We start from the raw sequence: 226,966 nt of genomic DNA, 5'->3' as shown, positions 1-226,966 counted from the left end.
GTTTCATCCTGGTGATGGAATCCCATAAATACACCTCCCCTATAAGCCTAGATAGCAACACATGATGTAAAGTTGTTTTGCATTACATAAAGATCATGCTTTTCATTCTTGGCTCTTGGGGGAGCCAGAAAAGACTTACCCTGCCAGGCCCTGTCTATGTGTGACCTACATTCTCAATTGTGAAATGCTAACAGGGCGGTGGGTCTATTGATAGCTGCAGTCTGGAAATGGTCAAGAGAATGATTAAGATAGATTAAACAGACAGTTCTATTTGCTGGTGCTTTGAGTGGGATTTCACTGAAGCCCTGCGGTGGGACTGGTGCTCTAACCAGAGTGTTTGACTCACAGTATTGAGCTGTGTCACATAATCTTAGTCTTGATCAATTTCTGCAACAATTTCTGCCATTTAAAAGTCTAAGAAAAAAAGACAATGTAGTTATGTAAACTGCCTGAACTGGCCCTGGTTAGAAGCACAAATCTGCAGTAACTTCACTAGATACTTTACATGCATATTAAAAGACATCATATTCATTTAAATGGAAATGCCATAACTAATGACTATTTTCATTGATTCATTTCTTGATTGATCGGTTTGGGATATTAAATGTCAGAAAATAGTTTGAGAGAACAGAGTCAAAGTGCTTTTTTTTGTTTGACCAGCTGTCCAAAAATAAAAGATATGGAGTTTATTGTCACATAAGGCAAAGAAAAGCAGCACATTCTCACAACTGAGAGAGTGGAATTGGCGAATGTTTGGCATTTTTGTAAAACAACAAACCACTGCTGTACAAACACACATCACACATCGAGAGAATGGATGGAGAAGAAGGCACAAAAACATTTGACTCTTAGAACACTTCAAGAGGAGCTTTCTCTTTTATGTTTGGTATATGTTAATGATTTCCTAATTTCTCACAATTATAAAACACATCAGCGCTTGTTGTATTTCACTGTAGGTCATGTGTATGTGGTGTGGTGTAGTAAGATTTTTGTGCTGAGAAAAAGTAAAAGCTGCAGTCACTATACTTATTTATACTTACTTATACCTGTTTTGTAGCTATACTGCAATGTGGTACATTTTTATTTTCACATCTAACCCTTCTATGGGGATCCTCTCCCTGTGCAATAGCTGAAATAGAAAGAGAGAAAAGGTTTTCTCTACAGCAATCCATAAAAAGCACCTTGATTCTAAGGAGCTCATCCTAAAACCTTAGGCACCAATTATTCTAAAGGTAAATGCATCAATGAAAATACTCATCTTTAATCTTTATCTGGACTGACGGCAGGTTGAGACCATTTTTATTTTCATTTATTAAATTTCTTCTATATACACAGTATGTTCTTGTTTTGATATTTTTAGCTTGTCATTCTTGATTTGGCTCCTACTGTCTAGTTGTATTTGTCTCATGTAAAGTCTAATCACATTTTCCAAAGGTTGCAGCATAACATCACCAAGTTACTGTACTTAATTTAAAAGTCAGTCCATATTTTTGCTGACTTGATGTTTATCACCTTACAGGCAGGACTGTGCAGGCAGAGTACATTAGCTACAGATGGATTATGTAGATTTAAGGTAAGCTACTTACTGCTGAGTAGATTATTAGACTGGTGCACATTCATTTTTATTTTCATTTGTCATCAGTCCAGAAGTCAAGGTGGGTGATTGTATTAGGTGGATGCAACCTGCCATCTTCTTTAACAGACTTTTATTGATGGCATGAATGAAACTGTTCACTGTATTAAAACTAAAACATGTTGCACAGCTCTTTTCCACTAACACCATGCTTTATACACCTCACTCAAAGTGAATAAAAAAGCAGGTTGTACTGGAGAAGAGTTGAGCAATTTGTTTTAACTTTGACTGACTTTCACTGAAGCATACACTGGCCTGCATAGCACTGTGTGTGTTCTTAAAGTTAGAAAATGATTTACACTGTTACCATGATGACATAGTTAATAATTATGTGCAATGACTATATATATATATATATATATATATATATATATATCCCTTTATATGTGTGATAAATGCAGTGCACAGTAAGTCACTGAGGTCCACAGTCACATTGTAATTACCTATGAGAATATTGTGGTTATATCAGACCAGTTCAAGATGAAAAATAGGATGATTATAAGGTCCCTATAAACTCAATACTATCACAGACACTCTAGACAGAAATGTAGAAATTCTAAATATTGGTGATACCCCAGGCATGGATGGTTACCACAAGGGGATCAGAGACAAAAGTGGGGATGTCCTGTCTCATCTGATATGTTTATCTCGTGTTTACATGCATTTGATAAAACAGTAACTATCAAAAGACCAACCCCAAAACAAACAAATAAAAAACCTATGATGGTATACTATTTGCTATAATCCACGAACAATTACCAGATTACCATACACTCATACCACTGCAGGGACTTTCATTGCAGAGGGATATTACAGTAATACTATCTGCATGAGATTAAGAAGAAAAAGGCTCACAGAAATACATTAGACTCCTATATGAATATTGGAACACTATAGTGTTTTTATGTTAGGATGTTATACAATGGGTGTTACATATTTTCAGACATTATAATAACAACATGTCACACAAGTTCAAAGCTTGACATTAAATGCCTCTCTGGGATGATGACAGACTGCTAGTGAGCTTGACTTGCAGCATATCAATAGCCTGTAGTGTTTTTTTTTTCCAAATGATGTCTGGGATGAATACAAAGATGTATCTTATACCACATACCAATAGAAAAATTGTTGGATTTCATCCGAGAAGCGTTTAAATGAACATTTTTTACATCGACATAAAAGGGGCTGTACCTCCTCGGGCGGCCAGCACTGTGACTGTAAGCAACCGACGTCACCACAAATAGCAAGCTAGCCAGTTTTGGGAGAAGAAGAAAAAGGCTACAAGCGGAAGAAATACCGGATTTGGTTTCGGCTAGTATTCGGTTTATGGTCCTGGTTTAGTTTTTTTTTTTTAAATCCATTTTGAATATGTCGACCCCGGCAAGGAGACGGCTTATGCGAGATTTTAAAAGGTAACGTTACCGCAACGTTTTGGCAGTCATCTCTTGTGTTTGTGTCGTTAGCAGCAGCGTTAACCGATGTCGGTAGCTAACGTTAGCTTTGCTTAGCGTTAGCTACTGGTGCAGATAATACTGTATATCAAGCTTGACTGGAGATATTGTGATGTACACGTTAATTTTATGGTTTGTCTCTGCACATGAAACCTGTGGGATTGAAAAATAAACGATTGGATATTTTCAATTCCATTTGACGATATCCAAAGACAGCACTTTGCTTGCATGCAGTGTTTTCTACCCAGGGAATAACGTTAGTCTTTCAGTTTGTCCTGGTTAGTGAGTTTGTTGAAGTAACGTTAGGTGTAGCTGAGGTTACCTGAGGTGGGCTGGACAAAATACTTGTGTGCGATTCAACAAGCCCTTTGTCTTGCCTGAAATGGCCATTTTTGAAGCTAAGTGACAGGATTTATCCTGTTTACTCCGCGCATATTCAAGCTGTGGGCTTAAATTGCTGCTAAAAAGCAAATTTTAACGAGCCAGCCAACATTACAATTTCACTGTTTCAATCCTCCCCCTGGCAGCAGCGAGGCTCACTGGTGTTGCTCCATCTCAATATATAGGACGGCCTGATCCTGCCATGCACATCTGCTTGATGCTTAAAAAATCAGTATTAGTGGATTTAAACAATCCTAAAACCCGTCATGTCTTAATGATTATATTATCAAACTTGTTGCTGTGAAGACGAACATGTTTGTGCGTCCTGGGAGAATCACACCTGGCAAGGGGCAGCTTGTAATACCTGCAATCCTCAGTCTGTTGCCTTGCTCCATATGGCATTCTACATTGTGTTTGTGTGTCATTCACACACACACATGCCTGTCAGTGGAAAAATAAGATCGTAAGCTATTCTTCTAAGAAAAGCCGATGAAGCAGGGCAGATAAGGTGTCACTGTAACTCTACTCTGCTGTGCCAGTCCCCAGGTGGTAAACTGTAACAGACCGAGGCAAGGAAAGCACAATGGCACATTCCTGGATCAGCCTGTGTGTCCGTGGCTGGCTGATTGAACTCAGCTATTGTGATATTGCCTAACCTCCCCTTGTTTGATCTGTAAATCAAAAATAATTTGCACAGTATGGGTCCTGTTGTTGAGATATGTGTTTGGTAAGCAACACTTCGGTGTGATTGGCTCAGTACCTTGGATATGAAATGTGCTGCTTAAATAAGCAATTTGGCTTTTTTTTTTTTTTTTTTTTAATGAACGTTCAGAAACCACCTGAATTTCTTCAGATTATATTCAGTAAAGTTTCACTTTCGTTTCTTCTCCAAATGTATTTTTAGAAGCAGTTGACATTGTGAAGCCAACAACAACATCATTGTACACTTTTTGTTTCTTTTAGATTTTTTTCAGCGCTATTGCTCCTCTGCAAAATTTAGGAGGATTCATCTTTTTAATAGCTTACAGCAGTTTGTAAAATAATCTGGTTTGGGTTGATAATGAGAAACTGGAGAAACCTTTGATAAAAGATAGTAAATGCTTAAAGCTATTTGAGCACTGTTACTTGGTGGCAGTTTCCAAGTAAAATAAAGCAACTATCAGTCCTAGTAGGGAAGTTGAGTGGAGCAGATTACAGTAAATGAGGTTAATTGCAGTGGGTCCGTCTGCAGCTAGGGACTTGGACATGCATCTACACTCACAGACACACAAATGTAAGTGTAAGCTCTTATTAAACCAGCTTTTGCATGAGGCAAGTAGTCTGTGATGATTCTGGACTTGGCCTACATGCATTGGTGATCTGAAGCAAGACATTTAATGTGACACAGTACTGTACCTTGAGTTTCAGGGCAATTGCATCCCTTGTAAGTAAAGCCCAAACTCCCAGAAACCTGTTTTATAGCCCGCACTGAAACCAGAGGCTGTTGTCAGAAACTTAATTTGAAATGTTGACCTGCGACATCTGCATGTTTTGATTTGTTGACATCTTTGTTGTTATGAAGTTGTTGATGTGGGTTTTTTGTATTGCACTTCACAGAGGGATCACTTGTCATTCAAACAGCTCTGGGGAATTTTGTATGTGGAGCTGGAGCTAATGGTTATTTTCATGAATGATTAATAGATCTGTGATTTTAGTTTGGGCTTGTAAAATGTCAAAGTCACGTAAATTCTCCGTCTTTTTTGAAAATAGAAAACCAAAGGTAAACTTTTTATAATCATTTGAAACTGTAGTGAATATTTAACTTTTAACTTTAAAAATCTTTTGATCAACAATACTGTTTTTATCATGGAAAAAGGCCAAACATTTGCAGGGCTTTGGACTGTTGGTCATGCTAAACAAGTAATTTGAAGACTTTCTGACTGACACTTTTTCTTAAATGTAATTGACTACATGATTAACTGATTAAATTGGGGGGAAAAGTGTAGATTAATCAATCATGAAAGAAATTATCGTAAGTTGCAGCCCTGCTTTTAAGCATGAAATTGTAACATTAGTGAAACCAACAACAGGTTAGCATTTTTTCCCTGCTAAGTGACGTAAACAATCAATTAACACAATTGACTGTCCTTTACTGCTCCTGCTAACCACCCCGTTCTGCAATGTACTTTCTCTGCACCAGTTTTTCCTGGAAAAAGAACCGTGTCTGTGTGTGAGTGACCAGAGCTTTCATGAAATGGGTTTCAGCACGGTCTTCAGTGGTTCATATAGATCAGCGATGGAGGGCAACAAAACAGTCGTGTATTGATAGAAAAACATCCGGGTGCCTCCCTTTCTTTCAGTATTTGTCTGTAGTTTATCCAGATAGCTTGAACAACATTATTCAGAAGTTATTTCAGGTGAAGATCGACTGATGCTGTTACAGCCATGGTGCAGTAGTGCTTCACATGAGTGTTAATGGTATAGCTTATGTTAACTGACATGTGACAGCAGGATGGGCAGTATGCGCAGTTGATCCTGCAAGCCTGGCTGTCTGCTGAAGTCATGTTGATACACCAGTTCGTGTTTTGACTGATAATTATCCTGCAGGCAAGGTGTTAATTAAAATCCTCACGCTCTCTGCCATCTTTCTTTCTCTCCCTCCCAATTCTTTATCATGTGTATTTTTAATTCTTTTTCCATCCCCATTTAACCCCATCTTTCATCTTTTAATGTCCCTTTATCTCTTTGCTTTTTTTTTTGCCTCCCCCTTCTCTTTTGTTTCAATCTCATTTTTCCTTGTCTCCCTTTTTTCTTTTGTCTCTTTCTTCCTGCTTCCTTTTTCTTGTCTTTCCATCCATGTCTCCTCCTGTCTTTCTCTTACCCCGTCTCCTTCTCTCTGTCCGTCTCCCTGCCTGTCTCTCTGTCTGTTTTTCCTCGTGTCTCTTTCTCTCTGCCTAACTAGACTTCAAGAAGATCCTCCCACTGGTGTGAGTGGTGCACCGTCAGAGAACAACATCATGCTTTGGAACGCTGTTATTTTTGGGTGAGTCATGTTCTAAATCCAACTCCGCCCTGCTGTCTTAACTGTGCTACTGAGATTGTGATGCACAGATTTCCCCCAACCCACCCACCGCTTTGCATTCTCGTTCTCCTGCTTTTTCAATAAAATATTTGTGATTACAGCCCTGATTGTGGCACACAACAGTCTGGAAAATGTGCATGTAGAGGCTCAGCAGGTGTTTGCTGTTAAAATAGGTTGGGAGACATTGTTGGTGCTGGAGTTGATGGGTCAAGGAAGAAAGGAAAGAATTTTTATAAAGACCAAATCACAGTGACTTTTTTCATATGTCTGTTGGTATACAATTTGAAGTGCAGTTGAAAGGAGAACTACAGAAGAACATGCTTTTTATTAAAACTCTTTTCAGTTAAAAAAAAAAAAAGAGAGATGAGCATAGCATACTAGTAGTATGGAAGTCAAAGCGCAAAATATTAAAACATCAAATAACAAATAATCCTAGAAAGGAGCAACAAAGAAACCCAGAGTGACACACTTGGGTTTAAAATAGAAATATCTAACAGTTCCTCACCTAATTCAAAGTCAAAGGAGAAGCTGCCAGAAATGTAAAACACGTAGGCAGTAATTTGCCCCCCGTACAGAGACACTGTGGATATGAAGAGCTGAGTAAATAAAGAGTCTTGCGTCTGTGTAGAGCAAGTCCTTGAAGGATAGATGGTAATAGTTATGCCATATTTGTAACACAGGGGATGTTTGGAATTTGGAAATAATTGCATTGCTGTGTCTCTCTCTGCCTTCTGCAGGCCTGTGGGAACACCGTTTGAAGATGGTAAGTTCTCCATTTTGATTGTCCATAAAGCCCCCCCAATAGAGAGAAAATGATTACGGAATGTCTGAAAAAGGTTTTAAAGACCTAGAAGTTTTGTCCCCTTTGTAATAACAAGGTGACTTGTGCGTAATTACCTTACAGAAGATCGTTGCCTTGTATGTACATAGCCCCCAAATTGTTTTAACAGTGCAGTGGGTCAGTGATACAGTAAAATAATCTTCCAGGAGTGTGGGCCGACATGTATGTGATTGGCTATCATAGCGCCTTGCTGGATGACGTCGCGTTGCGGCAAAAGTTGAGCCTGGTTCAACTTTGCTGCCCCTGCGTTGGCACCCCTGCTGCATCAACAGACTGGCTCCATTCAAATGAAGAGGGCTGCATTTATTTTACACAGGGCTACTGTCATTGTGAACACGCCAGTACACCAAACTCTTTGTACTCTTAGTATGGTTTTTAATTACAATATGCTCAGATTTAACTTGAACAACAGGAATGTATATCACAATAACATGATTACATCATCACAAAGTTGATCAGTTATACATGTACAATTTTCACCTAATCTCAAATTTAAAATGCAAGTCTGATCACTGATTTGTGTCATTGACAATTGAATGAGCTACTACAAAAGGTTTTCACTCTTCAAAAACATAACACTAGTAAACAGATTTAGATTCGGTGGTATTTAGCTGAACTATGTATGGGGGAAAGGCAAATGGACAGTGCCAGCTGTTGTAATATTTCATTTTTAAATATATTTACATTTATTAGATGTGTTCAGTTGCTAGCAAACTTTCAGTTCTGCTGTATGTAATACATATTGTGCAAGAGACACACACTTATGCACACATACACACTTTTTTTGTTCTCATACACTTTCTATGCTTGTAATTATGAGGTCAGGCAGGAGAAGTGCTGAGTCAGGGCATATTGTTTTTTCCTGTTAGTTATCTCCCTCCTTCATTCTCCTTTTAGCCTGCAGAGTCGACATCTCTGCCTCAGTGAAGGATTAGCTTCTCTTTCTAGTCGTACCGGCTATATATTTTTAGTAACGTAATTGTTTCTCTCGCTTTCTCTGACCCCCCCCCCCTTGCCCTTCACATATGTATTCTCCTCACAAAATGACTTGTGTGCGCCCCCACCCCACTCTTCCTCCGTCTCTCTGCAGGAACATTTAAGCTGCTGATAGAGTTTTCAGAGGAGTACCCAAACAAGCCTCCCACAGTTCGGTTTGTCTCCAGAATGTTTCACCCAAATGGTAAGCAGTACAGCTGCCCTCAGACACTCAACCATATTCATTGATTCAGACCGTGTTTTGAAAATAGAAATGCATGTCTGCTCTCTCTTTATTCATAACCATAGTTTAGTTTTACTTTTATTTGGGTATCAAGTACAAAATGTTTGGATTTTAGATGAAGCCCATTTTGCACAGTTTGTGCCTCCATTATCCCAGCAAGTTCTCCTTTCCTCCTCATTCAGGCAGCTTCCTTCCTTTCATCTCCTTTCCGAGTCCATAAGTCAAATTACTGTAGTAGGTTAAATCAGTGAGGCTGGCGATAACTATAAGAAGTAGAGTACAAGTTCTTTGGGCTGCATGTTTTATTGTTTCATTTTGTGTGTTGTATTTGCTGATTCCACCAGATCATAAGCTCCTGGGGACTTGCAGTGTTTTTTCCCACAGTGCTGTAGTCAACTGCAATGTGAGAACACGGCATATTCGTGTATCATTTGGAGTATACTGCTAGCTTAACTGTCTCCTAAAAAGCATTTGTTGTACATTCAGTCTTTACTAAATGTAGAGAAATGTATGTTGGTGATACTGCCACTGAGACGTACGTGTTGTTGTGATGTTGCCCTTCGTGCTCTGAAGCTTGAATGTGTTCTCTCTCTGTTTAACAGTTTACGCAGACGGCAGTATATGTTTAGACATCCTTCAGAACCGCTGGAGCCCCACATACGATGTGTCGTCCATACTCACCTCCATCCAGGTTGGTTGCTTTGACTGCCTTTACACTAAGAACACTGAGTCCATCACAGTCTTTATTTATTTTTTGTTTAATTTTGTAACGTTTTACTTGCACTTGCTTCAGTTCATGTCATCATTGACCTGATCGAAATATTTTGGATATATTTTCTCTTATTTGAAAGTTTTCTGTTCCCAAGGGAGGGAAAAACATGAAATAATATTCCTCAATAGCATATGCATAAATCCATGTGACCTACATTTTACTGTATATACATTGTATTGTATAGAGCAGTGGTTCTTAACCTTGGGGTCACGATCCCATCTGGATATTTTCATCACTTTTCTCCCATTTTCTGCAGTCGTTGCTGGATGAGCCAAATCCCAACAGCCCGGCTAACAGTCAGGCTGCACAGCTCTATCAGGAAAACAAGAGGGAGTACGAGAAGAGGGTGACGGCCATTGTGGAGCAGAGCTGGGTGGATGTCTGAGCTTGCCTAGCTCTTCATCCCTTCCTTTCCATCACTCTCTCTTCATCATCCCAGTACTCCAGTCTTTCATTTTTACCTCATCAAGAAAAGAAAAAAACAGCAACTATATATCAGAAGAACTCAAGTGCCACCCTGAAAAAAAAAGAAGAATAAAAAAGGATCCTGAGAACAACCAAACCAGAATGGACATTAACTTGCTTGCCAATACATTGGAGGAAAACGAGGGAGGGGAAATCAATCTTATTTGTGTTTCTTGTCCTTAATTTTACTTTTTTCATTGCATGATGTGAAATAAGTTATTGCTAACAGAATTTGTAATATATCTTTGTTGTTTGGTTGGATTGATGCTGTTAGTGTTTGAGTTTTACAGATTTGTTTTCCTTCTTTTTGAATTTTTCCTTTTTCTTTTCTTTTTTTGTAATGTCTTCTGGCGTGCACACAACTTGGCTGTTTGGAAAGTGCAGGTTCATGACCGTAACCGTCATTGTTTTAAAAGTTGAGTCGGTATTGTCATTATTCTTCACAAGTCAGCCACAGATGCAGCTGAGACAGAATAATCCCTGATCTGTGCCAGCGTTTCTCTTATTTTAAGAGACACTGTAGGTTTGGGCTCACAGACGTCACAGGCTGCAACAGCGCCAAGTCTCCCTTACACTGATGAATCAGGGCTCCCTGGCTAGGCAGCTCTGAGCTTTTTTATTTTAATCTTTTCTGCTCCAAGGTAGAGGATGATATTGGAGCGAGGGTGATATGAGAAAGTAAATATTAACACCAGGAATGAGACAGGATAAACTTGGACTGTGGGTCTCAAAGTAGAGTACAGGGTAAGTTGAAAAGGATGTGAGAATCCCAGCTGAAGCAAGGAAATGAATTCATTTCAATCAGCATTAATTGTCCTTAAGTGAGTCAGTCTTCTCACTTATCCTTTGTCCCAGTGTCCTTCTTTAAGTGTTGTCACAATGTATGTAGAGCATAGGAATTCAACAGTGCTTGTACTAACACATTTTCTTGAATGGTGGTGCTATATCATTTTCATTAATGGCTAACAGGAATTGAGCGGTAGCAAGTGAAAGTAGTAGATAAATGCAGAGCTGTGTTTTAAAAGTTGAACTGTTCTCCGCTCCCCCTCCTGACAGCTCATCTTGGGCTCGCGCCCATGTTTTTTTTTTCTCCCCTCCTAATTTCTCCCGCCACAGAACGTAAATCACTTTCAAATGCTTTGTTGCCTGTGACGCGTGTCAGCATGAATTGTCAGCGCTTTTGATCCTTCTCTTAAAATGAAACCACGACACACAAATTAACAAATAAACAGAGGATAAAAGAAGCGCTGTCCAGTGTTTAGCTCTAAATGAGAGCGGTTAAGAGGATTGACGGAGCAAACTGCTGTTTCAACAGTGTGACACCAACTGTTTTTCCAAAGGCTTAAGTTGTATATATGCCTGTTTTTGTGATACCCAATTAAAAGACCACTTGAGTATAAATTTATCACTTAACTCTGCATAACTCCAGCTAAATAATCCATGGAAAATGATCATAAAACAGAGCTCCTCTTTTCCGAGACATTAAAAGTCATATCGTGGCTAGTGACTTGTCACCTAAAAAGCAGAAGGGATATCTTAACATTTTGTGAATTAAACAAAACAATGTATACTTATAACAATATGCTGTATAAACATAATAAAACACATTTTTCAGACTTTGACAAAGTTTTTTGCTTTTGGTTTGTTCTTGCTGTGTTTAGAAGTGATGTTGTAACAATGGTGAGACTAAGAAAATGAGTAATTAAGAAGCAAGACTTCAGCTTGTCAAGAGTTGGTCAGACCTACATGTGACTTATTGTTAAAACCCTTAATCTCTTTATTATGTACCTCTTTTGAAGCCAATATCCTAGCCCCATCCACACAGTATTTTTATTACAGCTCCTTTAAATTTGTATGGCAGAAATGTTATGCCCTAAATTGTTTACTTACAACCCCCCCAACAGTACAGAATTACTATGATCTGTCTTTGCCTTCAACCTTAAGACTGATGTAAACAAAGAATAGAAAATACAAGTCCTTTATTAGGCAGAGACATATGGACAAGATCCAGTGTCATCTTTCATCTGTATTTATTAAAAAAACCTACTAAAAACATAGTACACTCGTAAAAAACTAAAACAGTGGTGTTAAAATAGATGAGCGGTTAAGCTTCCACACAGACAAAAGCATCTTCGCTGTTGCCATACAATAAAATGCGAGTTGACACAGTATTTCTGTTTTTGATTTAAAATAAAGATTTGATGTTTACACTTTCATCACATCCATAATAAACAGTGTAGGATTGTAAAACCATGTGAAATGTGGTCTGACTCTTTACAAGCACAGCCTGTATGTACACAACAGCCGAGTCCCATCAGTCTTGATCCGACAACCAGAAGGGATGAAACAACTGAGCCGGTCATCGACCCTGTGATGGAAAATAAAGGAAATACATGAAGAAATCTTCTCTGTCAACAGATCTGTGTGTGTGTGTTTGTGTCCACAGATGTACCTGTTGCTTCTTAATAATCTCATCTCTTGTCTTGAAAACTGGTGCATCCTCCACCACGATGCCTTCGGCCATTTCCTTCACTTTCTCCAGGAGCTCTGTGCCATACCTGCCATTAGTGAAAAAGACATGTTCTATCAATATATTGAGCTGCAATTATTCAGTATCTATAATTAATCTGTGGTTCATCATGTACTGAAAAAACACAACAGAATACAAATATTGCTTTAAATGCTTAAAGATTAATGAATAGATTAGAATTTTGATAATAAAACATTTTAGAGCTGAAACGATTAACTGATTCATTGACAGGAAATTAATCTGAGACTATTGTGATGACTGACTGTCATATCTCAAGCACACATTCCAAACATTTCCAACATCCAGTTTCTCAATTGAGAGGATGGGCTGATTTCCTTTGTCTTAAGTAATAGTAAATAAAAAAAAAGATTTTGGACTGCTGGTCAGATGAAGCAAGCAACCTGAAGACAACACCTTGCACTTAAGGAATTTTGATGGACAATGCTTACTCCCCTTTCTGACATTTAATTGGCCAAACTATTCCAAACTATTATTTCTAAAAACATTTGTACTTTGGTGTTTTTAGAGTACTGATAAAGCTACGTACAAAACTTTAAATCTAGATTTAGGACTGGCCAAAGGCAATTGGCCACATATCATATAAGGATGCTAAAAGGGGCTGTTATTAGCTCATCATCAGCTGTTTGATTTGAGGGAAAACAAGTACAGTCAATTTGTTTACCATTTTACGAACAGGGGGGGCAGCACTGAGCCCATTCTGAGTTTACAATGAGACGAAGAAGATTCTGCAGCTGAAAACATTCATGGACAAACCACACAAAGGCGAGTATTGTGACTTATCAGAAGTAATGTCAAACACTACGCCAAACTGTTGCATGACGTATGAGGAGTAATTGATGCGTTTGGCAAATATGTAACGTTAAGATTTACCGTTTGAAGTCGAGCCTAATCTCTGCAACAGTATTGGTAAATAAACATCCTGGACTGAGGGAGTTTTACCGGCTGTGGAGCGGTTTGTATCTCACAAAGACCTGTTCGTCCGATAAGGGAGCATTTATACCAACCTGCGACGGTCATGAAGACACGTTGTGTTTACGTACCGACAGCCGAGGAAGACGTTGTTGGCCCAGACCATGGAGAGGGAGAGCAGGTGGTCCAGCTGCTCGAGTTGGAAGTCGTTTATGTTCCGCAGGATGAACTCCCTCCTGCCCTGCCAGTGTTTCTCACTCTCCCAATAACCTCGATACGTTTCTACCTGGTCGGCCAGAGCTCTGTTTTGTTGAATAAAATCATCCACGTCCATAGTAGACATCTTGCTTTTCTCCGGCCGAGTCAAGGAAGTCAACTTCGTGTCTGCGAAGCAGGTCTCGGAAGTTGGTTTTCAGATTAGCGTGCTCCAAACAGCGCCACGCAGCGGTGGAACCGAGAGCTACTGACCTGAAATACCGTCTGCAGAGGGTCTTACCGGTTATTGGGTTTACTCAGTTGGATTAAAATAGTTAAAGGTGCAACATGTTATTTAATCATATTGATACAGTAATATAAAAATATATATAAAACATAACAGACCATTGGAATTAATTACAAAGTGGTGCTGAAGAGGCAAAAACTTCTTCCATCTATCCATCCATTGTCAACCGTGTATCCTGCGTACAGGGTTGCGGGGGGCTGGAGCCAATCCCAGCTTACATTGGGCGAAAGGCGGGGTACACCCTGGACAGGTCCCCAGTCCATCGCAGGGCAAAATATAATTATATTTTTGTATAATGTCAAAATGAACAAAAGAATGAAAACTTGAATGACAAAAAAGTAAAGGTAATGTTGACATGGTAGTGTCATGGCTGAATAGTAGACATTTTTCACAGCAGACATTTTGACTTGTCATAGCAGGAAAAACACGGGTGGAATTAATACTTTTATCGAAGCCTCAGTTCGTGTCCCAGTAAGACAGATAGTGAGCGAGCGTGCACAATTGCTGGACCCAAGAACTGGCTCACAGAAATGAAATACAGCCATCATTAATGTTATTAAAAACACCCGTGCTTTCCTTACTGTGTCTATCACCTACCTAAAAAGGCCTATTTCAATGTTGTAGTCTGTTGAAAATAAAGTAGTAGCCCTTCACTGCCTTTAATGCTGCCACTGAGCAACACAGGCTAACTGGAAACTGCAGGGGACTCCTGTTTCCCCCTCCAGCTTGATCTTTTTGTGTTTCCAACTTTGCCAGAAGATATAAAATTCACAGAGCAGGTAGTGTGGTGGGGAAATGTCTGTGGCGCACACACACACAGACTTACTTTAATTTTTCTGCCTTCTTCTCACTGGAGCGACATATCTCTCTCTGCACTTGACCAGCCTGCCAGGAATATGAGAATATGATCATAGAGGGACACTGGACCTTTAACCTCCAGTCTATGTAAAGAGGCTTATGGACAGTCATTCAGGCTCGCAGATATGCACAAATCCACTTACAAACACTCACAGTTTACTTTCATTCTCTCGCACAAACCCCTGCAAGATTTCCCTTTGCCTTTAACTCTCTCACACACACACACACACACACACACACACACACACACACACACAGCAGAGTGTGGGATTTGGGGCTTGTTTTGACATGAAGACATTGATATGCAGAGGGATTCCAGAGGAAGGCAAGCCAACATGAAGTCAGACAGACATACTAGCTCACTGCTCTGTCGCTAGTTACTGTTTCCACGGTAGAGTAAATGTATTTCTCTGTAAATGTATTGAGTCCATCATTATATCAGGAGTAGGAAGAATAGAATAAAGGGCTTGCCCTCTGTGATTGGCTCTGAACTCAAACAAAACTGACAATCTTGTATAGAGAAAGAATTAAATATTAATAAAAACTACCAAGTGCCATTACCTGTTAGTTTTTGAATCTGCATGGGAAATAAATAATCAAGAGGAGACAGTCAATTTAAGAATTATTTATATGTTCAACTGGCAGAATGGCAACTTAAATGACAACAAAGAGAATTTTCCACACGCACTTGATTGAGAAGATGATCATAAATAAAAATGTCAAAAAGTGAAAATGGTTTTTCATTGTTATCTGTTTTTAAAAGGCTGTATAGAATCAGAATTTCCCAGTCAGAAATATCAACTAGACCTCCCCCTTAAGTCGCCGAAGCTGTAGTAATACTGTTAATCACAATTCTGTCTTATTTGTGTCTCATTAAATCAGCGTACATATATTAGCTACTGTCCAACTTCTATCTTATATACAGGGTTTGTGTTGTTATTAACTGATAGTGCTAGCAATGGCTAGAGGAGTCCATCTTTTTTTTTTTTCGACTTAAATCTGTTGGTTTACTGGAACACAGTAAACTTGGGTGTGACGTCATTCCCAGCTCTGACTTCCGACGTCCAACGTAAAAGGGAACACAGCATAGGAAACGTATAAAATGAATAATGTTAACACATTTTTTTAAAAGAAAGAAAAGCAAGGCCTGAATACGATGCTTCTTTTTATAAAATCTGAGAATTTTGTTGGAACAATTATCAAACATGCACGAGATGAGAGAATGTCTGTGAGGCTCAGTGATGATTGAGAAAAATGATGAGAGCTGATGAAAGGACAGCCCACCTTCAGGAGCTAAACACTGGATACTTCCTCCGGATACCAAACTCCAGGCTGCTCTTGTGAAGTTGTTTCACTAGTGAGCTCCAGGTTTAAATTATGTTTGTATTTGACAAAAGGCATTTTATGAGGAATCAGTCTGGCTATAATCATGCATGTTTCTCTCTGTGGGCCTTATTTTATAATAACTAAGTTGTAAAATGCTGTGTTTTTTTTTACATTTTCCATCTCTGCCTTTTAAACGTCTTACAGATGTTTCAGCTTCATTCTGTTTTCCATGGAGCTCTGAACATTGTAATTCCATTTCCACTCAGTGTCAGTTTACTATAAGTGGTTACAAAACTTCATCCCAACAGGCCGTACTCTCCTGATTCTCTGAATCAACACACCACAGAGAAGAGAGACATGAAGAAACTCAGTTAACACAGGAACATGATGCTGCCTGAGTCTTCCCTCTGCACAAACCCTGCGTACCTAACAACACAATATTTCTCTTAGACATAAACACACATTAGGTGCAAATATATGCATATATGTACACAAATGAACACACATTAATGTCTTAACTTGGATCCCCTAATCTAAACACTAAATGCCAGCTCTAAACCAGTCTCTGTAAGGTAAGTGTGCCCCCTAAAAAGTTCTCTCCTCAGACATTTCTCTCCTCCCTCTGGAGTCAGCCCTAGAAAGACAAGAAAGCTCACAAGTAAGCGCACATAAAAAAATAAAAAAATCACCTCCATTCAAATTGCCCCAGAAAAACCACTAGTGGCACTCCTGTGTGTGTTATATTTTGGGATGCTTCCAAGTCATACAAGTCGCTGCTTTATTGAGTGAACAAACCCATTAAGTTTATGACCTTGCTCTCCCTCTCTCACTCTGCCTGAAATATACACTGATGCTGAAATAATACACTGCATTCCCAGCCAGCTCTGGCAGACAGCCGTTCTTGATGAGTCACCAAATGTATGCTTACTCAGGAGAAAACTATAATTGGGAAACTCAGAGACAACAGGTAGCCCTTTCAGCTGGAGTCCTGGGGGAGTGCCAATGAGAAAGGATTAACTCACTCTGTAAAGTGTCTGTGCATATCAAGGTTACTGCAAGAAGAATGGGACGGGCATGAAAGGAGGTTTTTAGATATCATTATAAATCTGTTTTTTTTCGCCTATGAAAGCTGACTCAGACTGGACAGTTAACTATGAGGAGGCAATTACATGTTTACACAGTTTCATGCATTAACTCCCATTTACTCAGTTTTCTAGCAGTGGGTACAAATTAAAAGTCAGTCTTATTTGCAGATTTTTCCTCTGCGCACATTTAAAAGGTTAAAAGGTAAAACACTATATGCGAGTTATACTATTGTCTATATGGGGCTATTTCAGCATAGTAGGCTACTGCCACAAGTAATCTTTTAGCAGGAAAATAAATAGGAAAAGGAATTAGTCTTGAAGGTACTTAATATCGTTGCCTGTCCAGTCCATTTACATTCTTAAATTAAAATTCTTTCATGTTTGTCTCAAAGGTGTAGTGGTTTGGTTATATTGGGTTGAAACTGATTTCTACGTTTTCTCTGGGCCTACATTGTGGTTTGCTAAAGTGACATTGTTTCCTTGATGGCGCACACAAAGTATAAAATAAAGATGCACACGAACGTGCCTGAACGGTACCTGTGTACATTTGCTTATCTGCAGCACAGAGAAGCACAAATAAATCCATAGTGATGCTGCCTAACCATGAAACATTTTAAATACCTAACCACAATTTGTAATGGTTTGGGAATGCAGAAAATGCCTGTATGTGTTGTAAAAACATTGTATTTTATTCTTTAATTTGTAAAGGACTTGTTGGCTTAGATGTCTGTGGGGTCAATTTGCAGCCCCCACAAAAGTTAAGAAATACACCTTTAAACTTTTCCAAAAATAGCCGTGTTGTTACTATAACAAATTATAAATAAACACATTATACGCCATACTTCCTGTTCGGTACTTTCTGTTCTTCCTGTTTATGTTATTTCCTGTTTGCACCCACACCCATGGTAGATGAATACAAATATTTTCCATATTTTAAAACAAGCTTCTTCTTGATCACGCTGAATTTAAATGAGCTGAGCAGGGCCCCAACCTTATCTCGAAACTGCAAATACACTCACAAGAGGACCATATGTACAAGAACGTATGATTGTCGAAGTTAAAAGACACAGTGTGTTTTTAATAAGTTTTTCCTTACTCTTCCTCCTTCTGTGAATGTTGGTTCTGTGTTGATCTATGCAGAATTTTAATCTGTACGTCTTGTTAAATAAAGGTGAAAACACTCAAATCTGTGTATCTTAATTTTACACACAAGCTGTCTAAACCATTTCTGCTGTTTCAGATGGCTAAGCATTGTTAAATTGCTCAGTAGGAACATAAACCTTTGGCATGTAGAAAGTAAAGCAGGAAATCTAGCTCATTAGCCACCCAAGGACTAAGTCTCATAAAATAAATAGTACTTGTAAAATATATAAATAAAAGATCTGATTTCATATTTTACCAAAGCGGGAAAAGCATCTCTGAAACTTGTTGGAAAATGCAGTGTAGTTTGGAGCAGGACTTTGACAATCAGGCCACGCTTGACATTGCATCGACTTTAGCTAACCAATAGAGGAGGGGTGCTTAAAAAATTTAGGCTTGGGACCAAAGTGATAAATGTAGTCTGTCACCCTGGGACACAGACTAATTAAAACTAGTGCTCTTCACATGTAGGGATGCTGGAGCAGCAGGGCCTGCCAGCTATCTCAGGTCCTGACCCATTGTTCAAAAAATTAGGATATAAACCCATCTATTGGCCTAATTGCAGTTGACATGGATACTGGGGCCACGATACAGTGCATCCATCTTCTCACTCAGTTGTATCCCTTAGTGTACCCACTCTACTGTAACACCACCAAGCTCTATAGATGAATCTTGTCATCTCTGTTTTCACATATTTCCTGAAATGTGTGGTTAGGAAAATCAAATGCAACCGATGTCATGGAAAAATAGAGTAATGTTGGCTGATGCTGTGCATGTGTTTATGTGTGTGTGTGTGTCGTTGTTGTGGTAAGTGTGTTGGTGGGAGAGTGATTGATATCACCAGTAAGTTACACTGACATATTTTGTTAAAGACAAAATGCCCCCTGAGAAGAAGGAGGAGAAAAAGATGAAAACATTTGAAACTAATTAACTCGACTGGAATACTCAAAACCAAATGGACTCCAAAGGCCAAAGGTGATGAAGGGAATTAAACTTGAGGAGAATCACAAATTGTGTGTTTTTTCCATTTTGTGCTTTTTGACACAGCTATGCTAAGGCCACGGTCTTATCAAATATAAACAGCACACGTGCTTGGAAAAGTCATGCTACTGTGGTGGTATTTTCTGTTCTACCATGGGACATGGCACAGGCACTGTCATCCATATTCAGTAAAAAAATGTTGTGGTATTGGTCATTGTATAAATGGAAATGGTACATGGTTTAGGGTCCTGGCATTGAGCAGGCTGGCTCACTGCAGTGGTGGAAGAAGTATTCAAATCTCTATTACAATGTAAAAATACTCGTTATACGTGACAGTCCTGCATTCAAAATCTTCCTTATGTAATAGCGGATGAGTAGTGCCACCAAAATGTACTAATATCTAAAATAAAAATACCTGTTATGCAGCAGAATGACCACTCTATGTCATATATTATGTTATTTCAACATTGTTACTGACGCACTAATGTATAAGCATCTGTATCATGCAGTGTATGGTGGAGGTGAAGTTACTATTTCTTTATGTAAAAGATTTTCAGCAAACACTAGCATCATGTTTTATAAACACCTTTTTTTTCTTTTCTTTTCTTTTTTTCTTTTTTTACAAGTAAACACTTTATCTAAAAAGTAACCAGTAAATGTAGGTATCACATAAATTTGGTGCAAATGGTTCAATATTTGTTTCTGAAATTTAATTAAGGAAAAGCAGAAAATTACAAAAAATAAAATAAAATAATTAATACTTGGGTAAAGTATAAGTAACTCAAAAACCTCAAGTAAATTTAGTGAATTACTTTCCACAACTGGCTCACTGGCACATGGTCATGGCTAACTAGGACACTTAAATATAACAGAACCATTGATAATAACAAGTCAAAATGCAAAATGTCTGTATAATAATGTAATGTACAGTCATGATTTCTTGGATGCACCTTACTTTGGCTTTCTTTTAAGCTTTTGTTGCCAAAGAGGACCATGAATCATACTACTAAATTGGTAACACCCTGGCTTTCTTTGGTTTGAATCAATTGTATCTCAAGGTAAGAGTTGCTGATACACTCTCTGGTCACTTTATTAGCTACACCTATAAAATATTATGCAATCCAGCACAACAGCTCTACCACACATTCTACCACCCCCCCACCTTCCAATACAATGAGGTCCAGTTCAACAGCACTGCAAACTATAATCATAATAATAAACATGGGTCGATAGTTAAATTAATAGCTCTTTGACCTTATCAATCAAAACTGGACATTATTGTCTTTGTAAATGTAGAATTTATAGCTGAGCTGTTAGTGTTAAAAACACAGTGGGTATATATCCTAACAAAGCAAAGAGGGGAACAAGGTTATGGTTGTTATCACCAGTCCAATACTGATTTGAATAATTTTATTCTGCATTATAACACTAAATGACTAAGCACCACTGAAATGGTGTTCTGTCAAGACCCAGAATCTAAAAATAACATGTGCCAAGTAATTGAGAACATCTGTTCAAATTGTTGTTTTTGTGTGCCTTAATTGCCTGTTAGGTCCAGAGCACATCTAACCAATCATTTCAAAACTTCACTGTGGACCTTATTTTACTGCAACTGTAACAGTGAGTGAAGCTAATTATCATTTAGCTAGTTAATGAATTGTCTATATGTTGGTGGTACTTGTAAAACATTGTTAGCTAACTTAAGTTGAGTTACGTATGTACTTGAAACATAAACAGCTTCATCTGCTACCAGCAATACAAGGAGGGACTGTTGTTAGCAAATGTTGGCTAGGCTAACATTAGCTTAAAAACTTAGCTTAAAAGCCTAACTTGAGCTAAGCTAAAGTAGCCCAATAATGGTAGCTTAACAATAGCTAAAAAATAAGAGTTAACATCAGGTAAAATATAATGTAACTAGTAGCTAACTACTATTAAGGGATACTAGTATATTATAGATATTTGTAATATTTGTCATACATATATTGTTTTGTTGTGAAAGAACACCAAGTTAGCGAGTCAAACTCGATTTAGATGCCAACATGATATAGTGATAGAGTGATAAGATACTGTAAGTAGTTTTGAGGTAAGTTACCCCTACTACATTTTGGGCTAGTTTAATACTTATACTATTAGTACTTTTGTCCTACATGTATTTGATTATTAGTACTTAAGAATTAGATTTAGCTTAAAATTAGTGTGGTAGGCTATTGCTACTTTTACTGACGTAACATTCATGTAAAAGATGAAAATACTCCATCCACCACTGTTTTATAACTTCACACACCACCATAATGCAAGGATAGGTTAAATATTATAACTTTTCCCCCTATCAGTTGACTCATTAATACTAATGTCTTCAATGATGTGCTACATATAGCACATTTAACCATGCACTAATAACAATTGGAAATGCTCTGCAGCTGTAAACCCCACCCATCTGGTGCACCAAGTAGATTAAAAAAGCCACTATTTGACCCAGATTTGCATGGATCTGCTTCCTAAATAAACATTGTGTGCGTCCCATCAGACAGGAAATAGTATTACCTCACATTAAATAACAGACCACAGAGAGGGTCACAGGCTGTTTCCTCAGGGGGCACTACCTACCTGTGTTATGTGGAAGAAGAGGAGGAGGAGGAGGGGAGGACAAACCGTGGGATGCTGCTGTTGCATTTGAACCTGTGCCAGAGAAATCCCTCCTGTGTCCTTCACCACCTCATTTCACTTTGTGCAAAACAGCATCGCACCTTCTTTTCCTCTCTCTCTCTCCTCACTTTCTGAGTGACACCTGATACAGCTGATATGAGCATTTGTGCACCTGACATCCTTGCATGTGTGAGAGTGGTTTTGTGTGTGTGTGTGTGTGTGTGTGTACATGTGCTTGCAGGTCTGCGTGTTTCACAAGTAGAATTGTCCCATTTGTTCATCCGAATGACCTTAATTTTAGTGTGCATACTGGCTCTGCATCTATGTGTTGACCAGACATTTGGGATACAAAAAAGCTGAGGGAAGAAGAATCCGCTGTCTGTCACTTCAGAGATGCAGAAGTAAAAAGCTGCACATACTTAATGAGATGGGGAGTTTTAATGAGCAATGAAGAAGGGTTTGTTTGTGAAAACAAATGCACTCTGTAAGCGTCAGACTGTTGAAAAAGTACAAGAAAATGTAGTCCTACTTAACAGGGAGAGGACAATGATTTAGAGACAGTGGATGGTAGTAGATTGCACATTGATCAAACACCCTCCTCCCCTTTAAATATAGATTTTTGAGAAAATGTGAAGGAAGGTAATTTACTTGCCAACCACTCCCTTTGGATCACTGTGAGTAAATCAATCAATGGTGGAGAGATATTATCACTTACAGTAAAGTGCAACTATAGGCCGTCACTCCGTCAAGCTCCAGCTGCCAGTTATTTTGACAGCAGTTATTGGTGGTGGTGAGAATTAAGCATTGCCTTTAAAAATAAATGGACAGGTTGATGTTGAAATTAATAGGTACTATAAATTGCAAGTTGTGGATGAGTGAGAATTCTAACAATTTCATATAGAGGAGTCCAGTCACATGTCAATCACCGGAAACAAGGGATGGAAAAAACGTTGTTTTACTTGTTAACATAAAGCAATAATTGTATGTTATTTTAAGGTGACATCATTATCCAGAAAACAGTCTGCAGTTACCTTGGTAAAAAGTTTGTACAATTTGCAGATATTTCACAAATGTATCCACCTTTATATTTGTACAATTAAAATAAATATTTGATAAATAAGATTCAAATATTATACATCTTTTAAAGCTGATGCACTGTACATTGCATGACTGAGTCCTCCAGTAATAAATAAGCCTATTATTTTTTCAGAAAATAATTATCTTTTAAACTGGTGGCTGTTGTGCCCTTATGGCAATCGGTGGCTAGAGATCAGTTACCGCATACCGCTTTTTATGTGCCGTTTCAACACTTTCCTTTGCCTCAAAGTAAATTCTGTATCACTGACAGAGAATTGGCAGGTGAAGGTTCAATCCCCATCCCCTCCTCTTCGAGGCGCAGTAATCTAGCATTTCTCCGAGTAGGAAGTGCAGCTTGCGGTAACAGTGAATTGAAAGTACGCCATAAATATGGCGCCAAAAGAGTTTTCAAGCTGATGATAAGAGCTGATTTTTCTGTGGTGTTGTCTTTTTTCCCTGGGGTGGGGGTAGAGGTTACAAGAGAAGACCCGCCTGTGCATTTGTGCAGAGCGGTGCGCACGTACACCGGGTAGAAGAGTGGAAGCTCGGCAAGGCAGCAAGTGAAGACGAGGAGAGCGGAATGTTTTATTTTTGAAGGAGGGACGTTGCGAAACTGGCTTGCAATCTTTTCTGACTCATCGTTTGGAAATAAAGCATCCTTTTCTTTCTTTCTTTTTTTTCACCCCTCCTCCTCTTTCTTCTCCGTCCCCTCCTCCCGTAGCCTACCGCTGGCACTGGGGAGGAAAACACTGTCGGATTTTGACACCACGTTTGGGCTGCTTTTGCAAAATGCGACATGCCTTCCTGTGAGCTGTATGTTGTGCGCACCTCGCAGCCTGCTAAACCGTGAACAGCGGCGGCACCACTGTATTTGTTGTTGAGTTATAGTGGCTGCAACTCCGTCTGGCTGCCACTTTTGGATTTTATTTCGGATTTAGACTCGCTCGCCGGTCTTTGCAGAGCTGACGCGCTGTCAACACGCACCGTGAGGGAAAGGGAAGGGAGGGGAAGGGACAGTCCTGTCACCCAACGTGGATCCAGAGTCGGGGCTTTTTAGCAGCACTGCTAGCAGCCTGCCAGGGCACCGAGTGGGCAAACTAAACCCTCCTCTGTAAAACTACATGTGCCTGGCTCCCAATGATCTCCTAATCTCTGGGAATCGCTCACCGTCCAGGACTGAGGACGTATCTGCACCAGAAGCTGACTGCGATCAAGGTAAAAAAAAAATACCACTATTTTACGGATGATGAAATGATAAAATGTAAGTGGGAGTGTTGCAGGACCTCTTAAGTCCACTTTGCTGCTGCTGCAAGTGCTATATCAGAGCTAGGCTAGCAGCAGTTCAGTACGCACTTTTGCAGCGGTCTTGTCAGTCACAGTCAGCGGCAGGGGCGCTCACAGTGTCGTTAGTCTGAGCGGTGCATGTGGGTCAAGGAGGGGGTATGTGTTTTATGTGTCGCAGTGGAAGTGGAAAGACAAATAACCCGTTTGAAGCCACAGCATGTGCACGCAGAGAGATTAAATTAACCTGGCAAACTTGGACATGTTGTGCTGCAAAACGTAACGTGAACGCACCCCGGTGGGAATCAAGTGTGCCAGCGGGTAGTTGGAGAGAGTCCAAGTGTGGTTATTTTTGCGCGTAATTGCAACAAATAGGGTTCATTTGCAGCAGCGTGGCAAGGAATGCAGGCGTATGTAAAAGCTGAAAGTCTCACACATGTATAGACACATATTTGGGGGGGGTATGACACGAAGTTGCACGATGGTTATGTTGTGAGGAGAGCAGCAGGTCTTGGTGCAGGATTTACAGTCCCCGGAGTATTTGCAGGTTCCTTCCCTTCCCACCCCACGGGGTGGGGGGTGGGGGGGCACACAGCTTTTAGGAAGGCTGAGCACGCAACCACACACATACACACATCAAGGAATTAGAGCAACTCCTCTCTGCCTCCTTCACCCCTCCTCCTCCATGCCATGCAGATCTAGCTGGCTTTGGAAGAAGGGGGAGTGGCTGTTGTTTACCTCCTCAAAGTCAGAGCTCCATCTGTATCCCTGGGTTGGATGATTGGGTCTGTTGCATCCTTACCTGGGAAAAACAACAACAACAACGAAACAAGGACTTGACATGTGGCTGCAGCTGCTGATGCTGGGAGTCAGGCATGAGCAGGATTAATGGGGTGTAAGTGGGGCATTTGCTCTGGAGTGATTTTCAGTGGTGCGTTGTGGCCACCTACTCTTCATAATTGCCTGGAGAACCTGCAAAGAATATTATGTCTGCCTGTTAGTGCTGATCATTAACAAATTGTGCAATTTATCCAGATTAAGAGGGGGGAAAAAAAAGAATTTTGATGGCACATGTGAAGCTGAACAGGCTCTAGCCTTGAATCAATTAAGCCTGGGTCGCCTGGGGACTTGTTAAATGTTCCCAGTTGTGACAGCAGCACCCCCAACCCTCCTCTTTCTCTTCCCACCATCGTAGCCACACGCAAGCTTGAATTGGGCACACATACTAACAACTGCGTGTGCCTCTTGCTCACTGTAAACACATTCAAGTACAGATGCGTGTACCATGCTCTTCAAACTCGCAAAAAACTCTTGCGCGTATACACACACACAACCCTCCTCCTGTTGGAGATGAGTCATGGTGTGTGGGGGCATAACAACTCTCTCTCTATTCCTCTATCCCCCTCTCTGTCTTTCATATCTTTCCTCATGCAGTGCTATCTTGTTTTCTCTCTCTCTCTCTCTCTCTCACCCCCTCCCCTCCCTCTAGGCTCGCATCTCTCGCCTAGAGACAGTGGTTGTTTACAAGGCGAGTGAACAGGGATGAGAGCTGTTTCCATTTTGCATCCGTTTTTTTTTTTTTTTTTTGACGACAGCCCTCCAGCCAGTCATCCATGTTTCAGTCCCCTCCTTCCTCATCCATAACTTCATCTCATCTCTTTCTCTTTAAACCTCCTTTGCTTCTTTCTGGTCCATCCATTCACCCACTGTACTGTTACTCATCCTTTTATCCACCCATCCATCCATCTATCATCCATCCATTAATCCAGCATCCATCCATCTTTTCCCTCATCTTCTGTCCATCAACATTTTTGTCTCATCATCTGACTTAGGACCACAGCCAGGATGAGTGTGTGTGTGTGTGTGTGTGTGTGTGTGAGACCATTAACTCCCCCTGTACAGTATGTCATGTGAAACTCGAGCATGCAGACCTTTTAAGCCTCACATGTGTACATACGCACACGTGTGTATGTGGGCGGGGGTGTAGCGTAGCATGTGTATTTGTGTCTGCTGCGATAAGCGCTGAGCTCTGATTGGCTGGGAAAGGGGGTAAGGACCCCCACGTGGTGCGTTGTATCGCATTAGCAGCTACGTAGTGACGAGGAGGAGGAGGAGGAGGGGTGTTCATGAATGGAGCGCTGACGTCACATAAACTGTACCCTCAATCCCCCTCACACACACAACATACATGCGCATGCATACCGCCTCCCCCGATGTGCACATACATGTTTTTACACGCATTGCTAAAGACGGCTGCAGGATAAATGTGTGTGTGTGTGATTCAGAAATACGTGTCAGATAAGAAGGATGGAAACCCACTGAGCTGAGGGATTTATGTGTGTGTGTGTGTGTGTGCGTGTGTGTGTGTGTGTGTGTGTGTGTGTGTGTGTGTGTGTGTGGCTGCCTGCAGGCGGGTTGGCTAGCTGTCATGTCACTAGCTCTGCTCTGCTTACTAACTAACTAACCAGCATGTTGGCCACAAGGGTATTACTACTGTGTGTGTGTGTGTTCTTGTTGGTGTTTAGATCCATGTGCTGTGATTTTGTGAGTTGAAAATGGCCTGATTTTGGATTTCCAATATTGATACTGATGAATCAAAATTTGTGATATATAAACATTTAGTCCATAGTCTTTTTTTCTAATTTATTTTTCTTTTCTTCTCTTGGAAGAATGTGAAGACAGAATAAGGAAGAAGTAAACATGAATGTTGTTTTATTAGTCTTGATTATCTTTAATTAAGTACATTACAGTAACTTGTACTGTAACAGAAAATGCATTCTTAAATACAATTAGATATTTAAAGACTCAAACTTTTATTACATTTACATGTATTTTAAGGAAACATAGATGAGACCAACCAAATCTCATAAAAAGTTGATTTTGGCTGATGAACATCTCTGAATGATTTTGGTCTATTCTTAGTGTGTAAAGGTTTGTTTTGATTTGTGTGATTGTTTTGGTTTCCTCATATGCAGGTTTTGTTGTGTCTTACAAGTTTTGCAACATGAAACCAACCATGTGGTGGATTAAACGCTGCAAGCATGTTGCATGTATTAACCTGTGTGTTTTTTTTATTGTAGTGTTAGCTCTCAGTAGATGACCCTGCTGTGGCCTAGAACCTCATTAGTAGGTTCTTGGGTGTGTGTGTGTGTGCGCACGCCTGTGTGTGCGTGCTAACCTGCTGTTTAGTGGGCAGGAGATGACGTCAGGCTTTAATGGGGAGGTTTTTTTTCATTTCTACATTGTTTTTCCTGCCTTGTTAGTAACGGATAATTGCAAAGTCTGCACACCTGCACACATCACTGGCGAGGAAGAAAATGGTGCACATATTTCACAGAAAATATTTTGCAGGAGTAATTGGAATGTGCCTCATAAGTCTACGTCCTGGAAAACCTGTCCCTCGGTGACTGAATAAGAGCAGCGGACGTTATGGTGCAGCAGATGGTTTTTCAGATAAAATTAATGATCCATTTTCTTTGTCATAGTTCACTGTGAAGTCTATGTTGTTACCACAAAGTCGACTGTGAAATCATTAGAGAATATCTCACCAAGATTTCACCTTGTTTCGTTTCCTTTACCCTTATTTCATGTGTTTTCATTTCACCTAAGTAAATGAGAAATTAACCACAGCGGTATAACTCGTTTAAGTTATTCGATAAGCACAAATGCTATACATTTTTTGATTCCAACTTCTCCAATGTGAGGGGCTTTGTGTTTTTCTATATTTTGTATCATTGTAAATGGAATATATTTTGGTTTTGGAGATTTGGTCAGACAGTATAAGCAATCTGAAGATATCAATTGAAGATGTTAGGTTCTGGGAAATTGTTATGGGTGAGTTTATTTTCCACATTTATAGACAAAATAATAAATTGATTTGTCAAAACAAAACCAACAGATTAATCAGTAGTGGAAAAAATGGCTTTATTTGAAGTATGTTTATGTATCTAAGTTTTTTTGCTAAAGAAGTCAACAGCTTCCATAGATTTGAAAATCTCTCATCACTTTCCTCCTTCTTTAAAGCACCCACACAGATGTTTTCACTTAATGAAACTCTGTAGATCCCTTCTTAGTAACATGCTGGTTTATGTTTGATTGACGTCTCCCTGACTGCTTTGGCACACCTTTTTAATGCGTGGGACAGCTTACAGTTTTATTGTGTCTGGTGATCTCGTGTAATTCCCAGCATAGCCCCGCCCAACATCAACCTGAGCAAAAAAATCCATCCATTGGTGGACATTTTTTTTCAAGTATAGCTGAAAAAGAAGCGCTTCAGAATACAAGCAGCGACAGGCTTGTCCGCAGTGAGCTGATCTAAACATGCCACAGCCTGGCTGAGAGTGAGTTTGGGCGTTTAGGAAAGTGTGAAAGCGCACCTCTGTAAAGGATACCGGTGCGCTGGATTTAAGTTAAATTATCCTTTGTTGATTCCTGTTGGGAAGTTTGTTTTCTGCATTTAACCCATTATTAGACAGGTGAATAAAAACACATGGCAAAACAGCACAATAATCGGTTTATCTCGATTATCTTGTTTTTATAATTGTTTGAAGCCCCAGTTGTAACTGGAAAACGAAATTCGATTAATTGCCCAGCCCTACCAGAAACACGTATTCAGATTTGTTATTATGCATTAGATACTTTCTCCTTCTATCGTCCTAAATGTCGGACTATTCTCTTTCTGTCTGCCTGCTCCCACCTCCTCTTCTTGAGGGGGAAAAAACGAAGTCTTAAGGCTGTAAGCACAGTGATGGACAGGCTGACAGATGCTGCCTGAGCTCCTGATGGGAAGAGTTTCAGGAGTTGGTGTGTGTGTGTGTGTGTGTGTGTGTGTGTGTGTTTGTAGGGAGAGGGGGCGAGTAAACAGCAGACAGAAACAGTATGTCAGACTTTCCTTTGGTGTTTTGAACGCCCGGTGAGATGGAAATAAGCTTCTGATTCACCGTGCCATCCATGAAGATTTCATTCGCGCTTAATGTATATTTTAAAAACCATGAACTATATCAATATGAACAAAAGAAGGTGGAAGAGCTGATGTTCAGAAGGAATGGGGTTACATATTTTTACATGTCTTGTATTCGAAAATGGAGGTTTGAGACAACAGAGACAAAGTTTGCAGACAGAAAGGATAATACATACAAGAGGAAGTGCAAAAGGAAGGAAAATAGGATGAAAGATGGTTAGGAGGTGAGGGGGAGAGAGAGCTGAAGAGAGGATAGAGGGCGAAGGGTTTAGGGTTAGCTAGCAGGGACAGAAGGTAGAGGAGAGGAGGAGATGTAGAGAGGACAGGATGAAAGACGACAGGAGGGGTGGAGGTGGGGAGGTGCAGGTAGATAAACAGGGTCGGCGGGAGTGAAGGGCAGAATGCTCATCCTCCGCCATCTCTCTGTCCTTTTCATCCCTCCTTCACTCCCTTCCAGGAGCTAATGAACTCCTGATGGCAGCGGAGACAGGAGCGATGGATCAATCCTCTATCTCTCTCTGTGTTTCTCTCTCCCTCCCTGCCCTCCCCTTTTGCTCTCCCTCCTCCTGGCTTTTTGGCAGGGCCCCAGCCTCGCTGGCTCCAACTCACCTCCTTCATTGTTTGTCAGCAGATTTCAGGAGACGGAGCGAGAGGCTTAGTTAGAAAATTATTTGGACCTCAGCCTCTTCCTTCCTCCTTCTTTTTTTTTTCCTTTTTATCCATTTCTTCTTTCCCTCTTTTGCGCTCTCCTGTTTTCCGCTCTCTCATTCCTGCTTCCATGATGCAGCGGCAGCAGCAGGAGCAGTGGCAGCATCAATAAATATTGTGTTAATGTTCTGGTGGCTGGAGCCAGCAAGGTGATAAAGGAAATCTATTTGATTTCTGTGGCTCGTTTGTTTGGCCCAATGCCTCTTTGGTTGGTGTGCATATGTGTGTATCCATATTGTGTACCAATATACAGTATGTGTGTGTATGGCTTAGGACATTGAGTTTCTTCCTTAATTCCTTTCATGTCCTCATACTGACATCAGTTCAATCCCATTACTCGTCCTTCCTGACTTTGTTCCATCCTCCTTAATTTTTTCCTGAAGTTGTTGACACAGTTGTATTTAGACAAAGTCCCTAAAGGACACAATCCTTATTCTTTATGCTCAGCACTCAAAAGTACTCAAAATATTGATAACCAGCCACTGTAAAATAATTATCAGATAATGCTTCCTCCCACTGTAACACAAGGATTCCACTTAAGGCCATGGTATGCTTAAGATGATGTTTGTTTGACGTGTCTTCTGACAACATCTGAAGGCTAAAGTGTTTGGCTGGACAGAAAGCCTCTTTTTGTAGAGAGGGGCGAAATGCGATAATCGTTTAAATGGGCGCACATTTTTGGACAGACTTTCCTCAGAAGCATTCATGGAGATAATTTCAAACCCTGCTTACTTCCTAACCGCTGCAAACCTGGCCAATTGCTGTGTTGCAGCATATGGGCACCATTATAGAAAAGGGACATTTTAATGTACTGCATTATGGTTGGACAGGAATGAAATCTATATACTGATCATGTTTGCTATATTTAAATAATTTGAACATTTTGTTTAACATATTTCTCTGTAGCACTTTTGTGAGTTCAGGGTTAAAAAAACCCCCCTCAAACACAAGTGACTAACTTGCTTAATAGGGAGTGTGGCACCGGGTCAGATTTTATTTACCGTGGCAACTCCCTGGCAACATATGAAAACAACTCAACAACAGCCATCAAATTATGATTATGATCATTATAGTATGACATTCTGATGTGCATTTCCACGTAAGAGCCAACAGTCATAGTAAGAAGGTGACTAAGATAATATTAAGTTTTAAGGTGTTTTCCATTAAGCATTAAGGCAAACTGAATACAGGGACAGTTAGTTTAAGCTGTATGGTTTGCTAACACTGACCTCATTTGCTTATTTTTAAAAGATTTATGGTGCCCGAACAAAGGCGGAACTGTAAGCTTCCTGAATTAAATGTCAAATGTATTTGAATGAGCTGAAAATATCTTAGAACAGCTGGGGGGTGATAGATCGTCATGTCTGTCAACAAAAATCCAGAGTTACTAATACTCCGTCTACATCTAACAAAACCCTACCTAAATAAAATATCTGTGGGGAAGCACTGAAATGTAAAATGTTTAATTTGGAAATAATTTCTTAACATCTTTCAGCTTCCCTTAGACCAAGCTAGGTTCTAAGCATCATTAGTGTTCCTCATTTAAACCAAGCTACAGCTAGCATTTATTCTTTGTTCCTGTGTTATTTTACACTTCACTTAGGGTAGCGTTGCTCCCATGAGAGTAATGCCAGAAAACTAATTCAGTTTACGGAGACAACAGTCTTCTGTATTTGACATAAGGAGCGGGCTTTCTTCCATCCAGCGGAACACCACGGGGTGCTCAGCAAGGGGGGTGGGACCACAGGGGAGAGGGCTGATGGGAATGGTGATGGTGAGATCAGCATCAGAGAGTGACTCATGACTGCTCTTAAGTGGCTCTGAGCCTTGCCGTCAGTCAGTAGACATTAGTGTGTGTGTGTGTGTGTGTGTGTGTGTCTTACTGAGTGAAGTCGTGACACAACATTAAAGTAGCTGGCTGAGAAGTCAAGCACAGCTATATGCTCTTTTTTGTCTATGCACTTCAGGTTTATTTGTGGGTTTCCATTTTTTTTGTAGCAGCTCTCACAGCAACTCATGGTAAGAAATGTTTTCAATCAAGGGTCCGGCAGTGATTGGCTTTCTTTGAAGACATTGAATTCTTGACTCTCAAATATCCTGAAACTGGAGTGTAATTCTGTCACTCCAGGAGCATAAAGTTTCACATATTTAGGGCTGCAACTTAAGATTACTTTAATTATTTATTATTGTGTTGACTATAGAACTTCAGAGCTCTCAGCTCTCAGAGCTTGAAGTAACATCTTTAAATTGTTTGTTTTATCTGGCCAACAGTCAACCAAGCACTATATCAAAAGAAGCACATTAGCAGCAGCCGCTTCAGTCTTCTGTCAGTGTCCACACAGGAAGCGTTCAGGCACATTATTGAGTTTAGGTCACCATCACGAGTGAAACTCAAGCGGTTACGCAGCCTGTGTAGCTGTATTGATGTAAATGTGCACCTGTTCCGTCAGAAGTGTGCGACATGGACGACTGACACGCGCCTGAAACTCTTGTGTAGATAAGCCGTAAGGGTCTGCAATCATGCAAGTGCCTCACTACAATCATGCAAGTGGCTCTGTGAGGCTGTGTGTTAGCATGCTATCATGTATTCATGTATAAAATTATCATTTAACACGATGACACTAGATAAAACGTCAGGGAAATACCAAAGTGATTAAATGAACGCAAGTTGTTGGCGCTAGAGGCAAAGTCAGATGATTACCAAACTCAGTAGGCTTCAATGTCTGGGAACCATGAACGTCTAAACAAAATGTCACGGTAGTCTTTCTAATAGTTCTTTTAAATATTTCAGTCTGGACAAAGTGGTGGCTGGACAGACACAGAGCCATGCCGCTAGTGTTGTAGTCAAGTCCGCCCAAACTGAGACCAAGACCAAGACCAGACTTATGGAGACTGAGACAAGACCTAGACTTGTAGGGGCTGAGACCAAGTCGAGACCAAGACCGAGGGAGGGTGAGACAGAGTCAAGACCAAGACCAGTTCTCCACATTACATGACGCACAATAAAATGTGGAACAAGATCATAGGTACTTCTCAAATTGATCTGAAAGATCCACATTCCCATTAAATCACCAACATACAAACACTAAGAGCTGAAATCAACTCAAGCATCTTTATTCAACCCTCCTTTTCCATGTTTCCATCCACTTGGCACCAGAGCTAGGCGATACAGCCAAAACTGTTATTACGATAAAAAATTAATCATCATTTGATATCGATAATTAACACCATAAATGTCAAATCATAATTTTTTTTTCAAGTTTTAGCCTTAATGTAGGAGCTGTATGCAGCTGACAAGTAGCTAAAGGTGATGTAACTTAACTTATAAATTAGCTACATGTATATGTCTCATCATTGTTTATCACAAGCAAAAATGGATCTTAGGAACAAATTTTCACCACATGCCCTGTCCTCAGACTGCATTAGCTGCTTCCCTCAATATGTTAACTAAATTAGGTAGCATGTGCTGGCTAGGTGGCAAAACTATCCAGGTGCACAAGCAAGCACCTCCTTCATAGCAAGCAACTGAAATTTGTGCCCTAAAATATACAGTGTATATATACGTAAGCTTGCTTGCTCTGCTAACATCACATACTCATAGGGCTGGACAATAAAACAATAACAATAATAATCGCAATATAATTTTTTCAATAACAAAATAAATATTCAATAAATGTTTGATTTGATTCACTTGAATCATAAATGAAGTAGGACTTTTTTAAAATTAAGATGTTTATTTTGCTGAGGAAAAAGGACTGAATAAAGCTTTTACTTAAATTTACTTGTGTATATTTGTTAACAAAGATTTTATCATAATAGTTTTGAATGTTCTACCTCAGATTGATTGAGAAGTGATCCACTGTTTGGCATCAAGTGTTTGTCATGTTCTGACCATAAAGAACAGTTTAAACCACAATTAACCATCAGGTTTCTTCACCTTTCACTCAGGAGCAAAAGCAAACCTTTAAACTCAAAAGAAAAAACGATTTGATACTTATCGTGATAATTATCGATATCGAAAGACATGAAATTTTTTAGCGTGATAACATTTTTGGCCATATCGTCCAGCCTTACGTACACATAGCATACCTTTCTTTATGCTTTCTTTCAAAGTGGCAGTAAAAGTTAATAACGGGGTCCCAGCTGTCTCCGTAAGGTTGCACTGCAGAATTGACAGACTGCTATGTGTTTTCTCCTGCTCGAGCCAGTGACAGCTGTTAACGGTAACAACACATTTTTAACTAGGGTTATTGGTTGCATTTAAAGCAATACATTTTACATCCAATCAAATTATTATGTTAACAAATTAATCAGACAATGCAAAAGCAATTTATTGATATTGAAAAAAAAAATCCTGTGCTCTATGTTTTGAGACCGAGACAAGACCGAGTACAAATGCGGTCGAATCCGAAATGAGACTGAGACCATCAAAAAGTGTTCGAGACCGGTCTCAAGACCAATACCGGTCTTGAGTACTTCAACGCTACAAGCAGCTGAAGGCTAAGCAGAGAAAAGCAGCAAATCATTAAGTGAGGGGAATATCTTTGCCATTTTTGCTTGATACATCACTTATCCAAATTGTTTGCTGCTAATTGACTGGTGATTGATTAATCAGTCAATTGACTAAACATGTATGCTAACACATTTACAGCTGATGTAAAGAATACACCCCTCCAGCAGTCTAAACCATAAACTTGGCATACCAGTGAGAATGGTTTCCAGTTGTCTCTTGCTGTATAAATACACCATAGATGTTTTCCCAGATTATTAGCATTTTACTGTCCGAAAAATCGCTGATGGGAAATCATCTTGGCTCACTTTAAGTGACACATCTAAATACGAAAACTGCTCACAAAACCCGCCCTGAACAACTTCATCTAGACAACACACCAAAAAAAGTCTTCTTCTTGAAATGACAGGATGTTGAAGGGTGGTATCCATATACGGAACAAGAAGAATATGTGTGTGCTTTGCTTTGATATTGGGCTGTGTGAGTAGGTAGCTCTCTTCTTTCTTGCACACCTGTTAGCATGGCCCTGATGAGGACGTTTGATGTGTATGATGTGTGTCAAATGTGTTTTTCTCTCTTCTTTTTTTTCTTGGTGAGAGCAATACATCTTCATAGATTGTGTGTTTGTGCGTGTTCATGTGTGTTTGATGTTGAGGTAAATTCTACACACACACACACACACACACACACACACACACACCCCTTGACATTTTGATTCTTTCAGCTCATTCATAATAGTTGCCCTATTTCTCCATCTCTGTCTTTCTCTCTCATCTGTCTTTCACTCTCACTCTTTCTCTCTGTTCTCTTTCTTCCTGTCTTTTCTCTCCCTGGTCTCTCAACCCCACTTTATAAATCTTTGTGATTCTTTTATTTGGCGCTCTATACCTGTCAAACTCGTTGGTGTGAACCTCCTCTTTTTTGTCTACCTTCTCTCTAGCGGCTCTCCAAAAATAGGTGTTTGTGTGTGTGTGGGGGAGATGGATTGGGGAAGAGACTGAAGGAAAGAGGGTGAAAATAGATGCGTATGTGTGTGTGGCTCTATATTGTAGTCTTCCCTGCATGACTTCTAGCTGTTGCTAGGGCTGGGCGGTATATCGGTATAATGAGTTATACCGATAGAATTTCAAAGACCTGGCTTGTAAAAAGAAAAACAACGGTTCAGTCACACATGTTTCACACATATTCACTTTACTTCGGTGGGCCGCCCAGTTTAGGCGATACATTGGAGCATTTATCAGAGAAACAGAGTCATTACGTTACAAATAGCGACGCGGCGGATATTTTACAAGAGAGGACCAGGTAAAGCGACAGTGAACACACCACGCCTCCTCAACATGCAGTGCCGCTGCTGGTCGAAGAAAGTCGGCGACTTTATACAATGTAGCCTACTACTGATGGAGAAAGCCACCAGCAGGCATACAGGGAGAGATGGAAAGAAGCGGGGCACGCTGACGTGTTTGTAGCAGACAATGTTAGTGTGAAGAGAACTTAAGAAGGCAGATTCAATAAGTAAGTGACACTTAAGATGGAAAATCAAGTATAATTAAAATGGTGAAATAAGATACAAGCTAAGTTACTACAAATTACTACTTAGCAGAAAATACCGATATTATATACCGGAATTCTGGTACTGGGATATGACTTTTTGGTCCATATCGCCCAGCCCTAGCTGTTGCTATCTTGCTTGTACACACAGCATTAGCACTGCACAGGCAAGTGGCGCTCAACACACATACACACGCATGCACACACACTTACGTCCATGCTGTCTCATCTTGCCTGGCATTTTTTTCCCCAATGAAGAACAGGAAATATTCAGTGTCAGTGAGATGAGAACAAACTGGTCGGAAGAGAGGAAGGAAGGGCGGGATGACAGGCGAGAGAGAGGATGAGGCAATGGGAGACTGAGGGAGAGGTGGAGAAAACAATGATGGACAGATGACTGGAGGATGTGAAGGAGAGAATCTTTAAGATATGGTGATAGAAAGAGATGATAAGGGAGGCAGTGTGAGGTTGAAGGTGGAAAAGTGAGTAATGGGTAAAAAAAAAAAAAGGCAAGGAAAAGAACATAAAAAAAGTAGTGAGGGTAGAACAGATCTGCGTTTCCCTGGTCTGGTGTGTGCCAAAGGCTTTTTAGCCTTTAAGGCTTTTGTTCCCCAGGCAGCAAGGTCTTACTCTGTTCAACAGACACACATCAGACAACATCAGGATACACACACTAAATGCACTGATATACAAATCTCCTCCCTGGACACACAAACACACACACAGATGCAGCACTGCCTCAGAGAGATGGCTTGTTATGAAGCAATTTATATGCAAGGATTCTTTATCAAACTGACTGACCTCTGGCTCCTCAAGGAGCTCTGAGTACTGGCCAGTTTTGTGTGTGTGTGTGTGTGCTGATTGGCAGACAGCTTTCCTTCCACAGATTGTTGTTGTTGATGCTTGTGTAATTTTAGTGTGTGTGTGTGTGTGTCTGTGCACAAGTATGCATTGTAGCTACAAAGTGCCTTTGTCATGTGCACTATTTATATCATTTATAAATGCTTATTGTTGTTTATACATTAAAAAAATAATTGCATTTTTTAATTAATTTAATTACACTAATATCCTGACGGCTAGACTGCCTACTCATCTCAAGAGAGCACTGTGTGTTTTATATATATATATGTGTGTGTGTGTGTGTGTGCACACACGTGTTTCCCACTAGGCCTCTGCAGCTACAGTCTCTTAATAATAGATGTGTGTGCTGACCTTAAGTGCTGCAAAGTGCTGAAAAAAGACACTGGACCACAAAACTGTTTCTGCTGAAGTGAATGCACCGTCATCTACAGGTCTGACTGAGGGAGTGGACAGACAGGCAGACAGACAAGCAGAGGGTTGACATACTTGCAGGCAAACAGATGGCGGGCAAATGGGTAGATGGGCAGAAAGGCAAAGAGTCAAGCAGTCAGACAGACAGAAAGACAGATGGCAAGCTTACAGGCAGACAGACAGATGGACAGAATGACAAATGGGACGCAGCCAGTCAGACGGATTTGGAAGCTTGAAGACAGACAGAGAGACAGACAAAGTGTCCAACAAACAGTCTGTATTTTTCATGTAGAATAGACCAGATTGATAACTTGAATAATCTTTGACATGTTTTATACAAATATATGTCTGTTAGGGGTGTAATGGGACACAAAACACAGTTTGGTATGTACCTTGGTTTAGTCACGGTTCAGTTTATTTTCAGTACAGTAAGGGGGAAAAAAATGCAAACATTAAATTGCTGCTGGTTTATTATGAACTTTTGTAAACATCCAAATTTACAATTTTTTAAACAAACTCTCAAATTAAACATAATAAATAAATAAATAAATAAATTATATAAATAAAAAAGAATAAGAAATAAAATACTGCTGCAAAAAGGGAGGGTTTTCAAGCTCTGGCCTCTCTGCACTGGCCATGATGTTTAAGTCACTAATAAGCGAGAGGCTAAAGCCTGCTGCTTGTGTAGCGCAGCAAAGCGGAGCTTTGGTCCAGCACTTAATATGTCCGTGTGGAAACTTGGAATTTACGCTTGTTCCACACACAAAACAAGCCTAATATTTAACGTTAAAGATTGCATTCGATGCACATGTGCACCGTTCTGAAAGTCCTGTACCGAAACGGTCCGGTACAAATACATGTACCGTTACACCCCTAATGTCTGTGTCACTGTGCTGTAGCACCAATCGATAAAACGGTCATAGAATCTATTTCCAGTTTAGTGCTGAAACCATTAGCTGATTAATCAAATTGTCAATCAACAGGCAATTAAATTGCTATCAATTTTGATAATGGATTACGTAATGTACGAAGCAAAACTGCCAAACGTTCACTGGTTCCAGCTTCTGTAATATGAGCTTTTGCTGCTTGTCCTTGTAGATGAACTGTTAGACATTTTATAGATGAAATGATGACTAAATTATTCGGAAAAATAATCTGCTTTTTCAACAGCAGCGAAGTTTGTTTGTTCAGAGTAAATATCACAAAAAGTGGCGTAACTTACTAAGAAAGTGACTAAAGTAACATCTGAAAAAATAAAATGATTTCACAGTACCAGTGACGGGTATGATCTGACTGAAGCGTAATACTTTTCAACACATTTATTCTTGCCTTAGGTAGACCGCTTGCTGCTGTCAAGATGTTCTAAAACCAAAGTGCTTTTTTATGACACTTTATTTCACATTTTCATCTGCAGTGGCATCTGCTCACTTGATGAGGACACTGAGGAAGCTTCAATGGCTGCACTAATAAAGCTGAACTGATAAACCTGTTCCTAACTCTGCTATATACTATGATCACAGGTGTTCATCATGATGCTACATGTGGTCTGAACATTTGTTAACATCATCTTTTATATGTATCAACCAAGCAGGAACCTCTGGTTCTAAAAAGGGAAGTGCCTTAAACCTTTCTAATGGACAGCAGGTGGCGACTTACACTAGTTGCGAAAAGAAGTCATTGGGTTCAATGACAAAATTACCCTACTTCTCACTTGATTTATTACCGCCTTAAACACTTTCCTAATGGAAGGTTATGGTCTCAATTGCTAGTTGCAAGTCTTCTTCAATACAGCATGATGATCATCTTGTAACTTATGGTCCCATCTAGAGTAAAATAGATGATAAAGCAGGGTATGCTTTAGGGTGTGACTACCTTGTGCTACCATCAGGAGAGAGGCCTGAACTTGGGTGGTATCTGTGTTTTTTGCCTAAGAACTTTGACCCTTTACCGTTCATGAAAGTTCATTGTAACATTTTGGTTGCCTAAAAATTTTTTGTTCAGTGTTGTACCAAAAGACACTCTAAGGAGCCAGCTCAAATTTTTTCTGGTAAGTACATCTTGTTTTAACCCTGTTTTTCGTAGCCAAAATTAGCATCCCAGTTAATGTGAATTACAGATGTACTTTGCTAACCAACTTCTTCACTTCTGTTTCAACAAAAAAATAAGATGGCAATGGCCAAAATGGCAAACGTCAGGCTGCGTCCACTTCCATCTGCGGGCCGCCTATTGCCAACCACTGGTCTATGGTATCAACAACAGTTTGACTTTCTACACCGTTTACCCCTAGTTTGTTGCGTTTTTTTTAGATTCTCGATGGCTAGTTGTACGCAAATCAAGGATCATGAACAAGTTAACTCTTATACTTTGTTTTTTTTAAGGTTGTTCAATTTAAAGAAATTTGACCTGTCATCCAGTGAGATTAGAGGTTTTATCAGAGAAGTGGATTATGCTTTATACCATTTAATCACATCACAGTTGACTTGGATTACTGAGGGAGATTTTGTTGTGCAGGTTCCCTCAGCTTCAATGGCCTTGTTCTCACCTGCCCAAATGAGCAAAAATGAAATGAAGAAATACTCCAGAGTGCAAATAAGCTGCTATAAACATGCTGGGAGTGTGAGCACACCCTCAAACAGTCATGTATCAAGTATACACTATTAATCTTTGAGCAGTAACAGCTGTTCTCACCTGACTTTTCTCTCCTACATCCAAACTGGGTTTCTATGCTGAAGCTTAACCTACTTTAATAGCACAAGGTTGTGTTACAGATCCTGTGAACTGGTAAAATAGCTGACACATGATTTTCTTTCCCACCTGCAGTTTGGTGTCCAGATACGGCTGTTTTCTCAGGCCTGATATGTTGCACATTTCAGAGAACGGTCGCCTTTAAACGCTCAGTCAGACGTAGTGCTCTCCGCAGTGTCATAGTCAGCCAATTAATTAGCTCCCCAGGCGATTTGGCTTTCCCAGCATGCATTAGTCAACTTCTCACTGTTTGTCTTATTGTAAATGTTTTGGGCTGACACTAAACTATGCACAGAAAATGTGGCTTACAACAGCTGGTAGATGGCTGTCAAATCCCAATGAAACCTGTGTATTCTGAGCCAGGTTTAAATTTCAGGTTTGAGTTTTACATATTTATGTTTTTGTCTAATTTCTATGATGGCGGTGGTGTGCACAAATAGGAAATATGTGTTTTTATTTGGGCTTCAGGCTGGTGATGTATGACGACTAATATTTAGGCAGTGGTTTCTGTTTGGTTCCAGCCATTTGATCCCACATCAACCAGTTTTGTTTTTTTTGTTTTTTTGTTTTTTTTTTGTGATTCAGATAGGTATTGCGTTGTACTTATTGTTTGCTGTTTCCGCCAATCTGAGAAACATTTTTACCAATCAGAACTTTGTAAGGGGGATTAAGAATGGGGATGTATTAAATAGCTAGCTACCAACCTAGCTACTTCAAGAAATAATGAAGCGATTTTATATTATTTGTAAATCGATTTTTAGCTTTAAAAAAATGAAATATGAAGAAGTTATTCAAATGCTGAAATCCTTACACACCCATAGTCTACCAACATAGGTGTTGCCTGATTTTAACTCTTCTCAGGACTGTTACTCTCCTGTCAATTTAGTTGCACCCATTAGGGTGGGAGAATTTATGGTACATTGGGTTTTGTGATATTTAATTCCATGCATAGCACCACCAAGCTTCAACCTCACAAGAAGTGTCATCAACCGGAGTTTTGAAATTGAAAACACCTGTGTGGGTATGCAGGGCCTTTAAAAATAAACATTAATTGACTCCACTAGCGTGGACTAGACTAGATTACATTTAACTAATCTGGATTAGGCTGTACTAAAGTAGACTAGGGTTGCATAAAAGAACCGTTGATTTGTTAAGACGTGTTTCGATTCTGCTAATGGTTCCTAACTTTTTGCATATTTCCATTGCGATTGAACTGCAGTGAGCATTTTACAGTCCATAAAAGTTGTAGTTATCTGCCAGGACCTGCAACGCGGACCTAACGTTATGTAATTTTTTACGCAGTCCGTCAGCAAAGCATGTGAGAATAGATTACTTCTGTATACATTTACACCATGGCGGACCACAGCAAGTGCTCAGAAGTTTGGCCTAACTTCACTAAAATGGATAACGACACGGCAAAATGCAACACCTGCAGTAAGGATATTTCACACTCAGTTACAAAACACAGATGAGCTAACATTCACCATTTTATATTGAAGGTAAATTAACGATGTCTAGAAGACACACCCTATCTAGTACAGAAATAATTTCCCTTTAGCCATGAAAGGGAAGATGAGCAAGTAGAAAGTGGATGAATGTCACTGAGCTGTGACAACATTTCTGGTGAGGGGGTTACATCCCTCTGCTACAGTTGAGTCTCCTTTGTTTAGGCACGTAAAATGCATTGTTAATCTGCTTGTTCACAACCTTATCCATGGACTTTAGCCGTCTTTGAGATTTTCCTGAGTCATAGCACATCAGAAACAGCTGACAGATCACTAATCATTCCTTATGAGATAGTCATATTTATTTATTTTAAATTAAGGGAAAAAGAAACCTTCTTGGTACAGTTGACAGTTTACTGATTATAGCTCAAAATAGTGGATTTGGAACCGAGATTCGATCAGAACTGGATTCGATAAGTGTAATCAGAATCACAGTTGATAAAATTTAAAGGATACCCAACCCTAAAGTAGACCAGACTTGTCTTTAAACAATAAGAAGAATAACTTGCTGATGTTTACTTCTTTACCTTCAGCAGAGATTTTCCTTTAGCTCAATCACACCAAATCCTGCCGGTTCAGTTATTAGCCATGCTGTTGCCCAGTTCCTCTGTTTTGTTTGTGTGTGCGTGTGTGCGTGTGTGTGTGGACATTGTGCATTGTCTGGCTGCCCTTAATTGCCCACTGGCTAATGTGAGCTATGCATGAAAAGGGGGTCATAACCCAGTCACATTCCTCTATTAATTTAATGTAGCTTGGCCACAGGGCAGCGGATAGCATGCCAAGTGTTACAGTGTATAAATGTGAGTGCTTGAATATGTTTTTATGTTTGTATGCACAAATTGTGTATATCTTCTTTTATTATACCCCACCACTATGATCATGTTGGGCAGGACTATGTGTCTGCGACATCTTTGAGAACAATACAACACATAGCATTGGACAAACTTTCTACTTGCACTACAGGTACCCCCTATTAAATCTGCATATTTTATATTTTGTTGAAACTGTTTCTCCTAGTTGCTTTAAGTTCATATTCACACCATTAGCTTATTATTTAAATTAACGAGCTCATTAACGAAACTAATTCTGTTTAATATAGCATGGTGATTACAGCAGGATGTAGGGAGATTAAAGTTCAAGGTGGTTCATGTTTTTCATGTGTTCTTTTCCAATATGTGGTTATTTTTATATATAACCACACACACTATACATTTGTGTGTTGAAATGCTATTATTTCTGTATGGAGGTGAGCAGAGCACATCTGCCTGACTCTCCAACTGTGTGCTTCCTGCTGCTTTTCTCTGACTTGTTTGTCTTTCTTGGCATTATATAGTCTCACTGGCTGGGTTTTTTTCCAGTCTAACTCGTCTTTCTGTCATCCTCCATCTCTTGGGATATCACTTTTTTTTTTCTTTGACGAATGATTTCTTCTCACTCCCTCATTGATCTCTGAATCACTGATTCGTCCTCCCTTCTCTCTGCTGCTTTCCAAACTTCATTTCTTCTTTCATTATTTAGCCAGGGGACCAATTTTTTTTACTTGTCAGAAATGTTCAGCCAAACCGAGACCACATTATTTCACAATATGGTTGTATTTCTTTCTGTTTGATAGTGTTCTCTCCCTCGTACAACACAGTTTCATTGACTCTGACAGCTGGTTGCCTCCAGCTATTGTCATGCTTCAACTTTGACAGAGTGCAGGTTTACAGTGTGCTGGAATAGTATAGGATCATAATGCAATAAAAAAACATGTGAAGAATAAAAAAATAGTATGATAAGTCAGTTTAATACAAAATGGCACACTCTTATTAGGGCTGCAACAAACGATTATTTTCATTGTTGGTTAATCTATAGATTTTTTTTCTGTTAGTTGTTTGGCATAAAATCACAGAAAATAGTGACAAATGTTGATCCGTGTTTCCCATAGCCCAACAAGATGTCCTCAAATGTCTTGTTTTGTCCAGAACCCAAAGAAATAGAGGAGTAATGAAACCATAATATATTCACATTTAAGAAGCTAGAATAGAAATCTTTATCAAATGTTCTGCTAAATAATTTTATTTTAATCGACAACTCATTTCAGCTCTCAGTTTAACACACTTTAATAAAATGATGGAACAACACACTAGGATTCAATAACATATCACAATGATACAGCGTTGCAGTGAAGTGTTATGTAGTACAGAATACTGCCATAATACAAACTAAAGCATATGACTGTAATAATAATGCAGAATAATGATGCAATATATCAGACTACTGTAGAAACCTCATATTGAATACAAATATAATCCCATACAATGATAACATGAATTTCATTAGGCTACCGCAGGACATTTCGTAAATGTGGTCTACCTTCCACCTAACATGCCTACTAACAGAGAGCTTGACCCTGCGTGTTGGAAGTTTGACATAGGATGCTCCTATTTGTCCCTCGTGGGTGGTCCTATTTCTCTCTCCTGGGGGGGAACAAGTTTGACCTACCTGTAGATGCAGCACTGCACTCTGTATCATCCATGTGACTGTAATCTGGCTGGTAAACATCTCCTGTCATTGGCTAGCCCGCTCTTTGCTAGATGTAGGCAGTTCTGGTGTTACTTTATGGATAAAATGTGGATCCCAAGCTCTCACACAGTCCAAAACAACAAATCAAACAATTCACGCTTTTGGGATCATTATCTTGGAGTGGCACAACTCAACATCTCCACCGTTCCTGGCCTCCAGGGTTTTGGTGCGTGAGTAGCCTATTACAAGTCAGACACATCAAACTATATGTGATGTCAGTGCTGACCCTCCAGCTATATGATGATGCAATAACATTTTGTAGCTGCTGGGTCCTCCTACCTAAGGATTTCTGTTGTTTTTTTAATATAGTATTGAGTGTGTTCATACTGTATCTGAGATTTGCACGACAGAAGTAATAGTGTTTAATTACCAGATATTGTTTGTTGTGGTATAGTAATAAAACCAAATCCCTCTTTTCCGATGTTTTGCCTGCTTTTGTTGTTCTCATTGAAGTTGTTACCAATGGTTACAGGTGGCCATGTTGGAGGAAAACAACTACACAAACATTTCATGTATGACCCCCCTGTTGAACAAAATTAATGTCTTTACTGTATTTGCACTGAAAACAGTGGTGCGATTGAAACCTATTATGAACAGTCAATGTTGTCGTTCTCCTTGTGGGATACATCTTTTTGAACTAAGCTAGCTGCTGATGTGAATGTGAAAGAAGTCACCTCCTGTGCATTTTTTTCATGAAAGAACTACCTGACCCTTAGCTTTTTTTCACTATAGTAGTTTTAAGCACTGCTCCCTTGAGGGATGGTTAAATTCAGAGAATGAATTTCACTGCATTTATGTGACATTAAAGTACCTTTTAAGTAGAATTGCTATTCCTTCAATTAAAAATTTATACAATTTAAAAGGGGAAAAAAAGCATTTCAGTTCTGGCTTTAGATATAAAAGCATGCAATTCCTGCACCATCTGTTATAGCTTTTTGGCAAGACTGCACAGACTCTCTCCCGTTTTTTTTTCTGTGTGTCTTTCGCATTCTTTTGCCTTTGTGTTCAGGAAGTAACCCAGTGCAGACCTGGAGTCTGTTTCAATGTACTGATTAAGATGAAATTGTACATTTGTGAGTCTTTTCCATCTCCCTTTTTTTCCTTCACCCACTCCATCTCTCCAGAGAACAAGAAATATCTCAATCTACTGTTTGGGCTCTGGTTCACTGGACTGATTGAGACAGGGTTGTGTGCACACTGCATGAGAGAAGGAGAGACATACAGGAGACATGGAAACTAAGGATGAGAGATGGTGGAAGGAAAAGGGAGGATATCAGGTGGAGAGAAAATGGATAAGTTAGACAGAATGATGGAAACAAAGAGACTTTTCTTGGCAGGTGCAGAGCTGTTTGTCTGCTTCGTGCCTTAGGTGATCCTGCTCCAAAATTAGAGTGGGGGATTGTTAAGGAGATACAGTGACATTTCCAATTACCGTCAGTTCTTTTACTTTAACTGGTTCAAAAGTGGTGGGCTGACACCAGAACAAGAGGTTAAAGGGAGACTGTCCTGTCAGCTTACAATTACTATCACAGGTTCAGCCCCCATGACAGCCACATGTGACAGAGACACTGAACCCTTCATCCGGCCACCAAAGATACCGGCAGCCAAAAATGGAAATATTCAATAAATCAAATTTTTAGACAATAAATTGATTTGAAACACAATTTGTTATCATTATTCAATTACACAGTAAAGTAGGACACATAGGCTAAGTCATTGTTTATGTTGTGAAAGTGCTTGGTAAATAACTTTAGCAGCCACAATTCGTCTTAAGTGACTGGTTTCCCTCCTGCATCAATTCAGTGAGAAAGGTGACAGTGCAGTTTTGCCTTTTGAGTTGGCAATCAAGCGAGTGTTTGGCTACTGCTTTTATCATAACGGGCGTACCCAAAAACAGTTTAACAATGATAACACCGAAAGTAGAACCAAAACTGGGACAGATGTGGAGCAAAAATCTAAATTATTCTCCAACAGCTGCTGTAATAACAAAAAAAGTTAGAGGATCATTGAGGACTGACTTCACACAACGACAACAACAGGGAGTATGTTTCATGCACTTAACGGCTGTTTAGCATTGTCAGCAAAACCAAATATCTGCAACAAGCAATACGCTCACTAATATGTTAGTCTGAACTCTTTGCCCCTCTTCTGTGAAGACAAGAGTGGTGGACTGAATTTAAGTTTTTGCTCCAAACTGAAACTGTCAACCATCTGTTAAATGCAAAACCTTTTGTGAACTAACTGGTAGGTAATTGTTTTTGCCCAAAGTGGTGTTTTGAAAATAAACACTCTAAAACTAAAAATCTAAATGGATTTATCTCTTTGTACAATTCAAAAGCACTTGAACCTTAGTTATTGAGGTGTTTTAAAGAATAATTTATTAATATTTGATAGTCGTATCTGCTGACCTAAGGCTCCAGATATTTTAAAAGCGCTGTGTGTGCATGTATGTGTGTGGGGGTGTTTGTGTTTTCCTGCATAAACATATTATTTACGCCTGCATTTTGTCTACTGTGACAAGGCCCATTGTACTTCCCTGACTGTTGATCTATGAAATCCTCTGGGAGCCAGCAGTACAGTTCCTTTTGTCTCCTGCCTTTCATTTGTTTGTTATTTTACGCAATTTGGGATCGTCATTTTGCTTTGTTACTTCTAAATCCTGACTGTTGGTCTGGCTATTGAGTGTGACGTCATCTCAGTGTCTCTTATTAGCCAGCTGGGATAAGTAGTAGCTAATGTGCGTATGCTGTGGGCTGCACAAGGATCTAGGTGAGCATCTTTTCATACATCCATAGCGTAGACAGATGTGTGTTTACCCCAATACACATGGAGTCACCAGCTGTCTTTTCGCCTGCCAGCAAGCAGTTACACCAGTAAAGTGTAATGGGTGTGAAGTTCATGCTGTTCCTCTTCACATTTCACCAACCAACCACCCAACCGACCAGTACGTCTGTAGTGTCAGTCAGCAACTCTACAGGTTTCCCACCCTCAAGCTCTGTCAGTTGTATGTATTTGATGAAGTTTATTAGTCAAGCTGGACATACTATCGTATCAGAAATTTCTCTCAGATCCTCTCTTGTCTTACAAACTAAAACATTTGTTTTTTTAGTAGAATTTTGGAAGCATTAAATGCCTCCCAGCTCATGATAAATGCTGTTCATAAACCTGAAATATCCGCTTAAAGTGGTGTAGGAGTTTCTTACATCTATTGCAACAAATCAAACCCTCCACATTGATAGATGGAGCCCCACTCAGTTAAACTAATAATGAAAATAACCCTCCACAGCTGTAGCCACAGGTATAGCTACCAAAGACATGTGAGACACCAGAGTAAATATTCCTAGTCAAAACTGACCTTTTACTTACTACTGCACCACCACCACACGGAACTAGATTGAATTTTTAGCAATCATTGACAGTATTTGGGAAGCAACAAATAAAAAGCCAAGCTGAATTTGATTGAAATAAAACAAATGTAATTATGTATGTTGTATTTTTCCCCTGGTCATCCATGCGCTGTGCCCCGCCATGCCATTTACATTTTATTCATTTAGCTGACGCTTTTATCCAAAGCGACTTTCAGTTGCTATATTTGTCAGAGGTCGCACGCGTCTGGAGCAACTATGGGCTGCTTAAATAAACGAAACAAACAACAACAAAAAAACTTAAGTACCCCGAGTGTGGATTAAGTGGGTCGCCAAAGAGTTTAATAGGCGAGGGGAAACCCTGAGCTGGATCCAAGCGTGCAGACTTGAAGTCAGACAGACGTAGCTGGAAGAAGTCGATGATGTACTTAACCACTCTCCTCAAAGGCAGGAAGCCGAGGTAGCGCTAGACAGATGGGGAAGAGGTGAAAAGATGGAGGGAGAAGTGAGTGTGGCTGTGGAAGTCAATAATATACTTAACCTTACTCTGCAGACTCCCCGTGTCCCTGTTATTGTAAGACGGGGAAGATGGGAAGGGGGAGGGAAAGGAGAAAGAGGGAAGGAGTGAAATGGCAGGACCTGGGAATGGAAATAGTCAGGGGCAGCAAAGAGCACTGTGTTTTTCTGTCAGCATAAATGTCAGAGTAGTTAAGTGTGTGCAGGGCAGGCGGGGAGGCTGGGGTACAGGAAGAGTCCCATATAAGAGGGAATAGCCCAGTTTTACGGCCACATAAATCTCCGTTCCACACTGAACGTTGTAACCCACCTCCTCCTCTTTTGGCTTGGCCTCCTGCCTCCGTCTACCACTATGCTAAAACCTCCTTTTGACTTCTTGACCGCTGTCTTTTGCTTCATTTCTCTCTCTTTCAGACTCTCTTGACCCATGCCCTCCTTTTCCCTCTTAGTGGCACTCCATATTTTTTCCATCTTTGCCCCTCAAGCGACCAGGGCAAGAGATTAGAAATGTCTTCAGGCTGTTATTTTGCCGACTTTATCTGTATTTTCCCGTTTTCTTTTCATTTTAATCCTAGTCAGGGACACTTTGACAATAAACCCCAGAGTTTATGCTAGTAAAATGTACTTAATCTTGAACCAGAATATTGCATCAGATTAACAAATTGACCGTCAGATATTTTTCAATGCTTGTGACTGTGTGTATATAGTACTTGTTTTCTAGCCTAAAAGTGCAGTGGAATCTTCTTTAGTGACTCACCGGGACTTTACTAACATTCACACATTAATACACAATGACAGCAAAGCGTGATAGGTGACAAATTGAAGGACAAGGGAACATAAAATGCCAGCTTCAGTGCTCCTTGACACACTGTAGATTGGCCAAGTCTGTGGATCTCTACTGTGGGGACAGCTTTACCTTCCAAAAATCTCCCCGTAGGTGTTAAGTTGGGTGGAGATCTGTTGACTGTGAAGGTCGTAGCATATGATTCACATTATTTTCATACTCATCAAACAATTCAGTGAGCCTTTGGGCTGTTTATCAGCATTCTTCACATTTCAACTGGCTTTATTTGCAACTTTTCTTACACGCTGTAAAGGTGCAGTTTCATCTTTCACTGGATAAATAACTTTTTCCACATTTGTGCTGGATAGTCAGATTTTATGATTTAAAAAAAAAAGTTTTTTACTGGCAGTTCTTGTTCAATTTATGTTGCACTCTGTCCTCATTCTCTGACATTCCTCCTTTGTCTTTCTGACTCTTTCTTGGACAGCTTTTTGCCTGTATCATCTCCTTATTTATTTAGTCTAAACATGTCTTTCTTGTTCTCTCTCTTCCCCTTTCTGCACAGAAAATTGAGTTTGACTTCCAGCGTCTATCTACTAAAGTAGATGTCCTATAAGCACCCCCATGTTGGCTATCCCCCCTCTATTCTCACATCTTCCTCTGTCCTCTCTAGCTCTGAAGTGAGACTCGTACTCGGCGGTTGTTACTTTTTTTTTTTAAGTGAAATTGCATACTCCAAGCAACACTTGTGGATTGAATACATTACACTCTTGGAAAATGGGTGCAATTGGGTGTTCATTTAAGCATGTAAATTCACACAAGAGTTTTATGCTTTTTCCAAAAAATGGTCAACTTGCAGCAGAAATAGAAATCAAATCAGTCGAAATAATTAGTAAATGATTACCCCTTAAACACCACTTCTTAACTTTACGTGTCTTCTCTATCTTTCTGATGCTGTGACTGCACCTGCTGTGTTAAGGACAGTATGTTGCTACCTGATGGTCTTTGATTTCAGATGAGAGAAGCAATTCAATAGAAGCTTTGTGACTAAAATATTGTGTAATGGTGTTATAGTTGTAATAACTTTTGATTAGTTGATTTTCATAGTTTCACTTAAATTCAGTGTTACTCACCAAAACTAATTGTGTGTATTGCTCAGATCTAACAAAATGTTGAATGCATGAATGAATATCCTTCCTTATAAAACATTTGCCATTGTCCTGCCTGGCTTTTGCTGTCACTGTCAATCAGAGAAATATCATGAAACTTGGCAGGAATGTGTGTTGCGTAGCCGTGCACTTGTGTGCGTCCTAATTCACGTGCACGAGATACAAGAAAAATGGGGTGCTTTTTGTAAAATAATGCTCAATCTATAGGGCTACTATAGATAGAAGTCTAAACTTCCACAGGGTACCTTTAGGCCACTGTAGCCTTTGCATAAAGCTTTACACATTCCAGTAAAATGTATTCTTTATCGATCAAGCTGGATTGCAGGACTAGTTTTCACAGCGATTCATTGATAATGTTCTTAAGAAGAAATAAAGCTATTCTCTTCTGCTTAAAGCTTCAAAAAGTGTCCAGATTTAGTTGGTTGAGAAGCATGTGTTTTGTTTTGCCGTGTGTTGATTTGGTTGTACTCTGATAATGAAGAAAGATGTACCTCCTACAGTATTTAAGCACATGCATAAAAGGGGACTTGTACAATAGCTCCCAGTGAATGCATCACTAATGCAGGATGAATTCACAGTCGACATGCACAAGGACTCCCACTGTATGCAAAGAAACAGAACAACTGTATCATTGTGATGTTCCCAGCAAGTCCGAAGTGCTAATGTGTAACGGTGATCAAGTCAGTTTATTCTGGCAGGCTGCCTGCCGAAGGCTCTGACAGATTGGTGCCATCAGCACATTATTTCATTAACACTTGTGTCTTCATGGTGAACATCTTCTCACTCGTCATTTTTCTCTCTCTCTCTTGCCCCCCTTCCTCTCTCCCTTGCTGCCACCCCCCTGACAGATGGAGAGCGAAAAGAAGAGGAGGAAATACTCCACGAGCAGCAACGACTCCGACACCACCGACAGTAAGTTGGAGAGAGAAATTCAGGGAACGAGAGGGAGAGTGTGTGTGTGTGTGTGTGTGTGTGTGTGTGTGAGAGGGAGTAAGAAATCTGGTAGTGTCAGAAAGTTTCTGTGCTGCTGTTGTACGCTGAGCTGCCTGGTATTTCTTGTATTCAGTCTCCATATAGACTTTCTTACTGTCGTCCCTTCTCTTGTCATTAAGACTTCCCCTTATCGAAATATGAATAGGTTGCCCAAGAGCCATGGGTCTCAGATTTGTTTTTAATTCTCTGCCTCTGAAAAAGCAGGCGTTAAGATAGCGCACATGAGATTTACACCAGCCACAAGAAAGATTGTGTTGGAAAAAGAAACGGGAATTAACCTTTTATTCTACAGAAATCGCATTCGACACAGTAAGTGTGCCCTAAATGAACGGCACTGAATCCGTTATATAAAAATAAATAAACTAATAAAAATATAGGCCTACATATAACGAAAACGCATTCTTTAAAGTAGAAAATAGAGTCATAATTAGCAAGGTTTGTAACATCAAACAACTTCAGCAACATCACATTTTGGTTTGTTTTAATTAACTTGATGATCAATATCTGTGAAATCACCACAGTTTGCAACTGCACACTTGCAGTGTGTGACTTCCTGGATTTAATTCCCTCCCCCCCCTTCCGCCCTCCGGTTACGTTTTGCATCTCTTCTCTTGTTTGACTCTTATATCATTAATAAAATGTTTCCAATATTATATTTTAAGAGTAATAGTTTCACTGTGGTGAAAAATGCTTTGATAGACCACACTATGTCATATTATTTTCTGAGCTTGGTGATCTCAGACAAATCCTACAGCTGATCTGTACCTAGCTAGATATCGGTACTGAGTACAGTCTAGGAGCTGCCCGCACAATAAGCTGCTACCTTCATCAGTCAGGCTCTTAGTACACAAATTCATTAAAATCAGCATTTTACATTTGTGGTGTGCCATTTACTTTGAAAATCAGACCTTTTGGAAGCAATGTTAAGCACATACAACATGTAGTTAATAGGCTGACGGATATTTGGTGATGGATGCATGTTTGATAGATTTGCAGATACATTTAATTCCCAGTCATGACACAGACAACAACCACTTAGACTACAGACTGTATATAAAGTCTCACTAGCTGTGTTTCCATCGTTATTTAATGCGCATTTTGAAGCATTGCATTAGAAAAGGTTGATAAAAACGGCAAAATTCGAAAAAAAATCCTTAATTTCGCTTGAGGTGGTTTTTGCCTTTGTCGAAAAAGAGTAAATGCGCTAAATGGGAGATGGAAACACTTTCTACAAATAAGTTCTGACGTAGCGAACTTGCAACTCACGTCTGATACCTGCAAGAATTTCATGCACCTAGCAGCTGGTAACGCTCATTTGTGCTGAGAAAAGAGGTGGATGCAAATCTCGGCAGGTAGCCTTCCTCATCTGTTCTGCCGAATTATGCATTCACCTCTTAAAGGTCCTTTTCAGATACTTTGCTCTGCACACTGATCAAACGGGGTTATCACTGCATATTTTTGCTTAATCTCAATGAATGCTACTTCTGAGTGTAATAAAATATTAACGACTCTAAACGCTCATAGAATAGGCTATATACTTAGAATCATTTATCCCCATTGATGAACCCCACAAAGGATATTACAGCGTTTAAAAGCATTATTTGGAGGTGCATGCAATTCTCAGGAGGCACGCAAAACTCGCATAACACCGGATTCCCATAACGTGCGGAGACATGGCTGGTAGCAGTTTGCCCGCTTGAAACACATTTCTGAGGACCTCTCTCCATTTTTCTAAGATCAATGGCCATCACGTTCATGTGGCTGGTTTTGTTGCTGGTTTGGAACACGTCTCGTTTATTACAGCCCTGTCTAACATCAACTACTGACATAACGACACTTGCCATAGCCTTGTTTATTCGCTCCAAACCAGCTGATGCAAATGCACATATTTCGCAATTTCTTTTTTTTTCTTTTTTGCAACATTTCAAAAGTACGCTTAACATTCGCATGACAATTGGATGGAAACATGGCTATTGTATATAAAGAATGTCTCATGGGCTGTATATATCTTTATAACGTCTACAGGGCAGATATAGCCAGGAAGAGATAGACTTCTGGCCAGTCTAACACATTACCAGCACTAGCAGCTTCTGCTGGAAAATCATTTGATAATAAACTTTAAACAGTGGTACAGTGTTACACAAGCACACTTGGCTCTCAAAGCTGATGGCTGTCTACAAAATAGGAGAATTGAAGACAGCTAGCAATTGTTATTTAATTTTAAATTACCTTCTTATTTGGCTTTTGGCAGTTCATCATGGCTAATTCTTGGCATTTTACTCAGTGCACTTTGTAATAACAATCAAATATATTTGTTTGGCCATTCCCCTGACAGTGTCAGGCCAGCAGAGACAGAAAATTAGATACATTAATCAACTAGAAAACAAAGTGCAAGAGTGGACCTCACTTTTGGTTTTGTGTTTCCCTAAAAGCATTGCTGAACTGATGAGAAGTTTAGATAGTATGCTGATAATTAGGCTAAATAAATTTAAATACCAAAGATTTATCCCATGCAACATAAGAAACCAAAGCAAAGTGACTTCATCTGTATGCTTTAACTGGTGTCGAAAGAATATTTATCTCGCTCTTCTCCATTTTTCGTTTAGCTTTTGGACTAGCAGCCAACTTCAAATACCCCTGATCTGCTGCGGAACTGGACAAACGTGGCATCATAACATAGCCGTCTTGGACAAAAAAACAAACAAATCGCATTCTGGTATCGCAGTAACGCAGCGTTATTGGAATAATTAACCCTTTTGAAAATAGTAATCCCTTACACTAGTAGTTACTGGGGAAAGTAAAAATATTATGCATTACTGCTTAACACTGCCTTCAACTATCAGAGAGTGCTTGTCCAAACATATTATTTTTTTTCTACTGTTGCACAGTCAGATAGATGAAATATTATAAAAAAGTATGGTCTGTTTTCTTCTGGCACATTTTTCTATACTTCAGAATAAAACATTTTAATGAAATATTTTGGTTTGTGGTTTTCTTCCATGCTAAATCAAATTTCCTATTTCAGTGTAATAGAAAATTCAGTACAAACAGTGGTTCTTCAGTAATAGAAAAGGGAATCTTACTTTCATTTGTCAGTTCAAGCTTATGCAAGAATGTTTTTTTTGGAAGTAATAGAAATTCTCAAAGCTGTAGGCTCTCTTGATAAAGAGTGTCCTAACTTTTCATAAAAAACAGTTTGCTAATTTAATGAAGATTCTGTGTAATATAGCTATTCAAAACCTAAAAAAAGACAGTTTTACTGCAGTGGGGCCACCAGAGACTGAAGTGACCTCGTGCAGGTTTAACTGTTATGTGGTCACAGGTCTGCATGTATAAAGTATTTTACAGCAGGTTTAACATGCTGTTTTTCAGACCTGACTGAGCCTCATGCTGAAGGCCATGCTGTCTGCTTTATAATTAGCTGTTAGCTGTTAGCTTCCCCTGGCCAGTGTGGCGTGGGCTCCAGCTGCATCTGTTGACTGGAGGTTATCAGGTTTCTAATTGAAGGATGCCCATGATAATTTTGGCTGCTGTGTACCAAGCAGGGCTTTTAATTAACACACGGCCATGATGGTAACCTCCAACTGCGCTGTGGCCCGTTTGGTTATCTGGCCACAGTGATGCACAGACACACACACACACACACACACAGGCACACACACAGGCACACACTCTAGTGGAGTGCAGATGGATGAGTACACTCAAAAAAGTGTCCAGCAGATTAGCACACAGTCCCACTGAATATATAAGTGTATACCCTACCACATGCACATAACAGCACTCCTAGGCAGGGACTTGTGGATGCACGCACTCATAGTTGTATACAAATCTATGAAAAATGAAAAAAACAACAACACATGTGTCTTAGTAAGGTGATGTTCCACCACAAGCCTCCACAACAGCTTCAGTGCTTCTTGGCAGAGATTCTCCAGGTCTCTCTGGTGCTGCTGTCTAATCACAGACTGTATATAAAAAGTGTCTAACACGTCGCTCTAAAATCTCCTGTTGGTGTTGGAGAGAAATTGAGATGTGTTTATTTGAAATGTAAATAATAATGAGCACACCTAGCACACAAAAGCACAGATGCACACATAGACAAAACTATTTCAAATGCCACCCCACCCCTCTCACCATGTCCTTGTTTGTGGTTTTGATGTGTTTGTTCTAGAGTCTCCCTGTCCCAGCATACTTTTAAAGGTATAAAGACAGGGACACACACACACACACACACACACACACACACACACACACACACACACACACAGAGTACATACACATACAGCACAGATTGTATCCCACCATATGGGCTAAGCGGTACATTTTGACACCACCATTCAGAACAGCTGAGTGGAGGATTCATTTGAATGCCTGTCAATTCACACCATATTTCCTGTTGTGCTGTGGCAGAAGTGTGTTTGTGTGTCTATGCGTGTGTGTAATAGTGAGTTTATAAAACTATACAACTCCCAAGAGATTGAGACATTGACTCAAAGTAAGCAAAATATGTGCGAACGTGTGTCTGTATGTGACTATTAGCATGCATATGTGGAAACTACACTGATGTGTTAACGGCTCTATATACGTTCACATGTGAATTGTATGTGGAGAGGGTAAGGGAGAGGGAGTTAGTAATTTAGAAGACAAGCCTGACAGCAGTTCTGCCCTCTGAGCTGGTAGTTGTTCAGACGTCACAAGTAAAATTAGCACTGTGGCAGTACCACTGTGGTGGCAAGGGAAATATGTTGAGTGGGAGGCAGCGCGCACGCACATGCACGCACACACACACACACACACACACACGCACACGCACACACGGTCACAATGTGCTATATTACACAGTATTGGCAAATTTGTGTTTTCCATTATGCCAGTGTGATGTAATCGAATTGCCAATGTGATGCAATTTTTAATGACAGCCTTCTTCACGGTGCACAGATGAAAATGAGCGTTCAGCTAAATCTGTAGCAGTAGGTTTGTGTTTTAAAAAATTACAGAAAAACAGCGCACTCATCTGTTCACATACACACAGAAAAACACACACAGAGCTGCTGATTGAGGCGGTGGGTGGGATATTGGCTCCAGTGTCTGGTTAATTGCCATTAAGTTGTGTATTAATGAGATTGTAAAGGACCACAATGGATTAACTGTGTAACAAGATGCTATTTATATTGTCATTACTTATTAAACCTCTTAATAGATCATCATCAGTCTGCTTCAAATAAAAGCCTACTGCCTGAAAGTGGTGGTTCTGTCACGGGCGTCAGAAAAGTCACCGGGAAGGTTTTTGTTTGGCTGCTTTCTTTTAGTGCTTCTCTGAAAATCTGTGTCACAAACCTGACAAAGGAAGGTCAGAAAAGGCTCATATGTCTGCTAGAAAAATGTTGATGTTTTTGCTTGTGATTCTCTAAAGAACACTTGGTGAATTAAAAAACTATTCAGTAGAAAAGAGGTTTGTTAGTCTTAATTACACTGATGTCGTTTATTTGCTGCAGGTCAGGTGACGTCGTGGTCCAGGTCATCCAAGAATACGGGCACCAGCAGCACATGGGTCCGCCACCAGCACAAAAAACCATCAGAGGTAAGTTAGTGTGGCAGTTTGGTTCAGTCACTCAGGTATATTGTAGTTAACCATTACAACCTCACAGTTGTGCTTTGTTTTATTTCTGTGTTGTCTGTTATTTGTTGTGGCTTTGATGAATTCTCATGGTCATTGTCTGGTTGTTTGGGTTGCTTAACACTGGCATGATCTAGAGATTTTATGATCCAATAGTTAATGTGGTTTAGATTAGCTACTAAAAGTCAGGGCTGTGTATGGTTTCTGGACAAGCTCAGTGGGTGAAGTTGCTTCTGGGTCTTTACTTGTGCAGAGTTGATTGCTGTAATGCTGAAGATTTGCAACATACTACAAAATCCTGCACACCACAACATATGTAAGAGCAAGATCATACTCCTGTCAAAGCATTGTATGGGGGTGACAGTGGAGTAGTGGATAAGACATGTGCCTTTGGCGTGGGACATTCACCAATTTGTCCCTGACCTCTGGTATATATGTGTATAAATGACTAAATGTAATGTACAGTATCTCACAAAAGTGAGTACTCCCCTCACATTTCTGTAAATATTTGATTGTATCTTTCCATGTGACAACACTGAATAAACGACACTTTGCTAAAATGTAAAGTAGTGAGTCTATAGCTTGTATAATAGTGTAAATTTGCTGTCCCCTCAAAGTAACACGACACAGCCATTAATGTCTAAACCACAGAGATGTACTCACTTTTGTGAGATACTGTAAATAGACAATTATAAAGGACACAAGTCACTCAAAAGGAAAATTAGATGAATAGAGATGATTTGTGGCATCACTACCATGCCTTAGCCACTGCAGCTATATATCAGTTCTTAACTGGAACAAACACTTCTGTCCAAAATAAATACAGCCATCTCCGTCACCACAGCTGAATCAACCAGGCGCATAGATGGCACAGATTGGTTGACTAAAATACCAGGTTGGAACATCCACATGGTCGCAATGATCAATCCCAAGGGCTCTCAAATGACCACCCTGAGGAATAAACTGGCATAAACCAGTTGGAAAATGGTGCACTGTACCAGTTGTGGCAATGCCTTGCCTGCCACAGTCACACATTCCTCCCACTCTGTCAGTGAAGTGGGTTCAAATCTGTTTAAGGAGAACTCATCTCTTGCTGTTTGAAGAGTTTCACTCCAAAAATAACTATCTACCATTTGGAACAAATTACATCTTCTCTTAAAAATTAGCAGGGGTGATTTTTGAATAAAGCAGAGGAGGTAACAGTCTCTGATGGCACTTCTAAAATTCTAAAGATGTTCCATGAAAGCACTTCAAACAAAAAATCTTTTACAAAATGAATTAATGCCATTTTAGAGGGTAATTTGGTCTTGCCTCTGCTATGATTTGCCTCCATCCTTCACTCTCAAAAGTGTAAGAGCACAAGTATTTCTTTATTGTTTCTTTTTTGTAACTTTTGAAAGGAGAATGCCCCTGAACCACCCCAAAGTACAAGTCATCAGCGGAGCATCTGTCATGCCTGTGCATCAGAAGCTTCCTCCCCGTCAGCTCCATCCAGTTAACCACAGGCTGTTGGAAGGTCCTGTCAGCAATCAGTCTCTCAGTAATTACTACTGTGGCTCTCTGCTCTGACCCGGGCCTTAGCTGAAGAGCCAGGGGCCACGTTCCCTTTCATAACGCTACCTCCTTGCCTTGCTCTGGGGCACACTGCTCTTTCGTGAAGGTTTTGCAGTAATCTTCCAGCTTTTTCGTTAGCATTGAGTGAAGAAAAATGTTGGGTGACATCTGACAAAGGTTCAGTGCAAAGTCAAGAATGTTGCAAATGCATCTGAACTGACTAAGCTTAACTTGTTGAGCATGAAAAATGTGTTTGCATTCGCCTCGTAGAGGTATTGACACATCATACTATTCTCTGTTGCTAGTTTTTAGATACATGCACTTCTAGGTGCTTGCTTACTTGTTGATTCTTTTGTCTGCATTGCTGTGTTGTCCATGTTATGGTGTTTTTGGGAATCAGTCCAAGAAAGTAATGCCGTTTTGTTCAACTTTATCCTTGTTTATGGAAAATTGATGACAAATTCGAACTTGAACTAGAACCTTAGTTTTGCAAGCTGGCGCACACACAGAAATTCAATTCTGCAATTGTAAAATGTGATGAAATTATTACTCAGTCATTTCATTGGATTTGTCAACTGTTTAGTAATTGGGGTACAAAAATAGAAAATGTGTAGTATCCCATTGTTGGGGTTTCTTAATCCAAAGCAAGAGAGTTCACCTACAGTACATTTACCATGCAGGTGTAGTAACTCCATATGCATCATACCTGGATCATGCATTAGCTGTCTTGTATGTGATTGCAGCATTGCTACCACAGGACAGCAACTTAATTTGATTAGTTCACATATATTATATTGTATGTGAAGTACACTTCAGACAAAGAGCATGTCAGATCAAATGTGTAATGGCGAGACAGACTGTCAAAAAATGTGCGCGCTTAGCTCTTTTCAGACGATTCATTGCGTCAAGACCATAAACACATGCACAAGACACACAATTCCTGGAGAGATAGGGGAGGAAGTGGGAGGAGCCAAGAACAGGCACTGATGGCCTTTGAGTGTGGCCAACCGGAACAGGTATAAACACCTTTGCCTTTAGATGTGGTGGTTGACGCATTGTATGAGCTAGTTCATCTGACGCAAACTGAAGCCTTTAGTCAACTGAGCCAAGAAACTCTTTGGCAACACATGCAGTTAGTGCTCTTAACCAGTTCATATGTTAATTAGGTAACTGCTCATATTTCTAAAAGGCAGCTCTTCTGTTGAGTTTTTAATATTGTGACAATAAAATGGCCTTCAGATAGATTAATTGCTGTCAGTATCCTGCAGGAACAGCAACAACTTTTATGTGTGACAGGTCAAAGGCCATGGCCCTGATTAAATGGCATGCCCCTTTTACTAATAATACTTAAGCTGGAGCAGACAATCGAGGTCCTGTTCTTCATTTTCACTTGTTATGCAGTTAACAATGTTATGTAGGAGTTTTGCTTCCTTTGCTTACCTGCCAAGCGTTTGGATTTTACCACTTCAACACTGTCACTGTTATTGTTAGGTCAACGTGCCAGCTCTCTTATTACTTTAAAGACAATGGGCAGCAGCCGTGAAACAAACAGAAAACAGACACTCTGTAAAGGCCTAACCACAGCAGCTGAGAGTGGAGTGGGAGTGAGGAGTGGGTTGTCTCTTTTTTTTTTTTTTTTTTTAAGGAGTGAACTGTTTTTTTCTTTTTGGCCTGACTAATTAAAAGGATGAAGAGGCTTAAATAAATAAATTTGGCTAATATAGATCAGAGAAACAACTACCAATGCTAAATGTCACATTTACATTTGGTGTTGATCTAGTTCATAAGCAAGAATAGAAGTCGACACATTTCAATGGTCAAAAACGCCTGTTAGCGGATGATGCTTATGAGTGCTATGTCAAAAAATCATCTGGCTTTTAAGTTTGATGATGGACTGGGTTGCAGTATTTTTACCCACACACGTTAATCCATTATGTTTATTACCTCACTGGTTTAACATACATTTATACATACATTTGTAGTTTGTTACGGTGATTTGAATTGGAACTTTCTATGGATTATTTTGACTGTGTTTGTGGAATTGATGGTAATTGTTTGAGAATTGGACCTGTCGGTTGTTGACGGTGGCAGCCGGACATCGACTAAAACAAAGTGCTTTTTAAAATGATCAACAAAAAGTCAAAGCAAGGTCAAAAAAGGGTGATATTTTTAGGCAGTGAAGAATCCTCATCAGTGCATCCTTACAGGGGAAAAAAGTTGAACAGTGGCTCACAATGCGGACAACTTTATGGAATGATACTCACCCTAGGTTAAGGGAGGTGTGGCGAATGGTAAACACTATGGACTTAATGACAACGTAGCTCTTTTCTAAAAATGAGCTGTCTCTCTTTGCGAGTCTTTCACTCCAGTTTTAAAATTTTCTTAGAAGTGGTTTGGAGAACTTCCCTTGGTGGAAGGAGGACACAGTCAAATGCTTCCTTTTTTCTGTATAGCTGTTTTTATCTGAGTTTAGATGGAGGCAGAGATTAAGGATATTGAAAATGTTGGTAGATAAACAGGAAGTCATTATGACATACAGTACACACACAAATAGCACATATTTGGTCTTGTGGTTGATGGTTAGGGGGAGCACTTGAGCATAAGATCAGACAGCGGCAAAACACAGATTAGTTATAAAAACAACCAAAAAACGTAATGTCGCTGCAGTGGTACCGAGATACCAGTCAGAGCGGGGACTCTTACTTGAACAGCTCTTGGCCTCATCTGTTCTGACAAAAGCAGAGCTCCCCTTGTTCAGAGAAATCCCCCTGCTCTCCCCTGGGGGATTGTGTGGCACTTGTCAAAACAGTGCAACATGGCCAGAGGACGGACGGACGGACACACAGACACACACAGACACAGACACAGACACACACCACACACACACACACACACACACACACACACACACACACACACACACACAGAAACACACACACACACACACAGAAACACACACACACAGAAACACACACACACACACACACACACACACACACACACACACACAGGATTTGTTTGAAGGTGCTTGACACACTACATTGAGACCGAAACATGAATACCCGCACTTTGGACTCAGTCCAGGCATCAGGTCATCTGTATGGAGATGCCAGTAGTTATAGCAAGTGTTTGCTTATGACAGTTCTTCTTTTTACATACCACACCGGATAGTGACAACTGAGCTTCAAAAATATGAATCCAGATAGTGATCTTTTGAAAATAACAGCTCTAATAGCAGCTGGCCTCATTGTGCAGATTGGAGCCTTTGATATTATGAGTATGAGATATGCGCTTATGTGTGCACAGCAAGACTTAATAATGGGTCTCCAAATCTGATCAAAAGTATATTTAATGAGATTTTAATCAAATATTAATGAGCCAGTTTTCATAGATGATGCAATATGAGGCATGGGTGAACCAAATCACTGTTGTGGTCTAACCAAATCTCAATGTTTCTGGGGAAACCGTTTAAAAGTTGTTTTTTTTCCAATCCCAACCTGTAATTTATGAAAAGTTATTCTTGATGCTAGAATTTAGGTCTCATGAAGTTATCAGGAGAGCAAGCCACTCCAAGTGCACCATGGGAGGAAGGAAGTGGTATTGACTGGTGTTGCCCAAAAAGATAAGGTGTGAAACTGTCTATAGCATTGTTGTTACATGTGCATACATAAGTGTGTTTGTGTATGTGTGAAGGTGCAAGTTAAGTGCGCATGCAGTATGTGTATGCAACTGTATCCATAACTATCTGACAGTGACTGGAGAGGTGGTAGCTGCAGCACCAGGGCCTGTATTAGTAAACCAGAACTTAAACATTGCATTGGATATGGAAGTTGCGCAGTATTCAGTGGGTTGTACATTTATTTTTAATGCACATGTAGCACAACTTTGGCTGAGACAAAATGATAAACTCCTTTACCTTACTAGATTTCCTATAAAAACGTTATAATATGTGAACGATAATAGGCCTACATTACAAAAATTCCTAACCAGGTTTAATATATCCTGCTATATGATTTTAATGGACACCTGTTAGCCAGCTAGCAATATTTGTTTTTTGTGGGCCTGTTGTTATAATAGTGTTTAATGTTTGCATCTTCAATAATAAATATGATTCTAAAGAATAGTTGTACCTAGCATGCCAAGATGGAAACCTTCTCTGTGTTCATTTGTAATTGCCATTTTTTCATTGCCATTTTTTGCCGATTTGACACGATCGTAACAGATGAAAATCATTGTGAATAGGTTTAACAGTGGGAAATGCCAGTGGATATCAGTAATTATAAGTAATCATGAGTAATTATGCGTAAGCTGTAGAAAGTGCAGTAGTTTCTATAGAAAGTAAGCCAAAGAAAAGTCACGGAGTAGTGATTTGAAAATGCAGAATTCATTGCTGAAATTCAAACCAGCAGCCGGCTGATGGAAAACACAGCGAGCCTGATGAATAGTTCCTGATCTTTTTCTTCCTTATTGCTTGCACTTGTCAAGGTAATATCGCAATCTGATTAGGACATCGGAAAATTTCCTCGGGGTATTGACAAGCTCTGTGAACCATTCTCAAGTGTTTTTAAACAACTTGTATGTTAAGCTTACAGTCCAAGGCAGCTGTATACGCATCCAGATGTGGAGATATTATTATAGATGTATCACCGTCCAAGTGCCAGTACCCCATTCATTTCTAAACTCATCAATGCGCCAAAATCCTTGCAAGACATAACAAGTTCTAGTCCTCTGAAAAACTGTTGGACATGTACATGCATTAATGGTTAAGTGATCATGTTGACAGATACAAGCATGTGTGTGTATAAATGTGCGTGTGTGTGTCTATGTGTTGGTGTGTGTAACTTAGCAGGCTAGCAGCTGTTGTAGCTCATTAAGGTCTGGTAGAAACAGCTGTGAAACTCCATGGCAACCAGATGCAAACAACTACAGGAATGCACAGAGTTGATGTTACAGTTTTACACTCACTCACTCACTCACTCACTCACTCACTCACTCCATGTGCCAAGCCCATTGAATAGATGAGCAGCTTGGTTGGATGGTGGAGAGCTTACCATGTCGACACATACCGGCCGGGAGATGAGTCCAAATAAACATATGCGTACACACACACACAAGCCAGCACAGCCTCTAGCCGTTGTATTAAACTGTCAGTACTGCTCCCGTTGCTTCCTATCCCAGGTGCTCAAATCTAAAAAAAAACTAAATCATTGTTTACACTCACTACTAAGAGGGCGAAGGAAATAAGGATGGATTAGGAAGTATGGATGTTGAAAAGATGGCTAAGGTTGACAGAGGGAGATAGAAATGATTGGTGGGAATGATGGATGTTAAAGTGAGGAAGCAGTACAATGAGGGACAGAGAGGTGAGTAGATGGATGGGGAATTAAAGAAATGGGGAGATGGAGTGATGTGTGCATTGATCAAAGGATGGGTGAAGGACAGAAAAGTGCAAAATGGAGGAGTGGAGGATGATTAGATAAATATAAATGATAGGTGGAGGAAATGATAAATGGATGGTAACTACCAGTTTTTATGTGACAGTGTTCTTCACTGATTGATTTTACTATAATTTCACTATAATTATAAAACAATTGGGGGAAAAAAACTATTTTTAATTCAAACACTTCCTTTCCCCTGTGTTGTAATAGTTGACAAAGTCCAGGTGACTTTGACCATTAACGCTTGTTGTCAAGTGGGTACAGTCAACAGAAATTACATTCTCTAATGTTTAAAAAGTGAGATATTTTAAATGTGTGTATATTTTTTTAAAAACAGTTTCAAACTAACAATCCTATGTTGTTTATTAACCAATGAAAGAAAGCTGTTTTGGATGTGCCCCACAAAATAAGTTTTCTTTTACTTGTTGCGCTTCCATCTTCGAGAACTAATGTTTGTGGTTGACACGTAAACTAAAAGCACTGGCCGGAGAACATCTTGGGAAAATGTTAATTATCAGATGGGGTGTATTTTGTTTGGAAAGGAAGCGAATATTTGTACACCCATGGGCATTTGTTTTGTTTTTCTATGTATCATTTGTCTTCTTCAAGCGTCTGTTTGTTTCCAGTTAGCTATCACCTGTGTGTGTGTGTGTGTGTGTGTGTGTGTGACATGAGCAAAGTTGCCCATATTTCCACTTTCAGTCATGTGTGATGGGTTCATGGCTACAGAAGGCTGCCTGCTGTACCTGGCTATGGTGGGGTGGTGAAATCTACAGAGAGTGAAATAAAGAAGGCAAGCAACTATGGCATGGGAGAAATAAATAAAGATGGGCAGTTAAGTTAGAAAGAGTGTATTGGATGTTGTGAAAAAACACGAGTGATAAAATGAGGATAAAGAGTGACCATCTGATAAAGATGCAGTGAAAAACTTAAAATAATATGAATATATTTCTTAGGGCTGGACCCGAACATTCAAATATACGATTGTTGGGTACACATTAGATTTTTAATTTTGAAATTTGAATGTTGAGGGTTTTTTTCCGCACGCCTGACCCCTGCTCACAGCAGTGAATGTATCGCTCCAGTATACAGTGGGTACGGAAAGTATTCAGACCCCTTTAAATTTTTCACTCTTTGTTTCATTGCAGCCATTTTCCAAAAATCAAAAATGTTCATTTTATTTCTCAGTAATGTACACTCAGCACCCCATCTTGACAGAAAAAAACAAATGTAGACATTTTTGCAAATTTATTAAAAAAGAAAAACTGAAATATCACATGGTCATAAGTATTCAGACCCTTTGCTCAGTATTGAGTAGAAGCACCCTTCTGAGCTAGTACAGCCGTGAGTCTTCTTGGGAATGATGCAAGTTTTTCACACCTGGATTTGGGTATCCTCTGCCATTCTTTCTTTCACATCCTCTCCAGTTCCGTCAGGTTGGATGGTGAACGTTGGTGGACAGCAATTTTCAGGTCTCTCCAGAGATGCTCAATTGGGTTTAGGTCAGGGCTCTGGCTGGGCCATTCAAGAACAGCCACGGAGTTGTTCCGAAGCCACTCCTGTGTTATTTTAGCGGTGTGCTTAGGGTCATTGTCTTGTTGGAAGGTGAACCTTCAGCCCAGTCTGAGGTCCTGAGCACTCTGGAAAAGGTTTTCTTCCAGGATATCCCTGTACTTGGCCGCATTCATCTTTCCCTCGATTGCAACCAGTCGTCCTGTCCCTGCAGCTGAAAAACACCCCCACAGCATGATGCTGCCACCACCATGTTTCACTGCTGGGATTATATTGGGCAGGTGATGAGCAGTGCCTGGTTTTCTCCACACATACCGCGTAGAATTAACGCCAAAAAGTTCAATCTTGGTCTCATCAGACCTGAGAATCTTATTTATCACCATCTTGGAGTCCTTCATGTGTTTTTTGGCAAACTCCATGCGGGCTTTCATGTGTCTTGCACTGAGGAGAGGCTTCCGTCGGGCCACTCTGCCATAAAGCCCCGACTGGTGGATTGCTGCAGTGATGGTTGATTTTGTGGAACTTTCTTCCATCTCCCTACTGCATCTCTGGAGCTCAGTCACAGTGATCTTTGGGTTCTTATTTACCTCTCTCACCAAGGCTCTTCTCCCATGATTGCTCAGTTTGGCTGGACGGCCAGCTCTAGGAAGGGTTCTGGTCGTCCCAAACTTCTTCCATTTAAGGATTATGGAGGCCACTGTGCTCTTAGGAACGCTTAGGAGTGCTGCAGAAATTGTTTTGTAACCTTGGCCAGATCTGTGCCTTGCCACAATTCTGTCTCTGAGCTCTTCAGGCAGTTCCTTCGACCTCATGATTTTCATTTGCTCTGACATGCACTGTGAGCTGTAAGGTCTTATATAGACAGGTGTGTGCCTTTCCTAATCAAGTCCACTCAGTTTAATTACACACAGCAGGATGAAGGAGTAGAACCATCTCATGGAGGATCAGAAAAAATGTACAGCATTCAAGTTAAATATGAGTGTCACGGCAAAGGGTCTGAATACTTATGACCATGTGATATTTCAGATTTTCTTTTTTAATAAATTTGCAAAAATCTCTGGGTTTTTTTTCTGTCAAGATGGGGTGCTGAGTGTACATTAATGAGAAATAAAATGAACATTTTTGATTTTTGGAAAATGGCTGCAATGAAACAAAGAGTGAAAAATTTAAAGGGGTCTGAATACTTTCTGTACCCACTGTACATGAAAGGGAAAGCAAAATGAAGCCCTCAGCTGTGTGAGAGCACTTTAAACTAAATGATGACAAGGGCAGTGTGACAGTTGTGGGATTTATTCATTCTACAATTGCTTAATTTCATTACAGATCAAAAAAAGTAAAATAGCCTACATTTTAAAATTAATCAGTAGACTAAACTGTAGGCTACAACAAACTAACAACAACATAAAGAACACATTTAAATCATTATATTAGGCTGATTAAAGAAAAACATGTAGTAGGCTATAATAAAAGTTAAAAGTGATAACGCATTAGGCCTATAACTTGTTGTTTTAGTCCCGCTACCGGAAATAGCACTCATCTCGTATGCTCTCCTTGGACGCCTGTCTAATATATTTCCGTATTATTTACAGCGTCAAAATTGGTGAGGGCAATTTCTACGAAATTCTGCGTGGGAAAATTTTCAACATAAAAGCAAAAGCACTCTTATTTAAATTCAGCAATGTGATTATGAAAATGTCTTGTTTAGTTTTGACATCAGTCCCTCATGATCAAAGAGTGATGACTTCTTTCTAGACCCCTCTTGCTGCACTGATAGTCAACAATGAAATGGAGAAAAGCTTCCATAGACCAGCATGTAATCTGCCCACACGACATGTTGAGTCTTAACTAGAAGACCTTCTCCCACATATTGACTACAAAATGTTCATGTACATTTTGTGGTTGTTATGAAAAGTCCTTCTTGTGATTGTACTGAATGCCCAACTCTAGTAGAAGCAGGTGAGACAGATTGAGACATGAAAGCTCCTGGAACCCACTGAACATTGCAGATTGATGATATATTCCTGGAAGAGTGTCTAACAGTGGATTCTTCCTTTTCAGAGATCCAGACGATCTTTTGATGAGTTGTTGTTACTTAAAATGACTCAGAACCGTTTAACGTTAAAGTGGGCGTTAATATGAGGCCAGCTGAGAAGAAGTGTGTTATTTTAAGACCAACCCCTATTCATAAGTCAGAGCGTTTATTTTGGCCTGCACACAGCACCAGATGGGTGGAGTTTAGTGCATCGGAGCAATTCAGGAAAGTCATAAAAAAGTATATAAAAACTAACTGACAAAATATTGTTCTGTGTGGCAGAAACCACCCATCTGACACTCCATGTTGGGTAAAACAAGCCATGGATCTGTCAAATGGTATTTAGATTTTTGATCCTCTATCTTGGATCTGTTCTTGATATTTGTTTCTGAAAGCTGTACTTTAGGTAAACGCACTGAGCTTCAGAGCAAGCAGCTACGGGTTGGCTTCCCGTTTAATCAACTTTGTTATTCCCTATTAATAAATTTAAATCTAAAAAGCATGACAAGCAACTCAAGTTGCAGTAGACGCAGACATGCAAAGCAGCATTAATCATGTAGCGGTTTTGGTTGTTTTTCAGCCACACATCTTCAGAACTAGGTCACATCTTCCCCAAGCCTTTGCTTGCCATTTTACCAGATGAGAAGAATGATATTTGCATCGGACTCTGTGGGGGCCAATTGGCTTATTGCTCCTGCCTCTTAAGTCTACTTCACTCTTTCTTGTCAGTGACCCAGTTTTTTAACCTTTATTTATTGAGAGAAGGCTTTCTGGGCATGTACGCTCTCTCTTTTTTTTCCCCCCTCCTCTCAGAAACACCTTGCTTCATATTCATGATTTTACGCACATTCACACCTGGGAGCTTCAGAGTACAAGTACAGCCTTTACAGAGCAGATCCACATGAGCAGTTTGGGGGCTACATGCCTTGTTCAAGCCCGTTGTTGAGCTTGAATTTTTATATTATATTAGATTGTGTGTGTTCTTTTCTATTATACACTTTAATAACTTTTATAATTGATGAAATTCTATGCTGTCTGTCTGCATTGTTTTGCTTAATATGCATGCTGTTACAGGATTTGCCAAGTGCAAGCTCCCCAGTACAGTGTCTTCGACATATGGCCATTTAATAGCTCCTGTGAAGCAGTTAGGAGGTTAAATGCCTTGCCCAAGGACATTCAGGGAGAAGAGCTTTCAATGACCAGATTCCGGTCCAAGAGGCTTCTGGCTCAAAATCCAGCTTACTACTCTAAGCTACTGCAGTCATGAATATTGATATTTATATTTAAATGTGTGGACAAGCTGCATGGATGATCAGTTATGCCGTTATTTCTTTTTAAGGATTCTTCAGACTAATTTCTCTGAATACGTGATTGTGAACATGAACGGAGGGCAGAATTTTAGCTTGCTAGAGGCCAAAAATCACATCTGCTCAAACGAAGGAGCGCAGTCAGTCAAATCCTTATTGAAGCAGGAACAAAGCTTAATTGCATGACCTTTGAGTGAATCCTTGGCAATCAGCCTGCCCTTGGCGTGGAGGGGAGTGCCGTCACTCCACGCATCATTCAGGCCAGGGGCTTGTGATGAGGCGTCTGCGTTCAGAAAAATCTCAAAAGGACTTGTTCACTGTCTCGTCTCATGCTAATGAGGGGCATAAATTGTAGGCTGAGTGGCTTTTCAGAGCTCAGCAGTACAAAGTTAGGCTAATAGCTACAGATGTGACATTTCAGATCTACGACAGGAGAGGGGACTATAGAAAGAGCAAGAGGAAATGCTTTTCACATTCCTATCAAATCCTTTATGTGTTATTTGAAAAATGTCAAGCCGGTAAAGGCTGTAGATGCGAGTGATTCAGTTTAGTGCAAGATAATGTTTCTGCATAAAACAGTGCCTCCCTTCACTGTTCCTCCATCCTGAGCTGAAGCAGGGTGTAGCGAGCGCACTGAACGGTTTCTTCAGACCTGCGCTCTCTTTGCCCCGCATGGTGCCTCATATAGAACAAGATGTCATCAACTACGACTCCATAGACGGTGAAGAAGAGAAGAAAATATTTTTGAATTCCACCTCAGCCGTAAAAATCACAGGTGGATTGTTATAGACTTTGCATAAGCATTACCCGTTTTGTAATGAAAAGGTTGTGGTACAAATGTTATGTAATATTTTGTAGTCGTCACTGAGACTATTTGGTGTACAATAACTTTACTGAAGTCGCAGTGCTGTGGGGTTTATCCAAGAATCCTTCTCCTCCTTTACTTTTTAAGGACTATGTTGTTTATCTTGTCATTTAAAACAAATGGTGGTTGCTGGTGGCTCAAATGCAAAGTGTTTGTCCTGGAACGAGTGACATCAGGTGTTTTTGAACAGCAAATATAGATGCTTTCATGAACTGGTTAAAGGTGGAACCGCTATTGAAATATATTGAGAGAGAGTAGCATGTTATGAAAAATGTCTATATTTACTGTACGAACACCTGGGCTGTGTGTTAATCCAGTCTTGAGTATATTTCCAGGCAGTTTCTTGGCTGATATGGGACAGTTTGTCAGTGTATATTTGTCTTCCAGATAGCCTATGTTACCCAGACCACCTCATCCATTGTTCAAAATACAACCTAAATTTCCATACTGCAAAAAAACAGAGGGTACAAATGGAGGAGAAACATCCAGAATGAAATGTTTCTCCTGGAACAGCATCAGGGAAAGATGCTAGTCAGTTGAATTTGCACTTTTGTTTCTTCTCTCCCTTCCTCATTCTGCTACTGTCCATTTCCTCGTCCTCTCTTTCTTTCTTCTCTGTTCCCCTCTTCACTCGATTTGCACATTTGGAAAGGCGTCAGACAGGCCAAATGTTTTCTCTTCTCCTTGTGTTTTCATCCCATTTCATCCTGTCCGTCTGTTAAATATATATCTTTGCCTTTTCTTGCACTAAGCCCTCTCTGTCCAGCTCGGTGAGAAGAGAAATAGGAGACAGGCAGCCATTTTTTCAGACGCCTGTGGCCCTCTGATAAAGAAAAATATGGGAAAATAGTCTTGCTGCAGTAGAAAACAACCATGAAGAAGATTGTAAAGTGCAGCAAGGAGATTCAGAAGTGTGTGTGTGTCCTGTGACTTACAGTGACGTCATGTCCCGTGTTATTCACGCTCTTCTTCTCAGTTGGCGGGAAGCCTTGCTTAGGAGAGGTAAGTCTTAACAAAAGCGTTTAGAACTTGGTAGAAAAACTAACCACTTGTGTAAATTTTACTTTGTGGTGATTCATGATTTAGTCTAGTGTTGCTTCGTTTTTTCCCCCTAGCTATTTTGGAAAACTTTTTTTGTCAAGAAGCACTTTATTGTAACATGCTGGTTCACTGATTGTTGTAGCATGCGGGTGGTTCCTCATGCGGCTGGCTGTCCTTGTCTGTCTTTGCTTTAACTTTAAAGCCGACACCAGTATTGTGTACAACACATTTATCATTCAAACGTGTATGTTTTATGTAATTATACTGAACCGTATATTGTTATGAATGTAATGGAACCTGGTAATTCTAAAGGAGAGGTGTGCATGTAGAAGACCAGTTGCTGTTTATTTTGTTGATCCTTTTGCAAGAGAGCAGATGTCCTCATTCCCTTCAGCTCCATAAATACATAGCAAATTTTGTAGCCAGATGATGTATCACACCTGACGGGCCACATGTGCATTTATGTATAATCCTTGGATGAAAACCATAGCTGGTTAAATCATTACATTCTGTTGCTATCAAGGTACCAGACTCACGAATTTTCGTCTCTATGTGTTTATGCTTGCTGAAATCACTGAGTCACTGTACTAATACACTGATCATACACACACACACACACACACACACACACAGCGCTCTTCTCCTCTTTCTCATAAATCGCTTTCTCTCCTTCTCTGTATTTTTCTCTCTTAATCGCACGCACGCACGCACGCACGCACGCACGCACGCACGCACGCACGCACGCACGCACGCTTTTTCCCTGAGTTCTGTGGACCTTCCTAGCAGCCAATCATCAGAGCCCGTCCGTGTGCTGTGATGTGGCTGCTAAAATTAGCACTGTGGAGAGCCAGGTAGCTATGATGCCCAGAAGAGAGAAAAAAAAAACTCCTCTACTTATTCCTTTCTTTGCCTCTCTACTCCTCCTTTTTCCTCTCCTCACTTCCCATCCTTTCCTGTCCTTTCTTTTCTGCCTTCTTTCAATCCTGCTCCTTCATGATTGCTTTCATCTCTAAGAGTTTTTTTCTCTTTTAGTCCTCAGCAGGTCCATGTAGCAGTGTACCCTTTTACTGTTCTTTTCAGTCTGTTAAGTAAAAGCTTTTTTACTTGAACCTGTTTTAAGGCTCAGGTATGAGGTCTGACTCACTGTACGCTGCTGTTGGTTCTGCTTCTGTTATTACTTTTAGACAGTACAGAGTGACTATTAAAAACCACTAGAATCTGTCACAATGCCAGTGAGTATATGTAGTCCTTCACGGTTCAGTCAGCAGAGTCATGGCTTCATCCTCTTGTCCTTTAAATAAACTTAAATTTTAATATTGCCACTTAGGGGTGTGATAATACACCTAGCTCACAAGATGTTTAAGACAATATACGATATTAGGTTCATGAGAATGAGACAAGATGATGTTTTATCACAATTTTTATGAGATCTTCATTTATGTAATATATGACTAGAAAAGGGTCTTTTAATAAAATCACAAAATGCGAAACAATGCAGATGTATTTTTAAATGCTGCGTACATTTTGTTCATGTCTGTTACTCTGTCAATGTTTATTGTTTCCACCCGGTACCCAAAATGCTGGCACACAAACAATTTAAAAGGGGGCATCTTGTATGCTAATTCTACTCTCACACTTCGTCATGCTGATATCATGAGACAGCTGTTCACCTGTACAAGAAATATTGTCATGTTTTAATAATGTGAGATCTCGTGGAAATATTAAACTATGGCAGGCAGTTTTTCTCTGCAGACGCATTTTGTCGTGGGACAGCTAATTTCCCTTATTCACAAAGAATTCTTTTCACTTTTTAGCCAGATTTAATTTCTTTTGGTCGGCTCAGATCGATTTTGAGGGCTGAGATGTATCAGTATTTCTTTGAGCTCTATTTCAGTTTCAAATCTTCCAATCACTACTCCCACAGATGTTATTCTAACTGCTGCGCTCATGGGAAACTCCTATGCCATCCATTTTGATATATATTTTAAAAAACGTAGTATAATAATGTTAATGTAAATGTTGCCTCGTTTTTTTTGGTGGCGAAAGCTTGTGAAAAATACACAGTAAAACAAATGTCATCAAACCTTATGACATCCTTGGCCCATCCTTAATGCACTCCAGGGTGCCACCCACTTTGGGAACCACTGATAAATCGTTATTCATGCTATCAACAAATAGGAAGCCAACCAAACAACATTTCTGGACTAAAGAAAGGCCTTCCATGTTCATTATTAGATTAGTCATCTGTATTTTCACTTGAATTTCATTATTTTGATTCAGTTTAGAGTTATAATTATGCAGCTTTGGCTGTGGGTTAACACCATTATTTTCTTTTGAGTCATGTATGACCTTTTGGCAATGTTACGCTTGATTTATGTTGCCTGATTAGGACGATACTTGCTGTGATTTGATCAAATGTTCTACAATACTGGAGTTATTTTTGCTCAAATGGCACTACTTCCTTGTATATTCAGTATGTTGAGCTGTAATTGAGCTGCTCTTATGAGTCCTTTGCACCTTATGGGATAATGAAAACTCGTACTATTGCACCCATCCCAGTCCCACTCATCGTAGTAGTAGTAGTAGTATGGTTGGGTATTGTTTTAAAATTTTACGATACCAGTACCTAAAAGTGATACAAATACCAATTGTACTTCATTCGATACCTTGTGTAAAATGCCACCTGTTGAAGCCATAGTAGTTGATTGGTTGCCTATTATTATTTTTATTGTTATGGACAAGCAAGGTGATCTATTTTCTTTTTTCAAATAATTGTTTTATTAAAATATTGGGAAATTGTAACAGATCCTCCTCATCATAATCATCATCATCCACACCGGTAGGATACAGGGAAAGACTACAGCTTGGGAGTTTTTCTGGATTTGAATGAGAGAGGAGGAGTGAAATAGTTTAGTGACCAAATGAGTTGTGGGAAATGAATTTAAGTTATTTTTTTCATACATTTGTTGAAAGTAAATAAAGGAGAATTATTTTGGTAACTTTTGATCAATAAACTGAATTGAAAGATCTTGAAAGTGCTTTTTCCTTTAGTGGTGAGTCGCAGACCTCTTTTAGAAAAGATCACAGTACGAAGTACAAAGCGAGTAAGGAATCTGTTTGAAACAAGCTTAAACAAGTCACTAAACCAAACTAAAGACTGAAGAACCAAACAAAGGAAAAGAGAGTCCGCACATCCAGCCGATCACACCAATTACATCTGAAGCAGCCACAGGCTCCGCGAGTAAAATCAGCTGATCGCTGCTGCGCCACAAAAGCGTTTAATTAATAAGATGGAACGCAATGATCTATCGGTGACAAGTGATGTGAATAGCAAATAAAAATGTACAGAGAAGTGTTACAAACCTAAGATGGAATTCCAGGGGAGGAAAGGTAAGTACAATATGTGGTTCCAGGGTAGAAGAAAACGAAGAAACAGGAAAGGGATCTCTTTGGTCTTTTCGACCAATGAAAAACAAAAAACGACTCACGAAAGGGGAAGCGTACCACAAGCATCTGTCTAAAGGGAACTAAGGCAGTAGGTAAACCAAACACAAAGGTAGCGTTAGCAATACAGCACACGATCACGGGGTGCAAACAAAAACAGTAAAACACACTGCCGCAGTCCAAGTAGAGTCCAAGTCCACTGACTCGACAACTGTCTCTGCTGACACCCACACGCTTAGCGCAGACTCCCAAACACTTTTGGTAGACACTGGCTGTGTCTGAAATCACCCACTACTCGCCATTTTGTAGTGCCGTCAGAATGTATAGTGAGAATTACTATACCCAATATAGTTCACTCAATGTATCCCAGAATGCATTTTGAAAAGTGATGTACAACCGATGGTCACTAACCAAGCCCTGTATACCCTCATGCATTGCGCTGATAGAAAAAACTTATTGTCTGACGGCAATGACGCAATAAACGGTGCCGAAATAACGATCAGGGTAGTGTCCGAAAGTGTTGTTTTAATAATGCACTATAGAGTGAGCTCACTATATAGTGCTCTACATACAACTCCCTACATAGGGGATAGGGAGTAGTGAATGAGTGGGGATTTTGGACACAGCCACTCTCACTCTCAGCAGCTTCCTTCTCCGGCCCTTGTATTCTCCACTGATTAGGAGAGTGGAATCAACCATGCTCCTCAGCCTACTGGCTGCAATATTGGGGCGGGGCAAGGTCCTGCTTAGGGCAAAGAGGAAAACGACACATAAAACATACCATAGACACATAAACAGCCCACAGGTCGCAACAGGCTACCAGAAGATGAAACCGACGGAAAGCCAAGCTTGTGGTGGTAAACTTGTTAAACAGTGATGAACATGGCCGAGACCGCAGCTGAAGGTGGATTGGCTTTTAAAATCACGCAGGGACCAGGCTCATGCAGGCCTTTTTTTATTTTTATTTACAGTCTATGGTGCAGGCACATGAGGGGAAAAAAAGAGACGTGCCCTTCTCTATCTTTGGTGTGTTGCTTGCGTGTTGGGTTGTAAGCAAAACCATACATTTTGATACTACTCGATACTGGGCTATTACAGAGTAGTAGTAGTAGTAATAAAAACATCAGGATGAGAAGTGAAAGACAGAGCAAGCTCCCTCTCCTCCTTCTTCTATCAGTGCTCTCATCCCTTTCAAAGTCACACATGAACAAAGCTGATTGTTTTTCAAGATAACCAGCGAGTCTAACAATAGTATGTGATGTCAGCTGACCTTTAAAAGCACTTAAAGCACTTTGTCACTGTGCTTCGAGGAAACTGGCTCAGCAGCACATCATAACAAGGTCTATTGTTTAAGGAAGGCTGGGCTTAGTGCACCTGTGTGAGTGTCTGCACTGTATATGCATTTTGTGCGGGACAGTATATACATGGTCTGTATGTCTGTGTTATGTGTGTACGTTTCTTTATCCATATGGGTGTGTTCAGTTGTGTCACTACTGTATATCTATGTGTATTTGTGTCTGTGTTTGTGTGAATGTGTGTTTCTGCTTTGGTGTCAACATGAACATGTCTGTGCATATCTCCATCTTCCTGAGTGAGAGTGTGTTTCCTGGTTTGAAATGTCAGCTTTCAACAGTCATCCTCTGTGGTTTCTGTTCTGTGCGGCTCAGGAGGAAGCAGACAGTGCTAATCTATCACCGCTCCGCAGATGTAGATAGGAGTCAGTCCCAGCAATAAGACAGACAGGAAAACTGCCTCATGCAGCATACAAACAAGCTGAATCAGGGCTGACAGAAGCTTTTAGTTTACAGAACAAGGTGAGGATTGTTCCTGGAAGATTCCAGGTTTGAATACATCCAGTTGTAAAAGATTTTGTATTTTCTATCTATCCATGGTGGCATGTTATTAGTTATAGTCTTATTGGTAGCTTTGGCAACAGTAGCAGTAAGTAGCGATACTGTTGCCAGCATAAATTTAGTTTTTGTTGCAGGATGAGTAGTAGTAGGAGTAGTATAAGCAGCAGGAGTATTTCTCGTGGGAGTAATAACACTATTGGTGGTAGAAGAAATACCTAGTACAGTATGTAGAGATGTAGTATAAATAGCATGGGTTTTGGCTGCGAAAATGATGTTAAACTCTTAAATGTTCCCGTCCTTGAAATATTTTATTTACTGTGTTGTTTAAATGTAAAGCACTTTGTTATTTTATTTATAAAAGGGATATTTAAACAAAGTTATTATGATGTTAGTTTTACGATTATACTATTACCATTACTAGTAGTGGCATTAGGAACCTTTTTTGAGTTTGTTACAGAAAACAAAGTTTGTTGTTTGCATTTTAGGGTTATATGTAAGAATTTATGTTATTGTCTGACAAATGTTTTACCATTGTAAACATTTTATTGGTGAGAATAGTGTTTGTCATGGTAATAATAGCAGCACAGTTGGTAGGATATTTAGTAGTAGTTGTCACAGTATTAGCAGTAAAGTTATATGCAGTGTTACCCACCTATCGACTTTACTTGTACAGGCGTGCCTACCAGGAATATTAACGACCACTCAGGTATATTTGGCAACCCATTTTAGCATTTTGCAGAGAGACGTGGACATGGTGGAAATTTTAAATGCTCGGCCCAGGTAAGAACACCTGTGCAGATGTCATTCGGTACCATGTTGGTTTTGATTGTTTCGATATGCTACGTCATTAACAAGCCTCCTCCACATGCAGCGAATCTGCTGCTATGAAAACAAAAAATCCAAAAGATGACTTCTGTGTCTTTTCGGCGACTTTATAAAACATACTTCATTCTGTTGGAAACACTGATATGTCCTCTTTATTAAAATGTAAAGTAATACTGTACTTTTAGTAGATTTAGTAGTAGAAGTAATAGTAAAGGTTAAAGTAGTGGTGGTAGTAGTAACGGTCCTCAAACAGGAAACACAGCGCTCTCCCATGTATGTACGTGTTTGAGTATTAATGACTGTCAGGCTGTCAGCCCCCCTACCAGTACACACACACACTCATGTCATCAGTCCAGATCTAGATTGGACTTAATGAGAGCCCTGTATGCATACAGCCCATAACTCAACATAGCATACTGACCTACTGACTCCCCAACTGGCCAGAGGAGTGTGTGTGTGTGTGTGTGTGTGTGTGTGTGTGTAAAGCTGTGTCTATATGTTTGACTGTGTAAGAGAGACTAGTTGTGTTTGTTTGACCATGTTCTGCTCTGTGTGTGCGTGTATGCAACAGTTTTTCGTGTGTATTTTCCTGCTCACAGCAATGTCAAACTAGCAGCTGAATCTATCCAGTTTCAGCGAGAAGTCATCGATCTCGCTGCAAAGCGTGATCGGAGAACATGGGATGCAAACCAAAACTGATGACAGAACAAGAAAATTAAACTTGAGTTATAGAAATGCAAATGAGGGCAACGCTTGCAGCAAGACAGCCCATCACATTGGGGGAAATGAGGCAGCACAGGCTCTCTACTGGCAGAAGCTGAAAAATGTGATTGTTGCTGAATCATGGTTTGGAAAGGATGTTATAATTTTGAGTTTTATTCCCAAACTGAATGATCCAGGTTTTCAAACATACAGAAGCTGCACAAAAGAGAGCGGCAGATGAAGATGACGTCGGTGTGTAGATAATTGTAGAAAGAGTTAAGCCATTGCCTTTCAACTAACCTTCATTTCTAGCAAATAATTAGATGTTTTCACCTTGTTGCAGCAGAGAAATAATATCAAATATGTAAACAAACTTGATGAGCAATGCACTCAAAGGGCCATAAGCAGCTGAATAAAAATGGTGATAGCGATGACATGAATTAATTGCATGCTAAAGGGGATTTTCTATCTCTCTGTTGGAAATTTACTGAATCATTCCCTGTTCTGTTGGAGTTCGGCATACAGTCAATATTTTCATTTGCAAATTATGATTTATCAAATTTGGAAAGCTGAGTGGAAATGGCAAAACTCAATCACATGTCCTCAGAACAAAGTTATTTAAGTTAATCGATGTAGAAAGTCTTTCCAGCAGTAAATAAATCATTTAACAAATGGAAAAAGAAATGCACTGTTTTTGAGTGATCACTGACCAAGTTTCCATGGCTGCTCCAGGCACATTGCACAACGGTCTCTGTCCACCAAAACCAGCCAGAAAGGACATTTGTACTGTCACTCCCGCACATAACTCTTCATTAGTTGCTCTGTTGTAATACAGCCAAATTCATTTCTTTATTTTTGTCTTCGCAAAGGATACAACATTTACCAACTCTGTAGAAGACAAAAAAGTTACTTAAATCTAATCAGCTCTTGAAGGACGCATTTTTCTACTGATTGTTTTTTTGACTGTGGACTTATTCCTTGCAAGCTCAGCTGAAGGAACTGCACGTCATTTCCATTCAAAATTTTGCGTAAAATTTGCCTGACAGTTTGGAAACAGCGACTGCTCGTCTGCCCTCTACCTCTCTGACTTACCGCCTGTCTACCTGGTCGTCTCATCTTTTCCATCTGTCTGCCTGTCATCTATCACTGAGGCTGGGTGACTCCCAGCTGTCTGTCACAAAAAGAGCAAAAAGAGGAAGAGGGCGGGTGGTGGATGAGATGAAGAGCTGGAGAGAGAGAGAGAAACAAGGCAGCACATAAAACTGCAGTAGCTTGTAATGGTGTTTCCTAGACATTAATTAGCCGCAGTCATTCCTGTACAAACACACAGTAATAAAACTGATATACTGAGATCCACTCCTCGCCTCCTTTCCCCTCTGCTGTCCTCACCTCTTATGTTCTCTTCTCTTTCCCTTCTTCTACTTCTTCACCTTTCTTCTGCTCTTCTCCTCACTGGTGAGGAGTATGATGAAGAAGAAGGGAGAGAATGTTGGCAGAAGGGGAAAAAAGAGAAGGATTAAGGAAGAGTGGATCACCCTCAGTCTCTGTCTGTCCTCCTCTCGTATAGCTGAAGGGGACGGCAAGATTAATCATGGCCTTGGCGCACGCACGCACGCATGCACGCACACCGAAATGCACACAGTTGGAGAGGAACACACATAACTTGAATGCACACATGGACAGTCACAGTGGGTTGTACATAAACAAATACAAATAACACACACTGTTAAACACACACACTCGCAGTTGTACACACACACACACACACACACACACACACACACACTTGCATTATTTATTTGTGCTGGCTGGCAGACAGTGGAGGCAGCCAAGCAGCAGAAGCAAGGATGCTGCTTTTTACATATGGCCTTTTCATATACTGCTCTGTGACACACACACACACACACACACACACACACACACACACACACACAGTCTCATCCTGTCTTGTCTTTCATCTCTCTTTCCACTTACATTAATATCACCCTCTTCTTTTTTTCTCTTTCTCTCTCTCATTCCTCTCATACTTGGTGGTAATTTGTCTTCTTTTTCTCCTGATCTTGCCCCCACCTCCTCTCTCTTCACTTAGTTGAACAATTCTCCTCTTCCTATTCATTTCTCTGTCCTCTTACATCACTATCGTTCTCTGTCTTCCCCTTTCCTGAACAGTATTTTTTTCCCCAGCAGTCTAAAAGATCAGCTCCCCTGAGTGTCAAGGCAGATATACAGCATATTACCGCTTCTCTGGCTACTTCTTCCCTGGTAACACAGTCTTTATATCTCTCTTTGATTCAGTCTCTTTCTCTGCTCTATAATGTTTCCCACCCAGATTTATCCTGCTGGTCCACCGATTGAACCAGCAACCTTCTGTCCACAAGAAGTGATAGATTGGGAAAACCGCTCGGCCAATTAATCAGGCATTGGCCGATACCTGCACTCACGAGGCCGATATATCATCCTAAATGATAGCAGATCTAATCTAAAACCATTACTGGCTTGTGTTAAATATATATTGCTATACTGTACAGAATAATGCAGTTGAATGACGTCACTTGTGAAACATGTGAAACAAACCAGTCAAGTTCTGAAATCTACAGCATAAGCCAATGTTTCATTAATAAATAAAAATTACATTTATAATTGCACGTTACTGGCTAAGATAACCATGTATATTAGATTGTTATCTGTATGGAATAATGGGATTATACATGACTTTTCTTTGTTTTGATATCAACGAACTGCTGCCATGCTCTCTAAATATCAGAATCGGCCATTGAAAACCCTCTATTGGTTCTAAGTCCAAGTCCGCTTCTTCATGAGATGTATTTATTGTTTATATTGCTTCTTGTCACACTTTTTATATACAAAAATATTGTGTTTCAGCAAATTAGGGGTGGTCATTTCATACTGTGAAAGCTATATATATTGTGATATGGAAAATGTAAAGGAAACTCAATTGACAAACTTTCTCTCCATCTCTTGTGCTCTTTTTCGTAGATTTCTATTTTTAATTTGCTTCTTTCTTCCGCCAGCTTATGTTATTTCACTCCCTGTCCATCGCGCCCTCTTCTGTTTCTCTCTTATTACCATGTTTTTCTTCTCACAAGTCTCTTTTTGATACCACTTTTTCTACTTTGTCTGTGTCTATCAGGTCAAAATAAAGAAGGTAAAGGAATGGAGAGGTTAATGGAGAGACGGAGGGGGGGAGCAAGGGAGTAGGTTGGAGGAGGACAGCCTATTTTGCAGGGATAAGGAGGCTTAGAAAGAAATGATAAAATGTAGAGTGAAGTCATACGGTTGATTTTGCACTGCCTGTGTGTTGCTTGTTGTCCTGTGTGGGTTTGTGTGTTTATGTGTGTGTGTTTTCTTGGCTGATGTCCTTGACTTTATGACTGATTATATCATTGCTTCAGGTCCCTGTTAGAACAGACAGAGAGGGAGCGAGAGAGTTTGAGTATGTGCGTGTCTGTGTAGGTGTGTGTTTGTTTGAGAATGATTATGTCTGCTTGAATACACCCTCTCCCTCTGGTCTTCAAAACACTGCATCATGCACAACCACACCTTGTTTGTTTTTATAGAATCCTCCTACATACACACTCATTTAATAAGTATATATTCTATATATATACCTGTGCTGAATGTTGTTAGTTCTAACCTGTAAAGGTCTCCATATTAACAATATAGTTAATGGTTACTGTGACCACAACACTTCAGCTTATCAGTCTTCCTCTTCCTTCTCACCTTTCTACTTCCTCTGTCAGGTTCTCATTTGTCTTACATTTTGCATCTTTTCCTTGCATCTTAGTCACTCGCATATAAGATGTGGAGAAGAGATGTAATGAAAAGATGTAAGTCAGAACAAGAAAAATATGAATTGCCTTTATTCCCAAGTAGGTTTACACATATAAGGAATTGCTTTGGTCTTTTGGAGCATAACAGAAAACATAGTAGGCAGAAAATATATCACACAGGAAAACAGTGTTCTGAAGAGTTACATACTGTTTTTTTTTTTCATTTAGCATTTCAAGCAGTTGCATGTGAGTTGTCTGTTCAAATAAAAAGCTGAATCCTTTACCTGAAGCTAATGATGAAATTGTTTGTACTGCCTGCATCATTTTTTAAGAAAAGATTGGTCGTGGAGTATTTAGAATCGAGGAAGAAAATTGTGTAATTGACTAGTACCAGAATAGAAATATAAATAATAATAGACAAATAAAATGTTTTTATTGCTGAAAGATAACAGGCAGCAATGATGAAAAGTTGTACAAATAGTCTAAGGACTGCACTCCTGCCAACAATGAGCCAATATGCTGGTTAAAATGAATGATAAGCCACAAAAAAAGCATGAACATTGTTTATGGTTCCTTTTTTAATCGGGCCAACAGTAAACACCTTCCCTGTCTTTATCTGTCCTACTCCCCTTTTCCTCCTTCCCTCTCTTTCCTTTCCCTCTCTCATTTATTCTTCACCTCATCCCATCTTCTAAAGACACTCAGAAGTAGAATTTTGTTAACACCCCAAAACAAGTGGAAGTATATATCGTCACTGTTTTTGACCATTTAACCAAACATTTCTTACTTCACCTCTCCCCTTCCTGCCTTGCTCTCTTTGCAGGTATTTCGTACCGACTTCATCACGGCTATGAAGCTGCCGGACTCGGCCCAGCTCGGCCCGGACGACTTCTACGTGCTCTCGGATCCATGGAGACAAGAGTGGGAGAAGGGGGTTCAGGTCCCTGCCAACGTGGAGGCCATACCAGAGCCTGTGGTCAGGTAGGACACACAGACACACACACACACAGCCACAGTCAACAACTCAAGCAAGAGTGTCACATTAAGTAAATAAGAACAATACAAGGTATTGTTATCTGTTTAATACTGATTCACTAGCAGTTCAGCCTCTGGCTGGAGTGTGCTGTAGCCCACATAGATGTTAACTTCTAAACACACAGGCAGGCTTCCCACGGTCACAAAGATTTATGAGATTTGAATTTTTGTTTGCCATGACTAATAGTTGTTTTAGAAAATTGACAAATTGTCAGTGACCTGCCAATGAAATTTTGTGTATGTTTTGTATTCAGGTACAAAGTCGATACAACCTTATAAACTGAATATACTGAAGTAATTTTAAAAAATGCGATATGTGATGAGATCCAAAAAGGAACAGTGTTTGCTGAGATTATCCAACAAATTATTTTTTTTAAAGTTACACAGCTGTCGTACATTTCATTAGGAAAAAACGTTGGCACTGAAATGCAATAAAAAGCGTGGGAACCCTTTTACATAATGAAACTGCATGTCATTACACTTATTAGCATTATATATTGTTAATGCAACACATGCGCTCGCACACACTTAACACACAGAAATCTACCATCAGCTTTTTACTCTCTAACCCATTTGTACACACACTATGGGAAGTTGGGTTGGATGCATGCACAGGCAAAGAAACACACACACACACACACACACACACACACACACACACAAGCAGGCTGGTAGGCAGATGTGTGCAGGCATGCACTTCGACCCACTTATATTCACACTGTAGATTAGCCTGCCCCTGACTCTCTCTCTCTTGCCCCATAAAGGTTGTCGTGGCTCTCTAGTACTACTGCAGCTGCCTCACATACCCATGTGGTTTGTTTGGCACTCTAGGAACTAATGAAAATGCTCAGACTGCCTGGTAATGCCTATTAGACAGACATGTCATACTGGGAGACCACACGCACACATACACACACACACAAACATGCATTCTCTTTGGGAGACAGAAATCTTATCCAGTCATGTTTTGAGATTCAGTCAAATGTTCATGTGTGCATGAAAATTTTGTTTTGCTTGCCTCAAGAAAACCAGATGCAGAGGAAGCTCACTCTCGTCAAAAAAGACAAATAAAGGAAAAGTAAAAACTTCTTCAGCTAAGATTTCACACCAAAGTTGCATTTTTGTTGCTGAACATGATAGGTTGTGTACTGTAGTAAATGTTTTCCACCTCTTTTATTTGTCAGAGTTAACATGCGTGTTTCTCTTGTTTCCACTCTTGATTGGAGTTTAAGAACTTGGCGCCACTGTTTCATGATTTTGGATGCATTTTGTGCAGTTTTTCCTCCCTTTTCTCCAATCAATTCAAAAACTAGAGTGGAAAAGAGTTAGTGTTGCCACAAGTTAAAAATCCATTAAATCCAGTAATTCAGTCAGCTGATTTTAGAAATTGCTTATTTGATTTTTGAAGGTCATAAAAGCAGAGCAAAGGGCTGGTTGGTGGTTGTATGCTTAATAGCAACTCTTAACTGGGCAAATGAAACAAGAGAGGCCAGTCAGATCCAATACCATAAAATAAACACTTCAAATAAAACAAACAAAACACATAAATAAAATCAAGTGTTTCCAAAATTAAATGGCATATGTTATAACAAAACAAGAGAACTTGAAATTAATTTGTAACTAGTGAAAGTTTGACCTGAATAGAGAAATCTAGTTTCCATGACAGAAAAACACAAAATGACAAATCTTAATGAGGGCACAAGACAAAGGTAATAAATAATTTAGATGAAAATACAAAAAAATCTGGATCATCTGTACGATTGGATGATTTGAAAGGAAAAATGTGTCTGCCTTACTGTTTATATTGTCTAATAGGTTAATATCTCAGCAGACGCACATATGCGCTCGCACACTTGTGACACACACACACACATGAGAGAGCCTGAAGGCAGAGAGATAGATGAGCAGATTGGCAGTGAAAGAAGTGAAAGAGCAATGGCAAAGATGGATAAGGATAGATGGATGAATGGGGGCTTATAAATTATCTCATATCTGATAGAACGATGACGTGATATACAGTGATGCTGAAATGAAGTGATGATGGATAGATGGGGAGATAGAGGAGAAGAAGGATGAGTGTAAGTGTGACTGAGCTGATGGTCTCTGTCAGAGTGTCTGACAGCGGTTTGTTCTTTTTTTTTTCTGTCATCTTGAAACCACTCCTTTTCCATCTCTGCCTATTTCTTTTCCTCTCCTCGCTCTGTCCCTTCAAATGTTTCGGCTGAAATCTCCAGCAATACAGCTTAAGACTTCCTTGGTTTTACGCATACGAGCCCCTGTGGTCAGGCTAAATTAGCGGTAGGAAACCTTATTCCCACACAGGGAGTAATGTTCAGAAAAAATGTCTATAAGCAAGACATTTGTTTAACAAGGAAGACAATTACAGATTAAAGCTATCTTGATTCAGTTTATGAATTAGCCATAAATCAGTGCTACAAAACTGCCTCAGCTTGAAAACATTTTCTTTTGTCATATATGATATATATCTGCGATAAGCCAATATATTGGTTGCTCTCCCATTGTAAGGGGGTGTTGTATGCTGCTGGTCATGGCAACGAAGACATGTCTTGCAGAATAAAAAATACAAAAGAATATCACTGCAATCTCCTCATAACAGCCATTCAGGTTCACAATGTCCTGAATCAACTAGTCCTCCAAGAAAAATTCCATAGTAGATTTGATCCATTGTGTTATAACAGGATGTTGTACAGATATCAGATATCTGCTGTAAAAGTATGCATCTTCTAGCGGAGAACAAAATCATTTTAAGCAACTGAACCTTGGAAGAACTGAGGGAAATTGATGGGAGAATCTCTGATACACGCAACTGAAGCAAGGCTTTAGTGCAGCGTTGTGGCGTAAAATCAAAGCGCTACGCTGTGCTCATGGTAGCGCTGCCACATAGTTTGACTTCGACAAGGTTGGACTTGCTCTGTCCACGGAAGAAAAACAATGGCTCACATCAGTGCAAAGAGATTTTGCTGTTGATCATGTGGGCTGTGGCACAGGTGTCTCCAGACTTGTAGGGATTACATTTTCTAAAAGAAATCTCACTTAACTTAGTATGATGTGCAGCAGTACTGTACTCCATTTTTAAAATTTTGCTTTATTGGAAAGTTGAAGGGAGAGAAGCAGTAGGAAATGTGAGTTGGATGCTGGAATGTTAAAGCAATAGTCTGAGTATTTGCTTTCTGGCAGAAATTTTGGATGAGAAGATTGATTCTGCTCTCATATCTGTTCAGCTACAGCCAGTTAGCTTAGCTTAGTACACAGACTGGAAACAGCAGGAAACTGCTATCCCAGCTAATCCCCATTTCACCACCTCTCACAAGGCTCACTAATCAATACATTTATATCTAGTTATCATTCCTTCAAGGTTACATGGTGCATCTTTGACTGCTTTCTTTTGAACTTTAGCTCATATTTAGGAGATTTTGTTAATACAAAAATAAGAGTAAATTGAGGAGAAGTATGAATTGTTTGTCTCCTTCCTCTCCCTCTCCCCATTTATGTCTTATATGTGTCTTTCTCTTTTCTATTAGTTATTTTTGTCCTGATCCAACTCTCCTGTTTCCTCTCTCCTGTTTCTTTTTTTTTAAACGTGTGTCTTCATCTCTACATTGCTCCCTTTCCCTGGCTTCCCTCCTTCCCCTCTTACTTTTGCTCTAGTTGAGCCGGAGGCGCAGACACATTTTTCTTTTTCTATTTTTTTTATGAATAATGACATCATCTCCAAAAATTGTTGGAGAGGAAAAGGGCTGTGGGCCCTGTCTGGCTTTGACAACACACGTCTTCCACATTTGTCTCTCTCTCTTTGGACCATATTTGGCCGCTGCTGCATGAGTTTCGGTAAAACTGTTGTGGCGGATGGTGAAGAGGTCATTATGGTTTGATGTTGGTTTTTTTTGTGCCTCTTACCAAAACGCTGCAGCAGAGACGCAGGGAGAGGAGGGAGATGAGGAGTCTTTAGCCCTCCTTCCTCTCTGTCTTTTCATCCTCCTTTCTCTCTTTGTCATTCTCCTCCTCTTTTTTCTCTCCTGTTTCTTTCTCTTTCTCCATCCTCTGCCCTTCATCTCCTTTATAATTTCTCTCCTTCCTCTCTGACTCTTCTCTTGTCCGCCTCTCCGGCCGTCCATCCTCCCCTCTATCTATTTTATTTTATCACTCACTTACCCCCCATTTCCCCCTTCTCTCTTTCTTTTTCCCTCTCTCTCTCCACGGTTTTGTCTGGGCTGAGTGGAAGTAATTAGCCATTGCGTAACACTGGCTATGTGCAGACAGTGAATGGGGCTTTGGCAGCGACTCAACAGCCTCGGTCCCCAATGACAACGCTTAGCCGGAGAGGGAAATAATTACACATACACATGAGAAGATCTGCGCCTTTTCACAAAATGAAAGAAATGAGATAGTGGTTATTTTATTTATTGCTTCATTTTTGCCCCCTTGGACTGGTGGCCGAGTCGGTAAATGTGAACCCGTTGTTTGTGGTTTGGCGGAACGTGCTGGCTTTCTGAACGGCGTGTAAAACTGCGGCCGCAGGGAGTGACACATGGAGAAACTCCTTACCAAAGTGGCTTATGTGCTGCTGGACAGTAGGAGTTTGACTGTGTATTTAAAAAAAAATATATATGTGTGTGTGTGTGTATAGAGGCTATATATATATATATATATATATATATATATATATATATATATATATATATATTTAAAGGTATTGATTGATTGGTTGACAGACTTCAAGAATCCAAGGAACTCGTGGAATGTAAAGCTTCAGGTCAGTTACAGGCACACGTCATGTGAATATCTGTTGGTCAGGTTTCTGGCAGCTGTGATCATATGCATATGGATGCGATGTAAAACCTTCGGTCAACAAGCTTTAACCCCTCACTTACAATTGATGCTGTAGAGGTGATGGTCCAGCTTTCAGTGCAACGTAAACAAAAAAAGCTGGTGTAAGCCTTCTGACCCGCTGTGCTATGAGGCCCATTATTTTCAGTGGCTAGTTTCGCGCTATGGTGTATTGTTGCACCGTGCACTGCACGCCAACCCCGCGCGCACGCCGCAGTCAAAGTGGTTAAACTTTTGCGCTGAGCAGCTTCCAGCACAGTGCAAATCGCTTCTTTTCTGAAAGGGCCTTAATGGAAGACAGAACGTAGTCCTTTCAAGACCTTCAGTCACTGAACATTTAATGTCCTGTTGCCTCCTCCTGTCTGTGTTGAGAAAAAGTTAAAAGTGTAAAAGACAACATAATAACAAAACATCAGGAGCATACCAATTAACTGTATTTCAGTTATTAATGCATGAGAGATGTCTCAATTTCTTCATCATTTTCACCAAAACTTATATGTATGGATGAAAGTTGATGACAATAAAAGTTCAGTTTATTCCCCTCCTCAATAACAATTTCCCCTGGGGGATAAATAAAGATAATATTCCTCTTATATTAATAATACTTACATATGTGGGTGGTGATGGCGCAATGGATAAGACTATGCCTTTGGTGTGAGAGACCCGGGTTCAATCCCCCACTGTGACACATCCACCATTGTGTCCCTGAGCAAGACACTTAACGCCTCGTTGCTCCAGAGGCATGACATGTATAGCAATTGTAAGTCGCTTTGGATAAAAGCGTTAGCTAAATGAATAAATGTAAATATTATAGAAATAATATTGTTTATGTAATTTAATATTAAAAATCAATGAAATTAAATAATGCATAATAATTGTGATAATCGTACATTCAATACATTCACACTCCAAATATTCACAAAACAACAACAAAAGAAGATTAAGAAGAAGAATACCAAAACAGAAACAAATTCAGTCCAACAAGGCATGCAAAGTAAGCCTAGAAAGTTCTCTACAGGATGAAAATGGAGATGCTGTCCCTTAAAACTCTTAAGCTGTTTATGGTTTATATCTCAGCAGTTTGGCCAGATATTTTTGCAGAAGCCGCCTGTAGACGTGTTTAGTTTTTGGTACAAGAATTGCAAGCATACATGCATCGATATAGCAACTCAAACTCAACTGAAAGTTGTCTGTACACCTGATCCAAAGTCGGTTTTGACTAGTAACATCCATGTGTTTTGAGAATTTGACAGCTGCCAAATACTGAACACTTTTGAACATTGCAGAGATGTCAGTTCAAACTGAGTACTGCTGAAAAAAGTTAATTTGTCAAGGTTTTTTTGTACTTTCTGTACTTGTTAGCGCTATGCACTTGGCAGGTTCATACTGGATAAAAATTGTAATTGCCCTGGATTTTGCCCAGTAAAACTGATTGAGTTAGAATGGGGCTTTGGAGAGGCAAAGCGTATATGTGAAGTTTTGCATTCAGGTGCAGGTCCAGGGAGGAAGTGTCAGCCAACATAATTTGAATATACGAATTCCTATGGAACATCATACTGTATGTAAAATCATTGGTTGTTAGTCATTAAGCAGGCAGCTTCAGACAGATAATGGATTGAAGATAGCCTGACAGCAGTAAGATGGATAGAGAGATTGAGAGGACGACAAATGGCTGGATAGTGAAGATGGAGAACAGTCTAAATGTCATGTGTTGCAAAGCTTCAGCTATATTTACAGCTTAAAAATCATACCTTTCACATTTTCAGCTATTTCTGGTTATTTTTCTCCAGCCATGCTCTTGTCACATTGTAAGTCTAATAACGTTTTTATGTTCGCCTGGTAGTGTAAAATAGCTATTTTGAAATCATGGCATAGAGAAAGTCACAATTGAGCCCATTGGTGTTTTAGCGTGGTTGTAGTGAGGAATAAGAATAGAATCATATCTTAGTTTCATTATCTGTTTGAAGAAGACTTTCTTTGAATTTTCATAACTAAGACTAATTCAAAACACTGTCCTGACCTAAAAACTGCCCTTGATTTATAAATGTCAGCTGTTTCAACTGCTTTACACTCCAGTTAGACTCTAGTGTAGAAAAAAAAAACAGGTCAAAGTCACAGTCCTATGTGTGCAAGAACTTTTAAGATGTAAAGATGTATCCCTCCATAGTCAGCCATTGGAAAAAGTCTCTCATATTCTCTTTCTTCCTTGGAGAAATGATCAAATTCTGTAACTTTTCCTGTCTGGAAGAAAGAGAGTTAGGAACAAATAAATACATGTGACATTTGTTTTTCCTTCTCAGTGTATCTGATGAAGAGAAATGGCCAACTAGAGGTCATAACAGAAGTACTGATGCAAGTACATCAATGACAAGCTAAAAACACAAGGATGAAAAGGGTGGTGGTTAGATGACCCTCAGGGATTTTCTCGTCCACCAGTGCATTAGCATGTCACCGTGTGTGTTAGTGTTCACTTCAATGAGCGTACAAGTTCTCGGACAAGTATTGTACATTGTACATTTCATCAGTATGTTCACAACAACATCTGGAAATCCCCCCAAGAATTGGTCTGCTCTTTCCAAAACACCTCATCAGATAATAAGATGACTAAGAGCAGCATCATCAGCATGATCATGTGCAGGGTCACTGGGTGCACATGGACTAATGGCTTCCACACACACTTGCGTTGTTTGTTGGTAGCCTATTGCATTGTGGCTCTGACAGCTCTAAGTTAGATGAAGTTGGATGAATGGAGGACTAACAGTTTGCATATGTACTTCAATTTCAATTCAATTTTATTTATATAGCGCCAAATCACAACAACAGTTATCTCACAGCGCTTTTCATAAAAGAGCAGGTCTAGACCATACTCTGTGATGATATTTACAGAAGCCCAACAGTTCCCACCAAGAGCAAGCACTAGGCGACAGAGGCAAGGAAAAACTTCCTTTTAAGAGGCAGAAACCTCGAGCAGAACCATGGCTCAGGGTGGGTGAGAGGGAGAGAGAGAGAGAGGAGAGAGAGAGAGGGAGAGAGAGGGGAGGCAGCCTACACAATATACACACAGAGGTACAGACAGTGAAGGTAATGTTGCTATAGACTAAATGAAAAAAGGTACAGATATTTATAATAGTGTTAATGGTAACCATCGTAATGTTAATGATTATAATAACAATAAGACTAGCAACAATAGTCGTTGCAGTAGAGGGTGTCGAGCAGGAACACAGGGGCAGCAGGTGACCCGCAGCCACAGATCCAGACTCCACAGCTCCAGAGCCAGAAAACCTGCAGGAAGTGATAGGAGAGAGGAGAGAGACGAGAAAGCACAAGACTACCAGAAAGGGGAGAAGTTGTGTTAGTAACATGCAATAATGGGATAAGGTTGCATACAGAGGGAGAGAAAGTAGAGGAGAGAGGAGCTCAGTGCATCATGGGAAATCCCCCGGCAGTCTAGGCCTATAGCAGCATAACTAAGGGATGGTTCAGGACTACCTGAGCCAGCCTTAACTATAAGCTTTATCAAAGAGGAAAGTCTTAAGCCTACTCTTAAATGTGGAGATGGTGTCTGCCTCCTGAACCCAAACTGGAACCTGGTTCCACAGGAGAGGAGCTTGATAGCTGAACGCTCTGGCTCCTAGTCTACTTTTGGAGACTCTAGGAACCACAAGTAACCCTGCATTCTGGGAGCGCAGTGCTCTGGTGGGGTAGTAAGGTACTATGAGCTCTTTAAGATAAGATGGTGCCTGACCATTAAGAGCTTTGTAGGTAAGAAGAATGATTTTAAATTCTATTCTGAATTTTACTGGAAGCCAATGCAAAGAAGACAGGAGAAATGTGATCTCTTTTCCTGGTTCCTGTCAGAACACGTGCTGCAGCATTCTGGATCAGCTGAAGAGTCTTAATGGACTTTTTCGAGCAGCCTGATAATAAGGAATTGCAGTAATCCAGCCTAGAAGTAACAAATGCATGGACTAGTTTTTCTGCATCATTTTTAGACAGGATGTTCCTGATTTTCGCAATATTACGTAGGTGAAAAAAGGCGGTCCTTGAAATTTGCTTAATGTGAGATTTAAACGACATGTCCTGATCAAAGATAACTCCAAGATTCCTCACAGTGGTGCTGGAGGCCAAGGCGATGCCATCCAGGGAAACTATATCTTTAGATAATGCGTCACGGAGGTGCTTAGGCCCCAGAGCAATAACTTCAGTTTTATCTGAGTTTAACATGAGAAAATTACAGGTCATCCAGGTTTTAACATCCTGAAGGCACATTTGAAGTTTAGCTAACTGATGAGTTTCATCTGGCTTGATCGATAGATATAACTGAGTATCATCTGCATAACAATGAAAGCTTATGGAATGTTTCCTGATAATATTGCCTAAAGGAAGCATATATAAAGTGAAGAGGATTGGTCCAAGGACAGATCCTTGAGGAACTCCATGAGTAACTTTGGCGTGCATGGAGGACTCATCGTTAACATGTACAAACTGAAATCGATCTGATAAATAGGACTTAAACCAGCTTAGAGCGGTTCCTTTAATGCCAATGAAATATTCCAGTCTCTGCAATAGGATCTGATGGTCAATGGTATCAAATGCAGCACTAAGATCTAATAAAACCAGTACAGAGACAAGTCCTTTGTCTGATGCAATAAGGAGGTCATTAGTAATTTTCACCAGTGCTGTCTCTGTGCTATGATGAGCTCTAAATCCTGACTGAAAATCCTCAAATAAACTATTGCTCTGTAGAAAGTCACACAGCTGTTTAGCAACTGCTTTCTCCAGAACCTTAGAGAGAAATGGAAGGTTAGATATAGGTCTATAGTTGGCTAAAACATCCGGATCAAGTTAGGGCTTTTTCAGAAGAGGTTTAATTACAGCTACTTTAAAGTACTGTGGTACATAGCCTGTTGATAAAGATAGATTGATCATATCTAGTATAGAGGTGCTGACTAGGGGTAAAACATCTTTAAGCAGCCTAGTCGGGATGGGGTCTAAGAGGCAGGTTGATGGTTTAGATGAAGAAATTATTGAAGTTAGTTGGTAAAGATTGAGGGAAGCAAAACAGTCTAAACATGTATCTGGTTCTACAGCTGTTTGTAAGGTTCCTGAGTTAAGAGATACAGTGGGTACGGAAAGTATTCAGACCCCTTTAAATTTTTCACTCTTTGTTTCATTGCAGCCATTTTCCAAAAATCAAAAAAGTTCATTTTATTTCTCAGTAATGTACACTCAGCACCCCATCTTGACAGAAAAAAACAGAAATGTAGAAATTTTTGCATATTTATTAAAAAAGAAAAACTGAAATATCACATGGTCATAAGTATTCAGACCCTTTGCTCAGTATTTAGTAGAAGCACCCTTTTGATCTAATACAGCCATGAGTCGTTTTCGGAAAGATGCAACAAGTTTTTCACATCTGGATTTGGGTATCCTCTGCAATTCCTCCTTGCAGATCCTCTCCAGTTCTGTCAGGTTGGATGGTAAACGTTGGTGGACAGCCATTTTCAGGTCTCTCCAGAGATGCTCAATTGGGTTTAAGTCAGGGCTCTGGCTGGGCCATTCAAGAACAGCCACGGAGTTGTTGTGAAGCCACTCCTTTGTTATTTTAGCGGTGCGCTTAGGGTCATTGTCTTGTTGGAAGGTAAACCTTCGGCCCAGTCTGAGGTCCAGAGCGCTCTGGAAAAGGTTTTCGTCCAGGATATCCCTGTACTTGGCCGCATTAATCTTTCCCTCGATTGCAACCAGTCGTCCTGTCCCTGCAGCTGAAAAACACCCCCACAGCATGATGCTGCCACCACCATGCTTCACTGTTGAGACTGTATTGGACAGGGGATGAGCAGTGCCTGGTTTTCTCCACACATACCGCTTAGAATTAAGGCCAAAAAGTTCTATCTTGGTCTCATCAGACCAGAGGATCTTATTTATCACCATCTTGGAGTCCTTCAGGTGTTTTTTAGCAAACTCCATGCGGGCTTTCATGTGTCTTGCACTGAGGAGAGGCTTCCGTCGGGCCACTCTGCCAGAAAGCCCCGACTGGTGGATTGCTGCAGTGATGGTTGACTTACTACAACTTTCTCCCATCTCCCGACTGCATCTCTGGAGCTCAGCCACAGTGACCTTTGGGTTCTTCTTTACCTCTCTCACCAAGGCTCTTCTCCCCCGATAGCTCAGTTTGGCCGGACGGCCAGCTCTAGGAAGGGTTCTGGTCGTCCCAAACGTCTTCCATTTGAGGATTATGGAGGCCACTGTGCTCTTTGGAACCTTAAGTGCAGCAGAAATTTTTTTGTAACCTTGGCCAGATCTGTGCCTTGCCACAATTCTGTCTCTGAGCTCTTCAGGCAGTTCCTTTGACCTCATGATTCTCATTTGCTCTGACATGCACTGTGAGCTGTAAGGTCTTATATAGACAGGTGTGTGGCTTTCCTAATCAAGTCCAATCAGTATAATCAAACACAGCTGGACTCAAATGAAGGTGTAGAACCATCTCAAGGATGATCAGAAGAAATAGACAGCACCTGAGTTAAATATGAGTGTCACGGCAAAGGGTCTGAATACTTATGACCATGTGATATTTCAGTTTTTCTTTTTTAATAAATTTGCAAAAATTTCTACATTTCTGTTTTTTTCTGTCAAGATGGCGTGCTGAGTGTACATTACTGAGAAATAAAATGAACTTTTTTGATTTTTGGAAAATGGCTGCAATGAAACAAAGAGTGAAAAATTTAAAGGGGTCTGAATACTTTCCGTACCCACTGTAAGTCGGTTCCAATTGAGGGCAGGTCTTGGTGAATTTTGTCTCTAATAGCTAGAATTTTATCATTAAAGAAGCTCATGAAATCGTAACTACTGAGAGCTATGGGAATACTTGGCTCAATAGAGCTGTGACTCTCTGTCAGCCTGGCTACAGTGCTGAAAAGAAACCTGGGGTTGTTCCTATTTTCCTCTATTAATGACGAGTAGTACGCTGCTCTGGCATTACGGAGGGCCTTCCTATAAGTTTTAAGACTATCTTGCCAAATTAAACGAGAATTTTCCACTTTGGTGGAACGCCAATTCCTCTCAAGTTTCCGTGATATTTGCTTTAATTTGCGAGTTTCAGTATTATACCATGGAGCTAACCGTCTTTGTTTTAGATTTTTCTTTTTTAGAGGTTCTACAGAATCGAGTGTCATTCGCAGTGAGCCTGCAGCACTATCAACAAGATGATCGATTTGGGAGGGACTGAAATTAGCATAGGAGTCCTCCGTTACTTTGTGACTAGATAATGTATTTAGAACTGATGGAATTGCATCCTTAAATTTAGCTATGGCACTATCAGACAGACATCTTGTATAGAAATTTTTGCCCAATGGCGAGTAATTCAGCAATACAAACTCAAACAGTGGTCGGATAAAGAGGGATTCTGTGGGAACACCACTAAATGTTCAATTTCAATACCATACACCAAAACAAGGTCGAGGGTGTGGTTAAAACAGTGAGTCGGTTCATGAACACTCTGAGAGAAGCCGATGGAATCTAACAAAGAGATAAACGCAGTACTGAAGCTGTCATTCTCAACATCTACATGAATATTAAAATCTCCTACAATAATAACTTTGTCCGTTTTAAGGACTAAAGTTGACAAAAACTCTGCAAATTCAGATAAGAATTCAGAGTACGGGCAAGGTACTCGGTACACTATAACAAAAAGAATTGGTTGCAGTGATTTCCAACTTGGGTGCGAAAGACTAAGAACAAGACTTTCAAATGAGTTATAGTTTAGTTTAGGTTTAGAGCCGATTAGTAGGCTAGAGTCGAAGATAGCTGCAACTCCACCTCCTCGGCCTGCGCCTCGAGGAATGTGAGTATAAATATGACTAAGAGGGGTGGAGTCATTTAGGCTAACATATTCTCCATCACCCACCCAGGTTTCAGTAAGACCAAATAAATCAATATCATAATCTGATATTAGTTCATTTACTAGTACACCTTTAGAAGAGAGAGATCTGATGTTTAAGAGTCCACATTTAACTCTCCTATTCGTTTGCACTATTGCTCTTGTGGTTTTAATTTTTATGAGGTTTTTATGCACAGCTCCTCTTCTGTTTACCTTTTTAAATAATTTCGATGGTCGGGGGGCAGACACCGTCACTATAGGATTTTCACTAAGTAACTCCTGAAATGGAGGAGCAGAGAAGTGTGTTAGACTGCGACTCTGCGTAGGGTTCTGTGTTTAACCTGTTGCTCTGGGAATTTCTGCCTACATGGGTGATATGTAGACTGAATAGATATGAAGAGACAGTTGGAACTGATGAACTGAAGACTTTGTCCTAATGCTGTGAATCAAGATTAATATTTCACAGATTTCAAAAAGCTATTTGAAACAAATTCATCTCTAGAATAGGTTAATATTTAGTCTAGTGTTTAGTTTGTCCCACTGTAGCTATAAACTGGAATCTTGTGTAGTCACATCTCCATCTGGTTTTATTTACTTATTGGTTAATGACTAAGTTTTTAGACTTTTGTGGTTGACTTTCTACAGGTCTCGATCTCATCATATTCGTTTTTGATTTCCTGAAATGGGCAAACCTTTGGTAGGTCTTTTGGTACATGAATGAATACACTTTAATAGTCATGAGTATTTATATTTATATATATGTATACTTTGTTTTGTATTATTTGCTGTATATTACTAATACTGTATGTCAATATTCCTGGTTGAGCTAATTCACTACTCCGCATATAATAAACACTCAATAATTTACTCTATAGAGAGCAGTAAATTAAGATTTCAATGATGCTACTTTTCTGTGTGTTTGAGTGTGCATTCTAAAATATTACAATTTTAGTACCTGTTATGGGTGATTTACTAAGAAATATTGCATAGATGACAACAGGAGCAAACACAATGGAGGTGGCTGTATTTAAAAGAGGGTTTTGCGTGTTTTAATGGTTTCCGCCATGGAGAGTCGGGAGGGAAAGCAGCCACTGTATAAAAACCTTGGTTTGTTTCATTCAGTGCATCCCGAGTGTGTGGAAATCGTATGTACCTACCCATCCTGCCTGAGATTGCTACTTGGGAGTACTTGGGACAGCACACCTGAAAAACTGCTTTGGGAAACCCCAGCAGAAACGGCTACAATATACTGCAGTGACCCAGACGCGAGGAAATGCCAGCAGATCGTACTTCATCCAGCCAGAGGGAACGATCACCGACCATCTGCACCATGCCCGGTCGCGCCGCAATCTCGTGTCCCTGGCCCTGTACACCCCAACGGCCCATTCCCTCTTTGATACCTACAATGGGTTGTCGCTATTACGACCGGCGTGCTGTGAACAGTTGGTGATCGTTCCCTCTGGCTGGATGAATTTTACGCCTGATCCATGCACTACTGCAGCTGGGGGCTCTCCGCAGCGCCACGCAACATTCTAAATTCTTCCATCTCATGGAAAAAAGAAGTCAGGTCAAAACAAAATTCACTTTATTGACATGAATGTTAATACAACAGTATTGCAAAAGCGAAAGGAAAATAAAAAAAAACAAACAGTTCAATTCATATAGTTCATCGAATAAATAAAAAGAATTGTATTTCAATACATTGGATAGCCTGTAGAACGATATTATCTAATATTGTTAATTTCTCTACGTTTTCTTTCATTACGGCTCTGTCTACTTCTTGCAACAACAACAGCAGCCATCTCTGCGCAACACTTGGCGGTTTGCACCTTCCTTTCAAATGTATTAAATACAGATGCTGTTGCACTCACATGAAATTGCATTTAGTCTTGTTGGATCACATTGTGTGCAGTAAATAAATGTATTTGCATGTTACCCTCCCATTACTTTGCACAATAAAATTGAAATGCCCCAAATTGCATATTCATTAAGGTAAAAGTAGTAAATGAACAACAGGTGCGATTTTGCACTTTTGAAAGACGTCATTCTGCGTGCACACCATTAGTAGATCAGCTTATGTGTTAATTTGCTGGTGAAATCAAGTTTGCACACGTTTTACTCACGCAAACCTTTAGTAAATCTGGCCCATAGACTTTATTTGAGCGGACCAGGTATATTAACGGCAACACAGATCTGGCTTTTTTAAAAGTCCAAATTGGATTCCTTGATGAAGTGATTGGTAGCCAGAGATGAACCAGTGATTTACTAACTGGAGCAATGACTCGGATGGATGACTTACATAAAGGCTAACAAACACAGAGCTACAAATTCACTCACATTTACTCATCACCACATTGCTATGAGGGGTCAGCGGGTGTATTGCTGACCACAGGCTGATTTGGTTGCTTTTGGCTGCATGGGCGAGTGAATATGAGAACTGTATTTCTTAAAGTATGGGCTTAGGAGCCAAATTGGGCCCTTGCGCCTGTATCTGGTAGATCCCCACATGACAAAGCTAATTATATGTTATAGTGAGAAATTGCTTTCAATCTCTTTCCTGAGGGAAGGGGTTTAATAAACTTCCCACTAAGGCTGGAGGGGAACCGTAATTGGCAAATAAAGGAACATAATAATACATTCTCATTTCTGGACGAGTTCCTTGAGTCACTGGGTACATCTTTCTCCAAAGTTACTGGAGACAACTTTTCTGACTGAGCCATGCCTGCTTGATTAAGTCATTGACTAGCAGAGTGACTGACCAGTTTGCTGGCTGACAGATTTATTGACTGACAGAACAAAGGGCTGACCGATTAGCCGTCTTTTTGACTGCCCCATTTGTAGAACTGCCATTTGGCTGACCGATTGCTTCCCTGACTGAATGACTTTTTTCTTGACTAAATGATAAACTGTATGGAAGTAACATCACAATGTAGTCTTTGCTATTATCCAAATACACATTTTCTGTCTTTTCGCCACTTGACTGGGTCTGTGGGGCTGTTGCTTACCACATTTCAGGCTCACTGCCTGATTGGCTGAACGATCACAGTTACCGCTTGCCTGGGTGGCTTGCTTGTCGACTGCATGGCAGAACAGCCATTTCCCTGACTGACTGAATGGATAATGGAGTAAAGGGTCAAAGGGTGGTTGAATGAAAATAAGAGGAAAGTTCTCTGCCCTCTCATCACCACAGTATTAATCACATAAAAGACAAGCTGCCTTGTTTACTGACTTATTGCAATGACTGACATCTGGCAGCCTGAGTGAACTTTCTTCTTGTACTAACGGCCATTATCCAACCAAATAGCAGAATGGTTGTTTGAGTGATCCATCTTTGACCACATTTTTAGGCCAGCTGCCTGACTGTATTGACTGACTGGCTGGCTTGCTGACTAGCTGGCCGACCTCACTGAAATGACAGAGAAGTCAGAACTGGCAGGCTGACTGAATGACTGGTTGCCTGCCCGGCTGGCAGGCTGACTCTCTGACCGCAGTGACTGAGCGTTGGCCAGACCCGAGCCGGTTTTCTGGTTCCAGCGGGTGAGTCAGACTCCAGCTAAACCTATTCACCTCTGGAGGCTTGCGGGCTTCAGCCTGGGGAATAGAACCTGGGAAATTTAAACATTTCACCTCCAAACAATAGTTTTCAACCTGCTGAGTTTTATGTGTTGGAGCTGGCAAAGCAGCCTGCCAAAAGCTAAATGTGTTGGCACGTGCCTACTCCACAGTCCCCACCCAGAGATTCAGTTGGCAGATTTTTGATTTATTTAACCTTTATTTAACCAGGGTACTGTTATTAAGTGCCATTGACAAAACAACTAATTTGGAGGCTGGAATAACGTAACTGATTCTTGTACAGGGAAAAAGTATGAAGAGGAGAACTGGTGTCAGTTGATACATTAATGCAGCTTTTCTTAAATTACATTCCAGCATGTGTTTTTGTTTGTGGCTAGTGGTGTTTACCGCAGGATACCTCCGGGCTCTGTGACAGTTGATTGTGTGTGTGTGTGTGTGTGTGTGTCTGCATGTGTCTTTGGTGTTCCACACATGGTTGTCATGTGTCATGTGAGTAAACCCATGAGACCTATGTGTAGGAGTCTGGACTTCTGTGTGTGTGTGTGTGTGTTTAGGTGCCTGCATTTGTGAATGCAGTTAATGTAGTGCATGTTTTGTGTGTATCTGTGTGTGTGATACATGTGAGTTATCCCTCTGGTATTTTCTCATAAACACTGATACATCTCACATGGGAATACCATCCACCTCTTCACTCGCTCTGCTACACTAACCCACACAGACACACACACACTCTCTCTCTTATTTAGACACACAAACACATGCATATTCACTCCACTTCCCTCTCTTTGCCCCCTCCTTCCTTGTTAAAGGACCAGTCTGCATCTTCTCCTCTCCTACGGTAGTTCCTCTGTGGTATGGCAGATCAAAGCCCTTTGCCTTCTGCACTGTGGGTTCAGCAACATCTGGACCACGCCGTCCGCCTTTTACCAATCTACCATCTGCAAGCCTCCCTTTAATGGTGTGTGTGAGTGTGAAACAGAAGAAGAGAGAGAGACACAGGAGAAGATATTAGATAGATATTGGAGTTCCCCTTTTCTCTTCCACTGATCCCTTGTGTGTTAGTGTGTGTGCTCACTCAGTTTGACTAACCCTGTTACACTTGTGTCAACCTGTAACTGACACTTTCCTTTGTATCTCATCTTTGGTTTCTGCCTCTCGGGTGCCTTGCTCATAGATACTTCAGCAGAGTCGAAGTACCATGGGCCAAAAGTAAGTTTCTCATATTACTGCCTGTTTTTAACCCCACCTCCCTGTCTCTGGTTGCCAAGGCGAGGGCATTGACTTTAATGGTCACATAAGGGATGCTGGTGCACCCTTGCTGGCCAGTTATACCCAATTGCCTCCAGGAGAGTAAACACTGTTTACTGCTGCTTTGTGTCCCAGCAGAGGCCTGAGGCCTGAGGCCCAGGCCTCCCATAAAATCTCCCTGGATTTAGCTGGATGGACGCATAGATGGAGATTGATGGACACATAAGACATTTCTCCCTCTGTTTTGAGCAGTGAGACAAAAGTACATCTGATAGTATGATTTCCTTGCCATTTATCTAAAGGGCAAAGACTTCAGGAGAGAAAATGAAATGTGCAGAGGTCTGTGAGACAAGGTTTGTCACTGTAGTAAGTCTTCAAATGCAGTCAGGGGTGTTCCTGCAGATGTTTTCCCTTTAGCCACTTCTCATGTATGGGATTGCATTTTTATTTAGTTAAGTTCTTTGGCTAAACTTGCATACTAATGTTGCTTCAAATGATTTTACTAATGCACAAATTAGCATATAATCATCTTTCCCTCTTGACAGAAGCTCCCCCAAATACCTATTTTCAAACTGTAAAAAAACCCTTGAAACCGTGCACCGATATGAATTAACTGCCTTTTCTCTCCTTTTACCTGATAAAACAGACGCCAGTGTTTAAAAAGACCTTCAGAATAACCTCTCACTGTCGCTCCGTTTTTTTTCACTGCTATAAGGGTAAACAAACAAGACAAGTAATAGGGGATGGATAAGAGGCAAAATGGAGGGATAGAGACAGAGAGAGAGGATGGAGTGAATTATCCAAAGAAGGAGGGATGGAGGCAAGTTGATGGGTGAGGAACGAAGGGAATAAGTAAACAAACAGGTAGATGAAGCGGTTGAGTGGAGCGGTACAACGACTGTAGATCTGCTGGGAATGACAAAGTGAGGGATAGAGAGAGATGGACGCACAACACAGCTTTGCCAGCGCTTTATCAAATAACAGTAGTACCCCTCACTCGTCTCTCCTCTCCTCTCCCTTGTGTTGCCTATCCGCTGTTTTTTGTGTATGTGGGTTTAATCGAAGCTTTCAGGCACAGAATTAAAGCAAGTGGGAATGTACCTCTGAGGAGCAGACTTGAAGCAGTGTGCGCTAACGTAAAAAAGAAATTGAAACAAAGCTCATCAAAACGGCCCAGCAGCAGGTGAGGAGGATTTTAAGGCCCCAGCATCAACGAATAAGACGCATAGAGTTGATGCATTTTCTACTGCTATAAAAAAATCCATAATTTCCTTGGGGGGGCGGGGAGAAGTATTGGAACCTTATTCTATCTTGTCTGCATTTTTTATGATTGTTTACTTGTTAGGGAATAATTATTGAATAATTCACACCTAAAGCCACAGCCAAAATCCAAAACCCAAAGAGATATAGTTTCCAATCACATAAGACAAAGAAAAGCAGAAAACCTGCACAGTTCATATGCTGGTTAATATTCTGTTGATTTACTTATCATTTCAGCTATAATGTTTACATTGACGAGTAGTAAATTCACCTGGCACTTTAATTACTTTTACAAGCAAACTTGATCTTCATACCGTCTCTTGGCTTGATAAACCAAAGCCAGGCTTGGATTTGACCGCACCTGTAGCCTGTTTTTCTCATAGTTAAGAAAGTTGTGTTTGTGTCTTTGTCTGCGACAGGGCTGTGCATGTTTTTAGCAGGCGCTGTCGTCTGGAGGGCTGGTGTTGGTGGTGGGCTGTTTTTGAAGTGCCTGTGGGCTTACTGGAAGTGTGTCAGACAGGAGAGGAATGCAGGAAGAGGGTGGAAGCATGTGTACGTGTTCGAGATGTATGGAGACAGGGCTGGGTTAGCCCCTTAGTCTTGATGTGTACGTATGTGTGGTATGTGTGTTTGGCCATGCCTGTATGTGTGCGTGCGTGCGTGCATGCATGTCTCAGTTTTAAAGCCCTCAGCGGTTTCCCATAGTGTCTCTGGTAATAAAGTTGGCGCTGGGTTTAGTACCTAGAAAGAGCAGTAATTTTAGCATTTTAAGAAAATCTTCGTGTTTTAAACACAGCAACAAGAAAGTATCTTACAGGTTTCCATGTTAAATACATGGAACATGACTAAAACAAGAGTTTTCCCATGATAACAGCGTCATCTTTACTTTCCCTCCAGAAGAAAATTTTCTCCTTTCATTAGTTCCTTGTCACAGGAAGAAAAGGAAGAGTGACAATAACAAACACACCACAACAACTGATATCATTCCCGTTTGAAATGTGGTATGTAAACATCCTGGGCTCCCCCTGGGCCTGTTGAAAAAAGACAAAAATAATGAGTGATGTGTTAATATTCATACTATTAAAAAGCCGGGAAGCTGCAGCTTTCAGCTGTAGCCCCCTGTGGTTCGGATTTCGATCAGCTTCCTTGAAATTTGAAGCATCACAGGAGAAGAATCACAACAGTTGATGGCATCAAAAGAATCAAAGCTTCTACAGATTATTAAGAGATCGCTCCTCAGTCTGGTCAGGTTGATGCTTTTATTCTCTCGGGAGAATTTCCCAGAATTCATGCCAATTATTGGACTGTGTTATTGGATGGCATAGCAGTATACTAGAAATATATAATTACATCCTCTCCGCAAACCCTCACAGCAGGTTGAAAGAGAGAAGTATGTTGTACCAAACTTACAATCCTGCTAGTCTATAATATTATAACACCTTCTTTACACTGAGGAAACTCAAGAAATTAAAGCTATTCAGTCATTAAAAGCACCAGTTCTGGCTAAAGTTTCTCAATTGAAAGTGCCCTTACTTTGCAAAGTCTTCCCTTAAGTAAAAGTAAGATTACATGTCAAACATCTTTTTAAATGTAGCTACATTTAATCAGATTAAAGGATATTGAGTTGCTGTATTGCTGCGTATGATCTCCATGCATGATAAAGCAATGACAGAACACCGGGTATAGCATAAATTAACACAATATTGTAACTTTTAGAAAACCTCTGAGATCTAAACAACGATGTATTTGTCTAAATATGTAAATTCTACCTATTTCTAAACCATCATTTCTGACACACCTTGATCTCAGGCAAAGGGGAATTATTAATGTTATTGCGATACCAACCCTCTTTTCATCTGTATGAGCACTATCTGTGATTGGATTACTGAAATTGGAAGAGTAATGCCTTCCTTTATACAGTTACAGGCAAATGTAACATGATCATAGGAAAAGAACATCATGAAGCAACTAACACTGTTTTTTATTACAGGAGAGTTTTTGACTTTCAGGTCACCAACTAGTTGGCTCTGTGCCAGTCTCAGAGTAGAAACCCTGTCATTTTTCACAGTTTAGTGATTCTTCCTGGATCAGAGAGCACTGGGATCAATATATCAATAAAAACAACTCTGGCTGTGTGGATGTTCGGACAGCTGTGAAAACTCTGACAGCAACAAATTGTTGTGGAATGAAGCTGAATTTCCTCTTTCCAGTCACAAATATCCGTTTTATAAAGGAAAGTATCATGCTGAGATTGGTAAAATGTTTAGTACTCCCTCCAACCAACCTCCATACTTTAGCCATAAGCATCCCACATTTTACTGCGAGTTTCATCAACCCCCTGCAACCGCAGGCCAGGTGTGTGTGTCTGTGTTGTGTGTGTGTGTGTGTGTTCACCGCCAGCTGCAGAGAAAGGGATGAGGTACAAAAAGAAAACTGCAACCAGTCAGCCTTTCGCACATCTGGCTGTGACTCCACTGTGGTCTCTTTTGTAATTAACAGGGGAAGAAGGTTAATAAGGAAGTGACATTAAAATAAAAGACATTAAATTAAAGGACTAAGAAAAGCCATAATGCTTTTTTTTTACAGATTTATTTTGTGACCTATTCTTGTTAAAGAAAAATCATCAGTAAGACAGCATAGCAGTGTTATGAATGTAAGCCATTAAATGTTTTGGACGGTATTACATAGAAAGGTAACTGTATTGTTTTGTCCACCTCCATTTACCTGCATGCAGAATATTAACCACATCACTCAAGATACTACAATCCAATACTAGACAAAGGGGTCAATAGACGCAGTTAACATTTTTTTCTCATTGATTGAAAAAACAGCGATTTTAAGTCATTTTACAACTTGTACAGCTATATCAATCTCATCCATGCTTGTAGCTAGCGAGGTATGTCGGAAGATGACGTCCTTAATTCTTAATCTGGCCAACCAAGATCTGATTGGTCACCTCTTTCTCCAGCCGACAGACAAAGGCACAATAGGCACAGCACCAGACCTATATGAATCACTGAACAAGTCTGAGATGTGGGCGACGAGTCAGAGGTTCTACCAAACAACAACAACAATTGAATATACTAATGATTTAGATGTTAAAATTCTAAACTTTGCACCTTGAATATACATACCAGATTGCAGGTTTGTGCTGTATTTGCTTGAGAAATGTTGATTTAGCAAAAGGAAAAAAAAAAAGAATTAGGGAAAAAACCCCTTGCGTTGGCAAAAAGACAAATTGCCGGCAGGGTAGCTGGAGGCTCTGCAGTGAAGCAGCTCTCAGTTTTGGGCTGCTGGAGGAGCAGAGGCAGAAAGTTGGCCTATTAACTCTTGTCTCGCGGAGACACAGAAGCGCAGACGTGGAGAGAGGTGGGAGTAAGTGCTCTCACTTTACGTCGGTTTGAATCATCCCTCGCGCTCTCTCTCTCACTTTTCATTTCACACTCTCTCCATCTTTCTTTCACTATCCTAACTTCTCAGCCCATCTGCTTTCACCGGCTCTTCGGATTTTGTCTTGTAGGATTAGTTGGCATCGGGTAACAGACGCGACTGGTTCAGGTCAGGTTCAATCAAGATGAGCATGAGTCAGAATGTCAGAATTGGAATTTGGCAGGACCTTATTGCTATCCTGCAGTGACAGTGTCAGTGCTATGCTGTTTTGGAGCCCTGCAACCACGTCTTGAGTGAGATCTTTCCGTATCTGATGTGCTTGAAGCTGCCAAGTGTGTCACTCAGGTCATAGAAATTTCAGAAATATCCGTGTGTCTCCACTACTCTGCCTGTTCTATTTTTAATTTTGTAAGTACTGTTCTATTTTTAATTTTGTAAGTACTGACGTCAACTGAACTATCCCAAGTAAAGTTTATCTTAAGTTGTTCTTTCTTGTTTACTATATATCTTTTGCACTCTTTCTTAATCGTGGTATTTTTAAAGAAATCCTCCCCAGTTTCATCAAAGTAACAAAACCCGAGCAAGTAAAGCAAATGACTCTTTTGCATGTCAAGCGAGGAGGGAAAGAAACAGAGAGAGAGAGACTCCTAAATAAAAACATAGATGATTTTTGATCCCGGACATTATATCTATATGCGATAGGCAAACATTTTAAATCATGGGAACTACTGTGATGCTTTAACAGCCTTCACTCCCCTGTGAAGGCACAAGTTTGCTCCCATTCAGCTACAAGAGCATTAGTGAGGTTGACCACTGATGATGCCTGACTCACAGTCAGCGTTTGGATTCATCCCACAGGTTTGCTATGAGGTTGAGTGTGCAGACCAGTCAAGTTCTTCCACATCAAACTGCTAAAACCTTCTTTATGGACCTTGTTTTGTGCACAAGGGCGTTGTTGTGGTAAAACAGAAAAGGGCCCTCCTAAAAGCACACAACTGTTAACAACATCATTGAGTGACGTAGAACAAGGGGGCCTAGCCCAAGCAATGACAAACAGCCACAGACCAAAGGTACACAGAAGTTTATGGAGAGTGACTTTTGGCCTTATACTGTAAGTACCTACAAACACACTGGTATCCCATGATGTTCAAGGTGCAAATTGCATTCGGGGAATGGAACGTGGCTTCTGAGAAGTCTCCTGGTTTCACCAGGTTTCCGTCTTTTATCATTTTTCTTTCTCTCTCTCTCCTACTCTGTCCCTCAATCGCTAACCCTTGGTCTTTCTCTCACTCTTTGCTCAAAACCCTCTCACCCTATAGCGTTTATAGGCTGACTGTGTGTGTGTGTGTCTTTATCTTTTTTGTATTTTAATGTGTGTTAGGATTGGCCGATATGATGTTATATATCATGTGGCGGTCGAAATGTGTCTACCGGTTTAGATTTGACAATGCTGATTTCACTGTGGGAACTATCTCTTAGTGTCTCTGCCATAGGCTGTATAAAAAAAGTAGACACAGCCTCCATGATGTCACCCATTGGTTTGTGGACTAGTGTTTTGAAGCCTTGAGTTTGGCATATAGCCCGGCCCCAAAGCACACATGATCGTCCTGCTGTATTTAAGAAGAATTGAAACTAGTGATTGAGACCATAAACTCATTAGGAAAGTTTTTACTGAGGTAATACATCAAGTGATAAGTAGGATCATTTTGTCATAGAATTCTACACAATCTTTTGCACCCAGTGGAGTGGCCCCCTGCTGGCCATTAGAAAGAATGCAGGTTTAAGGGCACTCTCATTGGCTTCACCTGCTTGGTCTGTGCTATATATTCAGCTTTGGAGCAAATCAGGGCTGGATTATTGCATTATCTTGCAAAACCAGCTGCCTCGCAAGGTAACGTGAGTTGAGCGGCAGGACTGGTTGCCACGTTCTCATGTGACGTGGGAGCAACAGTTGATGGCAGTAATAAACCTTTGTTCACAATTAAGTTCCAAATAAAAGAAGATAACAGTCAAATGTGATGAAGTACGGTATGGTTATTTTAAACCATTTGTATCATGAATATGTCTAGTTACCGTTGGGAATGCACCGGAATGAAAAATTTGCCGAATACCAAACAAGTTCACATTTTAGCTTCTTTTTTTTTTTTTTACCATTGCATACATTAAATAGTCATAATGTGCTTTTTACTAATTTTTTCCCGCAGGATTTGGAGAGACCATGGTGGGGGGGTCCGAGGCCCAGAAGGGTCCGGTAAAGTAAATTACATGTGTCCGTTTACTTTTAATGTACACATGTAATATGTTTTATACTTTCTGTGAATATAATCCAATTAATCTTATTTCCACAGAGTATTGACACTTTATTTTGAAAACCGGACATTGTCGTATGTGTATGCTCGCGCTAAATTCATCTCTCTTCAGTCAGGACTCTCATACTGCAAAACTTGTCTTTGTAAAGAGAGAAACTGACAGGATAATGTCATACCTGTCAGCTCGCACTGGTCCATTTCAGTTACCATAAAGACTTGAATACATGTGCACTCCAAATGTAGGTGCTGCTAGCTTAATCGCCTTCTCAGAAACGAGTGACAGAAACACTCAGAGCAGGTCAGACCGTTTGTTGCTTTTTGTAAGAAGTCAGCCACATATGGAGTAGATGTGCTAGGAGACAATTCAGCAGAACAGTGTTTGCAAACGGTGATTTTTGGGTCTTTCTCAGACACTTGAAAATGCTTCCACACTGCCGACATGTCAAAGTAATTGTTCGGTAAAATTTAATCGGTCTTTTGACGTATTTAGCCGAATACCGAAAGTGATTTTTTTGCTGTTTTAGCCCGATTAATTTCGGTGGCTGAACATTCGGTGCATCCCTAGTTACCGAGACATAAAATTACATATATAGTAATTTTGGCCATATCGCCCACCTCTATTGTGTGTGTGTGTGAGTAGAGTTGAAAGTGAAGCCCAGAGGTTATTAATTTTAACACACATGCCTGTTATGCATGTGTGTTAAAATGCAGAGCTCATGACTCTCTGTCTTTCCCTCTTCACTGTTTTTCACTTCACTGTGTTTTCTTCCACTTGTTAAGAGTGTTGACAATGAACCAGTTCAGGACAGTTTATTGCAGCTAATTGGTTGTATACTCTTCCCCAGAATCTCACTCTCTTTCTCAAACACACACGCACACACACACACACACACACACACACACACACACACACACACACACACACACACTTGCTTCTTGCTTGACGACATGACAGCTAAACCACATTTTTCTCTCTCTCTCGCTCTTTCTGTCTTTCTCTTTCCCTCAGCATGTTAATATTCATGACCTGTATATGTTTCACAGAACTGAAAACACTTGACTGTCTGCTCCCATCATTTTCTCTCGCTGTGTGTGTTTGTCTGTGTGTGTGTGTGGTGGCGTTTAAGGCGCCAAGGGAGAGACAATTCTTCATTCTGTATTTATACCCGTTTCTTTGTTTTGTTTGTTTTTCTTTATCTGCTTGTCTGTATTCAGGGCAGCACACTGGGCTTTGACAGGGAGAAGGGGGAAGTTAGGAGAGTCTTCTGGCTGTTCTTCTGAAATAGTAGAAAGTGGTATTATAAATCACGGACTAGATTAGATTAAATCTGATTAGATTAAGTTTGATTAAATCATCCCTGTGGGGAAATTGGGTCATTGGAGGAGCAGATAGCAGCCTGCAGCAGAAAATATAAAACTAAAAAAAGAAAAGCGTGCAAGTGAAAGGTGTGCTAATGGAGGATTGTGACCATAAGAAACCTACATCATTGCATAATAGGATTGGGTAGCTGGTAGCTGGTTCTCTTGTGGATTTTGCATCCAGGTTGCTAAAATACCCAGATAAGCTAAACTCCAAGGCTAACGCATTTGTTATTGAATATTCTATGGTCATTAAATTTTTTTGTGGCAGACATCTAATTTTTCTTAAGATTCTTTTCTCTTTTGCATTTTGCCGTTATTTGCTAATGAGCAAATCAGGGCTGATACCGACAAGAAAAACGGAGAGAGAGTGGGAAATGTTGCTTCCAAAAAACCGGGATGTTGCTGCCACATGGCATGTATGTAATCCACCAGGCCACCAGGGTGCTTAAGGCTTCTCATTTTTAGCCAGCAGTTGCTGTTGTTTTTGCCGGTTACATGTTACTGAGAAATGCAGCCACCAGCAGATAGTATCAGCTGTGCTAATTAATGTTAATGTCCTAAGTAACTTGCCAAATGCCAAAATTAAACTTGTTGGTTAATGTGGCATTTACAAGCCCGTTGTCTGTACTTGGTCATTTGTTAAAGAATGAAGCTGCAACACTTTACTATCGCAAGTAGCAGTTCAACAAGACCAACGACGTGTTTAGCCATGGTGGTGTTACAATGTAGCTTATCTTGTTATGTCAATTCTATCTTTCGAGTCTCCGAGTGCATATTATCAATATTTTAAGTTTATGGACTCAATAGTTCTCAATCAGGACCCTCAGTAGATACAGAAGGTCACAGGTGTGAAAGTGTGTAGCTGATGGATCTTGAGGCAAAGCCTTGCTGCCTGTGTGTGTGTGTGTGTGTGTGTGTGTGAGAGAGAGAGTGTCTATCTGTATATTGAAGCCTCATATAAATGTAATCCGTTCTATCAAGTCTGTGTAGGAAGGGCTTAATGGTGTGTGTGTGTGTGTGTGTGTGTGTGTGTGTGTATGTATACACTAACACACATCTTTCATGTACACACTATAGTAGATTGCATTTGTTCCTGGAGAAAAGTGACTCATCCTTACCCCACTGCTGGTGAAAAAGCATGTAAAGATTGTAACTTTTATGACATCATCCAAAACAATATTACCACCATCTCCCTCTTTGACCTCTTTGTTTCTTTTCTTTTACTGTCTCTCTTTTGCTTTTTTCATCTCTACCTCATCTCCCTGCCTTTTACATTCCTTTCTTTTTTCTCTCTCTCACTCTGTAGCTCCCTATCTCTCTTCCCTTTCTCTCTGCTCTCTTATCTTTAAAGGGAGCATTTTTAAAACAACTCCCACACGCTTACTCTGATCTGCCTTACAAAAGCAGCGAAGCAAAACACATGCACACACACATACACACATATGGTCGCACCATTTGTGGTGTGCCTCATGCATGTAATGAGGGCCCAAGCCCTCAAAATGACACAAAATAGAGCCTGCTTTTACACACACACACACACACACACACACACACACACGTATACACACAAAGACCCACACTGCAGATGGAATTTGCTTTCAGAGAAACTTGCATAAGCAGTGACACCTTCTCATAGTCATAAACGTTGCAATAATAAACACACAGAAGAACACAGACCAGGCAGTGCTATCAGACTGAAAGCCTGTCAACATGTTTTTCAACAGACCTTTTATTTGCTCCACAGTGTAATTTTCTGCAGCGTTGTATTGAATCTGAATGAGGAGTCACATTTTTAAAATCCTGGCTGTAATCTCAGAGTTAATCAAAGGGGAGCTAAAGCTGTCAAAATGTGGCACGGCAGTCTCCTTGTTTCCATCATCTTCACATTTATCGTGGGACACAGCCTCACATAACATGTGACAATCAAACGTGGTTTTCTTTGAAACATGGTGTCCAGCTGTAAAATGCTATAAAACATTAATATGTAACTGACCTGTAGTTTCTGTTTTGGGAAATGATACTTTGACTTCAACCTCTACCTGTTTTTGGCTAAAAAATGAAACAGTGGGAGAAATATCCCTTTATATAGCGTCATTTAAATGTGTTGTCACTGAAATAAAAAAACACAGCAAGTCAATAAAAATCAAATAATCATCAAAAGCATGCCCCCAATGACGTAGACCCTTTCATTTTTTGTATTTGTCTATATGCCTATAAGTCTAGCAAACACACTGTAGTTGGACAGAATAGAAACCCAATACCTTAACAATATTAGCATGAACAATTATATTTTCAGGTGAGGTATGAAATGAGCCATTGTGAGAGCTGAATGAGGGAGGAGTTTCTGGTGACAGAGCTGCACAATGAAGGCGTATCCCATCAGTGTGTCTGTCCCAGTCATTGTGTATGTGTATACACACTGTTGCTTTTGTTTGTGTTTTACTTGTGTCTGTATTTTGTGTGTTTCTTGCCTGTTTATTTTGTGCATGGTTGTCTGTTTGTTTTTCTGCCTTTTTATGTTTTTTTGTGTCTGAATGAGTATGCGTAATTGTCTGTGTTTCAGCCAGCTACCCCTCTGCACATACACACACACACATACACACACACACACACACGTCGTCCCTCCTTGTGAACCGGCCGAGCGTTGTGTAATCATTTATATAAAGAGGTATTAGTGTTTCCTCCTAAAAGGAACATAGGGAACATTGTGACGCAGTTGGGTGACATTCCTCTCCTGCCTCGAGGACAGGATGACTGTGGAAAGCTTGTTAAGCTGTTGGTTCCCAAAATGTGTTCACATCAAGGAGCCCCTAAAATATATACTCTTTACACAATCAAGTGCCAAGTCTTTGACATTTTTTCCCCCTAGGATCATTATTTTGCAATGCAACACGGCCATTAAAGTGGGCACTCAGTTATATTGATATTCACAATAAATAAAATAAAATAAAGTGAAGTATGTGTTCCTGATTTTCTTGGAAGTGCCTGCAACCCTCTTAAAGACTGATAGTCACACAGTACACAGTGAGTGTGCTAATGCATTTATGTCTGTCCGTGCTTTCTTTTAAACTATTGAAGTGAAAGGGGTTGTGTTCCAAAAAAGAAGTGATAATCTAATTTCTCTTGAACAGCTTGTGCAGTAACCAAGCACCAATGACCAGACTGAGGAAGTTACTGTTTTTTCTTCAAGGAGATATGAATTTAGATTTAGATTCATCATTATTTTTGTCCCCTTAAAGGGTGGGGTAAGCGATTATGGAGAAATCCAATTCCACAAATACTATGATATAAAGCTCACTACGACACAGCAAGTGCTGTAACTAACGTTAGCTAAGTTGCTATTTAGCAACCTGACACAGAAATCATGGCTGGAATAGTGTTTGTGTACCATTTACATAGCCGGGGGTGTGTATAAACACCAGCTTCACTTTCTCTGCACATACAGAACGGACAACTAGCGGACCGTGAGGAGGTATTGGATTAGAATCGCATGCCCCATCTTTAAACAGCGAGGAATTCAAAATGACTGTTTGGAATGTTTATGAACTTTATACCCACACGAGTTATGGAGCAATGTTGGTTCCCCATTTTGTTGGCAAAAATCCTCATCACAATTATTTTGGTCATTTTTTGAAATCTCGATTAGTAACACAATTATTGATTGACTTAGAACTCAATGTATTTATTGACCTTTTAAAATTGAATGCTTCATTTTTAAAAATGATTATGCATTAACTTTAAACAGCATCTTAGAGCCAAGAGGAAGACAGCAACGCTGTGTGTATGTGTGCGTGTCTCTGTGTGCGTGCGCACATGGAGTGGAGCAGAGCAGGTGGCAGGTGAAATATTTGGGTTGACGACACCTCGTTATGGTGTGGTCGGGAAATGCAGTTTCCTAAACTTACGGTGAGAAAAGTATAAATCCGGTAATACAGATGGGGACACAGTGAATATTTTACAAGCATGGACCAGGTAAATCAAGGCTTAACACACCTGGTTTAGAAGCATGGATAATATGTAAATTGTTAAGCTATGAGTAGAGGAAAAGTCTGCTAGCCACTATGCTAGTTTATGCACTCAAAATGCCAGAGCCTTAAGATAATAATGGTGACTAGCAAGTTGTAGCAATTATTACCTTGTAATATAACTGCTTTCTTTTAAACTATTTAAGTGAAAGGGGTCTGGTTCCAAAAAAAGCAGAAAGTGATAATCTAATTTCTCTTGAACAGCTTGTGCTGTAACCAAACACTTGGCAGTGACATTTTTTCTGCCAATGACCAGACTGAGGAAGTTACTGTTTTTTCTTCAAGGAGATTTGGAGTGTTCTGAAAATGTCATGATTATTTTTTTCCCCTTAAACAGCCAGGCTTTAAAAATGACTGGAATCTCTACAAACTTTAAGGTGATACCCTGACGAGCTATGGAGCAATGTCGGGCCCCCATTTTGTAGATATCTTGCACACCCAGATGACGTCCATACATGCATGGACACGTGCACCAATATGACACGATGCATAGTTCTTTTGTTTTTTTTTACTCTATTCTATTGATCAACAGCTAGTGGCTGTAATATCTGCTGTAGGTAATTAACGTTACTTACATGGGTAACTTAGCAAAATAAAACTTTGTTAATGGACTATGCATGCTGGTGTCTGTACCCGACCAAAGAGGAAAAATCACTTTGTTATGCTGCCGTACAATGGCAAATGGAGTGTGTTTGTATGTGTGTTTGTGTGTGTGCAGTACACGACCAACATAATGGTGAGTCTGACTGATCAGAAGTTTTGATTTCTAGTCAGTCATCCTAACACACAGTCCCAAGCTGACAGTCAGAGTAAACCTAAAACCTATTGTGAATTTTCATTAATTGATGACGTTGGCCTGGTAATATTACGACTTTTTTCTTGACATGTCAGAGAACACAGATGTGTGGGATAGAGTTTGAATGTGCAGAAACTTTTGAACATGGGCAGAAAACATGCTGAAACACAGAAGCTATTAAAGTCCAGGAGTTTATAACTGAATTAAAAATAATTAATTTAGCAATGAGGTGAAAAGGTGCCACAATTAAAGAGGTTACTCTCCTAAACAAAAGACTAAAAAGAGGAGGGAAGACTAAATCACACTTGCCTCTGTGTTGACTCAGCAAGTTGATCTACAGGAAATAACATATCTGAAAGCAGCACAGGATTTCTGAAAGCCTTACTGCATTTTATTCTGTCCTATTTCTATATTTTTAATTTTCACATGCCACCTGAATTGTGTTTCCCTTTACATAAATACAAACATTTCCACCATAAATTTTGCAGAATGCAGGGAATTAAGGGCCAGATTTACTAAAGGTTTGCTTGAGTGCAACAGCATCTGTATTTAATATGTTTGAAAGGAAGGTGCAAACCGCCTAGTGTTGCGCAGAGATGGCGGCTGTTATCGTTGTGAGAAGGATACACAGCCGTAACGAAAGAAGACGTAGAGAAATAAAAAATATTACATAATAATAGTCTATATCCAATATATAGAAATAAAATGATTTTATTTATTCAATGAACTATATGAATTTAATTGTTTTTTTGTATTTTCCTTTTGCATTCATGCCAATACAGCAAATTTCGTTTTGACTTCTTTTCTCTGTGGAGAGCCCCCAGCTGCAGTAGTGCATGGATCAGGCGTAAAATTCATCCAGCCAGAGGGAACGATCACCAACTGTTCACAGCGCGCCAGTCGTAATAGCGACACAACCCATAATTAACTTCTAATATCTTCTGCTGCTCATCTAATTTCCAGGTTGTAGCCACAGGTCAGAAGCATTAATTCAACTTCCACTTAAACCTACGTTGTTTCAAATGTTGAAAGTTCATCCTAAAAGGATGCAAAGGATTTTAATTTGATAAACTGTTTAGATACTGGGTTCAGCTTTTATAACATGCAGTTGAACCCCAACCTTAGGACAGATTCAGGTGGATATAAGGTGAGGAGGGTAAAAGCACTGGCGTAGAAAGAAAACAACTGAAGTGGAAGTGAGCCACATAACATGAAAACATTTTCTTGTGTCTCCTGTCTGCTCTTGCTTCCACTTTCTATCCTCTCTGTGTCTTGCCCCTCTCACTGTCTCTGTCTCTCACTCCTGTGCCTCTCTCCCAACTAACTGGGCGGAAAATATGAATGAAAACATCCCCCTGCCCTGTTTGCCCAAACTCTGCTCCAGGCACAAACACACATCCCCATCCCTCTGTCTCTCTATCTATCTCTTTTGCTTTCTTTCCACTGTCCCATACATTTATTTTCCTCTTGTTATTACGGGCCTCGTCTCTTTTGTTTAACATTGTTTGCACATTTCTGAGGACAGCACTGAAAGAAAAGAGCTGCGGGTGGGGTGGGGGGGTTAGTTTTACTGTTTGTGGAGGAACTGTGGGAGTTTTGAGAGAGGGGAGATGGAAGGCAAATAGGGTGACACAACGAGAGTTCTGTGTGTGTGTGTGTGTGTGTGTGTAAACCCTTGTGTGTTTGTGTTGGCATCAATTTAGGAGTGTGTGTGGTCATGTGTGTTTGATTTTGCGTGCATGCACTCTTGAGAACTTAAGCTTTAATTGTGTGTGTGCCTTTCAGTATTGGTTTGTGCACTTTGCAGTATCTGTATGTAAATGTAGTTGGGTTTTGTGTGTGTGTGTGTGTGTGTGTGTGTGTGTGTGTGCAGTAGCCCGCAGGGCTTTAGAGTAGTGGTGTTAATAAGTCTGAGACATATCCATGACAACGGGCAGACTGTACTAGCATCTGAACCACAGAACAAAATGGCAGCTCACTGTAACACACGAACTGACACTGGCTGTGTGCAAAGTATCCCTTAAAAACAATCCCCTTAATTCCACTAGTTAGGGGGATGAGACATTAATTCCTTTACAACTTTAAGTCAACTGCCATTCTCGGCCAGGTCTCCCTTGTAAAAGAGAGAGATGATCCCAAAGGGACAGACCTAGTTAAATAAAGGTTATAGAAAAGAATGAAAAACCCCCCAAAAAACTGTGTCCTCAAAATGACCCTGTTCAACTATGAAGTTCAGAAATTTTAATTTGACAGCTCCAAATTTCTGAACTCATTCACAAACATCTTTCTCTCTCTCTCAAGAAGTGATAGCCAGAATTATCCCATTGACCCTTAGTATGCCCCTAAACCTAAAATATACCGTTTTTTTAACTTGTTAATCTTTACATAAAATCCCTTATATTTTTTCCCCTTATATTTGCTTTTGCCATCAACTGTATGGTAAATTGGTTAAGATGCTTACTGTAACCCATAATTGGCTAAACTTCCATTTAGCCCTCAAACAAATATTTTGGCATTGTTTTTTCTTTTAAATGTGTTTCCATCTGCAGGTTACAAGAGAGTAACTCTGCTTCCGAGAAGTAACAAAACACAAACACAGAATAGATTTTTTAAATCAATAGTCCCGAACAAGTTGTTCTTAGCTGTAGGTATCCCATGCTTTCCTTCATAGGTTTAAATAAATAAACAAAAAATGCACGTGGCAATGTTTGTATTTGCAACTGCGATGGAGAATAGGGTTGAATGATTTTAGGAATCTTGTTTTTTTTATTTTTATAATTTGTGCTGTGTTAGTGAAGACACATACAATGTGATAGCAGGTGGATATTTCTGGTTGTGATGGACAGATATTTTAAAGCATGTACAAAAACACAACGAGTAGGAGATAGAGATAGAGCAAGAGTGAGTGGCATTGACATATATATAGATCGAAAGGCGAAAAGAGAGGAGAGACTATAATGAAGCCACATTTTTCATTCATGAGCTCCTACTTAAAATGGAAATTCTCTGGATTCTCAATTTTAAAAATGCTATCTCCATCTTTGGTGCTCAGCGCTCATTACTGTGGTGTTTCTATGCTGCACCTCCCAGAGATCAACTGTCAGTCAAACAGTGTGGGCAGCTCTGTAACATCCTCTCCTTGGTATTTCTGTTGAAAAAAGTTGTAATACTTCCTTATACCAACTATTCTGTTTTTCTTCTCTTTTAGTCCCCCAAGCAAACTTACTTTTCCACTGCAAGAAAACTTGGCTCCAGTATATTTGAGGTATTTCTCATATTTACAACCTATTCAGTCTTCTACCACTACAGTACTTGTTGCTAGGGTTTTTTTCTCCCACTGGGGTAGTTAATGTTTCATGTAATGTGATCATCTGATCTGATTTGATACCAGTTTTATGGCTTTGCTGCAAAGTTAAAAGGAAGAAAAGAAAAAAAAATTTGCAGTGAGATAGTCATGGTCTAAAGAAAAGGGCGATTAATTTGTAAGAGTGAAGACTGCTTTACATGGGGTGTGTGTGTGTGTGTGTGTGTGTAGCTGATTGCTATAAAAGTAACACGGGTGAGTCATCTTTGAAAGGTCACTGTGCAAATGATGTTTGTCTTTTGGGTGATGATTGATTCATTGACATGAATATGACATGAAGATGACTCACTGCTCCCGATGATCACTGTACTGTACAACAGTGTGTGTATGTGAGTGAGAGAGAGAGAGAGAGAGAGAGAGAGATGCAGTTACATGATTTATTTCACATAAATATAACAAAGATGACTGTCTGTGCAAAGGGTTTATTGTGTGTTTCTTTCCATATAAATATGACATGAAGATGACTTACTTCTCCAAAGCAACACTGCATCAATCCTGTGTGTGTGTGTGTGTTCATTGCAACCCCTACTCTACTACCTGTATGGATGTGTTTGTATATGCATATGTCAGTATGGAGGACATATAGACCATTCTGGGTTCATTTCTTCAGTATTTTTATTAAATTATGTATTTCATATGAAAACAATGCCAGAAATATTGCAAGGTTGTTCATTTATAATTATAAGCTAGCAAGTCTGCCATAACCAATTTCAGTGTTTTGAGAGAATAATTTCCACACGCTACCTTTTTGCCCTTGATTAACCCAAACATGCATGCTTTGCATGTCAGATATAAAACTGCTGTTATCAATATTTTTATATAAACAAGGCATCACATGACTTGTATGTGAAAGGGGTCGCTCATAATGGTGCACTCACAGAGAATAATCACTTGGCTTTTTTCAGCTCATTGTTTTGGATTTCCGGTCGCAACTTGGCTGTTTGGATTCACTTTCACTACTCAATCATTTACCTGCTAAAGAGGTAGATAATTCCCTCAGGTTGGTGGAGACCATAAACGGAGCTAAAAGGAGAGATTTTGACTTACATTCATCTGGGCTATAATATGTCAGTTCTGTGTTTACAAAAGTTATTGGAGGTTGAACGTGTTCAGTTTAATAGTTCAGAGAGAGAGAGAGAGAGCAACACATAAAGTAAAGCTGATGATACACAGAGCAACTTTTAGAAATCATGCAGGGCAACGTTGCCATCAATGGTAATGAGTAAAGATTACTACCGTAATCCCCTTCCCCCACCACTCTGCCACCCACCCTTGCCACTAGCAAGATTGCCCAGCAACAAAAAGTTGCCCTGTGTATCATCAGCTTAAGTCAGCTGGTGAGTTAGTGCAAGTTTTGCATACATGCAGACAGTCACACAGACAGTGTTTTTCTAGCCCTATAACATGGATGCAAAGATTGGTAGGTAGATAGGAAAGGATGCAGACAGAAAGATGTAACACCCACCCACACCCACGCACACATATACACGTACACAGTAGCTAAACCTGTTTTTGCAGTCACACACCCCTCCAACACCACGCAGGGTTGCCCCTGAACCCTGGGGTTGGTAACCCTGTGCCTTGTTGGATGCTTGCCTGATTCTCCTGCTCCAGTCTGCATGCTGATATGAGACTGTGTTTTAGAATAGGGTGATTTGTATGGCTGTTGGCACACACACACACACACACACACACACACACACACACACACAGCCTAGTGTGAAAACTAGGGGAAGAAAGAGAGGGATTACAGGGAAGAAAAGGGAATAGCCGGTTTTCTCAGCCATACTGTGACAGTGAGGTATTTCAAGAATGAGAGATTATTTGAAACACACAAACACACACACACACACACACACACACACACACACACACACACACACACACACACACACACACACACACACACACACACACACACACACACACACACACACACACACACAAGCTAACCCTAACACACAGGGACGTGATTGTTTGCATCTGATAAGAATGGTATGTCTGAACAAGTGGTTTAATCTTGTATTCAGAGTAACACCCTCATCATCAAGTTTTTTGGAACATACTGACGTGTGAATTTTGTCTTCAGACTTTACAGAGAATAAAATAAACTTCTTCTTCTGTGATGTTATTGTGCTGATAATTTGCACTGAAACTTTGTTAGCAACTTTTACATTCACTTAACATTTTTTAAAGGATATTGTATGGCATCTTCAAATGAAGAGAGGAGCTTGTTGAAATAATTTTAAGCCTTGACTTCAAATTGAATAAACTTGTCATCACCTTCTGGAGTTAAAATCAAATTACTGAAGAACTGGAGGAAGAGCACCTTTCTGTTTCTCCCTCTCTTCTCTGCCTCCTTGTCTTTCTTCAATCTCATTTTATAAACTCATTTACCAGATGTATTCTTCAAACTTCTCTTCTTTTCCCCCTGCTTTTCCACATTCTCTTCATCCCTTCTTGGCTTTCTTCTTCCTTTGCTCAGGCTTGGGTTTCACCATTGACTTATATCATTTTATCTTTCCTTCTCTTCTCTTGTTGTGCCCCCGTCACTTTTATGGCTGATTAAATAATCGTTTCTCTTTCCTATTACCTAGTTCAGCTGCTCAATAATAAAACCTGTTGCAGACTCTAGTAGGTAAAACATGTCTAACTGGTGATGTTCAGCCTGGTATCTGACCTGCAGTGAAGCAGTAAGTGTTTTTTACACATCCCCACCTGATTGTAACCTGATTGGGCTGTTTGTCTCCAATCCAGTTTCCTTTTCCCCCATAATGGTGACGTGCTGCTCTGATTAGTTACTACGAAATAAATGCTCATCAAATTATCAATGTAGTTACTAGCTGAAGGTTTAACAATCGCCTGCATCATTAAAAACATGGGCTTTGCTGTGTGATTTAGCTCCACCGCTCGTTATCCCTTAATAACCTACAGGGATATGTCTCCAAAATGTAAGTTTTTATTCTGACTTTCACTATAAAACGCTGCACCTGATTTTAATTATAGTTAATAATAATAAAATCGTTATGTCCGCCAGGTCTAAGCCTGGAGGAGATCATACGTTTTGTCATGTACGTGTGTATGTGTGTGTGTCCGCAACTAATCTCCCATATCACTGGACCCATCAGCCTAATATTTTTTGTGCACATTTATGAATGTATTCTTAAGGACCCCGCTCATGGTTGCAGTGATTTACAACTTCTGAAAAACCTTTTTTAGTGACTGAGCCTATTTTAAAGCGTAGAATTTTGTCTGTTTTACCAGTATTTGCCATTTTACGATATATGTTATGACATAGCAAAAGGCATTTCCGGTAATTGGTAAGCTTTTTCAGTTTTGCCTAAATAAATTTAGAAGTTTGGCTTTATCTGTTTATCTGCTTATTAAATTTATACACTTAGGAAAACCCAGTACAATACCCTTACACTAGACTATACTATATACTACAAAAACACTTTATTACAATTGTTATATACATCTATATAAGAAACTTATACAATATAGGCCGGACACACACCCTGCCCTGCACTCCCTGTTCCCCACCCACATGCCCCCAGAGACACCTGGCAGAGATCTGTACGTGCGTGCACTCATCTAGTTAACAACGCTGTCTTGTCATGTTTTGAAGAGGTGAAAGTTTTCGCAGACAGTTGTTGATATTGCCAGCTGAAATGGCAGCTGTTGCTGGCAAATTTAATTAGCTGTAGCTAATTAAGAGTATTTGTTGGACTCGGTTAAAAAAAGCTATTGTTCGCATTGTGTGCTCTTTCTCTCAGACAGGTAGTTGGCAGCTACTGTGTAGTTGTATAAATTGCAAATGAAAGATAATAGTAAATGTGAACAGCAGTCTGAATCTCTCATTTATTTCAGTTCTTCAGATCATTTCTTAATTTCTTCCGTTTCTTCCATCCTACTTCTCTTTCTTTCTCTGTTTCTTACATTCTGTCGTCCATGCCCTTCTCCCTCCCCTTTTTTCCATTTAGCCTCATATACATTTCCAGCTTCGTTGCGAAGGACTTCCTGCTCTTCATGAGTGATCTGTCAGGAGTTGATGTCTGTTTAAACTAGACATGTCCTGTGTGGGCAGAGAGTCAGACTGAGAGCTGAGCTCAGCCGCTGTCGCTCTGCCCACACTGGAAATGTCTTATGTAAACACCATCCACTTCATCCCTCCTTGAGAGGAGATTATTATTGACGAGGAAAGTGAGATTTACACAGTGGTGAGGAACATATGGGAAGGAGGACAGAGAAGAAGCCTTGGCTGACTTTTTCTTACCCTCTTTCTTTCTCTTTCTTTTTTATCTATCAGCCTTTTAAATCAAACTATATAGCTTTCTCTACTCCTCTTGAATGCATTGTCCTTTCACAATTTCATTCACATGTAGGGCCAAATACACTCAGCTGGCACTTCAGTATGTTTTATACCTTAAAACTTCTATTAATAGCTGAGTCCCAAATAGCCGCCTATCCTGTTTACTGATGTAGCTTCACATTTTGATAAATAAACACAGGTCACAATTAGCTGCCTGGTTCTTTGGGTGTATAAAAAGCTCTTAAAGACCACCAGGTCGCCTATTGTAGCTATTTCTAAGCTGCTTAGATCGTAAATACAAATGTTTAAACTTTTGTCAGTATGGACATGCTACACATCCTTAGATCAGTTAGATTCTCCACAGTTCATTTTACAGTTCAATTCACAAAGATTTACTGGCATTGGTAAACCAGAAAGATGGATTATTTATATTCCTTTAGTCTGTAAGGGTCCTCCGATCAAAACAATCAAAATGTCTTTTCATAAAAATCTATCTAAGTTGTTAATACTGTCATCTAAGGTATGTTGCTCAATGTCTTTTAACATCTCCCGCACTCTTCTCCTCTTCCTTCATCGTGTTGTTGGGTATGCTTGTTTTTGTTATCTTGCTGCCTTCAAAATAAAAGTGCCTAAGCTGTGTGTCAGAGCTCGATCAAATTAATGATTTGTAATTGATATGATCATACTGTTAATACATAATATTTATACTGGTTAAAATAAACAGTTTGATTGTAGCCTATTTCACATCTTTGGTGTGAAAGGAATTAAAGGCCTGTCGCATATAGATGCCTATCCCAAATATAGGCAGGGTCAGTTCAGTGATTTTTAGCAAATAAAAGCCCGGGCTAGTAATTGAAGTTTTATGGTACCTGGCTAAAACCAATGCAGCCTGATACAACAGTCCTGCAGTAAATCCTGCTTTCATTAAGTTATAAAATTTATCTTTTTAATTATATTGCGTTACACTGAGTAGTGTTTTCTAATATTTAGTCTATCATTACTTTTATGTGAGGTTGCCAAAATATTAGAAATACCTCAAAGAATAACCCAAAATATTACACTGTCTTTTATTATTAATCTGTACTTAGAGATAACTATATTTATTTACATATTTTGTAGTTTATAAATTGCTGTGATTAAACAGTACGCTTCTAGTATTTCCTTTAAGTTGAGAAAAAAAGAATGTCTAGAAGCTGCAATGATAAATTGCGAATGATCGTAATTCATATGTAACTAAGCCTAGCCATTTTTTATAGGACATTAGCATAAAATAAGAATAAGTTATTATACTAAGCCTGTTGTTTCTGCTTACTTAGGAAGTGAAGACTGTGGACTGTGGACAGTGTAATTGTGAAAAAAACTAAATTATTTCCACCCCGGTCTCTAACTCTTTCACGCACTCACAAACATATACATCAGCTGTCCTCCCTGCACGTGCTCATATAACATCCTATTCAGCAGTGCAATGCCACAAGATATTCTTTACACTTTCGCTGTACTCCTATACTCCCCAGAGGCACATCCCATGTGGTAAACCAAAGACACTTCTCCTCCGGGCCTAAGAGCTGGAAGAGGGATGGAGGGGGAACTTTGGTTTTTATTGTTTTAAGAATCAGAGCCCCACGGTGTGTAGTTCGCCCTGATAAATATTTCATGGAACGCACCATAAAGATCAAAGCAAACTGAGCTGTAGTATTGTTATGATTCCAAGGAGGGAACATCTAAATATTCCCTCTCTGCTGCTCTCCTCATTAGCACTCCTCAAGTGTAAACAGAAGTGATTTTGAAGGTTTCTTAATTATTATTACTAGCTAAAAATATCCTTCTTATAGACTGACAATGGGTTGAAAAAGGGAACACATTTTTGATGTGAAATTGTCAACTTAGTGATTAAAAACATACTTTTTTATTAAAAGAAATGTAGAAATACTCAGAAATCTTTCTACAATGAAGAGTTATTCTGCTTTGGTGTGTGTCTAGGACATCTTCTACTGTACCTTGTTTTTGCTGTGAAGAATCTTTACTAATTGTCTGCTTTCGTCATTTCATTTTCCACTTTTTAGACCTTATTTTGCAGTATTATATTTCTCAAGCCAGACTTGGAATCCCTGTCTCCTCTTCTTCAAACTGATATATTTGTAAAAGTGCATTAATCTAAAGTCTAAATCTAAACTTTTAAAGCTCTTTGGCTCACATACATTTATCAGGATTCAGTGTTAACCCAATAAAAAGACAGAAAATCTATTTACAGTTTAACATAGAGTTGTTATTGTCTTCAGTATTGACGGATGACTCTGCACTTTATCTCTGCCTTTGTAGTCACGATAAAGCCTAGACAAAGGGAGACCTTTTGCACATGGTTTTGTTTACCTACATTATGTAAGGTGTGTGTGTGTGTGGGGTGGGGATGATACACGATACTTACCAGTGGAAGAACACATTGTACTCTGACCTCCATTGACTCACATCCTGTTAGATGGGATGGCTTGACATTATTATGAGGCAGCGCTTTTCCTTTCATGTCTCACTTCATGTTTCGTCTCCTGTACCTCAGACATCCAAACTGGGAGCTCACCTTAAATGTCACCACACATAGTGATAGAGAGATGATGATGATGCGACTTTTGAACTGATATCAGTAAGTCAGAAAGGGTCACTTAACAAATTGACATAGCTGTTATCCTCCTGTCTTCAGGTGATATCAGTTTTGCTCTAAATGTATGCAGGCTTGCTACAGGTATCATTTACTCAGCGTCTAAATGTTGGCTGGGTGTCTCACTTGTCTTCTTTTCATGATCATATTTTGTCCTAATTTTCTTTTCTCCTTTTTCCTTCATTTCTTTTTGTTTTGACATCCCTATGTTGCTAAAGCAAATCCGCACTGCCAGTCACAGCTAGAAGCCAAAGAAACGGCAACAGAGTCATAAAACTAAATGTTATAAAGCCCATATTAGAATAAACAAAGCTAAGAATATCATATTCAACAGCACTCTGCTGAAGAGATCTGTTTGTTAAACTACTGACTGGTTATCAGATTATATATTTGGTACTCAGTTTATACCTGAATATACTCTACATTTTTTATTATTATCAACAAACCCTAAGAAAAGACCAAGACCAGCAATGAACTGATCCTATGAACAGGTAATGTCTATGTCACCATAGCCTGATCTATCTTATTCCTCTGTGCCATAGACCTCCATTGTTATTAATGAGCCACACGGTTGCACTGGTTACACGTTCATGGTAATGAAGGAATACAGCCAATGTAGTTTATTTTATTTTCCTGCTGTTGTAATTACTGATCAGAGAAGCAAATGTGTATTAATCTGCACTTTTAGTTGTTCCCATCAAGTGCACTGTTTACTCTTGCTTGAGTATCAGTGAAACCCTCTGCAAATCCCTTGCTGAAATAAAACACTCTTTACTTTCTACAATTAAATCTTACAAAATTGGATGTCATTGCACTTGTTCCCCCCAACTAATAGAACTCAGATCATGGCAAACCTGTGTGAACTTGGGGAAATCTAACTTTTAACTTTTTTAACCAGGATTTTTGTTTTGAGCTACATGTAAAGAAAGTTGTTCAGTTATGTTTTTATCATTTGTGAAGTATATCCAAGGTTAAGTCTTTTATTTCTGGAGAAACTCATCCATGGTTTATCTCCTCAACTATTGTAAGTCTCTTTTATACCTGTCTCAGCCAGAAATCAATTCATCGCCTACTTGTTTGTTTTATTTATTTTATTAATTCATTTTGTTTATTTAATTTTTATTCTACTTGTCTATGTTGAACATTGATTGCTGTAAAGCACTTTGTTACCTGTGTTGAAAAGTGCTATACAAATAAAGCTATTATTATTATATTAGTAACATTTCCTAACAAGTACAGTGCCCAATTGTTCAGCCTTTTTTTTATGAGACACATTTGGTATTTTTATGGGATCTGTTGACAATAACAAAAACTATAGAAGCCTTATTAAACATGCCTTATCCTTTGATAACCACCAACAATGTAATAAGACACTGTAGTTGCTTTTAACGTTACATAACAGAAACAACCAGCCCAGTGTCTCCAGTATGAAACCTATTCTCCCTGTGAATGTGTGTGTGTCTCTTTTGTGTCTTTGTCTCTATCTTTTCTCCCCTGCCAGTTGACTGGCCAGGGCCTATTTATCCAGTATCAGATATCAGTCTGATTCCAGGCCAAAACAGGGTTTAATTTTCTGCCATTTTGTCCTCCCAGAAAGATAGCAGAATTTAGGCTTTATTAACGATTACACTTTTGTCTCCATAGTACTGGTGGTCTAAGTTGGTCATTCATAGACAGAACACAGATTTGTGCTTTTTATTAGATTGCTGGATGCAGTATCAGCAGTGAAAATGCTGTTGATCACTGATGCTCATATCACTGGGATGGTGACATCAAGGATTGTTTGGGGCGTCTGCATATACACAAAACAAAGCCACAGAAAGATTCATGTGTACATATGCAGGCCAGTGTTTTGCTTGTCCACAGAGAGATTTGCATGCGTTTCCTATTATATAAACAACAGCAAACAAACAAACATCGAAAAAACAAGAAAGTCGAATTAGAAGTGAAAGGATAAGAAAAGGATGCAAAAATGAGGAGGAATTAAGTAAAGATTTTTTATACTGTTTACGATATTGACAATTAGACATTTTATAGTGTAATATTGTTCTCCTACTCGTGCATTTTATAGTATTCTGGAATAACTCCCATATTGGTTTAGTGTTCAAAGAAATTGTTTTTTGTCTATTAATGACTATTATTATGCAAATTATTTATTTAATTGTTTTTGTTATTTTCACTTCCTATTGTAAGTGTGCTGGCAACACATGTGAAGCTGATGTCAACCTAGTGAAGATTACTGAATTAAATTGTGGCAGCTGTTGTTATGATGACGACAACAGTGGTGGTGATGATAATGGCGAGGATAATGATAATGATGAGGACCATGACGATGATCACTGTGCTGCTTGATGTGAGGGCGACAGCACTGACGGAGGATGATGATGATAATAACTGAGCAGTATGATAATGAGGAGTTTAAGACAGGGAGCAGAACAGAGAGCAAAAGGTTGTTTTGTTTTGTTATTTTGATCACTGATGCACTTCACCTTTTCACACAAAGGTCAAAACTTCACTAGGCGAGCATGTGAATCATATGGGTGTGTGTGTTACTATGCAAAACACAGAGCTCTTTTCGAGCGGGTGAGTATGTGTGATCGGTCGGTACAGTTTATACATTTTCACGCTATATTTATCTATTAGCTCTTAGAGGATCCAGATGTTTTATGTGGGTCTGTATGTGTGTGTGCACAAATGTGTGTAAGAGCGTGTTTGAGTCCTTATTGGTTCCCAGTGGGTCGAGCAGAGTTCCTGACCCCATTTCCTGCTGTTGTTGACAGAGAGACATTCAGGCCCGAGGCTCCGGAGACCAGACACTGCCTGGAGGAGCTTCCTGTCATGGTCGCTTACAACCACTTAATTTGTCATTGTTTGGATAGTGTTTTTTTCTTTTCATCAGAAAGACTCTGAATCAGTCTTTCTGGACTTTGAGGTCACGACCTGATTCTAAGGAAGTGCCCCAGACGGGAAAAGGGCTTCCTCATTATTCCTGTTGTCATGAGAAGTGCAGGATTTCAATGTTTTACACAGAGCGTGGATGTGCACATGTGTACGTGCAGTTTTGGAGGATAAAATGTTATAAACTCTGTATGATTAAGGCTTTCAAAGTGACTAAATTACCACTGTCTTCACTTTTGTATTTGATGCAGCTGTAAAAGGTGTAAATGTGGCATTAAGTAATAAAATACTTGAGGTTGTGCTGTATTGGGGGAAGTGTTAACAGTGTGCTAATACACGACCGCAGCCCACAGGTGCCAGCAACCAAAGTACTCCATGTTGTATTTTATTGCTTAATTAAATTTATTTATTTATTTAATCAAGAGCTGGAATTATTACCCATTTACAAGTTCATAATTTGTTTCATTATTTTATTTTGTCCATATTTGTAAACCAAACTTAGAGACACATTTTTTAAGATATTAAAACAAGTTTTGTTGTTGTGTTTCCAGACCATGTGATAAACTCTCTGCATGTGTCTTTGTGTTTGTTCCAGGTTGCCGCTGGAGTCGACAGGTGGTCTGCCCAGCAACCGGCAGGAGAGGGAGAGCCACTCCCAGCCTCCTCCCACCCAGCGCTACAGCTGCTATGACCTTGATGATCTGGATGTTGCCTGGCTGGAACTGGTCAACCACGAGTTCAGACAGATGGGTGAGTGTAAACTGACCTGCTGCCTAATTTGATAATAATAGCCAGAAAAAAAAAAATTGAGATTGAAGAGAAAAGATACTTACTAAAACTGTGTAAATGTAGGTCCACAGTAAAATCTGAGACATTACTGCCACCAGCATCATGTCAAAAAGAGTTTCCAAAGACATCGAATATGATTGTAAGTGCTGAGCCAAAGTATATGGGCTTGAAAGACACGTCCATATCTCACACTTTATTGTGTGTGTTTGTGAAAGTCATATTCCTGGGCACAGCTGCATGTAAATAATAATCTTTTTTTTTTTTTGATTATTCCATAAATTGTTTAGTCTGTAAAATGTTAGAAAACAAGTGAAAAGTTCTGCTTCAAATAGCTTTCTAATAAACTTTCAATTCAGTTTAAAATCCAAAGATATTCTATTTACAATGATATAAAACAAAGAAGAGCAGCAAAACCTTACATTTTAGGAGCTGAATGCTGCAATGTTTTGCATTTTTCCACGATAAATGACTTTAAAGATGTCAGTTGACTAATAGATTAATTGACTAATTGTTTCATCTCTTGTTTGGTTGAGATAACACATAAACTGGTAGTATCAGAAACATGGACAATTAAGAGAGATGCCATGTTTTCTCATTAAAACTTTGTTTGTGCCATCAAGAGATAAAGTAGTAGTACACACTCACCTGCTCATTTACAATCACAACTTTTATTAGATATGTTCAAATAAAATAAACAGCTGTTCTCTTTCATGATGAGGAAAAATATTAAAATTCACCTCTTAAGTCAGATTTTAAAAAGTCTAAAGGACCTTAAAATTTATATAAAAATATACTTCTGGCCTCTTTTCTTTCCGTCCTTTCTACTCGTCATTGCCCCCTTACCTCTCTATCATCACCTGCTTCCTCTGTCTTCGTTGTTCCTCTTATTCTAGTTTTTGTCACTCCCTCTCTGTTTCGCTACATTTCGCCATGGTGACAACTGCTGACCCAACATCTCTCCCATCTCCTCCATTTTATTCAATATCTGATTGGCTCTTTTCAGATAAAGCGTAGAAATTATGTTTATAAATCTCCGGCTGGGTTTCAGGCTTTTTTTCGGGGACACATTTTCCTTAAATCACACACACACACACACACACACACACACACACACACACAGACACAGACACAGACACACAGGCACTGGCTCTTCCTGGAGCAGTAGTGGGTTGTTTCTCATAACCTTCACTACCAGACCAAACAAACAGACGGTTGATTGGTTCTGTTGGGCAAGGTTGTCTGGCCCTGGATTCATGAAGGGTTGATTGAGCATATTCTGTCTCAGTCTCCACGTACTGTATACATGTATACAAGTGTATGTGTACTTGGGTAGGCTGTAATTTTATACACTTTACCTATTGAGCTTAGAGGGTTAATTTAGTTAGATTTTTCAGACTATTTACTATTTAAGATGGAACTTCATTTCTTTCAGAAAACTAAGCCATTACAGCAAAACAATACACAGGAAAATATAGAGGACGTATATTGGTAGTAATGGAGAAAACACTTGATATTAAAAATCAGGCTTTGTGGCATTATAATGCATTCAATTAAATAAGTTAAGAAAAGCACATGAAGGCACATAATGCATGGACAATGTGCAGAATAAAAGCAGTAGAATATACTGAAAAGTAGAGAAAAAAAATTATTTATGTCTCTGTATGTGTGTGTGTGTGTGTGTGCATGTTGGATGCTGTTTTGCTTTCACACGGACAAGTGCAGCACACATACACACAAAGATAAAAGTTTATCTGCATGTGCACACAGCTGTCACATGTTACGAACACAGAAACACACACTCGGAAGATAAATATAAAGTAAATACTCTGAAAGTACACACACAGTGCACCGTGCAGACACATACAATCTCAAATATGTGTGAATAGTGGTGTTGCTTCCCTCCCTCGTGTGTGTGTGTGTGTGTGTGTGTGTTCACGTCATGATGTAAATGTCACAGCAGGTTAATATCTAACTCTGCTTCCCTTTTCTCTGTTGCTTCAAAAGCAGCTTCTAGATCCACAACAACTGCAATCACACAGTTTCTTCCTTTCAGTTCTTCCTTCATGCCAACATCATATGGCCAAATTCAATACAGCAGCAGGTGCTGACTTTCATATAAAAGTGGATGTTGCATTTCCAAAATAATGCAGAAGTATTTTTTCAGTGTTTTGGTTTGATTCTTTTGAATCTAAGCTCTGAATCTTCATGTGAAACTGCAGCTCAGGTTGCACTTTAACTGTTGCCTGTTGGCAATAAGGTGCTCAAGAATCCATAAAGTTTTTATTTTTTTTATTTCCTATTTCTGGATGGGAAGGGGTTGAGTGACATAAATAATAGAAAGAGACTGAGGATGCTCAACTCCATTTAAAAAAAACTCCCAACTGAGTGCTGAATCCTTCAAATAAATCAATAAATAATCCTCAACTACAGAAGCCAGAAAAGCAGAAGTTTCTTTATTGCTGCTTGGAGGATTCGGGCGAAGCATTGAGAGGCAATGTTTCAGAACAATGTAAATACTGAATCTAAAGTGATCACTGTAAATGTTTTCTATTACTTTAAATCCAAAATCCAGAGATTGTCGCTGAGAAAAAGATTTTCTCGACTCTGCAGATCTTAATTTGATTTGATTTGTATTGGCATGTTCTTCACTTACAGCCTGTATTCAGGATTTGTGGCATTTCACGAGATTTAATGCCTTGTTGTTACCCATTTTGTATAATCATTGTAATCTCGTTGCATGTAATGAGATAATAGCACATCTGTTAGTCACCGTCCTGGAAACCAGACTGTTTACTTCCCTGGTACTTTAAATAATTTTTTAAAAGGAAGAAAGCTTCCATTTGCCAGTTAAATCAGTCTCCATCAACTATTAACTAGTCTTAGAGCGAGGCATTATTTGTAGATGCAAATCGAGCAGGAACACCAATGTTAATGCCGACACATATCGGCACATATAGGCCGTCTGCGAGAAGGACTCACTGGTAAAGTTTGTAATTTTTGGTTTTAATAGCAAATGGGCTCATACTGACGGAGCATGTGCAGCATTTCTCTGGTTAGCAAAGAGTCAACTGCAACTCCACATTCTCCCAAATTCTGCAGCTAATTTTCAGCACATTTTATCTTTAAACGGCCCAAAGAAAACTAAGGTGTACTTGCAAAGGAAAGCTGTGTACATTTACAAGTGTGAGACAGTGTTTTGGCCAAAAATACCTGGAATTTTAAATTTACTTGCTCCCTATGAGCAACTTCCCATTATTGTTATTCTTATCAATAACAAGAAATAAAAGAAACCTCTGAGTGTTGACACTGTTATTGCACTTTTTGTTTTAATAGCTCCTAATAGGCTCAGTATTCTCTCAAATAATTATTCTTCCTACCAGCAGTCATGACTGAACCTCTACTTTCAACACTTTCTACTTTTTGAACAATGGAGATCAGCGTCAAGACAGGTTCCTCTCTTAAAGAAAAACATTTTCTCTAAAACATTAAAGAAGAACTTCACACCAGCTAACACTCCTCTAATCGCCCCTCCTTCCCCGTACTTTATCCCAGTCTTTCTTGCCTTACCAGAATTTCAGATGATTTCATTCTTCTAGTTGAGTTCCACAATATCAACAAAAACTAATGAAGTTTACGGTCTTCTTGCAACCAGCATTACCAGAGCTGGACGAGCTGACAATGGAGTGTGTTCTGGTCGAGCTGGAGAGCGTGTGTGAGGAGAAGATGCAGCAGGCCATTGAGACAGAGGAAGGCCTGGGCATCGAGTACGACGAGGACGTGGTCTGTGACGTCTGCCGCTCACCAGAGGGAGAGGACGGCAACGAGATGGTCTTCTGTGACAAGTGCAATGTCTGTGTTCATCAGGTGAGCAGTAAAGGAATTAAGTATCTTATCTGTCTGTTCAAATGTGTTTGGTTGTGTATTGTTATCCTTTTTGCTTTTTAAAAAACCTTTTCATAGAATAGAGAGATCACACTGCTAAATGCTGAAAGCACAAATGTAAAATACTAAATCAAGGTTGTTCAAAGACAAGGTCTTTTTTTCCTCAGAGCTGCCTTACGTATGGTGCTCATATATTTCTCCGTCTTTATCAACAGCATGAAAGTACACATGCAGTACCAATTTCACAAATGGTGCCTGTGACAACCTGAGGCTGAAGGGGCTCCGCTGTGTGTGTTACACAGTGACACAGTGTTAATTGTTCTGTCGGCCCTGTTGGCACTAACACACCTTCAGTGTCATCAGACTGCCTCTGTTTACCTGCTGTTATGACACTGAATGGAAATAGTTACCTCCAGCAGCAGACCAAATCTCATGTTGGTCTGTCAGCTACAATTTCACTCGCAATGCGAAAAATACAAACACAAAACCTGCTGGTTCTGACACCTGGCCCCAAATATGGTGTAATGTATTTCCTAAGTTATTCATCAAGAATTATTTGTTATATTTATCTCCATTTCTTCTGTAAATGAAATAAAAGTGCAACTATGTAGAAACAGAGGGACACAAAATGTGTTCATTTGTCATCTCATGCATGTTGTGTAGCTCTTTAGTCCACCCTTTACTAACTTCATTCTTCACTTCAAGATGACTAGAACTTAGGGCTGTGTGAAATAACTTAAATCTCATATCCCGATATAGGTCATTTTACATCCCAGTAACGATACATAGGGCTGTGCGACATGATGATATCTATCGTTTAAGTATGCTCTATCGTTTATTTCGTGGTGTCGCAAATTCTACACTTTACCGTAATATTTTGGTGAGGGAACGGCGCTTTACACCGCGGTGAAGTTAGTTTTACATTGGAATTTGACTTCTATCGTAGGTCCAACGTAAAACTAATAACCAACTTGAAACTTCACCACAGTCCGTTCGTCCACACGTGCTGGTGTTGCAGGGAAGAAATTTGCAGTGAAAGTAATGGACCACAACACACAACACTATCCAGCAGTGGCAGCCGTGATGTGTGTCAGTCAGGAAATGTTAAATGACTTGCCCACGGACATACAGCTTACTTTATAGGTCGCCAAGACATTCTATTGTTGTGATGTTAGCTGTAGGAGCAGGCGAGCTGTGAGTGTCGCTGTCAGGAGCTGACATTAAAGTGTCATGGAAACACATTGTAACAAGCAGTGAAAGAAATTGTTTCTCACAGGGAGTATTAAGCAATATTAAGGCTTTTAGAGAGTAAACACATTCAGCACTGACTGATGCTTCACTGATAAGACTGTCTCCCTAACCTTCCGCAGGTAACAGGCTGTGCTTACTGAAGTGTGGTTTGATCAATACAGTACTTTGATCAATAAAGTACTTTAATTGCTTTTAATGAAGATGGAGTCTTTGATGTCTCAGTTTGTTTCCTCCTGTCAGTGTCAAGTTTGTTTTTGTGTTTGTTTTTCCATTATATCTTATAATTGATGGTGTATTGTAGCTTTTCAGCCATATAACACGTCCCTACTGTTGTATAGATTGTATACTAGTATACATTGTAGGATTGTATAGATGTATAGATAAGTGATTGCATACTGAGACCTGGCTTGAATGTAACAGCAGTGGTTATATTTGGGGATGCTCTGGGTTTTTGGCCTTGAAATTACATTTGGGCCTCAACTAAAGAAGTGATAGTTTGACTTCACACGTAACAAATTAGAGTTGATAGATCTGACGTAGAAGTTGTAATAATAGAGGAGAAAGAGGCATTAAGAATGACTCACTCCCCACAGCAGAGGCACTTTGAAACCGTTTAGGAGTAAATTATATCTGACAATGAAATAATTCTCTGTTTCTGACCCTGGGGACTGAATCTTATCAAATATAAGGCAGCGTGCTATTATGCTGCCATGAAAAATTCAGAGAAACCCTGGATGTTAGTGGAAAGGGAAATAGGTGGCAGATTGATGATACAATGATAAGTGACTTTTTGAAAATGTCCAATTTACTTTCCAGTTAAAAGTAAAGTTTTGGTTGGGACAATAAGATGGGGATGAATTGTTTAAGAGTGGCTTGGCTTGTGTTTTGTTGTGTGCAGCAGTGAGCATAACCTTTAAAGAGTTGTATGATGAGGCAAAAAGGAGAATGAATTTGTGAATTTGCTCATTTGAAATGACAGAAGAAATAAGCAGCAGACTGTAAATGGAAGCAGTGGCAACTGAATGTGGGCTCTTTTCAAAAATGAAAAGGACTCTGACATAAAAACAAGATGATGGGATGGCCCTGTGGCGTAGCTGGTTCAAATCATGCCTGAGTTCAAATCCAGCCTGTTCTAAATTATCTTCTTTCTCTCCTCCAGTCTGGCCACTCTCTTACTTCTTTATTGAAGCAGATCAAAAACATATCTCAAAATAATGAATATATTTAATTAAATGGCATTGTCATGTATTTTATAATGCCAAATATATATATAAATGTATGATAATACATTTTATTAGTAATTTATTTAACAAGGAGTTTACATGTTTCAGCAGACTTCGTGCAAACATTTGGCAGAATATCAGTCTAAATTGCCACAAAATTACTAGCACACCACAATTTCCCATGTTCCAGGCAGCTCAGTATATGGTTGGGAAAGCAAGACATGGTAAAAGAAATTCAGTAGCCAGCAGAAGCTGTTTTTGCACTTGTGGGAAAATTCTAGCCTCCAAACTGTTTAACAATGTCCATGTGTATTCAATGTGTGTCTTCTGGGTTTAATTTCCTGATGGCATGGCTTGTGAATGCATGGCACAGACGCTGACTGTCAAATCTCAAATGCTGAAGCTTCACTGCTGTCATTTTGTGACGATAACATACCTTTTAAGGATAGAATATGAAATATTAAAGTGCGTCATAGCGCCCTGAAAAAAATGGAAGGCACTAAATTAGGTAGGGAGAAGGTAGGGAAATGGTCACCAATATTTTATATTAAGGGTAGTTGGTAGTTTATTGGCTTCAGCATGCAAAACCTCTTGTATGGTATTTTAATAGTACGCTTTATTTGCCCGATTTATTACAAAATCATGTTAAAGGAATAGTTTGTTTTTTATTGTCTCTCTTTGTCTGACTTCTTCACATCATCCTAACTTGTCGTTCTTTTTATCCCTGTTGCAGGCGTGTTATGGCATCCTGAAGGTACCCCAGGGGAACTGGCTGTGTCGGACCTGCGCTCTGGGCGTCCAGCCCAAATGTCTGCTTTGCCCTAAGAGAGGGGGGGCCCTCAAGCCCACCCGCAGTGGAACCAAGTGGGTCCACGTCAGCTGTGCCTTATGGATCCCCGAGGTAAGACCGAAGGAGAGACGGGGTTTGAAATGGCCAAAAGATCCAAATACAGTCTGATATAGATAAGAGTTCCAGTTTCCTTTTTTGTCATGCATGCCCTCAGTCAACCTCAGAGTGTTCTTGTGCTTAATATACTCATTTCTCCATGATGTATAATTGGTTCCAGACTTGATTCTTCCAATCAAAGATAGGCCTGCAGGCACATCAGTAGATTCAAAGTGATCAGTTAGCTGTGGTTGCACCTGGGGGGTTTTTGTTGATGATCCCAGTCACACATATTGGTGCAAAGTGGCTCTAGACAGTGAGTGGTTGTTGTTTATATTTGCATGAGTACATACAGCTGTAGTCATTGTCAAAATTTGTGTAAAAATCCATCTATCCTACTTTAGCTCAGTGGAGTCAGCAACTACATAAACACGAAAAGGCAAAGAGAGTTTGGAGCACTACTGTATGTGTGTGGTGTTTAAAACAAGTATGTAAACAAGGTGTCATTGGACGAGGTGTCCACACCATGAAAGACAGTGTGGTGTTTTTACATGTTTTGACGAAGACCCACATGGTGATTACTTTGACTCCTGCACTTGTGCTTTGACTGCACTTTTTCTCATCCTCAACCCAAACGACACTACATCCATCTCTGAAAACAATACGCTTACACTTCAGCTTTTCTTGAATCTTTATAAGGTTAAAAAGTGAAAGAAAATCTCCATTAAGTTTGGCAAACATTCTGTACGCATATAAACATAACATAAACAAGTCCAAATATACTGTCTTGTACCTCTTGCGTGTAATGGATTCAATTTATTTGGGTGTTAATAGGAAATAGATGTACTGTCAGTCGCCACAGTGGCTGTTTATCTTAACAATTTAGTTACTGTTTATTATATCGGTCCAAACATGTTTTCATTAGACAGTTTCATTTCTTAAGGGGTCAGATGATTTTACTTTTGTCCAGTAGAAAAGAGGATGAAGAAAATATGACGGCCCAACGTTCAGAGTGTTTTTTTCCATGCTGGAAAGAAAAACAAATTCCACTGATGGTGGTTGCGTGGCCATTAAAGTTCAGTGAATAGCAACAACTGATGAAGGAGTTATTGTATTTAAAATTTAAACATATGTAAGATTAAAAGGGAGGATTTGCACTTCCTAGTTGAGTCTATGGTGCAGTTTATGTTTTTAGCCTCTAGGTTCAATTTAGCATTTTAAAATTTTGCTTCATGGAACAAAGCAGATTTGGTATTTTTGGAAGTCTATCTTAATACAACTCTATATGTACATTAAAGGAGCAATGAGTCACTGTAAGCATCCCTACTCTCTATACTGACTGAAACAATACCTTCTCTACACACTTCAGTCAAAGCTAATATGAGGCTTCACCAGTCTGACTTAGCTAAATCAAGTTGACTATCTTTGTCCTGACATTTGTGCCTAGGTTCCACTGATGGAAAATAGCCACTTTATTTTGTTAACCCCAACTCTCATATTAGCTTGAGCTGACTTGACTGTGAATTTAGTTGCCCATTTCTTACATTGTAGTCCCTCAATGAAGTTATTGCTCCACAGTCCATATGGAGAGGAGGGATGATTACTGTGACCCATAACTCTTTCAGTGTCCACATGGCATATGAGTGGACTTGAAAAAATCAGAAACAGCAGGGTTTACGGGAAGTGTGGCCTACATTATGAAAATATAATTTTTTTCCACCAGGGTTTCCTTCTTTACAGTAAATGCTTAAAATACTTCATGTAGCTTCTTCAGTCAAGACCTCATTCACAACAGTCTGTAGATAAATGTCGATTGATTCTCAAGGAACCTGTTTGCCAAGCTTGTAGTATATGAGGAAAATCTGCGATGTGCAGTAACATTGTTCGATATTGTGATGACGATATGACTTTGGATAATTGAACACACAATACTGAAGTGTGCTTATTAGCCGATTTCACTCCGTGTGTGTTTAGTGGAACTCTGCCCCAACACAGAGAGCAGGGCAGAGGCTGCAACGTGATAATAAATACTACGTTATCTCTTCTCAGTACCCATCCCCAAATAAAATTATTTTTCTTATTCATTGCTTTTCAAGCACTCTATTGCAATGTCTTTTATGGCGCATTTTCATATCACGATGACAATGAAAATACGATTTATCGTCAGCTTTAGCGTGTAGCCCATGCAGCCACTCATTTGGACTTGATGTGTCTTGATTATACGTTTTGAAAATGTTTCATCTGAAAGCTTCAAATGGACAAAAAGCAGCCGCTTATTTTGGAGGTTCAGGGACGGATGTTGCTTCACGCCTTGCACACACCTTTAAACTGTTAAAAGAGTCAGTCATGTGTCTTCAGCCTATTCAACAACACACTCCACCAGCAGATTTCTCAGTAATAGAGTAGCTTTTGGCAGCTCAAACCTTTTACTTCTAATTGCCTTCTGTCACCCTTGATTGGGCTAATTGTTTTCGTTGCTCCGTTCGCTTTTGTTTTCTCTTCCTATCGTGGGGGGGGGGAATTTGCATGTATGTGCGTTTGTGCGCGTGCCCTTGCAAAGGCCCAGTTGTGTGTGCTTACATGAGCTAAAGAGGTGTTAATAGCAGACGTCTACACAAATAAACACAACACACACATCACAATTTCTACTGAATATGATAGTGGAAACTTCCAGAAAAGAGGCTCTGTGTGTGAGAGTCTCATTCATAGAGAGTGCTGGATTGGAACATTTTTGTGTGTATGTGTGTGTTTGTGTTCGTGTGTGCCCATGTTTGTGTGTGTGAACACACCACCCAGCCTTCAAACGATACAGCCCCCCTGCAGTGCTGTGTGTAGCTGCCTTCTGCCCTCTGCCTTCAACCCCCAGAGAGAGGTCTCTCTTTAAGGGGCTTTTCACCGCGCACACATACACACACGCACAAACACACACATACTGGATCCCCTCCTATAAAATGCTTTTTCATTTAACACTGTGATTTCCACACATTTCCACTGAAGTGATTTCAAATTTTGTCAGTTTTCCATCTACAGGCTTTGAAATGTGAAGTAATTGGGGCTAGAATATTCTCATTGGGGAATGAGCATATTAAAGGCCTGCATGTGATTATACACACACACACACACACACACACACACACACGCATAGAAAGCTACAGCCCTGACGTTTCTGTATTTTGGGTATTGACAAACCAACAAAAGAGGGGAAGGTGGAGGATTTGTGTGAAGTGCAACCTATCTGAGTGTTTCTGTGTGTGTGTCTGTGAGAGTGTGCACACCTGCACACAGTATGTGCTGTATGTGTGGGCATCGGGATTGCCAGGAACTTAACTACAGCATTCAAAAACTGGAAATCCTATTTGCAATCGATCGGTCCGCACATCAGCTGTGTAAAAGAAGCTAACATTGACGGTGACCGCTGTGGCATCATTGTCTGAATCACACATTCTATTGACATCCTCAATGGAGTGAAAATTGACCTCTACTCCGATTGGGTGTGCTCTACAAAAGACATCAATAATAACAGAAAGAACCGAGGCAGTGGGTTCGTTCTGTGGATGAGCAGATGAGAGGAGGAAAAGAAAATCAGATAGAAGGACAAGTGGTTGAAGAGAGGGAGGGGCACGACCTGTGGAAATCAGTTGTCGGCTTGTTAACGCAAGCATGAAGGACAAGGAAGGAGGACCATACCGCAAATATGAGAATAAGTTAATGTGAAAGAGGTGGAATGGTTCTTGGAAAGAAGGAAGCAGAGGAAGGAAGGAAGAAATGGCACTTTGGTGATGAGTGCTCTCCACTCTATTCTGCATGGCTGGTTGGCACAGGTCAATGACTTTGTGGTTGTATTTGGTGGAGCAAGTTTTAGGGCCAAAGCCGCTCTGAATAGACCGCTCAGAGAGAGTGAGTCACACTGTGCTTTACAATAATGATTTTCCAAGGAGCACAGGTGTCCCTACTCTGGGTCCAAAGACAGACCGTCTAATTCGACATCCTGGCTTTGAAATTTGGGAGAATTTGAAATTGTCATTCAAGCTACATGCAAGTTGATTATCATTATTCAGTGGAAGATTTGGCAGATTGTTTTATCAAATGAAAGATTTTGTGCGAAATAAAAAGATCACAGCATGTTTTCCAGCTGTTAATTGTGACATATCTATAATTAAATAAATGTGCTATGAGGCATCACAACTCCCACTTTTAATTTTATTTATTTACTTAATCGCTTACAAAATGGTGAACATACCCGTCTCACGTTTCTCAGAGCCAAGAAGACGTCTTCACATTGCTTCTTTTATCCGACCACCAGCCACCGATATTCAGTTGAAATTTAGTCAGTTTTGATCCAAAACGGAGAAAAATATCATCACATTTGAAAAGCTGGAACCAGAATGTATTTGGTATTTTGCTTAAGAAATTAGTCAAATTAATAATTTCAACACTAAAACTTTATAGATGTAGGGCTGCAGCTATCGATTATTTTAGATTCGATAGAATCGATACAACCCAAAGTCACAGACTAACCAGCCAGACAACAATAACAACAAACACACAGTTATAAATTTACAACTAAGAATTGTGCCTTACGTTTGCTAGCCTTCATTTCAACAAGCAATCATGATTTATGTTTAATACTAATGTTAACATTAATTTGTTCCGGGTTCGCTGCTTGGATGCGTAGACTGGAAGCTTTCTGCTCAGATGCTGAAACATTGTCGTTGTGCTGTTGCGGTAGGCTTGTTCCATTTTACAGTAGACGCACTGTAGAGAGTTGTTGGGGTTTTTTTAGCTTGAAAAGATCCCATACTTTGGATATTTTCTGTCATTCTGGCCTGTCTCTTCTTTGTCCCTTGCTATTTTCTCTCTTTTCCTCCATTTTGCACTTCACATCATCTTCACTTGCCCACAGTCATAATTGTACGTGCAAAACAGTGTGCTGTATATAAACATTTTAGATGATTAGTTGATGCTGATTATTTGATGTATGTATTTCTACCTGTTATGTGTTCCCTGTAGGTGAGTATAGGCTGTCCAGAGAAGATGGAGCCCATTACCAAGGTGTCCCACATCCCCGCCAGCCGCTGGGCTCTGTCCTGCAGCCTGTGTCGAGAACACACAGGAACCTGCATACAGGTACGTATCACTGCATCTTATGTTATAAAGTGATGTCAGTGTCTTAAAATTTGCAATGCTTAAACTTCCACTCAAGTTCTGTTATGAATTAAGTTTTTGTCTTTTTTTAAACATGCCCAAAATCTTATCTGAACACTAATAAAACAAATTTAGATGCCCGCTCTTCATTACCACTTTAACAATAACGTTAAGCTAGGTTAAGACCTGAGGGTAAACCTCCCGCTGCTTGTTGGATTATCATTTTAATAGTTTATAAAGATTTTTTCTAAATCTTGATATTTTCAGATTTTCCTTCTGTGGCGAAGGAGTGTAATAATCACATTATTTGTTTCTGTACATATACAGTGTTTATTTCACTCCTCCTCTTCCTCTCCTCCTCCTATTCTTCTTCGTCTTCTCACTAACCCAACCCTCATGCCATCTGCATGCATGCTGTACATCATCTGGAGGTGGCATTGGGATCAAAACAATTTTGTTTTTATTGTTTGTGAAATTCAATGTTCAACATTCAACTTTCGAACCCAAGTTTAAACCCACTCAGCTTTACAAACAGATGTGCTTTCTGACATAAAGCCTTACAGGCACACCCACACAAAATAGTATACCTAAATACACACATAAGCACAGCAAAGCAGCATAAACATATATGCAGTATAAACTCAGCACATACACACACACAGAAATGTCTCTCAACAACACAGATCATCGTACTTCTTAGCCTCCCGCTGGGCTTGGGTGGATCAGTTTGAACCCGGCACCTCTTTAACATGCTCCTGAGTTCGTAAACGAAACCCCCGCTGACACGCTAACACTAACCCACTTTATAGCTATTAGCCTGCGGACCATTCAGTATCCCCAAGGTGAACTAGATTCCTAAAGCCCTACACTCCATATGTGTGTGAATACGTACTGTGTATATAAATGTGTGCTGGATGTAAATGTGCGTGAATGTGTGTCTGTGTGTGTGATGCTTGTTTGTGCAGCGGTTGGGGTATCGCAGTTTTGATGCAGTAGATTAACAGGGAGTCCTCGAGTCAAAATCACTCTCAGTGAGAGTCTCTCTCTCTCTCCTGTTTCCCTGGCTGGAGGCAGGCGGCTGTACAAACACTCTCACTGATCAGCTGTTACTTCACACAGAAGGCAGAGATGCAGTGCTACACAGCACCATGAGCGGCATGAGTCCTGTGTAGGCTTTAATGTAGGAGAAAGTATGAGATAACAATCAGTTTTCTATCTTTAAAAGTTTAAGCACATGAGAGTCTGTAAGAGAATAAAAATTTTATACTTGCTGTGGGCTGTCATTTAGGCCACCTGAGGTTTTTGAGCACACTTATATAATATAAGGAGCATTATTGTTATCGCTCTTATGCATCTTTAGAAGACAACTTACAGTATATGTATGTGTTGTTGCTATTTTCAATGTGTTTTTAATGTAGAGTAGGTATCGTTGGGGATTGTTTAAAATTGTACGATACCAGTACCAAATCCAGTACCCTTAAAGTGATAACGATACCAATTGAGTACTTCATTCGATACCTTTCATAAAATGCCACCTGTTGAAGCCATAGTAGATGATTGGTAGTATTATTATTTTTTATGTTGTTATGGACAAGCAAGGTTATCTATTTTATTCATTGACAAGTGATGTGAATAGCAAATAAAAATTTACAGAGAAGTGTTAAATGATACCAGAAGATGAAACCAATGAAAAGCCAAGTTTGTGGTGATAAACTTGCATAAGTGACGATTATGCCTGAGACCGCGCCGAAGGTGAGCGACTGTTAAAATCACCCATGGACTTGGCACGTGCAGGCCTTTTTTATACAGTTAATGGTGAAGGCACATAAGGAAAAAAAGGCGTGCTCTTGTCTTTCTTTTAGTGTGTTGTTTGCGTATTTAGCTGCAAGCAAAACCATACAGATAGTAATTTTTGCCACAATCTGGTTACAAAAAGTATCGATTGAAGTACTGGTTTGAATGGAGACGTTTCGATTGTACTCGATACTGGGCTGTTTCGGCCGATACCTTTTAAAGGTATCGAGTAGCGATACCCATCCCTAAGAGTAGGTCAGACCAGATCGGAGTTCCTACCTTCTAGACCACTTTTGATAGTGTAAGCCACGTTGCTCTAAGATACCTTAAGTCTTTGGTAATTTCATCTTTTGGTAATTTGATGATAACATGCTTTCATTCATGTAATGATACCTTGCTGTGTCTCTTTTCATGTGCTGACAGTTCCTCCCATAATGATAGTCAGGTGCCTCAGAGTGTTCAGACCTAAATATTTGTATTTAATGACTCACTGTAGTAATTGGCAAGTTATCCAAGTTTAATGAGGCTCTTAATTAGTGCTTTATTAAAGGAAGGTGCACTGGAAAGGTCAGCTAGTCAAGCCTGTACTCTATTTGTTAAAGACGGTCAGTCCGTGAACAACACTCCTCTGTAATAGGGAGTCTTTCTGCTTCATGGTTAGTTTGTTTTCTTCACAGATTTCAGAGGAACATGGCAGTCCTTTCGATTAAAATACCTGTAGCCATGCTATAGGAGCAGCATTACATTACAAATGGTACAGCAAAAACATGTCAGCAGAATAAGTTGGAAAATGTTCTGAAAATGAATCAAGACTGCCTTTTAACAAGCACTGGCCCACCGGTGGGTGAGTTTTTAGGTTACAAACTCAGGCTGTGCTGCCAAATATCGTTTAAACATACAGAAACAAACTTTCCAAAGATAAATAATAAATATAAAGGCTGAATTTTGGGAGAAAATGTGTAAAAATTAAGCACTATACATATAGAAGATATATTTCCATTTGATGAAATGGTGCAGCCTTAAAAACATGCTTTCATGGGTTTAAATATTTTACAAAGTGTAACCATGATATAGCTTCAGTAAGAAGCTGCAACAAGATGAAAATACCTATGTAATACTCTCAGACAGATGATTTTAACAACCGTAAAGACAGGAAATAAAAACCGAATGATAAGGAGTCCGATCTTTACATTAATGGTTTCTGCTTTCCCCTAAGAGTTAGCTTAGCCTAGATTTAGCTGAGACTATAGTACTGTTGTGACACTGTTTTTAGTGTAGGCCTACACTGTGTAGGACAACACATGAAAGGCTAAAATTCAGACAAATCAATGTCTGAGGGCAAAAAAAAAAGTTTTCAAATGAAAATTGAGATAGTCTAAGTAAGCGTGGATTCCACTGGGCATGAAAATCTTTGAATGCTTGTGGATTTGAGGAAAATCAAAGCTTTTGAAAATTAATAAATAAAATATTGCAGCACATATCATCAATATTCCTCAGGTGTCAGTCTGTCTCTCCATCCAAGGATCAACACATCACATCTTCAGGGAAACTATGAGATGGGCGTGTGATATACTGAAGCTGTGCTGTCAAGTCTTAAAATCCATGATTTCAACTGGATTTCTTCACTTAATAATATTATAAATGAAAAGGTAGGCCTGTATATTTATGATGAATGTCTCACACCAAAGCATGCCAGTTTGAGTTCTCAAATTTTGCCAAACAAGATATTTGGAGTAGATAAAATTTTCAAGATTAGATTTATTTTAAATTGCTGCTATCCTCTGTCCAGTGGCCACCTCTTAATTAACTAGGATTGCTGAACAGATGAATGTGAAAAGTACTAGTGTAATGGTATTGTATTTGTCTTAAGACAAAACTGTAAAACTGTATAATTATGATAAAATAATAAAATACCGTAATTTAGCAGTGTAGGAAAACTAATGGCAATCAAGAATGTTAATGTTGAGGATTTCTTGTCTTGTCAGAAACATGCCAGGGCCCATATTTATAAAAATTTTAAGAATCACACTTACAAATGCTTTGAAGTGCCAACCTAGGAGTAAAAGATGTTTTTGCTTATTGTGAAGAATAAGTCACATTTATTAGGTGACTTATTCCTACTGACAGTGACGTGTGATTTAAGTTCCTGAACTTGGAACAAAAAACAACCAAACTGAAGCGGGGAGGAAGGTCTGTTGTTGGTACATTAGAGGAAATATAACTTATTCCTTATACTTACAAAATATCACTTTTACCAATTTGATGAATACGGGCCCAGATCGTTCTTTTTTTCTGGTTAACTCATGCAAAGGGTTGGTAATAACTAAACAGTCAAACTAGCATGCTGTTGAGTCAGTGTGAGCAGTGATAAAAACATTATTAATGAATCTCTGCCAGAACTGAGCAGGTGCATTTGAAAAGGCCAGATGAGTACTTTTTGTGATGACTCGGCCCGTACCAAACAACACATCTAGCCGGCTCCACGCTGTGTTCAACCTTTTGCCTTTTGACACCAAATAAGTGATAGCAGCTGCAGCGGGCTCACTCTGGCATTTGGGGATATTGGTAATAAAAATGGCTCTACAGTGTAGACCTACGACTGTAACTCCACTTGATGTATCTATAGTGGTTTTTCATACATAGCAGTTATGTCATTATCTGATCACGCCTTCTGCTCCTCCATCACTCACTTTGTTTAGTCAGTGATTTAGTGGATTGATGGCAGTTTTTCTCATTTAAATATATTTTAAAGAGTTGACAATCTGAAGGCTGAACATTGAAGTGTATGTCAGATGAGATTAGTGAGACATCAAGTTTCAGCTATAAAAGGAACAAATGAGAAGAGAATAACACTGCACTTGTATTATGACTTCTTACTGTATGAAACAGAATATTTGATTGGAGTGCTTAAAAGTGGGCATGGTTTAGCAAATACAGTATGATATGGAGCTGCCACAAACATACCTCCCTCACCCCTGTTGTTAGCTCAGGAGGAGTGACAGGGAAAAGATGGCACATGACAGAGGGCAACATAGAAACTAAACATTTTTTGTAGTTCCTCTCCACATTAACAAAGAACACATATAGACCTCTCAGCAGCACCCAGGTTACAGCCTCACACATATTTCAAGTACATTGTTGTTGGGGAGTGTGACAGGGAGTGATGAGAACAAATGTAGCGCAGACCAGCCTGAGTTCAAGGTAATTACTGCAAAAATAGATAGTAAAAGCCTTTATATGCTCATCATATAAACCACATCAGGGAATGTTCTGGAGCCCGGTACCAGTCAAACACTCTTCATAAGGACTATCCTTTTAATAGGAAATGGTTTCTTTCACAGCAACAAATAAATACTATTTTTATGTGTTAAATAAGGTTTGCCTCTCTTAACCATTATTTGTACAGTGGGTTTTACTGTTTAAAAATGCTGCTGTGTATTTTGCTTTTAATATTAAACTTTTAAAAATGTAACTTTTGCTGAAAGCAGTTGGTCCAGGAAAGGAAAAGGTTGTCTGTGAAAATGGTAGACACAAGTTGTTTCCGGCACAGTTCAGTCAGTAGGATAGAGTCATAAACAACCCAGAGAAGAGAGTCAGCATCCTGCTGAATACCGAACTCCTCTGAAAAGTACAAGCATCGACCTGCACACGCACATTTACAAATGTACATGCACATAGCGACAACAACACATAGCCGCAAGGGCTCACACAGGCACAATCACACCGTGCCTGGAGGGACTCAGCGGGAGGACGCCTCTTAGTATGACCTGTAATGGATAGCGCTAAGAAAACACACACACACACACACACACACACACACAGTAACACACATCCCAAGTTACCGAAATGTCAGCAGAAATGGGGGAACTGTGTTTGTTGTGACTTGGCTTGTTGTTCTGCCTTGCTGCACTTCTATTAGAACCTTGATGGCACAAGAAATGGAGCGAAAATGACACTTTAAAACAAATAGTTGTGACAAATTGAAGAAAAAAATGTTTGTGTTTACGTGGATGTGTGATGCAGCGTTAAGTTTCTTTTCCACCAAGCATTTCAATCTGTTTTGTTTTTAATGAACCCAGAGACAGAAGTAACACTCAAATAGGATTTCCCTTTCATTGTTTTACTTTCCATTCTAACTTTTATTTCTTCCATTCTAACTTTTATATCTCCTTCTGTAATTCCTGAATTTTTTCTTTAGCTTCCTACATCACTCACTACTTCCTTCTCTTCCCTCATACCTTGTCTTACTATACCACCTTCCCTTTTAGTTCTCTTACTCTATCTCTGCCCTTAACTGTATGTCCTCTCTCTTTTCCCCTCCCAGTGCTCCATGCCCTCCTGTATCGTGGCCTTCCATGTGACTTGCGCTTTCGACCACGGCCTGGAGATGAGGACCATCCTGGCAGAGAACGACGAGGTGCGCTTCAAGTCCTTCTGCCTGGAGCACAGCTGCACCGCCAGCAACAGTAGTACAACCATCAACAGCACCTCCAGTTTGACCAGTGTGAGCAACTGCAATCACACCAACACTTCCACCACCAGCGGAGTACACGCCGCCGCCGCCGCCGCCAGACCTGACTGTGCCACTGCGGGTGTCAGTTCTGAGCTCCGGCCGGACCAGCAGCACCAGCCAAACAGCAGCAGTGACCCGGAGCAGAGGTCGGTGTTGTACCCAGTTCCCGTGTCTGCATCAGAGCGAGCTGAGCGGGAACAACTGGAGAGAGAGAAGGTGAGCCAGAGGAAACAGAAACTCCAGGAGCTTGAGGATGAGTTTTACCGACTGGTGGATCCCAGCGAGGTGGCCGAAAACCTGGCGCTGCCCATCTCCCAGGTACGTTAAGTCATGGAACTGAAACAGTATGATTTGTGATATAAAATGGAAAAAAATATACCACACACTTGTCATTTATTGTAGTAGTTACACCTCCATGTGTACCAAAAATAACGGACTCCTCCAGACAATGAGTCAGGTATAAATAAAGCACAAGTATCAAGCCTGCAGACGGGATTGACAGACAGGTGAAAACAGCTCTCTGTGACATACAGCATGGCGTCTCAGGACAAACCGTTAACTGTGAAGTAGATGGAAAGTTCCATTTCTGTCTACTAAGAACAAAAAGCTTGTGATTGGACAACTGGACACTGGACAACTAAATACAAGCAAACACCGTCTGGTTTGATGAATCACAATATCACAATATCTATGGAGCAATTTAAGAACTTTTCGTCCATGATATAAAAAAACGTGATAAGGTCACTCCATTTTCCTGCACAACATTATTCTGATCTTTACCAAGTATTTCGAATGCACAGTTAATCATACATTGTCGAGATGAAGAGTTTGGCTTCCGCAATTAATTAATTTTAATCAGATGTGGTATTATGAGTTGCATTCAGAGTGCCGACTCGTGCATCAAATAAAGTGCTCCCTGTTCACAGGTAAACTGTCTGATAAATCACTCCTTTGTTAAGAACTCGGCGTAATTAACTGGTCTCAGTTTTCCAAACATGGTTGTAGCTTCAGGCAAGAGCTTTTTTTTGTTACTATAATGGAAGGCTACAACTGGAGTAAATGTTATTACTGAAGTTTGTACATTCAAAACAGTTTTTAAGTGCATTTTTTTGTCAGTTTAAAATATGCAAGTGTAGTAGAAGTATATTGTTGTGAGTGATAAATAATAAATCCAGATCTTCAGTGAATTCACTGATTTTCAGCAAAGTGATAATATCGTAAGGCTGCACTTACCCATTCAATTTTTATTATTGTTAGATTTTCCTTGCTGTTTCTTGAGGCAATTGATGTCTCAATCAACCGACATCATGAGAACATAATAATAAAAAGTGGGAATATTTTGTTTCTTCTTCAAAGGTGGACTTCTTATATCAGTTCTGGAAATTGAAGAGGAAGGGCAACTTTAATCGACCTCTGGTGACCTTAAAGAGGGACGAGGTGGACAACCTGGCCCAGCAGGAGCAGGATGTCCTCTACAGACGCCTCAAACTCTTCACACATCTCCGACAAGACCTGGAGAGGGTGAGTTGGAGATGTGTGTGTGTGTGTGTGTGTGTGTACGCAGTTATATGCAGTCTCAGTGCTTGATCCCGCAGTGTTGCTGATATTTAAGGGGTAATTTACATTTTTCAGAATGTTAATTAAAAAGATCACTGACAGTATTATATGAAGTGGATTTTTGCTTCCATGAATATTAATGTTAAATAAATGAATAGCCTGAAGGATGAAAGCATGATGAAATGGCTGAATGACATAATGAGTGATTGAATGATAGCCCACTGTTGAAAATTTAAGTGAAAATCACCCATCACACAGAATTCATTTGCTTTTTCCTCTGATCTTTGTTCACTGGGACAATTTATTCACCATATGCGAAAACCAGTCAGCACAGTGAAATCAGCAGACCTCAAGGAATTTTTCTCAAACCTCGAGTTTTCTTGATGAATTCATCAGGTGTGTATTGGTTCTTTTGCTTCTAGCTTTGAGACAGACAGACTTCAAACTCAGTCTCAGGTGACCCAGAGCACAGAAATAGCATATGTGTGTCTCTTGGGATGTGGAAAGGTACCTCTCTAGTAGAATAGTGTGGGAGGTGCAGTGTTACCAACTAGATGTTTCTGAAAGAGTCTGGGTACATTTGGGAATACTCATGAGCCCCTTGCTGCAACTGTGTTGGAGTTCCACAGAGAAACAGATGGTAATGTTTGTGCAACGGCATGTAATGGAGAGGAAGGCTTTCATTTGGAGTCTGTCGGAGGGTTCTAGAGAGGATACTGCCAAGGGACTCCATAGTTCTGCTGAGGGAAGTCAACACTGAGGTCCTGGAAGGAACAGCCTCCCTGATCTGTCCAAAATGGCCACCATGTTCAAGCAATTTGTATTTCTTATACAGGTCATACTAGGAGCCAGCCACTCGCTGAGTCCCTCCAGGCATGGTGTGGTTTTTGTGTGAATGAGCCACAAGGTACCAGAACACCTTGAGCCACAGAGCAATGATCGATTGTTAGTTGTAAGTTGGTCTGATCTTTGGATAAATGTCTCAGATTCTTGAATGAAAAGAGAGGCAGAGCTGCTACGTTCCACCGGTTGGTGGATCAGGTTTTTGTGGGGTTGCTGCCAGACACAGCTGGTAAACCCAAATGGGCAGTTAGAGTGAAATGGGGACATCTGGCTGAGGTCCCTGTCTGCGAGGTCTTTAACTGTGGACTTATGGCCGGAGTTGTGGTTGCCTGTGCCTGTCATGGTGGACAACAGCTTCTGTGGTCATGAAAACAAAAGTTTAGAGAGGCCTTGGGGAACATGTAGAGTAGAGTCGGAGAGTTGCCCATCTGTCCGCCAAGGGTGTATGAGATTCCTCCATGAATATTCTGGATATTATTGGGCTGTCTTGGCTGACACAATTCTTCAGTGCTACTTGATGTGTTTCAGTCTTTATGCTAGCTATTGTAACTTGGATTTTTTTTTTCTTCTTTTAAAACAAGCGTGAATTTGCAATAGCTGCAACAACATACAGTGGGTACGGAAAGTATTCAGACCCCTTTAAATTTTTCACTCTTTGTTTCATTGCAGCCATTTTCCAAAAATCTAAAAAGTTCATTTTATTTCTCAGTAATGTACACTCAGCACCCCATCTTGACAGAAAAAAACAGAAATGTAGAAATGTTTGCAAATTTATTAAAAAAGAAAAACTGAAATATCACATGGTCATAAGTATTCAGACCCTTTGCCGTGACACTCATATTTAACTCAGGTGCTGTCTATTTCTTCTGTTCATCCTTGAGATGGTTCTACACCTTCATTTGAGTCCAGTTGTGTTTGATTATACTGATTGGACTTGATTAGGAAAGCCACACACCTGTCTATATAAGACCTTACAGCTCACAATGCATGTCAGAGCAAATGAGAATCATGAGGTCAAAGGAACTGCCTGAAGAGCTCAGAGACAGAATTGTGGCAAGGCACAGATCTGGCCAAGGTTACAAAAAATTTCTGCTGCACTTAAGGTTCCTAAGAGCACAGTGGCCTCCATAATCCTCAAATGGAAGACGTTTGGGACGACCAGAACCCTTCCTAGAGCTGGCCGTCCGGCCAAACTGAGCTATCGGGGGAGAAGAGCCTTGGTGAGAGAGGTAAAGAAGAACCCAAAGGTCACTGTGGCTGAGCTCCAGAGATGCAGTCGGGAGATGGGAGAAAGTTGTAGTAAGTCAACCATCACTGCAGCAATCCACCAGTCGGGGCTTTATGGCCCGACGGAAGCCTCTCCTCAGTGCAAGACACATGAAAGCCCGCATGGAGTTTGCTAAAAAACACCTGAAGGACTCCAAGATGGTGATAAATAAGATCCTCTGGTCTGATGAGACCAAGATGGAACTTTTTGGCCTTAATTCTAAGCGGTATGTGTGGAGAAAACCAGGCACTGCTCATCACCTGTCCAATACAGTCTCAACAGTGAAGCATGGTGGTGGCAGCATCATGCTGTGGGGGTGTTTTTCAGCTGCAGGGACAGGACGACTGGTTGCAATCGAGGGAAAGATGAATGCGGCCAAGTACAGGGATATCCTGGACGAAAACCTTTTCCAGAGTGCTCTGGACCTCAGACTGGGCCGAAGGTTTACCTTCCAACAAGACAATGACCCTAAGCACACCGCTAAAATAACGGAGTGGCTTCACAACAACTCCGTGGCTGTTCTTGAATGGCCCAGCCAGAGCCCTGACTTAAACCCAATTGAGCATCTCTGGAGAGACCTGAAAATGGCTGTCCACCAACGTTTACCATCCAACCTGACAGAACTGGAGAGGATCTGCAAGGAGGAATGGCAAAGGATACCCAAATCCAGATGTGAAAAACTTGTTGCATCTTTCCCAAAACGACTCATGGCTGTATTAGATCAAAAGGGTGCTTCTACTAAATACTGAGCAAAGGGTCTGAATACTTATGACCATGGGATATTTCAGTTTTTCTTTTTTAATAAATTTGCAAAAAATTCTACATTTCTGTTTTTTTTTCTGTCAAGATTGGGTGCTGAGTGTACATTACTGAGAAATAAAATGAACTTTTTTGATTTTTGGAAAATGGCTGCAATGAAACAAAGAGTGAAAAATTTAAAGGGGTCTGAATACTTTCCGTACCCACTGTACATGTATGCGACACACACCTTCACAAACCACTTCATGAGGTGTGAAAGGGGACGGGAAGTGTGTCTTTATACAAAGTTAGGTTACTTGAATCTGTTTAGAACTTATGCAGCTTTTTGTTATAGGCCACTGCCACGCCATCTTTTAGCCAATGGGCATAGATACAACACACACCTTCTCTCACACACACACACACACACACACACACACACACACACACACACACACACACACACACACACACACACACACACACACCTCCAGCTCACTCTCCAAAACTTGAACTCCATACCGAATTTTAGCCTTCTAGGGTGAAAACTGTGGCCGCCAAAGGGCGGGGAAATTTCAACCAACCGACATAGCAAGCTATAGAGCTGCTGGTCACAGCTTAAAGTACTTGTAGTCATATACGGGTTCAGTGCATGCAGTCTGTTTTCTGGAGCTGTGATCAGCAGCGTCGGTTATCATCATAATTGCCAGTATCGGGTATTATATTCTGTATATGCTTAATGCTCACCCTGTACATCAGTCAAAATCTGAACTGTACTAGCACAGTTTGGAGGTCCGTCAGAATGGTGAAGAATTCCCCCACTACCTTCAGTATTATAGCTTACACTTGGCAGCTGAATGCTAACCACTATGTAAATGCCCTTGCTCGCATGCCTATAACCTCACTCCAAGCTTATGTTTGTAGTGCCCTGATGGCTGATTGGCATTCCCTGCAGCGGTGCTTTCAAAACCTCTTTCTGACCCTGCAATCCACCCTACAGAATGTGAATGACAGCCAAACATGTACTGCAACCCGAGTTTAGGGGGAGACGGTTAACTCTGCTTTGCCAAGGACAGGCTGGCTAGATTGCTTATGTTTCTTCTTATATTTGGACAAATGTTTTCTATCGTTACCGCAATCTAAAAAACATCCTACGGTATTTGCTTACTTTCTGATACTAAATCTACCAAAATAATCAGTGTTGAAAAAAGTTTCCCCCACAAACCCTCTTAACAACCACTTAAAATGTATTACCTTTCAGCAGGCTGTAAGATAAACCAAATAATCTGGTGTCTGGTGTAAATACTTTTTTCCCGTAATTTCTTTGGCATGTGATTTGATACTGTGCAGTTGGCTTACGTCTGTTTGGTTCAGCTTGGTTGATTTTAATTTGGCTGACAGTAGGACAACCTTTTGGCAATTAGGTGGCAGAATATCAACCAAATGACCCACTATTCTGTAACAAACTAAAAGAATAATATCCAAACACAGGAAATAATTGGTTGACATATTTTAATTGCTCATTGGTTTTCCCATTTAGCCTCAGCTGGTAATACCAGTTGAGAGGACTTGAGGAGTTTTGATTAGGCCAAAGGACAAGCGTGCTTTGCCCAGCATCCCACAGGGTTAATTTGGCTTTCAGATAACAATTTCTCACCTCTTAACTTGGAATAATGGAGTGAAAAATTATTTCCCACAAAGCAGATAGTCACTTCTTAACAAGTGGGGTTTTAACAGTTTACAAGTAGCTGATCCAATTCTAAAATAAAAAGTTCAGTGTGTCAATCTATGTGGAGTTTTTTCTTGTTATGCATGCCACTTTGTCTGGGAGTGGTCAAAACAATAGCTAATAACTATAGACTGTAGGTGCACATTAAGTTGCGAGTTTCTTATAGACATATCACAGTGGTCTCCAGTGGTCAGGCTTTATTGATTGTTGCAGGCCTTGCTAACCGCCTGACCACTCAGCGTATCTGTGGACTCTTCTCCCTCCAGACCACCCATTATTGATGTGTGTTGTAGAATTGCACCATACCACTTCAAGTCTCTAAGGCTAACTTTGTTCATTCTATCAATAACAGGTAAAACAATTCAAGGCAGTCAGTACAAAATAGCAGCTAAAACTGGTTATTTACAGTTGATCCGACAGTATGTAAAGCACCACAAAAGGAGCCGTCTTTGCATCTGATTGTTCGTCCATCTGTCAGTCATTTGATATTCTGACAAAACCTGTAGGAATTATACATGTTTCATTAAGTAGTGTATACACAACACAACACAAGTGAGTCAACACAACAGCAGTTTCCAGGGGACAGTAAAAACTGATAAACACACTTATTAGTAGAAGGCTCACACTGTCACAGTGGGACATTTACCTTCTTAAGTTGACATGCATCCAGGTAGTAAGCAAGGGTCTGAATAATTCCAACACACAGTATATTTAACCCACACTTGATGCACACTTATCCTAACACCCACACTTCATCTAATGCGCCAGACAACTCCAATTTTCGGTAGTATGCAGTTCTAAGCTTGTTTTAGTTTGACATGTTAGATTCAGATTGAATATTATTCATCAAAACACTGATAATAAACATGTTAAGTATCTGAAAATGTCGATATAAATATTAACTATCAGATGTTTCTCTTTTCCAGTGGTTTGAGGTATACTGTGGTACTCTCTTAACACTTTTATCAGACAGAAACCAAATAAATGTAATATAATAGTATATAATATCCAACTCAGACTGTGTAGTGGGCCCTAAATGCTTCTAGAGAACTCACTTTAATTATCCTACTTATTTGTTCATTATGTAGAAAGTAAGTAAAACCAACAAAGCATCTGAGCTCAAGCATGAGTAAAATTTTAATCTCATTAATCAAATTTATCCCTGTGAGCTCTGATAAACTTCCACACACTTGCAGTCTTAACAGGCACTTGAGCACGATAAGCAGCTAACATCACGCACGAAGACACATGAATACTTGCAAATAAGTGTGGGTACTGGAAGATACTCTTGGTGTATAGCCAATATCATCAATAATAATGTATCCTCTGGAAACATTTGTTGTGTTTGACTGTCCGTGTTTCTGTATTTGTGTTTTTGTATGGCATGAATGTGTACTCAAATTATTGAAGATCTTTCACTTGTGTTTTGGCCATTTGCACACGTTTTCTGAAGTTGCAGTGCAATGAGCTCTCTCAGCCATTATACACACGGTGTCTCAAACAGTACAGATGGAATTTGTCAGAACTTTACAACAGATTTATGAGATGCAGAATCCTGCATCTCATAAATCTGAAAGCTTTTTAGCCCATAAGCGAAGCTACAATTGCTGATCAAAACATTGTGAAATTTGTTACTGATGGTTCCACAGAGGGGACTGTGTCATCAATGGGTGACGACAAGTTGTTGCTTGGAATCGAGCAGGGTTGCTCTTTAAAATCGCTTGACTGTCAGACAGAGAAAGGAGGACTGATTGTGCTTGCTGCTGGCAGGTCTCCCATGAGTAGAATTGATCATCAATTAGTCCAGTATCGGCTGAGCTAGTGTTGACGGCTCACCGCTACTGATGCTAGTAGCTGTCGATATACAAACTCTCTTTCTATTGTGTCTCCTTCACTTTCCGTCCCCATGCACTCCCCCTCTTTCATCTTCCTTTTTTCTTCAGATTCTTACCACCTGTAAGAAACCTTTTCATTCACTGCTGATCAGTATTTTTAAACCATATTATTATTTTTGCAGCTCTATTCAGCGTTGTGAGCAAACGCCTGTTTGTTTTTTTTGTTTGTTTTTTTCCTCTCTGGGTTCAAGCGTGAGGTCTTTTCTGTGGAGACGGATGTGTGTATGGCTTTGTGTTTGTGTGTGTGTGTGTCAAGGCGAGTGTGTGTATCTGAGCGCGAGAGAGTATTCCAATCATCTCTGATTTGCTGGCAAATTGAAAAATCCCCTCCATCCTTCCATCCTGTCATCCCTAGACCCCAACCCAATCAGACCCCACGACCAAACCCTCCAGCCTGCTGCTTTTGTGAATAAATGTGTGCGTGCATGTTGGTGGTAGTGGTGGAAGAATCCGGGGGCTAATGTTGGGGTGGATTATGCCCCTCCTCTTCCTCTTTGAAGTGCTGCCAATGGAACGAATTGCACCGTGCTGTCCCTAATGCACTGGTGAGCTTTCTCCGTTTCTGTACTCCTCTCCTGAGTGCCCCCACCACCTCACCCCCCCTCTCACCTCACCCACATGACTCACCCAATCAGTGTCCAACATGTCGTAGCAATGTGTGGCACGGTGATTGGGTAGCGTAAGTTATCTGCTAAATGTTTTTTTTTGGGGGGGGGGGGGGGTTGGTCTGGTGATAGTGCTGGACTGAGTCAGAGGCAGAAGGTTGTCAGTACAAATCCTTGCACCAGCTGGAGAGGGTCTTCCCCAGGAGCGCATTTAACAAACCACTGCCACCCCGCATGTCATGAACCATAGCTCACACTGGGGCAGGCTTACCTCATACTGGTAGCCATATTAAATCAGCCAATTGAAAAAGTAATGTGTAGACCTAAGCATCTAAGACATGATCCAGAAAGTAGGCTGTATTGTAAAAAATTTAAATGGACATGTTAGTCATGTTAAAATTATGTAGACATAAATTATTATTACCGAGCCAGGCTAACTGTTTCCCCTTTTACTCTTTATGCTAAGCTAAGCTAATCACCTCCTTGCTCTAGCTTCATAGTGGACATACATGAGAGTTGTATCATCCTACTCATCTAATGCCCAACAAGGGAGCAAATAACATGATGCATAGAATGTCAAACTATTCCTCGTTACATTACGGTGATGTTTGTGTATTTCAGAAGCATTAAAAACAAGGCAGGCATATCTGTAGCACTTCAGAAACTGTTACATACTGAAGGCTGGCACAGATTTTAGCACATTAAACACTGATACATACAAGGGGTTTGTAGAAAATGTGTTTGTTTCCCTGTTTAAGGTATTAGAAAAACTGTTTCAGTCTCAACAGAAACTCTGGTATTGTATAAGCACTGGGATTGACAATTGATCTGTGTAATCACATTTAATGGTGGTCAACTGAGAGTGGTCTAAAGACCATTCAATAAAAATGAAACTAAGACGTAAGATACTGGACTGAAAATGATGAATTTTGGAGCTTCATAAGGTTCACTTACAGACATTTTCTCCTTACTGGGTCCTCTACAGAGGACTAAAACTGGTGTTGAAAGTGCATTTACATTCACTGGCTGGGTTTTGGAAAGTGGTTGAGATGAGGTTAAGTCCTAAAGCAAAGGGAAAGAGCTAGAGCTTGGTGAAAATAGGTTACAGGGTGGAGGCTCAAGCTCAGCAGAGAAAGAAAGGAGCAGGACTGGACAGTTTAAGGAAAGGGCTAAAGACTGTAGGAGAGGTGCTGAAGCCCGGGGAGGAGGGGAAATGCCAGGGCATGGCCTGGGACAGGAGACAGGGGGGAGCTGGAGCTGACGGAGGGAAAGCAGGTGTGAAAGAATCCCTTTTCCTTGCTCATTTCCTATTGAATGTTTTCACATCCATAACTACTTGAGTTGAACAATTGCAGTTAGTCTTTTCCCTCCCGTCAGTACATCGGTACTCCAGCCAAGGCTGGCAAAGTGTCCGATGGCACAGTGCCGTTCTGTGCCCTGCCCTCTGCGCTCTTTCACTCTCTCACAGTAAAGACTTGGCAGCACACTCAGCCCAGCAGGTCAGCAGTCCCACACCCAAGAGGCCCTCAGGGCAGAATAGAACAGTCCACTTATGAAACAGTCCACTTCAGAAAAGGGCGAGCAAAGGAAAGTTTTGATTATGAGTAGCTATGGTTTATATATCTTCTTTCTCAAGCAGAGTGTAGAAGGAGGGTAAGAGAAGAAAAATGGCGTTTGATGAGAAGGAGGGGTATTTATGGGGAAGACAGCTGAAGGAATGAAAACACAAGACCGGAGTGTGAGATAGATAGGAATTTCGAGGGAAGTTTTTGGGCATTCATTCGGTAGAAAACCAAATCCAGACAGAGGGCAGCAGTGGTAGCACCTTGAGCCTTTAGCTGCAGGTTTGCAAACACCAGAGTGGTTGAGGACTGATATCTGTCAGGTTAACTCTGTCTGCCGAGGCAAGGTGGGAGAAAAGCCCATCAGCTAGCTTTTTGCTTGGCACCAGGTTACCGTTTCACAGTTTGTTTTCTTTGCACAAAGCCCGCCATTGGTGCTCAATTCTGTTTAAAATAAGCAGTGAGGATGTCTCGAACCAACATAAAGAATGAAGTGAATATACATGTATGTGTATACACAAGCTTGTGACCAGAAGTGTGCTGGTTTGCATTCACAGTGAGGTGAAAATCCAGGAAGGGAAAGGTTAAAAAGAAAAAGTTTACACATCTGAAGAAGCTTAAGACATAAAAGTTACTCTGCAGATGAGGCTTACTTGTATCTTTATTATCTCAGAAAGCCAACATCTATGGATGTCCACAAATTTTTGTGGCCTGTGTTGATTCACATCCATAATTCATAAATGCCTAGTTCCACATAGCCCACCAAAGAAATCTTCCAACTTCTCCAATGTTATTACTTTTTTAACAGAAGGAACCACAAAAATTACCATTGGACTCGTCTTCTGACTTTTATTTCTTTACTTAGGTCATGTCTTCTCTATACAATCATCCAAAGAACACATGATTTATTAAGTCATCTTCCCTTTTTTTATGGGTCTAACTCTTCTCGGATTACTACTGGTAACATGTGATTTTCATTAATGCTCTGCAATCCCTGCCTTTTCTAAACATTTTCAAGAATGACCTTTTGCTTGTAACAAAAAGTACAAATAGTGCTATCCCCTTTTCTATTTTGTGAACATCATGTTTCTGTGTAAATTCTGCATACAAAATGCAAATCTTTAGTACATTTACCAGGCTGCAGACCAAAATGATAAAGCAAAATTTGAGTTTGTGGTGGTATAATGATGACATGCATCAGCAACAACATTTGTGGCAATCAAATGCCTATCATTAACAGACATTTCAAACCATTTCATAAAATCTTAATGCCATAATAATAATTCATAATCTATACACAAATCCCTGAACATCATTTTAGGATCTCTTCAATCTCTAAATTTAATACCTCAGATTTTACCTCTATTTACAAGCAGTATTTTGAAATGGTGTTTAAAGCATCAAATTCAGTTGTTTGTGATTATTTCACAGGTAACTTCTTGCCCCCCTCCTGACACCCTTCCAACAGCATCCCCCACCCCCTTACCCATGTGTATCGGGCACCCACCCCGCCGCTCATCTGGCACAAAACTGTTTCCAGTGTTACGCAACGTTAGGTAGGGTCAGGGAGAGGACAGAGACATGGAAACAGCGACACACCAACTCTGGTGCTGTGCCTTCTCGGTTATAAGATCCGTCTTTCTCTCTCTCTCTCTGACACACACACTCACACACACACACACACACACACACACAGATATAAACACACACACAGATATAAACACACACATGTCGACTTACATGCTTCACTACCACTTAAATGCTCAAATACAAAATCATTCATCGCCTACATAAATACTGCGCACATGCATCACTTGCATACACACACTTTTACACCTACACACTTACACACACATATCTGCAGGGGGTGGGGTGGGGGGGTTCTAGCTGCGGGCCAGACGGGCCGAGTCATGCAGCAGACAGACCCACCCTGTTGGATCAACGTCAACCTGGCTCCCCACACACAGCTCTGCTCCAAACCTAATACTGGCTCACTACACACAATCCCTTCTTCTTCTTCTTCTTACTAGGCTGCTGTCTGTTTCCAAGACGCTTCAAGGTACTAAGAGAGATCCAAGACAAGGGCCTTTTCTGTCCAACAGCAATGATTGCTGTTATATCTCAACATTCAGCAGCCACTCTTAAGTGTTTTAGCAGCCAACCTGGTCCTGAAAATCATGGTTGGCTTGCTCCCAAAGTGAGCGGAGAAGTAACGTAGACTCCTAAGGGGACGCGGTCTGGTCCTTGCTGTAGTTTACGAGCTCTCTGCTGCAGGATTTTGGTCTATGTGCGCTTGCTGATGGATTCTCCAGAGAGATTTCCCAGACATCAAAAAACTTCTGATTGATGGGATTTGGACGTATAGTTTTTGAGTAATGATCAAACGCAACACATCGCTTGCTGTGTCTGAGCTCATGCAGATGAGACCAGCTGCGACCTAATTGTACTAGTCCAGGGGGATTTATCAGCACATTCGATACTGTGAGGTTTATTTCACAAAAAATCCAACAAATTAGGGTTAAAAACATCAGGACTGCTTTGTGTTTTGGGAGCTGGGAGATGTTTTTATAACTGTAGCTTTGCTTACTCACTAACATTTCATTAGGTGAAAGCTTGCCTGCCCACCAAGGTCAGGAGATACAGTTGAGACCTATTACCTTGTTTAGTTTTTAATATGTAGATCGCATCTTCGAGGGGTATAGTGCAATTTAAACAACTTTAAAATGTATTTCTTGGTATTGATATTTTGCTACATAGCTCAGGGCAACATAACACTGCTGCAAAAAGTCTTATCCTAAATAATAGACGAATTTTAAAATTTACTTTTAGATGGAACTAAAGGGTCCTTTGGTCATGAAACATGCTAACCCATTATGCAACCACATACATATTCTATTTAAGAAAGATTATTAAACCTTGCCCAAAGTTTATTTGGCTGTGCTGTAAATCCATTCCATTTTTTTCCAGTCTGAAATGAACACCCAGACTTCTTCTGAAGCGATATTCGTGTTTTAGAGCTACTAAAGACAGCTAAACAAAGTATGGCTTTTAAGACATGTTAATACACTAAAATAACTGTAGGGCCAGATACTGCAGCTATGAAAAAGTCAACTTCAATAACATAACATTTCTAAGAAAAAAATGTGTTTGGCACAAATGCTTTTAATAATTGTGACATTTGTTAATTATAAAGCAATTCACAGGAACTAAAATAAAGAAGAGGCACTTAAAATAGAATTAAGAGGCAACATTATAAAAGGAAACATCGCAGGCAAAGCTCACTTAAGCCTAGTTCCCATTACATTCCCGTTGACCATCAGGCTGTGATCAGGGGTAAATCAGCGATCGATCTGCGGTCGCCAGTTGTTATGTGTGAACTACTCAACGACGCATCAAAACGGCTCCCTGACGTATTGCTTACACATCGCAGACGCTAGCCAGATATCTAGCATGCCAAATATTCAGCCAATGAGAGCAGGCAGCTGGCAGAAAGGCAGCTACTTTTTCACTACAAAACACTTTTTACTCACCTCCAGCTCTCTCTGTAGCACAGACGATCCCTGCTACCTGCATGTGCTAATCAATTCTTTCAGCCATATTCTTTGCTTTTATAATTGCTATCTTTATAATAACAAACAAGTTCAGGATACTGACAGCAAACACACAATTTCCTTAAGTCTTCGATTTGGCAGTTTGGGCCGAGGGACGTAGTCTGAAATTGGATAGCAATGAGTGTAAAGGCTCACAACTATATAAGCATGAGTCAAGGTATGGTGTTTTAAACATAATTTAAAAAAATCTTTAAATCATTCTAAAATTCACTGTAAATGTAAAAGTGCTCCTTTGCTCCCTTCTTTGTTCTGCTCGGGAATCTGGCTGCATCATATTATATAAGCTGAAGGCAAGAACCGGCTTTACACCTTTAGGTAGCCTCAAGCTCCATTCACTCTGCTAAAAACCGCCTGTTGAGATCCGCTTCTGTTTAAAATGCTGCATGCTAAGCCTGACTGTGTAACACAGCCCTAAGGCTTCAAAGCTTACAGAGAGCTGCTCCTTTAGCCCTAGCCTTTGATAATGCTCTGCCACAAGGTCACTGAGCTGCCTTCCAGGGCACAAGGAGAGATCAGAAACACTTAATTATGCCAGCTTCAACTAAATACACGTATTTTGGTTTAACTGGTGTAGAACCAAATCTACAACTGAGAGATTCACATGACATACTGGCATGTTAGGTGCAAGACATACTAAATAATAGAGGATTCAACCAGGGAATTTGCAGGAAAGGTAATATTATCATCCAAACATGACATGCTGTATAATTATGGCAAAATGCTAATCAAACTTGTTTTCCCAGTTTTGCAACTAATCATCTCAAGTTCAGGGGAAAAATTGTTATTTTGAGCCATCATATGTCTGCTTTTCAGAATTCCTCCAGAGGCGGGAAAGCTTTGTTTTAATTATCGTCCTTATTCACAATATTGAATAACAAACAATTAACAGTTTATTGTACTTAGGCACAGCTATATCCCCAGGGCAAAACTATACACACAATATGTAACAATAATAACAAGGCTGAACCGTCCATTAAGCATGCTTTGGGAGCTCTCAACCACATCTGACTATATTCAGCAGCAAATGCAGCCTGTGATCATGTGACCTAAATGTAGAACTAGATAATAAGGGAGGGTCCTCTCTTTATTGTGTAACAGCAGAGATCTTAAAGGGGAACTCTTCCCCAGAACGATCCGCGTGAAATATGACAAATTGCCTCAAGTAATGTCACTTGAGTTAGTATAATTCTGAAAATCTGGCGGTGTGGAGTTGTGGAAAGAAGTGAGCTTGCCAGATCTCTGCTGCTCTGCTAGTAGCTCGAGGCTACGTTATTTGCTACTAGTATAACACACCTGAATCTCCAACCAAACTGTCAGCAGTTGAGTTGCATTGTGGGTCGTTTTGACAAGAAAGAAGAATGCAAGGAATAAAAAAGATGCTATTTCCGGTTCTGCCGCATCGATCTTGATGAGATGAAAGGTGGCGAGAGTTAAGAGGTTTCCTGTACATTGTGGTCTGAAAGTTAAAATTTTTCTCAGATGACTTATGTTTGGCTTTCTCTGCCTGCTTTTCTCTTCCTTAATCATTGATTTGTTGATACACAAACAAAACTTGTGAATGGTAATAGTTGCAAGCGCTTGACAAACCACTGTGGAACTTTGAGAGGAATTAAAATAAATACAAATCATGTGTTTTCATAAAAACAAACATGAGTTTCTTCCGAGCAGCTACATAGGTCCACTGTTTGCTTTCAAGTGGTGAGTTTTAGCATCATATGAAATATACTGTTTCTGGTGCCCTCCCCTTCTGCTTGGAGACATTTACGTATTGCTGGAATATGAATTATGTAGCAGTACAGGACTCGTAAGGAGCAACATTAAACTTTTTCTTCAACTCTTGGGGAAACAAAACATCTGCTGACTGACTCCATCTCCTTTTCTACTTTTATTTTTAGAGTCAGAGTGATATTTTCCCTGACATTTCCCGCCTGGCTGCTGCAACCCAGCGGCTGGTCTTTCACATCCAGAGTGACAGGCTAGGCCACGCAGCCTTTTAACCCAGATAAGTGGCTTGGTAGGCCAGCTTCAATTGTACACCTCAATGGCTGCTATTTAGACTGCTCAACATTGGCAACAGTGACCCTCCTCTTTGACTTTTAACTCTCCACTCACTTGATATAACTCTGGCTCTAACCTCTTCTTATCTTGTCCTAACTTTTCTTTTGTTAGCATTCTTGTCCTGACTCTTTCCTCTGTCCTGCTACACCTTTTTCATGCATCCACCAATACAGAACCTTTACTCTATTAATTTTTTGTCCCTTCCACCCTTTTTCTTCTCATCTTTTTTCACCCTCCTTATTTTCACTTCCAACTTCAGTTATCATTTATATAATTATTTAAATATTCTCCTCCTGTCCTACTTTCTCTTTTTCTTTCTCTATCTATTTATCACTGTCTCACCTCCTCCTCTCTCCCTCTTTCTCTCTCTGGATATCCTCACCATCCCACTGCCCCTCTGATATGAGCTCTGTTGGATGAAATAAATATGAGGCAGAAGAGGGATAAATATTTATAGCTGCTTCGGCTGTATAATTCTGTGCGTCAGTGTGTTGTTGCACTGTGTGTGTGCATACATACATGGAAGGGGTGTGTGTGTGTTGTATATGTTTTCAGACCCTTAGCCAGTGCAGGTGCCAAGGGGATAAATAATTCACTAAATTATTAAACTATTAAACTCATATCACTTTGATAAGACAATAGTAGCAACATGACAGTGCGAAACACACACACACACACACACACACACCTGGCACTGAGCATGTGTGCCCTCACACATATAGAATAAATGCATGAAAGTGCACATCCATGCACATACACGTTTGACACAGATATTGTGTTATACAGTAATCAAGCATGAAAACACACACTTATGCAAACATGCACATATGCATGAAATGAAATGCACACATTGCCACACACTGATAAGCTTAACATACAAATGCAGTTATAAACACATTTACACAGTCCTAGTAATACATCCATATACTGAACACACAACACAACACCTCTTAGTAACTGAAAAGCTATGCTCTATTAGGAATATTACTACTGTTTGTGACTGCTGCACTGTTCTGTATGTGTGTTCACATGTGCGTCCATACTTGTGAGCATTTAAGGTTACCGTTCAAGTCTATTTCTGGTTGTGTGAATGTATAAATGTGTGTGTACTTTTGTCCGCTGGCAAGTCAACCATCTCTGCTCGGTCTCTGACAACACACTCACACACTCCTACAGGCTCACTAGCTGCGTTACACACAGATAGGGGTGCGTCAATAAGTAATGAGAGCGATATGAGGGCCCCCCAGTTGACCTGGGCCTTTAATATTTTACAGTAGTGTCTCTTAGACGGCACTAGCAGACACACTGACTCAACTCAACTGTAAAATCTCACTTCGCAGTACTCGACGGCAAGCGCCGCCCTCTAAGGTCCAATTTAATAACATCCTCTGAGAGCTTGTCAATGCAGTCAACTTAAATAGCGCTTTGTCAGACTTTAAAAAAATCCTATATATGTAATATTAAAAGCTGCGGTAACAGGGTGTGTGTAGAAGTCTAAGAATGAAGTCTATGAGGGAATAGGACTTGTTTTTGAGCTTTAGGTTCTAATTTGACTCAAGAATCAAACTGTGAACGTGGGAACGCTATTGATGCTTTTTGTACCGTATTAGCATTTTGCTCTATGCTTTGGCCTCATGTAACGTCTGCATCAATAACATGGATATCTATCTGCTGGTACGTTGTTGCTGTTTTTTTTGTTTGACTTTTTTATTTCATCAAAGGTAGGTTTGCTGAGCATAAATGCTTTTCTTTTTTTCTGTTTATTTGCTGGAACATGAACACACGAAGGCTGATACAACCACACTGTTGGCCAGTATGCAGCTTCACTTGAGCAGCTCAGTGTTAAGCACCTTACTGAAGGGTGCCTAAGTGGCAGTAATGAGGGAGGCAGGCCTAAAGGTTAGAGTCAAACTGCAGTAAGATTACCTGCTGGTGAAATGTGCAGAAATACCATAATAATTAGCCATCATAGTGCAGTACCTCTCTTGGGGTCCTCTGTGACTCGCTTAACAAGACATGTAAATGCTCAAGTACAATTTCAAAACAAAAGCCGCAAGGACAGAAAATACAGACCCTGTACGTTTTCTACTAAGAGCAGTTGCTTGTCTGATAATAACATAAGAAGCTAATACTGTAATACTGATTCTTCGCAGCAACAACACATCTTGTGTCCAGTTCACCTGGGTCTTTGGATGTTTTGGTGGAAAAAGCTGGAAGGATGAAAATTTATTAACTGATCCGACTAATTCATAACTACAAATAGGGCTGGGGTCATCATTTGATATCAATAATTATCACAATAAATGTCAAATCATTATTTCTTTCAAGCTTAAAGGCTGATTTTAGCTCTTGAGTGAAAGTTCAAGGAACCAGATGATTATTTGTGGTTTTAAACTATTCTTTTTGGTCAGAACATGACAAACACTTGATGCCAAACAGTGGATTACTTAACAAAGAGAACATTCAAAACAATTAAGTAAAATCTTTTCAATCTTTTCCCTTTTCCAACAAAGTAAATAGAAAAATGAAGTGCCAATTTGTTTGTGATTCAAATAAACTAAGTCAAACATTTATTGAACATTTGTTATATTGTTATTGAGGACAATGAAAATTATTGTTTTAATGTCCAGCCCTAACTACAAGAGAGTTTTTTAGGGCATATGACCCAATTCATCTTCAAGTCCAAATGTGTTATTAACCACACAGGCAGCGAAGAAACGGAAAGGAAAGTTTGCAGAAGTTTCGGTGCTGCCGCTTAGTATAGATCAACTCAGCAGGTGGCCAATCAGGCTTGGTTTTGACTATATTGGTTTACAATCAGAGAAAGCAAGATTTCTTCTGGAGTTGAGGAAAAAAAAATACCTGTTACATAGGTTACCTGTTATACATAATGATTTATCAAAGTGCTATTTTACACTTTACACGTGTGTTTTAATTTGTGTATTTTGCCTTCTACATGGTCCACAAAGAAAGTACTGCCAACACAAAGTTTGTCATGAAAGCAAAATTTCTAGGGCAGGTGTTGTTTTACAGGCAAGGAACAGGATTTATTTGGCTATTTATTAAGTGAAACTGTTTTGGACCAAGATGCTTTAACAAACCTCTCTCATTAACAGCCATAGATTCATTGTTTACCGTTATTGGCTGCATACTGTGTGCAGTCTAAATATTAAAGAGCTAAATTATATTAACGACATACTTCAGTGATGTTGTCATCTTTGCTTTGGGCACATTTTAATGGTTTTGTGGGCAGTTTTATGACCTACAATGTAAACAGTCATGACCAGGCATTTATTGAAGACAGGTGTTTATTTGCTAGAATATGAAGTTCTTCAAAGCTGCAAATATAAGACTGTAAGTATTTGTAGTCAGAACATTTTTCTTGGTGTCATTGCAGTTAGCTGAGGGTTTCAGATTAGAATCACACAGTGTGCAGCAGCCCAGATTTTTAGTTTCTTCCTTTGTTCAGTCAGTGTAGAAGCATTAAGTAAGACATTTGGTTTCCAGTGGCCTAGTTTTGCTTGTTTGCATTGTTTTCCAGAGCAACTGTGTCCTCATTTATGCTTTTTAATAAAGTTGAAAGGGTGCAATATACCTTCCAATATACTCCAGTGACACAACAATAACTGTAATTAAAAAACATATCAAACAAACTGAGGTCTGGTTGTCGCTGCTTTGCTGTTTCTTGGTACAGTGTGTCATGAGATCAGCTCCTTGGTTAACACCTGCAGTACAAAACGATTGTTGCCAAGGTGCAACTCGGTAAGCAAACTTGCTGCAAACTACCAGCTTTCTTTGACATTGTAGTGTGGTTCAGTCCTTGTCTCATGATAGTGTCACAGACTTATAAAACCTGGAGTCAGTTTTCTGTGGTTTTCTGATTGATTTGTGTCTCCTTTTGTTTGCTGTGCCTTCACCTTGTCTGGCAAGCCCCGTAGGTTTGATATTACCAATCATAGCATAACTGGGATCTAAAAAAGGTTCAGTGCAACTTGGGAGAGTGTGGCAAAAGAAGTGTGTGACCTGCTTGTTTGTTCAGTTTTGTTTCAAACTTGAACAATGAAGTTTGGGTTATGGGTTGCTGTAACAAAGGATATATCTCCAAGAGGTTAGTCATAATAACGTTCTGGCTAGATTTTTCCATTGGAGTAACATTAAAATTGTCCAAACAATGTCTATTCTCTGCTATATCGAAATATTAAGGTTTGTGTCAATACCAAAAAAAAACATCTCTTCAATAATTAAAATATTTAGTGTTGTTACAATTTTAACATTACGTTTACTCATGTTATATATATTATAGAAATATTAACATCTGTTTACAAATCATTGAGTCAATTCACACTTTCAACATCACATGCTGATAAAACTTTATTTCTGTCAAAAACCAATCAAAACTTTCTCAGATCATTAACCATGCAAGTAAAATAACAGGCACTATCCATTCCCCAGTATCAGATCTTTATACACCGGCAGTTAGACGTAAAACAACTCTCATCACACGCAACACTTCACAAACCTACCATACTTGTTCGACAGCTTCATTGCACACCAATAATAAACGTTCGAATTTTCTTGTAGTTTGCACATGCTCAAATTCACAGGTAGCAACTTTAGTTTAGTTAATGGTGTGAAGAGGATCTGGTTTCAGGATGCAGAGATGGTATGATGCTGAAAGAGGTAGTAACAATGCTGATGTAAGCAAACTGGTTAATGTTTTGTTATGATCACCTTGCTTTTATGGTCAGAGCACACCAATCTAGCTGCCAGTGTACAGTGTCCGCCCTGCTCTCTTTCAGCAGGGAAGCTTGTCTTCAGTCTATAAATCCAGAGTACAATAAATTGAAACTAATTGGGAGGTTTCAAAGATTACAGTCAGCTGGGCCCGCCCTGTTAGCGCCAAAAATCCATCACTTCCCTAACCGAGTTTCACTGAACACAATTTCGCCAACGTTCCCACATGCTATAATTTTGTCTCTGCCAGCCTCTCAAACCATTATGGAATAAAGCTTCCCTGCTGAGCACCCTGTAGCATCTGCAAACACATTCCTCAGACCTCCACTTACCCCTGGCTAGCTGGGCAATAAAACATGGCCAATTAGGCTTTACTCCTTGCTGTGTGAAGCCCTTCCCCTGCTGCTGAGTGTGGTTTGAGTCTGAATTACTTCCTCCCTGACTTCCCCTCCTGAGAAGAGGTGGATGAGGAGGAACCTCTCTACCTTACCTGCCAAATAGTGTGAAACTTCTCCGGAAGTAGCACCACCACATCTGTTAATTAGTGCTTTATCCAGAATTACCTATTGTTGAAATCTCACCATTCTGTTTTGTTCCTTTCTGGACAGTGTGAAAGAATGTAGAATTTTGTCTTGCATCTGTCCTGCTACTTTTTGGATATGTAGTGGCTTCCTCTAGGTTCTGTGTGCATTGACAACCATCTATAACATCTAAAATAGATCAGAACATGTACAGTATATAAATATGACACAGTGCATTTCAACTGTCAATATTGTACATGTATATGTGTGTGTGTGTGTGTGTGTGTGTGTGTATATATGTGTGTGTGTGTGTGTGTGTGTGTGTGTGTACAGTTCAGTGTTTGTTAGGTTTAATAAAGTCCAAGCACTGTGCACATTTTTTACTATTTCAGCTAATTGTGTTTCAGGACCTGGTTGGACCTTTTGGTTATGCCTACTAGTGCAGCATGAGGTCACCACTAAATAGGTTTTCCAGGAAGTTCAGGGGCGTATTTCATAGGCTCTTTTAATGGTACAAAGTAATGATGTACCGATCCAACTATTTTTCTCTTTAAGCAGATTCCAGTGCCTAAACCTATGGTGTCAGCTGATACCACACAGCATGGAATCATTCTTATGTAAGTTAACAAATAACATCCAACTAAGTGGGGAGCACTAATGCGCTTTTTAAGCTTGTATTTATTTTAGCTTGTACATATTTTATCCTTTGTACAAAGTAAAGGATTTCTGAGTGTTACGATCACGTTTCCCATGAACTCACCTGATTCGCATCCCAAAAAAGGCTGTTGCTGCTTATCATCCCTTTCTTTTAAGAAATAAATCATCTCTGAATTTGTTTATCAGTCAATCAAAATGTAATATTCAATGTACAGTATCTCCAGAATATAATAATCTTTAATAACAGCAAATGCACATTCTAACTAAGTCAGCTAACATCAAGAAGAAACAAAAAAATAAATGATCTGGGAAGGCACACGGTCCATAGAATAGGAAGATAAAAAAAAGATAAGAATAGCATAGTTATAGAACCACCATTCAAAAACTGTCATCAATATAAGCTTCTCATTGCGAGAGTAAAATAAGTTGATCATTTCACCAAATTGTGTGGTACATGAAACATAATAATATAAAAATATATAGATAAAAGATAAATCTGGTAAAAGTTTGTTTATGGAAAGTTCATATGAACATTATTTAGACACATAGGAAAAGTACTGCTGAGGACCAGTAGAAGACTATATTTATGTTGTACAGTACTGGGGATTCCTGAAGGAACTGTGGCAAGAAGGACTAAAAATTTTCAGAAGCTCAGATCAGCCTCTTCTTTAATCCTGTCAGGGCTTATGCATGCTGCATGCAAGACAGGCGATCCATGCTGTCTGGATACATTGTCAAGTGAGATTTTGGAGACAATTTAATCCCTCCCCAAATCCTGTTTTGTTTGCTGACATGAAACAGTTTGTCCAATAAAACCTCAATCCAATGGAGACGAGGGCTTTGGACTAATAAGGTTTTCATAACCAGGATTTGATCTTTCTATATTTGCTATTAGGAATTTCGTGGTGTGTACACGTTTTCCTCTCATTTTAATTAAACCGTGTGTGTGTGTGTGTGTGTGTTTGTTGCACTCTCCATTTTCCTCCCTCCATTTCTCTTTTTTTCCCTTCGTCGCTACATGGACTGTGCATGAGGAGCCCAAAGAAAGAGAGGAGGCAGGAAGATAAAAGGCAGGAGAAAGGTAGAGGAGCTGTTGGATGGAGCTGAAAAACAGAGGATGGAGCAGGGGGGTATACAGCTGGATGAAGAGGTACAAACAAGGGAGCGGAGGAGGATACAAAGAAAGGGAGAAGAGTAGTGCACACGGGGGGAAAAAGAAGAGTATGTGATTGTAGAGGAATGAAAGGAGAAAGTGAGCTTGTTGGTGTCACACGGTTTATTTAGAATTTATTGCTCTGGCAGAACTCCAGACTCCCTCCCCATACTCCTCCAGCAAGCATGTCAGTGTGTGTATACAGTGTGTGTGTACTCCTCAATACCTAAATGTAATCGTAGATGTGTATACACGCTTAAATGTGAAAAACGTGCACAAAGAAAAAACTGTGAAAAGTGAGTTTTCACACGTACATAGATAAAGAAATTTACATGAAAATCACAGAGTAAGACCCCAGAAAACACACACACACAAACACACATACACAGCCAAAAGCTCAACATGTGAGCTCTGATTGGAGAATGATGTTGCCATGGATCCCAAATGGGTGTGGCTACACTGTCAGTGACTGACTAGCAGGAGCTAATAAATCATGTAGTTTGTGTGTGTCTGAAAATGTTTGGAAGTGATAGACTCTGGCGTGTGTGCTTGATTGTTGTGTATGTGTGTGTGTGTCTGACGGCTGTGTGTGCTCCACATCAGGGAGGGTTTCATAAAGCTCCAGCCTGCGTATCCAGCTGCAGCAGCCTCCACTGTCTGTCTGCCTGTCTGACCCACTTTCTTCTCTTTCCTTCTTTTTCTCCTCCCTTTGTTAGCTCCTTCGGTCCTTTCTTCTTTCCTCCCAGTCCTTTAGTTCTTGCGTCCTTCCTCTTTCCATCCCTCTATCCCTGCTTCACTCCTCCTTATATCAATTTCGTGTGCCCTTAATCCATTCTTCCCTCACTCCTATGTATGTCTTGTAATTTTTAACAAGCTGAAGATCTCAATGAACAAGCCAAAGCATGTCATTCATTTTTTTCTCACATTTATTCCGTTTCTCTACCTGTGTCCTGTATCTCTCTGCTTAAGCTTGATTTCTAATTAGTCACATCTACACCATAGGCTAAGCATAGCTGGCATGCTTTGGATAAAAGCACTATATTTATACCATTTACACCATTTAATAGTTTCCTTTTGACATGGCCAAATTGAAGTTCTTTCGATGTTGCTCCAGTTATGTGCACCATCACTCTATATCACAAAGTGAAGTGAAGCAGTTACTGTGGGGAATGTGATTAAACCACTATATGATGTCACATACATTACACTGATCTAGTGGTGAAATCCAATGCCAAAGTCAAAACTTATTCTTGTTTCGCATCCCATGCCTGTCTTAAAGTTTACTTGGCTAGCAGCTGGTCTGTCTTTGCCAATGTAGACTTTATCTTATGATATTCATGACTTATCCATCTTCTTCTTTTTTAACTTTTATCAACTCAAGATCCAAATTTGTTCTCACCTCTGGCTTCAATTTCAACAAAAACTATTTCTGTTGGTGCTGGGGAAACATTGTAACAGCTCCACAACCTGTGGACGGTGCAAAAGACCCTCATCAATCAATTTGTGTCCAACAGAAAATTTTGTTGTGCATTCTCATCATAAGCTGTGAGAACAGGTGTTATAGTAAACCACATTTCAATATAAATACTATTTCTGGTGTTCTTCTTTTAAGTTCAACTCTACATTTCCAGCAGCAGAAGTAGGATTGGGATTAACACAATAGTATAACTAGGTAGCTGGATTTCTTTCTACTAAATGTAGAGTAAAAACATAAACCTGTAGGAGTTCAGCAAAAAAAGTATTTGATGAGATCATATAGCTTGAGATAATAAATGCAATATCACCCTTATATTCAGGCTTATTGAATCCAGATATTGCTACTCTTATCTTGTGGGCCCACTCACCCGCCTTAGGTGCTCATGGTCTACACTGGGTCATGACCAGTAGTTAAAGAACCAAGATAATGCACATTGGCCAACGTTCCCCACTGTGAGCAATGTTATTGCTCTGTGCTTTGACAGCTTCAGTGGGTTAAATGAAGTCGCCAACTGTTTTAGGGTCCTCTGAAGGGCACTACAAAGGGAAGGAAACAAATTTATACCAAGGTACTTTATCCAGGTAGCTGATATTATCTGAAGGTCTTTACGATTCACAACACAGATATTTGTGTTCCTGCTGCCAAGATCTGCTTTTATGGCAGCTATTATTTCAGCCCACAGTATTTTATACAGTCTGTTTATGTTGCAGAGACTTGTAGAGAATTTGGCAAGGCAAAGGGCAAAGCAAGTCAAGGCAAGTTTATTTGTATAGCACCTTTTAAACACAAAGCCGTTTCAGAGAGCTTTACATATGGCATGAAAGAACACTGAAAAAGATTATTAGCAGGAAAAAATAATTAAAATACAATGAAATGATCATACATTGCATTGATCAACTTTAATAAAAAGCTGTGGAAGACAGAAAGGTCTTTAGCCTTGATTTAAAAGTACTGTATAACATCTACAATGTTTGCATAGAATTAGGCCTATGATTTTGTTGAATTGTGTACTTACATTACCCTAAATGTTTCCAACAATGTTCAACTCCAGAGAAATAATTTTATTCAAGGTAACCGTGCGTTTCATTTGGTTGCCTGTCAATACCGTCATGTCCACTTTACCCCCTTTAGACAGTCAGCGAGGACTGGAGGAATTCCCTGCTCCCAACCAAGAAATAGTCTGGCACATAACCTCACATAAATCCATATCAAGGATCATTGCGAGTTGACAGGCAGGTTAGCGACTTTATCTTGTCCTTTTCTCTCTTTATAAAGACAAGTGTTGCAGTATGAGAGTCCTACCTGAAGAATGGCTATGAAGTCTTCATGTTACGCGATATGAGAACCACATACAACATAATTTATGAAATTGGGTCAGACTTGATGAATTTAGAGCGAGGATTCAAAATAAGGTGTCCAGTATGGAAATAAGATTAATTGGATTTTATTCACAGAAAGTATAAAACATATTACATGTGTCCATTAAAAGTAAAAAAAAAAAAAAAAAACCCCAGCAACAATAAAATGTTTGAGAAATTACTTAATAATTTCTTCTATTCTTTGATTTAGGGTTGCTGGAAAAACATTAAATAAATTTGTTGACTTTTGTCGCTTTTTCATCACCATTTATCGCTATACAATGGGTTTATGATCATATAGTGTCAGGACCGGGGCCAGAAACTCAGACGCAGACCAGAGTAGGTTCAATGGGAGAATTTATTTAACACAAGTGAGAACAGAGATGTGGCTTGGGGGGGTTGTCGTTCCGAGGGTCATGAGGTCCAGGCTCCTATGCTCAGGGGTTTCCGTGTCTCAGGAGAGAATCCGAGTCCGTGATCAGGCAGGTATTCTGTGGTCGAGACATGGAGAAAACAAGTTAGCATTCAGCACAAGGACTCAGACTAGATGCTACTGTTTCAGGACAGAAAACTGGCTGGTGTGTGTTCGCACTGTATGGTACAACGATCCGGCGGGGCCTGGAAGGTTGAGCTGGTCTTTTAAAGGTGAGTTGATTGCAGGATGAGACACCGGTGTGCTTAATTAACAGGATGCGTCTCCGGTGAGTTGACTGGAGCTCAGGTGACCACGCCCACCAGCAGCCCCAGAGCATGAGGGAGGAAGCAGAACACAGAGACAGATGAAAAACCAAAACACACCAAGCACACCGCAAACATACCAAAAAGAAAAAGAACTCAGAAAACTACAATCTCACACATACCAACAGGAAGGCCAGGGTCACGACCGGGGGTTTGTGACAAATAGTTTCCTTGAGCACAACTTTGTTTACAAGAGTGCAAAGTTCTTCATAGACATCCTCTTAATTTTGCGCCAAATTAATGCATTTAACTTTAAAATGTACACAATTTTCCTCTCGGTGGGGCATGCCTCTGGACCCCCTGAGAAGGTTAGAGGCCCACCTGCCATAGTCTCTTAAAATCCTGTGGGAAACACATGTTTTTTACTGTGCAAATAACACATACATTTGTACTGTGCATGTCGCCGTAGTTACTTTGTAATGACTCCCAATCTGTTTTTTGCCGCCACAGTCACTTTGTACTCCTGTGTTACATTCAGTAACAGTACCACCTTGTAGTCGGTCCATGCAAAAAAATCACTGGTGTGGTTCTTCATCTGTAGTAATACTTCCTTCTTTCGCAAAATTTATTATTATTTATATGGCATCAGAACATGGTCAGTAGATTCACAGTCCTGTGTTGTTTGTTTTTCCACCCACCATGATTAAAAAATCATTTGTGTTTCTATACATGCTTCATGGTTGAGATATTTGACAACCATATAACCAAACCTTCTTTTCAAGCTGTGAGTCGGCAGCACCAGATTCACCAAATTTACGTCTCTCAGACAGGTTTTTATTTTCACTCATAAATTTGTAATGTTGTGACAGATGAGGATCCTAGGTGTGGGAGTTATCTAACTGTCCCTGTAGGATCATGAAAAGGATTTATGACGTGTTGCACAGGCCTTTTACTTTGATGGTGCAGGTCACTGGGGTGGTATATTTTTGAGTGTGGACTGTGAAGGAGAACCTTTAAAGGAACCTTTTACGAGAGACGAGATGTACTAGACATTTTTTAGAAATGTTCTTTTCATTAAATTTCCAGTATTATGGTTTCTCTGTAACATATCGTCCAGGAATGTCATGTTGACAAATCTTTACTGTCAAAATCAAATATAATTCTAAATGTGTAGGGATTGTTTTAGTGTAATGCTGTCTGATGCTGTATTGGTTTCTTTGACTACAAACAAAAACATTTTTCGATGACAGTAAGTGTTTGGGGATTTGCTTACTATTTCAACTGGTAAACCTGCATCAACTGATTTAGCAAACAGTTCCTTATTTATAAGTCCAGTTAACAGGGAGCAACATTAACATTCCTTTCAGGTCTTTCACTCCTTTTAGCTTTGTTTTGGTATCCACCAACTCCTGAGGGAAATACATGGCTTGTTAGCTCCTAATGCTTCATGTCTGTGGGTTTGTAACCATAAGTGCTACCCCTTAAATATACACACAGTAATTTGATCTATTGTTAATATAACAATATTGATTATCACAGCTTAAATCTTTAACTTGAAGCGTTCAAGCACATTAAGCCAAGTTTGAACCTTTTACATCTAAATGTCTTTTGCCCGACAAGTCAGTAAATCAGTTTATTTACTTCAATTCAAATTATTTTCTGTGACATGAATAGCTATAGTCTATGCAGTCTGCTGCAGTTGGAAACTGTCTCGTGACTCAGGATGGTTAGCTTACTATGGCTATCTCGTAGCCAATCTAAAGAGCGCCTTTGTAGGAGGGATACATTGAAAAAAGACACTGATCTGAACACTCCATTTGTGTTTGTTCTGGCTATCTCAGGCTTTGAGATGTAAATCCATGGAATTCAACTGAACAGTTTGTTGATTCTCTGTCATGGAGTTTTAATGAAACATTGTGTAGTAATTTTATTTTAAATTAACAGCGTCAAAATCATATTGATGGTACACTGACTTCACGCTTGGAATTAACATTGAAATCCTGGGCAGGATATCTGTCATGAGAACAGCATAATGCCTTACAGCACCACAACACACCGACACGACTCTTCAGCAAGCAAGCTATAAAAAGAAGCAAAAAGTATATAATGTACAATGTAAGTTCTTTGGAAGAAGCTATCTTGGTGTTCTCAGTATGGACATCATGGCAGAGGCTGCAAAGAGACAGACTAGAGTAAATATAAGAATGGCTTTTACTCATTGGTGTGAGCTAAAAGAGCTGAAAGGATGCAAGACAGATACTGAGTAATTAATAACTTATCAGCTGGCTTGCGGTGTCTTTTGTTGTTGCGCTTGCTTGATTTTTGCCTGTATTAGCAAAGTCGTCAACTCAGACAAAATCAGCCGGATGTTTTACAGACAGTTTTAATATGTGAATAGCAGCACATATATATCAATAATAAATCAGACCACTAATCCCAACAGTGGATGAAACGTAATTGAGCAACATGTGACAAATTGATTAACTGTTTGGACTTGTAATCACAGCAGAGCTCCTTTTTATAACAAGCTGTCTGCATTTAAATGCAAACTCCAGTTTAATTATTCCAGTTGGGATTGTCTTGTTAGTAATTAACCTAGCCTCTCAATATTGGGTTTGGGGTGATATTGGGCCAATTAAAGATCAATAATCCGGATCTTTAGCTGGCTGCTTCCTCACAGCGGTGTTGTGTATTTCACGGCCAACAAACAGTCAATGGTGCTCATTAGTAAGCAGCACAGGTTTGTAGTCAATATGCTGGGAGCTGAGAGGATCAGTATAGATCTGAGCTGAAAGTTAGTTGGAGAAGTAAAGAAAGAAAGATCTCCTTATCTCCTTTGTTTCTTATCTTATACCTCTACTCTTTTCTTCTCTGACTGGGTGAAATAACTCATTGGTAAGGTAAAATTGACTAGCTGTGTTCACTGTATCAGATTTTTGTCTGACCATTGTATCTCTTCCTTACTCTGGTAGTATGTCTTCACAGTAATTTACCACATGTGCGTCACATATCACTTAAGTCAATACCATGAAATCCATTTTTAGTCACAGACACTTACACTTACACACACACACGCACGCACACACAGACACCCACATAGACGCACATGCATTCCCTCTCTGGTCTCACTGGGTTTATCTGTATTTCAGAGATCAGTTTGGGAATTAGTTCTGGCACAGCTATTGCCTTTCTGCCCGGGGGAAGCACACATTGTCTTTCTCAGACCCAAACACAAACACTGCAGTTGACTGACATGCTACGCATACAGACATTCATCCTCTGAATGGAAAGAGACACTCATTAAAACTCTATATTTCCACACACCTATTGTTATGTGTATTTTGAAACTGAGCATTAAATAACCTGAGTAGAAATTAAAGAAAGAGACAGGGAAATTTAAGTGATGGCAGGAGACAAAAAAGTAAAGGTAGTTGAAAAACAACAGGCCGTGGAGCGTGAGGGGGAGAGAAAACAGCTTGTGCAGCAGCACTGATTGACAAGCCCTCAGGGCAGCTCTTCTTCTGTGTCCTCTCATGTTGGACTGAGGGCAGACTAGACGCTACAGTGACTCACTTTCGCATCTCAAGGCAAAAGTCTATTACAACACAGGATGGGCCGGGGCTAGCTGGTTAGCATGCTAACTTCAGTAGATCTCTGTACATAGATGCCTTTGCTATGACGTCAGAACTGTTACTTCACATTTGGTTGATCACGTTAGTTCAGTTTCTTTATGTTGTAAACTAAAATTCTGGCCAAAATCTTACACGCTTTTAATTGTTGCAAGCAGCAAATGCTGATAAATTTTTGTCTAATAAATTATTAGGATACTGCTGCCATATGGCAAACAACAAACGACGTATGGTATGTGTCGACGGGAAATAAATTACACAAATGTCATGTTTTAGTGGGGAGCAGCAATAAAATTACTACATATTAGGTTTATAGAACCTGGCTAATATATTGGCAGGATCAAAATTATCAGCCACTGCATTGATATTCCTTGAGGCTGTTTTTGATTTTAATGAGGGCTGTACAGTTAATCGGAATATTGCTGTAGAGATGCCCTGACCTTTGACCTTTGGTCTCCAGATGTAAGAAAACACATTTGTTTGGTACAGACTCCAACAAATCACATCATCATGATTTTAATAGTTTTTCAGTGTTTTGTAAAAATGATCATTCCAACTAATATTGGAAACATATGTAATATCTATCAAAATAATTACAATATGTTTGTTTTTACCATGTTGTGCAGCTCTAATGTTAATGTATAATTGATTCAAGTTTCTCTGACTTGTATTTTATATTTTTTTACTAAAGATATTTTGACATGTCACTGTAGGAAAGGCTGAATTCTATTTAGCTGCTTACGTTTCAAGGTCCTGCTAATGTGCACACGGGCTCCCTGTCACACTGTCATGGCTTACTGGGACACCTGAATAGAACAGAGCCATAGTTAATCTTATTAGTAACACTTGTGCTTCTGCTACCATGACAAGTCAAAATATCTGCTGTGAAAAGGGCCTATTAGAATTTTTGACAGTTTATTGTTCAAAATTGCTTTTACAGTACATTTTTCATAGTAAAGTCTATTGTTCAACTGTAAAATTCCCTAGCCTCATTACATAACCTAAATCACAATCATAATACTCGAGATTTTCTTTTATGTGCCAAAGCAAACTTCAACCAAAACATTTTTGTTAGTATGGGCCCCAAAGAAATCCAGTATCAATTGAACTTCGGTAGTTTGGTAGTAATTTCCATTGCCGACATGAAAATGTGCTTAAAATGTGTGAATTATTTAGATGGAAGTTTGTGTGGAAATTTCTCCCCCGCTCTAGCACTGTCTCACACACACATACACACAGTGGTCAGCAGAGCACTGGCTGTCATCAACCACTAATTACATCAACAGGTGTCTGGCAGGAGGGCAACATGCCCTGTGTGTGTGTGTGTGTGTGTGACAGAGAGAGAGACAGTGAGCAAGTGAACATGTGTGCATATAGTTTGTTTATGATCATTTGTGTGGTTGTCTCTGCATTAATTGTCAGGACAAGAGAAACGGGGTGAGTGCACAGAGAGGTGATAACATACTGACAGAGAGCAAAGAGAGAGAGAAAGGATGAGAGAGCCTTACAGTGTGAAGGTTACAGAGAGAGAGAGATATTGATGGTGTGGTGTGAGAGGCGTTGGCCTTGCTCAGCACAGTTAATACACTTGTAATACTGATTATCTCCAGCCTGTCGTGTCATGGATGGATGAGATAGAAAGGAGGTGGGTTCAGTCGTCGAGGGATTGAGGGAGGATGGATGAACCAGTACGAGGAGTAGTAGATGGATTGTTAGAGGGAGAAACTAAGGAATGCATCTTTCAGCTGTTTCCTGCTTTCAAGCATTTTCCAAAAATGATAATGGGGTCATTTCACCACCTTTTATTTTTTAGTGTATTTTAAATGTTACTCATTGCATTTTGCTGATTTTATTTTATGACTTCCATCTCAGCCAGTGATTTAAATCATCTGTTTGGCCCGCCTGTGAAAAAAGCAATTACCTGTCAATTACCTGTTTAATTCACTCTGGCCAAATTAATGAATGTCCAATGTCTACAAATATGTCACATTGTCATAACCAGATGGTACAACAAATGGCCATGAACAAGCAAACATCTCACCTAAACTGGTCAATAAAAAATCTGTTTAAAATTGATAAAAAAATGACACATTTATACATTTTCTTTGAGCATGTGATCCTTCTTCACTGACACCAACATGGTTGATTTTCACAATATCATTGAGGAAATTGTCTGCATGGTCATTTCCTGACATGACATGTGACACGGTGCATAAACATTATATTCACAGCCCATCTCGCATTTAGATGAAACCCTCTCAGGATAAAGTAGGGCATGTTGTCATTTCTCTTCAGGCTGGAGAAGATAGCCAGAGACAAATAGTTGTTCCTGATTACCAGGCTTGTAAAAATATTGATACTTGTATAAACTGCAACCACAGTAACATCTCTCTTTATCAGAAGGAAAACAATGAAATCTCATCTGCTTTTCCATCCTGACGCAAAAGTGCTGTTTTGCTTTGGTTTCATTGGTTTACCAGAAAACGGAGAAGTGCTGTGTCAGCTGATTCAGAGATGCATAGCTGCTCAGGATGAATGAATAGACTCCAGACAGCACAGGACAAAGACAGATGGAGTTAAAGAGGCATAAAAAAGACTGACAGAAGAACAGATAAATTATTGGGATAATATGTTTCAGTACAGATAGGAGGATGGGCGATTAAATTGTGTAGGAAAGAATGACAAAGGAGAGAGTTGGTAAAGGGCAGGATGCTCTGACAGACAGAGGAGACAGAGTGAGAAAAGGTCAGAGGCTGTTTGTGCCAAGGGAGCAAGAAATTAAATTCCGGTTGCTTCATCTTAACACTCGACTGCCATGTAACAAAGATTTGGTTTAAAGACGGGTGTTAACATAAAAACAAATCCAAGTTAAGCATGGAACAAATTAGCACAACATACAAAGTTTTCACCACATATTTACTGATATTTATCAAATGTCAAAAATGAATAAAATATAAATCTGAATGTTGTCGACACACATATGTTGTCCTCTCTTCGTTCAACTTAAAGTTTAGACCATTCAAGACTTAATTTTGCAGAAAAGCAAATAAAGAAAGAATACGTCCTATCATTCAAGGATTTTGTCTTAAAATTGAGTTTACCATTTGATATACAATATTTTGGGGTTGTATTTAAAACAGCAAAGCTTGAAATTGGTGAAATCTTTATTTTGCCAAAATACAAAACCCACAACTTATGAAAAGTCACGACAAAGTAAAGTAGACCATTCTTATTGAACAGAAGTTTGTTGTTTCATTATTGATTTACTCATACATTTACTAAAATATAAAAGTACATTTCCTCCAGCTAATACACTCAATGTCATTAAATATTTGTGTTTCATCTCCATGTTCCAACTTCTCATATGATATCTCCCACTTCACTAATATCCAGAGTTTGGAGGAGAAATAGAGAGGTAGAAATGTGGGGGTGAAGGATGAGATAAAAATGAGAGAAAGTAAACATAAACAGACAGGTTGTTATTTTATTCCAAACTCCACTGCTCTCTCATCGCTCTTGCTTTTCTTTACCTCCCATCCTGCTCTCCACTCCCCTGTCATGTGTCCAGGCAGAGGTAGTTGTTTTTGAAAACGGTACACATACACACACACGCACGCACATACACACTTACACACAGGGTGTCCTAATCAAAGCCAGGCTCTGCACATTGTGTCCCAGTTGAGCAGCTATTTTTATCTGCACCGCTCTAACACGGATGGAATGGGTCAGATAGGCCAGGCTGACGAATCCATCAAGACCAACGGATAAACAGCCTGCTGGACATGCACACCCACAAACACACATACACACACATGCCTACACACACATTCTGTTTAAGTAAACACATGAATGAATTCTGTGTCTTTATCACAAATGCAAACTAATACAGGCCTTGCTCTCTTTCAGCCTCTCTAACTCTCAAAAGCATACACACACTCACACACAAACGCACACTTAAAACTACAGGTAGTTCCAGTCTATGGTGTTGTTACGTGTTGTGTTCCCACCAGTGTAATATTTTTCCGATTATGTGTTTCTCTCTGTATTCCCTTGTATGTCTGTCTCTTTAATACCTGAATCTGCGCCCTCCTACACTCCACACACATACACAGACACAAACACACACACATAGTCTGTCTTCTCCCATTAGCAACATGGCAGATCTTCAGCCCTCACACATGCATGATGCTGCCACATACACACACACCAATGTGGTTAGAGACACATGATTACTGATTTACCATTGTAAGAGAAATCCAGTTGGCAGAGATCCAGTTTCAGGCTTGTTAGTTTGGGATTCAAGTGCTCTGGCTTGGACCCAATTAGTTTCTCTCCCTACTTCCCTCCTCCTACCTCTCTCCAGTTACTCTGTTGTCATGACTGTGTTGGATATTACATGCAGTGAAAACCACAGCTGTACACAAACTTGAAATCTTCACAGCCCAAACAAACCGCAGTATGTTCTGTACATTAAAATGAAACTGAGATCACTTATTTTGTCTGGTATGTAAATAGCAGTGTCTGTAATGGCTCCAAGCTATTTGCTTTGAACCCAACATACAATGGCACCTATCGGGACATGAAACGGCTATAAACCTATATTGTGGTGTACATAGTGTTGTAAAAATATTTACAGGCTTTAAGTTGTTGTTGTTAAGTGCTGTGTGTGTTTTTCTGTCTTCCTCTCACTCTCGGGTCATATTCTCACAAATTGTGTAACTTTCTGAAACTGACAATCCAGCAATCGCACCCACTTCACACAGCGATTGGTCAGATGTGTGGAGGTGAGAAAGTATGCAGGGTTTGAACTTCTTGTAAGCTTTTCTTTTTTCAGTATTTACACAACTCTTTCTGGCACTTCTCATGTGTACAGCTGAATAAAACTCTATGAAGGAAAGATTGTCTGAAAGTGTGTGCTCGTCGCCCTATATTTAAACGATTATTGCCTCTTGCCCTTCGTTAGGATAGTCAGCCTGCCTTTGAGTGTGGCCATTCACTGAACTTAGTTTGGACGACATGCTGTAATCACTAGTTATTTTCGAACATAACCTAGCCTTTAGCATAAACCCATAGAAGAAAGAGCATTCATCATACCTCTTGGATTATTTACTGTGTAGTCACAGTACATAAAGGTAAAAGTATATAAACAATCAACATTTCCTGATCGAGCAGGTCAGTCCCACCAATTTCACTCAAACTATCTTGACATTGGAGAAACTTTTTGGACTAATTTTGCAGGTCAAAGTACAGTCAGATTAAACTGTCTCTCCCCCGTCCTTATCAAAATTAGTGGAGACTAAATTTGGCGCTGAATGCTAGTGGTTAACTGATATGGGTTTTTCGATGGCCAATAGCAATATTTAGAGAGCAGGGCGGTCGATGCTCAATATACAATGCTGATATCAAAACAAACAAAAGTCAAGTATAATTCCATTATCCCAGGCAGGGTGCAATCTGATATACATGGTTATCTTAGCCAGTAACATGTTGTTTTTAGTTGGATTTTTTATTTATTAATGAAATAGAACAATGCATTGGGTTATGCTGTAGATTTCAGAAAGTGACTGGTGTTTAAGTGAGGGTAGGGTACAGTTTGTTAGAAGTGATGTCATTCAACGGCATTATTCTCTACAGAATAACAATATGTATTTAACAATAGTCAGTAATTGTGTTAATTAGATCTGCTTTCATTTAGGATGATCTATTGGCCTTGTGAGTGCAGGTATCACCAATGCTGATTATCTCAAAATGCCAGATATCCAATTGGACTCTGGTCTCTGGTCATGGCTTTCTTTGCTAGTAGCTCTTGGTTCTTCTCCCCTCTGCTCTCCTAGCTTCAGAGTTACAGAAGCTAATGGAACAGCAGAAACCTGGAATTTTCTGTCCATATTCTAAGCTAGCATGGGTATCTACTCTGTAATTGCTGTTTTATCTGTAAATAAAATGCTTTTGTTGGCATTTATCAACTCCAGCTGCCAGGGGACTGCACTTCAGCTCTCTATTTCTATATCTTTGAATCTTGTTTACTCAGCCTTTTGCACCTCTCCCCCTACCTGTCTCTCTCTATTTATCTATTTCTGTCTTTCTATAGGTCTCATTCTTAGCTTCTTCACTTGCTTTCTTCTCTCTCTGCCTTCTTTTCTTTTATGTGTTGCCAATTCCAAATAGCAAAACACACACACACACACCCCACAGCTTTACTTTGAACATCCTTATGTGCTTAACATAAACATGCACACTCACACATGTCCCATCTCCCAGCTCCATGCACTCTATCCACTCACACACACACACACACACACTCATTTACTGCTTACACTGCCATATGATAGTAATTTGCCAATATGGAGGAGCAGGAGGGCTCAGCTGGAGTTTAGGTCTGAGTGGAAGAAGAGTTTGGGATCCAGTTTACTGGCATGAAACAGGAAGTCGCTTCTTTACTCTTACTTTTTGTACTTTTAGATTGTCTCATTACAGGGTGCACATAAACCTCTGATGTTGCATTGTGCATTGATCTTTTTTTTTAACCTTAAGACACATCTGGCTTTGGTCACTTTGGATGTGATGATGTATGCAAAGTTTTTTTTTTGCCACTGGGCTCTAAAACAAACGGAAACACACACACTTCTAACATATTTTGCATTGCATTATAATTTACTATATACTATATTTGCCTGTTTATACTGTATATCTAGCAGACACAGAGCAATTGAATCGAATAGAATTGGGGTTGTGATCGCACTGAAAGAGGAAAAAAAAAACAGTATGTCCCATAAAACCAAAAAAATTAACTAAAATAGCCTTAAAAGGTCTGTAGAGCTGCAGGTGGTACTTTGTCACTATGAGCAGCCCCTCACATGTTAAACACTGGATCCATTTTTATATGAACAAAATCAATTTCAACTGTTAACTCTCCTGTGTGTCTTACTTTTTGATTTATATATATTCATAACAAAATATATATCTGCATGTATTTGTATGCACGTGTCTGCTTATATTTATGCTGTTCAGTGTCAGGTTTATGTTCGTCGCTGTACGAAATCATGATGAGATGAGACAAGATGAAACACTGCCTGTGTCGCACCTCTGTCCTGTATATTCCTGTATATTGTAACAGTGATGTCTTGTGTTTCAGGTTCGTAACCTGTGCTACATGGTGACGCGGAGGGAGAAAATGAAACACACTCTGTGTGACCTCCAGGAGAAGATCTTCCACCTGCAAATACAACTACTGGAAGAGGACATTGATGGAGGTAAGACAGAGAGAAAACATGAGTATGTGTCTGTGGTGATTTTTCTAATTCCAGTCATCTAAACATACCAATGTAAAAACCTGTTAACTTTCACCCACTCTACCACTGTAGCCAAGGCCGCCAACACACTCTGTCCACCCCCCAAAAAAAGTACAATCTGGAAAGCTCAAGTGCATAACGGTTACATCCAAACCCTTGTTGACTGAGTGTAGTGGGTGGACAGTTTTTGAAATGGCCTGTCATCATTTTTGCACAGCAGGCCACACTTGACACCTGCACAGCAAAGAGCAGTGGAATAATAGTTCGGCCAAATATTGTGACACACGCCATCCACATAAATGGAGCTCGATTTCCCATCCACTCTGCACAGATGACTGACCTCGATGCATTTCATGCAGCTGCTCTGTGATGGAGAACAGGAAGGATGATGCTGGCTGGTTGAGTTGAGCTGTGTTTGCTAGATGTCTGCTCAAAATGAGATTAATAATCTTAGTGGTAACACCAGGTTAAATGGAATAGGTTTTTAACATTTTAATTATGTAAAACTTGTATTTTCACCACTAGAGTTGACTACATTTGTCTTTTACCTCCTTGGACCATTTGCGTTATTGTCATATCACCGGAAACAACAGCACTTTCCACAGCAGCTAGTTTTAATTGTGGTCATAGTAATAGTACTAATTGTTGTTACTACTACTACTACTACTACTACTACTACTAATTATAATAATAATAAAAATAATAATAATAATAATAATAATAATAATGAATAAAATTTTTCTTTATACATGTATCATCTTTCTAACAGTATTACAAAGTGTTTTACAAATAAAATATGTATACATTCATTAAAACAACTATACACAGCATAGACTAAACAAAGGCAAGAATACAGTCAATGATGGTTAAAACAAGAAACATAAAATTGTAAATGACCAACAGAGTTATAAACAATTATATGGTGCATTTTTATAAAGATAGCTTTTGGAGATTAGAAAGATTGTATCGGAGCATCTGCTGCCAGCTCTGGTATACATGGTGACATGGGGTCAGTAGCTCAGCAATGTAACCAGAGGCCAGACTGTGGAGAGCCTTAACGTAGCAGTAAAACAATAATATCCATTCTAAAAGCTAGTGGGATGTTGTCATATTTTAATGAATATGTTGTTAGCCTTGCAGCTGTATTTTGTAGCAGCTGAAGTCAACAAAGAGAGCACAGCACCGCACATATATAGGCTATAGGCTCTCACCACGGAAAAAGCTGCCAGTCAGAGGACGCCGCCAACACTTCCTGGACAGATTAAAGATAAAGGCATTAACAACTTCTGTTAGGTCATCAGTAAATAAAAAAAGCTTATCTTGAGATATATTTCAGCTGAATAAACAGCCTTGTTAAGTTGATCATTTAAACAAAGTTTCAAGCTGTTGTTATAGCTGTGAAAAATAGTGACCTGTGTTTGTCTTCGATAAGGTTAAAGAACCCTGTTTTGTTTCAGTAGTCGTGACCTGCAGCTGTGATGGCGATGAGAGTGAAAGCTTGTTGTCATGGTAATACCAGTGACGTCTCGCTGGCATGGTAATGATACTGAACTCTTGTCAGCCTGCCCCTGTGGCTTTGTTGTGGAGCGTGTGTGCAGTTAGAGTGCTCAGTTCGCAGTGCTCATCATTCCCGAGGAAGGCTGCACACACATCTATGCGCTCCACTAAATCTTACAAACACTTTCACTCTCTTTCTAACTCCCTCTGTGTCTCTCACTAATACACTCACACTCCTAAAGGAGCGCACACACACACACACACACACACACACACACAGTGCATAGCTCCTGACTCAGCAGATTGCGGCCATCAGGTACTGGGAGCTGTGCTGCTGGCACTAAACAGCCATATCTATTCACACTCTAGATTAGAGAGGATAGTTGGTGTGTGTGTGTGTGTGTGTGTATCTGTGTGTGTGGGTGTGTGAGAGCACCAGAGAGTGAAGGATGAGGTTGTCTGCTCTAATGATTTGTCGTGTCCCTCACCTTGTATCTACCTTTTTTCTCTGCCTCTTTTATCTTTCTTTCTTATTTTCCACTCTTCATTTCTCTTCATCCTCTTCCTTAATGTATTTTTTCCTCCATCTGTTTCTTTCTTTCTTTTTCTCTCTTTTGCAGTATCTTCCCAAGGGTTATATTTTCTCTGTCTTTTTGTCTCCTCTCTCTTATGTTGGTTGTCTCATCCGACATTCAGTTTCAGTCAGTCCATCGGTTGTCTCAGTTTGTTCTTCTTTTGTCCTTCTGATTTTAGGACACTAAAAGTAACTGAAAACACTGACAGGCATTAAGTTTTTCCGCAACAATACTACAGACAAATTATATGGAGATGGTTATATTGGTTAAAGAAGAGTTAGAAAACTAAAAAAAGGCTATATTAATTAAAAGTGATCGGTTTACTCATTTCATCCTCAGTATACTGCGTCAGTTTTGACTTGCACTCCAGTCGGTCATTTTGACTTTGATCCAAATGCATATTGGCTCTTACATAAATGGACATGCTCACACTGGTGACTTTTTTTTATTTTTTTATTCTCAGTCCTATATTATGTGTTTTTTGGCTGTTAAAACTCCTCTGACATCCAATTCTAGCTGTAAAATCAGAAACCTGCAGATACCCTGAGCTTACTGTGCACCAGCACCAATATCCTTCCTCCCCTCCTCTCCCTCCGGGCTGGTTTCCATGTGGAAAACGCACACATCTCTCCACAAACCTCTGTCCGCCTGTCTGTCTCTCATAGTACTTAATCTGTCATGCTCCACCTGTCTGTCTGTCATGTTTATCTGCCTGTCTGTCATGTTGAGGGCTCCTCTCGTCATGCTTTGTGAATGCTAGCATGATACCAGCATGGCGGACAGGCACACGGGCAATATCCCTGTAGTCATACATGCAGTCAAAGAAGCATGATGCTGAAAGTACATGAAGTCTGCATGATTCTATGCTATCTAGTATCATTCTGTAGCAACTATTTCATATATGATAACATAAGTACAAACTCAGCACGGTGATAAAAAACTCCAACAAAACCAAATGTGTAAATTATTTGACTACGGATAACTACTGGCTCTGTGAGGCTGCGCTTGAGCTACATGCTAACATTAGGATGCTAACATGCTCACAGTGACAATGCTAGCATGCTGATGTTCAGCTCTTTGCCATCTTAGTCAAGATTTTAGCATGTTAACGTTTGCTAATTAGCACTAAACCCAAAGTACAGCTGAGGCTGATGGGAATTTGATTAGTCTAGCTGGTATTTTTGAATTGAATTGAACTGTTCTTAGCCAGGTGATCAGCCTCATTTCCTTTTTCCTGGTGGTGTCCATTTGAAAGCCACTTTGGGATCCACTCTGGGGACATTCACAGTGTATGTCCAAGCTATCTTAGAAAACAGTGTTTAATTTCTGAGCTGATGATAGCACTAAAGTTGATGGGTCACCAATGTTATTACAAAGCATCCTATGGCAATCCATCCTATAGATTTTTGTTATTGTTTCACTTATAACCACAAACCTCAACCTCAACGTGGTGATAGAGAAAAAGTCAGGCGATCGCCAAAGTCATCAGATACACTGTCTGGGATCCATGAATGCCAAAATTTCATGGCAAGCCATACTAGTCATTGAGATATGTCAGTTTGGACAAAAGTGGAACTGACTGACCATCGTCATCCCTGGAGCCTTTGGTGTTGTAACAAAACCATGTGTCTTAAATGTATAAGATATAAAAATATAAATGTATGTACTTTATCAAGTAGATCAGACCAATACTTTGGTTTGACATTAAGGGCCTTTCAACAGAAATCATATATCATACACAAAGCTTCCATCAGTCTAAGTTCATTTTTGACAAGCTATTCCTTGGCAGCAATAATATTCTTAGGTAAAACCGAGATGACCTATTATTTGTCATATTGGTAAAAATTTGACTTATTCATTATTGTTATTATTTATGCACACCTGTGGACAGACATTTATATAGTTGTAGCTGTGTTGTAGCACATAATTCTTCAGACGATGTTTTTTTATGCCTTTGGAAGAAAACATATTGATACACATAAAATATACAGGTTCAGTTATATTCTGTATAAGGGCGCACACACACACACACTCAAAGTATTATTGTTATGCAGGAAGTGCACTACATTTACATTCTGGCTCAAACCGAACTGTGACAAGCTGACAGTGGTTAGTATTGGCCTCTCTGATCTGCTCTCAGCAAGTGTGTGTGTGCGTGTGTGAGGAAGACAGAGAAAATAAGGACGGAGGAAGAGGAGGATGGGAAGGGACAAGAAGGTAATGGGATGAAAGAAAGAGTGGAAGAAGAGAGAGGGAGGAAAAGACAGTAGGGGAGGAAAAAAAAAACTTTCTCACAGTGCACTAATGAGCTCAGGTAAGAAATGGGACACAGTGGATGCACACACACAGAATCACACGCTGCAGTTCAGTGCACCTAGAAAGAGGGGAAATTAATCACACACTTCAAAAAGACGAATCCCCTGATGCTGTTGCACCTTCTAAACAAGAAGGGGAAGGGATTTTGGAGGGAAGGATAATATTGCAGATATGGAGAGAAAGGCAACAGCAGAATGTAAAGACAAAAGATAGGAAAAAAGCACAGATCTGACAAAAAAAAATGTTTTTAAAGGTTTCCACTGCTGAGTTGGATTTGTGCTGAGATTACAACCTGCAGGGGGAAAGCTTCCACACATTCAAGCAGAGACTGCAGGCGTCCTTGAAAACCCAAAGACTGGTTTCCCAAGCTGTAGAACATATAAAAGAACAAGATCAGATTAGGGAAAAAATAGGGAAAATGTTGAAGAATAGTCCCTGGGAGATCAGAGGATAAGATGGTCCTCCTGTCAAAACAAAAAAAGAAAGAAATTACAATTTAGGAGCTGTGTTCCCTCTGGGAGCTTCCTCAAAGATTCCCATGGCGTTAATGGCCTCCGCAATTTCAGCAACAGCCATAAAATAAATTGGAAAAAGGGGGAAAAATGTCTGGTAGATATACCTGCACTCTTTTACAAATCTCTTTATAAAGTTAAAACAGTTTCATACAGTACTCCTGCCACCTTCACAGTAATTCCACTTGTCAGATTTTAATTTTAACACAACAGTACAGTCACATTACACACACATTCTGCAAACAATTCACTCTTGAGACTCCCTCAACAGACAAATTCAAGGTGCAAGCTCCAGCCAGCTGAATTCACCTTTGTTCAACTTGACCATGCAAATGCGCACAGTCCGAAGAACTGGAAATATTTAGCACAGTAGACCAAAAAGCAATGGCTTTTTTAAGGCACATTGATTGTCAAGCCCTTTGAAAACATGAGTATCCCCAAACAAAAATGGAAACATTTTAGGCCCGCATGAACATACAGTACACACAAGTTCTTTTCTTCGTTCATTTTGTGTTTCTTTCTTTCCAGATATTAAGTATTATACTGTTAGTGAACTATACTGTCACAGTCTCTTCTCCACACACACACACACACACACACACACGCACGCACACACGCGCACACAGAGGGTCGTCTCAGTGTGAAATCTCTCTCTGGTCTCTCTCAGCTCCATTGTTGCATGTCCTGCTCCTCCATGCTAAAGCAAGCATGAGGACAGCCTACTGCTGGCTGTGACAGCCACACACAGTGTAGTCATGTACTCCACTGACCAACATGCACACAATTTTAAAAGAATCTATACTGTAAGCTACAGAACAGCAGTTTAATACCAAAGCTTTTACTTAAAGCGAAACACTATTTTAGTCATTCTAGCATCACAGCTATATGGGTGACAATGTCAGTCCAACAGTTGGTTCACCACTTTGATCCAGACTGAAGTATTGCAACAACTGCTGGATGGATTGCCATTAAATGTGGTATAGACATTAAAGTCCCCCCCCAGGATGAATTGTAAAATCTGTGATATTGTCTGACTTTTCATCTAGCGCCATCATCAGGTAAAATAAATTAATTTGTTTAAAACTTTTTGACCAAATACCTGCAAAACTAATAACAACAGCCTCAGCCCTAGTTCATGTTGAGTGCTTATTAAAAAATGTTAGCATGCTAACATGTGTTAGCATTTAGCTCAAAGCCCTGCCGCTGTGCCTGAGTACAGCCTTGCAGAGCCGCCATCATGGCTGTATGCTAGCGGCTCTTGTTTACAGATTTGAAATGAAAAATACCCTTCCACACCATGTTTCATTTCCTGCTGTAACAGGATGCCGTTTACCACAGTTTATGGAAAACAGGGTCATCTGGTGGTGAGGGCAGAAAGTAAAGAGAAGAAAAGAGAGTGACATTCAAAAGAGCTGCTTATTATACTGCACATCATGAGAATTAAAAAAACAAACAAATTGTACCTTTTTCACAAGAATCTTTTGTGGCATAGATGTATATAATTTAATGTTCACCAGTTTTTGAATAACCAGATTATTTGCTATTGCTAATTGCTATTGAATTTTTAATAAAATCTAAAAAGAAATTTGTCCTAATATAGTGACCGCTAAGAGAAGCAAACACATAAACAAATAAAATAAGCTTTTCTAAAACACAGTATAGCTGTAATAAACCGGCAGGTGCAACCTGCTGTACCAATGCATGCATACACAGACACATACAATGTATAAACATGTTAACAGCAGCAGGAGAGTTAGTGAGCCATGCAGTCAGAACTATGTGATTGTGTAAACAGTAGGAGCCATAACAACAAGACATCCCAACTCCAAGAGAGACGGAAAGAGATCATCACTGTGCAGTATATGTGAGAGTCAGTGGAGTGTGACTGCATCGTTTCCTTACAGGCAGTGTGTCTGTGTCTGTTAAGTGTGCATGTGTTTGTATCTGTTAAATGCAGAGAACAGAAATAATCAGTTATTCTTCATTCAATAGAATGGTGTCATAAATAATAATCGTATAGAATTTAGAGCTGAGATGATTAGTCAATTAATCGATTGGTTCAAGCTAAAGAAAATTAATCTGCCAGTTTCATAACTGAAAAATCATTTGGGTCAGTTTTTTCCAAGCAAACCACCAATTCTCCGGTTCCAGTTTTTCCTATGTAAACTGTGAACAAGTATATAAAGCAATAAAATGTCACAGTTTCTGACATTTTATAGATAATCAGTTAATTTTAAAAACAATCCAGATTAATCTATAATGAATATAATTAGCTGGTTGCAGAGCTAATTGAATAATTGTAAATGAGTTACCTGAAAATATGTAATAATACCAGGGAATTTAATAATTTACTGTTCATTTGTATGTATCATTAATGTTAATAAAATCATTCATTAAATTATTAAATTCTGCCTTGATTAAGTAAAACAATATAAGAGTCTTTATAAATATAATTTATAATATTGTATGATTAAAATATATAATATTTGTAAATTTTATTAAAGAGGAAAATGACCTGCAGTGACCCCGCTGCTAACCCCAGATACAAGGAACTGTAGAGTAAATAAGCTTTTTTATTGCACCTATTTGTAGTGGTTTGTTAACAAACAATTGTTTTTTACAGTTTTTTAATTTACAACTACCAGCAATGGTGGTGATTCGTAGACATCTCACCAATATACAGCAACATTAAAACATGTGCTAAGTTAGTATTTATTGCAGGAGTAGTGTGTTAGACTGTATTATACTGTCAGGTGTTTTTCTTATTTAGTCTTTGATCATGTATTACCTATGAGTGTTTGTTGTGTTACCTGCCACACACTCAGCTGGAGGGAGAGAGCGAGGTCTCCTGGAGTGAGAGGACAGCTCGCTGCAGGAAGGCTCTCTGCAGGACTCTGTTACATGTCATACAGTGAGTGTGTCAGCATGCTCATAGTCCTGAAGACTAACACACACCTGATGTGTTTGTGTGTGTATATAAAGAGTGTGTGCGTGGTCTCTTCCTGAGAGGCAGTATCTGGCAGTGCGTAGGACAGTGTTGCGGTTGTGTTGTTTTTTGTTTTTCAAAAAATCGTTTGATTTTCACTTAAAGAAGTACAAGAACATGCAACACAGTGCATCCACACCCACAGATAACCAGGAACCCTGTGATTAGTCTTTGTTTTCTTGTTTTAACTCAGAGGCTAACTGAGGTATGGTTCGTTAACGCCACATGGGTCTTGAATCTGACCTGGGTCTTGAGCCTTTCCTTCAAACTTTAACTAGAATACTAAACAACCTTTACAAAAAGCATTAACATGCGACCTGGGCTTTATCTGGGTAAAGCAGAAGTGTAAATGTGCCACTGAAGATGAACTATGGCTCTATCACCAAACCTCATCGGGAAGCGAATCACATTTGGCTAATGACACCATCCCTTTTCTGCAACCACATATTGGCTAAACAACCTGTACCAGCGTTTAAGAATGACTTCAGCTGAGTGCTCACCTACAGTATGATGATGTCCTGTAAAAACATTTCTCCGACTTAGAGTTGCCAGTCACAGGCCTCTTTGTGCACTTTGTGAAGAGTAAGTTCTGTGGGCCTATACCCCAATCAACGGGAGTATTAATGTGTGGAAACTGTTCTTAATTTCAAGTTCACCAAATACGCTACTGTTTCTCCATTGTTTTTCCTATTTGTTTTTTCCTATTGTCCTAATCCAACTATCCATGTTATTATTTGTGTTCATCCACATGTCAAAAAGCTATCTCGATTAATTATTTTCATTAGCTGAAATATAACAATGTCCTAGAAAGTCAACAAATAATCTGAAAAACTCTCAGTAATTAGTGATGTTTAGTTTGGGTCTTTTTTTAACTTTAAGGTTCTTGTGCAACTTTCTCACTCAAATTCTGCCTGAAAGGAAGCGTTTCCCCAGGCTCAGTGACACTTTACAGCTAAATCAAGCTTAAATTGAATAAATCAACTAATTCCTAACCTGAGTCCGTCTTCTGTGTCTCCCTGCAGAGAAAACCCAGAAGGGAGAAAAGAGGAAGCAGAATGGAGTGAAGGAGAAAGGGAAGGAGAGGAGGAAGAGTAGTCCTGAGAAGAAAAAGGAGAGATTAAAGTCAGAGAACGGCTCCCTGCTAAAAGAGCTAGGTACATTGTTTGTGTGTGTGTGATTGTTTGTGTGTGCGTGGGTGGGTGGGTGGGTGTACGCCCTTCAGTGTTTGCAAACGGATCAAATGCACCTCATTGGCTGAACATATGCCACATATGTGTGTTCCCATATTATGGAAGATCCTGCTGACAAAAGCTTGTAGCATATTCGTGGACTTGATGCATCAATAATTTCTTTGACGCAGAGTTTTCTTATACAATCTCTTCATAAGGGTGTAATGCAATAACAAAACAACCAAGACATTATGAAAGTTGGAAATCTCAGGATATTATTGTTTCATTTTGACCTGATAAAAGGAAACTTTGTCTTAAATAAATTATTGATGCATCACAAGTGCATTAGAGTGCAAACTCTAACAAAACAACTGTTTTATCCTGCTGAGGTCAGCACCCTTTCCATGCTGGTGTGTTACTTTTTCTTTTTTTTTTACAGCCATTATGTCTCAGTCATCAGTGTTGTCATGCATTTTCTGTGTGTTAGATCAAGTGTCGGGTGCGACCGTAAAATCTTTAATAGGAGCTGACTGCAGTTCAGCCCAGCAGGTCTGATCGGATCCATCAATCTGTTGGCAGTGTAACATCACTCACAGAGACCGAGAGGCAAGCACAACAACGGTGAGGGAGAGCGAGATTCAGCAAGACTTTGTGTCATGTAAATCATGCAGACCTCCCCTCAGCCTTTTTTTTCGCCTGTAGAACTGTGGAACTGTAGACCATTCCCCTAAGAGGTACAGCACGCATTACAGTCATACTGGGCAGTGTGGGAACTGATCTTTAGTCCTCTGGCTGAGAGTCAAGCTAACCTCTAAACCAGTGATTCTAACCTTTGTGTAGACTGTGGCAGGGAAGTGTCTTTCCTGAATATTAATGTTGATTATTATTTTATTGATATTTAGATTATATATGCATTCTTTATGTATTGGGTCTATGCCTATTACCTTTATTATTATTATTTATTTATTGTTATGTGTTATATCATTGAAAAATGACATTGAATGCCAAAGAACAGATTTGATTTAACTAGATTAAATTCTATTGATGAGTGTTAAAAAAGCGGTTAGACATTTGACCAACTTTTATTATGTGTCATCACTGATCACAAACAGCAGCCAATCAGAAATGCCATACAAGAAGCATTCCTTGTTCCAACAGAAAACAAGATTAGCCTACCAAGGAAAAAGTGTGAGGCTACTTGGAAAAAGTAGAAAGATTTATCTTAACTTTCGAAGGAAATAAGCTTTACTTCTTTGAAAGCTACTGTGAGCCCTGCGCTTGTTCAGTCTCTGCTATGGATATTACTTTATTCTTACTACTTTTATTCTTACTACTTCATTATTTAATATATGTTCCTTCACTGCGGGTAGCACAGAAGTTAGTTTCAGCCGTAGTGCACCTGAGGCCATAAAGTCCAAGCGATTGTGGTAGCTACTTGGATTGGAGGACCTGGCAAAATCCCTGCTCAACGAGATATGTTGTTGGAAAAGCAAGAAGAGCCTCGTCTTCTCCCAGAGAACCGGGTTAGGCTGGGCATATTTGACCCATGCGCTGCTCCAACTGGAGGTGCAGAAAGTAGCCTGGGCCACGTCATCGCACTGGATGTCTAATGAACTAATAGTTGTATTACTAATTAGTCTACTAATAAATATTTCTTTACATTCATAATGCATATATAGGCCTATATTTTCAAGTTAATGCAACCTACCTTTTGACATAGAAAAGGTCAGAAGTAATTTGATGGCGTTTGGCTTATATTGTTTTGTGCTATTCCAGTCACATTAAACCTGGTCCCATGTTTTGAGATTTCATATTTCCTTTTATTCATAGAATTATTAAAGATGATTATTGAACTTCAGACCTAAGAGAGAGCATCCATTTTTTTCTGATTGACACAGTAAACTCGATGTTGTTGGAATTGTCCCGTTCACATGAAGGCAGCATGGGGATTAGCTACAGAACAGAGACAGAGACACTGAAATAAAGAGTGACTGCTATGGAAATGATACACCATCTCTTATAGTCACATTGCTGTAAATGCAGACCACATTCTTTTGCAAGTTTAAACTTGTATCGTGGTGAATCATGGGTGTAAACAAACAAACTCCCCCCAGAAAACACTTTAACACTTCCCTAACCAATCAATAGAGACCATCGTATCTGCCTGAATAGGGTTATTTTAAGTCGACATTGTTGCGTAGCCATGCCAACATACTGGTTTTTACAGGGTTTTAAGAGTGGAGCGAAGTAAAAGTAAACTACTTACTCCTAATTTTTCTAGAACAGCCTCAATAGCACTGTCTATCTTGTTTATAGCGGTATCTCTTACACCCCCTTGGTTTCAGTGCAAAGCTTGACGACGCTTAACAACAGCTTCACAACGCCATTATTCCCACTGCAGCGCTCATTGGATCAATGCTTTTTAACAGAGAAACCGCTGTTTCACGTTGTGATGCCGGAGAGAATCATTCAGCTCGGTGGAGTGGGTGGATTGAAAGGCCCAGGCAAGCATTATTTCCCAAGGTTTTGTCAAACCAAAAATGGCACATGGATGAGCAATTGAATAAATGATCAGCAAATTACCAATCAATTTATTGTTTTAAAGGTATTTATCCAGTAAAAAGTGACACTTGCCCAATATGAAGAGTGCAGGGTTTTTTCTGTTTTATTTAAATGTAAACTGAATCCCTTTGGGGATTTTAAAGATGTCATGTTGGTGGCATTGGTGGCATTGTATAGACTTAATAATTATTTGACTGAAAAAGTAATAGAACGATCTAAAATGAAAATAATAATATGGTTTTGAAAGTGTTTCAACAATAAGGTTCATGGGTACTGAGTGCTTTAGTGTTTCTGTTGCTGGTGGAGATGGTTGAGAGCGAAGACAATATGAAGCAGGTTAAAAAAAAAAAAAAGGCTGAGTTATCTTCTCATTTTCAGTAACACATATCTTGCAAAGCCGTTTCTACTGGAACACTTCTGCTCACCCTGACTCTTGTTCTCTATCACAGTGAGTGAAAGACAGGCGGACCCAACAAGACATTCACTGATATCACAAAGTGAATGAAAGAATGTAACAGTTACAATGGGGAATATAAAAGCACGATACTGCCTGATCAAAACGTCCCTCTAGCAGTGGTGCTATTGGTTAGTGAAATTTGGGATGGTGGTTGGAGTGGTTAGAGTTGATGGTTAGAGTTTGACCCATATACCAAACTTTTAAATGGGTAAAAGAAGTGAAATTTGGGAGTAAGATTTAGAAAATGTAGGCGTAGAAATTATGGTAAAACTGAAAAGAGAGAGAGAGAAGCTCTGTCAGCATTAATCCTTGTCATTAATGAGCGAGTAGTGAGAGGCCTGTCACTGCCAATCTTCATCATTATTGAGATGAGGATAGACGCTAATGGTTGTCTGCCCTGTTAGATGGTGATCCATTCCCTACTACCCATCATTACAGCTACATATGATGCTCAGAAGACGGATATGAAATGGAAATTGAGCATTGAGCAGATTATGTGTATGTAGATATTTGTTCATACCAGTGACAATTTACAGGCATTTAGCTGACACTCGTATCCACAGCGACTGAACGAGGAGGGAAAGGCTCAGTTTCTCGCTCGAGGACACAAGATAGACTGTTGATGGACACACACTGGCGGCTCTGGTGATTGAATCTGTAGCTTTTAAGTTGTCACCCCGAGGGAAGCCACCTGTCTGACTACAGGGGTGCAAATTAATATTTAAATGCACAGGCATTCTCATAGAAGTTGAAAAGACGCTCTACTGTGAGAGAGGTTTATTTTTTATATATATATTTTTTCCCACTGAGCAGAAGTGACATGTCTATGAGTAACAATTTTTTGTGCCTGAGAGCTGAAAGTTTCTCAGGAAGTAATCCAGGTTCATGTTAGCGAGGGTAGCAATGTGTTGACTGATGTGTTAAATCATGGGTGCAGATAGCAAAGCCCCTCTATTAAGAAACATGGGAGTTTCAGTTTTTAAATTGAATGTCTACCCTTCTGTTCATGTCCATCTGTTTCATTGAGGTAGATAGGCCTGTTTTGAAAGGGTGCACCCTCAGATGTGACAGCAGCAGCCGTAAAGTCATATTTCCTGACATTGTGAAAACATCCTGAGTTTATTTATTCACGTGCAGCTATGTCATTGGACAGTAGAGCTGTGAGAGTTTGATGAGAGCCGGTGCTATCGGCTTTGGCAGAACCAGGATCAAACACAGTGTTTCCTCTCTATCAGGTTATAGTTTTTGTGAATTGTGTGCTTCAGTGGGGTTTTCTCCTGTAAAATAGCATCTGAAAAGTATCTTTGTTGGGACAATAATTGACATTTGATGAAACACCTACTTAGCATTTATAAGCAGCAATTTAAAACATTTAATAAATTCTTAACAGTTTGTAACAATAATATAGTTGTACGCAGTTCTAAGGAAATTTTTAAATGTTAATTAATATACCGTGTTTGTCAACAATTATAGCTTACACAAATTACAACTGAAAAATATATGTATACACACACACTGGGTTGTGTTTATACATAGGAGTTATTGTTGTTGATAAATGTATTAAATGCTTACAACCACATTATAGCATGTTATAAACCTTTAGTTTAAGAGGAAGTTTTACGATAAAAAAACTATCAAGATAATTTAAGTTATTGTGTAAGACAATGAATAATTAACATGCAAATAATAAAGGGTAAGAAGCACACTATACTGTATGTTTATGTGGGCAAATTAAATGGAAAACAAAGTACTCCATATTTTCAGGCTTACTCTAAAAACAAGCTCCTCTGCTGTGAATAGCGTCCATATGTGGGGCATCAAGTGGGTGGATTTGTGGTCTTGCATAATGCTTGTTTATATGTAACTAGATCTAATAAGTTATGAATATCCCTGCAATGACATTCTCTACAAAGCTGTGGGCTGCACAGACAATTACTGTTCATGATTAATATCTGAGAATATCTAAATGAAAATGCACTCTCATGACTGTGCTCGCTAATATCTTGTATCCTCCTTTGTGTGTGTAAAAGTAGCTCACCTACATGATGGATAATATTTATACTAACTTACTAATTTATAGATCGTCAAAAGATAACTTCTCTGTTCACTCAAACCCTCACCTTCTCCAAAGAGAGGTCAGCTAAATGACAGTGTAAATAGAAAATTACAACTTTTTCCAACTATAAATGATGGAGAATTGTGACAGACGTGTCAACATAGACACATGAAATGCATTGAAAATACATAAACAGGACATCTTGGCAAACTGACAGTAGCACTAAAGCAACATGTAAAATGTGAGGAGTCCCTTCCTGTGATCTCAGAAAACGAACATGACAGAATGTTGCTCAAAGCTGCAAAAACCACCCAACAAAGACTTCATGCTGCCATCAAAGGATGAAACCTGGAGCTGCTCTGTCGATAACGAAATGGGCTCTGCCTTTGTAGGATTAGGGCATTTTGGAGGGAATTATATACAGCCAAGGTTAACCTCACTCTATTGTTAGCATAAAATCTATCCACAAGTCTGAAAAGATTCAGTTTCCACTTCTAGGCGTTTCAGCTTTGTGTGTCAGCTGCAGAGTTTTGAGAAACAGAGTTGTAAGTAGAAGGTTTGTTAGTTTGTATCTCCTGCATGAATGTGAAGTAGTGTTGTGTACATTACTGGAATTACCTGTATATTGGCAGATTTGCCACTTATATGAAGTGTGAAACTGAACTAAAGCTTACTGGTCTTGATAATCACTTGGTCTTGATCACTCACATTTGAGAAAAGTGTGGAGGAGTGTGCAGCTTTACATCCACAGCATTACGTTTGGAAATAAAAGTTAGTCTGTGTGTTAAGGGGGAAAAATGGTTGCTCCAATGTGCAGTCTCTAGCTGTGGAAACTACCCTCTCCACTGCCACACGTGTACCAGGTAAACCCATCGTTATTCATAGTTCTGTACAGACGCAGAGTTTGAAATTACATTGGCTCTGATCCTAGTTATTTTTTTCACCTGACCAGTGTTTGCTTAATGTTTTGAAGTGATTCAGTGTGCGTTGGCTGTCCAGCTTGTTTGCAAGTGCTGTGGTTTGGTACTCCACTTCGCTGATGTTAGTCTCTGGATAATGGTTTAAAAAGTATTCACAAAAAACTTCACCTTCATATTGTAGAGCTCCCTATTAAGTTGTTAAATCCTTATTGTGCCCACATTTTACTATTAAGTCTATTTTAGCCCAGTTTTAACCTAGATGTCTTGTGACTAATCACCAAATCAGTGTTTACAATGTGGTAATATGTCCACAAACTGTCTGACCACTCGTGTTACTTCCCTTAATGGTTCTGGTCAGTGTATTCTCAGTTTAAATAGTAAAATGTTTCCATTGCCAACAGGATGAAAACTACAAAAATAATCCCCTGAAATTTGAATTTTCTGTTAAAAAGAATGTAAATGCTCTGTATTTGTATAGCATCTTATTTAGTCTTTGCGACCACTCGAAGCACTTTTTACATTACATCGCATTTACCCATTCACACACATTAATACACTGTGCTCAAACAGAAACTAACATTCACACACATTCATACACCGATGGTACAGCAATCGGGGGCAATTCGAGGTTCAATATGTTGCCCAAGGACACTTCGACATGCTGCCTGGAGGATCTTCTGATTATCGGGCAACCCGGTCTACCTCTTGAGCCACAGCCGCCACAATTTGAAAAATGTCATTATAATGGGTTTAATGGAGAGTTTCTGAGCACTGTGATGATCTGAATGAGGCTTAGAAGGTATTTCACCTTGACAGGAATAATATTTTCAAGGAAATACTGGATTCCTTTAACTTTAAGGTGGATTTCTTGGGAATAACAATAGTAAACATTGAAAATTTTGAATATTTATAATAACATATCAGTCAGTATATCAGTCATTAAACATCTGATCAGGTCGAAATGCAGTATATAGAATCTCCATCCTCATATGTGTTTATATTTTGCTGTACAATCAAGATACAATCTGGCAGAGCTGTTTCGAGCTTTTCACCCCCACACACGGTGACTGATAGCAATGACGCAGGATTGTCTCTCATTTCCTTATTTAACTTGAGCTGAACGTCGCACAGCCAACAGTATTTTCCTGTTGAAGTGAATATGATCAATAAACAGAGAGACGATAACAGGACAGGAGACTAGTTTGGCTCTGCCTCACTTGCTTCCTGTTCTGATATTATCTCCCTCTTCCCTTCTATTTATCTCTTTCAGTTTTCCTGTTTTTCACTCGGAATCTTTCTCTTTCTCTCTCTCTCTCTCTCTCTCTCTGGATCTGTGTTATAACACTCCCTATTTCTGTTTATCCTTCTTCCTCTATTCCTCTGTCTCAGTCTTTCCATCTGACTGATTAGGTAAAAGTACTACAACTCTGTTGAATAAATGCTTGAAAATCATCACTTGCATTGTGTGTCCATGACAAGCCCTATTGCGTCTGTGGTGTTCTTTTGTCGTGTCCAACTGTATCATTTGTCTGCATTTGTGTGTGTGAATGTATGCTTTCCTTTGCCAGTGATATATATATAATATGTGTGTATATAGTTATATAGTTCCTGTCGCAGTGTGTCATCTGTGTGTTTGTTTTTGCATGCCGTATGTGTTCATATCTCACAGTCTCAGTGTGTGCGTTTGTGTGTCAGGCCATCTGTTCTCTATCGGATCTGGTCCTGACTCCCAGGGCTTTGTCTTCCTCTTAGTGTTCTGGGATCAAGAAGACAGATATGTACTCAGGACTCCTTCTCAGATGTAATGTCTCCTATCTTCCCTGTTTAGAAAAGGGAGATTGTTTTGAAATCTTCCTGGTGTCACTCTCATAGGCACTGAGGAGTTTCATCCTTAAAACTGAGATCCATAACAAATTACAGTTGAAAAATTTCAATCTAATCTGCATCTTTGAGTGTTGCTAGACAAATTTACATATACTGAAAAACATCCACTAAGAATTAACTGGCAAACTGTAGGGAGTTTTATAGATGATGAGGTGACTTACTGCCTCTCCCCTAACCCTAACCAGTATATAAATTAATATTTCTGAAAGTGCTGGGTCCCAATACCGGATCAAAGTTTATTCAGTACAGTAACTGATTTCAGTGGATCACCTTAACGAAATTGAAACGGAACAGGAAATGTGAAAGTCAAGGACATTCCAGCAACTTTATGCATCAGCAATCACATTATGGTTGAAATTAACCTATGAAAGAAGTAAACAAATCGCCTGCAAAGTAAATTTGGCAATGAGTGACAATGACAATGAGTCATAATTCAGGTGCTGGCTTTGTAGCACACTGCAGGTTTAAGTTTTCGAAAAGACAAATCAGAACAACATGAAAACACAATCGGATAAAAACTAAGCTAAGATGTACAGGTGTACTTCAGGGCCCCATGACATCACTGTTGGGTGTGGTTGCAGGTACAATAGAGCTAATTTCTGACCAGAGATCAGAGGTGGAACAGGCCTGAAACTTTCAAATCAAACAGATCTCATGTCTTTCAACCGCACAACCTTACACAAACGTGAATGTCCACATACAGGCCAGTGTAAAACCCCAGGCTTTCCAAAGTGACCTGCCCCAACTGAGCAGCTCAATGCTGGGATCAGAGGTGAAATATTAGGACCTGAACTGTCCACCGGGGTGTGTTGAACCACACTGCAGCCTGACCGCCCAAAACACTTGGAGGGCAGTAGCAACACAATGTACTTCTCTCTAAAAGAGACAAACATTTAATGACGCCACTGATTTTACAAATCAATTTCAGTTTACTCGTCATGAGGATTAGTAGTGAACCTGTGAATTAAGTTGTAGAATGTTTTGCTGCTCAGGAGGGAGTTTTCCAAAGATTAAAAAAGTCCCAGAATACAACCCAACTAAGACAAGGCTACATAATAATTATCCTTTTTTTGCCAGTCTTGATTTCTTCTTACAGTGTTAATTTTTCAGTAAGATTCCATTACATTAAATTTACATTTACTTATTTAGCTGACACTTTTATCCTAAGCGCTGTATATGTCAGAGGTTGCACGCCTCTGAAACAACTAGGGGTGTCGTGCTCAGGGACACGTGTTGCCACCCCTAGATTACATTCATCTTATAGGTAAATTGTATCATAGTCTTGTCCCTCTCCTAAACGTTTGTTCCTGATGGTGACAGTAAAAACCAGTGGTAACAAGTGAGAAAAATGCCCCTCAGTCAAAGCAAGTCTTGGCTGCAGTGCATTCTGGTGTTGTTACTGAGAAAATGTGTATCTTTGTGTCTTGCATGATGACATTTTCTCTGTATTATTGTTGAATTTCAGTGCAGGATAGCATCTCTAGAAAGACACCTTTGCTTTTTCACTCTGAATGAAAAAACTACAGGCTCATAAATTCCAGGTCGCATCGTAATAGCTGTATGCCTTTTAACTCTTTTAAAGGCAAATTACGATGGACTGTTCCTTTTAGCATTAAGTTGTAATCAGTTTTTATTTCATTCAAGTTGTCAAAATTACAAATTAGCATGGTGTGAGATAATTTTGATATAATATGGTAAAAGACAAAAATGTAAAATGTCCCTTTTTGTTGTAGAGAAAAACTCTTGACAGGTTTATTTCTGTTGATTCATGCTGAGCTTTTTATTCTGGTTGCCATTATTGTGTTCTATTCTGTGATTGCCCTCCTTTATTCAGGTATTTAGTTCGCTCTTTTTCCGCCTGCTGCACTTCTTGTTTCTCCTTCATCGCTCTGATGGGTCTTTTGATCGTTCTGTTGCTCCTCCTGCACCTTTACTTTTCTCTGCTTCTATCTCTGTCTTTCTGATGGAGTTCCCAGGCAGTCGGCTTGCACCCGAGAACAATCATCAGACTGTAGTGAGGGCTTTAGACCTAGCAACACACAATCTCTCTCTCTCTCTCTCTCATGCACAGGCCTGGTCTTGGCCCTGTCCTGCTGCTAGTGCATTCCTTACCCTGCACTGCCTTAGTAGCGCTGGCTAGCAAATCGTTGCTCACTGCTACAGTATCAGCTGCTCTGTAACAACATCCCTGGGCTTTTTGTTACCGTGAGACAAGTGTACACTGGCATGAAGGGCGGCTTTTCCCCAAACTGTTGTTGTCATGCAACAAAGCCTTGAACAAGGGCTTTAGATGGCTTTAATGGCAGCAGGACCTTTTGATATATTAGCATTAGCCTACAGTATTCCATTAATTCAGCATGTTAGCCGTAGCTGAAGAAGCAGGAGGAGTCAGTGTCGTCATCTGGTTTAAAAGACACAGCTCCACTTCCAGGGGGCTTCCTCTGGAAATAAATTTTATTTTGTTTCTTCAGCAAATTTATGAAGGAAAGAAAGCTAAAATAGTCATAGTCATAACTTTCGCTTACAGAACCCTTCCCTTACATAACTGACACATATAAGACTACCACAAAAAGTAGATCTACAGAAAGACTATAGAGATATAACAAAACCAAACAGTCGTATACTAAGACAAATTTCATACAGTACTACATACCATTTTATAAAAGACTTTCTTCAATTTTAACTGGGAGGCATAGAAAAAAAAAAAAACATTTGTGGTAAAGTGACAGTTTTAAGCAGTTTTACCATGTTAAATGTGGGGGAAAGGTGTTTGCTACACATGATAAAATAATAAAAAAACCCACCCGTTGTGCTACCGTGGCACCCACTGACACCAGGATGGTATTTGACATGAGATGATGAAAAATAGGTTATTTATCCACGCTAGTGACTCTAGTAATGGTGGTCTGTCGGTCAATCCACCATGTTGGCCTAGAGGAAATCTATATCTATATCAACTACAAGGTGGAGTGTGGCATGAAATTTTGTAGACATTTGTGATCAGAAGATGAATCCTACTGACTTCGGTGAACCTCTGTCTTTTCCTCTAGCACCACTGTCGGGGTGACATTTATAGTTTTAAGTAAGATGTCATACTATATGATGGATTACCATGAAATTTGGTACACATATTCATGTTCCCTTCATGATGAATTTAAGCAACTTTGGTGATACTATGACTTCAGTCAATCGCCAAGAGGTAAAATTTTTCATGTCTTATCCTTTGGTTTATGACCAGTGTTGGACAAGTTACTTCCAAAATGTAATACATTATAGATGCTTTACACTAATTTTGAGTTACTTTCACTACAATTTAATGGGCGCATTATTCTAATGTGAAGATGTGACTGCATTGGTGGGTTCTAGTGATGTGCAGAGTTATATCTGCAGATTGGGTGGGTTTTGTCATAAAAACTAACCTTTTGATTGATAGCTGGGTGGGTGGTGGGGGGGGTGAATTGTCTCCCCATTGAGAAAGACGCTGTGCACAATTACGCATGAGGTACAGCAGCATATCGTCATTGATAATTTCAATCTCCCGACACAGCAGAACTGACAGTAGCCTCTCTAATCATGAAAGTAATTTGTTAAAGCACAAAAACAAAACAAAATAATTTACGCATGATCCATCAGGTGATCTACCATCTTGTTAAGTAGTAGTAGTTTGCACCATGCCTACAATCTGATTGTTTTTCCAGTGCTGAAATGTTTCTCTGTGTGGGTTAATCATTAAAAAAACAAAACTCTTAATTTCGGGTTAAAGTGCGTTGTAACGCACATTACTGAGATTGTAACGGCTATAATATTACAGTTTTTTTTAGAAATGTGTTACATTACTGCGTTACAGCAAAAAGCGATACATTACTGTAATTGTGTTAATTTTGTAACGTGTTACTCCCAACACTGGTGATGACCAGTTACCTGCAAAACTAATGACATTCCCATCAGCCTCTGCTGTACTACTACAAATGTAGCATGCTAACATAGTAAACTAAGATTGTGCTAAACACTAGCATGTTAGCATTGTCAGTGTGTTAGCATGCTGGTGTTAGCACTTAGCTCAAAGCACTGCTGTGTGTCAGTACAGCCACACAGAGCTGCTAGCATTGCTTTAGACTCTTATTCTTGTCTCTATATTTTCTGGATGTACAAGAAGTGATATAATTTAAAAATAGCTACAGACTAAAGAGTGGCATGTTTTAGGTCTCCCTTTGTCCTTCCTCACTCCACTACTCTCTCCTCGGTCTTCCTCACACTTCCTCACTGCCCTCCCCCACACCCCCGTCACCTATTCTCTCCCTCAGAGCTCTCTCGGCTCCTGCAGAGACATGCTGCGTCATGGAAACGGCCGGCTGTGTGTGAGTGTGGAAGATAGCTTGTGTTAAAGCCACCCTAACAGCACCTCCTGCCGTCCTGCTTGGCAGATCATTATAGGAACTGAAGATTTACAGGGAGCCTGGAAAGACAGTAGGGGAAAGAAATGAGATAAAGAAGCTTAGACCAGAACCATCTGCATACACTTGTCTGTATTTTTCATAATGTGTCTGTGTGCAGGTTTTTGTCAACAATATCTCTTTAAGAGGCAGCTGATCCCCAAAGTGGATATGATAGTGTTCTCGTGCAGAGGTGGATGGTTGTTTTTGGTTAAGTAAGAATACTAAATTTCATTACTTTTACATGGATCTGTTTCATAATTGAAACTATAGAATAGACTGTAGGGAAATAATGAAAATACTGTTGAGTTCTCTGTTCAGTCAGAGTTGAACACACACACACACACACACACTCCCACAGACACAGTCGTTGTGTCTGTTGCCAGCTAGCTTAGAGCAACAGTTAGTGCACTCCATTTCGGATTCTGGACAAACATGTAATTTGGCAAAACTTGAGTTTTGGTTCTTAATTTTTAAGTTATTTATAACCTTTAGTACTTAAAATTGTCAAAAAGCTAAACATAAATGACTTTGACAGAGTTTCAGAAAAAGATTCTGGATTCTGATTTGAGAGGATGTAAATATGTGAGGAGTGAAAGACTGGCAAGCCAAAATGTGGGCACCCTCTTCTGTGGAAACAGGAGAGAAGAAGTACATGAGCTAATGGATCCCACCCCCCATTCTCTGTTCTCCTTAAGTCTCTCTGCATTGTGTGTGTCTGTGTGCGCGCGTGCGTGCGTCAAAGTAAGAAAAGCTAAAATGCTGCAGACAGACACGCAGTGCTTTGACAGCACTTTCACAGCCCACAATGATAGAAAAGGAGCCATGTAAATCTCCTAATTATATACACACACACCCCAGAGTGTGGGGAAGGGGACAGGAAACAGGATTTCTGCTGTAAAGAATAGGTTTATATGTTCATTATTGATGAAGCGACAGAAACAGCATGTTTAGATTTGAAGCTTATCGCTACATACTGTGAATTTCACTGTGTCAAGTTGGGTGTTGTGTTAGAGGTGCTGTGTGAGAGATTAACATCAATTTGGAGATGTTGCATTGCATTTTTGATTCTATTCATTTTGAATGAAAGATGTTGGTATAATTAACTTAAAGAAACAAGGCTGCATATGCAGCCACCACTTGCCTTTAAATATTGTGTTTCACCAACTCACATTACGGAAACCTGTTATATTGCTTCATGGTACAAAACTGGAAGATGTGATTTCAAACAGCTCTGTACTGTTTAGGTAGGATGCATTATGCTATCTTTACTTTCTATGCATTCATGTCATCATATGTATCCTTTTTTAGCAGGTTTTGTCCACCAGTCACCTTTGCATTATATTGTATCGGCTTGTCTTTAACATTTAAAAATGATAATGTGTTCTTGAAAAAAAAAACACCTTGTTCTTTGCCAGTTTTTAAAGAAAAGAAAATCCAAGCTCAAACATTACTGTTTGAATCGTGTCATTTTTTAGTGGACCGACTAAGCGAGTTGAAGCTAACCCTGTATTTAACAGAACTGTGGGATTTAAGGTTTGGCACAAAAGTCTTGCATTGCAGTGGAAAGCCTTGGTGCTCCGGCTCGATTTATGCCTTTTACTTCTTGACTTCAGTTGAGAGATCTTTAAATCGACTGACGCCTTTAGTACAGTGTATTCTGTATTTTTATTTTATTTATGAAAATGTGCTGCACTCCTCACCTGTCTATTTTTTCTTCTTTCTCTCCGTTCTTGCCCTTATTCTTGTCCCCCACTTTGCCACCTCTGCTTACTGTCTCTGCCTTGATATCATCCATCTCTTCCTCCCTTCATCCTCCTCTCTCCCTCCTTATGTCCCTTCCCCTTCCCTCAGGTTTGTCAAAGTCCTTCCCACTGGACAACTCTTTGTTCGATAGCTGGCTCGCCCAGTCGGTTCAGATCACTGCTGATGACATGCTAAGCCAGTGGGCCCTGGGTGCCCAGCATCGGGACAAGAGCGGCCGCCTGCTCTCCGACCAGGTAGGGCTTCAGCAACAAGAAACCTGCAAAGTGATGCCTCTGCTATTTCTGAGTTGACTGTAATATAATGATAACTGATACATTCAGTAGACATGAATTTGATAATGCAGCAATGGATTGGTGCAATGGATTTCCAATGTGGATTTAACTCATTCATATATAGGTCTATAAATATAATAAAAAATGAGCTGAACATCATTTCAGCACCAATACCTGCAGACAGCACCTTTTGAACTGAATCCCAGTCCACTTCACTGGTGGAAAAAACTGGTGCCAGGAGCCATATAAGGAACTATTCTGCCTACAGACATGACTGAGACAGACATCCAAAGTTAACATAAAATTTGCTGTCAAAAACTTCTTCTTAGTCAACGACGAGGACTTGACTAGAGGACAAAAAGGACAAAATCCAGACTAAATTGAGGTTGTCAAAAGGATAAAAATGTGTAGGCAGAGCATCTTTGTGAGAAGTAAACTGTTTCAAACTTAATAACATGTCTTAATCCATGACACAATACACAGATAATTTAATTTTTGCTTCATGGTGTGCTGAAATTTACATGTAAACAACCAAGAACATTACTTTTTAAGTCAAACATTTTGCTCAACCCAGTTTGTGTTGTCAGTGTTCACAGTCAGGTAAAATGGACCACTGCTACAACCAACGAATAACAGCTTTGGTTTAATGAATAAGTTAGCACATCCGACACAAAAAAAGAGAAATAACTCATGGATACATTGTACTCTATGATTTATGTTTGCCACAATAGGGTGAGGGATTTTCAGTAGTTAGCCAAGATAATTCATAGAATACCAACAGCTTAAAGTTTAGTGTGAGAATATTCTATACTAATCTTATTATCAACAGGTCCAATGAAAAACTAAAACCAACAATGAATTAATCCTACTAACAAATAGTTCCTGTGGGACTGTAGCCTGATATCTAACCTGATATTCCTCTGCCAGAGAGCTTAGCTGTTGGCCCAAAAACTATTAAATTCACAACAGTTTGATTACCATCCGCTAAAAACTACAGTGCCTGGCTGTTTTAGGAAATGATGTAGTCTTTTTTTATTTTATTTTATTTTTTTAATTAAACTGTATATTCATGGCCTGTTTAGAGATTTATGTTTTATGTAAGCTCTTTGTTTCCACTGAAGGCTTATTGATCCTGCTGACATCAAAGCTCCCATGCAAACTGTCCACAAAAGTAACTTAGCAAAGTGTTTCAACGCTCATTCCTGTGACATTGTGGTCAATGTCAACAGCCAGAGCAGTAGTGTTTAATTTTTAGGTATTTAAGTTTATAATGCTATCAAAATCAACACATCTGTTTTCTGCAGTTGCTCCCTTGCTGCTCTAATAGCACATTTTACAAGCCCTTTGAGGACAATTTCTGATTTTGGGCTGTATAATTAAAATTGGCTTGGCATAACTTGACATAAGCTATTGCACTGTGGTTTTAAAACCTGGATGTTATTATCTTCTAAAGTTGCATTGAATAATTCTGAGGAGTGAAAAGAAGACTGTTTGCTTTTTATTATAGGGCATTAAGTTTCCCCAAACTGAAAACCACCCTCATAAAGTTCTCCACTTTTGTCAGATGTCACAAACCCACAGATAAGAGTTAAGCCTTCACACTGGAAACCACCTTCAAACACCTTTTATTTAGAAACATTTTGACTCTTGACCAATTCCTTTAGATTGAATCTTTATATAACTGGAGTTTGTGAGTTTTACTCACTTCTCATAGTAGGTTGATAAGTTCGATGAGAGATTTGATGGTCAGAGCAGCACTGCACTGTGGCTGACCTGCTGTTTTCCTCAGGAATGTGCTCTGTTTGTGTATTGTTTGGCAGGGGGCTCCAACCAGAATGCATAATATAACTCCATTGTTTAAGGGTTGTGTTCAGGAACAAAAATAAAAATACAGAAACACAGTCATTTTTTTCTGTAAAACAGAATGAGATGTTAATATGAAAACCTGATATCTTTAAGAAGAAAGATCTGAAAAAATAAAGATCTTTGAAGTAGTGACTTCCCAAAAGGTCCCACGTTACACAGGCCTGTAGTTGCCATTAATAACAAAACTGTTTTTTTTTTAGTTTTTTTTTTTTTTACAATAGAGCAAATTAGAGATACAGAATCATCTCATGAAGAGCTTAAACACCACAATATGAAATGCTGATTTTTATTTATTTTATTTTTTTGCTTGACAACAAAATGTCTTGTGAAATCAGTTGCTCACATCTCCATTGTTGAGCTGATGGAAATGTGGGTAGGTGTAGGTGGGTGGGGAGTTTATTTTTCCCCCCAAAAAATTACAGGCAAGAATCAGGTTTCAAAACCAGAAACCTGAGCAACAGGCAAATTAATTGTTGTTTTGCAAAAAAAAAAAACATTCCAGATATATATTGAACATTTTGTGTTAACCTTTAAATGTGAACTGATTCAACTCTTTCCCTCCTCTCTTGTTCTCTTCCTCTGATTCAGCTCCTGCAGGGCGAGGAGAGCCTGCTAAACCTTATGATGGAGAACTCCATGCAGTCCACCTGGAAAACACCCCAGCTGGGCCGCAAACCACGAGGGGGCAACAAGCCCCATGCTCGTGGACACCCGGCAACCACCACCCCCACCCAGCCTCAAACACTCCTGTCTGCAGCAGCCGCCTCCGCTGCCAGCAGCCCCTCCACTGCAAAGAGCCTCTGGGAGAGTGTGGCGGAGGATAATTCCAGCCATGTGGGCCGGAGAGGGGAAAGGTCCAGGGGCTCCTCCAAGGCCCTGCACCACCACCACATTCATCACCACCAGACCAGGAGCTCTGACCTGCACAGGGACCCTCCACCGCAGCCACCCATCTCCAAAATGGATTCCTGTCACATCTCGGAGGACCGCGGCTGGTGGGACAGCGTCCACACAGGGAATGGTGTTGCGTCAGGGGCTGGATCTGGTTTCACCGCGAGCTCATCACCACCTCCGGCCTCTAGCCCCGGTGTCACGGTGCCTGACACAGGGGCGATTCTACGTGGCGGGGCCCCACGTCTCCGTCTGTCCCGCCAGGGTAAATCCAGAGGGAAGGGGTTCAGTGGAGGAGGAGGCATAGCAGGGCTGGGGCATGTGGACTTGCCACTCACAGGAAAGGAATCGTCCCTGCTGGACGCTGCTGAAACTGACGGGTACTTCTCTGATGGCGAGCAGAGTGATACAGACACACGCTCTGGCGGACGCAAACTCCGCTTGCCGCAGTTGCATTCTGGGAACGAGGACCTGCTGAGAAGGAGCGTGCTGGCATCCTAAAGAACTGAGACTCAAATTAACACACAAACACATACACACACAGTTATCCAAGAAGTGTCCAGCTGGCTAATTGTTTCCCCATCTGTGCCCCGTATAAAGTCTACAAAACATGGCTGGATGGCGTTGTTCAGCCAATCCCTGTCACATTTACCAGTGGAAAATCTCTTCAGCTCTTACCTGCTTTGTTTTTGGGGGTGAATCTGAATGTAGCTGTTTGCCTGTCGTACAGTAAAGCTTCTCCACCGGATCGTACTTTGTCGTTAGCTTACCACAAAATGCGACACATTAAACAAAATAGGAAACAAACATTACCGTTAGTCTTTTTTTGTTTTGTTTTCCAGATTCATTTTGTTTCTGGGCGTTGGAAGTACCCATTTTTGGCCTCATGTCTGTGGTATCTGCCAGACTTGGGAACAAACACTTCGGGGCATTATTACTATTATTATTATTATTCAAGCTGGTTTCAGGGTCTGCTTCGCTCCTGGTCTTTATGGCCTGAGATGCATCCAACAAGTCCTTGATTTCTTGAATATGTTCAGTGGAAAGAAAATTTCACAACAGAGCTAGTCTGAATATGTACAGAGGGTGACATGGGACAACATGTATTCAGCCTTGAAAAGCACAACTAGCTAGTCATAAGAGCTGTAACGTACGCACTCGTGTGTATAATAGATGCATAATCAGGGTTGGGGTCAGTTCTCATCATGCTGACTCAGTTGTAAAATGTACACTAAAGCCGTCATTCTCAAATTTATCATCACAGACTAAAAAAAAAACTGTTATCCATCTTTTGAATCGCAAATAGATTGACCCCAACCCTGGTGCTCATTCAGATTGTCACACAGAGACACAAACACACAGACATACTGACACACATACTACTATAAGCAAATCCCTTTGCTCCCATCACAGCCGTTTCTGTCTTTTTATTTGATCTGACTCTTGTCAGCTGCTTTCAAATTCTTCCTAATTCTGTTCTGGGTTTTTTTTTCTTTCTTTTTTTTTAGCCTGAATCTTTGGATAAAAATCGTAGAAACTCTGTGCCTTCTGTCGCTTGCCCCTGTGCCCCACCTCCCCTCAAACCCCCACCCCCCAACCTTCTCACTCACTCAACCAAACAAGCAAACAATCAATAAGTTGATCAATCAGTCGTTTCTCAATCGGATTTGTAACAATCAAACCAAAAGGAAATCCTGTTGGATTGGTTACCAGGTGTAGCCAGCATTGGGCTCCTTGTCACCTTAACAATTGTCTAGTGCCTGAAACAAGGATGTAAATGCAGCGTTTGCCATTAATCAACAAAGCATCTGCAACAATTAGCAAAGCAGAGCAACACCGTACTATCAGTGCAAAGAGCTGCCTACTGTACTCTGTGCCCCCCCTGACTAGATCACTGCAGTCCAGAGCCATCAATAAACGGAGTTTGTCCAGGTCACACTGTGAGCACCATGTCGCTGCCTCTGAGAGCGAGCCGACTGCAAGAATAGATACACATGGAGAAAAGAAAAACAGAGACAATAAAACATTAGCGTGCTAGCAGATTGTTCAACTTTTGTTCAACAGATTTTTTTTTTATATTTTGTGTAGTCTGTTTCCTCTGTCAACAATCAGTTCAGTAGTATGAATGAATAATGCTTCGTTATTCAAGTTTCTCGTGTAAAAATACAGCTACATTTTGGGCTGAATCACAAAGGTGGGCAGAAACACAAGAGCCTCCCTGTCACTGCGGCATTTGGTATTTGGAGAATTGATTAGACAAAACTGGATAAAGCACGTGTGCTTTTGAGTTGAGGTTATGTGATAAAGCAAGTGACCTCAACTCAAAAGCTCCACTTACTAACTTTTGGAGCTTTCAACCACAACTTGCGGTCTTGGCTGTCTCAGCTGTCATCATAACGTAAGAGTGGAAAAACATGTTTTATGAGCATCTTGGAAATTACAAATAACATAACAGCTTGAGGGTTCCCCATACCCTTTTGTCCCCCTAAACCTCCTTATATAAAACAGTCACTATGCTGGTTAACATGAGCATCCTGAGTGCAGTGGATCCATATCACTGGACGATTTCTAGGTAGTGAAGCCTCTCAAAAGTCAGTTATTATGGTTACTATATAAAGCCACCAAGGTTAACATTGCAGTTTTCAGGAAACAGGCATTCAGAGAAACGAGTTAGTCATACTTAATCAACCATGTGTATCTATGCAATTTAATATATTGACGTACTAAGATGCCCAACACTGTTTTATTCAGCCAAGCATTGAGCTGGATTTATGGCACCAACATGGCTGCCACATAAGTTTGACGTGGACAAGCTTTCGTAACTGATGGCTCGGTTGCACCGGTTCTCCTGTTAGATGAATGATGACACATGTAATACTCAGCTTCAGAGGCCTGCGCTCTTAAGTTCTTGAATTGAGTTGTTTGTAAATTTGTTTCTAAAAAAGTTTTTGTTGTTCTCTCAGAGAGTTGTATTTTGTACTTAAAGCAGTCCATGGTATTCTCAGGGGTTTAAAAAACTAAAAAAAAAAAAAAAAGAAGAAAAGGTTAAAACATTTATCGAAAAAGCAACGTAAGACGTATATATCGTATACCATATATATATATATAAAAAGTGATGTGTGTCTAGAAACTTCCTTATTTGGCAAGCTTCACTGTTTGAACTCCTACACGACTACTACTGAGCATGTTCCTCCTCTCAGTATGATTATATGACCGTCAGCCCTGGGTTTAATAGTCTCAATCGATAAGTAATGCTCATTTAAACTTGATTGCATTTGCAGATGGGTGGGACAGGTTAGATAATAGTGGCTCGGTGGTCAACTATAAAAAAAGGACTTTTTCACTTTCTCAGCTTTCTTGCAGCTAAGACCCCACCCATCTGATTCCAAATTAGGGTGAAAAACAGCATCACAAATGATTTTAAGGGCTGCTTGACCCAGGCCTGATGAACAGACACTTAAATAGAGGCGCAAGTCCAATCTACTTCCTCTGTTATGTCTGTATGGACAGCTTCTAACCTGTCTTCTCAAGTGACCACGCCAAAGAATAGATCTGTGTATCAAGGCAGCATATTTACATCCTATCTACACAAACACACGTACACGTGCTCTGTCTCTGGTTTTCAAGATGAAGAATGTTAGATAAGGATGTCAGACAACTCTGCCAGCGCTGCCCAGGTCAGCTCGGTTTAATCCACATCTCCACCTGGTTTGACAAAGATCCATAGGGTTCAGTCACAAACGCTGTGGTGTTATGTGAACTCCTCCATTACAGGGGGCACTGTTAATTCTACTACACCAACAACACCAACAACAATAAACCCAACCTGGATTCTCCCAGATCTCCATTCAAGGAGGTTAACGTAGAAAAAGCCTGTTGCCTCAGTAATGGGCTGGTTGTTAAACACAGACTCACACATTTTAACCCCCCTCAGAAAAAAGCCAAATGCTGCTGAACTGAACACACAACATACAGCTCACACACTGGTATAACAGGGTTATAATGTACAAGATGACTAGTTTTTTATGTATATGCGGTCCTAACTGCATCAGGAAGTATGAGCTTACTCAGAGTGAAATACCCCCTAACAGCAGGAGAGTATTATTACTGGTGACAGCGCAGCATCTCTGTCTCCTTTGTCCTTCAGGTGTAGCCATCGTAGAAGATTCACATTGTTAGTCCTCCACACCAGTCTCTTTTTTACCATAAAAGAGGCAAAGTATGGGGAAAAAATCCTAAGGCAGGGTTTTGTGTTGAAATGTGCAAACTTTTGTCTAAAGCAGTTGCCGAATTTGTAAAACACCATACATACAGAACAGGGGGAGAAATTTAGGATTTCTACGTTGGCTACCATTATTACAACCCCCATGGAAATGACCATAACAACACATACAACAACAATAACCGCAACAAAGCTTGTGTTTTGAAGTGAGGATGTGGCAAAGTACCATTACGGCCCACAAAATCCTCCACTCGGTGGCTGTTACCGTTCATGTGTTGCTAAGACTGAAAAATGTAATCTTGGTTTCAATATTCAATGTTCAGAGTAGCCTGACTTTGTAGACAGTGGTATTAGACAAGGCCTCACATTAACGGCCTTAACATGTAGTAGCAAATGCTAAGGCTGCACAGCACAAGCAGGAAAGAAAAATATATTTGACACTTTTGTGCTGAATTTCCTCTACAGAAAGTTGTGGAGGTAGTTCGGTGAGTTGCTTTTTCTAAAGTCAGATTTTAACCCAAGAACAGCACCATAGTACCTTGTCAGGCAAATTGCAGATTTGATTTTTTTGTTGCTTGATACTGTGCAGCCTTGGCATACTCTAACTGGTTATTATTCTATATTTACAGTGTGGCTTCAATGCCCTCTCCTTCCACTTCGTAGATACTGTAGACTGGAGTCTTTTGCAGGTTCTTTTATCAATATCCACTAGAATACAATTTCAAAGCATTGCTGTCCTCTGTGTGCTACGCTGGTGTGGGTGTTGGCTCACAGCCTGAAATGTGCTCTGATGATCTTTGAATTTTGCAACTCTGTCAGGTCGGATATCCAGATTAGATTTTTCTTTTCTTTCTTGGGTTTAATCTGTAATATCAGTCATGGCGTTTACATTTTTTGCCTCAGTGTGAAGCATTAGTGTCAATATCAGCAGAAGATCCAGTGGAATATTGAAGGTTGTGTTCTTGGTTCATGGTTAAGACATTGTGCATAATGGATGAATATTCAACCATACCGTTTTCTAAGTGGTGAGCTGGTGCATGTTTGACAGTTTGTTGGAGTTGGCATGAGTGCTGCGCCACAGAAATAAGCTGGTCAGAAACACACCTACACACAGTGATGCATTCCACCTAGACTTCTGCTGAAAGGCTGGTTAAAGGCCAACACTGATTGCTTGAGGCAGTTGGAACCTCACACAGCTGCTGTCTACTGTACCGACACTGTTGTAAAACCCCTTGGAAAGACATCACTGCACCAGCAGGGCTGGGTTCCTCACAACTTCCTCCGCTGAGCAGAGATCATGTTTCAAGCTTTTTATCAGCAGGGAGGCAGGTTAAGACCATCCAGCAACAAAATGCTGGTAAATTCTGTTGTACAAGTGAATTTGTGCAACAAAATCATCTGTTAAAAACAGCACTTCAATTTCAGGTGTTGCGCATACTAGAAGAAAAAGTTTAATTTACACAACTTTAAAACAACAATTGATCATTGCCCTGAGGTTGTTTTGAGGAACCAGAAGGGCACCAGGATGCTGTTCATAGGATGTCTCTCTTCCTCTGTGGTTGCTCCTTCATCCAATAAGAAAGTGGTTTGAGGGCTGTCCTCAGGTCAGTAAAGCCAGGATTGGCAAACACTTTAGATTCTTTTGTGATGATAAATTTAATTCAATCTTCAGCTTCTCTTCCAGGCCACATTTTTTTGCCATTTTAGTTAAACAAGTCTGGGGACTCAAAATGCCTGCTGGGCTCAAGTGAAAGCAGTAATTATCTCTGTAACAACATGTGAGCGGAGTTACCGACAATGCCGCTTGTTGCAGATGATGTACATTGGGTTTAGATTTTTGACAGAAATCTCGACCAAAGTTAAATTTAATGATGGTCTGTGTAAAAAATGGTTCAAAGGAACTGTCACTGTTTAATCATTTGGAAATGCAGACTGATCCAATGACTGCTCAGTGCTTCCAGTTTCTGATACCATTGCCTATTCCTTGCTTTACTGTCCTACACCAGCCATACAAACACACCCACCTTACCTACATGCGTATCGCTGGAGTTTATACACATCTACAATAATGTATAATACTGTTCAACTACTACTACTAGAAACATTTTCATTTTCTGTGTTTTGAAAAAGCATTTGGAAGCTGTTTATTTCTTTTGTAACGCTTTAGCTGGCCGCCGTAGCTCGTATCAAACTAGAAAGCCGACTCATTATCTGCTTCCTCTGTTTTTACTGGCGCTTTGCTCTCCTCTCTGTTACAGCAAAGCTATGGCTTCAAGGTTTCAAACATCCACAACACAGACACACTGCACAGATTGGAGGTTTAGTCACACAAACGGGGCTGCTGTGGAGGCAGAAACAAGCTCACTTGTCAAGTTAAGGCTAGACTGTTGGAATCAAAGAATGTGAATCGGATGGCCTGTTCTCATTCATTGATGACCTTGCAGAGTAGCCAACTGGCATACCAAGATCAATACAGGCAATTCAGTTTGAATGTGGAAGGTCAGTTAGGTAAACTAGCTTAATTAGGTGCATTACCAGACGAGAAATGTGCGAGAAAATCTTGTTTTGACAAATAAAAGCAGATTACTAGAGCCCATGATTAGTCAATTAGCTGCAGCTACTGTTATAAGCAATTGTTTTAAGTTGTTTTCAGCGCTGCAACAATGTGTCAAACAACAGGAAAATAACTATTTTGATGATAACTGGTTTAGTTATTTAATTTTTTTAGCAAACATATTCTCTGGTTCCAGCTTCTCAGATTTGAGAATTTGATGCTGCTCTTATAAATGAATAAAAATCCTTAGACTATTGGTTGGACAAAACAAGCCATTTGAAAACATCACAATGAACTGGGAGAAATATTTTCTGATATTTTATTGTCAAAACGAGAGGGCCATTTGAGTGGGCTTCAGTCTAATATCACATAGCCAGAAATACTCTTGGCTCCGCCCACTGTGATGCAACACAAACTGTGAGATCACATCTGCCTCCAGAGCGGCTCAAAGCAATTTTTTTTTTTTTAAACTAAAGCTCCCATCTGCACAAACTGTGCACCTTACTCTGCCTCTGCCATCCAACATCTTCCTCCTCCCTGCTCACTTTCCCCCCCTCTTCTCCTCCAACCTGAATTCCCCCCCCCCCCCCCCCCCCCCCCCCCAAAAAAAAACCACTCCTCCTGTCATGTCCCTCCTGCCTACAACTCCTCTCCGGTGATCAGCCTCCTTAGCTGGCACATGGCTCTTTTTGAATCGCTTTTGAAGCATAGGACGAGAAAAATAAAAATGTACAAGAAGAAAAAAGGATGTCTGTAGCTTTAAGGACAAATAATGACAGGCACGTGTTGTGGAAGTATGTGTGAGGAGGGGAAAACATTGCACCCTGCTTTGCTCTGGCCTGGAGAGAGAGAGAGAGAGAGCGAGAGAAGAGAGATGGATAGAAAGAAAAAGGAGAGGAGGGAGACGTTTACCGAACCAGAGCCAGAGAAGCAGTCAGAGAAAGAGTACAACTTGTTCTTTCCCCTGCGTTCTGTTTGCAGCCTGTCCGCACAGTCAAGTTAACAAGCAGCTAATATAAACACCACCAGGCCCTTCCCTTCCCCTTTCGCCTCCTCATCTCTTGTTTTCTCTCTGTTCTCTCTCTCTCTGTCTCTATACAGCCGGGTCTCCATCCAAGCATTTCCTTTACAAACTGTAACAATCGAGTCAGGAAAGCAGAACGGAAACAATGCATGAAATGGCATGACCAACCCAGAAAACAATTCAGCTTTGTGGAGTATTTTAAAATTGACCATGACATTCAATAGAAATCACCCTCTTTGGTTGTATGTGGTTAGTTAATGCATTTATTTGTATTCCAACAGAATAAAAAGATAGAGCTTGCGAAACCAAAACCAGCAAGTAATTAACCCTACTAACAAGTATGACAAAGTTGTATCCAAAAAATCTTATCTGTCTGTGGCATAGACCTCCATTGTTGTCCAAAAACCGTTGCATTGACCTTCCATCATTACCATGAAAACTGCCTTTGTAGTGTATTTTAACTCAATTCCACATACACCATCCTGCTGCTATAAATACTAGTGCACCAAATGTGTGTTCATCCGCACCTGAAAATAGTCCCCAACAAATGCACCATTTACTCCTTTTTGAGTAACGTTTGCTAAAAATTTTTTTTAAATAAAACTATATATTCATGAGCTGTTTTTAAATATTTACATCTTCAGTAGGAACAAATGGGCTAGGACAGTTTATCAAATCAATTAGAATTAAAATTTGGTGGGGGGGGGGGGTTGCTAGGTGTAAAATCTCAGGACAGTATTGAAAGGTTTTTACAAGGTGCACAAATTGCAAACATTTTCACTCACAAAGTAACGTAGACCATAGCTGGCTACGATACAACTGTCCCATAAACTGACCCATGAATAGGTGCGCTATATGCACACCTGCCACAGTTATGATAGTGCCGTGACTTTAGGAGGCTAGCTGGGTCTGGCTAAGTTGTTTTGAATTTAATGGTAACATCTACGAGAGGGACTAAAATTAGCTCTGCTTGTTGGGGAGGTATGTACTCTTCTAAGAGAGTTGAAGCACTGGGAGTCGACCGAGCAGCGTGCAGATTCTACTTTGTTCGGTCTGTATCTGGGCAGCTAATGCTAGCTAGCAGCAGTCTGCAGATATCAAGCTGATGTTAAGAGACAGACAGCAGGAGCAGACGAGTTAGTGTCCTGTAACTGATTATTAAATGTGGATGTCTAAGTTATACTTAGTTGAAGCACCTCGTACTGACGGGTACTGTCCGTAGCTGTATTTTTTTTAAAGATGCATAGCGATGACAGCCTAGCAGGTGGTCCTGCTGAACTATCTGGCGCAGAAAGTCTTAAAATGGTCTTTTCATTGGGTTTGCGGAGTTGACAGTAAGAAAAATAACCCTAGCTTTATTATTAAAATATCACGATCAGCCAAGCAAATGATGATTTTTCGTAACTTATCTGTTCGTGACCACTATAGACTGCGGTTATTGTTAAACATAAACATACAATTCCCCAACATTTGCCAAACAGTTAAGACCAATAACAATCCACTCTTGGAATTGAATCCTTTTTTATATCATTTTTGGCAATTTAACTTGAAACCTTGGTGGAATAATTGCTAAAGTCCCTTTTATTGTTCCATCCTCACAATCTGAGTAATTTATTCACCCTCCCTTTACATCTGGTTTTACCATTAGGCTCCTGGGAGGTTCAGGCTCTGCTCAGACATATATCACCGCAGACAAATTGAGGTGTAAATGCATCGAGACACACTGAAGATGCATTTGGCCAATGCTACTGTCTCCTGCTGATGGTCAAAGCAACATTAAATTTAAGTTCAGCTGGGAACTATACACACAAAGTGTAAATATAACAAAAGGACGTTGGTGGGAATCTGTTTTATGACAAAAAGAGTGATTTCAGCACAGGCACTAGAGACACTTTACTTCCAGGTGTAAATGTAATCTGGATGAATTGTGTCTAGACACAATCTGAATTTAAGTTGCTGGTTACAACCATTTGTTAAGAGGCCCTCTGTACTGTATTTCTGTCTCTGCTTTTTCTCTCACTCTTCCTTTCACAGCTCTGTCCGTCTCTCCTTTTTTCTCTCTCCTGGTTTCTGTTATTTTATCTCCTTCCTCACTTCTTCACTGTTTTTGTAATCTGACTTCTTTCTCTATTTTGCACACACAGAACAACTGTTTATCTTCTTCCTCTGAGGCAAATATGTATTTATTTGCCTCCACTGTTTGATCTTTGATACATGCAGGGAATGAAAATATGTTTTGATTATATAAACTGGGGAAAGTGCAGTCCCTCTGTGTGTGTTATTCTGATAACACATGATGTGTGTATGTATGTGTGCAGAAGGTACAGGAATACCTTTTCTTTCTCCTCGTCTTCTTCGTCTGTTAGTAACTGGAACATTCTCTCTCTATTAGGCTTCGTCACACTAAGCTAGCTAATTTTACAAACTCTGTAAGTAAGACAATGCGAGTCCACACTAGCGTTTTCAGGTCGTATTCGTAAAGACCTCTGTCAACACTCAAATGCCTGAATAATAAGAAAACCGCTAAATATTGTCGCCTTTGTCTCTTCTTTGCAACAAAACTGCATCACAGTCTGGTTACTCTGCTCAGTCTCTTCTGGTTAATCATTTGTTGTGTCCCCTCCTGCTCTCTGTGACCACCTATTGCTTAGCTGTTCTCATTTAACATACACACACTCAGTTGCCAGTTTCTTTAAAATTTAAATAGAGCATTTTTAGTTGGGTGAAGGCAAATGTGTGATCTGTCATACATGCATTAGTTGGCTTTCTAATTTCCTAAACATCTTGTAAACGGGAAACCCATTGGTCGGGGTATAGGGTTAATCAGATGAATCAGAATTTTTAGAAAGAAAAAAAAGAATTTTCATTTGACAAAATCAGCATAAATATGACGACAACGCATTTATTATGTGTTTGTATGTATTAACATCGAAAATGAGTGATCACAGGGAGTGTTGTAGGCAACAGGAAGTTGCCCCGGACCGGGCTTACATCATCGTTTTATTTAAAAAACTCAGTTTCTCTCACATCGTTTTGTAAAAGCTTAGTTTTTTAGAAAAACACCAGCTTAGTGTGGATGGAGAGCCAAAACAGATTCCTGTGGATGTAATCTCTCGCATTTCCCTCTCTCTCTCCTCGTTATTCATGGTCAATCTCTCTTTCTCTTTAACTTTGTGTTGCTTTGGCATTTTCTGTCTTACTCTCAGCTCCACCTCATGTCTCTCTCTGCTTTTACTCACTTTCTCCTCCCGTTTTACTCTGTATCTCTCCTCAGTGCAGAGGAGGCACTTTCTGACTCATTAGTAACGACAACAAAAAAATCTCGCTTCCCTCTCCTGACCTGCGATTCACAAAGTCTTCTCCCTCAGGTTTAAATCACATTACGAAACAAGAATTCAGTTGAGTTTAGGTTTGCAAAATTTCAGCCACTCTTTGTCACAGACTTTTTCCTCTAAGCACTAATGAATATCCGATTTTTATGTTAATATGTTATTTTAAGCACTTGGGATGTCCTCCTTTTGTTGAAACAAGGTTAACTGATTAAGCTGCTTCTTGTTTGAACAGTTTCTCTCCCTTCTCTCTGCTCTCTCATGACATTTGTAAACATTATTGGGTATCATTCTGCAACATGAGATTGTTTTGCATCACATTGGTCGTACATAGGCACTATTTGAATACAGCATCGTCCAATCAGAGCAGAGCTGGACACAGGCCTTTCCTCCTCCTCCTGTCTTATTTGTCCTTATAAAAAGTGTTCAAATCTCTGCTGTCGTGTCCAGTTTCTCCTCCACTCTGCATCGGTTCTTCAATACAATAATATGAATGTTGCAGGAGTTTATCCTTCTGTATTCTTTGTTTCAAAGAATGTTGTGCCATTTGTTAATAGCAAAGAGAACTATTGAACATATATGAAAAAGAAGAGCTATTTTAAATTATTTTTGGCTTTTTTTGCTATATTTATTTTCTTGTATTAGAATCTTCTTTGTAGGAGGGAAAAATCAAAAAATGTATTTTTCATTAGTGCGAAAAACCTATTTTCTTCCTTTTTGTACAATTTTAATGTTTTAAGCGAGACTTTGAAAAGCAATATGATGATGATGACGATGTTTCCTGTGACTGTATCTGCATGCTGTTTGTGTTGCCTTAATGATGGCTGCATCCCACTTTGATTCCACCTCACCTGCAACCTGTCTGCCCCCCCACCCAAACTTTGACCCCGCCCCCTCATCTCCCATCCTCATCTGATGAGTCCCAGTCCCACCTGATCCAGTCCAGACCAATCCAGTCCAGTCCAGTGCAGTCAATAAAGCAGTGCTTTCTGTGTACGCAAACCTCTCTGACTCTCTGTTCACCACACAAACTGAGGTATCGCTGGTTTACAAAGAACAAAACAGTCACTTAAATTGATATAATCCTCTATGCATATCCTGTAGATTGGTAAATAAATATGAAATGATCTTAATCATATTAACAAATCATTTTGATCAAGTTTCCATGGAGCAGAAGTTCAGCAAAAGGTTTTGTAAGGTGATCTTTTTAGTCATTCGGAGATGTTGTATCTGCATTTAAATAGTTTTTGTTTTTAAATTAATTTAATTTAATAAAAATTTTAATTGATCTACACTAACTCAAACTGTTACAGATTTTTATGAATTTAAAAACTAAATTTTTCATTGTTGAGACATTTCACTTAAAGAGAGTAAAGGTTGGAGGTTACCAGTTTGAAGGATTCATCCTCTGGGAACCAGGACAAATTTACAAATTTGGTGCCAATCCATCAAACAGATGTTGAGAAATTTCATAGAATAAGTGAAAGCTTGGGCGGCACGGTGGTCCGGTGGATATTACTGTTATTACTTGCCTCACAGCAAGAAGGTCATGGGTTCAAACCCCAGTTGCCCCGGCCTTTCTGTGTGGAGTTTGCATGTTCTCCCCGCATTTCCGTGGGTTCTCTCCAGGTGCTCCGGCTTCCTCCCACCGTCCAAAGACATGTGGACTAGGTTGACTAGACCTAAAATTGTCCTTAGGTGTGAGTGTGACTGGTTGTTTGTCTATGGATTAGCGGCCTGTCCAGAGTGTACCCCGCCTTTCCCTGGGATTGGCTCCAGCCCCCATGACCCTGTACGCAGAATAAGCGGTTGACAATGGATGGAAGTGAAAACTTTGACCTGCTGGTGGCACTATAGGATGGCACCGCAGGATTTATCCTCTGAGGACTATAAATATCAGTGCAATGTATGTAATAGTTTTTCAGATATTTGGTCTGGACTAAAGCGGTGGACCGGTCTGACCTGGCCTTGCTATCCCTGGAACCGCACCACTAGCAATTCTCTGTCCAGACACAATATCCTAGTTATTTATGATAATCCACAGATTTCAGTTTTGTCAGTTTTACTGAAATCATCTCCTCAGAGATCCAATAAAAACAGTTGACAATGAGGTCTGTGGATTATCCGTTTAATTTTGTGAGCATCATAAACAAAATTCAATTTGTTTCTATTGTATTAAGGTGGCGGCAGAAATCTCAGAGAGGCAAGATACTACTTGAGGTAAGTGACAATTGTTTTTGTAGTCTGGTGAACTTACCCTTCAGATCTGTTTACAGCTGTATAGGAGTTCACTTGAGAACAAGTTAAAGCACTGGACAAAATTTCAAAGTTAAGATTAAATTATTATCGTTATGTCCATAACATGTTGAAAATTATGGGGAAATCACAGTTTTCAAGAGTCCAAGGTGCCATCTTGAAGTCCAAAACCCAAAGATATTTAATATACTGTCACAGAGAGAACTAAGAAAGCTAGTAAATATTCACATTTTATCATTCAAATCAAAATTGCCAATTAATTTTATGTAGAGTGATGTTTCATCTCTCTATTTAATAAACTATAAACAAACTTTACTGAGACTCAGGTCTTGGGAAGAGAATTAAACTATAAAAAAAGGTCAACAGCAGACCCCACCATTACGAGATAAAGGAAAACAAAACTTAATTACCAGGACTCCTCCTAGAACTTGGGATCTTGTTTTTGACCAAATGGAGGAACCTGCCAATAAAGACCGTGATCAGGAATGTGGCCAAGAACCTCAAGACCACTCCAGTGTTCTTCAATCATGATAAAATAACTTGCCAGCACAGAAACTGTCAACACAGGCCTTCAAATAAATTCAGAACTCAGCCTCTCCTGGTAAACACCACATGGCAGCAGCCTGGAGTTTGTCAAAAGACATGTGAAAGACAGAGCGTGACGCAAAACATTCTGTGATCTGATGAAACAAGATTCAAAACGTCTCAGCTGACATGATGTTTTGTTTCTGCTGGAACTGGGCAGAGCTTATCAACCCTCTAACAGCATCCATACCTCGAAGCGCGATGGTGCAGCTTCAGACTTGGCCAGGGAGGACAGAAAAACTTTGCCAGAGGTCCAGAGGAACAATGCAGGGATCCAGACAGGCAGATCACGAGGACAGCATATTTCTGAGTGCCAAAGGCCTGACAGCGGGGCCAACACATTTCTCCTCCAACAGGACTCAAAGATGCTGCCAAGTTGACGATGGAGTGGCTTCACAACAAGAATGTGAAAGTCCTTCAGCAACCTCAAAGCCCAGATTTGACTCCCAGAGAGAATCTGTGGAATGAATTGAAGATTGAGCCGTATCGGCAAAACCGGCAGCAAACACGGCAAGCTGATGCAGATGTTTCCAAGAAGAGTTGCTGTGACAAACCCAGTGAAAATCATCACCAAACTCTACTCTATGAAGTGTTTTAGCATCTGTCGGATCATTATTTCTGCTGGCAGGTTTTTTCAACAAGTCTGTGCTAAAATGAATGTACTAAGTTAGTGACTAGATGGTGAACATAGTGGAGCATTTAGCAGCTGATGAGTCAGACATTTCCCTCTGGAGTTTGTTGAAGCTAAAAAGGAGAGTGATTATTGGACTCACATTTATAAGGTGGGCAGAAACATGACTCCATATGAACGCCAATGTTGCTCCGTTAACTGTTGGATGTGCAAATATGCAACTGTTTGTTCTTTGTTGAGTTAACAGCTTCTCTAGCCCCAAACTGCCAAAAAATGTGTATAGAGCTAGGTTTCATGGAATAATTAAACTAATTTGTGCCCACAAATTAATAATTAGTGCACACAAATAACGTATTTGTGTTCCCCTCCCCTCTTGTAGAGGCCAGCAAAAGCCTTTGGTGCTTACAGTCAGCCAGAAGTTTGGAGAAAACATTTATGAAGCGCTCTATGGATACACGCAAGAAAAAGAAGACAACTAATGACATGAAGTTATGCTAAATCGAGAATTCCAATTCATTTGAGACCACATAATACTAAATCATGCACACAAGTGTTTAAAGTAAGTAGATACGTTTTGAATTAATTCAGGCTGTAGCATCATAAAATGCAGCAAAAAGACAGGGAGCGTAAATACTTTATGAAGGCACAGTAAATACAGACTTGTGGGTTTATTTCAGGGCCTTAAACAAGGGTTGCTTAATTTACTATTCAACATTTTATGTTTTAGACCTCCTTTTTAGCTCTGTTTTCCTGCTCTTTTCCATCTCATTTCTGTCTGCCTTATAATCTAAAACCTTCCATTGGACTCTGATAGACCTCAGCTCTCTCATCTGTTTGATTTCGCATAAACACACCCTGGAAACAAGCCAAACAAACGGACATATTCATAATAATGGAAATCAATTTAGCAGCACAAAGCAAAAGCACCTGGAGATACTTTATGCACCTGGCTTTCCTCACAAAGCTCTCACTTTCATTCTTTTTCCCATGGGGCCCTTTTGAAAATAATTTTATTTTGCAATATAAATGTTTTTCTTCTAGGCTATTGTAAAGGCTTAACTGGCTCAGTCTGCTGTATAGTTATACTACTAACCCACGATTCCTCTGCAACTTCAGGGACCTCAAAATGTATTTTTTTTTCTCATTTTCTCTTTTATAAATTCAAGGTTTTATTTCCAGCTTCATATCCTCAGATGGTATTTGGGAACAGCAAGCTGAAGTTTCAGATCTGAGTGTGCCATGAGGGACTCAAGCAAACTTTTTCATGCACTTACCACTGTGCCTGGTGTTTTTACAAGCAGTAGTTATTTAAGCTGTGTTAGGCAATATTTTTATGTTAATATGCACCTGCGTTATCGCCCTGAAAATATTAGTAAGAAGTAAGGCTGCAGTATAGCATAACATCACATCTTCCCCACTACTTGTGATACCACTATATGTTCTCAAGTGTCTGGTTTGAGCATTTCTCCCCATGCAGGACGTGAAGAAATGAAACTGCAGCAGCAATCAAGCTCTTAGTCTGCAAACAACTGGCCTAATACCAGGACAATTTCTTTCTAGTATATCTTGCACAATCACATCACAGGCATTTAGAGCAACTTTTCCAAACTGGTACGGTTCTGTAACGTACTGGGGCCATATTTACTAACTGGCCAAGAAATTCATAAAAATAATAATAATAATAATAAAATTTTCAGTCGTAAAGTAAAGACCTCAAGTTTTCGGTCTAAGAATTATTCATAAAGGGTTTCAGCAGTAAAACTAGCTTCTAAGTCTGAGAGAAGCTACATAGATGTAGTAGTAGTAGCATTTTGGTTAAAATACAAGGAACCAGTCACCTCACCAACAAAATTCAAACTACTCAATAATGGGAGATGGTAGTTTGTGAAACTCTCTACTATACAGTTTGCAGCACTGATTAACAAGAAATTTCTCAGCTATGTGTCAGCACTATTCATCAAACAAAAAATGCGCTCTTCAGACCCCAATTAGATTCATTACAATTGCACAATGTGTAAGATTTGGCCAGACCGACAGAATATGAAGCAGTAACAGTTCTGACTTTATGTCAATGACGCCTACGTACAGAGATATATACAGTGGGTACGGAAAGTATTCAGACCCCTTTAAATTTTTCACTCTTTGTTTCATTGCAGCCATTTTCCAAAAATCAAAAAAGTTCATTTTATTTCTCAGTAATGTACACTCAGCACCCCATCTTGACAGAAAAAAACAGAAATGTAGAAAATTTTGCAAATTTATTAAAAAAGAAAAACTGAAATATCACATGGTCATAAGTATTCAGACCCTTTGCCGTGACACTGATATTTAACTCAGGTGCTGTCTATTTCTTCTGATCATCCTTGAGATGGTTCTACACCTTCATTTGAGTCCAGCTGTGTTTGATTATACTGATTGGGCTTGATTAGGAAAGCCACACACCTGTCTATATAAGACCTTACAGCTCACAGTGCATGTCAGAGCAAATGAGAATCATGAGGTCAAAGGAACTGCCTGAAGAGCTCAGAGACAGAATTGTGGCAAGGCACAGATCTGGCCAAGGTTACAAAAAAATTTCTGCTGCACTTAAGGTTCCTAAGAGCACAGTGGCCTCCATAATCCTCAAATGGAAGACGTTTGGGACGACCAGAACCCTTCCTAGAGCTGGCCGTCCGGCCAAACTGAGCTATCGGGGGAGAAGAGCCTTGGTGAGAGAGGTAAAGAAGAACCCAAAGGTCACTGTGACTGAGCTCCAGAGATGCAGTCGGGAGATGGGAGAAAGTTGTAAGTCAACCATCACTGCAGCAATCCACCAGTCGGGGCTTTATGGCAGAGTGGCCCGACGGAAGCCTCTCCTCAGTGCAAGACACATGAAAGCCTGCATGGAGTTTGCTAAAAAACACCTGAAGGACTCCAAGATGGTGATAAATAAGATCCTCTGGTCTGATGAGACCAAGATAGAACTTTTTGGCCTTAATTCTAAGCGGTATGTGTGGAGAAAACCAGGCACTGCTCATCACCTGTCCAATACAGTCTCAACAGTGAAGCATGGTGGTGGCAGCATCATGCTGTGGGGGTGTTTTTCAGCTGCAGGGACAGGACGACTGGTTGCAATCGAGGGAAAGATGAATGCGGCCAAGTACAGGGATATCCTGGACGAAAACCTTTTCCAGAGCGCTCTGGACCTCAGACTGGGCCGAAGGTTTACCTTCCAGCAAGACAATGACCCTAAGCACACCACTAAAATAACGAAGGAGTGGCTTCACAACAACTCCGTGGCTGTTCTTGAATGGCCCAGCCAGAGCCCTGACTTAAACCCAATTGAGCATCTCTGGAGAGACCTGAAAATTGCTGTCCACCAACTTTTACCATCCAACCTGACAGAACTGGAGAGGATCTGCAAGGAGGAATGGCAGAGGATACCCAAATCCAGATGTGAAAAACTTGTTGCATCTTTCCCAAAACGACTCATGGCTGTATTAGATCAAAAGGGTGCTTCTACTAAATACTGAGCAAAGGGTCTGAATACTTATGACCATGTGATATTTCAGTTTTTCTTTTTTAATAAATTTGCAAAAATTTCTACATTTCTGTTTTTTTTTCTGTCAA

The 226,966-nt window shown here is 39.8% G+C and overlaps 3 protein-coding genes across 4 annotated transcripts; 2 read left to right on the top strand and 1 right to left on the bottom strand.

Moving 5' to 3' along the window:
• Nucleotides 1-2,872: 2,872 nt before the first annotated feature.
• Nucleotides 2,873-11,445, top strand: ube2b (ubiquitin-conjugating enzyme E2B (RAD6 homolog)). Its single transcript, XM_038708263.1, has 6 exons — nucleotides 2,873-3,045; nucleotides 6,407-6,487; nucleotides 7,264-7,289; nucleotides 8,458-8,547; nucleotides 9,189-9,277; nucleotides 9,615-11,445. The coding sequence occupies exons 1-6, from the start codon at nucleotides 3,002-3,004 to the stop codon at nucleotides 9,741-9,743; spliced, it is 459 nt and encodes a 152-aa protein (XP_038564191.1). The 5' UTR covers nucleotides 2,873-3,001; the 3' UTR covers nucleotides 9,744-11,445.
• Nucleotides 11,446-11,834: 389 nt separating this feature from the next.
• cdkn2aipnl (CDKN2A interacting protein N-terminal like) lies at nucleotides 11,835-13,670 on the bottom strand. The gene is made up of 3 exons (XM_038708264.1): nucleotides 13,415-13,670; nucleotides 12,276-12,381; nucleotides 11,835-12,191 (listed from the first exon to the last, which is right to left on the bottom strand). The coding sequence occupies exons 1-3, from the start codon at nucleotides 13,624-13,626 to the stop codon at nucleotides 12,183-12,185; spliced, it is 327 nt and encodes a 108-aa protein (XP_038564192.1). The 5' UTR covers nucleotides 13,627-13,670; the 3' UTR covers nucleotides 11,835-12,182.
• Nucleotides 13,671-23,249: 9,579 nt separating this feature from the next.
• jade2 (jade family PHD finger 2) lies at nucleotides 23,250-216,122 on the top strand. 2 transcript variants are annotated; one of them, XM_038707523.1, is made up of 14 exons: nucleotides 23,252-24,113; nucleotides 50,675-50,738; nucleotides 56,312-56,397; nucleotides 81,621-81,778; nucleotides 126,342-126,496; nucleotides 130,188-130,399; nucleotides 133,625-133,792; nucleotides 138,788-138,904; nucleotides 145,041-145,547; nucleotides 146,586-146,750; nucleotides 182,437-182,554; nucleotides 191,502-191,633; nucleotides 205,815-205,960; nucleotides 208,454-216,122. In XM_038707523.1, the coding sequence occupies exons 2-14, from the start codon at nucleotides 50,675-50,677 to the stop codon at nucleotides 209,255-209,257; spliced, it is 2,832 nt and encodes a 943-aa protein (XP_038563451.1). In that variant the 5' UTR covers nucleotides 23,252-24,113; the 3' UTR covers nucleotides 209,258-216,122. The 2 variants fall into 2 exon arrangements, with proteins under 2 accessions (XP_038563452.1, XP_038563451.1); XM_038707524.1 differs by lacking the exon at nucleotides 191,502-191,633 and having other exon boundaries at nucleotides 23,250-24,113.
• The last annotated feature ends 10,844 nt before the right edge of the window (nucleotides 216,123-226,966 follow it).

This window comes from Micropterus salmoides, unplaced genomic scaffold (genome assembly GCF_014851395.1).
Source record: "Micropterus salmoides isolate LMB-PRFRI ecotype aquatic unplaced genomic scaffold, ASM1485139v1 Ms_hic_scaffold_9, whole genome shotgun sequence".
Classification (NCBI taxonomy): Eukaryota; Metazoa; Chordata; class Actinopteri; order Centrarchiformes; family Centrarchidae; genus Micropterus; species Micropterus salmoides.
The sequence above is the reverse complement of the archived record's forward strand: the minus strand, read 5'-3'. Positions and strand labels throughout refer to the sequence as shown.

Bases quoted from the DNA above. Each gene is read 5' to 3' on its own strand.
- ube2b (XM_038708263.1), top strand. From the start codon at position 3,002: ATGTCGACCCCGGCAAGGAGACGGCTTATGCGAGATTTTAAAAG. The intron at 3,046-6,406 runs GTAACGTTACCG...CTGCCTAACTAG, and splicing joins CTTATGCGAGATTTTAAAAG to ACTTCAAGAAGATCCTCCCA. The intron at 7,290-8,457 runs GTAAGTTCTCCA...GTCTCTCTGCAG, and splicing joins GGGAACACCGTTTGAAGATG to GAACATTTAAGCTGCTGATA.
- cdkn2aipnl (XM_038708264.1), bottom strand. From the start codon at position 13,626: ATGTCTACTATGGACGTGGATGATTTTATTCAACAAAACAGAGCTCTG. The intron at 12,382-13,414 runs GTACGTAAACAC...CACTAATGGCAG, and splicing joins AACGTCTTCCTCGGCTGTCG to GTATGGCACAGAGCTCCTGG.
- jade2 (XM_038707523.1), top strand. From the start codon at position 50,675: ATGGAGAGCGAAAAGAAGAGGAGGAAATACTCCACGAGCAGCAACGAC. The intron at 126,497-130,187 runs GTGAGTGTAAAC...TCTTGCAACCAG, and splicing joins CCACGAGTTCAGACAGATGG to CATTACCAGAGCTGGACGAG. The intron at 130,400-133,624 runs GTGAGCAGTAAA...TCCCTGTTGCAG, and splicing joins GCAATGTCTGTGTTCATCAG to GCGTGTTATGGCATCCTGAA.